This window comes from Pelophylax lessonae (assembly GCF_965119305.1).
Source record: "Pelophylax lessonae genome assembly, chromosome: 5".
Taxonomy (NCBI): domain Eukaryota; kingdom Metazoa; phylum Chordata; class Amphibia; order Anura; family Ranidae; genus Pelophylax; species Pelophylax lessonae.
Window position 1 is genome coordinate 34,284,823 of NC_138772.1, and position 208,731 is coordinate 34,493,553.

The window sequence follows — 208,731 nt, forward strand, 5'->3', positions numbered from 1 at the left end:
GTTAAAAAATATCCAATATATTCAATTTTTGTCATATATTTAGGCCAAAATGTATTTAGCTACATGTCTTTGACAAAAAAATCCTCAATAAGCGTATTTTTAACCACTTTAAGACCGGAAGATTTTACCCCATTCCTGACCAGGCCATATTTTACTTTAACGGACAATTGCGCGGTCGTGCGATGCTGTACCCAAATTAAATTAATGTATTTTTTTCCCCACAAATAGAGCTTTCTTTTGGTGGTATTTGATCACCTGTGCGATTTTTAATTTCTGAAAAAAAGAGCGACAATTTTGAAAAAAAAAAAAATATTTATTACATTCTGATATATAACATTCCCAAATAAAATTTATAAATCAAAATTTTTTAACATTTTAGGCCAATTTTTGCTGCATATTTTTGGTAAAAAAAATCACAATAAGCGTATTTTGATTGGTTTGCGCAAAAGTTTTTGCGTTTACTAACTACGGGAAAGATTTATGTCATTTTTATTGTTTATTTTTATTGTTTATTTTTTTTTACTAGTAATGGCGGCGATCTGCGATTTTGTTTGCGGGACTGCGACGTTGCGGCGGACAGATCGGACCCCTGACTGACATTTTTGACACTTTTGGGGGTACCAGTGACATTATTACAGTAATCAGTGCTATACATATGCACTGTTACTGTAATAATCAAAGTGAGCGCTTGGGTGATTCAGTTGTATAGTATAGTAGTATACCAGACCTTCAGAGTGTATGAGTCAGGGACATCACCGGCTGCATCCAGTGTTAATTTCTCCTTAACGGTGCCCATTTTACCTACAGGTATGCCTTATTATAGGCTTACCTGTAGTTAAAAATCACAAAGCAAACTTTACTTCTGCTTTAAATGTAGTTACTTATACAGTGAGGGAAAAAAAAAAGTATTGGATCCTCTGCTGATTTTGTACGTTTGCCCACTGACAAAGAAACGATCAGTCTATAATTTTAATGGTTGTTTTATTTTAACAGTGAGAGACAGAATAACATAAATACCCACAAACAGGCATTTCAAAAAAGTTATAAATTAATTTGCATTTTAATGACTGAAATAAATATTTGAACCCTTCGGAAAACATGACTTAGTAGTTGGTGGTAAAACCCTTGTTGGTAATCACAGAGGTCAGACGTTTCTAGTAATTGGCCACCAGGTTTGCACACATCTCAGGAGGGATTTTGTCCCACTCCTCTTTGCAGATCCTCCACAAGTCATTAAAGTATCGAGGCCGGTTTGGTAACTCGAACCTTCAGCTCCCTCCACATATTTTCTGTGGGATTCAGGTCTGGAGACTGACTAGGCCACTCCAGGACCTTAATGTGCTTCTTCTTGAGCTACTCCTTTGTTTCCTTGGCCGTGTGTTTAGGGTCATTGCCATGCTGGAATATTAATCTACAATCCATTTTCAATGCCCTGGCTGAGAAAAGGAGGTTCTCACCCAAGAGGTTCTCACCCAAGATTTGACAATACATGGCCCGGCCCATCATCCCTTTGATGTGGGGAAGTTGTCCTGTCCCCTTAACAGAAAAACACCCCCAAAGCATAATGTTTCCACCTTCATGTTGGACGGTGGGGATGGTGTTCTTGGGGTCATAGGCAGCATACCTCCTCCTACAAACACAGCGTGTTGAGTTGATGCCAAAGATCTTGATTTTGGTCTCATTTGACCTCAACACTTTCACCCAGTTCTCCTCTGAATCATTGAGATGTTCATTAGCAAACGTCAGACGGGCCTGTACATGTGCTTTCTTGGGCAGGGGGACCTTGCGGGCCCTGCAGGATTTCACTCCTTCACAGCGTAGTGTGTTACCAATTGTTTTCTATGGTCCCAGCTGATTTGAGATCATTGACAAGATTCTCCCGTGTAGTTCTGGGCTGATTCCTCACCGTTCTCATGATCATTGAAACTCCACGAGGTGAGATCTTGCATGGAGACCCAGACCGGGGAAGAGTGACAGCTATTTTGTGTTTCTTCTTTTTGCTCATTTTTGCACCAACTGTTGTCACCCTCTCACCAAGCTGCTTGGTAATGGTCTTGTAGCCCCTTCCAGCCTTGTGTAGGTCTACAATCTTGTCCCTGACATCCTTGGACAGCTCTTTGGTATTGGTCATTGGTGGAGAGATTGGAATCTGATTTATTGCTTCTGTGGACAGGTGTGTTTTATACAGGTAACAAGCTGAGATTAGGAGCACTCCCTTTAAGAGAGTGCTCCTAATCTCAGCTCATTACCTGTATAGAAGACACCTGGAAGCCATAAATCTTGCTGATTAATAGGAGATCAAATATTATATTTCACAGTTTTTCTAGATATTTTTGTTGTTATTCTGTTTCTGTAACAACCAATGTGGCGCTACTCCTAAAAACATCCAAAAGTGACTGGACTGGAAAGTCTATATAATGTCCTAAGCCGCCAGGAAAGGTGCAAAGCTGTGAATCCGGGAAACCACCACCAGACACCCTGTTCACAGTGCCTCTTACCAGATGGGGATGATCCCCATAACAGAGATCCAATGCGCCCAAATCTTAAGAAAGCACAAGGCGATCCTTGCACCAGGATTCAGAAATTCAACCATGGATTGGTGTGGGAAAAAGAATAGAACACTATCATAGCGTAGACCGTAATACTTTTATTCATAGCAAATATGGATTAAAGCGGAGTTCCACCCTGGATTTTTTTTTTTTTTTTTAATACCCCCGGGACAGTCAGGGCTAGTGCATTCCACAATGGCTAGCCTCTGATCTGTCCCGGGTTGCACTTACCTGTTAGGACAAATACTTACCTTGCAAACGTCTTGTCCAGCGCTGCCATCTCAGATGTGGGCAGCTTGAAGCCAGCGCGTCCTCTTCGGCGTCTTCTTCCGCCTTCTTTGGTCCCACGATGCTCTGCGCCGGCCCCGACGTCACTTCCGGGTCGCGCGCGTCATCCCTCCACAGCTTCTGGGCATGCCCAGAAGCTGTTTAGAAGGGGATGACGCGCGCGACCCGGAACTGACGTCGGGGCCGGTGCAGGCGCAATGATTCCTGGGAGCTATGACGTCCAGCTCCCAGGAATCATTGCAGAGCCAGGAAGTGACGACGGGCCGCGGCCGAGGAAGGAGGAAGAAGGAAGTAAGGTAAGTATATTTTCTTCGCTACGAGGTAAGTAAAAAAAAAAAAAATATGCGATTAAACATTTCTTTTTCAGGTGACCCGGAGCGAGAAGATGGAGGTAAGTATAAAAATAGGGTGGAACTCCACTTTAAGAACACTTACAATATGCAGATAAAATCGAGCATTTCAGCAAATTCCCAGTGCTCCTCTCCGTATGTCCCGCTATGCTCCACAGACCACCCAAAGGATGGCCGCCGCATCTCCTCCGTGTAGGCGTGCGTGACCATGAGCACCACCCGACGTACGTTTCGTCGTTAGCAGACGTCGTCACTGTTAAAATAAAACTGCCATTAAAATTATCGGTGGCCGATATGCAATTTTCCCGATATATCGGAATCGGCCTTTGGATTTACCGATACTGCCCATATTTCGGGAAAGTGCTTGTACCAGAGTGATGCCTGCAGCTAGAGGCATCACCCCGGTACCGGTGTCCATAGCCGATGGTCGGCTGTCTTGTAATGACTACCAATGTGGCTGAGAAGCCGCTCAGCTGTCATTACAAGGAGCGGCAGGGGACTTCCCCCCTCCAGCCGCCTTCCGCGGCTTGCCCGGGTCTCCTGTCCCACCGAGACCTCTGCCGTCTGACCGCGTCTCCATTTTTTTTAAATTCGGCGCTGAGTACCCGCAAGTGATGTCATGACATGACACCACTTCCGAGTACTGGCGGCGCCAAATTCAAAAAACTTACAGCAATCAAAACAGCCAAACTTGGCGTTTTGAATGCTTTTAAATGCAGAGGTGGGGTTTGGGGTCTTTTAGTCCCCCAGATCCCTCCACCACAGTACCTGTAGACATTAAAAAAAAAGAAAATGTTTTAATGTCCAAAAATATCAACCAATATCGGCCAATACCCAAAATATCGGTATCGGCGTTAAAAAAACGATATTGGTCGATCACTAATTAAAATTATAGACTGATCATTTATTGCTTCATCAGTGGGCAAACATACAAATTCCGCAGGGGATCAAATACTTGTTTCCCTCATTGTATACTGTTTTCTGTACCTGATTTTCATTGCAAAAGCATACAATTTTAAATTTACATGTTTACCTATTATCTTAGTACAGTTTTTCCAGAGTGTATTTATAAAAAAAAAAAAAATTGTATCACTGTTCATCTGGAACTGAATGTAAATTATTTTTGTGCAAATGGGGCAAAATGGAGTATTTTAAGCCTTTATTCTCTGAAAGTCTAAAATTATTCATTGGGAAATAAGTGAGACTAAGAAAAATACCACATTATGGCCACTAGATGGAGTTGAGGAGCATACTTACTCCATTTCTTATAATACTCAACACCATCTAGTGGCCTTAACCACTTGCCGACCGCCTCACGCCGATCTACGTCGGCGGTCAGCCCCTCACAGGCAAAGTGACGTAGGGCTACGTCGCTAGCTTGTGAGGGTCTAGGGAGCGAGCGCGCGCCGCCGGAGGCGCGCTCCCGCTCCCGCGTGGTCACGGACTCCCCCGCGCGTGTGACCGGCGGACCCGATGTCCGCCGGCCACTCTGCGATCGGCGGGGGAGAGGGAGAAAGTCAGGCAGCTTGTCAGGCAGCTTTTACGCCAAACATAACGTTTTGCATTGTTGCCAAAAAGTTTGATTTTGGTTACATCTGACCAGAGCACCTTCTTCCACATGTTTGGTGTGTCTCACAGGTGGCTTTTTATGGATATCTTTAAGAAATGGCTTTCTTCTGGGATGCCAATAAAGTTCATGTGTGTGTAAAGGCAGGCGTCCCAATACTTTTGACAATATAGTGTGTGTCTTATTACTGAAGATAGTATGCGATGCATACTAGCTCATTATGCCTTTGTCTTACAGGGGTTTTTTTTCTGAGGTTTACAACCTCTTTAACCACTTTCCGATCGCCCCACACAGATTTACTGGGGCAAGGCGACTCGGCTGCCGGGTTAACACTGGGTGTGATCAAGGGGTTAAGTGTTCTCCTAACTGTGGGGGGAAGGGCTCTGTGACAGGCCCACAGAGATCGGGGGTTCACCTTAGCTTAGACACAAGATCTCACTGTACCTGTGTGACAGGAGAGCCGCCTGCTTTGTTTACATAGGCAGACGGCTCTCCTGTCAGTTTCCCTAAAGATTGCGGGAGGGCGGCGGTGATCGAGCCTGCTCCTCCCGGAGTCTGGCTCCCGCTGTGTCTAATGCACCGCCGAGACCACATGCACATAATCACGTAGGGGGATGGACATCAAATGTGTTTGGATACAGCGTCGCAGGACTGCGCAACTGTCAGTTAAAGCAGCGGAGTGCCGAATCGCAAAAAATTGCCTGGTCATTAAGGGGGTAAAACCTTCCGGGGCTGAAGTGGTTAAGGTGCAAAATGGAAGGCAGCTCTTGGCAGTAAAAGGGTTAAACTATGTGATTGCATCTTTTCTGTTACTTTTCTTTTCTCTTTTTTTTTTTTTTCCCCAAAAAATTCAAAGTAATGTAGAACCAATTTACGATAAAAAAAGGCTGCCGAGAGCTTAAATGAGATATGTTGATGATTTGAGTATCCATAATAGGCGATTCAAGAAAAAGCATTCTCATTTGGTGTAATCAAAAACAATCGTGGATGTTCTCATTCTTGTTACATTGTATCATGGTGAGGATTCATTACATGCTGAGCGCTGGTAAAGCCCAACTGAAGATTCCTATATTATTACAGGTATGCACCCAGACTGCAAAACAGTAATAATTGCCAGCTCCTTTTTTATTCTATTTTCTTTATTCCTTTTTTATTTTTAATTTGTTGCAGTAAAGAGTAAAGTGACACATACAGTGCCTTGCGAAAGTATTCGGCCCCCTTGAACTTTGCGACCTTTTGCCACATTTCAGGCTTCAAACATAAAGATATAAAACGGTAATTTTTTGTGAAGAATCAACAACAAGTGGGACACAATCATGAAGTGGAACTAAATTTATTGGATATTTCAAACTTTTTTAACAAATAAAAAACTGAAAAATTGGGCGTGCAAAATTATTCAGCCCCTTTAAGTTAATACTTTGTCGCGCCACCTTTTGCTGCGATTACAGCTGTAAGTCACTTGGGGTATGTCTCTATCAGTTTTGCACATCGAGAGACCGACATTTTTGCCCATTCCTCCTTGCAAAACAGCTCGAGCTCAGTGAGGTTGGATGGAGAGCGTTTGTGAACAGCAGTTTTCAGTTCTTTCCACAGATTCTCGATTGGATTCGGGTCTGGACTTTGACTTGGCCATTCTAACACCTGGATATGTTTATTTGTGAACCATTCCATTGTAGATTTTGCTTTATGTTTTGGATCATTGTCTTGTTGGAAGACAAATCTCCGTCCCAGTCTCAGGTCTTTTGCAGACTCCATCAGGTTTTCTTCCAGAATGGTCCTGTATTTGGCTCCATCCATCTTCCCATCAATTTTAACCATCTTCCCTGTCCCTGCTGAAGAAAAGCAGGTCCAAACCATGATGCTGCCACCACCATGTTTGACAGTGGGGATGGTGTGTTCAGGTGATGAGCTGTGTTGCTTTTACGCCAAACATAACGTTTTGCATTGTTGCCAAAAAATTTGATTTTGGTTTCATCTGAGCAGAGCACCTTCTTCCACATGTTTGGTGTCTCCCAGGTGGCTTGTGGCAAACTTTAAACGACACTTTTTATGGATATCTTTAAGAAATGGCTTTCTTCTTGCCACTCTTCCATAAAGGCCAGATTTGTGCAGTATACGACTGATTGTTGTCCTATGGACAGAGTCTCCCACCTCAGCTGTAGATCTCTGCAGTTCATCCAGAGTGATCATGGGCCTCTTGGCTGCATCTCTGATCAGTCTTCTCCTTGTATGAGCTGAAAGTTTAGAGGGACGGCCAGGTCTTCGTAGATTTGCAGTGGTCTGATACTCCTTCCATTTCAATATTATCGCTTGCACAGTGCTCCTTGGGGTGTTTAAAGCTTGGGAAATCTTTTTGTATCCAAATCCGGGTTTAAACTTCTCCACAACAGTATCTCGGACCTGCCTGGTGTGTTCCTTGTTCTTCATGATGCTCTCTGCGCTTTAAACGGACCTCTGAGACTATCACAGTGCAGGTGCTATTTATCATCATTAGTCATTTAGGTCAACATTGGATCATTCAGAGATCCTCACTGAACTTCTGGAGAGAGTTTGTTGCACTGAAAGTAAAGGGGCTGAATAATTTTGCACGCCCAATTTTTCAGTTTTTTATTTGTTAACAAAGTTTGAAATATCCAATAAATTTCGTTCCAATTCATGATTGTGACCCACTTGTTGTTGATTCTTCACAAAAAATTACAGTTTTAAATCTTTATGTTTGAAGCCTGAAATGTGGCAAAAGGTCGCAAAGTTCAAGGGGGCCGAATACTTTCACAAGGCACTGTAGGCTCCGTTCACATATAGGCATTTCGGATCGCGGACAGAATTGCCGCAATTCTGCCTGCGCTTCCGAACCAATGCAATCCGCTGGATGCCCGAGTGATTCCCGTGACTTGCAATGGCACCCCAAACGTGGCGCAATTTTGCGTGATTTTACCGCGATTCTTTGGGCAAAAATCGAGGCAAAATCTCGCCGTGTTTGGAGTGCCATTGCAAGTCAATGCCACTGCATAGAGCTGTGCACCTCAGGAGCGAGCATGAGAGGGTGGCTACCCTCCGATGTACAGTGGGTCAATGGAGAACGAACGTAGCCACACTCTTAACAGGAATTCAGATCACAGCAGAAAAAAAAAAGGAATCTGGGGATTTGGAGAAGGTTTAAAACAGAGGAAGAGACTTTTTTTTAAAAAAAAGCAGTAATAATCCCAAAACCAATTCTGGATGAAGGAGAAAAGGGGGCACAGCAGACAGCAGCATTGGTAATCTGGGGGGAGGGAAGTGTTAGACGCAGGGCTTTTATTCAGCGGGAACGCGGGGGAACGCAGTTCCGGCACCTCCAGTCTGAATGTATGCAATGGCAAAGGGGTGCTGGGGTCAGTGGGGTGAGCTGAATGGCATGTTGATGCTGGCTGCTCGGGGATCTATTGTTGCTGGGAAGAATCTATTGTTGCTGGAGGGCATTTTGTTGTGGGAGGGGGCTATTGTTGCAGTGGAGGATTTATTGTTGTTTGGGGGAACTATTGTTGCTGGGGGGCTATTTTTGTTGGGGGGGGGTCTATTGTTGCAGGGGAGGATTTATTGAGGGGGGGGGCGATTGTTGCAGGGAAGTATTTATTGTTGCTGGGGGGATATTGTTGGGCATCTGTTGTTGCTGATTGTGGGAGATCTATTTGACTGTTTTTTCTAATGTTGCAGGGGAAGATTTATTGTTGCTGGGGGGATCTATTGCTGGGGGGGGGGTGTTGTTGCTGATTCCAGGGGTTCTATTTTACTGCTTTTCTAGTTATTAACAAACTCTATACAAATTACCTAGAACCACAACATGATACTTGGTTCTATATTCTCTAAAGGGGGGGGGGGGGTACTGGGAGGTGGGTAGAGGGTGGAACCAAAGGATAGCTTCAAAGGTGGGTAGGGGGTGGAGATAAGAATGACTCAGAAGAAGGGAGTACCTGCACCTATTCTCTAAGAAAAAAAGCCCTGGTTAGATGTACTAGCAGATTTTAATACACTAGAAAATATAATAAATGTTTGCTTTTGGGATTAATGCCACTTTCAGTATTAAAAGAAAATACACACTATATTGTCAAAAGTATTGGGACGCCTGCCTTTACACACACATGAACTTTAATGGCATCCCAGTCTTAGCCCGTAGGGTTCAATATTGAGTTGGCCCTCCCTTTGCAGCTATAACAGCTTCAACTCTTCTGGGAAGGCTGTCCACAAGGTTTAGGAGTGTGTCTATGGGAATGTTTGACCATTCTTCCAGAAGCGCATTTATGAGGTCAGGCATTGATATTGTAATTCAGAAGTAAATCTTGACCATTCCTCTTTACAGAACTGTTTCAGTTCAGCAATATTCTTGGGATGTCTGGTGTGAATCGCTTTCTTGAGGTCATGCCACAGCATTTCAATTGGGTTGAGGTCAGGACTCTGACTGGGCCACTTCAGAAGGCGTATTTTCTTCTGTTTAAGCCATTCTGTTGTTGATTTACTTCTATGCTTTGGGTCATTGTCCTGTTGCAACACGCATCTTCTGTTGAGCTTCAGCTGGTAGACAGATGGCCTTATGGGCCATACACACTATAAGATTTTCTGAAGACTTTTTCCTTTAGATTTACCAAAACCATATAATATGAGGTCAAACCTAAACACTTTCAATTTGTATGCAATCTGGCAGGCCCTTGCACTACATAGAAAAGGTAAATCTGAAGGAAAAAGTCTTCAGAAAATCTTATAGTGTGTATGGCCCGTTAAAGAGGAAGTAAACCCTCCTCTGCAACTTTTCCCTATAGGTAAGCCTATGATAAGGCTTACCTATAGGTACTGTAAATATCTCCTAAACATGTACCGTTTAGGAGATATTTACCTTACATGCAGCCAGTGACACCACTGGCACATGCGCTCTGAAGGAACGGCCGCCGGTGCCGTTCCTTCAGAGCCCCGTGCCGCGACCGTCGGCTCCCGCTCGCATGCGCGAGAGTAACGTAATCGCGGGTCTGGCCAATCAGATGGCCGGATGCCGCGATGCCGGAAGACGGGCGACTGAACATGTCGCCTGTCATACAGGTAAGCGGGCGGCACGGCGGGGGGCTCGTTCTAAGGTAAGTATTTCATAATGAGCTAGTATGTGATGCATACTAGCTCATTATGTGTTTCTCTTTCAGGTTGAAAAAAAAAAATTTAATGAGTTTACAACCTCTTTAAGTTCCCCTGAAAAATGTCTTGATATACTTGGGAATTCATTCTTCCTTCGATGATAACAATCCGTCCAGGCCCTGACGCAGCAAAGCAGCCCCAAACCATGATGCCCCCACCACCATACTTCACAGTTGGGATGAGGTTTTGATGTTGGTGTGCTGTGCCTCTTTTTTGCCACACATAGTGTTGTGTGTTTCTTTCAAACAACTCAACTTTGGTTTAATCTGTCCACAGAATATTTTGCCAGTACTGCTGTGGAACATCCAGGTGTTCTTGTACAAACTGTAAACGTGCAGCAATGTTTTGTTTGGACGGCAGTGGCTTCCTCTGTGGTATCCTCCCATGGAATCCATTCTTGTTTAGTGTTTTACATATTGTAGATTCACTAACAGGGATGTTCGTATTTGCCAGTGAATTTTGTAAGTCTTTAGCTGACACTCTAGGATTCTTCTTCACATCATTGGGCAATCTGTGCTCTTTCAGTCATCTTTACAGGACGTCCACTCCTAGGGAGAGTAGACGCAGTGCTGAACTTTCTCCTTTTATAGACAATTTGTCTTACCGTGGACTGATGAACAGCAAGGCTTTTGGAGATACTTTTATAACCCTTTCCAGCTTTATGCAAGTCAACAATTCTTAATCTTGGGTCTTCTGAGAGCTCTTTTGTGTGAGGCATCATTCACATCAGGCAAACCGAGAACTGGTGTGTGTTTTTTATAGGGCAGGGCAGCTGTAACCAACACCTCCAATCTCATCTCATTGATTGGACTCCAGTTGGCTGACATCTCACTCCAATTAGCTCTTGGAGATGTCATTAGTCTAGGGGTTCACATACTTTTTCCACCTGCACTGTGAATGTTTACATGGTGTGTTCAATAAAAAACATGGCAACATTTCATTCTTTGTGTGTTATTAGTTTAAGCAGACTGTGATTGTCTATTGTTGTGACTTAGATGATGATCAGATCACATTTTATGACCAATTTGTGCAGAAATCCATATCATTCCAAAGGGTTCACATACTTTTTCTTGCAGCTGTAGAAGGATCACAGGAGCTCTGTGATCATTCCAGAGAAAAGAACGGTCAGCTGTGTTTACAACAGCTGACCGTTCTCTCTCAGCAGGGAACGATTGCGGGTGTTAGGCAGCAATCGGAGCCACCTGCCCCCGTGCATCGGAGTCCCTGCTGCCGAGTGGGGGTAGGAGTGCGCCGCTGGCGGCGCGCGCGCGCCTCTAGGTTCCCGCACGTGACCAAGGTAGACCTATGTCATTTTGCACAGGAGAGCCACCCTGCCGCAGTAAAAAGGCGGCGGGTGGTCGGGAAGCTGCTAAACTGTTTTTAGATATTATCTGAGAGGCAGAAATTGCCCATTGCTCAAGGAACCCTTAGCAACCTCAGGAGGAACCCTGGGGATCCACCGAAACCCTGGTTAAGGAACCCTGGTCTAAAGTCAAAACTTAAAAAAAAATTTAGGATTCCTCTAAAAAAATTCTGTGCTTCTCTAGGGTGCCATTAATGCAAATAAAAACAATTAATAAGATTTGGGTTTAATTTAAATTCCACATAAAAATAACGCTCATCCTTTGAATATACATCTTATACAGCATCTGTGCGGATTTTTATATTTTATTTCTCTCCCAATTGAGATGTCCATTAATTCTCCGGAACAGGAAAGGATACAAAGCTCTTGCCCCAGGTTGCGTCTCCTATGAGTTGTTAGCGGTAATATAAATCTGCGCGGCGTCACAGGGCCTGCAGAGATGTTGCGTTCGGGAGCAGCAGAATAAATAATTCATAAACAGTCGCCACTCCGGGGGTTGAGGAAAACGAAGAAGATTGTTGTGGTAAAGGAACGGAAGCGTCAGAAGAAAACCGCGCTCGTAGTCTGGAGAGGGAAAGAGTTAATTGGCAGCTTGTCACAATGTCTCTGGATTCACGGAGAACTCAGCCATGGCTTCGCACTGACCATGGGGTGCTGCAGAGATTGGCGAGGTCATCACATGGTGAGGAGGACCTGTCATGTGCAATAAATCAAACCAGGGATTAAGCAAAATAACACTTGGGCTGTGAAGATTCAAATTTCCTTTAGAACATTTTATTAAGGGTACCGGTCATGAGAGAAATGCGTCAGCTTCAATTTTTACCCCCCTCATGATAGTTGCCTGTTTGCTCACTTAAATTTAACCACTAACCATTTCCCCCTAAATGACCAGGCCATATTTTGCGATTCGGCACTGCGTTACTTTAACGGACAATTACGCAGTCATGCGACGCTGTACCTTAAAAAAATTGATGCCCTTTTTCCCCACAAATAGAACTTTATTTTGGTAGTATTTGATCACCTCTGCGATTTTTTTTTTTTTGCGTTATAAACTTTAGGGCAAGGCCGATATGCACTTTCCCCGATATATCGGTATCGGCCCCGAGACTGGCCGATATTGTCGATATTTTTGTGACATCATTCTTCATTCTTAGGCCGCCTCCCTTGCCTTGGACAGCCTTGTCTGGAGTCGGGACTAGTCTCACGGGAGTGTATCAGAGCCATACACCCACCCACAGCAGCCCGGTGCCAGCCAGTCACCCACCCACATCCACAGGCCCTGTACCAGCCAGCCGCAGGCACTGAACCAGCCAGCCAGCCATCCACCACAGGGTGCCAGCAAGCCAGCCAGCCACCCAGCACAGGGTGCCAGCCAGCCACCCACCACAGGGTGCCAGACAGCCAGCCATCCACCACAGGGTGCCAGTAAGCCATCCACCACAGGGTGCCAGCCAGCCATCCACCACAGGGTGCCAGCAAGCCAGTCATCCACCACAGGGTGCCAACAAGCCAGCCAGCCATCACAGGGTGCCAGCAATCCAGCCAGCCACCACAGGGTGCCAGCTAGCCAGCCACCACAGGGTGCCAGAAAGCCAGCCATCGACCACAGGGTGCCAGCCAGCCATCCACCACAGAGTGCCAGCAAGCCAGCCATCCACCACAGAGTGCCAGCAAGCCACCCACCACAGGGTTCCAGCCAGCCACCCACCACAGGGTGCCAGCCATCCACCACAGAGTGCCAGCAAGCCAGCCACCCACCACAGGATGCCAGCCAGCCACCCACCACAGGGTGCCAGCCAGCCATCCACCACAGGGTGCCAGCCAGCCACCCACCACAGGGTGCCAGCAAGCCAGCCAGCCATCACAGGCTGCCAGCAAGCCAGCCAGCCACTACAGGGTGCCAGCCAGCCAGCCAGCCACCACAGGGTGCCAGCAAGCCAGCCAGGCCAGCCACCACAGGGTGCCAGCAAGCCAGCCACCCTCCACAGGGTGCCTGCCAGCCAGCCATTAAGCATTAAACAAAAATTAACATGTTCAGTACCAGATTTGTGTCAAAAATTGTCTTTATTTTTCAAAACTTTAAATGTACAAAAATATCAGCCCATATTGGCCAATGCCGATACGTTGTGACCAAAATATCGGTATGGGCCCTAAAAAATCCATATCATTCTATCCCTAGTATAAACAAAAACAGAGCGACTATTTTGAAAAAAAGTATATTTTTTTTTTTTACTTTCTGCTATAAAACATTCCCAATAAAAAAAATTAAAAAATCAAAATTTTTCATCCTTTGAGGCCAATTTGTATTCTGCTACATATTTTGGTAAAAAAAAAATCCCAATAAGTGTATTTTGATTGGTTTGCGCAAAAGTTATCGCGTCTACTAACTAGTAGAAAGATTTATGTCATTTTTATTTATTTTCATTTTTTTTTTTTTTACAAGTAATGGCAGCGATCTGCAATTTTTAGCGCAAATGCGACATTGTGGCGGACAGATCGGACCCCCTAACTGATATTTTTGAAACTTTTGGGGGGACCAGTGACATTACTACAGTAATCTGTGCTAAAAATATGCACTGTTACTGTACTAATGACACTGGCAGGGAAGGGGTTAACACCAGGGGCGATCAAACGGTTAAATGTGTCCCTAGGGGGTGTTTTCTAACTGTGTTGGGGATGTATTTACTGAATAAACACAGAGACCTGTGTTACTAAATAGGAGGAGCACAGGATCCCTGTGTTAATTACTGGCAGAACAGCAGTCTGCCGTGTTTACAATGGAGAGCGATCACGGGTGCCCGGTGGCAATTGCCGCCGCCAGACCCATTGAATTGCTCCCCCTGTGGTGAATGGGCACAAGCACGTACACACCTCCAGTGGGACGCGCGCGCCCCCACTCGCGGTCCCGCGAAGCGACGTATAGTTACATTCGTTTCGCAGGACAGAGCCGAATTGTCGCAGTATATGTACTCCTGGCGGTCGGCAAGTGGTCAATACTTTTGCAGGGACTGGCCCAGTACACGGCTGCAGTAAATGGCATCTATAAACTGGGTACCCGTTCCAGGTTAGGAACATTTTGAAGAGTTCAACAATGCCATTCCATATATTTAAATTTAACTTAATCTTTTCACTGTCAACTTTTGCCCAACCAACCCCCCCCCCCCAAACATTATACATTTTCTCCAACTCTGGAGAAAAAAAATGATGGATTTTTTTATTTTCATTATATGATTTGATGTTGTTTATTTTGAATAATAAATGTATTATTTATATTGCAGATTATTTTATTGATTGATTTATTTAATTTCTTATTTATTGCTGCAAATTTTTATGTTTTACAATAATATGGCCACTGTTTCTCAAACCCATATTTTCAGTATATATTAGCTCTGGCTCGGAAAAATAAAATGGCGATTTTCTTGTTTTAGTATACAATTTTTTTTTTCTTTAATAACAAATATATTAAATGCATTATTCATTGTGGATCGTTTTACTGATTTATATATTTACTTACTTATTTATTGCTGCAGTTTGTTTTATTGCATGATAGAAGGGCAACTGTTTCCCAAACCCACGTTTTCAGTAAATATTTTCTCTGATTTAGGATAATAAAATGGTGATTTTTTAATATGATATGCTTTTATTTATTTTTATTAATAAATGTATTAAATGTATAATTTTATTTTGGATTTCTTTATTGATTTATTTATTTGCTTACTTATTTGTCGCATGATATAAGGGCAACTGTTTCTCAAACTCATAATATGTCTTTTCTCTGATTCAGGATAATAGAATGATGATTCTTTTTAGTATACAATTTTATTTTTCTTTAATAATGCATATATTAAATGCATTATTCATTGTGGAATTATTTTATTGATTTATTTATTTAATTACTTATTGATTGCTGCAAATTTTTATGTTTCACAAAATTAGGGCAACTGTTTCTCCAACCCATATTTTTAGTATACAGTTTATTTTCTCTGACTCTGGAGAATACAATAGTAGATCTTTTATTTTTCATTACATACATTTTTTAAAATGAATGGATCAAATTTATTATTTCTATTGTGGATTATTTTATTGATTTACTTTTTTTATTGCTGCAAATGTTTATGTTTCACAATATTAAGGCAACCGTTTCTCAAACCCATATTTTCAGTATATACAGTGCCTTGCGAAAGTATTCGGCTCCCTTGAACTTTGCGACCTTTTGCCACATTTCAGGCTTCAAACATAAAGATAAAAAACTGTAATTTTTTGTGAAGAATCAACAACAAGTGGGACACAATCATGAAGTGGAACGAAATTTATTGGATATTTCAAACTTTGTTAACAAATAAAAAGCTGAAAAATTGGGCGTGCAAAATTATTCAGCCCCTTTACTTTCAGTGCAGCAAACTCTCTCCAGAAGTTCAGTGAGGATCTCTGAATGATCCAATGTTGACCTAAATGACTAATAATGATAAATAGAATCCACCTGTGTGTAATCAAGTCTCTGTATAAATGCACCTGCACTGTGATAGTCTCAGAGGTCAGTTTAAAGCACAGAGAACATCATGAAGAACAAGGAACACACCAGGCAGGTCCGAGATACTGTTGTGGAGAAGTTTAAAGCCGGATTTGGATACAAAAAGATTTCCCAAGCTTTAAACATCCCAAGGAGCACTGTGCAAGTGATAATATTGAAATGGAAGGAGTATCAGACCACTGCAAATCTACGAAGACCTGGCCGCCCCTCTAAACTTTCAGCTCATACAAGGAGAAGACTGATCAGAGATGCAGCCAAGAGGCCCATGATCACTCTGGATGAACTGCAGAGATCTACAGCTGAGGTGGGAGACTCTGTCCATAGGACAACAATCAGTCGTATACTGCACAAATCTGGCCTTTATGGAAGAGTGGCAAGAAGAAAGCCATTTCTTAAAGATATCCATAAAAAGTGTTGTTTAAAGTTTGCCACAAGCCACCTGGGAGACACCAAACATGTGGAAGAAGGGGCTCTGGTCAGATGAAACCAAAATCAAACTTTTTGGCAACAATGCAAAATGTTATGTTTGGCGTAAAAGCAACACAGCTCATCACCCTAAACACACCATCCCCACTGTCAAACATGGTGGTGGCAGCATCATGGTTTGGGCCTGCTTTTCTTCAGCAGGGACAGGGAAGATGGTTAAAATTGATGGGAAGATGGATGGAACCAAATACAGGACCATTCTGGAAGAAAACCTGATGGAATCTGCAAAAGACCTGAGACTGGGACGGAGATTTGTCTTCCAACAAGACAATGATCCAAAACATAAAGCAAAATCTACAATGGAAGGGTTCACAAATAAACATATCCAGGTGTTAGAATGGCCAAGTCAAAGTCCAGACCTGAATCCAATCGAGAATCTGTGGAAAGAACTGAAAACTGCTGTTCACAAACGCTCTCCATCCAACCTCACTGAGCTCGAGCTGTTTTGCAAGGAGGAATGGGCAAAAATTTCAGGCTCTAAATGTGCAAAACTGATAGAGACATACCCCAAGTGACTTACAGCTGTAATCGCAGCAAAAGGTGGCGCTACAAAATATTAAGTTAAGGGGGCTGAATAATTTTGCACGCCCAATTTTTCAGTTTTTTATTTATTAAAAAATTTTGAAATATCCAATAAATTTCGTTCCACTTCATGATTGTGCCCCACTTGTTGTTAATTCTTCACAAAAAATTACAGTTTTATATCTTTATGTTTGAAGGCTGAAATGTGGCAAAAGGTCGCAAAGTTCAAGGGGGCCGAATACTTTCGCAAGGCACTGTATTATCTCTGAAAAATAAAATGGTGATTTTTTTTTTTTATTATACAATTTTAGTTTTCTTTAATAACAAATATATTAAATGCATTATTCATTGTGGATTTTTTTTACTGATATATATATTTACTTACCTATTTATTGCTGCAATTTTTTCTATTGCATGATATAAGGGCAACTGTTTCTCAAGCCCATATTTTAAGTATATATATATTCTCTGATTCAGGATAAAAAAAATGGTGATTTATTATTATTTTTTTATTATTGTATGCTTTCATTTATTTTTAATAATAAATGTATTAAATGCATATTTTTATCGTGGAATTTTTTTTATTGATCTATTTATTTGCTTACTTATTTATTCCTGCAATTTGTTTTATTGCATGATATAAGGGGAAACTGTTTCTTAAACCCATATTTTTTTAGTATGTATTTTTTCTAAATCAGGATAATAACATATTGTTTTTTGTTTTTTTTTTGTTTTTTTTACTATATGCTTTTATTTATTTTTAATAATAAATGTATTATTTTATTGCAGGGTTTTTTATTGATTTATTTGCTTACTTGTTTATTGCTGCAGGTTTTTATGTCACACATTATTAGGGCAATTGTTTATCAAACCCATATTTTCAGTAAAAAAAAAAAAAAATAATAATTTTAGGGCACGCAAACAATATATGACCTAATTTTTTGGGTAAAATATAAAAGATGAGTTAGTATCAAGTATAAAGATACCAAACACATCAAGCCTTGCATGCACTCAAGCTTCAGTGTCCAAAATTGTCCATAGGTGATGCTTTAAAAATATTAAAGGGCATTGGTTTAGAGCAAACTGTTAACGAAGGTCCTAGAATTATTTTTCTCAAGCAGATATACCTAATATGTGTGGCGCATTTTTTAAATTTTGTATGTAGGCGCACCAGACATTTCCTCCAGCAGGGTGTGATAGAGAGCAAATCGTCACTATCTGGCCACCAAAAAATACCAGATGCAGATTGTCACTTTTTTTAAATGTAAAGACAATTTGGTGTCAGGCAACAGTGACAGCAGAGAAAGAGGCTTCTTTCCCCAGACTGTCAGCACATGTGCATTGGCTGGGTCCCAGAGTGAGGGCGGGCAGTGAGAGATTATGTAATCTCTCTGCTGCCCAGTGAGGGCAGAACTGCGGTGATGAAGGGTGTGCGGGGAGAAATGATGACAAGTTGTTCGGCTGTGAGATTTAGGCCCTGATGCCATCTTGTTGGAATGTTAATACATTGTGCTACATTCCTTGGTCTCCGTGGGGCATTTACTTCCCATTGCATATCAAACATCTGGCCCTGCTCACATGGTCAATCAGTAGGCCTTCTGTCACGGGTTTTTTCCCTGTCAGAATGCCAGCCCTAGAAGTTTGCCTTTCTTCCCAAGCTTTGGGCCTAGCCATGGAAGGGTGCAGGGTCTTCCCTCCTGGGGGAACCCCCCTGAAGATGTTGGCTGCTGGAGAAAAGAGCATAAGGACTGATGGTAGCAAGCTGTGAGGGCCCCATCTGTGCAAGCAGTAGTGGTTTGGGCTGCAGATCAGTGGGAATAGACTCTAATGGGTTGATTTAGGCCCCTTTCACACTTATGTGACCTAAAAGTCGTGCAATTTTACCACAATTTTGACTGGACTTGAAGCAATGCCTATGTTTTTGGACTTCAAAACGCTTTAAAATCACCCCAAAGTAGTGCAGGGACTACTTTGAAGTTGCTGCGACTTGAAGTTGTACAGATATGAACGTTACTCATTGGGAATCATGGAGTATGACTTGTCCTGCGACTTTGCAGTCCCAAATCACAGGACAAGTCGCACAAGTGTGAAAGGGGCCTAGCTAAAATTGGAGAGTGCAAAACATGGTGCAGCTGTGCATGGTAGCCAATCAGCTTCCCGGTTCTTTTTTTTGTCAAAGCTTATTTGAACAAGAAGCTGAAGTTAGAAGCTGATTGGCTACACGGCTGCACCAGATTATGCACTTTTGCATTTAGTAAATCTCCTCCTAGAGTCTGTGACGGTACTGGGAGTGAAAGACAGATGCTTAATGGTTTGGATTGCTTCAAGTGGGACACTAATATTTGTCAGCAATATCTCTCAAGAAATATGAAGATTTGATCCCACTTTACACTGTGAGACCTATAGCCTGTTGCCATGAAGTCTGACTCCTAAATAATCATAGCAATACGTAGATGTGTATTCCATGTACTTCAATGTGGGAGACGGACAGACTGTCATTGGCAGTCTTGTCCTATTGTCTATCTATTGAGGTGGAATTTGGATTGTGTTAAGTCTGCCTGTCCCATAATTAAATGTTAATGACCTCACATTGTTCTGTCCAGATGGCTAGATAATTAGTTCAGGTTAATTCTGTTTCTGTATACAATTTCATCTGCATATGATAATGTAATCAGGCAATCCCTGACCTGTGTGTGGTAATATGATCAGGAGGGGGAGGTTCATGCTGTATATACTGTAAATTATGTGTGACTGTTCAATAAAGGGTGATTCCAATACAAGCTAAGTTTTTGGCTAGCTTTGTATGAGGGCGGCTGGAAAAATCTGGTATATATGTTTGTAGCCTGGTCGCACGGCTGGTGCTGTTCAAACTGTATTTGTTATTAAAGTTCTGCAAAGACAGTGACTTTGAATTATGGGAGATGTAGTTCCGGGAGGAGCCAGGACCATAGACTGCTATGTAAAGGGACTCTTCTCCCAGGGAGCAATGTGACCCGCGGAGCCTGCTGGGAGTGTCTTTATAAAGGAGGGTGGGATCCATTTTTGCTCTCTTGCCTCGAGGACAGCGTACTGTAAAGAAGGGGAAGAGCTGCTGCGATCGCAGAGAAAGTAGGCCAGAGGCCTAATGGCGGACACCGGAGCTGAGGCGAGCAGTGTGATGCGGAGGAAACTCGGTAGCGTGACCGAGCAGAAGGACGTCTGACAGGCCAGGAGAGTCGCTGAGCAGAGCGGGGCCTGGCTGCAGCGGGGAACGGAGTATATATAGCGTATATATGTATGTACTTACATTATGTATGTGTGGCTTGTGTTCCAGATCCTGAGTGCTGAACCCTACTCAATTCTTTGGTTAGGGACTCAGGATCTACATTATTGGCAATTGCTGAATTATTTCTGATTCTGTTTGTATACCCTTTTATTTCAAATCCAAAAGCAGTAAACTTGTTATTTCACTGCAATACTTGTGGTCTAAATCATGTAATATGACCGAACCAATAGTGTCAGTTGGGTTGGAGCAGGCTCAGGGTGAAAGAAGTGAAGAGGATATGCTCACATTAAGCCACTCCCCTGGGAGCAGTGCTACATGTTCATGACTGCAAGGAAGCCGTATACTGACGGAAGACCAAAAACACAGTGTGGGTCGGCGGTTCCGTTACAGAGTCCATCCAGCATAGTTTGTCATTTAAAGGGAACCAATGGAGACTTTAACCACTTAAGCCCCAGAAGATTTTACCCCCATTCCGACCAGGGGGCATTTTGCGATTCGGCACTGCGTGAATTTAACGGACAATTGCGCGGTCGTGCGACACTGTACCTAAACGAATTTGGCGTCCTTTTTTTTCCCACAAACAGAGCTTTCTTTTGGTGGTATTTGATCACCTGTGCGATTTTTTGATCACGCGCTATAAACAAAAAAAGAGCGTCAATTTTGCAAAAATAGCAATATTTTTCACATTTTTTTTATATGAAATTCCCCCCAAAAAAATGTAAAAATCAACATTTTTTAACATTTTCGGCCAATTTGTTTTATGCTACCTATGTTTGGTAAAAAAAAATCGCAAAAAGCGTATTTTGATTGGTTTGCGCAAAAGTTATCGCGTTTACTAACAAAGGGAAAGATTTTTGTCATTTTTGTTGTTTTTTTTTTAACGCGTAATGGGGGCGATCTGCGATTTTTTTTGCGGTACTGCGACATTGGGGCGGACAGATCGGACCCTTGACTGACATTTTTGACACTTTTGGGGTTACCAGTGACATTTCTACAGTAATCAGTGCTATATATATGCACTGTTACTGTAAAAATACACTGGTAGTGAAGGGGTTAACTTTATTTGGGAGGGAGGGGCTGTGTGTGTCCCTAGGGGCGTGCTTTCTACTGTGATTGGCTGTGGCTTGAGCTGTAAGGACACTGATCAACGGATCTACATAGTAGATCCATGTGATCAGTGTCTTTACAGCGAGGAGAATGGACAGCTTGTTTACACAAGCTGCCTGACATTCTCCCTCTCCCCCGCCGATCGCCGAGTGGCCGGCGGACATCGGGTCCGCTGGTCACACGCGCGGGGGGGTCCGTGACCACGCGGGGGCGCGCGCTCGCTCCCTAGACCCTCACAAGCAAGCAACGTAGCCCTACGTTAGTTTGCCTGTGAGGGGCTGACCGCCGACGTAGATAGTCGTGCGGCGGTCGGCAAGTGGTTAAGGCTTAGTTCACAGCTATGCAGTTTGCTTTTGATTCGTTTCTGCAGTGCACTTTGAGTGTGCATTTTTCGTTTGTTTTTTATATGTTTTGCATTTTTTATGCTTTTTATTTTATTTTTTTTTCTTGGGCAATTTGTTGATGGGCAGATTAAAAAAACGCCAATTGTGGCAAAATCGTGGGGGAAAAAAACGCACTACATACATGCTTTTCTGCAGCTTCTCTATTGAAGTCTGTTGAACCAAAAGCGCACTGTTTTGCTTTTAAAAGTCCCTGATCCTTTCAAAAAAAATGCAGCGGCTGAAAAAAAAAAAGCATAGATGTGTCCCATAGGAAACCATGTTAAATGGACTGTAGTGCGTTTCTGCAAAAAGCAAAAAAAATACATAAGTGTGAACCAGGCCTTAGAGGACAATTTAGAAGAGATGAAGGCCCAGACTGATGTGTGAGATCCAGAGGATTCTGGGGGCTATTCTGATGAAGACCCCCCACCCCTCCTTCCCATATTTCCATGTGCAACAAACTTTCAATAAGTTTTCTATTTTAAAATCTACTGAAGTGACCGGCGTCCATTATTTCTGCACATCCAGATGAATGTTTCCGGTGTAACGTTAAAAAACCATACCCCGTGGAGAAACCATACCCTCGTCACTTCCGGGCTGAAACAGCTGAGCAGCGCAGCAGTGCGCATGCTCAGAGTCCCGGATACGTGATTGAACATTAAAGAATGAGACAAGTGCGCATGCTCGGTGGGCATGAAATTCTCACGGCACTGTGTCTAATGTAAATCTTGCGGCGCTTACATTAAAACAGCTCATCTGAAACGTAAATCATCTCCGCTCTTCGCCCTGTCACTGCCCTGATCTCCGGTAATAAATATGAAAGCGGTGGCGGGTGTATGTGATGTAAATGTGACGGCGATCGTGGCTCCGTGATCCGCTTTTATATTTATTACCGGAGATGAGGGCAGTGACAGGGCGAAGAGCGGAGATGATTTACGTTTCAAATGAGCTGTTTTAATGTAAGCGCCGCAAGTGTAACTACCGTGAGAAATCCATACCCTCCGTAGCGGAACCGGAAGTGACTAGGGTATGGTTTTCTCACGGGTATGGATTTTTCACGGAACACCGGGACTTTACTGCCAAGTAAGCAAACTTAGAACATTCTTAATGGAGCGGATTGGTTGCCGAGGATCAATATTTACTCATTTATTGAAGATCAGCACAAATAGTGTTACAAATATATATCAGATATAATCAAAAAAGAAATAAGTAGAAATGACAATTCATTCTTTTTTACAAAGATTACAACCCTCAGGTTAAAGTAGAAAAATGATATTATCTCCGGGAGAATAAAATAAAAATGTTCTGCAAAGTTTGGATTGATCAAGGAAAACCTCCTTAGGGCTCATTCATGCTAGCGGTTGAGGGGCGGTAAAACTCAGCTGTTATTTTTATTGATCCCCAACCGCTTCCCCTTTAGCTGCAGAGGCAGCGGCTGGGGGTGTGCACGCGACAACAAAAATAAAAACTGAAAGATGGAAAATTGTTCTCAATTCCCTTTTGAATGAACAAAATTCCAAGCAGTATTGTTGCTCTCGGTCAAAAAAAATCGTACCTAATGAATCTACTTGTACACTCTTTATGTGTAAACTCCATTACTCTGCACTCTTTCCCCCTGCATCCCCCATTAATTTGCACCCCACCCCCCCTCTGCATTCCCCATTACTCTGCACTCTCCCCCCCCCCGCATCCACTTATACTCTGCACTCTTCCACCCTGCATCCCTCATTACTCTGCACTCTTACACCCCCCCCCCTGCATCCCCCATTGCTCTGCACTCTTCCTACCCTGCATCGCTCACTACCCTGCACTATTCTTCCCTGCATCCCCCATTACTCTGCATCCCCCATTACTCTGCACTCTTTCTCCCTTCATCCCCCATTACTCTGCACTCTTCCACCCTGCATCTCCCATCACTCTGCACTCCCACCCCCCCCCCCCCCCCAGAATTCCCCATTAATCTGCACTCTCACCGCCTGCATCCCCTATTACTCTGCACACTTCCCACCTGCATCCCCCATTACTCTGCACTCTTACCCCCTGCATCCCCCATTACTCTGCACTCTTACCCCCTGCATCCCCCATTACTCTGCACTCCCCCCCCCCCCCGAATTCCCCATTAATCTGCACTGTTGCCGCCTGCATTCCCTATTACTCTGTACTCTTCCCACCTGCATCCCCCATTAGTCTGCACTCTCCCCCCTGCATCCCCCATTACTCTGCACTCTTCCCACCGGCATCCCCCATTATTCTGCACTCTTCCCACCTGCATCCCCCATTTCTCTGCACTCCCCCCCCCCCCCCCCAGAATTCTCCAATAATCTGCACTCTCATCGCCTGCATCACCTATTACTCTGCACTCTTCCCCCCCCCCCCTGCATCCCCCATTACTCTGCACTCTTCCCCCCCCCTGCATCCCCCATTACTCTGCACTCTTTCCCACTGCATCCCCTATTACTCTGCACTCTTCCCCCTGCATCTCCCTTCACTCTGAACTCTCCCCCCTCCCCCCCGAATTCCCCATTAATCTGCACTCTCACCGCCTGCATCCCCTATTACTCTGCACTCTTCCCTCCTGCATCATTACTCTGCACACTTCCCCCCTGCATCTCCCATCACTCTGCACTCTCCCCCCCCCCCCAGAATTCCCCACTACTCTGCACTCTCACCCCCTGCATCCCCCATTTACTCTGCATTCTTCCCCCCTGCATCCCCCACTACCCTGTACTCCCCCCCCCCGCATCCCCATTACTCTGCACTCTTCCCCCCTGCACCCCCATTACTCTGCACTCTTCCCCTGTACCCCCATTACTCTGCACTCTTCCCCCCTGCATCCGCATCACTCTGCACTCCCCCCCCTCCCCCCTCATTAACCGTTAATCTACACTCTTTCCCCCTGTATCCCCCATTACTCTGCACTCTTCCCCCCCCCCTAACTTTTCCATTACTCTGCACTCTCCCCCCCCCCCCCTGCATACCCCATTACTTTACACTCTTCCCCCTTGGATCCCCCATTACTCTGCACTCTCCCCCCCCCTGCATCCCCCATTACTCTGCACTCCCCTCTTTCATTCCCCAGTTTTCAACCCCCCCTGCACCCCTCATTACTCTGCACTCTTTCCCCCTGCATCCCCCATTACTCTGCACACTTACCCCTGCATCCCCCATTACTCTGCACACTTACCCCTGCATCCCCCATTACTCCACACTCTTCCCCCCTGCATCCCCCATTACTCTGCACTGTTCCCCCCTGCATCCCCCATTACTCTGCACTCTTCCCCCCTGCATCTCCCATCACTCTGCACTCTTACCCCCTGCATCTCCTATTACTCGTACTCCCCCCCTGCATCCCCCATTACTCTGCACTCTTTCCCACTGCATCCCCTATTACTCTGCACTCTTCCCCCTGCATCTCCCTTCACTCTGAACTCTCCCCCCTCCCCCCCGAATTCCCCATTAATCTGCACTCTCACCGCCTGCATCCCCTATTACTCTGCACTCTTCCCTCCTGCATCATTACTCTGCACACTTCCCCCCTGCATCTCCCATCACTCTGCACTCTCCCCCCCCCCCCAGAATTCCCCACTACTCTGCACTCTCACCCCCTGCATCCCCCATTTACTCTGCATTCTTCCCCCCTGCATCCCCCACTACCCTGTACTCCCCCCCCCGCATCCCCATTACTCTGCACTCTTCCCCCCTGCACCCCCATTACTCTGCACTCTTCCCCTGTACCCCCATTACTCTGCACTCTTCCCCCCTGCATCCGCATCACTCTGCACTCCCCCCCCTCCCCCCTCATTAACCGTTAATCTACACTCTTTCCCCCTGTATCCCCCATTACTCTGCACTCTTCCCCCCCCCCTAACTTTTCCATTACTCTGCACTCTCCCCCCCCCCCTGCATACCCCATTACTTTACACTCTTCCCCCTTGGATCCCCCATTACTCTGCACTCTCCCCCCCCCTGCATCCCCCATTACTCTGCACTCCCCTCTTTCATTCCCCAGTTTTCAACCCCCCCTGCACCCCTCATTACTCTGCACTCTTTCCCCCTGCATCCCCCATTACTCTGCACACTTACCCCTGCATCCCCCATTACTCTGCACACTTACCCCTGCATCCCCCATTACTCCACACTCTTCCCCCCTGCATCCCCCATTACTCTGCACTGTTCCCCCCTGCATCCCCCATTACTCTGCACTCTTCCCCCCTGCATCTCCCATCACTCTGCACTCTTACCCCCTGCATCTCCTATTACTCGTACTCCCCCCCTGCATCCCCCATTACTCTGCACTCTTTCCCCCTGCATCCCCCATTACTCTGCACTCTTTCCCCCTGCATCCCCCATTACTCTGCACTCTTCCACCCTGCTTCCCCTTATTACTCTGCACCCTTCTCCCCCTGCATCGCCCATTACTCTGCACTCTTCTCCCCCTGCATCGCCCATTACTCTGCACACTCCTCCCCCTGCATTCTCCATTACTTTGCACTCTTCTCCCTGCATCCCCAGTACTCTGCACTCTTCCCTCCTGCACCCCCATTACTCCGCACTCTCCCCCCCTGCATCTCCCATTACTCTGCACTCTCCCACCTTGCAATCCCTGGTACTCTGCACTCTTCCCCCCTGCATTCCCCATTGCTCCGCACTCTTCACCCTTGCACCCCCATTACTCTGCACTCTCCCCCTGCATTCCCTATAATAATAATCGACTAATAGAATGTATGGATACACTCCTCCTCCATTGCCAGCCACCAGATTGGAGCAGATTACCGTCCTCATTTCTGAAAGTTGAAATATGATTGGTGGGCAATGAGCAGCACAAAAAGTTCCACTAAAGTCCTTGGGCATGTGGTTCCGTGCGGCACTTTTTTAAAAAAGAATTTGGGACTTCTTTTGCACATTTCTGTTTTATCTATTTCAATAAATGGGTTGCTCTTCATGCAATGCAGGAGAGCGGAAACGCGCCCACGCTCCATCAAACCGCACAGTGAGAATAGAGCCTCCGAGCTGGAAGTCCCCTTTACCATGAGCTGGTTCCTGTAAGGAGAACGCATTACTCACTGCTAATTCAATTAGGATGCTGACAGTGTGTCCTCTCACCCAGTGTGATAATTATCATATCATTTCTGATGATTAGGACAGACTGAAAATGTGCAGCACGGCGGCCGGGATCTGATCGCTGAAAACCCCGTCATCAGAGGTTAATTCGGTTCGCGGCTGACGGGGAAGGAGAGAGGCGAGATGTCTTCATGTCATCGCTTTTCCTGCCTTTTATAGAGCAGACATGAAGATTATCCCACGTCACAGCAAACGCAGATTAACGCTGACCTGATTAAAATGCGTCATGTTAATATTTAAAATAAATTATTTAAGGACATCACCTTGCTTTTAGGGCTGGTCCACATGTGCATCAGGGACTATTGCTCCTCTGAAAAGCGATCTACGCTTGCATCCACTGCGCACAGATTTGCCTGCTGAAAGTGACATGAACGCTCAACCACTTAATGCACCTAGTCTTTAGACGAGTTTTGCCACATCAGGCATTTTTTCTGCCCAAGCGCTCCTCTCCTGAGTGTGATTTTGGTGCGTTCGGATTTCTGCCTCTTAAATTCTGTAAACATCTATGCATGCATGCAGTGCTGTATTTTGGCCTAGGCCAACAAGGCCCAGGCCTAGGGCGGCACTTTGCAGGGGGGCAGCAAAAAATCCGCCCCCCCCCCTCCACCTGAGACTCTATTGGCCACTGGTTGCTAGAGCTGCCTCTCTTATTCCCCCCTCTCTTTCGCTCCCATCCCCCCACTCTCTCACACCCCCCTCCTCTCTCTCACCCCCCCTCTCTCTGGCCACTGGATGCTAGAGCCGCCTCTCTCATTCCCTCCTTTCTCTCACCCCCCTCTCTCACACACCCCCCCTCTCTCTCACCCCTCCTCTCTCACCCCTCTCTCTCTCTCTCACCCCTCCTCTCTCTCTCTCTCTCATTTCCCCACTCTCTCCCTCATCCCCCCTCTCGCTCTCCCATCCCCCCTCTCGCTCTCTTATCCCCCCTCTTGCTCTCTCATCCCCCCTCTTGCTCTCTCATCCCCCCTCTCGCTCTCTCATCCCCCCCCTCTCACTCTCTCATCCCCCCCTCTCTCCCCTCTCGTGAGATCTCAGGGGTTCATGCTGGGACTTGTAGTCCTTCAATTTTGGAGGGAGCCTCATCCGTTAAAAAAGGAGTGGGGCAAATTTACATAGGAGGGGGAGGGGGGCGCCCAATTTTAGTCTTGCCTAGGGCAGCACAAAACCAAAATACACCACTGCATGCATGGACACATAGGCTAACATGAGACAGAAGTTTAGGAACAGAAAAAAAAAATACAGGTGTTCCACAACTGCAGTGTGCCTGAAGACAGCTTTTGGAATGACCTGAATACGTTAACCACTTGCCGACCGTATACTGTATATATATATATATATATACGACGACAGAGTGGCTGTCCCAGGCAAAACCATGTATGGGTACATCATTTGCCTGGGAGGAGCTAGGGGGCGAGCGTGCGCCGCCGGCGGCGTGCTCCTGCCCCTGATCATCAGCAGGGAAGTCTGACACCGGTGATCGCTCCCCGCTGGGAGAGAAGGACGGTTGGCTGATGAAAACACAGCTGCCCGTTCTTCTCCCTTCAATGATCATAGAGCCCCTGTGATCCTTCTATATAGGAACACAGGTCTCTGTGATCATTACACAAGCCCAACCCCCCTACAGTTAGAATCACTCCCCTAGGCTTACATTTAACCCCTTGATCACCAACAGGATTAACCCCTTCCCTGCCAATGGCATTATTACTGTAACAGTGCATATTTTAGCACTGATTACTGTAGTAATGTCACTGGTATCCCCAAAAGTGTCAAAAATGTCAGTTAGGGATCCAATCTGTTCGCCACAACGTCGAAGTCCCGCTAAAAATTGCAGATCGCCGCCATTACTAGTAAAAAAAAAAAATGACATAAATCTTTCCCGTATTTTCCGCAATAACTTTTGCGCAAACCAATCAAAATACGCTTATTGCGATTTTTTTTTTTACCAAAAATATGTAGCAGAAAACAAATTGGCCTGAAAATGTTAAAAAATGTGGATTTTTCAATTTTTTTTTGGGGGGGGGGGGGGGGGATGTTATATAGCAGAATGTGAAAAATATTGTTTTTTTTTTTTCCAGAATTGTCGCTTTTTTTTTGTTTATAGCGCAAAAAATAGAAATCGCACAGGTGATCAAATACCACTAAAAGAAAGCTCTATTTGTGGGGAAAAAAGGACATCAATTTTATTTGGGTACAGCGTCGTCCAACCGCGCAATTGTCTGTTAAAGTATTGCAGTGCCGAGTTGCAAAATAGAGCCTGGTCATTAAGGGGGCAAATCCTTCCGGTCCAGAAGTGGTTTTAAAGCTTATATGACTTTTCAGTGATTGGGTTTACAGTGGGGAAAATAATTATTTGATCCCCTGCAAATTTTGTAAGTTTGTCAACTTACAAAGAAATGAAGGGTCTATAATTTTTTTTATCATAGGTGTATTTAAAATGATAGAGACAGAAAATCAACCAAAAATCCGAAAAAAAAAAACATAAAACATATGCTATAAATTAGGTTGTAGTTCAGCGAGTAAAATAAGTATTTGATCCCATTTGATATTTGATGCTGAAAGACCCATCCATGACCCGAACCTTCAGAGGGGAAGAAGGTTCTAAGCCAAGATTTTACAATACATGGCCCTGTCCATTGGCCCCTCAATATGGAGGTGGAAACATTATGAAATAGAAAATTCCGCGCTCCAAATGATGAAACCAATATGTAAAATTAGAAAGTCCAACTTAAGGCTGCCAGCAATATCTGATATTGACAATTTCAGAGAGGATGGAAATAATGGTAGGGTTGCGGCGCTCAGAAAACAGTCCGTGTTATTAGTAGGGACACTCCAATCTGCTTACCAGATAGAAAATAAGAGTAAATCTGTTGTCAAATAAGGATGAGGTTAAATCACTTTGTTCCTACCCAGCTCAATTGACTCAGCGGAGACAGCAAAGCATATGAAAACAAACAAAAAGAGGTCTCATGGTGCAGTATATTGCATTGCAATAGGTAATAGGTTGCATAGGTAATTAAAATGCAACCCATCACCAAGAACCCTTGTTGTGCCACACTTGCACTATGGACAGACAGGCTGCTCACCAGATAAACATTAAGGCTGCATTCACATGTCAACGTCTGGATCGCGGGCAGAACCGCCGCGGTTCCGCCCGCGATCCGGAGATTATTGCAAATCGCGGGACGCCTAGCGTTGCCCGTTGATTTGCTATAGCCCCCCAAACGCCGAGCGATGTTGCCGCGATTTCCGCCTGGCGAATCGCGGCAACATCGCGCAAACAAAATCGCGGGATGCAATACGCTCCAAAGAAGCGCTTGTACTTCTTTGGAGCGTATTGCGTCCCGAGATTTTGTTTGCGCGATGTTGCCGCGATTCGTCAGGCGGAAATCGCGGCAACATCGCTCGGCGTTTGGGGGGCTATAGCAAATCAACGGGCAACGCTAGGCGTCCCGCGATTTGCAATAAATCTCCGGATCGCGGGCGGAACCGCGGCGGTTCTGCCCGCGATCCATACGCTCACATGTGAACGGAGCCTTAATTGGGTGATACACTCAGAAAGAGACCGTCACTGAGACCCCTTTACAGGTAACAATCACTGGTAGTCACACAGGCTGCTTACCAGACTCTAATTGGAAATGGACATTTAACCACTTAAGCCCCAGGCCTATTTCGGACACTTTAAAAGTTAAAATCATTATTTTTTCCTAGAAAACTACTTAGAACCCCCAAACATTATATATATATATATTTTTTTTAGCAAAGACTCTGGAGAATGAAATGTCGGTCATTGCAAACTTTTTGGCACGCAGTGTTTGCGCAGCGGTCTTTAAAACGCCATTTCTTTGGAAAAATTACGAAAAATCACATTTCACTGCATTTAAAAAAAAACTAAACAGTAAAGTTAGCCAATTTTTTTTTGTATATTGTGAAAGATGATGTCACGCGGAGTAAATAGATACCCAACATGTTACGGTTTAAAATTGCGCACACCCGTGGGATGGCGACAAACTATGGTCAATAGAAATCTCAATAGGCGACGCTTTAAAAAATTTTAACGGTTACCAGTTTAGAGTTAGAATGTAGCTCTTTTTTTAAAATTATTGCTCACTCTCTGGCGATCGCGGCGATACCTCACATGTGGGGTTTGAACAACGGCTCGACTTCCATATGCGTTTTCTTTCGTGCGCGAGCTAACGGCGACAGCTAAAATTATTTATTATTTTTTCCTATTTATTTTATTTTTTTTTAACTTTATCACAGGTTTTTTAAAAAAAAAAAAAAAAATCTGATCACTTTTATTGCTGTCACAAGCAATGTAAACATCCCTTGTGACAGCAATATGCAGTGACAGGTACTCTTTATGGACGGATCGAGGGTCTAAAAGACCCCAGACCCCTCCACTACACTTCCATGTATTCAAAACACCACAAACGGCATTTTTGAATACACTCGTTTTTTGAATTTGCCGCCTTTAGCAGCAGAGTAACCCGGACGTGACGTCATGGACGCCGCCTCCGGGTTACGTCATCGGAGACCCGATCAAAGCTGCTTCCGGCTTTGATCAGGACTCCATCCAGCTGGCGGACGTGCCGGCTGGGTGCTCGGGTCTCCCGGACGTCCCTTCCCGATCGCCGGGGTAACGACCGAGCGGCTCCCGAGCCGCATCGGTCGTTACCGCCGGAAAGCCGACCGCCGGCTCTAAACAACGGTACCGCTAGCTAGAGGCATCAACCCGGTATAACCCTGCAAACTCAGCCGACGTAAATATACGTGACTTTGCGGTAAGTGGTTAAACATAGATTGTATATTCCACTCAGTTATAAGGGATTCCATCTCGAATGGCTGACTTAATTCAGAGATCAGGTCTCAAAAACACATAGTAAACCCAAAACACAAAGAAAAAGACATAGTGTGGTTTTTTTGGACACAAAGATAGCCTCAATGAAACCACCACCAAGAACCGTGTGGATCAGAAGCAATCACCTATAGATGTAAGTGAATAGGCTGCTTACCAAACTACTTCTTCTTGTATTAGCATAAAATCAGGATACAGGGGTCCAAACAAATCTTGTTAAACAGGAAGATCTCATAAGGGGAGGATGATCCAATTTGCAGATAAACTCAATCAAACCGGTCAATACACGGGGAGTTTCAATACCCAGAAGAAGGAAAGAAGCTCATGGTGCAATACATATAAAACAACCAACGTTTATTGTAGTCACTTACTTATAAAATCGATAAGATCAACAGGTGCACATAGGAGATTCGCGGTAGATATTCAAGAGTGTCTCAGGAACTGCAGAAGGGTCAACTGACGCGTTTCGGCCAATCAGCCGTCGTCTGAGGTGCAAAACATTATGCTTTGGGGCTGTTTCTCTGCTAAAGGTACTTTGCCACATTTAGGGGCCAATGGATGGGGCCACCATGTATTGTAAAATCATGGATGAGAACCTTCTTCCCTCAGCCAGAACACTGAAGATGGGTCATGGATGGGTCTTCCAGCATGACAATGACCCAAAACATACTGCCAAGGCAACAAAGTAGTGGCTCAAGAAGAAGCACAGTGGCCTAGTCAATCTCCAGACCTTAATCCTATAGAAAATTACTGGAAGGGAGCTGAAACTTCGAGTTGCCAAGCGACAGCCAGGAAACCTTAAGGATTTAGAGGGGATCCGTAAAGAAGAGTGGACCAAAATACCTCCTGAGATGTGCGCAAACCTGGTCACCAACTACAAGAAACGTCTTATCTCTGTGCTTGCCAACAAGGGTTTCTCTACCAAGTACTAAGTCATGTTTTGCTTGGGGATCAAATATTTATTTTATTTACTGAACTACAACTCAATTTATAACATTTGTATCGTGTTTTTCTGTATTTTTGGTAGATATTTTGTCTCTATTATCTAAAATACACCTATGATAAAAAATGATGGACTCTTCATTTCTTGTAAGTGGGCAAACTTACAAAATCTGCAGGGGATCAAATAATTATTTTCCCCATTGTACATCTACTTTGCATTTATGGCTAGGCTTTATATTAGGGGTGTGGGGGATGCCCTGTCTACACTAGGAGTGGGGGAGCCCTGTCTACACTAGAGGTGGGGGGGGATTACTGTTAGCTGTTCATTATATTCCTGTTTACAGTTTGTATTGTTAGAGTAATATGATCAGGAGGGGAAAAAGCGTATTGTGATTGGTCTGCACAAAAGTTATCGCGGCTACAATCTAGGGAAAATATTTATGTCATTTTTATTTATTTATTTATTTTTACTAGTAATGGCGGCGATCTGCGATTTTTAGCGGGACTGCTACATTGCGGCGGACAGATTGGACCCCTAACTGATATTTTTGACATTTTTGGGGGGACCAGTGACATTACTACAGTAATCAGTGCTAGAAATATGCACTGTTACTGTAATAATGACACTGGAAGGGAAGGGGTTAACCCAGGGGCGATCAAAGGGTTGAGTGTGAGCCTAGGGGAGTGTGCCTCATGGCCTCATGGCAAAGAACTCTCTGAGGATCTGAAAAAAGAGTTGTTGTTCTACATAAAGATGGCTTAGGCTATAGGAAGATTGCCAAGACCCTGAAAATGAGCTGCAGCACTGTGGCCAAGACCATACAGCGTTTTAACAGGACAGGTTCAGAACAGGCCTTACCATAGTCGACCAAAGAAGCTGAGTGCACGTGCTCAGCGTCATATCCAGAGGTTGTCTTTGGGAAATAGGCGTATGAGTGCTGCAAGCATTGCTGCAGAGGTTGAAGGGGTGGGGGGTCAGCCTGTCAGTGCTCAGACCATACGCCGCACACTGCATCAAATTGGTCTGCATGGATGTCGTCCCAGAAGGAAGCCTCTTCTAAAGATGATGCACAAGAAAGCCCCCAGTTTGCTGAAGACAGGCAGATTAGGGGCATGGATTACTGAAACCATGTCCTGTGGTCTGATGAGACCAAGATAAAGGTATTTGGTGTCAAGTGCGTGTGGCGGCAACCAGGAAAGGAGTACAAAGACAAGTGTGTCTTGCCTACAGTCAAGCATGGTGGTGGGAGTGTTATGGTCAGGGGCTGCATGAGTGCTGCCGGCACTGGGGAGCTACAGTTCATGGAGGGAACCATGAATGCCAACATGTACTGTGACCAGTGGTGGCTGGTGCTCCATGGACCGGGGGGGGGCGGCAGACGGGCCACACCATACCACCCCGGGCCACACCAGCTCACTCGCACACCATACCACCCCCCCTCCCTGGCTCACTCAGCCTGGACTGAAGTGGAGAGCAGGCAGCTGCTTCCCCTGCATCTCCTCCCTCCTCCTCCTTGGCCAATAGCATGGCCTCTCCTTTTGGCCAATCAGGAAACGGGTCTCAGGACCCGCTTCCTGATTGGCTGGGAGGAGGATCCGTGTGATGATAGTGAATATACATTCACTATTGTCACACAACCGGGTGGGCTCGGGGCGCAGTGTTCTGCGCCCCCCGAGCCCACCATTTTTTGAAGCCTATTAGAGCCTCTGGCTCTAATCACGTGTTTAAAAAAAAAAAACCCATGCGCCCCTGCATGTAGATTATGGGGCTGGACGCATGGATAGGGGGGCGCACCAGCCGCCACTGACTGTGGCACAGTGAAGCAGAGCATGATCCCCTCTCTTTGGAGACTGGGCTGCAGGGCAGTATTCCAACATGAAAACCCCAAACACACCTTCAAGACGACCACTGCCTGGCTAAAGAAGATGAGGGTAAGGTTGATAGACTGGCAAAGCATGTCTTTAGCCCTAAACCCTATTGAGCATCTGTGGGGCATCCTCAAAGGGAAGGTGGAGGAGCGCAAGGTCTCTAACATCCACCAGCTCCGTGATGTCATCATGGAGGAGTGGAAGAGGACTCCAGTGGCAACCTGTGGAGTTCTGGTGAACTCCATGCCCAAGAGGGTTAAGGCAGTGCTTGAAAATAATGGTGGCCACACAAAATATTGACACTTTGGGTCCAATTTAGAAATTTTCACATAAGGAGTACTCACTTTTGTTGCCAGCGGTTTAGACATTAATGGCTCATTTATTTTGAGGGGACAGCAGTGTTGTCACATTAAAATATATAATAAAATATTTACAAAAATGTTAGGGTGTGAGATACTGTATATGTGTATATTTTAGAAGAGATAGGTTTTTAATTGGTTAGCAGATTTAAAAATATATTTATTTTTAGCTTCTAGATTTTTGCTCAGACAAAATGCTAGAAAAATGTCAAAAAATTTTTTTTCAGTAGCTGTACCCCAAAATATAACTGACAAAGTGTATACAATAACCTATAAGTGTGATTTTTATGTAATCCAGCAGAATGGTAAAGCTCAAAGTAATCATTTTTGGTTTACTTTTGGAGAGCTTTTTTCTCCTTTCAATGCTATATTGAAGCAAAAAAATAAAATAAGAATTAGGTTACAGAAAGTTTTAGTGTAATATTACTACTTGCCTACTGGGCACTTTCACCCTCTTCCTGCCAAGGCCAATTTTCGAGTCAGATAGATCCTTCCTATGGTGTTATTTAATCACCACTGGGTTTTTTATTGTTTGCTAAACAAATAAAAAAGACTGAAAAAAAAACCTTTTCTTTGTTACTGTTATAACATTTTGCAAATAAGTAATTTTTCTTCTTCACTGATGTGCACTAATGAGGCTGTCCTGCTGGGCACTGATGAGGTTGCACCGATGGGCAGTGATGAGGCTGCATTGATAGGCTGCACTAATGAGAACACACTGATAGGCTGCACTGATATGCACTGATGAGACTGCACCAATGGGCACTGATGAGGCAGCACTGATAAAGCACTGATGGGCACTGATGAAGAGAGGCACTGATAAGGTAGCACTGATAGGTTGCATTGATAATCAGGTGCCCTGATTATCAGTGTAAATGTCGGCTGCTGTTACAGGAAAGCCGGTTATTGGCTTTCCTTTCCTCACATAGTGACAGTGTTGTGATAGGGAAATGCCGATAACTGGCATTTTTTTTTTTTACATGTAATGAGCTGTGTTTGGACACAGCTGATCACATGGTAAAGGGCCGCTGCAATTGGTCCTTTACCTCGATCTGTGATCAGCTGTGTCCAACGGACCCAGCGATCACAGAGTGCACTCGATGTGTACTGTAGCTATCTTTTGACTATGAAGATAGTAAACTCCACGCTTATGGTTATATACTTGAATGGAAAAATGTGTAGGCTAAGGCTGCTGCCTCCCTAAAATATAGTCAAAGACTATATAAAGGTAGAAGGGAAATTAGGGAATTGGCGCTGCCTTAAGAAGGTGATATACAGTGGGTACGGAAAGTATTCAGACCCCCTTCAATTTTTCACTCTTTGTTATATTGCAGCCATTTGCTAAAATCATTTAAGTTCATTCTTCTTCCTCATGAATGTACACATAGCACCCCATACTGACAGAAAAACACAGAATTGTTGACATTGTTGCAGATTTATTAAAAAAGAAAAACTGAAATATCACATGGTCCTAAGTATTCAGACCCTTTGCTGTGACACTCATATATTTAACTCAGGTGCTTTCCATTTCTTCTGATCATCCTTGAGATGGTTCTACACCTTCATTTGAGTCCAGCTGTGTTTGATTATACTGATTGGACTTGATTAGGAAAGCCACACACCTGTCTATATAAGACCTTCCAGATCACAATGCATGTCATATCAAATGAGAATCACGAGGTCAAAGGAACTGCCTGAAGAGCTCAGAGACAGAATTGTGGCAAGGCACAGATCTGGCCAAGGTTACAAAAAGATTTCTGCTGCACTTAAGGTTCCTAAGAGCACAGTGGCCTCCATAATCCTCAAATGGAAGAGGTTTGGGACGACCAGAACCCTTCCTAGAGCTGGCCGTCCGGCCAAACTGAGCTATCGGGGGAGAAGAGCCTTGGTGAGAGAGGTAAAGAAGAACCCAAAGATCACTGTGGCTGAGCTCCAGAGATGCAGTCAGGAGATGGGAGAAAGTTGTAGAAAGTCAACCATCACTGCAGCCCTCCACCAGTCGGGGCTTTATGGCAGAGTGGCCCGACGGAAGCCTCTCCTCAGTGTAAGACACATGAAAGCCCGCATGGAGTTTGCTAAAAAACACCTGAAGGACTCCAAGATGGTGAGAAATAAGATTCTCTGGTCTGATGAGACCAAAATAGAACTTTGTGGCCTTAATTCTAAGCGGTATGTGTGGAGAAAACCAGGCACTGCTCATAACCTGTCCAATACAGTCCCAACAGTGAAGCATGGTGGTGGCAGCATCATGCTGTGGGGGTGTTTTTCAGCTGCAGGGACAGGACGACTGGTTGCAATCGAGGGAAAGATGAATGCGGCCAAGTACAGGGATATCCTGGACAAAAACCTTCTCCAGAGTGCTCTGGACCTCAGACTGGGCCGAAGGTTTACCTTCCAACAAGACAATGACCCTAAGCACACAGCTAAAATAACGAAGGAGTGGCTTCACAACAACTCCGTGACTGTTCTTGAATGGCCCAGCCAGAGCCCTGACTTAAACCCAATTGAGCATCTCTGGAGAGACCTAAAAATGGCTGTCCACCAACGTTTACCATCCAACCTGACAGAACTGGAGAGGATCTGCAAGGAGGAATGGCAGAGGATCCCCAAATTCAGGTGTGAAAGACTTGTTGCATCTTTCCCAAAAAGACTCCTGGCTGTATTAGATCAAAAGGGGGCTTCTACTAAATACTGAGCAAAGGGTCTGAATACTTAGGACCATGTGATATTTCAGTTTTTCTTTTTTAATAAATCTGCAACAATGTCAACAATTCTGTTTCTCTGTCAGTATGGGGTGCTATGTGTACATTCATGAGGAAGAAGAATGAACTTAAATGATTTTAGCAAATGGCTGCAATATAACAAAGAGTGAAAAATTTAAGGGGGTCTGAATACTTTCCGTACCCACTGTAAATAAGAGTAAAAAAATGTGTATAATATGTATGATGATAAAAATAGAGGAGTAAAATATATAGAGCAAAAACTAATATACAATATACAAAATATAAAATATGTATAAAGATAAATAAATATTGTATCAAATAATCAATATAGTGACATGTGCATATAAATAATAAATATATAAAAGTGACCAAGTGCTAATAAATATATAAATAACTGATGATACTGTATACAAGAATAAAGTGATATAGATGAGTGATGATGTAATAATCAAAAGCAGTGACTTCAGTGGATATAAAATGTCAACTATGAATAAGGTGACGGGATGATGATCTAAAAGGTGACTTAGTGGCTAGAAATGTCCAAAGAATAATAAATAAAGTGACAAAATTCTTTGTGTAAATAATACACAATGCTGGTGACCCTGTGGTGGGTAGTGAGGTGAGGTGCTCCGTGACCCCTATAATAGGTAGCCCACTCACCAGAAATACCCACCCCACACAGGGGTATAGAGCGGGTATGTAAATAGGATGGTGGTCCCTCAGAGAGAGAGATAACAGGGACCCCCAAAGACTCACCCTACAGACCGGAGGAGTGCCGAGAATTCGAACCTAGCATCATCATGCACACTATCCCTGTTCATGTGTCCCGGGCACAGGAAGAGAAAACGAAGGAGAAACTAAGAAGATGAAGAGGAGGAGCTTCGACATCCCCACGGGGCTTCAGTTGTTTCCAGCATCTCCCAGACTAAGGGAAAAGGGACCCCGTGACATAAATCGGCTACACAAACATGGCCGCCAACTGGAGACCAGCCAGACTAAGGGGAAATGGCCATGTGATATCATTCGACTACACAAACATGGCCGCCAACCAGAGACCAGCCAGACTAAAGTAAAATGGCCACCATCAGCTACAAACAGTGAAGCATGCTGCCAGAATCTTTCCTTCACCCTCTGCAAGGGGAACCCCCTGAAGGTAGGACACATGTTTAGGGGAGACTCTTCTGTGCACTCTGCACCGGTCTCTGCACTGGGACCCTGCTGCACTATACCCACACTGCAAACAGCAGGGCATGCACCTAGGGGTCTCCCACACTGGAACCCCTCCAGACTGCCAGGACGGGACACACACTGTCCCAGTACGTTTACAGAGTGGGGATAGTTGGGGAGACCCCAGAGGTCCCTGCTGCATTCTCTGCCCTGGGACCCCCACCAGACTCTAGGTCCATACAGGGGGGAATGGGAGTGGGGGAAGCCCAGCTCAGTGAGGGATTTAAGGATGGGAGGAGGGAACCTGCAGGCAGGTCCGACAGTCCCTGGAGGTTACCCGTGTCCACCCCACACAAAACCACCAAAAGGGGAGAGGGGGAACTGTACTTACCCTTCTATGGTGCAGGTAACGCTCCAGACAGAACTCCTTGCCTTAAGGGAGCTGTCGGCCAAGGGGCCGCTGCGACTCAGACCCAAGCCGGTCGTATGTGACCCTGCGAGACGTTTAACTCAGCTGGGGGGACCAGTGGATCTAGATTATCCGGCCCATCGCCCAGCCTCGCAGTTGATTTTAGATCTCCTGAGAGAAAAAACAAAAAAGATGTAAGGAAGGAGAAAAAATTGTTAGGAACAGAGATCCCAGCTGGGAGCCTAGATCCTTACTCCTGACAAGACAGATTAAAACTGATTACCTAGAGCAGAGAGGGGGGTTATATACCAGCTGAGGACGGCCCATGGGCGTAGCCAGGTGTTTTTTTGTTCTGCCTAGTCCTATTCCTGGAGGAGGCAATATAACCCACTAGTTATGATTAATGGAGCCATCGATAAATGAAAGAGAAATCATTTTTTAACACTTTTTTTTAAAACTTTTTTTTCATGTATTCACTTTCTTTATGAGGACTCTGGATCAGGTCAGTGAATACCCCCCCCCCCCCCCCCATGCAACAACAGATCATACAGTATATAATATTTATTTATTACAGGTACTTATATAGCAATTTACGCAGCACTTTACATATATATTGTACATTTACATCAGGAGCAACTAGGAGCTTACAATCTAAATGTCCCTAAATCACATGCATACGAACACATACTAAGGCCACTTTGCGCAGGAGCCAATTAACTTACCAGCATGTCTTTGGAGTGTGTTAGGAAACCAGAGTATCCGGAGGAAACCCATGCAGGCACAGGGAGAACATGCCAACTCCAGGCATGGTTGCTAACCACTTAACCACTGTGCTGCCCCTGATCTATTGCTGGCTGCAATCCATCACCAATAAATCACTATAAAAAATCAGCTGCTGCGGTGAGAGGCAGGTATGGGCTGCTTGCCAAGTCAAATTTAGGTACTTACAAAGCTTATATTTAAAAAATTAAAGCCGCATTCATTATGTCTTTGATATCTGCCTGAAGTTCGTCTTTACACTGAGGAGTATACAAGGCTTGCCCCTGTAGCCAGGTGCTGGGAAAAAGGAGACATTAACCTTTTATTCTTTTCTCCCTCTACTGGGATACTAATCTTATGCTGCACCAATCTCCTCTGGCCAGCAGGGAGAGAGCTAAAGATAGGCAAGCTAAGCATAGACTTCTATACAGCGCACTGAGGATGCTAGGAGCTGTAGTTTGAGATGGCAGCCATATAAAGGCTAGATTAGGTTGCACTACAAATCCCAATTTGCACTGTGTAGTAGGAGTGGAGAGATGATTTTTACAAAACTGCTCCGAAGAAAGTTCTTTATCTTGTGTCGAGGAGAGAGGGTGAGCACCTCTCTCTGAGTATTCACCTGTCAGGGGGGATGCAAGCCTGAAACTGGGAGTGGGGACACCTGGGGGCCACATAGTACCTTCCTTATCACAGATCCTGCTCCCCTGCAGCAGAGAGGGTGGAGTGTCCCCTCACCATCTGCTTCCCACCACTGAGACTTTCAGGGACAGACTGGGTTGTCCTTCCTTCTACCATACCTCCCAACTTTTTGAGATGGGAATGAGGGACACTGTGATGGTACTCACCGTCACTGGGAGTGAAAGACAGATACTTAATGGACACTGAGAAAATGGTTTGGATAACTTCAAATGGGAGAGTAATATTTATCAAGAATATCTCTCAACAAATATGAAGATTTATTCCCAGTTTACCACTTTACACTGTGAGACCTGTAGCCTGTTGCCATGAAGTCTGTGACTTCTAAATAATCAAAGCAATGCTTAGATGTGTATTCCATGTACTTCAATGTAGGAGACGGACAGACTGTCACTGGCAGGCCCTCCCTATTGTCTGTCTATAGAGGTGTGTTGTGGATTGTGTTAAGTCTGTCTGTTTCATTGTTAAATGTTAATGACCTCACATTGTTTCTGTCCAGATGGCTAGATAATTAGTTCAGGTTAATTCTATTTCTGTATACAATTTCATCTGCATAGGATAATGTAATCAGGCAACCCCTGACCTGTGTGTGGTAATCTGTTTAGGAGGGGGATGTCCATGCTGTATATAAATTCTGTGTGACTGTTCAATAAACTGAGATTCCAGTACAAGCTAAGTTGTCAGCTAGCTTTGTATAGGGCGGGTGGGAAAATCTGATATCTATGTTCACGACTGTGAGGAAGGCTTATACTGACGGAAGTCCACAAGTACAGTGTGGGGTAAGGTTCCATTACATGACACCTATTAGCGAAAGGGTGTAGGTATAGGGGATGCGCCCTGCCACGCCCCCTTAAAGGAGAATTGCCCAAAAAAAGATTAGTTAAACCCACATGTGCTTTTTTTTTACTACTATTCCTTTATACTGGCTTTTGACATTTACAAATGCAGCAATTTAGAAGTTGGATGAAAGGTTTAGCACTGGGAAACAATTTTTAACGTTAAATAGGGCAATTTATATACAATTATATAGATCAGACCGAAATGAGGGACAAATGAGGAGGAAAGAGGGACAGAGAGACACTGCTCCAGATCAGGGACAGTCCCTCGAAATCAGGGACAGTTGGGAGCTATGCTTCTACAGCGAGAGGTCACTGCAGCATCCCAGAGACTGGTGAGAGGGCTATAGCCCATTATTGACAGGAGCAGGACACTAAGTGTACCCTATCCATACTGCACTCTATACTGCTCTTATTACAAACCTAGACTGTACCTACACCAACCCTATACCGCATTATACAGAACCTTTACCGCATCTGAACCACATATACCTTGCATCTGTGCAGAGACTATACCGTACCTATACTGCATGCAGGTTAACTGTGTATGTCGTTAAATGCAAAGGCGCTCTTAAAGGGTCACAACAATAGCCAGCAGAAGAACATCTCAAAAGACTGCATCTCCCATTATAATTACTCTGCACGCCCTGCCCCCTCTGCTACCACCCCCTTTTCACAGCCCCCACAGCAGTGTCCTCTGCTCACTCTTCACCATCACTGCCCCCCCCCCGGGTGTCCTCTGCTCCTTCTTCACATCACAGCCCCCGCATCAGTGTCCTATGCCCCCCGTTACACCACACCCACAGGGCGTCTTCTGCCCCCTCTTCACATCACCCACCCCCCCTGGGTGTCCTCTGCCCCCCTGCTGTGCCCATTTTGAGGGGTTCCCACCATCCTTGTGCTGAGTTCCCAGGTCTGTACACCTGCTGTGCCCATTATAAGGGGTGCCCACCATCCCTGTGCTAAGTTCCCAGATCTGTACACCTGCTGTGCCCATTATGAGGGATTCCCACCATCCTTGTGCTGAGTTCCCAGGTCTGTACACCTGCTGTGCCCATTATGAGGGGTGCCCATTATCCCTGTGCTGAATTCCCAGGTCTGTACACCTGCTGTGCCCATTAGGAGGTGTTCACACCATCCCTTTGCTGAGTTTGCAGGTCTATACACCTGCTGTGCACATTATGAGGGGTGGCCACCATCCCTGTGCTGGGTTCCTGGGTCTGTACACCCGCTGTGCCCATTTTGAGGGGTTTTCACCATCCCTGTTATGAGTTCCTGGGTCTGTACGCTTGCTGAGCCCATTATGAGGGGGGGCCCACCATCCCGGTACTGAGTTCCTGAGTCTGTACACTTGCTGTGCCCATTATCAGGCCCTACCTTTTTTTTTTTTTTTTTTATTATATTTTAATATGGCGATAGTAACAGGAGGAACACACCAAGATGGACAGGAGCAATGTTGGGAGTTATGGCAGGAGATCGCACATTTGGAGTATTCAAGATGTAGAAGAGTCCAATGACTGCCTCTATAGTTCAAGTATCACTTTTTACCCTTTAAAGAGTGTAATACAATACAACACTAGCTCAAATGGTGTGATTACTGAAAATATACTATAGAGCCCTGCTGCCCAACATGGTGCCCATGGGCCCTTTGGAACATTAATCTGTGTTTGCCTATTGTGTTTCCCTATTGTCCTGTTATATCAGTGATCTCTAGCAGTCTTGTGTAATATGTCTCCAGTCTATGACTTTCTTTAGGCATGTTTCAGGTCTTCAACAACTCTTGTATCACATGGCATTGACCGTCTCTGACACTCTCCTGCAGCATGTCAGAAATGTATGATCATCTCTTGAATGTTGCCCACAGTCTATGATCACACCTTCTATCATGCTTGCAGTCACTCACCATCTCTTGTATCATGTCCACAGTCCCTAGCTATCTTTTGTATATATTCAGGTCAATAGTCTTTAGCCATCTTTTGTATCATGTCCGCAGTTTCTGACCATCACTTGTATCATGCCCTCAGTCTCTGACCTTCCTTTGTATCATGTCCGCAGTCTCTGACCATCTCTTGTATCATGTCCCCAGTCTCTGACCATCTCTTGTATCATGTCTGCAGTCTCTGACCATCCTTTGTATCATGTCTGCAGTCTCTGACCATCTCTTGTATCATGTCCGCAGTCTCTGACCATCTCTTGTATCATGTCCCCAGTCTCTGACCATCTCTTGTATCATGTCTGCAGTCTCTGACCATCCTTTGTATCATGTCTGCAGTCTCTGACCATCCTTTGTATCATGTCTGCAGTCTCTGACCATCCTTTGTATCATGTCTGCAGTCTCTGACCATCTCTTGTATCATGTCCGCAGTCTCTGACCATCCTTTGTATCATGTCCCCAGTCTCTGACCATCTCTTGTATCATGTCTGCAGTCTCTGACCATCCTTTGTATCATGTCTGCAGTCTCTGACCATCTCTTGTATCATGTCCGCAGTCTCTGACCATCCTTTGTATCATGTCCCCAGTCTCTGACCATCTCTTGTATCATGTCTGCAGTCTCTGACCATCCTTTGTATCATGTCTGCAGTCTCTGACCATCCTTTGTATCATGTCTGCAGTCTCTGACCATCTCTTGTATCATGTCCGCAGTCTCTGACCATCCTTTGTATCATGTCCGCAGTCTCTGACCATCCTTTGTATCATGTCCGCAGTCTCTGACCATCTCTTGTATCATGTCCGCAGTCTCTGACCATCTCTTGTATCATGTCCGCAGTCTCTGACCATCCTTTGTATCATGTCCGCAGTCTCTGACCATCCTTTGTATCATGTCCGCAGTCTCTGACCATCTCTAGTATCAGGTCCGCAGTCTCTGACCATCCCTTGCATCACCTCTGCAGTCTCTGACCATCTCCTGTATCTTACCCATAGTCTCTGGCACTATCCTTTTCTGAGTCTGCCATCTCTGATAAAGAATTTTCGCTGAATTTTGGGTGTGACCCCTTGGTGAGGTTGGGGCTACATTTGAAGCTTCTCATATTGAAGAAAGTTGACCACCAGTAAGGATTTTTTTTTAAAGTCAAGAACACCAAATGATAATAATTACATTTTTTTTCTTTGAAGACTAGATGACTTTGAAATTAATAGGAGACAGCTGGGGGGGATCAGCTTGGCAACATTATAACCATTTTATCATTCAATTTATCCTTCTTGAGTTACTTTTTTTTCCAGATATAAGTAAATTATATATATATATATATATATATATATATATATATATATATACACACACATACATAGCCTTGAAAAAGTATTCATACCCCTTGAAATATTCCACATGTTGTCACGTTACAACCAAAAATGTAAATGTGTTTTATTGGGTTTTCATGTGATAGACCGACACAAAGTGGCACATAATTGTGAAATTGAAGGAAAATGATAAATGGTTTTCAAAATGTTTTACAAATAAATATCTGAAAAGTGTGGCATGCATTTTTGTATTCAGCCCCCTTTACTCCGATACCCCTAACTAAAATTTAGTGGAACCATTTGCCTTCGGAAGTCATCTAATTAGTAAATAGAGCCCACCTGTGTTTATTTTAATCTCAGTATAAATATAGCTGTTCTATGAAGCCCTCAGCGGTTTGTTAGAGAACCCTAGTGAACAAACAGCATCATGAAGGTCAAGGAACACACCAGGTCAGGGATAAAGTTGTGGAGAAGTTTAAAGCAGGGTTAGGGTATAAAAAAAATATCCCAAGCTTTGAACATCTTACAGAGCACTGTTCAATCCATCATCCGAAAATGGAAAGAGTATGGCACAACTGCAAACCTACCAAGACATGGCCGTCCACCTAAACTAACAGGCAAGGAAAGTATTCATCAGAGAAGCCGCCAAGGGACCCATGGTAACTCTGGAGGAGCTGCAGAGATCCACAGCTCAGGAGGGAGAATCTGTCCACAGGACAACTATAAATTGTGCACTCCACAAATCTGCCCTTTATGGAAGAGTGGCAAGAAGAAAGCCATTGTTGAAAGAAAACCATAAGACGTCCTGTTTGCAGTTTGTGAGAAGCCATGTGAGGGACACAGCAAACATGTGGAAGAAGGTGCTCTGGTCAGATGAGACCAAAATTTAGCTTTTTGGTGTAAAAGCAAAACGCTATGTGTGGCAGAAAACTAACACTGCACATCACCCTGAGCACACCATCCCAACTGTGAAACATGGCGGTGGCAGCATCATGTTGTGGGGATGCTTTTCTTCAGCAAGGACAGGGGAGCTGGTCAGAGTTGATGGGAAGATGGATGGAGCCAAATACAGGGCAATGTTAGAAGAAAACCTGTTAGAGTCTGCAAAAGAGAGACTGGGGTGGAGGTTCACCTTCGAGCAGGACAACGACCCTAAACATACAGCCAGAGCTACAATGGAATGGTTTGCATCAAAGCATATTCATGTGTTAGAATGGCCCAGTCAAAGTCCAGAACTAAATCCAATTAAGAATCTGTGGCAAGACTTGAAAATTGCTGTTCACAGACTCTCTCCATCCAATGTGACAGAGTTTGAGCTATTTTGCAAAGAATAATGGGCAAAAATGTCCCTCTCTAGATGTGCAAAGCTGGTAGAGACATCCCCAAAAAGACTTGCAGCTGTAATTGCAGGGAAAGGCGGTTCTACAAAGTATTGACTCAGGGGGGTGAATACAAATGCAAAAAAATGTTGAAAACCATTTATCATTTTCCTTCCACTTCACAATTATGTGCCACTTTGTGTTGCTCTATCACATAAAATCCCAATAAAATACATTTATGTTTTTGGTTGTAACATGACAAAATGTGGAAAATTTCAAGGGGTATGGATACTTTTCAAGGCACTGTATATATATATATATACACACACACACACAGAATATATGTTTTTTGTGTGCAATGCAGTTAATAATTCTGCAGGGAAGAAAGTCTACCTGTCAATCAAGAAGCAAATCTCAGTTTTCTCTGCTATAACTGTTCAGAACTGGCGCATTATTTTCCATTTCTTTCAACAAGAAAGAAAACTGAAATGTAATTTAGAGTAATGCACCAAGGATTTCCAAGTACTGACCATAGACAGACATTGCACTAAAGGAGCAAGATCTCCCCCTACTGGTAACATATCAGATAGCAGTCCTTATCTTACTCCTTGTGATGTTAGACCAGGGCTTCTCAACCTGAGTTCCTCCAGAGGTTGCTTGGGGGTCCTTGAGCAATAAGCAGTTTCTGCTTCTCAGATAAAAAAGATCATTGGTGTCAGTGGTTACTTATGTATCTGTAAGGAGCTTTCTTCCAACTCACCATTAAACTAATGTATCATGAGTTGGAGATAGTGGGTTCTTTTCACAAAAGCATCTCTTATGTGGAATGTCGGTGTTCAGAAACATTTTGCCTTAATATCACATGCGATCTTGAAACTGTCAATTCACTATACCATTTTGCGATATTTACCTGAAAACACTCGGTAAGTTAAGCATGAAAAGAAGTTAAACTCAATAAATAAATGTGTGTAATCAGTGCTATGGATAGTCAACAATATGTGATAAAAGTGCAAAATGTGCATAGAGCTGCTGCCCCCTTTAGACCGCTCCTGAAGTAGTGCCTGTTGTTAAGTCTATGTAGAAAATGGGTTTTGACGCTACTCCATGTGCAATATAAAACTAATATCTGTTCAATTTATCATAAGCTAAGTATCAAAAACAATATAAGTCATAAGTATATATATATATATATATATATATATATATATATATATATATATATATATATATATACACAGTGGGTACGGAAAGTATTCAGACCCCCTTAAATTTTTCACTCTTTGTTATATTGCAGCCATTTGCTAAAATCATTTAAGTTCATTCTTCTTCCTCATGAATGTACACATAGCACCCCATACTGACAGAAAAACACAGAATTGTTGACATTGTTGCAGATTTATTAAAAAAAAAAAAAAAAAACTGAAATATCACATGGTCCTAAGTATTCAGACCCTTTAATGTGACACTCATATATTTAACTCAGGTGCTTTCCATTTCTTCTGATCATCCTTGAGATGGTTCTACACCTTCATTTGAGTCCAGCTGTGTTTGATTATACTGATTGGACTTGATTAGGAAAGCCACACACCTGTCTATATAAGACCTTCCAGATCACAATGCATGTCAGAGCAAATGAGAATCATGAGGTCAAAGGAACTGCCTGAAGAGCTCAGAGACAGAATTGTGGCAAGGCACAGATCTGGCAAAGGTTACAAAAAGATTTCTGCTGCACTTAAGGTTCCTAAGAGCACAGTGGCCTCCATAATCCTCAAATGGAAGACGTTTGGGACGACCAGAACCCTTCCTAGAGCTGGCCGTCCGGCCAAACTGAGCTATCGGGGGAGAAGAGCCTTGGTGAGAGAGGTAAAGAAGAACCCAAAGATCACTGTGGCTGAGCTCCAGAGATGCAGTCAGGAGATGGGAGAAAGTTGTAGAAAGTCAACCATCACTGCAGCCCTCCACCAGTCGGGGCTTTATGGCAGAGTGGCCCGACGGAAGCCTCTCCTCAGTGTAAGACACATGAAAGCCCGCATGGATTTTGCTAAAAAACACCTGAAGGACTCCAAGATGGTGAGAAATAAGATTCTCTGGTCTGATGAGACCAAAATAGAACTTTTTGGCCTTAATTCTAAGCGGTATGTGTGGAGAAAACCAGGCACTGCTCATCACCTGTCCAATACAGTCCCAACAGTGAAGCATGGTGGTGGCAGCATCATGCTGTGGGGGTGTTTTTCAGCTGCAGGGACAGGACGACTGGTTGCAATCGAGGGAAAGATGAATGCGGCCAAGTGCAGGGATATCCTGGACAAAAACCTTCTCCAGAGTGCTCTGGACCTCAGACTGGGCCGAAGGTTTACCTTCCAACAAGACAATGACCCTAAGCACACAGCTAAAATAACGAAGGAGTGGCTTCACAACAACTCCGTGACTGTTCTTGAATGGCCCAGCCAGAGCCCTGACTTAAACCCAATTGAGCATCTCTGGAGAGACCTAAAAATGGCTGTCCACCAACGTTTACCATCCAACCTGACAGAACTGGAGAGGATCTGCAAGGAGGAATGGCAGAGGATCCCCAAATCCAGGTGTGAAAGACTTGTTGCATCTTTCCCAAAAAGACTCCTGGCTGTATTAGATCAAAAGGGGGCTTCTACTAAATACTGAGCAAAGGGTCTGAATACTTAGGACCATGTGATATTTCAGTTTTTCTTTTTTAATAAATCTGCAACAATGTCAACAATTCTGTGTTTTTCTGTCAGTATGGGGTGCTATGTGTACATTCATGAGGAAGAAGAATGAACTTAAATGATTTTAGCAAATGGCTGCAATATAACAAAGAGTGAAAAATTTAAGGGGGTCTGAATACTTTCCGTACCCACTGTATATAGAAAATATTGTGCAACATATGCAAAATTATGTGCAAAAAATTACAATTATTAATAAAGTGCAAAATAAAAGTGCCCAAGAGATTTGAACATCTAGAACATGTGTTTCACTAGAACCATGAATCAATTTATACATAAACAGTAAGTTAAAGCTAATACAGAGTGATCTGTGTCTAACGTGACCAGTCCCTAAGTATTATGCAGTATCTCATTAGTTAGTCCAGCACTCCAGCTCTCCTTGCTGGTCCTTGTGGTATCAGTAAAAGGAGCGATACTTGGTGGTGTTACAACCAGGGGGTTGGGCAACAGCATGCAGTGTGCCCGGTGTCTCCACTCGTGCCCCCCTCCTGCTATTTCACCCACCAGACGTCTCTCCCCTTGCAACAGGGGTATCCAGCCTTTACAGCTACACCTGGCTGTATGCTTCTAGCGGACTCTCCTTCCAATCCCCAGCAGTGTCACTGGTACATAGAAATGGTAAAAATAGACCCCATATTGTAAATCCATAGGAATAGTTTTATTAATAAAAAGTCACAGTAGTGCACTTACATTTGGTTAAAAACAATCTGCTTGTGTCAAACCAGGAAGTCCGGGATGCAATGCGCTCCACGGACCCAAACCGGAAGTGGTGCAATGACGCTAGGCTCCACCCATTGTTGAACATAAGTTTAAGAAGTTAAACCCAATTCACAGATGGAAATAAATCATTAAATGCATTCGCTAATTAAGCAGTGGTCCAGCCATGCAGTAAGGAATGTGTATGATTTAACTGATTGTTAAGGAGCATGCGGCGCCAGCTTCCTTAACCACTTGCCGACCGGCTCCTGTATATTTACTGCGGCACTCAGCCGCTTACAGGCAAAGCGACGTAGACCTACGTCGCTCGCCCACGAGCCTGTAGGGGGCGAGCACGTGCCGCGATCCCGCCCCCGCTCGTTCCCTGCTGAGCCAGAACGTGTGACCGGCGGCTCCGATGTCCACCGTGATCTCCCGTAGGAGAGGAAGAAAGACAGACGGCTGATGTAAACACAGCTGTCTGTCATTCTCACTAAAGTAGTCACAGAGGCTATGCGATCCTGCTATAAAGGATCCTATGTCTCTTTGATTACATCACAAGCCACGCCCCCCACAGTTAGAACCACGCCCCTAGGGACACACTTAACCCCTTGAGCACCAGTAAAGTTAACCCCTTCCCGGCCAGTGTCGTTTTTATAGTAACAGTGCATATTTATAGCACTGATTACTGTAGTAATGTCACTGGTACTCCCAAAAGTGTCAAAAATGTCAGAGAAGGGTCAGATCTGTCCGCCGCAATGTCGCAGTCCCGCAAAAAAAAAAAAAAAATCGCAGATCGCCGCCATTACTAGTTAAAAAAAAAAACAATAAAAATGACATAAATCTTTCCCGTAGTTAGCAAACGCAATAACTTTTGTGCAAACCAATCAAAATACACTTATTGCGATTTTTTTTTACCAAAAATATGTAGCAGAAAACAAATTGGCCTAAAATGCTAAAAAATTTTGATTTTTACTTTTTTTTTTGACAATTTCATATAAAAAATTTGAAAAATATTGTTATTTTTTCAAAATTGTCACTCTTATTTTGTTTATAGCGCAAAAAATAAAAATCACACAGGTGATCAAATACCACCAAAAGAAAGCTCTGTTTGTGGGAAAAAAAGGACGTCAATTTCATTTGGCCAACCCCATCCCACCTCAAACTATCTAGCAATGGTCTATGAGATAAACTCCTACAAGCAGCCTGAAAAGGTCAAACCAATTTATCTTCATATATTTCTTGAGGGATATTGTTCATAAATATTACCGTCCTAAGTGAAAAAGCCCCTTCCGTCTTTTAACCTAAACCACATATATAGAACCCAGGATAACCAGGGTAACATGAAATGCTGAGTCCGGTGTGGTTGTACGCAGGAGACTAACACAGAAGGAGACCCCAAACAGGTTGACTTAGAAGTTAGTTCGTAGTTCCAGTCCCCTAATGTCTGTACCCACACAGTACCCCAAACAAAAAAATGTCTGCAATAGAGCATTACTCACCCAGCCAACCTCTGCCTCTCTCGTAGAACATAACCACTGCTGGGGACAGGGGAGGACTGGGCCAGGGGGCAGGGGGGCAGTTGCCCCCCGGGCCGCTTTGATGCCCGTAAAAAGGCTGCATCGCTTCTGCCACAGGCATGCCTAAAGAATTCCTGGTGAAGAGGAGTAAAAATTCCCCACCGCTGACCTACTGAGTGTGGGATGAAGACAAGGACAGAGCGTGGCCTCCCCTCCCCAGCATGGATGGTGTAAACTGTGTGTGAGCAGAGGCCGTTTTCATGCCCCACTGGAGACTCATCTCCCCTGGCCTGCCCCAAGTTCGGCCAGTGAGTAGAGAGTACCTGGAGTGGAGCTTCAGCCTGGAATGGGGATCAGGAGGAGGCCAGGGGGAGGGAGAGTGGGAGGGGGCCGAGTCGCTGCACCATGGGCCTCTGGTTTGTACTTGCCCCCTGGGCCGAAAGTTGCCAGTCAGCCCCTGGCTGGGGAGAAGTGTGGACTGGCTCTTCTTCCTGGAGTCCTTTTAGCCACTGCAGAGAAGACAGGGTGGCTGGGCTCACTCCATCATGCTGTTGGGGATCTGGGATGACTGGCCAGCATCCCTGGGGTATCCAGGTGGAGACCATAATCTCATCCACTTTTTCTAGATTAAAATCCCCCAGTGCTTGTACAGCAAGGCTGACATCCTCCTGTCCCAATGCCAGACCTTTTTCTGGGTTTTTGTGTTACTGGAAACCGAAGTCCTATCCACTACCACAAGAAATCCATCTTCTGTTAGTTGTGGACAGAGGCCAGCAGCACTCTGCCCTGTTGCAAGCTCTTCTGCTGGATTGCTGTCCGTGAACACCGCAGTCCCATCCACCGATATCAGCTCAAGCTGCAGTTATAAGGTGCCGATTGCATTCTCTCCCTGGAGTTCCTGCAGAGTTGACTGTTGTGGGCAAAGGCCAATAGCATTCTGCCCAGCTGCCAGCTCTTCCACTGGGAAGTAAAGTGAAACATTGGTGGCCTTGCACAAATCTTTCAGTGCCGCCAATTGTTTATGCAGGGGTTAACAGCGCCATGCTCTAAAGCCAGCTCTTGTGCTGGGGGCTCACTGGGTTGTTCCTCCTCAGCAGAAAAGTCTATTAAATCCCCAGTCTCTGGAACTGGTATCTGGTGATAGAGGTTCACCATCCCCTGTCCGTGGAACGAAGATGATGTTACTGGTGCTGGGCAGAGGCTAGGCTAGCAGAGCTCTGCCCTGTTGTCAGCACTTCAGCTTTGGAGATGGCAATCTCCGGAGTTTTCGCTGCCGATTCTAGGGCATGCTGCTGAACGTCTTCTTTCCTTATCTGACTTACCTTTCCAGATGCTGTTCTTTCCTTATCAAGTATTCCAGATCAGATTTGGGCTCTGAAACCCCTGCGAGACTGAGCATAGTCTCTCTGTATTCTCGCAGGTCCTCAAGGGTAGGTTCCCCTTCATTGCCAAACACAAACACATCTGTAAGGCTCTCCCACAGCAATCGAGGCCGCCAAAGTCATATCCTTTCGGAGAGCATTTTGTTGTCTCTTCTAAATATTCCTGCTCTGTGTGCCATTACAGAGCCCGATACCGATTGGGGTTGGAAAAGCTCTTGCCCTGGTGCATACCAGCAACCTGGAGGGCTCCAAGCCAGACCTCCGCCCGAATCTTCTGCCTGATCTCCAGATATTGATCCGCAGACACAGTCCTGAGGATTACTGAAAGGGTGATCCGCAGCAGTCCCTGGAACTCTGATGCCAGGTCCATATCTCCGCTGGGGTGACCGAAGTCTGCTATCCCGATCTTGGATCCCAGTGGTGGTTTGGACGTGTTCACAGGAAGGAAGCACTATCCCACCGCTTGCCACCAATGTGACGGACCCCGTACTCAAGAAGAGTATGTGAGCCGTATAAGCTTCCCTTGCCTGGTACCATCACGATCCAAGATCCCTTAACCCACCCAGTCACTTGTTGAGACATTAGTGTAGGGTGGTAAGAAGCAAAAGACTGTTCATTCAAAAACAGGCACAAAGAGATATACACTCAGGGGATAATCCCCCCCCCCTTCTTTGCATAATGGCACAGGGCGGGGTAAACTACAATTAGTAACACACAGGTAAATCCCCCCTCCCCTCTAGCAGCTAATCCACATACACATATACATCCTATGATAGGTTGATCCCAAGGCAGACAGAAATAGAACAATGGGATACAGGCACTTAACAATAACAAACTCCACCCCAACCCACTTTAAACTATCTAGCAATGGTCTATGAGATAAACTCCTACAAGCAGCCTGAAAAGGTCGAACCAATTTATCTTCATATATTTCTTGAGGGATATTGTTCATAAATATTACTGTCCTAATTGAAAGAGCCCCTTCCTTCTTTTAACCCAAATTACACAAAAAGAACCCAGGATAACCAGGGTAACACAAAATGCTGAGTCCGGTGTGGTTGTACAGTGAGTCTGGTTTGTGCAGACCCGACTGAGGTCCTCGGTCATCCTGTGCCCCTAAAAGACACAGGGTGATTTACACATAGGATTATACCTAAGGTAATCTGGGTTCCACAAGCCCCCCCCCCCCCCTCCCCCTCACCCCGGCGATTTTTATTTTTTGCGTTATAAACAAAAACAAGATTTTTCACTTTCTGCTATATAACATTCCCAAATTTTAAAAATCAAAATTAGGCCAGTTTGTTTTCTGCTACATATTTTTGGTAAAAAAAAAATTGCAATAAGCGTATTTTGATTGGTTTGCGCAAAAGTTATCACTTCTACTAACTATGGGAAAGATTTATGTAATTTTTAATGTTTTTTACTAGTAATGGCGTTCTGCAACATTGCGGCTGACAGTTAGGACCCCTAACTGAAATTTTTGCCACTTTTGGGGGGACCAGTCACATTACTACAGTAATCAGTGCTAAAAATATGCACTGTTACTGTAATAATGACACTGGCAGGGAAGGAAGTTAATACTGTGGGTGATAAAGGGGTTAAATGTGAGCCTAGGGGAGTGACTCTAACTGTGGGGGGGGGGGGGCCGGGCTTGTGAAATGATCACAGAGACATGGAGGATCACAGGAGCTCTGTGATCATTCCAGAGAGAAGAACAATCAGCTGTGTTTACAACAGCTGACCGTCCTTCTCTCTCAGCGGGGAGTGATTGCGGGTGTCAGGCGGCAATCAGAGCCACCTGCCACGTGCATCAGAGTCCTCGCTGCCGAATAGGGGCGGGAGGACGGCGGCGTGCGTTCGCCCCCTAGCTGCAGGCACGCGACCGACGTATACCTACGTCGGTTTGCACAGGAGGGGATGCCTGCTGCAGTAAAACTGCGGCGGGCGGTCCTTAAGTGGTTAAGGACGCGGCAGCCACCAACTCCTTAACAACCATGACAGTTACTGCAAGTTTTCACTACTAAAGTACTACTTAAGTAAATCACTTCATGAAAATCACTTCATGAAACTGACACATGTGGTATTGTAATAGCGTTTCTTTGTAAATTCCCAAAAAAATTTGAAAAACGCTAAGCAGTGTTTTACGGCATTTCTTTTAGTGGTAGATACCGCTTTGTATATGGAGCCTATAGTCATATTTAGCATGGGTTTTCTGAGACCGGAACGTTTTTTTCAAGGGTTCCTTTGTGTTGAAATTGCTGAGAAAGGCTGTGTTAGAGGGTCTATAGCCCAGGGGTGGTCAACTCTCAGGATTTTGGGGGGGTCCAAGCGTGGCCCCTGATTCTGCCAAAGGAAAGCATGTCATATTCAGTGAATGTAATGCTGCAGAAAGCTGTAATAGAGTCTTCAGGGTGTAGATAAATGGGTAAATGCCTTAGGTTTTAGGTCTAATTCATAGACTGGGGACACCTTTGAGGAGGCCGTCATAGACGGAGACACATTACACGAGACTGTTAGAGATCACAGCTATTGCTGCCTCTTTACAAATCAATGATTTTACATTTGTGCTCCTTTCAGCCCACAATTAATATTTTTCTTAGAAAGATCGACTATACAGGATTTCAGGACAGAGAAAAAACAAAAAAACAAGAAACCATACAATTTAACTACTAGAATATTTTTCTTCACTATCCTGTGTATGTATGGAATCCGCAGGGAAAAAATATAAATTCTCACGCTCACCCAACACAACCAATGTAAACTGCTGCAACTCAAATGTCCTGAATACTGGATCAATAAATAGTATACAGAGTTTAGGTGCGCAGTTCCTTTAAATTGCAAATATCCAATGCAACAAGTGCAAATACTGAACACACAATGAAAAATATGCATACAACAGTGCAAACCCAAAATGGTTAATAAAAAAGTACGGTAATTGAATAACAAATTGTGTATGTGATAACACTTACAAATAAATGAAAATAGATAAACCACATAGGAGATTATAAAGTGCAAATGACCGATACATATTAGGTCTGAATGTGCACTCTCTAATGAGCTAAACATTAAAGTCATTCATGTGACACACACTATATTACCAAAAGTATTGGGGCGTCTTCCTTTACATGCACAAGAACATTAATGGCATCCCAGTCTTAGTCCGTAGGGTTCAATATTGAGTTGTCCCTTCCTTTGCAGCTATAACAGCTTCAACTCTTCTGGGAAGGTTGTCCACAAGGTTTAGGAGCGTGACTATGGGAATGTTTGACCATTCTTCCAGAATCGCATTGATGAGGTCAGGCACTGATGTTGGAAAAGAAGTCCTGGCTTGCAGTCTGCGCTCTAATTCATCCCAAAGGTGTTCTATCGGGTTGAGGTCAGTTCCTCCACCCCAAACTCGCTCATCCATGTCTTTTTGGACCTTGCTTTGTGCACTGGTCCAAATCATTGGGTGGAGGGGGATTATGGTGTGGGGTTTTTTTCAGGGGTTGGGCTTGGCCCCTTAGTTCACCTTGTGGAAACGTTCCCAGAAGAGTTAATAGTTGCAAATAGTGGGCCAACTCAATATTGAAATCTACTGACTAAGACTGGGATGCCATTAAAGCGGAGTTCTGGCCACAAAAAAAAAATTTCAATGAAAATACCCCCGGGACAGTCAGGGCTAGTACATTCCACAATGGCTAGCCTCTGATCTGTCCCGGTTCGCACTTACCTTTTAGAAGAAATACTTACCTTGAAAATTTCTTCTCCAGCGCTGCCATCTCGGATGTGGGCAGCTGAAGCCAGCGCGTCCTCTTCTGTGTCCTCTTCTGTGTCCTCTTCTCCCAGAATGCCCTGCACCGGCCCCGCTCATCACTTCCGGTGCGCGAGCGTCATCCCTCCACAGCTTCTGGGCACGCCCAGAAGCTGTTTAGCAGGAAACGAGGCGTCGCACCGGAAGTGACAAGTGGGGCCGGTGCAGGCGCATTGACTCCTGGGAGCGATGACATTCAGCTCGCAGGAATCAATGCAAAGAGGAAGTGACAACGCGGGCCGCGGCCGCAGAGGGAGGAAGTGGAAGAAAGGTGAGTATATTTTTCGGGGATAACAAGGTAAGTAAAAAAAATAAAAAAATCGTAATTATCCATTTCTTTTTCAGGTGACTAGAAGCAAGCGGATGGCCCAAAATCGACTATGTCGATTTTGTAGCCGGAAGTGCGCTTTAAAGTTAAAGTTAAAGAGGAGTTCCACCCGTTTTTGTGTTTATTAAAAGTCAGCAGATACAAAAAGTGTCTCTGCTGACTTTTAATAAACACACACTCACCTGTCCCACGATCCAGCGATGTGGCCGGCGAGAGTCTCGGTTCTCTCCCTCTTCTCCCTGCCGCGCCGGCATCACTAGTGTGGGCACCCGGCTGTGACAGCTTGCAGCTTCACAGCCGAATGCACCCTGTGCATGCACGAGGTGTGTCAGGCGTCCTAAGTGGACGGGCAATCTCCTGGAACTTGTGACATGTCCCAGAAGATTGCAGGGAGGGAGGGGGAGAGGAGAACTTCCACTCCAGCTGCCCAGGCAGCCCGAGCGGAAGTGGAAGCGTGTACCTGTCAAATCTAGGTAATCTAGGTAAAAAAAATGCCAAATGTGGCATGTCAGGAGGCCTTAAAGTGGAAGTCCCACTTTTGGGTGGAACTCCGCTTTAATGCGCCTGTGAAGGCTGACGACTCAATACTTTTGGTTATATATATATATATATATATACACACACACTGGGGGAAAATAATTCTTCCCCCAAACACGGCCAGTCGAGTTAATTCCAAATAGCTTAATTTTGGTCTCATCGGACCACAGCACTTTCTCCCAATACTTCTCTGAATCATTTTGGTGTTCCTTGGCATGACTTTACAAGTGCCTTCTTGAGGAGGGGGACTCACTGTGTTTGGAGGAAGGAAAATGCTGACTATAGCCCTAAGAACACCAGTCAAGCACAGAGTACAGTCAAGCACAAAGGTGTAAACATGCTTTGGGACTGTTTCTCTGCTAAAGGTGCAGACCAACTTTGCCGCATTGAGGGGCCAATAGATGAGGCAATGTATTGTAAAATCTTGGATGAGAACCTTCTTCCCTCAGCCAGAACACTGAATATGAGTCATGGATGGGTCTTCCAGCATGACAATGACCTAAAACTTAGCGCCGAGGCAACAAAGATGTGGCATAGCCAGTCTCCAGTCCTTAATCCTATAGAAAATTTATGGAGGGAGCTGAAACTTTGAGTTGCCAAGTGATTTAGAGAAGATCTGTAAAGAAGAGTGGACCAAAATTCCTCCTGAGATGTGTGCAAACCGGGTCACCAACTACAAGAAACGTCTTACCTCTGTGCTTGCCAACAAGGGTTTCTCCACCAAGTACTAAGTCGTGTTTTGCTTGGGGATCAAATATTTATGTTACTCACTGAACTGCAACTTAATTTATAGTATTTGTTTTATGCATTTTTTCTGGATTTTTGGTTGATATTCTTTCTCTATCATTTAAAATACACCTATGATAAAATTATAGACCCTTTATTTCTGTGTAAGTGAGCAAAATCTGCAGGGGATCAAATAATGGGATTTTTTGACTTCTTGTAAAATCCATATCTATGATGTTCATTGACGGACACAGATCATGATCTTCTTAATTATTGGGTTATACTGCCCCCTACAGGAGTAGGACACTAGGCAGAAAAAAAAGTCTGACTACGCCTATAAGCAGTCCCAGGGGGTATACTCCCTCTCTCTGCTATAGGTACTCAGTTTTGTTACAAGCAGTGTCAGAAGAATTACAACTCCACAGAGGGGTGGGTGCTGTGTCCGTCCATGAACATCAGAGACATGGATTTTACGGTAAGTCAAAAATCCCATTTTCTCTTTCATTCATTGACAGACACAGCTCCTGATCTTCTTAATCATTGGGACGTCCCAAAGCAAAGTTAAACATGAGGGGTGAGAACAGTGAAAAATAAATTCCCAAGGCTAACTAAAGCCAACAAGGTAAACAGGAGCTCATCCAAAACAACTGGAGCTCGCCTGAAAAGAACAATACACCCTCAAAGAGGACCAGGTCCTCTAAACAGCAGCCTGCAAAACCTTGCATTCAAAGGTCGCATCTGCAGATGCCAACACATCCACTTTATAGTACTTTGTGAAAGTGTGTACTGACGACCAGGTGGCCACCTTGCAAACCTGCGTCACTGACGCCTGATGGCAGAAGGCACTGAGCGCATGAGTAAAGTGGGCCTTGGAGGAACCTGACTCTTGATGGAATAGGCCCGAATCACCATCTGTCTGATCCATCTGGAAATGGTCGCAGAGGAAGGGGACAACCCTTCCGAGGCCCACCTGTGAGCACAAATAGTGATATAGTATATATATATTTACATTTTTTTAGGAGCCCCTTGGGGGGCTTTGGTGAAATATTAGGGGTCTAAACAGATGGCTCACTTTTGAGATGGAGAAAGGGAATGAGGACAGTGGTGGTATCAATCACGCATCAAGTTCATTCAGAAAAGGAAGAGGCTGGTAAATTACATATTTACCCGCCCCCAATTTATACTTAAACATCCCCCCACAACAGCCAACAGGAGAAGAGAAGAGGGAAGCCAGCAGTGCTGCTGGGGGTGGGGGGGGGGGGGTGCAGGCAGCAAGAGGAAGGCACATCCGGCACACGCCTATGATGCCTGCTAATATGTGTTGAATTGGCCACTTGCAGTCTCCGTTGGAAGCCTATGTTACAACCAGGAGTATCAGAAGGGGACAGAACGTTGTCACCCTTTAGGAGGAAGTGCATGAAACAAGAACCTTCATAGCAGGCAGTGCCGGGACAAGGTCATCCAGCGCCCAGGGCAAATATGCCAAACTGCGCCCCCTCCTTACCTTAGGGTTAGGGTCAGGGCACCCTCATCCCTGCAATAACCCACTGTGCCCAGAGCAACCGTCCCTCCTGCCCACTCCTTGTCCCGGCCCTGATGGCAGGACCCCTAGGGATTATTTAAATAAAAGCTGCAGATTTAATAATATTAACCACTTCCCGTCCGTCATATAGCAAAATGATGGCCGAAAAGTGGTTGCTCTATCCTGACTGGGCGTCATATGACGTAGGCTCTTTACCATGTGACCAGCTGTGTCCAATCACAGATGGTCACATAGTAAATAGGAAGTGCCGTTGATCAGCTTTCCTCAGTTCGCGCTTGACAGGCGTGAGTAGAGGATAGCTGATCGGCGACTCTCCTGACAGGGGGGGGGGGGGGTCTGTGCTGGTAATCAGAGCATTGATTACCAGTGCAGACCCTTGGGGGATGCCACTAGAGCCACCATGGATTGCCCACCCATGGTCACCAGGGATGCCCACCCATGGCCACCAGGGATGCCCACCCATGTCACCAAGGATGCCAATCAGTGCTCAGGGAGCCTGTCAGTGCCCTCCTCATCAGTGCCACCCATCATTGCCATCTATCAGTGTCATCCACCAGTGCCCATTTTTGCCATCAATCAGTGCCACCTATGAGTGCTCATCAATGCTGCATATCAATGCTACCTATCAGTGCCGCATATTAGTGCCTCATCATCAGTGCCACCCCATCAGTGTCTCCTCATCAGTGCAGGAAAAAACTTATTTACCAAATTTTATAACATAAAAAAACATTTTTTTTCAAACTTTTGGGGCATTTTTTATTTGTTTAGCAAAAAAAGAAAAATTACATAAATTTGGTTTAGGTATAGGGTTGCATGACCGCGCAATTGTCATTAAAAAGGCAACAGCGCTAAAAGCTGAAAATTGGCCTGGGCAGGACGAGGGTGAAAGTGCCCAGTATTGAAGTGGTTAAAAATAGCTCTAAAAATGTAAAACTGACATCGACATGCTAAAGCTTCTATGAGAATTTAGTGATTGGGATTATACCTAAATTAGGGATAAATGAACAGATTTCAGATGGTGTGAAATGTTTGCTTTGGATAGATTTGGCTCGGGGTGAAGCGGGTATTATTATACGCTCTGACTATTCATATTCATGGTGCTGTGTGCCTCCAGAAGAACGCTTGGTTATTACCTATAATTGTTCAGCGACAAGGACACACGGAGCCGAATGAAGAGTTTGGACGGGGTGGCAGTAATTACACCCTTGTAACGGCCTTTAGTCCAGCTGGATGGAAATGCTGCAATTTTAAGTACTTTTCTCATTCAGCAAAACACAAAGATGAAGCTCAGCGGGCAGCGCCCTTCCTGCCGTGCCTCTGCACAGATACAGCCAATGTAACCGGGGGGAGGTGGAATGATGAAGGTCGGTAAAGCTGTAGAATAAGGACTTCAAATGAGCTGATTAAATATAAGCTATTAACACTTTGTTTTCCTGTTTGCAGTGGGGGAATTCTTGCAGTTTAGGTGAAATACCAACTGACACCCTCACAAACTACTTGTACCCTCCCATTTTATAGTGACTGACAGCTGAGCCTACACAAGGCAGGAGGGGGGGGGGGTTGCTGATGTCCAATGGAGCAGCTTAATTTGTGGTTGCACAAGTGCTGTAGCATGCTAACTAGTAAGACTGCTACAGATCAACCCAGGGCTGGCCCAAGACATTGTGCTGCCTGGGTCCAAGAATGAAACGCTGCCCTCTCCCCCCCTCCTCCCCCCAAAAAAAAAAGCACGCCCACCAAAAGGCCCCCATATCCATTATATATATACGATTTCGAAAAGATTATGTATACTGTTATCTTCTTCCATGACTCAGTCACCACCAGACCGGTCCACCAAACACCCGCTGTCTGTCCTCAGTCCTCCTGTCACTCCTGTGTCTGCCGCGCCCACCACCCTAGAAGATCCAGCCTGCCCTGCATGAGATGGAGTGCGCCAGTGGCGTAGCGTGGGTTGTCAGCACCCGGGGCAAGGCAAGTAATTTGCGCCCCCTAACCCGCGGGATTTTAGCACTCGAGTCTCTTCCACTAGATTAGTTAAAGAAACCCTTACCCCCTAAGCACATGTATTGTTTGTTATGAAAATACTGATGTAATTAAAGTAAAATACATCTAAATACAAGTTTGAATGACCAGCGTGCCCCCTTTCAATGCAGAGTGTCCAGCGTGCCCCTTTCAATGCAGAATGACCAGTGTGCCCCCTTTTAATGCAGAGAGACCAGCGTGCCCCCTTTCAATGCAGAGAGACCAGCGTGCCCCCTTTCAATGCAGAGAGACCAGCGTGCCCCCTTTCAATGCAGAGAGACCAGTGTGCCCCCTTCAATGCAGAGAGACCAGCGTGTCCCCATTCAATGCAGAATGACCAGCGTGCTCCCTTTCAATGCAGAATGACCAGCGTGCTCCCTTTCAATGCAGAATGACCAGCGTGCCCCCTTTCAATGCAGAGAGACCAGCGTGCCCCCTTTCAATGCAGAGAGACCAGCGTGCCTCCTTTCAATGTAGAGAGACCAGCGTGCCACCTTTCAATGCAGTGACCAGAGTGCCCCCATTCATTGCAAAGTGACCAGAGTGCCCCCATTCATTGTAGAGAGACCAGCGTGCCCCCATTCAATGCAGAATGACCAGCGTGCCCCCTTTCAATGCAGAATGACCAGCGTGCCCCCTTTCAATGCAGAGAGACCAGTGTGCCCCCTTTCAATGCAGAGAGACCAGCGTGCCCCCTTTCAATGCAGAGAGACTTACCTGCAGCGGCAGCTTCTCCTCAGTTCCCCTCGTCTCCTCGAGTCCTCCCGCCTCCTCCTCGGCCAATGGCATGCGTTCGCCCTTCGGCCAAACAGGAAGCGGGTCTCGGACCCGCTTCCCGATTGGCCAGGAGGAGGATCCGTGTGACAATAGCGAAGCAGAAGCCGATCAGCGCATGCCGGCCAATGGATGTCTGCTGGCATCTGCTGCTCGGCGAGCAGAAAGACAGAACAGAATTCTGCTTATGTAAACAAGGCTCTGTCCTGTCAGCTGGGATGTGCTGGATTTTGTTTCCCTGCAAAGCAAGGAATAAAATCAGTACATCAGTACAGTGACAGTGCATATTTTTAGCACTAATCACTGTATTAGTGTCACTGGTTCTCACAAAGTGTCAAAAGTGTCAGTGTCAGATTGCCTGCTGCAATATTGCAGTCCCCCTATAAATCGCTAAACCATTACTAGCATAAAAAAATAATAATAATTACAGTATATACACCGCATAATTTATAGAAGCTATATATTACACAAGCCAATTAAAATACGCATAATGTGATTTTTTTTTTTTTTTTTTACAAAATTATGTAGCAGAATACATATTGGCCTAAGTGCCGGTTCACACTAGGGCGACCTGTGAGGCGACCTGGTCGCCTCGCAGGTCGCCTCCCATAGGGAAGCTACGGACCCGTTCTAATAGGAGCGACACAAGTCGCTCCGACCTAGAAAAAGGGTCCGGAGCTTCTTTGGGGCGACCAGGAGGCGACCGCCATAGACTTCAATGTTATGAAGTCCGTGGCGGCCGCTCCGAGGTCGCGGCGCGCTGCTCGCACCGCGACCTCGGAGGTCGCCACCTAAAGTAGCGTCGCAGTAGTGTGAACCGGCGCTAAATGTTTGAAGAAATGTTTTTCGATTTTTTTTTTATTGGATAGGTTTTATAGCAGAAAGTAAAAAATATTAATACGTTTTGAAAATTGTTGCTCTTTTTTTGTTTATAGCGCAAAAAATAGAAACATCAGTGTTGATCAAATACCACCAAAAAAAGCTCTATTTGTGCAGAAAAAAAAACAATTCTTATTCATGTATAGCGTTGCATGACCACGCAATTGTTAGTCCTGGAGGTCAAGTGGTTAATGTTTAAAGCATCCAAAATAACATAACAAATGATCCAAATTGATTTAGATCAATTTGTTTTTATGTTGCATTAACTTTTTTCTTTATTTAAAAAAAATGCACTACATCTGATATAGAAACATATTGCAATAATTACAGTAAGGATCAAAAGTTAACCAAGATGATTCCTACTTAAAGGAGTTGTAAAGGCAGAAGGTGCATTCTATGCATTAGGATAAAAAAAACCTTCTGTGTGTAGCAGCCTCCCTCAGTCCCCCTAATACTTACCTGAGCCCATCTCTATCCAGCAATTTCCATGAGTCCCTTGGCCATCCGGTACTCTCCCTCCCGATTGGCTGAGGCACAGGCGCGGTGCCATTGGCTCCCGCAGCTGTCAAAGTCAGTTAGGCAATCGGGAGAGAAAGGAGGCGGGGCCGAACAACAGCTCCATGTCTGAATGGACACACGGAGCTGCGAGCTCGGCTTGGGTGCCCCCATAGCAAGCTGCTTGCTGTGGGGGGACCCAGCAGGAGGGAGGGGCCAGGAGCTCTGAAGAGGGACCCAAAAAGAGGAGGATCTGGGCTGTCCCATGCAAAACCAACTGCACAGAAGAGGTACTGGTAAGTATAACATGTTTGTTTTAAACAAGACTTTACAATCACTTTAAGCTGCTTTCACACTTTGCGGAGGTGCATTGCATTTTTTCTCTGGACAAAAGCACTTGCCACAAATGCGCTGCAATTTTGCTGCAGTCTCCATTAATTTCAGTGGAGCGTTACGTTTTTTTCTTACCACACCAATAATGCACCAAAAATGCAGCAAGCATTGTGTTTGGGTTGGATGAGGGTGGAGCCATCAGAATTTCTGAATCATAACATAACCACTTGACCTCCAGAAGATGGAGCGGCTTTCAGAGAGTCTGCAGAGGGAAGCATGAAGTGCTCTAGTATTTCCTGCTAGAGGGCTGCTCTGACTTTAGACTTGATAAAATTCTAGAGCACTTAATGCTTCCCTCTGCTGACCAGCTTTATGGAGATGCTGATTTCATTTTCCAGCAGGACTTGGCACCGCCCACACTGCCAAAACTACCAATACCTGGTCACATGATCATGGTATCACTGTGCTGGATTGGCCAGCAAACTCGCCTGACCTAAATCCCATAGAGAATCTGTGGGGTATTGTCAAGAGGAAGATGAGAGACACCAGACCCAACAATGCAGAGGAGCTGAAGGCCGCTATCAAAGCAACCTGGGCTTCCATAACACCTCAGCAGTGCCACAGGCTGATCGCCTCCATGCCACGCCGCATTGATGCAGTAATTCATGCAAAAGAAGCCCCGACCAAGTATTGAGTGCATACCATACTGTACATGGACAGACTTTTAAGTAATTGAATATTTCTGTCTTAAAAATCCTTTTTTTATTGGTCTTATGTAATATGGGGTGTCCCTAACTGTAAGCCATAATCATCTAAATTAAAAAAAAAAAAAAAAATGCTTGAAATATACAGTCAGGTCCATAAATATTGGGACATCGACAAATCTAATCTTTTTGGCTCTATACACCACCACAATGGATTTGAAATGAAACAAACAAGATGTGCTTTAACGGCAGACTTTCAGCTTTAATTTGAGGGTATTTACATCCAAATCAGGTGAACGGTGTAGGAATTACAACAGTTTGTATATGTGTCTCCCACTATTTAAGGGACCAAGGGTAATGGGACAATTGGCTGCTCAGCTGTTCCATGGCCAGGTGTGTGTTATTCCCTCATTATCCCATTTACAAGGAGCAGATAAAAGGTCCAGAGTTCATTTCAAGTGTGCTATTTGCATTTGGAATCTGTTGCTGTCAACTCAATATGAGATCCAAAGAGCTGTCACTATCAGTGAAGCAAGCCATCGTTAGGCTGAAAAAACAAAACAAACCCATCAGAGAGATAGCAAAAACATTAGGTGTGGCCAAATCAACTGTTTGTAACATCCTTAAAAAGAAAGAAGCCCCGGTGAGCTCAGCCACACCAAAAGACCCGGAAGACCACGGAAAACAACTGTGGTGGATGACCGAAGAATTCTTTCCCTGGTGAAGAAAACACCCTTCACAACAGTTGGCCAGATCAAGAACGCTCTCCAGAAGGTAGGTGTATGTGTGTCAAAGTCAACAATCAAGAGAAGACTTCACCAGAGTGAATACAGAGGGTTCACCACAAGATGTAAACCATTGGTGAGCCTCAAAAACAGGAAGGCCAGAGTTTGCCAAACAACATATAAAAAAGCCTTCACAGTTCTGGAACAATGTCCTATGGACAGATGAGACCAAGATCAACTTGTACCAGAGTGATGGGAAGAGAAGAGTATGGAGAAGGAAAGGAACTGCTCATGATCCAAAGCATACCACCTCATCAGTGAAGCATGGTGGTGGTAGTATCATGGCGTGGGCATGTATGGCTGCCAATGGAACTGGTTCTCTTGTATTTAATGATGATGTGACTGCTGACAAACTCAGCAGGATGAATTCTGAAGTGTTTCGGGCAATATTATCTGCTCATATTCAGCCAAATGCTTCGGAACTCATTGGACGGCGCTTCACAGTGCAGATGGACAATGACCCGAAGCATACTGCGAAAGACACCAGAGTTTTTTAAGGGAAAGAAGTAGAATGTTATGCAATGGCCAAGTCAATCACCTGACCTGAATCTGATTGAGCATGCATTTCACTTGCTGAAGACAAAACTGAAGGGAAAATGCCCCAAGAACAAGCAGGAACTGAAGACAGTTGCAGTAGAGGCCTGGCAGAGCATCACCAGGGATGAAACCCAGCGTCTGGTGATGTCTATGCGTTCCAGACTTCAGGCTGTAATTGACTGCAAAGGATTTGCAACCAAGTATTAAAAAGTGAAAGTTTGATTTAGGATTGTTAATCTGTCCCATTACTTTTGGTCCCTTAAAAAGTGGGAGGCACATATATAAACTGTTGTAATTCCTACACCGTTCACCTGATTTGGATGTAAATATCCTCAAATTAAAGCTGAAAGTCTGCAGTTAAAGCACATCTTGTTTGTTTCATTTCAAATCCATTGTGGGGTGTATAGAGCCAAAAAGATTAGAATTGTGTCCATGTCCCAATATTTATGGACTTGACTGTATCACTCTGTGTGTAACGCATCTATATACAATATACAAGTTTAACTTTTTGATTCTCCTAAATTACCCTTTTGAGAAAATGGAGACTTGTATTGAACACATTGCTACCCTAATTTCTCAACTATTTCATGTCTTGAGTCTTTCGGAAGGGTGGTAAAAACAGAGGGCTAAACAACATTTTCAACCCCCTCCCACTGTAAAATAACAGCTGGATAGGGCTGTTCAAATGCCTGGTCGTAAAACAGACTAAAAGTAAATCTGGCAGTACAGACAATAAATTTTACCCGGTTCTTGAAGAACCTGCCCAAAAATTCACTCCATAGGTAGCCCTGTTGTGACCCTCTTGTCAAACATCGAAGGAGTCAGGCAGAAAATTGTTGGCCGAACAACAGCTGCATCCAATTCGATCCAGGCACTGCTCCAGTATTCTGACAGCCGGTGGAGCCATCTGTCAAAATACAATAGCTGCAGCAGGAGATTCATCTACACGTGCAGTTTAGCTTAGATGAAGGAATCTGTTTAAGTGGTTGTAAAGGTTTTTTATCCTAACACATTCGATGCATTAAGATAAAAATCTTCTGTGTGCAGCAGCCCCCCTCATACTTACCTGAGTTCCCTCTTGGAATCAGCAATGTTGCAGAAGTGTCCCGGCTGCCCGGGACTTTCCCTCTTGATTGGCTGAGATGGCAGTACATCGAAATTGGCTCCTGCTGCTGTCAATCAAAGTCAGTGAGCCAATGAGGGGAGATAAGGGGTGGGGCTGAATAGCCCCTCCGCATCTGCATGGACACAGAGCAGCTGCTCCGGTAGGGTGCCCCCATAGCAAGCTGCTTACTTTGGGGGCACTCAACAGGAGGGAGGGGCCAGAAGCGCAGACAAGAGACCAGAGAACAGGAGGATCTGGGCTGCTCTGTGCAAAACCATTACACAGAGCAGGTAAATATAACATACTAAATCTGAGACTTTAGTATCACTTGAAGACCACAGGCTGAATGAAAATTTCTATGATTGTATGGCTGGATTAACCACTTGAAGACCAAGCATTTTCTGGCACTTTTTGTTTACATGTGAAAACCATTTTTTTTTTTGCAAGAAAATTACTTTGAACCTTGAAACATTATATATATTTTTTTGAAGCAGAGGCCCTAGAGAATAAATTGGTGGGTTTTGCAATTTTTATGTCGCATGGTATTTGTGCAGTGGTTTCTCAAATGCAATTTTTGGGAAAAAATACACTTTTTGTATGCAAAAACACAAATACATAAGCCAATTTTTTTGTAAAATATAAAAGATGTCATGACGAGTAGATACTAAACGCTTTAAAATTGCGCATGCCCACACAACGGCAAAAAACTGCATGAATTTTGCTATTCACATTTTAAAAGCCTTTACAGGTTATCACTTCATATCTACAGAGGTCTGGTGCTAGAACTACTGCCCATGATCTGTCAGCGATACCTCACATGTGTGCGGGACGACTCACATATGGGCACACACATTCCACTTTGCATGCTAGCACGGGGGGGGGGGGGGGGGAGGAACTGGGAACTTAAAATTTAAAAAAATATATTGCTGTCACAAGCAATGTAAACATCCTTTTGACAATAGGCATTTCACAGGTACTCTTTATGGAGGGATCTGGGGTCAATAAAGACCCCAAATCCCTCCTTTGCACTTGAAAGCATTCAAAACGCCAAGGTCGGTACTTTTGAATACCATCTGGCGTTCTATTAGAGGACTTTCACAAGTCACATTACCTGACAAAACCTCAGACCCATTATGCAGCTTAACCCCTTCATGACCAAAGGTAAAACAAACCTGAACACCCAGAACCAATTTTGCAACTTTGACGCATTTGTAAAACTGTACACATGATCGCAACTACATTGTGTATCCAGGTGGATTATACCTTTTTTTTTCCAAGACAAATTGGGTTTTTATTTTTTGGTAAAGGATATCTTTCTCCCCGATGCGGTCACGTGACCTGTGACAGAGCGCGTAGGGCGGAGCCTAAGGATAGTGGATGGGAAGTATGAATATTTTACACACATTGAGACATCCCTGTACTCTCCTACAAGCACATTGATTTTAACTATATTAGAGTGCGGTTTTTATGCAAAGTGGTTTTATCAAAACACTACACTATTGGAGGACACTTTTCTCCCCTTTCTTTACATATCACTGGGGCCAGATAGTATGTTAGTTTGCATATGAGGTTATCTTAACCACTTTCAGACCGGAAGGATTTTCCCCCTTAATCACTTAAGCCCCAGCCCTATTTCGGACACTTTTTGTTCACAAGTTAAAATCATTTTTTTTTTCCTAGAAAACTACATAGAACCCCCAAACATTATATATATATATTTTTTTAGCAAAGACTCTGGAGAATAAAATGTCGGTCATTGCAATATATTTTGTCAAGCGGTATTTGCGCAGCGGTCTTTAAAACGCAATTTTTTTGGAAAAATTACGTAAACACACACATTTCACTGCATTTAAAAAATACTAAACAGTAAAGTTAGCCCATTTTTTTTGTATATTGTGAAAGATGATGTCACGCCGAGTAAATAGATACCCAACATGTTATGGTTTAAAATTGTGCACACCCACGGAATGGCGACAAACTACGGTCAATAGAAATCTCAATAGGTGACGCTTTAAAATTTTTTAACGGTTACTAGTTTAGAGTAAGAGTGTAGCTCTTTTTTTTTTAATTATTGCTCTGGCAATCGCGGCGATACCTCACATGTGGTTTGAACAGCTATTCCATTCGCGGCTCGACTTCAGTATACGTTTTTTTTAGTGCGCGAGCCAACGGTGACGGGGGCGGCTAAAATTTTTCTTTTCCTATTTTCTTTTTTTTTTTAACTTTATTACAGGTTTAAAAAAAATAAATAAATAAATCTGATCACTTTTATTGCTGTCACAAGCAATGTAAACATCCCTTGTGACACCAATATGCAGTGACAGGTACTCTTTATGGAGGGATCGAGGGTCTAAAAGACCCCAACCCCCTTCACTACACTTTCATGTATGCAAAATGCCGAAAACTGCATTTTGGCATACAACCGTTTTTTAAATCTGCCGCCTTTTGCAGCAGAGTAACCCGGAAGTGACGTCATGGACGCCGCCTCCGGGTTACGTCATCGGAGACCCGATTGAAGCCGCTTCTGGCTTAGATCGGGACTCCATCCAGCCAGCAGACGCGCCGGCTGGGTGCTTGGGTCTCCCGGTGGGACGGGAGGCCCGGGCAAAGTCACGGAAGACGGCGGGAGGGGGGGGGGGTGGGTAAGCGACGCTGTATCCAAATAAAATTGATGTCCTTTTTTTCCCACAAATAGAACTTTATTTTGGTGGAATTTGATCACCTGTGCATTTTTTTTTTTTTGCGCTATAAACAAAAAAAGAGCGACAATTTTGAAAAATATTTTTCACATTCTGCTATATAACATTACCAAAAAAAATAAAAATTGAAAAATCAAAATTTTTTAAAATATTAGGCCAATTTGCTTTCTACTACATATTTTTGGTAAAAAAAAAAAAAATCGCAATAAGCGTATTTTGATTGGTTTGCGCAAGAGTTATCGTGTACTAACTAAAGGAAAAATTTCATTTTTATTGGTTTTTTTTTACTAGTAATGGCGCCGATCTGCGTTTTTTTGCGGGACTGTGACATTGCGGCGGACAGATTGGACCCCTAACTGACATGTTTGGGGGGACCAGTGACATTACTACAGTAATCAGTGCTAAAAATATGCTCTGTTACTGTAATAATGACACTGGCAGGGAAGGGGCTCACCCTGTTGGTGATCAAGGGGTTAAATGTAAGCCTAGGGGGAGTGATTCTAACTGTGGGGGGGGCTGGTCTTGTGAAATGATCACAGAGACATGTGATGCTATATAGCAAGATCGCATGGTCTCTATGATCATTGCAGGCAGGAGGACGGATGGCTGTGTTTACATCAGCCGTCCGTCCTTCTCTGTCAGCGGGGAGAGATCGAAGGTGTCAGGCAGCAATTGGAGGCACCTGACACACGCGCTAGCTTCCCCGCCGCTGTTGAGCGGGGGCGCGCCACCGGCAGTGTGCGCTCATCCGCTAGCTGCTCCCAGGCAAGTGACGTACTGATACGCGACTTTGCCTGGGAGAGAAACTCTGCCGACGTTTATATAAAGTATACGGTCAGCAAGTGGTTAAAGGGACCATTACCAAATATTACCTGGCTGAGTCCTATGGGAGATCAAGTCACCCTAGAACAGTGGTTCTTAACCTGGGTTCGATCGAACCCCAGGGGTTCGGTGAGTCAGTCTCCGGGGTTCGGCGGGGGGGGGGACAAAGGGGCAATTGCTCCCCCCGAGAAAATATTACTGATTGTGAGGCCGAGCGCACCCCGGGAAATCAGAGCTGCGGTCGGGACAACTCACAGCCATTACACATAGACACTTGACATTCCGCCCCCTGTACCTCCCCCAGCAGGTTTCCAGCCTATCTCCTGCAGGCTGCTTGCTGCGTGAGTGGGCGGGATGGGGATGTACCTGACCACGGAGATCGCGCCCGCCTGGAAGAGGGAAGTGTGAGCAGATGAGCAGAGGGAGCCGAGTGAATGTTCCTGGAGGTAGGCTCAGCTAGCTGTACATGGTGGATTCGTTTACAAGGACCTCTATGCTACGTCTGCTGAGTTACTGCAGCTTAGCATAGAGGTGCTGTTAGCTGACAGATGGAAATGCATGTCCTTTTCATTTAGCTCAATAAAGCATTGTGAATACCCCCCTGGTGTGTGCCCTCCTGATACCCCTTGGAATGATCTCCCAACACCTCCCCCCAATGTGTGCCCTCCTAACACCCCATGGTATGCCCTCCAAACACCTCCCCAAAGTGTGTTCCCTCCTGACACCCCATGCTATGTCCTCCCAACCCCCCCAGTGTGTGCCCTCCTGATACCCCATGGTATGCCCTCCCAAACCCCCCCCCCCCCAGTGTATGTCCTCCTGATACCCCATGGAATGCCCTCCCAACACCTCCCCCCAGTGTGTTCCCTCCTGACACCCCATGGTATGTCCTCCCAGCCCCCACAGTGTGTGCCCTCCTGACACCCCATAGTATGCCCTCCCAACACCTCCCCCCTCAGTGTGTTCTCTCCTGACACCCCATGGTACGCCCTCCCAACCCCCCCACCCCAGTGTGTGCCCTCCTGACACCCCATGTTTTAATGGTTTTGTTCTTAATGGTTTTGTTTTTTGAGATACAGTCGCCAACACTTGCAGGGAGGCCCCAGCGAGATTTGAACTCGCGACCCCTGGTTTACAAGACCAGTGCTCTAACCCCTGAGCTATGGAGCCTTTTTTTTTTTTTATGGTTTTGTTCATTTTGAGCGCCTATGTATAGATATATACCTATGTTTTGAATTTGAAAAAATCATATTTTATTTTTTCAATTAAGAAGGGTTTGGTGAATGCGTATATGAAACTGGTGGGGTTCAGTACCTCCAACAAGGTTAAGAACCACTGCCCTAGGAGATAGGAGGAGTGAGCGACTTGGCATAACATCCACAGGGACCACTTGGAGACTTGAGACACCTTCTGGGAACAATACACGCACTTTCTAACCTTACATGTAATGTGGGTCAACTAATTAAGGGGAGTTTAATGTGAGCACAATGGTGATGGGGAAAAAGGTGCAAGAAATGCATGTGGAGGAAGTAAAGCATAGAAATTAGTTGGTAAATCTTCACAGATAACACATGAACTGGTTTTATTATTCCTTGAGGATTATGGACTCTGTTATGGTCACTTGTTTATTTGAATTTTTAGTACTGTTTGTGTCATTTAAATTTACTTATGTAATTATTGGTTACTTGATGCTTGTTTACAATGGATATAGGCAGCGCATTTGCAGTAACTGATCTCCTGAATTCTTTTATATTATCAAAGGAAAACTGGCCCAGAATGGTAAAAAAAAAAAATGGATTTTTGTAAGAACTTACCATAAAATCCTTTTCTCTGGAGTAGATTGACAGACGCAGCTCTTATGCTTCTTATAACATCGTCTGAGGAAGGAGCGTTGTGCGCATGCTCCGAAACGCGTTATGTCATCAAAGGTCGACAAGTGGCTTACCGCCGTCTCCGGTCTGATCATGCTCCCCCATTGGACTCCATTGAGGCGGCGTCATCTCCCGGCTGCTGGTCCGGCCATGAGGAGGAAGCGCTATGCCACGGGGTAGAGTAACTATCAGGAGAAGCCCTTGCCTAATTCTAATGTAAGTGTGCTACGTTTTGTGAAAATAAACCTTGATTGCATTACTGAGTGGCGCCTGTCTTTTCTTGTTCACATGTGCCAGCGGGATCTCGGCTTTTGCCTGCTCACAGTGCTGCCCTCAGGAACCAACCTTGGACTTTTTTCTACATTTGGATTCACTTCACCTCATCCCATCAACATCCTAGTGCGGGTCCCATCTGTCGGCACAAGCGCCCAACACACCTTTTTTTATAACATAGGGCTATGCTGCCCCCTACAGGAGTAGTACTAGGCAGGAAAAAAAAAATTCACTGATACGCCTACAGGGGCTGTCCTTAATTCACCGCATAACCCCACACACACTCTGCCACAAGCCAGTTTCGTAGCAAGCAGTGAAAAAGAAGACACAAACCATTTTTTTTAACCTGCAAAGGCAAAATTTATAATGTGCCAGTATGCATCGCATATTCGTACCTTAAAATGAAGCCCTCCAGTGGCACGCTGCCACCGCTGACAGGGCTCCATCTTCACCCGGACTTCCTTCTGGGTTTGCAGGCTTCGGTCCTTTGATTGGATGAGACAGGATTACGTCACTCCCGTGCATGTGCGCAGGGGCCATTGTTCAGGGCACAGGGCTCTTAAGGAATGACAAGGCATGCCGTTCCTTCAGAGCTCATGCGCCGGTAAAGTCGCCAGCAGCTTCACAGGTAAAAATCCTCAGAACGGTGCATGTTTAGGAGATATTTACTGTACCTATAGGTAAATATGTCCATGGGAGTTTACTCCCACCTTAAAAGATACTGACACTAATTTAAGCGAAAAAAAAAAAAAGACATACCTAAAATACACTGACCCTGACCTTTAACCCCAACCTTTGACTCTTATCCCCGACACTGACTTACATCAAGTCTTGATCTAGCTATTTTTTTCTCTCTTTTTTTTTTACACACAGTTGTTTACATCCTTCTCCCCTGCAAGGAGAAAAAAATTCAATGCATCTTTCTCTCTATTTATGGGAGAAAGAAAACCCAGGGGCGAGCTCTGCACAGTGACTGATCATTGTGATCCCCTACTGAGGAATTCGAGAGCTTACAGCCTATGACGCAACGCGTATAGGGGGGTGGAGACTCGGCAGCCAGCACAGGACGCGGTCCTGTCTTGTTTCACATTACCCGATAAGCCCGCACATATATATACGTGCAAGACTTGTGAGTGTACCTTGTTTTACTTTTTGCCTAATAAATCCATTTTAAAGCAGAGAGCTTTAGATTCTCTTTCCCTCTTCTTTCCATAATATGTGTATCGAGCATGGGAAGCAGGAGACAAGCTGATTAACAAACCCCATATTGTCTCAAAGAAACCCCAGGATACGGTGGCATGACCCTTTACCTCCCCATAGGGGAACAGTCGCTTTTGGCCTGGTGGTAAAACACAGGTCAGAATATGAGGCGAGAGGCCATCCGTATACGGTGGAGGGATCAAGAGCACTCTTAATTAACCCAGTAATCACTTGAGAACTTTTGGGACATTGAAGAGACTCTGATATTGTTGGATGCACTATATGGATTGTTATATGCTTATATTTTACAAGTGATGCAACATTATGAATTGTTAACACTAGATGTTCAAATTACACCATAATAGCACTTTATGTAATCAAGCACTGTATCATTTGTTTGGATTATTAGCACATGGTAACCACCTTTATGGTGTGTAGAGAGTGTTGTGTGAATATACCCAGGGCCGGATTAAGAGCATCATGGGCTTGGTGCTGAGGATTTTGAAGGGCCTTAAGGGCCGTGCCTTGGCATGCACCCAGAGGAGGAAGGGTGCAGCCATGCATGCCTAATTCAACATGGGATGCTGTCTCTGAAGCCCATAAACACATCCATGCATCGGCAACTGTCCCTCCTTGTCCGGCCTTCGTGCTGTGTGGGGAGGTCCTGAGAGTGCTGCCTGGGGAAGCGAGCATAGAAGCCAGACTTCTGTGTTTACAAGTGACAGAAGAGCGGTAACAGTGAATATGGCCAACCCGGGGCCTATATAAAAAGGTAGGGGCCTGGAGCTGCAGCTCCAATAGCCCCTACGTTAATCTGGCCCTGAATATACCATTCACTACCCATACGCCATAATTGTCGGTTTTTATACAGCAATCAGTACTTGCACTATTGGCACTAGAATAGCACCTTTATTAATTGAAGCACTTTATTAGAAAAATTAGAATAGCGCCTTTATTTAAGCACTTTATTATTGTTGGATTTGATTGTCAACTTAAGATGTGTAGTGATGAACATATGAGGCTATAGCAGCTACGACCAATTAATTTATTTGTTTTTCTATATAGAGTTGGATTTCAGATTTAAAGTCGCGCTGACAAGCATACAATATTTTGATCATTGTGATAGCCAATCAGAGTCCATCACAGGAATCAGAAGACTGGGAACTGGAGTTAGTAAAAGTTCTGGGGCTCTCAGTGAGAGAGCACTTCTAGCACAAACACAAGAATGCATATATGTGGCGTCCAGATTTAAGACCCACCTCCTGGGCACCGCATATATGCATTACTGTGTCGTTCTGGGTTTAATACAAAGAGACAAAGAAAGTATCATCATGATGAGTTTAATGGCAGAGTTTGGATTTGGAAGTAATAATTAAGCAGTATCCCTGTAAGCACTGAACAATGCTTGATTCCCTTACATGTCAAACAAATAAAACAATGAATATTAACATTGGCGGTAAAAAGTGGCCCCCAATCCACAGCGTCTACTCTTCTGTCGAGTCCTTCTTGCTGGTCTCCTGTCCCTCGAACACTGGATATTTTTTCTCCACATCCGCCCATGTCAGGCAACCGTTTGCTAAATCTCGGACGATTCCAGGGAGTTCAGATATCTACATAAGAAAAACATTGAGGTTAGGGCTGCTTTCACACTGATCCATTTTTCTTCTGCTTTTGGGTTAACGAAAGTGAAAGAAAAATGTGTGACCGTGTAATCCTTTGGAACTCTTCACAATGTAAAACGTGGGAAAATTTCCGCGCTAATTATGAAAGAAAAAATAATTGATAAGTTAGATAATAAACTGTGATCAATGTGAAAGCAGCACACATGAGATTCATAGAAAAAATCCCCAAAACAATAGTAGTAGAATATGTGTAGCGCTAACAAAATTAAAGTGCTATAATTAAATACTCATATAGAATTCAAATACTCATATAGAGCCCCTGATGACGTCAAACGTGTGACGAAACCAGTCGGGCGACATCGGACGTGACGAGACCACACCCCCACTAGCCGGCTTTTCTCTGATGATAGCCGCTGCACTGATACCATATACATGCTGTATGATGACTTCTAATATGTGAGTGCATATGCCTTTGATTTTAATAAATTTAGTGTTTTTATGGAATTACACTATGTTCCTGTTACCATTTTTTATGTGCCATCGATTGCTTTTTGATTGCAGAATATCTATCGTTTAACATTGGAGGAGTGACATCTGGTGGAGTTCTTTGGTTATTACATCAAGCCTGCATTGGTCTATCCATTCATTTGGGTGACCCATACATTCTGGTAAGCTGCCAACCTGCTTACTTGGTGACCCCTTTTTCCTGGTGTGGCTCCTCCTTCCTTTCACCTTACCCCAGGCTCCGGGTTCTACCTGTTGGGACTTGCGGTTCCTTTGGAAATCCTTGGCACTCAAATATTGTGTTTTTTTTTTCACTTGTGTTGGACACTTGATTATATATTCACATATATTCCTTCACATGGACTATACCTGTTTATATCACTGATTTTTTTGTGTACAATGATTTGAATTCTATACGATTATTTAATTATAGCACTTTAATTTTGTTAGCGCTACACATATTCTACTACAACTCTTCACAATGATCTGTTGGGGCTTTGCTGCGTTTAGTAAAACCCTGCATGCTGCATATGTTTGGTGTGGTTTTTTACGCATCAAAAACACACCCGCGGTTGCATTTTGGATGTGGTTTGTGAGTCACAAGTCCTGTGAAAAACGCACTGTAAACGTGGAAAAAATGCATATGCGTTTTTACCGCATTGCTGCTATGGATCAGTGTAAAGTTGCCCTTACATCCCTACAACTAAGGGATGGTTCTTGCCATGCCATGATGTAGAGAAGGGGCTGGATGTATTTTACTTCCAGTGACAGTCCAGGTTATTGTTCAAATATACACAAGCTGCCATCACTGACCTCCTAATAATGCCAGGTTTTGGCTGCCTCTTTTCCAGTAAGGAAAGGTATTGATCCTCGGCTTGCCTAGGCGGACCATGCGCAAGTGGGAGTGGGTACCTGTCAAATCTAGGAAGCTGCTCTCCCGCAAAAAAATGACATGCCAAATGTGGCATGTCAGGGGGTCAGCAGTAGCATTTGCCGACTGCCTAACTACTATCTACGTCGGCAGTCAGCCCCTCACAGGCAAAGTGATGTAGTACTACGTCGCTAGCCTGTGAGGCTCTAGGGAGCGAGCGCGCGCCGCTGGACGCGCGCTCCCATTCCCGTTCGATCACGGACCCCCCCGCGCGTGTGAGCGGCGGAGCCGCTGTCTGCCGGTCACTCGCGATCGTCAGTTAAAGGCAGGTGGCTAATGTAAACAAAGCCGCCTGTCATTCTTCCCTGTGTAACAGCAGAGATCATTTGGTCTTGCTATGTTGGACCGTAGATTTCTGCTGTTACATGAAAAGCCACATCCAATCACAGTTAGAATCACGCCCCTAGGGACACACTTAACCCCTCCTTCTCCAATAAAGCTAACCCCTTCCCTGCCAGTGTCATTTTTACAGTAACAGTTCATATGTATAGCACTGATTACTGTAGTAATGTCAGTGGTACCCCCAAAAGTGTAAAAAATGTCAGTCAAGGGTCCGATCTGTCCGCCGCAATGTCGCAGTCCCGCAAAAAAAAAAAATCGCAGATCGCCGCCATTACTTGCCATAACAAAAATGACAAAAATCTTTCCCGTAGTTAGTAAACGCAATAACTTTTGCGCAAACCAATCAAAATACGCTTTTTGCGATTTTTTTTACCAAACATATGTAGCAAAAAACAAATTGGCCTATAATGTTAAAAAAAATAGATTTTTACATTTTTGGGGGGAATTTCATATAAAAAAAAATGTGAAAAATATTGTTATTTTTGCAAAATTGTCGCTCTTTTTGTTTATAGCGCATGATCAAAAAAATCGCACAGGTGATCAAATACCACCAAAAGAAAGCTCTGTTTGTGGGAAAAAAAAGGACGTCAATTTCATTTGGGTACAGCGTCGCATGACCGCGCAATTGTCCGTTAAGGTCACGCAGTGCCGAATCGCAAAATAGGCCCTGGTCAGGAAGGGGGTAAAATCTTCCGGGGCTTAAGTGGTTAAAGCCGAAGTTCCACTTTTGGGTGCAACTCCGCTTTAACAATTCTTAGACAATGATGGCTATATTTGTTTTCTTTTTAGGCTTGCTTTCCTTTATTTTCACCTGGCAATCTCGCCAGTATGTTATTTTTCAATGGACCTTAGTCTCGGTTCACACTTGTGCGATGCGGGAAGGCTGCGAATTTGCAGCCTGTTCTCGCATCGCATCCGCACATCTGGCAGTTCACACTGCCATATGCGATACGCAGGGGGTGTAAATTAAATGTTAACGACACCCCCAGTTTGATCGCATATCGCAGTGCGATCTGACAGTTCGTACAGGATAGGATCGCACAAGTGTGAACCACGGTGCGATCCGATCCTGATGCGGCTGAAAAAAAGGGTCATGTGCGTGTTTGGTGCGGATACAGTGCGAATTCAGCCATACAAAGTGTATGGCTGAATTTGCATCCGCACATCCGATCGCATGTAATGAAGGAGCAGTGCGCTCCGAATTACATGCGATCGCCGCAGCCGCAATAATGTGAACCGGCACTTAGTGTCCTACAGATGTAGCAGTTTGTTAAAACAAACCATTAAACAGGTACAGGGGTCTGCTTGTATGTAAATCCTTCATCCAAAAAAGTGAAAAAAAAAAAAAAAAACTTTGCTGTCACTGCTTACAAAGTGTTAGCCGACATTTGGCTGGAAGTTTGTATTTAAATCTGTTAGTACATCCAACACTCCCCTTCCAGCCAGATTAACAATGCTGCTGTCCAAAGGGGTTTATTTTGCTCCTTCGTCCAGAATGGGGGCACTCTAATACAGGAGGTGTGTTACTGGCCAGATCGCCAGGTAAAAACAGAGGAGAAAAGAGCCTACAAAAAAGCCACCACATCTAATGATTGGTAAGCTGCAATATATTACATTTTTGGTTTTGAGTTTAATTCCGCTTTAATGCAGTATAACAGTTAACACTTTGCTTTTGCAGCAGCTGCAAGTGTGACATGCTCATACCTCGGCTCGGATCTGCCGCATGGAGTCCCGGTCTCTAAGTGTTGCGGTGTGTGGCGTGCGATTCACTGTATCGAAGTCTATTGTGATACCAAAGGCTACACCGATCTCATCTGTCCGGGCGTAGCGGCGGCCGATGGATCCAGAGGAGTCGTCCACTTTGTGCGACACTCCATTCTTGGTTAAAGCTTCAGCTGCACATAAAAAGATAAGTCAGGGATTTTCCATCAGAAATCAGAGACCAACCAACTGAGATAAATTATGTAAATTATGTACACTAAATTAAGACAATCAAGTTTATATATTATAAATATAAATTATGAGTTAATTTAATTCAATAATGTACAATCATTTACAAAATGACACTATATCCACTTCTGGACCAGGCCTTTTTATGACACTTCCAGAGGTCTAGGGCTCAAATTTTTGCTCTCGCTCCAACGATCACGGCAATACCTCACAAGTGTGGTTTGAACACCGTTTACATGTGGACGGGACTTGCGTATGCGTTCGCTTATGCGCGCGAGCTAATGGGGATGGGGCGCTTTAATTTTTTTTTCTATTTATTTTATCCTTTATTTTTACACAGTTTTAAAAAAATATATTTTTTGATCATTTTTATTCCTATTACAAGGAATGTAAACATCCCTTGTAATAGAAATAAGCATGACATGGTTTTTTTAATGTGAGATCTGGGGTCAAAAAGACCTCACATCTCACACCTACACAAAAAAAAAAAAAAAGTAATTTTTTCATGATGAAAAAAAAAAAAAAAAAAAAAAAAAAAACGGGCTGTTTAAATCTGTTCCTAGGAAGTAAAGTATGACGTCGCTCCGGTCCTCCAAGGCCATAGTGTTGAGTGAGGGCCATCTTGCCCTCCCTCGACTTCCTGAGGGGACAGCGGACCAGATAGTTTTCCCCGCTGCTGACGGGTCCGGTAAGCAGGGAAAACGACGAGGAATCGGCAGGGGGGGTGATAAGCGTGATCCCGTGGTGAATCTGCTGCTGGGACTACCTTTATGTTAAAGCGGATCGCACGCTGTTTAAAAAAATACCGGGGTTATGGCAGCTATCCGGTATTTAATGCCAAAGTACTGACGTAAATACACGGTGGGCGGTCCGTAAGTGGATATTATACAAATGTGACAAATCCTTGTGGGCTATGATCACAAATAGTTGCATGTCCCTCTATTTCTGGCAATGCCAGGTGGAACCACAAGGGTCAATATGTCGATGTTCCAAGACTACAAGTGTCAGTATGTCATTATGGGATCTCAAGTGTCAAAATCTTTCTTTGGGACGTGGATCGTTTTCCTGGAACCCTGGGTGCCATTGCATTGCTATCAGTGTATAATTATCCTGGGACATCAAATTTCAGTGAATTATTCTGGCACTGCAAGTACCTTTGTCATCACTATAGGACCCCAGCCGTCATTGTATTATAATTCAAGAAACACTGAGAGCTGGAATTCCAGAAGATGATGCACGGACTCCTGGGATTTCATAGTGATGAAACGTAGAAGGGGTCAGTGGGTCATGGTTCTGGAACCCCTAATGTCTGCGTCATTCCTTTCTCAACACCCAAGTATCAGCAAATCATTGCCCTGGAATACAGAGTCTGGGTTTGCAATAAGGAACGCACCAAAAGCAGAACGTATCAAAGAGAAACGTCACCCCAACCCAGATCAACTAAGGCTTTTATGCACTGATGCTACCCTCCACTTTTTTTGACTTGTGGCAGGGAAAGTTGCACGGTCTGCATCTTTTTAGATGCAATTTCCTATTGGGAGTTTCTCACCAAAAAATGACATTTTTGTTGCAGGGGATGCCTGAAATTTGACTTGAGCCTTAAAGCGGAGTTCCGCCTCCACCTCCAAAAATTAAAAGTCAGCAGCTACACATACTGTACACATACTGCAGCTGCTGACTTTTAATATTATGACACTTACCTGTCCTGGAGTCCAGCGATGTCGGCACCGCAGCCGATGTTTCCATCGGCTGTCGGGTGCTGCCGCCGCCATTGCCTATAAGGGAACCCGGCAATGAAGCCTTGCGACTTCACGGGCGGGCCCTACTGCGCATGCGCAAAGCGGATTGGCTCGGCGGCGGGGGAAGGAGCAGGGGGCCAAACCTCTAAGGGACGATGCCGCCTCCCGGTAGTGAGGAAGGGTACCTTTCAAAAACAGGTACCCGTTATTCCCCGCCCCCTGAAAGGTGCTAATTGTAGCACCAGGGGGGGGGGGGGGCGCGTAGTTCCACTTTTGGGTGGAACTCCGCTTTAAGTGCAGACTTCTAGGAAAATCAGTGAGCTAATCACACAAAGCAGGAAATTATGTTTCGGGGGGGGGGGGGGGGTTCTGTACGCATTCTGTGTACAGAAGACCTCCAGGCGGCCATATTGCATTTTCAGAAAATTACAGCAGCTGCAGATTGAAAAGGAAAGGTCATTTTTTTTTTTATACAATTCAATTTGCAATTGAATATGCTATATTTTTTCGTTATTTGCTATTTTTTCCCCCATGAAAGTGGAGTTATCCTTTAAATCTTATGCTAGCTGGTTACGAATACAGAGCCTGTCCCCACATACTGCCAAGGGCAATCTCTTAGCTCTCTACTCCTGGTATAAAGTCTACCTTGCTAGGATATGTAGTAGTAGTAGTAAAAGCGCCTTTTTTTGTTTGCCATTCCTAATCAAGCACAAAAGTAATAGACCAAATGCATGCAGTAAACTTACATAATTCCTTCACGAAAGGAATGAATTCCTGATTCTGGCTCAGCGGGAGTACTGAACACTTGTATGGTGCTACAATGGCTGGAAAGCTGAAGAACTACAATGAACAAGAAAAAAAAAAAAAAAACATTTATAGCACATTCACCACTTACAAACCACATAGGGCATCTACAAAAACAGTGTTTTCAACTAAAGAAAATCGCAAAATCTACGGCCTGCCTTACAGTGATATTAAAAATTATTTATTATTTTTTTTTTAAATAAAAAAACATGTGAAACTTACCTGCTCTGTGTAATGGTTTTGCACAGAGCAGCCCCAATCCTCTTCTTTTTGGGGTCCCCAGTAGGCGCCCATGGCCCCACCCTCCTACCAAGTGCACCCAGAGCAAAAGGCTTGCTGTGGGGTCAACAGAGCAAGCTTACTCCAGAGCTGCTGTTCTACAGGTCCATCCAGACACAGAGCGGCAGCTCGGCCCCACCCCTCTCTCTTCTCATTGGCTCACTGGCTGTGATTGACAGCAGCAGGAGCCAATGGCTCCCGCAGCTGTCTCAGCCAATGTGGAGGGAGAGTCCCCAGACAGCCGAGGCTCATATGCACATCGCTGGCTCATGATGGGGCTCAGGTAAGTATTAATGGGGACTGGTGCACACAGAAGTTTTTTTACCTTCATACATAGAATGCATGAAGATAAAAATCCTTGAGCCTTTAGAACCACTTTAAGTTCCTGGTTTTATTCCTCAGACCAGTCACCATTTTTGTTGCATGTATCGTGACTCATTCTATCTCATCAATATCTTATTGTGAGGTCTCCAGAACTGGACACAGTATTCTGAATGAGGTCTAAGTAAATATCTACACAGGAGAATCAGTACCTACTTGCTCCTGCTGGTGATCCCTCTAGTGATAATTAAAAAAAAAAAAAAATATATATATATATATATATATATATATATATATATATATATATATATATATATATATATATATATATATATATATATATATATATATATATAAGAGAATCAAGACATCCTTCTGCTGGTGATCTCTCTAGTGATATAAATATCTATATAAGAGAATTGGGACCTCCTTCCTGCTGCTGGTGATTCCTCTAGTGATAACTAAAGATCTACATGGAGGAATTAGGACCTCCTCCCTCCTGCTGGAATTAGGACCTCCTCCCTCCTGCTGGAATTAGGACCTCCTCCCTCCTGCTGGAATTAGGACCTCCTCCCTCCTGCTGGAATTAGGACCTCCTCCCTCCTGCTGGAATTAGGACCTCCTCCCTCCTGCTGGAATTAGGACCTCCTCCCTCCTGCTGGAATTAGGACCTCCTCCCTCCTGCTGGAATTAGGACCTCCTCCCTCCTGCTGGAATTAGGACCTCCTCCCTCCTGCTGGAATCAGGACCTCCTCCCTCCTGCTGGAATCAGGACCTCCTCCCTCCTGCTGGAATCAGGACCTCCTCCCTCCTGCTGGAATCAGGACCTCCTCCCTCCTGCTGGAATCAGGACCTCCTCCCTCCTGCTGGAATCAGGACCTCCTCCCTCCTGCTGGAATCAGGACCTCCTCCCTCCTGCTGGAATCAGGACCTCCTCCCTCCTGCTGGAATCAGGACCTCCTCCCTCCTGCTGGAATCAGGACCTCCTCCCTCCTGCTGGAATCAGGACCTCCTCCCTCCTGCTGGAATCAGGACCTCCTCCCTCCTGCTGGAATCAGGACCTCCTCCCTCCTGCTGGAATCAGGACCTCCCCCCTCCTGCTGGAATCAGGACCTCCTCCCTCCTGTTGGCGATCCCTCTAGTGATATAAAGATCTTAATGAAGGATTTAGGACCTCCTTCTTCCTGCTTCTGATCCCTCTAGTGATACGATCTATATAGAGGAATCAGGACTTTTATCTGCTGGTGAATCCTATAGGGATAACTAAATCTATATGTAGGGGAATCTGGACTTTCTTCCTCCTCCTAACGATCCCTCTAGTGATATAAAGATGTATATGGAGGGATCAGGACCTCCGTTCTCCTGCTGGGGATACCTAGAATGATACCTAAAGATATATATGGAGGAATCAGGACCTCCTTCCTCCTGGTGATACCTTTCAGTGATCATCCAAGAAATCTATTTGCTTTCGTCACTTCCGGGCAAGGTTTGTTCATTTTGCAACTTTCTGAGATGAGCACAACCAAATCTTTGTTCTGTAGTTCTGGCTTACACTGTACACCCAATACTGTAACATCATGCTGATTTTAACTTTTGAGGAACCCTCCTCATCACTATTAACACTGAATCGCAAAACCAGTCTTGGGGAGAAGACAGAGCTGCTGGTGCCCTTCACTTGCTAATCTGTGACTAAAGGGTCTCCCAGGAGCCCACAAAATCTAGAAGTACGTAATTATGCTTTCTAGCCGACACCAAGGATTTCACCCACCAAATGCGCAATGGAATGCAAGGTGACTCTTAATAGGTTACGGACGCCCAGCACTGCATAGCAGGAAACGGTGGGGGTGTTGCTCAGTACATGCATACTGCAAGCACCAAAAAGACTGTCAACCGACTGTGCCTAGTTTGAGCCAAGTTTACTTTTTAATTTCCATCTTTTATCTTCACTCCATAATGTTTTGCTCTTCCTGTGGGAAATTTTATAAAATGTGGCTTCTTCCGTCCCTTGCTGCAAAGCAGACAGCAGTGTCTACGTCAGTGACCGTTAATTGGATCTGACCCTCTCAGAGCAGTAAAAGGCCACTCATGTGTGAGTTTAAAAGTAGGCAAAGAGGAAAAAGTGGCAAGCAGCTCTTTAATTTATAAACCGCAAAAAAAGAGGAAACAACGCTAGAGCAATAAACTAATTCCACAGAGCGCAAACTGCTGCTTACCATAACAGATTTATGAACTTGCCTGGCCCCTAGTGCTGGTTTTGCTGCTAATACATTATTGAATGTTATGCCATTTTTTTTAGCTAAAGGAATATAGTTATAGAAACTAGCACAGGCCGCTTAACACCACCAATTAGCATAACGATGAGTGAATACCACCACTTAGCATAAAGATGAGTGAACAATGTCAAAGCCTGGAAGGGGGGCAAACATGCGATATTACGGAATATCCTCTTATTGGGTGCCAAAGGCTTTTAACAAGTTGATGGGTGATTAAACCCAACTGCATGCATGCTAAATGGAATAATTCAGCTTGAAGTGAATTTTTTCCTAAAGCTGACCTAAAGCCTTCCCTTCAGTCTTGCACAGATGTACAGGATCCTATCTTGTGCTGCTTACTCTGATTTAATGCACAAAGTGAACTTATCACAGTATGCATTAAAAGCTGCAAGAAGCTAGAGCTTGCCTCTTCAGCCTTAGGCTCATTTCACACTATCCGTCCGCCGGACGGATTCGGTTTTTCTCAGCAGGGGATCGAGCCGCCGATCCCCTGCTGAGCAGGAGGATGACAGCTGTCTCTGCGCTGTGTGCGGAGACACAGCTGTCAGTTCCCCATGCATCTCTATGGGGGAAATCGGATGGGAACAGACCGTCGGTCCGTTCTCATCCGATCCGATGGACGGATGGAAAATAGGGTTTCCATCCGTCCAGATCTGACGGATCGGATGTCAGCGGACATGTCTCCGCTGACATTCGATCCCCCATAGAGATGCATGGGGGGGGGAACGTTCAGATCCGCCAAAAAAACGGACAGGCGGATCTTAGCCTGTGTGAAAGGGGCCTTAAAGTGATACTAAACAGAGAAGTGTTAATTACCATAATTCATTCACATAAGTCATATAAATCATGACCATGTATTTTGTTTTTTTAAATCCCCCAACTGCCTTTTTCCTGCAGCGTGGTTGTGTGGTCACCTGATCTTTCCCATTTCTTTGGCATGTGCAGGGAAAGATCCTTGGGAGGGGCTTCTATTACTCTGCTGATGTATGCTCTCAGCCCTGATTGGTCCTGTGCCAGATACATGACTAAATAAGCAGTATTAGAAGAGCAAGTAAAATTAGATTATAAATCTAAAAACACAAGGGGATTTTTGACTTACCATAAAATCCATTTCCCTGATGTTCATTAACGGACACAGCTCCTGATCTTCTTAACCATTGGGTTATACTGCCCCCATACAGGAGTAGGACACTAGGCAGAAAAAAGTTCTGTCTACGCCTATGGGCAGTCCCGGAGGGTACACCCTCTCTCTTCCTGCATAGGATGTCAGTTTTGTATCAAAGCAGTGTCAGAAAGTAACACCAACCCAACTCATGGGCAGTCCCAGGGGGTATACTCCCTCTCTGCTATAGGTACTCAGTTTTGTAACAAGCAGTGCCAGAAGAATTACAACTCCACAGAGGGGTGGGTGCTGTGTCAGCCAATGAGCATCAGAGAAATTGATTTTACAGTAAATCAAAAATCCAATTTTCTCTTTCATTCATTGACGGACACAGCTCCTGATCTTCTTAACCATTGGGACGTCCAAAGCAGTGTTAAACATGAGGGGTGGGAACAGCGAAAAGAAACTCCCAAGGCGAACTATAGCCAGCCAGGTAAACAGGAGCTCAACCAAAACAACTGGAGCTAACCTAAAAAAAAAACAATACACCCTCAAAGGAGGACCAGATCCTCAAAACAGCAGCCTTGCAGCCAAAGCAAGCATCTGAAGATGCCAACACATCCACTTTATAGAACTTTGTGAAAGTGTGCACCGACTACCAGGTAGCTGCCTTACAAACCTGCCTCACCGACGCCTGATGACGGAAGGCCCAGGAGGCTCTAAGCACCCGAGTAGAGAGAGCCTTGACAGGGGAAGGAGGAACCTGACCCCTGATGGAATAGGCGCCTGAATCACAGTTTGTCTGATCCATCTGGAAACGGTCACATAGGAAGCGGACAACCCTTTCCCAGGCCCATCCATATGCACAAATAGCGAGTCTGATTTCCTAAAAGACTCCGTAGCTGCCAGGTACATCCTAGTCACCCGAAGCACATTCAAGACATGCAGTTTCCTTCGGATGTTTTGGCCTGGGACACAGGGAAGGCAACACAATGTCTTCATTTAAATGAAAATCAGAGACAACCTGAGGAAGGAACGATGGACAGCGGCGAAGAACCACCTTATCACAGTGAAACACCATGTAAGGTGAACGATAGGGTAACAACGCCAATTCCGACACCCTGTGCGCAGAGGTGAAAGCTCCCAAAAAGGCTACCTTCTGGGATAGCGTAAGCAGGGGAATCTCCCGAAGATTCTCAAAAAGAGGCTTCTGGAGGACAGAGCACCAAATTGAGGTCCCAAGGTGGCAACAGAGACCGCACTGGAGGGGTCAAGTGCCTAACTCCCTGAAGAAAAGTATGCATCATCGAGTAAGTGGCCAGGGGCTGTTGAAAGAAGACCACTCTAAGGCCGACACCTGACCCTTGATCGTACTCCAGCCCAGTTTCTGCTCAAACCCCCGTTGAAGGAAAGTCAAGATCCGAGCCACCGAAAAAAAGAGCAAAGATGAACCCCAAGAGACTCACAACATGCAATGAACGTCTTCCATTTAGAATGGAAGATCTTCCTAGAAGTGGATTTCCTAGCTTTTAACAGCGCTCCAATCACTGACTCAGACAAATCTCTATCCATCAGCACCTTGTGTCCAATAGACAAGCTGTCAAAGCCAGTGACTGTAAAGCAGGATGGAAGCTGATCCCGTGACTGAGCCACAAAACTCTGCACCTCTGTTGAGCCAGGACGCCAACAGATCCACCTCAGAGATGCCCCACTGGAGACATAACTGATGAAATACCTCGGGATGAAGGGACCACTCCCCTTGGTCCAACGTTTGCCGAATGAGGTAATCTGCCAGCCAGTTTTCCACCCCAGGAAAGTGTACAGTGGAGAGGAATGGAATGAACCGTTCTGCCCACCTTAGAATGCCTGCTACCTCCAGAGACGCCAGGGCACTTCTTGACATAAGCCACGGCCATGGCATCGTCCGACTGAATGCGCACTGGACATCCCTGAAGACGATCCGTCCAATGTTCTAGGCACAGTCTGATCACTCGGAGTACCAAGACATTGATCGGTAGTCTGGACTCTTTTGGTGTCCAGACACCCTGAGCAGAAATTTTGCCAAAGACGCATCCCCAGCCGGACAGCCTGGCATCTGTGGTGACCACTGTCCAATACAAGGATACAAGGGCAGGAAGGATTTGCCCAGCCAAAGCACGGAAGAATGAAGCCATCATACCAGGGACTCTTCCATTTGGCCAGAATCTCCCTTTGCAGAGACATCGTATGGCACTGTGCAAACTGAACTGCCTCGAAGGTAGACACTATCAGGCCCAGTACTCGCATGCAAGTCCGGAAGGATTACCATCAGCTGGACAGCAGGAGACGAATTACAGCCTGCAGTTTTTGGAGTTTGTCCAGAGGAAGGAGCACTCCAGATAAGGCTGAGTCCAGAGTCAGACCCAGATAAGTCCAGCTTTGTGGATGGAACCAGAGTAGACTTCTGAAAATTAAGAATCCAGCCAAACACCCTCAAGCTCGTGATTTCCAGGTTTTCCACCAGAGCAGTAGGAGACTCTGCTCGCAGATGGAGGTTGTCCAAGTAGCCCAGTACCGCAAACCCCCATTGGCATAACAATGCTAGCACTGAGGCCAACATTTTCATGAAGACCCGAGGAGCAGAAGGCAGACCAAAGGGAAATGCCACAAACTAATAATGCTCCTTTCCAAGGGCAAAGCAGAGGAAGCGATGGAGACCGACACATATTGGAATATAAAGGTAAGCGTCCTTGATGTCGATGGAGGCACCGTGTGAACGGACTCCATTCTGAACTACTGCATCCGCACAAAGCAGTTCAGCGCCTTGAGGTCATGAATTGGACGCACCTTGCCTTCCTTCCTGGGGACTGTAAACAGGTTTGAGTAAAACTCCTAAAAAAAAAACGTTCCAAAGTTGGAACCATCACTCTTTAAAGTAAAAAGTGTGAGGGGGCAAACCTTCATGCTGAAGGGGCCTTGTCTGCGGATCTGGAGAAGCCACCTCTTGACTTGTCAGACCAAGTTCCCTTGGATCCTCCAGAGGAGGCCCCAAAGGGTTTGGAACTCTTGTCAGTCGACCCTGATGGACAAAAAACTGCTTATGAGTCAAGAAGGAGGGCCCACGTCTAAGATGAGGGTCCTTGCCCTTAGTAGCCTGCAGAAGAAAGGTACTCCTCCCCCCTGTGAGACTTTTAATAATGTCATCCAAGGTAGCACAAAACAGGCTTGAAAGGGAAGATCACTCAAGGCCTTTTTAGAAGTCTGGTCTGCAGACAAGCATTTAAGCCAAAAGACATGCCGAAGGACCACTGCCGAAAGAGCCGAGCCACTAGGGGAGCCGCATCCAAAGAGAAAATCACAGAAACTGCAGTACCTGGACCAGCTGGTCCGCTAGCTCAGCAAAGGCAGGGGGGAGATACTCCCCCTCTAGGTCATGGCACAAAAGCCTAGCCCATTCGGTCAGAGTCTGCGACACCAGGGCAATAGTGAATATCAGCCTTACTGCCAAACCAGCCAGGGTATACATACTGCGGGCCACAGCCTCCGCCTTCCTGTCAGCTGGGTCCTTCAAGGCCGGGGACTCTTAAACCTGAGTCATAGTTGTCTTGTTTAATCTGGAAAACGGAGGGTTCACCACTGGTGGAAAAGTCCACTTCTCAAGAAGGGACTCCTCATAGGGGTATAGCCTAGCAAAATTGCTAAGGGACCCCAAGGGGACACTTTGGTCATCCCCACTATTTAGTGAAAATTCTGTGAAAATAGGAGGGGAAAGAGAACACCTTTTGCACTCTGGATGGCTTGTGAAAGCCAAAGGAAACCTGCGCCTCCGACCCAGCTTCAGCTGCATCCTCCATCTTAAAGGTCTCACACACAACTACAATCAGTGCATCCACCAGCGTCTTTTCGTACATGGTTGCAGAACTGGAGGAATCCTCCTCACTATCTGAGACACAGCAGGGTGACGCACATCCGCAGCGGCTGAACCAGATTCAGGATCTGATGAGACAGATGAGGCAGGGGAAGGCAGGGGAAGGCAGGGGGCACTTTTTGCCAGCCCGTCGCCCAAAAGCCACTTCACCTGGAACACCAAGGACTCTAGGACCGCCGTCAGCGCATCAATGGATGGATGGATGGCCCCGCAACCTCAGATAGGATCAGGTAGGGAGATGTGCTCCAAAGACTCCATGAGTCAATAGGGGACCCCACAAAAAAGTGTAAACACTACTAAGGGACAACCCCCACCTCTCTGGCAGCCCACCCAGTTGCCAGCCACAGAGTAGCAATCGATCCTAAGTAGAGGGAAGAGGACCTCCACCAGACTCACCACCCCGCAGAAACCAGGCACCGCAGCTACGAAGAGAATCTGCACTGCACGAACAGTGACCAGGAAATGAAAAGATCCAGGAGCCAGCACCAGGAGATGAGGAGGGGCTCCCACTGCCGAAATTGCCGCCCAGAGGACTCCACCGTCTTGCCTGCCCCTGTTTTCAATGGCAAACCACCGAAAAATGGATGCCAGACTATACAAACATGGCTGCCATGCATTAAACACACAGGCTACAAGAAAATTGCGGCACCACGAGGCTCCTAGGCCTCAGAAAAAAGCACAGGCAGGAAGTGGGGGCCCTGGCAGGAGCCCCCCCCCCCCTATATCGCCAGCACAGCACCCTGCCCTCACCCTAGGTGGTGGATGACCAGGCCACCCCACAGCCCCAGCATCAGTGAAGGAGTGGGGGGGAGCCGTGAATGGGGGGCGAGATGGCCCACAGGGACCACCAGACCGATGAGGGGGATGCCTAACGGGAAGGAGGGGAACTCAGGGGTCCGACCGTCCCATGGAGAGGCCAAGGTCCACCCCAAATCCCTCCAGGGGGACAGTTACCATACCTGGCGGGCACCACTCCAGACAACACCTCCTCTCCATCGAGATGGGGGGCTGTCGGCTAGAAGAACGATGCGACTCGGGCCAAGACCTGGTCGCATGTGACCTCGCTGGGCATTTAACTAGCAGGCCAGCCCTCGTCCGATGGGGCTAGGTCGTGGCCGACCTAGCACGCAGCTGAGGTCTGGGCACACTTGCTGGACAGACTGGGGTGACCACTAGATCGAGATTATCCAGCCCGTCGCCCAATCTGGAAGTTGATTGTATCTAAAAAGAAAAAACTGCCAGAACGAAAGATCCCAGCAAGGAACTAGGTCCTTACTCCTGACTATCCCACCAGACGTAACCGTCCACACGCCCCCATCCGTGCCGGCCTCTACCTTGCCATTCTGTTGTGAAGACGCGGGACGCCGCAGTCTGACCTTCAGCCATGTTTGTGATGTGCCTGTATTTGTCTGATGTCTTGCAAGTAGCCTCTTAATAAATTTTGCCTGGAATTTTTATGGGATTACGCTATGGTCTCTTTGCCTTATTTTCCATATACACCTGTATTCATCTGAACATTTGATCTCACTGTGGGGACTGGACCTTTCTGAGTACCTTGTTTCTGATAAGATTGGAGTCTGTTTACCCAAAGCTTGTGAGGCCATTTCATTAATTTGATTGGCCATGTTGTTCTGGTAAGCTGCCTCCCAATATTATTGCACAGTGGTGTCCCCTGCCTGCACTTCCCTGTGGTGGTCACAAGATGAATTTCACCATTTGCCTTGGATTTAAGTTTTTGTCTTTTGGACTTGATTTTCACCTTCACTGTTTATGGGACTTTATGTGCACATTTTTAGCTTTTTCTACATTCATCATTTATGTTTATTGTACATGATAATATTCATTTATTTCACATGTGATTTTTATATTAACACTGCACTATTTTTTTATTTATACATTTTGGATCACTGTCTGTTGGTCTAGTGCCAGCAGCTTTTTTTTTTCTCACTATTTATCATCTTTTATTATTCTTAGCGCAGAAATTCCCCCCATTTTTAGTTACTCCAGAACTAGGCAGAAAAAAACAGCACAAAGAGGGAGTATACCCCCTGGGACTGCCCATAGGCGTAGCCAGAGTTTTTTTTTTGCCTAGTGTTCCACTCCTGTAGGGAGCAGTGTAACCCAATGGTTAGGAAGATCAGGAGCTGTATCCATCAATGAACGAATGTGAATTTTTTTTTTTTTTACAGCTCCCTATTAATCACAAATCGACAAAGTGCCGTATAGTCAATGCTATGGTATTCCCAGTAGTAACTTTTGGCTGTGAAAGTTGGAAGGCTGAACGCCGAATAATTGATACTTTTGAACTATGGCGTTTGAGAAGACTCTTGAAAGCTTTTATTACATAGTGCCACCAGAGGTGTCCTTACCGTCCTCTGCTCGTCTCCTTGTCTGACTTGGAATGTATGCTCAAAGACGGTGTACATGATTCTCCCCAAACCAAATGAGGGCTCAATCACATTTGGCACGATTTCTTCGACTGTAAGAATTAAAGGGAAAAAAAATAAAATAAATTGTGTTATTCAAATGGTAAGATGCGGTAGAAATTCCTTTGGTAGCACAAATATGACAAGAGTACAACAACGTGTTAGAAAGAAGAATGACAGCAGAAAGAAAAGAAGAAGATCAAGTGGTCCATTGAGCCTGCCCCATTTTTCTTTTTTTTAATTTGTGAAAAAAAAAAAAAAAAAAAAAGCTTAGTGTCCTAAGAAGAGCAGCATAACCCATCGGTCAATGAAGATATGAAGCTGTGTCCGTCAATGAATAAAAGAGAAATATATACACACACGGACAAGGGGTTGGGTGGGGGGGGGGCACACCGTAAACATGCATTTCTAAAGACCAATATTCATATATAATCACAGAGGATAGCGCACACATACAAAAGGTGTAACTTTCAAATACTACAAGGCTACTGAGACCTGATCAAAATGGGGATTTGGTTATCATCAGTGGGTCCTACACTATCCATAAAATTAAGGATAAATCCCACCTCTCTTAACCATGGGAGGAGTAAGTATATCTCATGGTTAAGAGAGGTGGGATTGATCCCTCATTTATGGATAGTGTAGGACCCATGGATAATGGGGTACTTTGACGCAGCGGTGGGCTTAAGGTGTGAACAAATCCCTATTTTTACTCATTTTGATCAGGTCTCAGTAGCCTTGTAATATTTGAAAGTAACGACTTTTGTATGTGTGCACTATCCTCTGTGGATATCTCTCTCTCTCTATCTTTCTCTCTCCATCTCCCTCTATCTCCATCTTTCTACCTCTATCTCTCTATCTATAATTTTTTTTTTCTTTTTTACTTCATAATCATATAGGAGTATAGATCTAGGTTTGTCCCAAGCATATTTGAATCCACTTGCTGTTGACTGACTCACTACCTCTGCTGGAAGTCTGTCCCAAGCATCAACTACCCATTCGATAAAATAATACTTTCTAAGATAAGTATTGAACTTTCCTCTTGCTAGTCAGCTGCTCTGTCCCCATATTTTTGATCTGTGTTTCATAAGGAAAATTCTGCCATCCTGAACCTTATTCACCCCCTTGATGTATTTAAAGGTTTCAAGTCATGTCTCCCCTTTCCCTTCTTTCCTCCAGACTGTAAATATTAAAGTGATATTAAAGGCCTGTGATTTGTTTTAAAATAACTTCACCTGCTCTGCGCAGTGGTTTTGCACAGAGCAGTCCAGATCCTCCTCTTCCTTGGGTCCTCCATCAGCATTCTTAGCCCCTCCCTACTTCCGAGTGCCCCCCAGAGCAAGCAGCTTGCTGTGGGGGCACTCAAACAGGCATGCTCCCAAGCTGCTCCTCTAAGTGTCCATTCACACACACAGCTGCGGCTTGGCCCCATCCCCTTTCTCTCCTCATTGGCTCACTGGCTGTAATTGACAATTCTGCCTCAGCCAATGAGGACTCCAGAACTGGACTCTCTATTCCAATTGAGGCATAACTCTAAATAGAGGAATCAGAACATTTTTCCTCCTGCTTGTGATCACACAGTCTGCTGCATCAGTTTTTATGGTGGCAATTTGCAAATACAGTTAAACCTTGGATTGCGAGCATAATTCGTTCTGGAAAAACGCGTGTAATCCAAAGCACTCTTCTACCAAAGCGAATTTCCCCATAAGAAATAATGGAAACTCAGTTGATTCGTTCCACAACCATTTATATAGAAGTCTTTCAGTTTATAGTCCATATAAAAAGATTCTAGCAATGTGATAGGTTGTGTAACTATAAAATGTCCATCCACAAATGGCGCCTCCACAAGGGGATTAGAAGCAAAATCCAGCAGGACCTACAGAGTATAAAAGAGAAGAGAGGGTGCCTCTAAGTGTAGCAATTACACTTAGAGCCAGTTCTCAGCGTCGTCAGTCTGCAGTCGAGACCGGGAAGACCACCCCGCAGTAGAGCGATCTGAACATGAGGCTTGACGCACTCGTGGAGCACAGTGTGGAAGGGATGACGTTGATGGCGGTGCTGAGGACGGTCTATGTGGACAGCTTTACCCTGGATGCCTGCATACTTTGTGCCTCTTATCATCAACCATGTTAGTTGCTAAATGTTGTACCTTCAATAAATGTAACCATATTGCTACACTTCGAGGAGCTTATGTGTACATGTGTGGTGGTTTAGGGCTCAGCACTTCTGCCTTGCAGCACATGGGGTCCCTGGTTCGAATCTCTGACGGGGTACTATCTGCATGGAGTTTGCATGTTCTCCCTATGCTTGCACACTCCAAAGAGCTCCAGGGACCTTTGTTTGTAAGCTCCTGTACATATTGTACAGAGTCTGATGAAAATGTGTAAAGGATAAGTTCACCTTCTGAAAGGAAAAAAAAACTGAATTTTTGTAAGAACTTACCGTAAAATTCCTTTCTCTGAGTCCTCCGACAGTCGCCACCCACTCATACAGTCTTCACTTATGGGTATTGACCCCTTATCCATAGGAGCAAGCTAGGCATAAGACTTGTTAAAACACAAAACAATTTGCATAGACACACCTATGGGGGGCTGTCCCTCTGGTCCAATACCCCCCTGCTAACAGCATTCTCAACTTAGTTTGGTAGCAAGCAGTAAATAGTCCAATTACCCCACAAAAGAGGGGCGGGGGCGGCGACTCTCAGAGGACTCAGAGAAAGGAATTTTACGGTAAGATTTTACAAAAATTCAGTTTTCTCTTACGTCCTCTGACAGTCGCTGCCCACTCATACAGTCTTCAATTATGGGATGTCCCAAAGCAGTGTAGACATGAGGGGTGGGAAGCACAACCGTCACAAAGGCATCGCAGCACCCAGGTCAGAGAAATGAACCTTATCTGAAAAGAAAGGTAAAAACGCTGGGTAACAGAAAAGCTCAACAGGAGCAAACTGAGTTGGGAATGCTGATAGCAGGGGGGTATTGGACCAGAGGGACAGCCCCCTACAGGTGTGTCTATGCAAATCGTTTTGTGTTTTAACAAGCCTTATGCCTAGCTTGCTCCTATGGATAAGAGGTCAATACCCATAAGTGAAGACTGTATGAGTGGGCGGCGACTGTCAGAGGACGTAAGAGAAATTTACTTTTTTTTTTGTTTTAATAAGCAACTTGCAGGGCATTGCACCTGCAGATCTTGGATGCAATGTGAGGCTCCTGCACACACTCAGGATAGCGCTCTGCCCGCACCACGTGAGAGCAGGAAGATCAATGAACTACGAGAGCATTCACCAGCGCCCTTGTAGCTCATGAAGATCTACAAGGCGTTAAACGCAATGGATGATGGTACTTGTAGTCTACTCATTCACAGGAAACTGTGAAAGAACAACAAGGCCCTATGGGTGGAACCCCACAACGCATCGCTGTTTTCAAGTTGTGACACTGGGTGTGGGGAGAGGATTCTCCGCTCCCTGTCACAGAAAGGGGGGAGAAGGGATGCATGCTGAACATGGTACACCCTAAATACAGGTGTAACATGTTCAAAAAGGTAAACTTAGCCTTTAAATCCAATGAATGAAAGGGCAGGGAATAAAAAGAGCGAAATGGTGTTGGACGTCCTTCAGCCAGGAAATGAGACGAGCTCTATCTGACTTTCTGAAGCTTCTAATGCACATTGTGAGAAGCTCACAGTGTGCAGTGAGATCAGAGTAAGCAATTTCAGTCCAGGAGAGGAGCCGCTACAACTGTGCAAGACTGAAAGGAAGTCTGGAGTTGAGCTTTAACCACTTGCCGACCAGTCATGTTGACTGTACTGCAGCAAAGTGGTTTGTTATCATCCAGCGATGTAGACCTACGCCGCTGGACCCCTCCCCCTGTAGGCAGCGCTCGCGCGCCGCCGGAGGCGTGCTCTCTCTGTTTTCAGTCACAGCGGGAGTCGGGCCAGGGGAGGAGCGGCGGCGATCCCCGCTGCTCTTCCCCGATCGTCGGGGAATCGAGTTTGGAGATCCGCCCGCTTCTGTAAACAGAGCGGGCGGATCTCCTAAGTGACAAGGAGTGACAGATTGCAGGGTTCAGCATAGCTCAACATGCGATCTGTCCCTGTGTCACTCAGTCACCTCCCCCCACACACGTTAGTAAGCACCAGGCATACATTAACCCCTCCCTCTCCAATAAAATTAACCCCTTCCCTGTCAGTGTCATTTTTACAGTAACAGTGCATATGTATAGCACTGATTACTGTAGTAATGTCACTGGTACCCCCAAAAGTATCAAAAATGTCAGTCAAGGGTCTGATCTGTCCGCCGCAGTCCCGCAAAGAAAAATCGTAGATCGCCGCCATTACTCGTTAAAAAAAAAAAAAGACAGAAATCTTTCCCTTAGTTAGTAAACGCAATAACTTTTGCGCAAACCAATCAAAATACGCTTACGCTTGTGATTTTTTTTACCAAACATAGGTAGCAGAAAACAAATTAGCCAAAAATTTAAAAAAATTTTGATTTTTACATTTTGGGGGGGGGATTTCATATAAAAAAATATGTTAAAAGTATTGTTATTTTTTTCAAAATTAACGCTATTTTTTTGTTTATAGCACAAAAAGTAAAAATCACACAGGTGACCAAATACCACCAAAAGAAAGCTCTGTTTGTGGGAAAAAAAGGACGTAAATTTCGTTTGGGTACGGCATCGCAATTGTCAGTTAAAGTCGCACAGCGCCGAATCGCAAAAAGTGGCCTGGACGCAAGACAGCAAAATCCTCCGGTGGTAAAGTGGTTAATTACTGCTGTAATCTTCGCTTGAAATCAAACTCAGGGGTTTTTTATTTTCAGTTAACAAAAGTGAACATTGTCTGTTTTTGAGAAGTAGACCCTGAACCCGATCCTTAGCAGTTGCCATGACGACTGCTACAAAGCCGTACTGGAACCAAGCCGCATAGTCAAGGTTCTCAGATGCTGAATAACAGTGCATTGCGGGCAACAAAACGCGACAAGCGTGGGATGCAGGTCAATGCAATTCAGTGACTTATTCTTCTCACGGTTGGGGAATTTGATTGGCTGCCTTGTGCCGAGCCTGCAGCTGGAAACCCGGCACAAGGACACAGCGGCCAGAGTGTGTTTGTATCAATCTGCGCTAGAAACCGAATGCTAGGATCCTCTCAACAGATAATGGAATATACAGAGAGGGTGAACAATGAGATGAATGCGCACAATGCAGAATGTGAACTTGAAAAACAACATTGCACACAATAATAATTCATCTCTAAAGAAATAAAACCTTTCAAGGCTTCTTCCAGGAAATCAATGACAAACCATAGAAACATTTTTTATAGCAGGCATGGTTTAACCAAATAAATGCCACCCTGAATTATGTAGTTCCACAATCACCGATCAAAAGGTTACTTTAATGTTAATATTGGTGTTCAGAATGCCGACAAACGTTTTTGGTTAAAGTTTTATTTTGTCCAAAGAGTAATAGCAGGAATACACGGTTCGAATATCGACCGATCGTTCGATCACCGACCAACGAAACAGCGTTCGCTGGTTGAAATTAGTGATCAACCAATATCGTTTTTTTTTTATTGCCGATACCGATATTTTGGTCATCGCATATCGGTATTGGCTGATATTTTCGAACATTTTTTTTTAGACAGGTACTCTTGTGGAGGGATCTAAAAGACCCCAAACACCTCCTCTGCACTTAAAAGCATTCAAAACGCCAAGTTTGGCTGTTTTAAATGCTGTATTTTTTTTTTTTTTCATTTGGCGCTGAGTACCCAGAAGTGATGTCATGACATCACTTCCGGGTTTTTACACGGAGACCCCATCAGAGCTGAATGCGGCAGTGCACATCAGTCCAGCCTCATCCGTCGCACATCAGTCCAGCCTCATCCGTCGCACATCAGTCCAGCCTCATCCGTCGCACATCAGTCCAGCCTCATCCGTCGCACATCAGTCCAGCCTCATCCGTCGCACATCAGTCCAGCCTCATCCGTCGCACATCAGTCCAGCCTCATCCGTCGCACATCAGTCCAGCCTCATCCGTCGCACATCAGTCCAGCCTCATCCGTCGCACATCAGTCCAGCCTCATCCGTCGCACATCAGTCCAGCCTCATCCGTCGCACATCAGTCCAGCCTCCTCAGCGCACATCAGTCCTGCCTCCTCAGCGCACATCAGTCCTGCCTCCTCAGCGCACATCAGTCCTGCCTCCTCAGCGCACATCAGTCCTGCCTCCTCAGCGCACATCAGTCCTGCCTCCTCAGCGCACATCAGTCCTGCCTCCTCAGCGCACATCAGTCCTGCCTCCTCAGCGCACATCAGTCCTGCCTCCTCAGCGCACATCAGTCCTGCCTCCTCAGCGCACATCAGTCCTGCCTCCTCAGCGCACATCAGTCCTGCCTCATCAGCGCACATCAGTCCTGCCTCATCAGCGCACATCAGTCCTGCCTCATCAGCGCACATCAGTCCTGCCTCATCAGCGCACATCAGTCCTGCCTCATCAGCGCACATCAGTCCTGCCTCATCAGCGCACATCAGTCCTGCCTCATCAGCGCACATCAGTCCTGCCTCATCAGCGCACATCAGTCCTGCCTCATCAGTGCACATCAGTGAAGGAGAAAAAATTACTTATTTTCAAAATTTACTGACAGAAAATCAGAAACTTTTTTTTTTTCAAAATTTTCTGTCTTTTTTCTTCTTTTTTTTAGGGAAATAAAAAACCCAGCAGTGATTAAATACCACCAAAATAAATCTCTATTTGTGTGAAAAAAATGATAAAAATTTAATTTGGGTAGTGTAGCACAACCGCATAATTGTCATTCAAAGTGTGACAGCGCTGAAAGCTGAAAATTGGCCCGGGCAGGAAGGGGGTGAAAGTGCATTGTACTGAAGTGGTTAAAAAAACACTAGTGTGCATGGAGCCTAAAAGGCTAAAGCTTGCCTAAAACGGATCAAAATTGGACTGATTCAGCAGGGGCCGTCTGAATTTCGATCCACTCCCATTCATAAGAAATCGATCCAATGATCGACTTCTCACAAACAGGCTTATTGGAAAATGTATGTTCATAAAGTGTATTCTAAGTCCCTGCTGTCAGAATACAACAGTGCAACAGGGAGGATTCCTCTATCCACCTCGCGATTGTGTGGGTGGGGGAATCGGTTCAGTTTTTTCAATCACCCCACAGACTGTTTGGAAAAATACTGACCCACATATGCCCAGCTAAAAGTGTTTGTAAAGTCACATTGTGACTTTGCTGGTATCCGCTCTGGATTATACTGTCAAACTACTGTGTGTGGTTCTTTTTTAAAATGACAATGCTAAACACCTTCTCTTACACCGCAGCTGTTTGGTCACATGATCCCCCTCCGCTCTCCTTCCCTGATCAAAGGAGAGCAGCGGGAGGGGCTGAGATTCTCCTCTGTCAGCCAGCCACGAGAGGGAGGTCACGTGACCACACATGGGCTGTGTCTGAAAAGGTATTTAGCATTATTTAAAACAAAAAACACACACACACACACACACTGTAGTTCATAACTGTATAAACCAGAGGAGATTCAAGTATTTTTGCTACATATTGCAGTGGAGTAGCAATAGGAGGGGAGTAGAGGAGATCGGTTCTCACACTGACAGGCAGGGAGGGAGGGAGGGGAAGAGACTCAGAACAAAGTGGTATGATGGAGTCACGTAAACTGACCATGGTATCGTGGCTCAGCAGCAATGATTACAGTGGTCTGCACACACAGGGGAACACAGAAACTGGAAGGTTAAACCAGGTATTCTACAGCATAAAAAGGGACAAATTACACAGCACAAGCACTATGCTAAAGATTAGTGGTGCACCGAAATGAAAATTTCAGTGTTGAAGCCAAAACCGAAAATTCAGAATGCACTCGGCTGAAACCGAAAATTTTAAATATATATATATATATATATATTTTTTTTTTTTTGTTTTATATACAAATAATTGTATAGTATTCGACTTAATTAATATCATTAGTTTAAATTTATTATCTGCCATTTGCATCTTTTGAAGCGGTGTTCAAAATCCTGCTTGCTGTAATTTTGGTGCATATTTGGCTGCACCAAAAACGCAACTCCCATTTGAAATGCTTCGAAAATGCAGCAAGAACACAAAGAAATGTACCCGTGTTGCGTTTGATGCATTTTTTGAGTCACATGACCTATGAAACACACACCATAAGCAAGGTAAAATCGCAGGCGTTTTGGCAGCCATTATTGGCTGATAATTTTCAGCAGCCGAAATTTCGGAACATCACTAATATAGATCATGCCTTAACCACTTCAGCCCCGGAAGATTTTACCTCCTTCCTGACCATGGCCTATTTTGCGATTCGGCACTGTGTGACTTTAACGGACAATTGCGCGGTCGTGCGATGCTGTATCCAAACAAATTTGACGTCCTTTTTTTCCCCACAAACAGAGCTTTCTTTTGGTGGTATTTGATCGCCTGTGCGATTTTTTTGATCATGCACAATAAACAAAAAAAGAGCAACAATTTTGCAAAAATAATATTTTTCACATTTTTTATATGAAATTCCCCCCCAAAAAATGTAAAAAATTAAATTTTTTAACATTTTAGGCCAATTTGTTTTCTGCTACATATGTTTGGTAAAAACAAAATCGCAAAAAGCGTATTTTGATTGGTTTGCGCAAAGTTATTGCGTTTACTGACTAAGGGAAAGATTTTTGTAATTTTTATTGTTTTTTTTTTTTAACGAGTAATGGCGGAGAGCTGCGATTTTTTTTTGCGGGACAGCGACAATGCGGCGGACAGATCGGACCCTTGACTGACATTTTTGACACTTTTGGGGGTACCAGTGACATTACTGCAGTAATCAGTACTATACATATGCACTGTTACTGTAAAAATGACACTGGCAGGGAAGGGGTTAACTTTATTTGAGAGGGAGGGGTTAAGTGTGTCCCTAGGGGCGGGATTCTAACTGTGATTGGATGTGGCTGTGTGTGTAACAGCAGAGATCAACGGTCCTACATAGCAGGACCGTATAATCTCTGCTGTTACACAGGGGAGAAGGACAGGCGGCTTTGTTTACATTAGCCGCCTGCCTTTCTCCCGGTGTAACCAACGATCGTGAGTGACCGGCGGACATCGGGTCCGCCGGTCACTGGCGCGCGCGCGGGGGGGGGCGTTCCGTGAGCGAGCGGGAGCCCGCCTCGATCCCTAGAGCCTCACAGGCAAGCAACGTAGTCCTACGTCACTTTGCCTGTGAGGGGCCGCAGTAAATAGTCGTGCGGCGGTCGGCAAGTGGTTAAAGGAAAAGGATTTATTTATTTTAGGGTTTCAACCACTTTAAGTCAATATTTTACAAAATAAATAAATAAATAAACTCATATTTGCAGGAGGAAAAAAAATGTAGAAAAAGCAGAATTGTGCAGTAAAGATGTAAGTCGAAGTAATTACCATGTATCGTTTTCTGGAACCTCTTCACAATGACCATATCCTTTGTCAGTACAAAAGTCTTCCCTTCTGTTTCTATAGTGAATTCCCTGCAAGAGAACAGAAGTGGTTAAAATGGCATTTAAAGGAGTTGTAAAGGCAGAAGGTGCATTCTATGAATTAAGATAAAAAGCCGCCTGTGTTTAGCAGCCTCCCCAGCATCCCCTAATACTTAGATGAGCCCAACTCTATCCAGAGATGTCCACGAGTCCGTCAGCCATCCGGGACTCTCCCTACGGATTGGCTGAGACACAGCCATTGGCTCCCGCGGCTGCCAATCAGGAGAGAGAGGGGGGGGCGGGATCGAACGGCAGCTCCGTGTCTAAATGGAAACATGGAGCTGCAGCTTGGCTCAGGTCCCCCCCATAGCAAGCTGCTTGCTGTGGCGGCATTCGATTGGAGGGAGAGGCTAGGAGCAGGAACGAGGGACCCGAGAAGAGTAGGATCTGGGCTGCCCTGTGTAAAATCAACTGCACAGAGGAGACAAGTATAATGTGTTTTTTTTTTTATAACAAACACGAGACTTTACAATCACTTCAAGCAATGAATTGTCAGATACAGTGTTAGAGAGTTGCAGCAAGCAAGCAGAAGCTCACAGTGTGCAGTGAAATCAGAGTAAGCAATTTCAGTCCAGGAGAGGAGCCGGTACAAGTGTGCAAGACTGAAGGGAAGGCCGGAGTTCAGCTTTTTACCCGTTCCTTTCAGCAATGTAAAGAAATCAATTTAATGGTCTGAAAAGCAGACTAGAGCGACATCTGCAGGCTGGATTAGGGACTGCATAATATTAACACATTTCATTTTTACAGTCACTTTTCTAGTCTAGAGCAGTGGTTCTGTAAAACCAAGCTATGGCCCTGGCCTCCTACCTCCTGGGCCTCCAGCTAGCTGATTCTCTAACATTCCACAGTTCTTTCTAGCTCCCATAGTGGCTCGTAGCACCCTTCAACCTCCCACAGTGCCACCAGGCCTCCTCCTCAGCCGCTCAGCTTGCTGCAGTACCCCCAGCCTCCAACAGTGTCCCACAGTCCATGTAGGGCAGTCTAAGTCACCCACATTGCACCTGGAAACCACCCAGCCTCCAGACCCCTCTTGACACAGTTGCCCCCAGGTCCCTTCAGAAACCTCATTCTCCTCCAGGGCCACCAAAACTGCTACAGAGTCCACTAACCCCCTCCATATTCCCTATTCCCACAGTTAAAGCTGTTACAAAGGCTCAATGTTTTTTACATTCTATGCATGAAGGTTAAAAAAAAAAAAAACTTGTGTGCTGCTCCCCCAAATACCTGAGCCCAATCTAGCGATGTGCACGAGAGCCTCCCGAGCCTCTCCCTTCTCATTGGCTGAGACAACAGCGGTAGACATAGGCTCCTGCTACTGTCAATCACTGCAAGTAAGCCAATGAGGAGAGAGAAGGGGCCAAGCCTTGCTCCATGTCTGAATGGACGCACAAAGCAGCGACTCGGGAGCAAGCTTGTCGGGTGTCCCCATATCAAGCTGCTTGCTGTGGAGGCATTTGGCAGGAGGGAGGGGCCAGGAACGCCGGCAGGGAACCCCTGAAGAGGAGGATCGGGGCTGCTCTGTGCAAAACCACTGCACAGAGCAGGTAAGTATATGTTTGTTACTTTAAGACAAAAAAAAAACTGCCTTTAAGATTACTTTAAAGCGGTTGTAAACCCTGCTTGGTCATTTTTACCTACAGGTAAGCCTTTAATAAGGCTTACCTGTAGGTAAAATGATCATCTCCTAAACCTGCACGATTTAGGAGATATTAACCCTGCATGCATCACTGGCACATGCGCTCCGAAGGTCCGGTATACCTTGCTTTGTGCCGGAACCGAGGGCATCTGTGTGCATCCACGGGAGTGACGTCATCACGGCTCTGGCCAATCACATAGCCGGAGCATGCGAACCCAGAAGAAAGTGGGGGGGGGAGGAGAAATTTCAGCCCTCTCAGCGGTGCATACTAGCACCTAGCACATTATGTTATCACGTTGCAGGTTTTTTTTTTTTTTTGCAACGTCAGTGGTTTACAACGGTTTTAAACCCTACCCCATTCAAAGTCCTCCAGCATTTTAATATATACACTGCTCAAAAAAAAAAAAAAAAATCAAAAGGAAAACTTAAAACACATGAGGAATGGGGAAAAATCTCATGCTGGATATCTATATCGGTATGGACTGGGTAATGCGTTAGGATCTATACTGGTATGGACTGGGTAATGCGTTAGGATCTATACTGGTATGGACTGGGTAATGTGTTAGGATCTATACTGGTATGGACTGGGTAATGTGTTAGGATCTATACTGGTATGGACTGGGTAATGTGTTAGGATCTATACTGGTATGGACTGGGTAATGTGTTAGGATCTATACTGGTATGGACTGGGTAATGTGTTAGGATCTATACTGGTATGGACTGGGTAATGTGTTAGGATCTATACTGGTATGGACTGGGTAATGTGTTAGGATCTATACTGGTATGGACTGAGTAATGTGTTAGGATCTATACTGGTATGGACTGGGTAATGTGTTAGGAATGAAAGGATGCCACATCATTTGATGAAAATGAATCACCCTACAGAGGGCTGAATTCAAAGACACCCCGAAAATCAAAGTGAAAAATGATGAAGCAGGCTAGTCCATTTTGCTGAAATTTCATTGCAAAATGGCACGCAGTTTGTATGGCCCCCACGTGCTTGTATGCATGCCTGACAACGTTAGGGCATGCTCCTAATGGGACAACGGATGGTGCCCTGAGGTATTTCCTCCCAGATCTGGACCAGAGCATCACTGAGCTCCTTTATAGACTGAGGGGCAGCCTGGTGGCATTGGATGGACCGAAACATAATGTCCCAGAAGTGTTAAATTAGATTTAGGTCAGGCGAGTGTGGGGGCCATTCAATGGTATTAATTCCTTCATCCTCCAAGAACTGGCTGCATACTCTCGTCACATGAGGCCGGGCATTGTCGTGCACCAGAAGGAACCCAGGACGCACTGTCCCAGCGTAGGGTCTGTCCAAGGATTTCATCCCGATACCTAATGGCAGTCAGGGTGCCATTGTCTAGCCTGCAGAGGTCTGTTCGTCCTTCCATGGATATGCCTCCCCAGACCATTACTGACCCACTACCAAACCGGTCATGCTGAACAATGTTACAGGCAGCATAGCGTTCTCCACAACTTCTCCAGACCCTCTCACATCCGTCACATGTGCTCAGGGTGAACCTGCTCATCTGAAAATCACAGGGCGCCAGTGGCAGACCTGCCAATTCTGGGGTTCAATGGCAAATGCCAATACAGCTCCACAGTGCTGGGCAGGGAGCACAGGGCCCACTAAAGAATGTCAGACCCTCAGGCCACCCTCACAAAGTCTGTTTCTGATTGCTTGGTCAGAAACATTCACATCAGTGGCCTGCTGGAGGTCATATTATAGGGCTCTGGCAGTGCTCATCCTGTTCCTTCTTGCACAAAGGAGCAGATAATGGTCCTGCTGATGGGTTAAGGACCGTCTACGACCCTGTCCAGCTCTCCTAGGGAGATACAGCAAACCTCCTGGCAATGAAACATATTAATGTGCCATCCTACCTGCCCAACCTCTATAGGGTCCAGGTATCGCCTCATGCTACCAGTAGTGACACTGACCCTAGCCAAATGCTAAACTAGTTAAAAACCATCAGAAAAGAGGAGTAGGGAAAAAAATGTCATTGGCCTCCACCTGTAAAACCATTCTGGTTTTGGAGGTTGTCTCATTGTTGCCCATCTAGTGCACCTGGTAATTTCAATAACGCCAAATCAGCTGAAACTGATTAACCCCCTCTGCTACTTAACTGACCAGCTCAATATTGCAGGAGATCAATTGACTTGATGCTACACTCTGATTAAAAAGTGTTCCTTTAATGTTTTTGAGCAGTGTATATTGTATTTCCATTCTTTTATTGTACAAGTATACTTTTTTTTTTTTTTTTTTTTTTAATACTGTTGGGGCATAGTAAGTTTTGGAAGAATTTACTGGGCCCTTGATGTAATAGGGCTCAAATTACCCTGGTCTAGACCAAAATAAGCAAAGATCATAGTTACATAGTAGGTGAGGTTGAATAAAGACAATAGTCCATCCAGTTCAACCTGTGTAGGTGTGTGTGGCTGTAATCATCTCTTATAGCCCTGAATGTTCTGATTATTGAGATGTAAGTCTAAGAGTCTTTTGAAAGCCACCATACTTCCCGCAGAAACCACCTCTTGTGGTAGAGAATTCCACAATCTTGTAGCCCTAACAGTAAAGAACCCCCACGATGCCTGAGGTTAAAACGCTTCTCCTCTAATCGCATTGTATGCCCTTGAGTCCTCATGCAATCCCTTCGTCTGAATAGCTGTTTTTCTATGCCGAGATCCCCACTGAGATATTTATAAATTGCTATCATGTCTCCCCTCAGGCGTCTCTTCTCCAGGGAGAATAAATCAAGCGATTGCAGACGCTCTTCATAATTAAGGTCCTCCAATCCCCTAATCAGTTTAGTTGCCCTTCTCTGGACTCTCTCCAGCTCAAACACATCCCTCCTGAGGACTGGCGACCTGAACTGGACAGAATACTCCAGATGCGGTCGGACCAGAGTTGAATAAAGTGGAAGGATTATAGTCTTATCTCTGGAAAACATCCCTTTCTTTATGCATGCTAATATTCTGCTGGCTTTGGCAGCAGCCGCTTGACATTGCATGCTGTTGCCTAATCTATCATCAACCAAGACTCCCAGATCTTTCTCCATTTTTGATTCCCCCAAGGGTTCCCCCCCTAATGTGTATTGTGCTTTTAGGTTTCTAGTCCCCAAGTGCAAAACCTTACACTTCTCCACGTTAAACCTCATTTGCCATGTCGTTGCCCACTCCGTTATTTTGTCCAGGTCATTCTGTAGGATATCTGCAGGTCTTCTGCAAAAACTAATATAGAACTACTGATCCCATCCTCAATGCCGTTTATGAATAAATTGAACAAGGTTGGTCCCAGGACTGAGCCTTGGGGGACCCCGCTTACCACCTCAGACCAGTCTGAGTATGCGCTGTTTATTACCACCCTTTGGACACGCCCTTTTAGCCAGTTCCGTATCCAAGAGCAAACCCTGCTGTCGATACCTGCAGACCTTATTTTGTAAAATAAGCGCTTGTGGGGAACTGTATCAAACGCCTTAGCGAAATCCAAGTACACCACATCCACTGGTCTCCCACTATCTATCTCACAGCTCACCTCCTTGTAGAATGTTAAGAGATTGGTTTGACAAGAACGCCCATTTGTAAACCCGTGCTGATTACTGCTAAAGATGTTGTTGTCTTTAGCAAACTCTACGATATAGTCCCTTATCCCCTCCAGAAGTTTACATACTATCGATGTCAAACTGACAGGCCATTTCCCGGGATATGCCTCTGGCCCTTTTTGAATATCGGAATCACGTTCACTTTCCTCCAATCCCCTGGTACATCTCCTGTCCTAATACTGTCAGCAAAGATCAGGAACAGTGGTCTAGATATAACCATACTGAGTTCTTTGAGTAGTCTCGGATGTACGCCATCCGGGCCTGGTGATTTGTTTGTGTTAATTTTATCCAGCCTTTCCCTGATTTCACCCTCTGTAAGCCATAGTGTCAAGTCCTGTGTATTACTTCTAACCATACAGTCATGGTCAGTGTACCCCATACAGTCATGGTCAGTGTACCCCTCCTTTTTGTGTGTAAAGACTGACGAGAAAAAAGCGTTCATCACGGTTGCTTTTTCAGTGTCCTCTGTAACCATCCTTCCATCATCGTTAATTATGTGTACAATATGCTCTGCCCTAGTTTTTTTTTGCTGTTGATATATTTAAAGAATTTCTTAGGGTTTTTTTTTTTTTTACTATCCTCCGCTATTTGTCTCTCAAAGTTTATTTTAGCCATTTTGAGTTCGTATTTACCTTTCTTATTTGCCTCCTTGTATTGCTCGAAAGCCGATACTGAGCCCTCTGATTTATATTTCCTGAAGGCCATTTTTTTTCCCCTAATAAGTTTTTTAACACTACGGTTTAGCCAGTCAGGTTTGGCTTTGTCCCTTCTAAATTTATTTCCCATAGGAATGCACTGCAAGATGCATTTGCTTAATATGTTCCTAAAGCATTCCCATTTTTCCTCTGTGGTCAGGGATCCCAGGGTTTGGTCCCAGTTTACCCTTTCCATCAATGAGTACAATTTTGGAAAGTTTGCCCTTCTGAAGTTTAGGGTTCTTATGTTCCCCACTTGCCTTGTTATATTGTTATTTACTCTAAATGTGATCATCCTGTGATCGCTAGAGCTCAGGTTGTCCTGGACTCCTACCTCCGAGATTAGGTCTGGGTCATTAGTGATCAATAGATCCAGGACTGAGTTTTCTCTAGTAGGAGAATCCACCAACTGTGACATGTAGTTGTCCTGTAAGGTTTCCATGAATAGACGGGCCTTCTGTGAGTGTGTAGTCCCCTCTTCTTAGTCAATGTCGGGATAATTGAAGTCCCCTAATATGATGACTGATCCCAGATTTGCCACTTTACCCAATATTGCTAAAAATTCCAGCTCTACCTCCTCCCTTTGGTTGGGTGGCCTATAGCAAACCCCCACAAACCCACAATTACTTTTCCCTTTTCTCCTTCCCTATGGAGTTCTACCCAAATGGATTCTAACTCCATATTCATCCCTTCCGTAATGTCCCTCCTCTCTATCACCCTTACATTGTTCTTGACAGAGACATACACCCCCCCCCCCCCTCTATTTCCTACCCTGTCCTTCCGGTACACCAAATACCCTTGGATATTGGCCAGCCAGTCATGTGAGGGGGTCGAACCAAGTCTCCGTTATTCCCACAAGGTCTATGACATCCTCATGTACTAACATTTCCAACTCATCCATTTTATTAGCTAGGCTCCTGGCATTAGCATATACCCCTCTTAGTTTTGTGGAAGTTAATCGTGATTGGTGATTATGTTTATTCCTGTTTGGTCTGAGGTTTTCCCGCACAGACCCCCCCATTGACGTTATTGAACTACTGTCGCTGCTGACTCTACTACTGCCTTCTGTCCTTTGCTCCCTCCTGACTGACTCTACTTCTGAGCCCTCCCCCCTCTCTCCTAGTTTAAAAGCCCCTCCAACTTGGTGGCCATCTTTCGCCCCAAAAGAGCTGTACCGTCCCCATTAAGGTGCAGCCCATCCTTACTAAAGAGCCGGTAGCCGACTGAGAAGTAAGCCCAGTTCTCCAGGAACTGTTAAGTTCCCTAAGCTCCTTCTGCCTCTCCTGTGTGGCTCGAGGTACAGGCAGTATTTCAGAGAAAACCACCTTGGAGGTCCTATTCCTCAATCTATTAACTAAGTCCCTGAAAAACGGAATTTTTGTAAAATCTTACCTGTAAAATTCCTTTCTCTGAGTCCTCCGACAGTCGCCGCCTCTTCATATTCGTCACATATGGGGTATTAGACTTTGCTCCGAAGGAGTAGCTAGGCAACAGAATATGTTAACAATAAAGCTTTAACATATCCCACCCTCAAGGGGTGGTCCCCTCAGTCAATACCCTCCTACTTCCTGCAACCATATCTCAGTTTTAGTGGAATAGCAGTAGAGTATACATTCAAACCCCAAAAGAGGGGCGGGGGCGGCGACTGTCGGAGGACTCAGAGAAAGGAATTTTACAGGTAAGATTTTACAAAAATTCCGTTTTCTCTTACGTCCTCCGACAGTCGCCGCCTCTTCATATTCGTCACATATGGGGACGTCCCAAAGCAGTGCAAACATGAGGGGTGGGAAACGCATCCGCGCCGAAAAGGCAACGCAGTCTCCACATCAAAGAAAGGAACCTTACCAAAGGAAGGAAACCAGCTGGGCAACAGCAAAAATAAGTGCTCAACAGGAGCAACAACCCAGGAAAAGACAAAAAAACCAGGGGATACAAAAAACTATCCCAACAGCCAGAAGTCCCCAACAAGGGACCCTATGGAACAGCCGCACTAAGAACCTTGCGGCCAAAGGAAGCATCCGCCGATGCCTGAACATCTACTTTGTAGAATTTTGTGAAAGTGTGTACGGTCGACCAAGTCGCCGCCTTACACACCTGGGCTACAGAAGCCCCATGACGGCAGGCCCAAGACGTACTCAGTGATCTAGTAGAGTGCGCCTTCACAGGCACAGGGGGAACCTTCCCCTGCAAGGCATAGGCCTGTTCAATGGTCTGCCTGATCCATTTGGCAATGGTAGAGGCGGAAGCCGCCATGCCCTTCCGAGGACCCTCTGGAAGAACAAACAAGGAGTCAGTCTTACGAAAAGACTCAGTCGATTTAAGGTAAACCCTGATCGCCCGAACAACATCCAGAGAGTGCAATCTCACCTCCTTCGGATGTTTAGGCTTCGTGCACAACGAAGGCAAAACAATATCCTCGTTAAGATGGAATTCCGAAACTCGTTTCGGTAGAAAAGAAGGATTAGGTCGCAAGACCACCTTATCCAAATGAACAACCAGGTACGGAGACTTGCAGGACAAAGCCGCCAGTTCCGACACTCTGCGAGCCGAAGTGATCGCCACCAAAAAGGCGACCTTTTTGGACAACATAGACAACGAGATCTCCCTGACCTGTTCAAAAGGAGCACGTTGTAACACAGATAGAACTAGATTCAAGTCCCAAGGGGGCAAAGGATCCCTCCTAGGAGGAACCAGATGCCGCACACCCTGAATAAAAACGCCAACCAAGGAGTTGGAAGCCACGGGATGTTGAAACAGAACGGCCAGCGCCGACACCTGACCCTTAATCGTAGCCAGCGCCAAACGCTGATCGACACCCGTCTGAAGGAAAGACAGCACACGGGAAACCGAGTACGTGCGGGGTGAAAACCCCCTGGACTCACACCAGGCAAAATAGGCCTTCCAAGTACGGTAATAAACCTTCCCCGAGGAAGACTTCCTCGCGTTGATCAAAGTATGAACGACCTCTGGAGAGAGACCCTTCTCCTTCAGGACCTCGGTCTCAACAGCCAGGCCGTCAAAGCCAGCGACTGTAAAGCAGGATGGTAAATCGGTCCTTGAGACAGTAGATCGTCTCGAAGAGGCAGACGCCAAGGAGCGTCGACCGCCAGATTCACGAGGTCTGCGTACCAGGACCGGCGAGGCCAGTCCGGTGCCACAAGAATCACCGTGCTGCGTTCCGAGTGCAACCTGCGAAGGAACCTGGACAGCAACTGAATCGGTGGAAACGCGTACATCAGCCTGTACTGATGCCACGGGGCCACTAACGCGTCCGACGCGTCTGCCCGAGGGTCGCGCGTCCTTGCCACGAACCTCTTCACCTTGTAGTTGAGGCGAGACGCGAACAGGTCCACATCTGGAAGACCCCACTTCGCGCACAACATCTGGAAGACAGCCGGGTGGAGAGACCATTCCCCCTGATCCAGGGTCTGGCGACTCAGATAGTCCGCCTGCCAGTTCTCCACTCCCGGAATGTGAACCGCCGTTATCGCCGGGACATGAGTCTCGGCCCAAGACAGAATGTCGGCCACTTCTCGAGCCGCTCGGGCACTCCTGGTGCCCCCTTGGTGGTTGATGTAGGCCACCGCCGTGGCATTGTCCGTCTGCACCCGAACCGGGCAGCCCTGCAGCCGGTCCGTCCAGCGATGAAGACAGAGCCTTATCGCACGCAATTCCAGAATGTTGATCGGAAGGGAAGACTCCCCCTCCGACCAGGTCCCCTGGGCGGACAGAACGCCCAGAACACCACCCCAGCCCGACAGGCTGGCATCCGTGGTGATTATCGTCCACGAGATCGGACGAAACGACTTGCCCCCGGACACCAACGGGGACTGGAGCCACCACAGAAGGTTTTCCCTGGTGCGATGACTCAACGAGATCTGAAGATCCAGAGATTGAGGTCGCCCGTCCCACCTGGACAGGATCTCCGCTTGGAGACCCCGCGTGTGAAACTGCGCGAAAGGAATCGCCTCGAAGGCCGAGACCATCAATCCCAGACATCTCATACCCGTCCGCAGAGACGAGTGTGGAACGTCCCTGAGGGACCTGACTTCCTCCTGAAGAGTCCTGAGTTTGTCTTCCGGCAGGAAGACCTTCGCCTGCACCGAGTCCAGTATCATTCCCAGATAGGGGAGACGAACCGACGGACTCAGTGTCGACTTTGGAACATTTATCGTCCAACCAAACTCCTGCAGAGTTTGCATTGTGACAGACAGGTCCTTCTCCAGACCCTGTCTGGTTGCAGACCGAACCAGAATGTCGTCCAGATATCCCAGGACAGAAATGCCCTGGGCTCTCAATAATGCCAGAACCGGTGCAAGCACCTTGGTGAAGACCCGCGGAGCCGAGGCGAGCCCAAAGGGCAACGCCACAAACTGGTAGTGATCCTCCGCAATGGCAAATCGAAGGTACTTCTGATGACCCTCGAATATGGGGATGTGAAGGTACGCATCCTTCAAATCGATGGAGGCCATGAATTCCCCCGGAACCAGGGCAGCCACCACCGAGCGCAGGGATTCCATGCGGAACTTGCGAACTCGCACAGAGCGGTTCAGAGCTTTCAAGTCCAGAATCGGACGAACCTTGCCCTCCTTCCTGGGCACGGTGAACAGATTGGAATAAAACCCCCGAAATCTGTCCCGATGAGGCACCGGAACCACCACTCCCTGAGCCCTCAGGTCCCGCACCGCCAGGTGCAGATCCCGCAGGCGCTCTGGAGACAGTTGAAGATTTGAGGGAAAAAATCTGCTCTCCGGCCGAGAGAGAAACTCGATCTTGTAACCAGATCGAACGATTTCCAGAACCCATCTGTCCCTCACACGGGCCAACCAGGGCTGAAGAAAACCGAGCAAGCGTCCCCCCACCCCAAAACTGGGTGAGGGCGCCCCTTCAGGCCGAACTGTTATGGGCCGCAGGTCCGGATTGACCGGACTTCTGTTTCCCAGACCAGGGCTTCTTCTGAGAGCCTTGGCCCTTGAACGGTTTGCCCTTGTAGTGCGGCCGAAAGGCACGAAAGGACCCCTGAGGGGGCCGAAAATGAGCATGCTTCTTCCCAGAAGCCCCCTTAGCCTTGGGGAAATGGGGCAAGAGAGTGCTCTTACCCCCGGTAATCCCCTTAATCAACACATCCAGGGACTCCCCAAAAAGGCGAGACCCATCATAAGGCAGATTGGCTAAGGTTTTACGTGAAGATTGGTCCACCGACCAACATTTCAACCAACCCAGGCGGCGAGACAACACCGCCACGCTGTGCACACGCGCGGCCAACGGAATCAGGTCCAGGTCCGCATCACACAGATACATGACACCCTGGTGGATCTGATCCACCATATCCAGGGTCGCCGCCGAGGCCGAATCGGCCACTAGGACGCGCCTAAGCATCTGCGTCCAACTTGCGATCGCCTGGGCCGCCATGAGAGAAGCAAACAGAGCCTTAAGCATAGAACCCGTAACAGAATAAGTATGACGGGCAAGAGACTCCAGTCTCCTATCCGTGGCATCACGGAAAACAGGGGATCCCTCTGCAGGGATCGCAGTGGCTTTGTTCAAAACCGCAATAGCATGATCCACTGGCGGAGGCACACACCACCGTTCATCAGTGGCAGGCGAGAAAGGATAACGCAGCTTAAATTTACTTGGTACCGCAAAAGGCTTGCGCAAATCGCGCCATTGGTCCTTAACAGCGCGCTGAAAATCAGCATTGCAGGGAAAAACCTGCGGCGTCCTGCGTTTTCTCTGCGTCCCATAAGCCGCCAAGGCAGCGGGGGGACACACCTCGTCCTGCAAACGTAGCGTCTGCTTAATGGAAGCAATCAACTCATCCATGATTGCAAGCTCTTCAGGCGAGCCAGGGGGAGAATTATCAACCCCCTCAACTTCAGCCTCTACCTCAGACCCCACTAGATCAAGAGAGGAGCGGGACCCCGATAGGGGGGTCCCCGCCAGAACAGCCCCATCACCTTCACCCTCAGAATCAGAGGACAGAGCAACTCTGGGCCGTTTAGCAGATTGAGCAGCCACCAGCATTTGCACCTGTGCAGCAAGGCCAGCCACAATAGTGGCTAAATCCCCCCCTGGGGGGGAAACAGCGGTCCCCTGGCTTTCCACCAATACTGTGGGAAACTTGCCCTCCTGAGAATCCATTGCCCCTGTATGCCAGACAACCAAGGGTTAACTGCCCCCTTACAGCAAGCGCGGCAAGCGCAGCCCACCGCACCACACTCAGGCACAATGAGACCCCCACAGGGAATATACAGACTGAATACAGGCAATGGAACACAGGAATAGAAGGATAAAACCTGAGGAGACTCCGCTGCTGCTGCTGCCTCGATCGGTGCTTCCAGGAGAGAGGAAGTGATGCTGCCAGGGCGCTCTATGTAAGCCTATGGAGGCTACAAGAAAATGGCCGCCGTGCATGTAAACCATGCGGCCGGAGCGGGCGCCGGTAAAATGGCGTCGTTTGGCGCCGAAATCGCCGCTCCACAGTGCATAAAATCACACACAATATTATCCCATTATATGGATACATGTTAGATCGCCGCAGCGATCGCTGTATATGCCCCAACATGCCATTAAAAACATGCCCCACAGCACACAGCTCCTCACACTGCCCAGCCTGACATACTCAGTGTCATACAGCTCCCCCCCCCCCCCCTTGCAGCCCACAGCATGCAGCCGAGAGATAGGGAGACAAGCAGTGTGATTAAAGGCAGGTTACACAGTCCCAGACTGAGACCCCCCCCAGACAGACAGGTCCCCACATAGATACACTTACCTCACATGGCGTGGGGAACCCGCACAGGCGAACAAGCCGCTGCACATGAGGCAGGGAGAGTCGCAATTCAAGACGCACACAATGGCGGTTCAGAAACCGCACAGCGTCCGGTGAGGTAGCCACCTCACCAATCATCCCTGCACCGAACAGGGATGGGTCGTTCACTGTGCCAGGAGCGTTACCTGGCTGAACGCTCGATGGCAGACTGGGAAGCCACTGACCCACGACCTGCGACCAGGGGGATCAGCCCGAGACCCAGTCCGCATGATCCTCTTCGTCCGAAGAACTAACTAATGCTGACAAAAATAACAGCTAAGTAAAGGTAGAGAGAAAACTCAAACAAAATACCAAAAAGAAGAAAGAGTCTGGGACAAAAAGTCCCAGCACAGAGAGAGCCAGCCACTCCTGACAAGCTAGACATTAAAACTGAGATATGGTTGCAGGAAGTAGGAGGGTATTGACTGAGGGGACCACCCCTTGAGGGTGGGATATGTTAAAGCTTTATTGTTAACATATTCTGTTGCCTAGCTACTCCTTCGGAGCAAAGTCTAATACCCCATATGTGACGAATATGAAGAGGCGGCGACTGTCGGAGGACGTAAGAGAAAATGGATTTTTGTAAAATCTTACCGTAAAATCCTTTTCTCTTAGCTCATTGACAGACGTAGTCCTCGGTGATACACCACCTTCGGGTTATGTTGCCTCCACAGGAGCAGGACTAGAAAGGAAATTAAAAAGCTCTGGCCACACCCCAGGGGCAGTCCCAGAGGGTATATCCTCTCTCTCTCTGCCTCAGCAAATCAGTTATGTGAAAAAGCAGTCTTTAGAGATTTTAACCCAACTCAAAAAAACAGAGGGGCGGGGACTACGTCTGTCAATGAGCTAAGAGAAAAGGATTTTACGGTAAGATTTTACAAAAATCCATTTTTCTCTAGCGCTCATTGACAGACGTAGTCCTCGGTGATACACCACCTTCGGGACGTCCCAGAGCAGTATCACAACTGAGGGGTGGGAAAATGGAAATCAAATCCCAATCTAGAAGGCCCAACCGGTGCCAACTAGAAGTTTACAATGCTCATCCTTAATGATGAGACTCAACAAAAAAAGAGAAAACAATTTTTTTTTTTTTTTCAAACAGAAAAAAACCCTCGAGGTAGACCACCGGTCTCCTCAAATTGCGGCCTGCAAAACCTTGCGGCCAAATGAGGCATCCGCCGATGCCGTCACATCAATTTTATAGAATTTTGTAAAGGTATGTACTGACGACCAGGTGGCCGCCTTACATACCTGGACCACTGACGCCTGATGGCGAAAGGCCCAGGAAGTACTGAGCGCTCGAGTGGAGTGCGCCCTAACAGGGAACGGAGGACTCTGACCCTTAATAGAATAAGCCTGTACCACCGCTTGTCTAATCCATTTGGCAATGGTCGCGGCAGATGCAGGCAAACCCTTTCTGGGACCATCCGTGATCACAAAAAATGGATTTTTGTAAAATCTTACCGTAAAATCCTTTTCTCTTAGCTCATCGACAGACGTAGTCCTCGGTGATACACCACCTTCGGGTTATGTTACCTCCGCAGGAGCAGGACTAGACAGGAAATTAAAAAGCTCTGGCCACACCCTAGGGGCAGTCCCAGAGGGTATATCCTCTCTCTCTCTGCCTCAGCAAATCAGTTATGTGAAAAAGCAGTGCTTAGAGAATTTAACCCAACCCAACTCCAAAACAGAGGGGCGGGGACTACGTCTGTCGATGAGCTAAGAGAAAAGGATTTTACGGTAAGATTTTACAAAAATCCATTTTTCTCTAGCGCTCATCGACAGACGTAGTCCTCGGTGATACACCACCTTCGGGACGTCCCAGAGCAGTATCACAACTGAGGGGTGGGAAAATGGAAATCAAATCCCAATCTAGAAGGCCCAACCGGTGCCAACTAGAAGTTTACAATGCTCATCCTTAATGATGAGACTCAACCAAAAAAAGAGAAAACAATTTTTTTTTTTTTTTTTTTTTTTCAAACAGAAAAAAAAAACCCTCGAGGTAGACCACCGGTCTCCTCAAATTGCGGCCTGCAAAACCTTGCGGCCAAATGAGGCATCCGCCGATGCCGTCACATCAATTTTATAGAATTTTGTAAAGGTATGTACTGACGACCAGGTGGCCGCCTTACATACCTGGACCACTGACGCCTGATGGCGAAAGGCCCAGGAAGTACTGAGCGCTCGAGTGGAGTGCGCCCTAACAGGGAACGGAGGACTCTGACCCTTAATAGAATAAGCCTGTACCACCGTTTGTCTAATCCATTTGGCAATGGTCGCGGCAGATGCAGGCAAACCCTTTCTGGGGCCATCCGTGATCACAAAAAGTGAATCCGTCTTACGGAATGATTCCGTAGCTTTCAGGTATACCCTGATTGCCCGAACCACATCTAAGGAATAAAACGCATGTTCCCGATGATGCTTGGGCTGAGGGCACAAGGAAGGTAGTACAATATCTTCATTCAGATGAAAATCTGAAACCACCTTAGGAAGAAAAGATGGCTTAGGATGAAGTACTACCTTATCCCTATGAATCACTAGGTATGGGGACTGGCATGATAATGCAGCCAGTTCTGACACCCTGCGAGCAGAAGTAATAGCCACCAAGAAGGCCACCTTCTGGGATAGAGTAAGCAAGGGAATCTCCCTGATGTTTTCAAAGGGAGGTTTCTGTAGAACCGACAAAACCAAATTAAGATCCCAGGGCGGTAAGGGCGCGCGGACTGGAGGAGCCAGGTGCCGCACCCCCTGGATGAAATTCCGCACCAAGGATTTGGTAGCTAAAGGTTTCTGAAAGAAGATTGCTAATGCTGAAACTTGACCCTTGATGGTGCTCAAGGCTAGCTTCTGCTCAACCCCTTGTTGCAAAAAGGCCAATATTCGAGTCACCGAATAGGTACGTGGAGGAAATCCTAAAGATTCGCACCACGCAATATAAGTCTTCCATGTGTGATAATAGACTTTGCTGGAAGTCGCTTTCCTTGCTTTAATAAGGGTAGGAATGACTGAAGTAGACAAACCTCTGTCCTTCAGTACTTGGGTCTCAATGGCCAGGCCATTAAAACCAGCGACTGTAAAGCACGAAGGTAAATTGGTCCTTGAGACCACAGACACTCCCTGAGACGAAGTTCCCACGGAACGTCTGCGACTAACATGTCCAAGTCGGCCAGGCCGGCTTGAGGAGGCCAGCCTAGAATTTCTAGGACCACTGGCGCTGATTGGATCTGAACCAGGCGTCCCTAGGGCTATCTGGCCCCGACCATCCGAGAAAGTCTGGTCGTTTTCTGTTCCCACACATTTATCAGATACCTGATAGTTATCAGGAAAGGTGATCTTTTCTGGTTGAACTTCAGGGACCGAAGTCACCCGACTAGAGGCTACTTGGCCTATCTGGTCAACCAGATCAGATTCCTGTGAGGTATCGGGACTAATCTTAGGAAAAGGTAAAGGAAAAGATCTTTTCAGGGAACGGTAACTACCGCTTCCTGTGGTACTTAAATGTTGGAAGGGAAGAATCGCACCGGTAGTAGTGGTTGATGCTCGATCTAATGTCCTGAATACCTGTGAAAACGTCCCCCCACCCTGAAACCGGGTGGGGGCGCACCTTCAGGCTGTGTACTCCTTTGCTTCTGGTTTGGCTGGGTTGGTCCTTTGCTTGTCCGACCAGCCCTTCTTGAACCCTCCTGGAGGAGTCTTGCCTTTCCCGCTAGTACCAGCCGGGCGCCCTTTATGGGCGGTAAAGAAAGGTCCTCGCTTGTTGCGAGGTCCCTTAGCTTTAGCAGCCTGTGGCAAAAAAGTGCTCTTGCCCCCAGTGGCATCCTTAATGATTTCATCTAGGTTGGCCCCAAATAGACGATTCCCCTGAAAGGGGAGATTTGTCAAGGTCTTCTTGGAACCTAGGTCAGCTGACCAGCATTTTAACCACAGCACACGTCTGAGGATCACCGCTGTCTTAGATGCATGCCCTAATAAGGGAGTAGTGTCCAAGGCTGCGTCACAGATAAACTGTAGCCCTTGTATAATCTGTTCCATCAAATCAGATGTCTCCTGGGGAATATCTTTTCCCCTAAGATCTTGGCGTACCATTTTCGCCCATTCCGTAAGTGTCTGGGAAACTAGACCAATAACAATTACTGGTCTAAAAGCTGACCCTATCAGAGAGAAGATGGTGCGGGACTCTGCTTCCATCTTTCGATCCACCGGATCCTTAAAGGACGAAGTGTCCTCCACTGGAATAACCGTGGCTTTATTCAGCCTGGAAATAGGCGGATCCACGACTGGTGGTACCGTCCATTTCTTAATGATGGATTCCTCAAACGGATAGCGTCTAGCAATACGCTTGGAAATAGTAAAGGTACGTTTAGAATGCTCCCATTCTCCTTTAATCTGATTACCGAAACATTTAGGTACAGGAAAAGCCTTCATCGTCTTGATGGGCTTATTAGTACCAAAAGGAATCTCTGTTTCAGTTGCCTCTGCCGGTAAAGCCTCAAGTTTTAAGGTTTCCTGCACTGCCACAACTAGTGCGTCCACCAATGCTTCTTCCTGAATTATAGCAGGAGAAGAAGCGTCCTCCTCACTGTCTGAGGGGGCTTTACCTGGGATAACAGCCCTTGCAGAGGAACCTTCAACTGCAGTGACCATCTCTGAATCTGAGTCAGAGGTGTCAGATGGTATAGGGGTAGGTGGGGGTCGTTTCCTTGACCCCCGTCCCTGACAGGCCGCCTCCACCCGAGCCACCATAGACTCCAAAATTGCTGTAAATGACTCTATACTCTGTGCACCGGCGGGTCCCGTGGCCCCCTCGAGGGAAACAGGTGGGGGAATATGTGTGGCAGGGTCCATGATAACTCCAGTTACTTCCTGGATAATATAATTCAAAAATAAAACTTTTTTTTTTTTTTTTCCGACCCCCAGCGCCACAAAAGCCCCTTAGTGTTACCTGCTAGGGATCCCTATCGATCGAGAGAGAGAGAGAGAGATAGACCCCCAGGCTCACCACTTGATGCTCAGAGTTTAACTGCAACAGGTTACAGCGCTGTCTTGACAAACAGGAAGTCTTTTGGCTGGCTGCCCAGGAAAAAAGGAGGCGGCTCCGCCCCTCTGTACGCCTTCCGGCGCCTCCCCCAAGCTCCACGAGGTGTTTGGATCACCTCAAACATGGCCGCCCCCATGCTGGAGACACGAGGCTACGCCAAAATGGCGGCTCGTGCAATCCAGCAAAAAAAATGGCGGCGGCCCGTACTGAATAGCGGTGTGCTGCAGGGCACACAACACTCTCTCTGCATGGGGATATGGCGTGGTTGGCGGTACCGGCCCTGGCGGACCGCATGGCCGTTCGGGAGGCCTGCTAATAGCTGGAGATCTGATTAGGAAGGCAGTCTACATGTCCGTGGCTTCTGACTGGTAGGTAGCTTATTCTTAACCCATAAGATTCCCAGAATGCCACAGATTACATCTTTAAAACATGTATACAATTAGATTGTTAGCTCCCAAACCAAGCCTCCTGGCTTTTTGCACACATAAAATCACACTCAAAGTAGGAGGATCTGTGTCATGTTGTAGGATAGAAAGGGACTCTATCTTACCATACAGAGAGGGGCCCGCGTTCACCACAAAACCCGTCAGGGGGAAAGGGGGAACATACTACTCACCATACCGGAACCAGGCGGGCACCAACTCCTGACAGTACCCCTCTCCACCGGGGCGGGAGGGCTGTCGACCGATACGGACGCCGTGACTCATGGTCTTTGGCGTTTCAGCGAGACGTTTAACTCGCGTGGACAGTCCTTTAATGGGACTTTGTCGCGGCCGACCCAGCGCGGAGCTATGGCCTGCACGCTCTCGTAGGCTGAACTGGGGTGACCACCGGATCTCAACATCCAGCCCGTCGCCCAGTTCAGCTTTCTTGCTTGAAGATCTCACAGGAACACTGGAGAAAAAAAAGCTGTCTAAAAAATCCTTTAAGAAAAAATTCTTGCCAGGACCTAAGATCCCAGCAAGGTATCTAGGTCCTTACTCCTATCCTAACTAGACAGAAAATAACTGATTTGCTGAGGCAGAGAGAGAGAGGATATACCCTCTGGGACTGCCCCTGGGGTGTGGCCAGAGCTTTTTAATTTCCTGTCTAGTCCTGCTCCTGTGGAGGCAACATAACCCGAAGGTGGTGTATCACCGAGGACTACGTCTGTCAATGAGCGCTAGAGAAATCATTCTTTAGGATCCTCCACCTACCTTTTACTTTGTCATTAGTGCCCACATGCACCATGACCGCTGGGTCATCCCCAGCCCCACCCAATAATCTGTCTACCCGATCCGCGACGTGCCGAACTCGGGCGCCCGGTAAACAACATACTGTCCGGCTACCGCGATCTTTTCGACAGATTGCCCTCTCTGTCCTCTTGATGATTGAGTCCCCAACTACCACAACCTGTCTAACCTTTCCTGAATCTCGGCCCCACCTTCCTCCTGGAGCCGTCACTCCCCTGGCAGCTGGGGGAGGGCGCATGCTCCAGCACTGCCACCCCTGAGCTGATATCCCCCTCAACCTGCAACTCGGCAAATTTGTTAGGATGTACCAACTCAGGACTGGCCTCCCTGACACTCATCCCTCTACCCTTCCTAACGGTCACCCAGCTGCCTACCTCTGATGCCTGCATCTCCTCTACTCCTTCCTCCTCTATGCTGGCCCCTGCCAGCGCCTGATGGGTAATGTCCAAGTTCCTTTCCAGGTTGTAGATGCAACGCAGTGTTGCCACTGTGTTTTCTAGATCCAGGATGTGGGCTTCCAGAGCAACCAGTCGCTCACATCCCGCACAGCAGTATTCGCCCTCGATTGGTTCATCAAGGAAAGCATACATGGCGCAAGAAGTGCACTGAGTGGCATCCGCAATCCTGTCGGACATTATCCCCATAGAGTAGTGGGTAATAAAGTTAACGACCTGCTATTCCTTACCTACTCTACCTCAATCTCCCCTGGTACTAAACCTGGGGTACTCACCAGTCGATAATAAACTCACCAGTCGCAAAGATAATTACCAGTCTTCCCAGGTACTCAGTCGCTGGGCACCGTCAGCCGCAGTGCACCGTCAGTAAGTCACAGGACGCTATCAGTCGCAGAGCACGGTCAGTCAGTCCAGTCACCAAGCGTAGATTGCTATCAGTCGCAGAGCACAGTTACACAGCAATCAGTTGCAGAGCACAGTTACACAGCAATCAGTCCAGTCACAGAGCAGAGCAATCAGTCGCAGAGCACAGTTACACAGCTATCAGTCGCAGAGCACGGTTACACAGCAATCAGTCGCAGAGCACAGTTACACAGCTATCAGTCGCAGAGCACGGTTACACAGCAATCAGTCGCAGAGCACGGTTACACAGCAATCAGATCAGATCGACCCCAGATATCACCCAAGTAAAATCACGTCTCACTAATAGGCATTGCTCCCCCGCGGTTTATAAATGCTGCAGCAACTTGATTGCTAGCAATAGACCAGCAAAATAGCAATGTCACACTGGTCTGGCAGCAAGAGAACAATGCCATAGAAGAAGTGAGTAGCCTTTTAATATTCTGTCCCTGGTGAGTTGATATGACCTAAAGAAAGAAAAATACATACACAATCACTATACATTCGTCTTAGATAAAGAATGCGCTCACCCTTTTTCCTGTAGCTGCTTCTCCTTCTCCGTGATGAAGCATTCGTCACAAATTGCAAGATATTCCATCACCAGCTTGGCGTCCTTCTTGTACGCTTTGCCGATTGCTCCCTTATTGGCATCAAACTGGACAACATTAACTGTTTTGTGCACTGGGGTTAAGGAATGTTGGTTTAAAAAAAATTTAATTAAAGTCTGTAATCAACTGTCTTCCATGCTGAGAAATACAGGCAGATACTTATCCATCATGCCATATCGTCAGGGAGGCGTGTGATTGGCCCCAAATTTATTCTGCAGCAGGACAACCACCCCAAACATACAGCCAATGTCATTAAGAACTATCTTCAGTGTAAAGAAAAAGGAGTTCTGGAAATTACAGTTTGGCATTGAGTGTCTCGGATGACATGAAGAGACAGAAGGATTTGAGGCAGCCGACATCCACAGAAGATCTGTGCTTAGTTCTCCAAGATGTTTGGAACAAACTACCTGCCGAGTTCCTTCAAAGCGTGTATGTAAGTCTACCTAGAAGAACTTGATGGCAAAGAGTGGTCACACCAAATATTGATTTGATTTGGATTTATTTTCTGTTCATTTCCTTTCCATTATTTTAATTGATAAAAATAAACCATTAACACTTCTATTTCTGAAAGCGTTCTTCATTTACAGCATTAGCATCACACCTGCCTAAGACTTTTGCACAGTACTGTATGTGCCCAGCTGCTACTTGCCACTAATTATATACAGTGCTTTGCGAAAGTATTCAGCCCCCTTGCACTTTGCGACCTTTTGCCACATTTCAGGCTTCAAACAAAGTTATAAAACTGTAATTTTTTGTGTGAAGAAACAAGTGGGACACAATCATGAAGTGGAACGAAATTTATTGGATATTTCAAATTTTGTTAACAAATAAAAAACTGAAAAATAAAAAACTGAAAAATTGGCCGTGCAAAATTATTCAGCCCCCTTAAGTTAATACTTTGTAGCGCCACCTTTTGCTGCGATTACAGCTGTAAGTCGCTTGGGGTAGGTCTCTATCAGTTTTGCACATTTAGAGAATGAAATTTTTGCCCATTCCTCCTTGCAAAACAGCTCGAGCCGAGTGAGGTTGGATGGAGAGCGTTTGTGAACAGCAGTTTTCAGTTCTTTCCACAGATTCTCGATTGGATTCAGGTCTGGACTTTGACTTGGCCATTCTAACACCTGGATATGTTTATTTGTGAACCATTCCGTTGTAGATTTTGCTTTATGTTTTGGATCATTGTCTTGTTGGAAGACAAATCTCCGTCCCAGTCTCAGGTCTTTTGCAGATTCCATCAGGTTTTCTTCAAGAATGGTCCTGTATTTGGCTCCATCCATCTTCCCATCAATTTTAACCATCTTCCCTGTCCCTGCTGAAGAAAAGCAGGCCCAAACCATGATGCTGCCACCACCATGTTTGACAGTGGGGATGGTGTGTTTAGGGTGATGAGCTGTGTTGCTTTTACGCCAAGCATAACGTTTTGCATTGTTGCCAAAAAGTTCGATTTTGGTTTCATCTGACCAGAGCACCTTCTTCCACATGTTTGGTGTGTCTCCCAGGTGGCTTGTGGCAAACTTTAAACTACACATTTTATGGATATCTTTAACCGCTTGCCGACCGCCGCACGACTATATACTGCGGCGGTCAGCCCCTCACAGGCAGAGTGACGTAGCGGTACGTCACTAGCCTGGGAGGGTCTGGGGAGCGAGCGCGCCCTGCCGGCGGCGCGCTCCCGCGCGGTCACGGACCCCCCCGCGCGTGTGACCGGCGGACCCGATGTCCGCCGGCCACTCTGCGATCGGCGGTGGAGAGGGAGAAAGTCAGGCAGCTTGTGTAAACAAGCTGCCTGTCATTCTCCTCAGTGTAAAGACACTGATCACACGGATCTAGTATGTAGATCCGTTGATCAGTGTCCTTACAGCTCAAGCCACAGCCAATCACAGTAGAAAGCACGCCCCTAGGGACACACACAGCCCCTCCCTCCCAAATAAAGTTAACCCATTCACTACCAGTGTATTTTTACAGTAACAGTGCATATGTATAGCACTGATTACTGTAGAAATGTCACTGGTAACCCCAAAAGTGTCAAAAATGTCAGTCAAGGGTCCGATCTGTCCGCCCCAATGTCGCAGTACCGCAAAAAAAAAAAAAAAAAAAAAAAAAAATCGCAGATCGCCGCCATTACGCGTTAAAAAAAAAAAACAACAAAAATGACAGAAATCTTTCCCTTTGTTAGTAAACGCGATAACTTTTGCGCAAACCAATAAAAATACACTTTTTGCGATTTTTTTACCAAACATAGGTAGCATAAAACAAATTGGCCGAAAATGTTAAAAAATTTTGATTTTTACATTTTTTTTTGGGGAATTTCATATAAAAAATGTGAAAAATATTGTTATTTTTGCAAAATTGAAGCTCTTTTTTTGTTTATAGCGCGTGATCAAAAAATTGCACAGGTGATCAAATACCACCAAAAGAAAGCTCTGTTTGTGGGAAAAAAAGGACGCCAAATTCGTTTAGGTACAGTGTCGCACGACCGCGCAATTGTCCGTTAAAGTCACGCAGTGCCGAATCGCAAAATACCCCCTGGTCGTTTAGCAGCCAAATCCTCCGGGGCTTAAGTGGTTAGGAAATGGCTTTCTTCTTGCCACTCTTCCATAAAGGCCAGATTTGTGCAGTATACGACTGATTGTTGTCCTATGGACAGAGTCTCCCACCTCAGCTGTAGATCTCTGCAGTTCATCCAGAGTGACCATGGGCCTCTTGGCTGCATCTCTGATCAGTCTTCTCCTTGTATGAGCTGAAAGTTTAGAGGGACGGCCAGGTCTTTGTAGATTTGCAGTGGTCTGATACTCCTTCCATTTCAATATTATCGCTTGCACAGTGCTCCTTGGGATGTTTAAAGCTTGGGAAATCTTTTTGTATCCAAATCCGGCTTTAAACTTCTCCACAACAGTATCTCGGACCTGCCTGGTGTGTTCCTTGTTCTTCATGATGCTCTCTGCGCTTTAAACGGACCTCTGAGACTATCACAGTGCAGGTGCATTTTATACGGAGACTTGATTACACACAGGTGGATTCTATTTATCTTCATTAGTCATTTAGGTCAACATTGGATCATTCAGAGATCCTCACTGAACTTCTGGAGAGAGTTTGCTGCACTGAAAGTAAAGGGGCTGAATAATTTTGCACGCCCAATTTTGCAGTTTTTTGTTAACAAAGTTTGAAATATCCAATACATTTCGTTCCACTTCATGATTGTGTCCCACTTGTTGATTCTTCACAAAATATTAGTTTTATATCTTTATGTTTGAAGCCTGAAATGTGGCAAAAGGTCGAAAAGTTCAAGGGGGCCGAATACTTTCGCAAAGCACTGTATATAATTAGTGGCAAGTAGCAGCTGGGCACATACAGTACTGTGCAAAAGTCTTAGGCAGGTGTAATGCTAATGCTGTAAATGAACGCTTTCAGAAATAGAAGTGTTAATAGTATATATATATATATATATATATATATATATATATATATATATATATATATACACATAAACACACACACATATATATATATATAACACACAAACACACACACACATATATATATATATATATATACACATATACACACACACACACACACAGGCTGGCCGGCAGCAACTGTAAACTGCACTTGTCACTTATAACAAAAACAAATACAATCGTATTGTTTTGTATACGGCCATGTGCATGAAGCCATAAAGCGGAATATCATTAAAGTGGTTGTAAACCTCAGACATGAAATATCAACAAAGCATATCCCTCTATAGCAGGGATTCCCAAACTACGGCCCTCCAGTTGTTCAGGAACTACAATTCCCCTCATGGCTATTCCCCTAATGGCTAGTCATGTATATGAATGTCAGAGTTTTACAATTCCTCATGGGATGTGTAGTTCTGCAACAGCTGGAGGGCCGTAGTTTGAGAATCCCTGCTCTATAGTGTCCTGATCTATAGTGTGTACTTGTCTCAATCCAGAGCACTTTAATTTCTGTCTGCTGCCTCCTTCCTCTGCTATCAGCATGAGTCACTTCTGACAAGTTTTCCTGACACCAAGAAAAAAAAAACGGGAGAGATCTCCAACAAAATGGCAGCCTCAGCTCTGTTCCTGTGAGCTGTGGGGAGGGGTGTCTCTTCCCTCCAATCACCTTTCAAAGCTCTTCTCATTGAGCTCTGCAGAGTGCAACATTAGCTCTCTGCCCCCTATTTTCTAGCAGCTCAGACAAGCTTTAACATTCAGCACTTTGAACGGATGTAGAGAGGAGAAGGCTGCAGATTAAAGGATACAACTTATGTAGAAAGATTTGTTTCATCTCTGTGTATCACTTGAGGCCAGTCACTGAACTGGGTATATTGATGGGTTTACAATGACTTTAACGAAGCTTAAAACTGCTCCCATCCACATTCTAACACCTATTCCATGGGTGTCCAACCTGCGGCCCTCCAGCTGTTGTGGATTTACAAGTCCCATCATGCCTCTGCCTTTGGGAGTCATGGCTGCAACTGTCACCCTTGCAATGCCTCATGGGTCCTGTAGTTCTGCAACAGCTGGAAGGCCAGAGACTGGACACCCATGACCCTATACTTACCTGTAGAAGAAAGATGCATTTACTTACCCATTTTCAGGCTACTCTGGTCTGGTCAAGTGATCAGCTCCCCTCTGAAAGCTAGCAGTGACTTCAAGGGAAATGAGGGAAGGCTGACAACAGATGGCCCCATAGTAAGCCTTTGGGTGACGTCATTACTTAGCCATTCCAGCCATTGTTAAACACTCTCTTTTCCCCTGCAGCCGGCACTGGTTGACACAGGAGACATTACCTGACCAGCCCAGCCAGAAAGTAGGTAAGTATATGCATCTTTCTTCAACAGGTTAATTAGTATAAGTGTTAGAAGGGGTGAGGGCAGTTTTAAAGTGGTTGTAAAGGCAGGCTTTTTATCTTAATGAATTCTATGCATTAAGATAAAAAGCCTTCTGTGTGCAGCAGCCCCCTTTATACTTACCTGAGCCTCATCTAGATCCTCCTCATTGGCTAAGACAGCAGTGTGGTGCCATTGGCTCCCGCTGCTGTCAAAGTCTGTGAGCCAATAAGGAGAGAAGGGGGCAGGGCCGGGCCGCAGCTTTATGTCTGAATGGACACAGGGAGCATGCCACTTGGCTCGGGTAAGCCGCTTGCTGTGGAGGCACTCAACAAGAGGGAGGGGCCAGGAGCACAGAAGAGGGACTCTAGAGGAGGAGGATCTGGGCTGCACTGTGCACAATCACTACACAGAGCAGGTAAGTATAACATTTTTTTTTCTTTAAAAATACCAAACAAGAGAATTTAACCACTTCAGCTCCGGAAGGTTTTACCCCCCTAATGACCAGGCCATTTTTTGCGATTCGGTACTGCATTGCTTTAACTGACAATTGTGCGGCCGTGCAACGCTGTACCCAAATACAATTTATGTCCTTTTTTACCCCCACAAATAGAGCATTCTTTTGGTGGTGCTTGATCACCTCTTTTCGGATTTTGTGCTGTAAACAAAAAAAAAAGTGACAATTTTGAAAAAAAAAAAGAAAATTATATATATTATATATATATATATATATATATATATATATATATATATATATATATAAATAAAAATAACTTTCTGCTATAAAACATTCCCAATAAAACAAATGTAAAAAATCTAATATTTTTATCATTTTAGGCCAGTTTGTATTCTGCTACATATTTTTGGTAAAAAAGAAAAAAAATCCCTAAAGTGTAAATTAATTGGTTTGCGCAAAAGTTATAGCGTTTACAAACTACGGGATAGATTTATGGACTTTTTATTTATTTTTTTTATTAGTAATGGCGGCGATCAGCGATTTTTATTGGGGCAGCGACATTGCAGTGGACAGATCGGACACCTGACATTTTTTGGATACCAGTGACCATATTACAGTAATCAGGGCTAAATAATATGCACTGTTACTGTATAAATGACACTGGCAGGGAAGGGGTTAACACTGGGGGTGATCAAAGGATTAAATGTGTTCCCTTTTGTGCTTACTGTATGGGGGGGATGGGTTGGACAGAGGCAGAGAGAGATTGGCGATTCAGCTGATTCATGATATTTCCCTGCCTCTCCGACAGAAAAGCTGCCTTCTTTGTTTACATAAAAAGCAGTGTTACCCAAAGACAGGACTACGAGAACATCTCACCCTACAGGTTACCCCTCCCCCTGTGTTATGTAGAAGAGGAGAGATGACTGGAACAGAGAAGCAGAGAACTGGAAGTTTGCAGCTTACAAGATTCCTGGAAGGATTAAAAGGTATTTTTTTGCACCTGTGGAGCAGATATAACTAAATACTTTCAATGGTATAGAAGGAGCAGATAAGAAGTTAATTGTTTGGGTGTACAAACCATCTAAGCAAAGCAGATTTTTGCTCTGACATTCTGTGGCTGCTACCCCTCCAATCCTAGTGTTATACTGCCATCTACAGGTATTATGCTGAAACACATGCGTTTACCAAGTAAAATCCAGAGACTGACATAAGTAATATTCATTTGCCACCACATTGTGCAAATGTTTTGGGGCCACCAAGTAGAACACATCACCCAAACACGATTGTAGCAATAAAGGAATCAAACATTTATTCCCAACCACATTGTGTGATGTCATCAAGGACCCCCTTCCAGCAGTGATTATTGCTGCCTGAAGAAGAGGTCTTCAGAGTCCCCCTGAAATGCTGCACTACATAATGGAGAATAAATGTTGGATTCCAGTTTTACTACAATGGTGTTTGGGTGATATACTACACACATTATATATATATATATATATATATATATTATATATTATATACAGACACACACACATAATATATATATATATATTTAGAATCATAAAGATTTTTTTTTCCTTTAAGAAACATGTTATAATTACCTGCTCTGTGCAATAGTTTTGCATAGAGCAGCCCTGATCCTCTTCTTGGATACCCCGCCGGCGCTCCTGGCTCCTCCCCAGCAAGCCACTTGCTATGGGGGCACTTATGCTGGCTTGCTCTTTGACACACACTAGCTGTTATTGACCGCAACATTGACTCCTGCCGCTGTGTCTGAGCCAATGAGGAGAGAGAAGTTATGCTGCTTTTGTGCACAGCACTGGATCGACATTGGGCTCAGGAAAGTAAAAAGGTGGACTAGGATGGGGGGTGGGGGGACAGGAGCAGCACACAAGCTTTTTTACCCTAATCCATAGAAGGTAAAGAAAACTTTCTGCCCTTAGAAGCACTTTAACCACTTCCAGACAGCCCCACAGCACATATACTGCTACAGGGCGTCGTTCCGCCTGTATTACTCACAGCAGAAGCCGATCTGTGGGTGTCGGGCAATGGATATCAGCCAGCACAGGCCGATCGTCGGGTAGAGGCAAAGAATGGAGCTCTGCCTATGTAAACCAGGCAGAGCTCTGTTCTGACAGGGGGGAAAGTGATGGATTTTGCATCCCTGCAAGCAGAGGATAAAAATTCACCACTTCCCTGAGTAAAAACAGCACATACAGTACACAAACACTGGTTAGGCACAAAGTGCACCCTTTGATCGTCCTAGATGTTTACCCCTTCCCAGCTAATTTTAGCACTAGTCATTGTATTAGTGTCACTAGTTCCCTCAAGGTTATAGTTAGTGTCTAATTGTGCACAGCAATATCGCAGTCTCGCTATGAGTCACTGATTGCCGCCATGATTAGTATAAAAAAAACAAAAAGAAGAATTCCAATATATTCATATATATATATATATATTCATATATATATATATATATATATATATATATATATATATATATATATATATATATATATATATATATATATATATATATATATAGTTTGCAGACATTCTAACTTTTGCGCAAACAAATCAATATACGCTGATTAAGATTTTTTTTTTTTTTTTACAATAAATATGTAGCAGAATACATATTGGCCAAAGTTTATTTAGGAATTTGTTTTTTAAAGTGTTTTATTTGATATGTTTTATAGCAGAAAGTAAAAAAATAAATATTGTTTTTTTGTTTATAGTGCAAAAAATAAAAAATGCAGAGGTGATCAAATACCACCAAAAGAAAGCTCTATTTGTGGGCAAAAATTACATACATTTTATTTGGGTACAGCGTTGCATGACGGCGCAATTGTCATTTGCAAAACAAAATGGCTTGGTCATAGTTCCTATAGTTAGTCAGGTTGAAAAAAGACAAGCCATCTAGCTAAACCAATAAAAAAAAAAAAAAAAAGAAGAAGAATAGAAAACCCAACCAAACAATCTCATATACACAATCCTATACCATCAGTTGATCCAGAGGCAGGCAAAAAACCCCCAGCAAAGCATGATCCAATTTGCTCCAGCAGGGGAAAAGTTTCCTTTCTGATCCCGAGAAGCAATCAAATTTTCCCTGGATCAACTTTAACTATAAATGTTAGTACCCAGTTATATTATGTGTATCTAGGAAAGAAGCCAGGCCTTTTTTAAAGTAATCTACTAAGATTGCCAGAACCACCTCTGGAGGGAGTCTATTCCACATTTTCACAGCTCTTACTGTAAAGAAACCTTTCCATATTTAGAGATGAAATATCTTTTCCTCTAGACGTAAAGAGTGCCCTCTTGTCCTCTGTGGTGACCTTAAATTGAACAAATCATCACCAAGTTCACTATATGGACCCCTTATGTATTAGTACATGGTGATCATATCCCCCTTATGTATTTGGAGAGAATAAATTCAGTTCCTCTAATCTTTCCTCATAGCTGAGCTCCTCCATGCCTCTTATCAGTTTGGTTGCCCTTCTCTGCACTTTGTCCAGTTTCCCGATATCCTTTTTGAGAACCGGTGCCCAAAACTGAACTGCATATTCCAGATGAGGTCTTACTAATGATTTGTACAGGGGCAAAATGATATCTCTCTCTCTGGAGTCCATGCCTCTGTTAATACAAGAAAGGACTTTGCTTGCTTTGGAAACAGCAGCTTGGCATTGCATGCTATTATTAAGCTTAGGATCTACCAGAACACCCAGATCCTTCTCCGCTCTGGATTCTCCTAGATCCTTCTCCACTATGGATTCCCCCAGTTCTACTCCCCCCTAGTATGTATGATGCATGTATATTCTTAGCCCCCAAGTGTAAAATTTTACACTTATTAACATTAACATGGTCATAAGGGGGGGGTAGATCTTCCGGAGGTCAAATGGTTAAGCTTCAGTCTGCCTGCTGCCTCTTTCCTAGATAAGAACATCTTCTGCACTTCTGAAGCCCCCGGTTACATACCCCAGGAGGCATCATCTTCAATACAGTGGAGAAGGGCGGACTTTGAGGCGTGTCATCAGGTACTAGAATGATCCCCAGGTTTCACTGCCTGAACCAGGAAGAGAAAGCTGGCTTCCGATGACCTCAGAAGCAGCGGTGCGGGTCCCAGTGTGCAGCACGGAGCTGCAGATCCCAGCAGACCAACATTGGAATTGTCAGCGTGAGAGTATAGTTTTTGAAGATAACCCAGCTTAAAAAGGGAATAGGGTATGTAAAAGAAAAAAAAAGGAGCGAGTTCCTCTTTAAGCATCAGCAACTACCCAAAGTGTATGAGTGTAGGGACTGCACTGGAATCATTTGATATTTCGGCTCCATATTCACTTCTGTAACTTGTAATGCAACTTTGGACATCAAAGTTGCATGACAAGTCAATCTCCAGGTTTTCCATTTATACCAATTCAAATATGTGTGGCTTAAAGTTGCAGCAACTTCAAAGTAGTTCATGCACTACTTTGTTCTGACTTTCATGCAACTTGAGAGCCCATAGACTTCAATGTTAACCCTCAGAAGTTGCATGAAAGTCACACCTGAATGTTATACAATGCATCTTGTGTGCAACAGTTGTCCATTATCACTGGTCAAAGCCAAAGTCCTATCCAAGTTGCCACCCATCCAAAGTTGCGTCAAAGTTGCACTCCAAAGTCGGCGCTGGAGTCGTATAAGTGTGAATGGAGCCTTAAAGCAGAGTTCCACACTAAAAACGAAATTTGAAGCATCAGTTAGAGTAAAAAAACCTGAAAAAGAACTGGATAATTAATATATATTTTTTTTTTCCCACTTTCCCTGTTTTTAATGAAAATTAACTTACCTTCCTTCCTCTTCCTCCTTATGTGGCCGCGGCCCCCGACGTCACTTCCTCCTTTGCATTGCGTCCTGGGAGATGAGCATCATCAATCCCAGGATGCAATGGGAATGGCCAGCCACTACTCTGAATTGCCGATCGCAATCTACAGCACATGCGCGAGATTGCGATCGGCATTCTGGGTAGCCAGGAACCAGGAAGAGGGACACAGCGGCTTCAGGTGCCCACACCGGAGATGGCCGCGCTCTGCAATCAATTATAAAGGTAAGAATTTATCTTTATTCCCCAACTGTAATGTGGGGTTAGTGTTAGGGTAATTGGCGATAGCTTAGGATTAGGGGGGTATTTTTATGTACAAAAAATGTTATTGTGGCTGGAACTCCGCTTTAATGATAACTAACACATATGGCTGCCTATTTTACACGTGTTGCATTTAAAAAATAAATAAATAAATAAATAAATAACGCTCTCCTTCCTAAAATAAAATTCAAAACAACGCAATGATAGCCCTTAAAATCCGCTCCCTACCTACCCAGCTAATGAAGAATATATTACTTGTTTTTCTAAAATCTGATCTGACAGAGCAATACGGTCGCTCTATCATATACAACGCAGGATCAGACATGACATGAAATATGAACAAAGCATATCCCTCTATAGTGTGTACTTGTCTCAATCCAGAGCACTAAGTGTCATTTCTCTCTGCTTCCTCCTTACTCTATCAAGAATCACTTCTGACAAGTTTTCCTGACACCAAGAGATAAATGGTGACAGGGTAGGGAGCTCCAGCTGTATGACAGCCTCAGCCCTGTTCCTGTGTGAATGGGGGTGTCCATTCCTTCCAATCAGCTCTCACTGAGCTCTAAAGTGTGTAAATTCAGCTCTCTGCCCCTTTCTTTATGATCTTTCAGACAAGCTTTGTAACTCAAAATTTTGAACGTATGCAGATAAACAGGTACAACTTATGCAGGAGGATTTGTTTCATCTCTGTATCACCTGAGGCCGGTCACTTCATTGGGTATATGGAAGGGTTTACAACCACTGAGTTTTATTGCCAGCCCCCATAGCTGCTCGTCTTTTTGTCTCTCCTCCGCCACTCCATTTGGTGGGGGAATACAAGTTATAAGTGCAAATAGTGGGACCAGCTAATTACCGAAACACACAAAACAGACATTTTATAAGAGGACGTTGAGAAAGGATATGGGTTCTTTAAGAGGCTTTTCAGCAGCAAGCACCACCTTTGTAGCTCTGGCATGGCAAGTAAGATCGTAACATGAGCGGTCCGCACAGCCAACGATCTCTATCCAGCCCTGAAATGAAAGATAAGCAACAGCAAACAAAGAATTAAATAGATCTCAGAAAATGTTAAAACAGAACTCTATCCAAAAATATTAAAAAGGTAAAATTAAAAAAGAAGCTTTAGGTGCAATACTCATTAATACGGAACGGTTCCCCGCAGTACTTTCCTTCTACAAGTTGCCCTTTTGGGGCGTTTTTGGGGAGTTTTTCTGCTCTAGGATCAGCTCAAAAAACACCCAACAAGACAAATCCTATTCATTTCAATGGCCCCTGTTCACATCTGAGCGTTTTTGATATTTTAAGCAAACTGCCCAACGCTTAGGCTACGTTCGCATGTGGGTGTAGCGGATCCCGGGCAGAATCGCCACGATTCTGCCCGCGATTCGGAATCATTGCATATTGCGGGACGCCTGTGCGATGCCCGTGATTTGCAATGGCACCCCAAACGCTGTGCGATGTTGCCGCGATTTCCGCCTGTCGAATCGCGGTAACATCGCACAAACAGAATCGCGGGACGCATGACGCACAAAAGAAGCTCTTGTACCTTTTTTGGGCGTAATACGTCCCGCAATTTTGTTTGCGCAATGTTACCGCGATACGGCAGGCAGAAATCGCGGCAACATCGCACAGTGTTTGGGGTGCCATTGCAAATCAACGGCAACGCACAGGCGTCCCTCGATTTGCAATAATTTTCGCTACGCCAACATGTGAACATAGCCTTAGAGTGCAACATGTAACACGTTCCAGCTCCTGCAGCTCTCCCCCGATCTTCTTCCCGTCACAATTTGAAAAGAGCGTGGCCATGCGGGGCTCTGCCCACACAACAGTTCTGTGAATGAATGAACTACAAGTACAGACATCCATCGTGGCAGACTGCTTGTAGTTCTCAATGAACTACCAGGACGCTGGAGAGCATCCTCCTAGTTCATTGATACTTCTTGTCATTCTGTAACTTGCCTGTCTGTACCTCTCCCCAGACTGCGGTGTCACCTGTGCTCATGCCTAAACAGTTGTGACTCACTAATACCAGAGGTGTGTTAGGCTGGCCATACATTATACAATTTTATTACTCAATTTCTTTTAGATTTACCCTCAACTATGTAGTGCAGAGGCCTGCTCGACTGCATACAAATAAAGTGTTTAGGTTTGACCTCATATTATATGTTTTTGGTAAATCTAAAGGAAAATTGTATAATGTATGGCCAGCCTTACTTGGCCAGATCACCCGAGGTGAAAACAGATTTTAATGGTAAACTAATCTAATTAATTTTAATCTAATGATTGGTAAGCTGAAATAGATTACATTTTTGGTTTTGTGTTTAATACTGCTTTAAAGCGTAACTCCACATTTGTTGAGAAAAAAATATTCCGCACTGGGTGATCTCTGTACATTGCAGGGATTATCACAAACTTTGTTGCAGATTCCTACCTTTTGTTATTCTAAAGAAATCATTGTTTCTCTGCTCTCTTGGGCTGAGTGGGTCTAATGAGAGTGGTTTCAAAATTATCAACCAGCTGTGGCAGCTGCAGAGCACTAAAAGGAAATCTGCTGGGCCTGCATCCCTTTAGACGTGTTCCTATTCGGAATATCTCACCAAAAATGACATTTTCGTTGCAGGGGATGCCAGAAATCTCACTTGTATCTTAGTGCAGACTTCTGGGAAAATTGGTGAGCCAATCACACAAGCAGGAAATGATGTTTCTGGGGGTGTGTTCAGTATACATTCTGTGTACAGAACACCTCCAGGTGGCCATATTTTATTGCAATTTCAGAAAATGACAACAGTTGCAGATTGAAAAGGAAAGGTAACTTTTAGGCTACATTCACACCTGAGCGTAGCGTTTTCGCGTGTTTTTTACCGAGATTTACAGGTGTTTTTTGTGCAGGCGTTTTTAGATTGAATAGAGAACAATGGAAAACGCCTGTAATCTGCCCAAAAAGAAGCTCATGCACTTTTTTGAGCGTTGGGCGTTTTGCTCACAGCGTCAATACGCTCAGATGTGAACAGGGGCCATTGAAATGAATAGGATTTGTCTTGTTGGGCGTTTTGAGAGCTGATCCTAGAGCAGAAAAACTCCCCCAAAACGCCTACATGTGAACGGAGCCTTAATAACATTCAATTACAATATGATTTGTGTCACAATTGTACACACTATATTGATTTCTCTTTATTCACTATTCTTCTTCCCTACGAAAGTGGAGTTACCGTTTAAGTTAAACACTCCTCACCCCCTGGCATGCCATTTTTTTTTCTTTAGGGGGGGGGGGCAGGTACCTAGATTTGACAGGTACCCGCTCCCGATTCCACTTGGGCCGCCAAGAAGTTCTTCTTTCCCCCTCCCTCCCTGCAATCTTCGGGGACACGTCACAGGTCCCAAGAGATAGCCCGTCCACTGGGGAGACGCAGCGCTCTTTGCACAGGCGCAGTGCCCACCCGTCTGTGAAGCTGCAAGCTTTCACAGCCGGGTGCTCACACTTGTGGTTCCGGGGAGAGGCGAGAGAGTGGAGCGAGGAAATGTTTCTGGGGTGTGGTCAGTATACATTCTGTGTACAGAACAGCTCCAGGTAACCATATTGCATTGCATTTCCAGAAAATTAAAACGGCTGCAGATTGAAAAGGAAAGGTCATTTTTATTAACATTCAATTACAATATGATTTGTGTCACAATTGTATACGCTATATTGTTTTTCTTGTTTTGCTATTTTTTTTTTCCCCACGAAAGTGGAATTACCCTTGAAAAATACATTTACTGGCTCTTCAGTGTAAAAGCTGAATCACAAAAAATATACAGGGCAGATGTGTTTATAAACCAAGTATCACAGCACTACCCTACTGAAAGGTGTCAAAGCCACTGCAGTTTGGTCTGTGACCAGTAGATGTCTCCATTTTCCAATGAGATGGAAAAAAAAAAAACAAAAAGAAAAAATAAAAACAGTCAAACATCCCAAATATCAGCTGATTTCTCTGAATAACCTGCAGTGTGCTGGAATGGATTGTTGCTGGTATTTGGATATTAGACAGGACAGAAGGATACAGACTGGTAAGACTGCATACTTCTGGATACTTACATAAGAGGTTTTGGTCTCGGCATCCCAGCAGTCGCAGGCATAATGCGCCATTTCATTTTCCATGTGCTGCCGGAACCGCAGCTTCTCCGCCGACACGCCGACTTTAATGAGGTATAAGTAGATTCTTCCTATGAAGTATCCCAGGACTGAGTTATTGATCACACCCTGGAGACCAGAAAGAAGCAAAAAAGGTCAAATCTTTACTCGTGGGAAACGTTCTTACCAAGTCACAAACATTTCTCACTTTACAATGGCAGAGCCGTTTAAATCTTTATTTGGATCTAAAAGTTTTTTTTTTTTTTTTTAATCCAACCACTTCTGGACCGGAAGATTTTCCCCCCTTAACCACTTGCCGAACGCCGCACGACTATAAACTGCGGCGATCAGCCCCTCCTGGGCAAAGCAACGTACCGGTACGTCGCTCGCCCACGAGCCTCTAGGGGGCGAGCGCGCGCCGCTGGAGGCTCGCTCCTGCCCCCGCTGGTTCCCTGACATCCCCCCGCGAGTGACCGGCGGCTCCGATGTCCGCCGGCCACTCGCGATCTCCCGCTGGAGAGGGAGAAAGGCAGGCGGCTGATGTAAACAAAGCCGCCTGTCATTCTCCCTGATGTAACTGCAGAGACTATGCGATCCTGCTATGTAGGATCGTAGGTCTCTGTGGTTACATCACAAGCCACGCCCCCCCAAAGTTAGAATCACGCCCCTAGGGACACACTTAACCCCTTCATCACTAACAACGTTAACCCCTTCCCTGCCACTGCCATTTTTACAGTAACAGTGCATATTTATAGCACTGATTACTGTAGTAATGTCACTGGTACCCCCAAAAGTGTCACAAATGTCAGTCAAGGGTCCGATCTGTCCGCCGCAATGTCACAGTCCCGCAACAAAAAAATAAATAAAAAAATTGCAGATCGCCGCCATTACTCAAAAAAAAAAAAAAAAAAAAGACAGAAATCTTTCCCGTAGTTAGTAAACGCAATAACTTTTGCGCAAACCAATCAAAATACGCTTATTGCGATTTTTTTTTACCAAAAATATGTAGCAGAAAACAAATTGGCCTAAAATGTTAAAAAATTAAGATTTTTACATTTTTTTTGAGAATTTCATATAAAAAAAATGTGAAAAATAGTTATTTTTTCAAAATTGTCGCTCTTTTTTTGTTTATAGCGCAAAAAATCGCACAGGTGATCAAATACCACCAAAAGAAAGCTCTGTTTGTGGGGAAAAAAGGACATCAATTTTATTTGGGTACAGCGTTGCACGACCGTGCAATTGTCCGTTAAAGTCACGCAGTGCCGAATCGCAAAATAGGCCCTGGTCTTTGAGCAGCCAAAGCCTCCGGGGCTTAAGTGGTTAATTGCCAAGCCATTTTTTGCAATAGGGCACTGCATTGCTTTAACTGACAATTGCGCGGTCATGTGATGCTGCACCCAAATAAAATTGATGTCCTTTTTTCCCCACAAATAGAGCTTTCTTTTGGTGGTATTTGATCACCTCTGCGTTTTTTTTTTTTTGTGCTATAAACAAACACAACATTTTTCATTTTCTGCTATATAACATTCCAAATAAAAAAAAAAAATGTAAAAATCTAAATTTTTTTTCATAATTTTAGGCCAATTTGCATTCCGCTACATATTTTTGGTAAAAAAAAATCCTTAAGTGTATATTGATTGGTTTGCGCAAAAGTTTATCACGTCTACAAACTAGGGGAAAGATTTACCGTATATACTCGAGTATAAGCCGAGTTTTTCAGCACATTTTTTTGTGCTGAAAACGTCCCCCTCGGCTTATACTCGAGTCAAGAAAAAAAAAAAAGTTCCCGGCCGCTCCGACGTGTTTGAGCTTTAAAAATGGCGCCACCCGGCGCATACATGTCATTGCGCACGCGCCGCGGCCGCTCGGGAGGCCGGGAATAGCCGAAAGTATACGAGCGGCGGCGGCGCGTGCGCAATGACGTGTCGGCGCCGGGCGGCGCCATTTTTAAAATGAAGGCGCCTCTGGAACAGGTAAGGGAAACTGCTGCACTACCTGCCATTATGCAGGGCTGCAGGCATACAAGGGATGCAGTGCTGCGGGCATGGTCCACTTGTACCATGCCCACAGCACTGCATCTCCTGTAGTATGCCCACAACCCCGGATCCTCTTGTAACATGCCAGTCACCCTGCATTCTCCTGCACCATGCCAGTGCCCTGCATTCTCCTGCACCATGCCAGTACCCTGCATTCTCCTGCACCATGCCAGTACCCTGCATTCTCCTGCACCATGCCAGTACCCTGCATTCTCCTGCACCATGCCAGTACCCTGCATTCTCCTGCACCATGCCAGTACCCTGCATTCTCCTGTACCCTGCCAGCCACCCTGCATTCTCCTGCACCATGCCAGCCACCCTGCATTCTCCTGCACCATGCCAGCCACCCTGCATTCTCCTGCACCATGCCAGTACCCTGCATTCTCCTGTACCATGCCAGTACCCTGCATTCTCCTGTACCCTGCCAGCCACCCTGCATTCTCCTGCACCATGCCAGCCACCCTGCATTCTCCTGCACCATGCCAGTCACCCTGCATTCTCCTGTACCATGCCCGCCGCCCTGCATTCTCCTGCACCATGCCCACCGCCCTGCATTCTCACGCTAGGCTTATACTCGAGTCAATCATTTTTCCCATCTTTTTGTGGTAAAAGTAGGGGCCTCGGCTTATACTCGAGTATATACGGGTATGTCATTTATTTGATTTTTTTTTTTTACTAGTAATGGCGGTGATCTGTGATTTTTAGCGGGACTGCGACATTACAGCGGACAGATCGGACACCATCGGAAAATATTGCTTTGGTAAACATTTGCGCAAATATCCCGGGGCCTTAAAAATCAGTAGCATCTTCCTTTTATTCTACTGTTGCTTTCAGAAAATATATGGTTTGGAGGTTCTTCAACAAACTCTGAAAGCTGTATGGGAACAATGAAAACCTTCACATTTTTAGAGAAACATTATTTACAATTTTGCGTACGTTCAATTTTCCCCATTTTACAAAAAGGCGAAATTTTAAAATTACAAATATTTGTTACTTATTAACTCAATACAAGTTAGCTTTTATATTTCGTAGCAGGAATTTTGTAAAATTTGCTTTGTTTATATCTGCTAAAAATATTTTTTGTGAATATATTGTGGTGATAAACATTTACGCAAATATCACAGGGCATAAATTGCACCTTTTTTTTTTTCTTTTTTTAATTCTACAGGTCATGTGCTTTCAGAAAATATATGGTTTAGAAAGCAAAAACTAGAGGTGGGGGAATGGGGTTCCTCCCATTCCAGCTGCATAATTGGGTGCAAGGGCCACATGACAAGGCCTGGAGGGCTCGATTTGGCCCGTGGGCCTTGCGTTTGACATATGTGCTAGACTTAAACAAGCATTTTATTTCTTGCAGCCCCAATGTAAGGGAGGATTTTTACTTCCTCTGAAGTTGGACTTTAAATCATGAACAGCACAATGTTTAAGATGGAAAGACTCTGACCCGCTTAAACCACTCACTCACATTGCAGGGACATCATAAACGTTGGAGAGGAGATCAGTTACATCAGCAATACCGTATGATACCTTATCTGCACATCATGGAGTCATACGTTTATACTATAGAGAGTTTCCAAACGATTTTGGCGGAATCTCTCAGTAAAGTAGAATGTTCCTTTAAGAAAATGACAGTTCCTTGAAACAGAGAAGACGTAGAACATGGCTGCTGATTGGTCCAGTGACATACCTGCTCCACAGCGTCCCCCAGCCTCATCTTGTGTGCTGACTCCCCATTGAGCTGCGCTTTGGAGGAATACAACAAGATGTTTAAGTCTGCCACAGTGTCGAATTTGGGGTGAACTTTCTCATTGGGGTCGACAAAGTGCTCGATTTCTGCCATAGTGAATTCTCTGCAGGGAAAACAGAACAAGGAGAACAAAGTAACAACAACCTTCAGGTCCATGCCTTACACTGTGCCTCGTACATTCAGAATGCAGGGTGTGCCTTACACTGTGCCACGTACATTCAGCCTGCAGGGTGTGCCTTACACTGTGCCACGTACATTCAGCCTGCAGGGTGTGCCTTACACTGTGCCACGTACATTCAGTATGCAGGGTGTGCCTCACACTGTGCCACGTACATTTAGCCTGCAAAGCGTGCCTTACACTGTGCCACGTACATGCTACGCACAGCCTGCAGAGCGTGCCTTACACTGTGCCACGTACATGCTACGCACAGCCTGCAGAGCGTGCCTTACACTGTGCCACGTACAGTCTGCAGGGCGTGCCTTACACTGTGCCACGCACAGTCTGCAGGGCGTGCCTTACACTGTGCCACGTACAGTCTGCAGGGCGTGCCTTACACTGTGCCACGTACATGCTACGCACAGCCTGCAGAGCGTGCCTTACACTGTGCCACGTACAGTCTGCAGGGCGTGCCTTACACTGTGCCACGCACAGTCTGCAGGGCGTGCCTTACACTGTGCCACGTACAGTCTGCAGGGCGTGCCTTACACTGTGCCACGTACAGTCTGCAGGGCGTGCCTTACACTGTGCCACGTACAGTCTGCAGGGCGTGCCTTACACTGTGCCACGTACAGTCTGCAGGGCGTGCCTTACACTGTGCAACGTACAGTCTGCAGGGCGTGCCTTACACTGTGCAACGTACATGCTACGCACAGCCTGCAGAGCGTGCCTTACACTGTGCCACGTACAGTCTGCAGGGCGTGCCTTACACTGTGCCACGCACAGTCTGCAGGGCGTGCCTTACACTGTGCCACGTACAGTCTGCAGGGCGTGCCTTACACTGTGCCACGTACAGTCTGCAGGGCGTGCCTTACACTGTGCCACGTACAGTCTGCAGGGCGTGCCTTACACTGTGCAACGTACAGTCTGCAGGGCGTGCCTTACACTGTGCAACGTACAGTCTGCAGGGCGTGCCTTACACTGTGCCACGTACAGTCTGCAGGGCGTGCCTTACACTGTGCCACGTACAGTCTGCAGGGCGTGCCTTACACTGTGCCACGTACAGCCTGCAGGGCGTGCCTTACACTGTGCCACGTACAGCCTGCAGGGCGTGCCTTACACTGTGCCACGTACAGCCTGCAGGGCGTGCCTTACACTGTGCCACGTACAGCCTGCAGGGCGTGCCTTACACTGTGCCACGTACAGCCTGCAGGGCGTGCCTTACACTGTGCCACGTACAGCCTGCAGGGCGTGCCTTACACTGTGCCACGTACAGCCTGCAAAGTGTGCCTTACACTGTGCCACGTACAGCCTGCAAAGTGTGCCTTACACTGTGCCACGTACAGCCTGCAAAGTGTGCCTTACACTGTGCCACGTACAGCCTGCAAAGTGTGCCTTACACTGTGCCACGTACAGCCTGCAAAGTGTGCCTTACACTGTGCCACGTACAGCCTGCAAAGTGTGCCTTACACTGTGCCACGTACAGCCTGCAAAGTGTGCCTTACACTGTGCCACGTACAGCCTGCAAAGTGTGCCTTACACTGTGCCACGCACAGCCTGCAAAGTGTGCCTTACACTGTGCCACGCACAGCCTACAGGGTGTGCCTTACACTGTGCCACGCACAGCCTGCAGGGCTGTGCCTTACACTGTGCCACGCACAGCCTGCAGGGCTGTGCCTTACACTGTGCCACGTACAGCCTGCAGGGTGTGCCTTACAATTTGCCATGTACAGTCAGTGAGCAATGTGATCTGTAACAGTTTCATGTCCAAGCTGTTCGCAGACACGGAGTTTCCATGATAGTATGTGTTGACAGGAAGTGGGTTGAATGCCGCTGGACATCATCCAACGCTGAAACAGGCCTGGTGGCCTAACAGGGACAGAGGGCTGAAGCATGGAGGTGGTGAGCATCGCAGTGAAACAAGTGCAAAGCCGGGAGTTAGGATTTAACCTTTACGTGACCAAACTTCGTAAAAAGTAAAATGACATCTGGCTACTACCGGTTGTTTTTTTCTTTGCTTTTTCTTTAATGACCCCCCCCAAATCCTTTGTTTGTTTTAATTGAAGTACTCAAAATGTGGGTTTAATGAAACGTCTAAACAGTGACAGGTGGTTTCTGGGCTTTGATGTTTTGGCAGATGACAGAGCTAGGATCCACGATATCAGCAGGCTCATAGTCAAGGTTTCTACATGAACCCAAGCTAAAAAAATGTAAGTGTCTATTAGCAGAAAAATACATAGAATTGATCCACTGTAAATGGGTTTATGTACGCTGTTAACCACCTGACCTTTGGAATGTACCCCCTTCATGACAAGCAGTTGCGCGGCCATACAACACTGTACTCAAAAGAAATGTATATCTTTTCACAAATAGAGCTTTCTTTTGGTGGTACATTGATCACCACTGGGTTTTTCATTATATAAACAAAAAAAACGCCTTGTATACAATGCCTGTTATAAAACATATTCAATAAAAAAAAATATAAAAAAATTATTGTATTCTGTTACGTCTTTTATAAAAAAAAAAATCCTAATAAGTGTCCCAATAATTGGTTTGTGTGAAAGTTATAGTATCTACAAACTTTGGTATATATACTTGAATTTACGCAGTTATAGACACTATACTGTAATGGCGGTGATCAGCGACTTATAGTGTACGGCGAGCAATCTGGCGCTAAAAGACACTGGCTGGGAGGATCACTAACTGACACGGATATCACTAGTGACACTAATACAGTGATCAGTGATAATACTTTATTAATGTTGGGAAGGGGTTAACATCTAGGGGCAATCGAGGGGTTAACTGTGGTGCCTAAAGCTGGATACACACTATACAACTTTTGTTGTCAGATTTCCTTTAGATTTACCTTTTCTATGTAGTGCAAGGGCCTGCCTGATTGCATACAAATTGGAAGTGTTTAGGTTTGACCTCATATTATATGGTTTTGGTAAGTCTGAAGGAAAATATCTAAAGAAAATTGTATAGTGTTTATGGCCCATAACAAATGTGTAATGTGTGTATTGTATGTTGCTTTTACTTTCTGATCTGGTTGTTTTTTTCTCCCTGCTTTTCAGGGAGAACAGCCAGATCGCTGTTCCTATGAACACAGGGTTTTGTTTGTGTGTGATTGGACACAGACGATCAGCAGGTTTTAGCCAAAATCCTTAGCTGAAATCTGCTGCCCAAATCGTGCTGTGTCCAATCACAGCACGGGTCGGCAATGGGCACATGCATGAGCACCCCAAACCTGGAAGGAGGACAAGTATGTACATGACTTAACCTGCACCTGCCGCCTGCTCATAGTAAATTTACTGTGAGCTGTTGGCAGATGGTTAAAAGAGCAAAGGTCATCGCCATAACATAGGAGGAAGTATTAGGAATTCCAGCAAGGGATGAAAAACGGAATTTTTGTAAAATCTTACCTGTAAAATTCCTTTCTCTGAGTCCTCCGACAGTCGCCGCCTCTTCATATTCGTCACATATGGGGTATTAGACTTTGCTCCGAAGGAGTAGCTAGGCAACAGAATATGTTAACAATAAAGCTTTAACATATCCCACCCTCAAGGGGTGGTCCCCTCAGTCAATACCCTCCTACTTCCTGCAACCATATCTCAGTTTTAGTGGAATAGCAGTAGAGTATACATTCAAACCCCAAAAGAGGGGCGGGGGCGGCGACTGTCGGAGGACTCAGAGAAAGGAATTTTACAGGTAAGATTTTACAAAAATTCAGTTTTCTCTTACGTCCTCCGACAGTCGCCGCCTCTTCATATTCGTCACATATGGGGACGTCCCAAAGCAGTGCAAACATGAGGGGTGGGAAACGCATCCGCGCCGAAAGGCAACGCAGTCTCCACATCAAAGAAAGGAACCTTACCAAAGGAAGGAAACCAGCTGGGCAACAGCAAAAATAAGTGCTCAACAGGAGCAACAACCCAGGAAAAGACAAAAAAAAACCCAGGGGATACAAAAAACTATCCCAACAGCCAGGAGTCCCCAACAAGGGACCCTAGGGAACAGCCGCACTAAGAACCTTGCGGCCAAAGGAAGCATCCGCCGATGCCTGAACATCTACTTTGTAGAATTTTGTGAAAGTGTGCACGGTCGACCAAGTCGCCGCCTTACACACCTGGGCTACAGAAGCCCCATGACGGCAGGCCCAAGACGTACTCAGAGATCTAGTAGAGTGCGCCTTCACAGGCACAGGGGGAACCTTCCCCTGCAAGGCATAGGCCTGTTCAATGGTCTGCCTGATCCATTTGGCGATGGTAGAGGCCGAAGCCGCCATACCCTTCCGAGGACCCTCTGGAAGAACAAACAAGGAGTCCGTCTTACGAAAAGACTCAGTCGATTTAAGGTAAACCCTTATCGCCCGAACAACATCCAGAGAGTGCAATCTCATCTCCTTTGGATGTTTAGGCTTCGTGCACAACGAAGGCAAAACAATATCCTCGTTAAGATGGAATTCCGAAACTCGTTTCGGCAGAAAAGAAGGATTAGGTCGCAAGACCACCTTATCCAAATGAACAACCAGGTACGGAGACTTGCAGGACAAAGCCGCCAGTTCCGACACTCTGCGAGCCGAAGTGATCGCCACCAAAAAGGCGACCTTTTTGGACAACATAGACAACGAGATCTCCCTGATCTGTTCAAAAGGAGCACGTTGTAACACAGATAGAACGAGATTCAAGTCCCAAGGGGGCAAAGGATCCCTCCTAGGAGGAACCAGATGCCGCACACCCTGAATAAAGGTGCCAACCAAGGAGTTGGAAGCCACGGGACGTTGAAACAGAACGGCCAGCGCAGACACCTGACCCTTTATCGTAGCCAGCGCCAAACGCTGATCGACACCCGTCTGAAGGAAAGACAGCACACGGGAAACAGAGTACGTGCGGGGTGAAAACCCCCTGGACTCACACCAGGCAAAATAGGCCTTCCAAGTACGGTAATAAACCTTCCCCGAGGAAGACTTCCTCGCGTTGATCAAAGTATGAACGACCTCTGGAGAGAGACCCCTCTCCTTCAGGACCTCGGTCTCAACAGCCAGGCCGTCAAAGCCAGCGACTGTAAAGCAGGATGGTAAATCGGTCCTTGAGACAGTAGATCGTCTCGAAGAGGCAGACGCCACGGGGCGTCGACCGCCAGATTCACGAGGTCTGCGTACCAGGACCGGCGAGGCCAGTCCGGTGCCACAAGAATCACCGTGCTGCGTTCCGAGTGTAACCTGCGAAGGAACCAGGACAGCAACTGAATCGGTGGAAACGCGTACATCAGCCTGTACTGATGCCACGGGGCCACTAACGCGTCCGACGCGTCTGCCCGAGGATCGCGCGTCCTTGCCACGAACCTCTTCACCTTGTAGTTGAGGCGAGACGCGAACAGGTCCACATCTGGAAGACCCCACTTCGCGCACAACATCTGGAAGACAGCCGGGTGGAGAGACCATTCCCCCTGATCCAGGGTCTGGCGACTCAGATAGTCCGCCTGCCAGTTCTCCACTCCCGGAATGTGAACCGCCGTTATCGCCGGGACACGAGTCTCGGCCCAAGATAGAATGTCGGCCACTTCTCGAGCCGCTCGGGCACTCCTGGTGCCCCCTTGGTGGTTGATGTAGGCCACCGCCGTGGCATTGTCCGTCTGCACCCGAACCGGGCAGCCCTGCAGCCGGTCCGTCCAGCGATGAAGACAGAGCCTTATCGCACGCAATTCCAGAATGTTGATCGGGAGGGAAGACTCCCCCCTCCGACCAGGTCCCCTGGGCGGACAGAACGCCCAGAACACCACCCCAGCCCGACAGGCTGGCATCCGTGGTGATTACCGTCCACGAGATCGGACGAAACGACTTGCCCCCGGACACCAACGGGGACTGGAGCCACCACAGAAGGTTTTCCCTGGTGCGATGACTCAACGAGATCTGAAGATCCAGAGATTGAGGTCGCCCGTCCCACCTGGACAGGATCTCCGCTTGGAGACCCCGCGTGTGAAACTGCGCGAAAGGAATCGCCTCGAAGGCCGAGACCATCAATCCCAGACATCTCATACACGTCCGCAGAGACGAGTGTGGAACGTCCCTGAGGGACCTGACTTCCTCCTGAAGAGTCCAGAGTTTGTCTTCCGGCAGGAAGACCTTCGCCTGCACCGAGTCCAGTATCATTCCCAGATAGGGGAGACGAACCGACGGACTCAGTGTCGACTTTGGAACATTTATCGTCCAACCAAACTCCTGCAGAGTTTGCATTGTGACAGACAGGTCCTCCTCCAGACCCTGGCTGGTCGCAGACCGAACCAGAATGTCGTCCAGATACCCCAGGACAGAAATGCCCTGGGCCCTCAATAATGCCAGAACCGGTGCAAGCACCTTGGTGAAGACCCGCGGAGCCGAGGCGAGACCAAAGGGCAACGCCACGAACTGGAAGTGATCCTCCGCAATGGCAAATCGAAGGTATCTCTGATGACCCTCGAATATGGGGATGTGAAGGTACGCATCCTTCAAATCGATGGAGGCCATGAATTCCCCCGGAACGAGGGCAGCCACCACCGAGCGCAGGGATTCCATGCGGAACTTGCGAACCCGCACAGAGCGGTTCAGAGCCTCCAAGTCCAGAATCGGACGAACCTTGCCCTCCTTCCTGGGCACGGTGAACAGATTGGAATAAAACCCCCGAAATCTGTCCCGATGAGGCACCGGAACCACCACTCCCTGAGCCCTCAGGTCCCGCACCGCCAGGTGCAGATCCCGCAGGCGCTCTGGAGACAGTTGAAGATTTGAGGGAAAAAATCTGCTCTCCGGCCGAGAGAGAAACTCGATCTTGTAACCAGATCGAACGATTTCCAGAACCCATCTGTCCCGCACACGGGCCAACCAGGGCTGAAGAAAACCGAGCAAGCGTCCCCCCACCCCAAAACTGGGTGAGGGCGCCCCTTCAGGCCGAACTGTTATGGGCTGCAGGTCCGGATTGGCCGGACTTCTGTTTCCCAGACCAGGGCTTCTTCTGAGAGCCTTGGCCTTTGAACGGTTTGCCCTTGTAGTGCGGCCGAAAGGCACGAAAGGACCCCTGAGGGGGCCGAAAATTAGCATGCTTCTTCCCAGAAGCCCCCTTAGCCTTGGGGAAATGGGGCAAGAGAGTGCTCTTACCCCCGGTGATCCCCTTAATCAACACATCCAGGGACTCCCCAAAAAGGCGAGACCCATCATAAGGCAGATTGGCTAAGGTCTTACGTGAAGATTGGTCCACCGACCAACATTTCAACCAAACCAGGCGGCGAGACAACACCGCCACGCTGTGCACACGTGCAGCCAACGGAATCAGGTCCAGGTCCGCATCACACAGATACATGACACCCTGGTGGATCTGATCCACCATACCCAGGGTCGCCGCCGAGGCCGAATCGGCCACTAGGACGCGCCTAAGCATCTGCGTCCAACTTGCGATCGCCTGGGCCGCCATGAGAGAAGCAAACAGAGTCTTAAGCATAGAACCCGTAACAGAATAAGTATGACGGGCAAGAGACTCCAGTCTCCTATCCGTGGCATCACGGAAAACAGGGGAACCCTCTGCAGGAATCGCAGTGGCTTTGTTCAAAACCGCAATTGCATGATCCACTGGCGGAGGCACACACCACCGTTCATCAGTGGCAGGCGAGAAAGGATAACGCAGCTTGATCCTTAACAGCGCGCTGAAAATCAGCATTGCAGGGAAAAACCTGCGGCGTCCTGCGTTTCCTCTGCGTCCCATAAGCCGCCAAGGCAGCGGGGGGACACACTTCGTCCTGCAAACGTAGCGTCTGCTTAATGGAAGCAATCAACTCATCCATGATTGCAAGCTCTTCAGGCGAGCCAGGGGGAGAATTATCAACCCCCTCAACTTCAGCCTCTACCTCAGACCCCACTAGATCAAGAGAGGAGCGGGACCCCGATAAGGAGGTCCCTGCCAGAACAGCCCCATCACCTTCACCCTCAGAATCAGAGGACAGAGCAACTCTGGGCCGTTTAGTAGATTGAGCAGCCACCAGCATTTGCACCTGGGCAGCAAGGCCAGCCACAATAGTGGCTAAATCCCCCCCTGGGGGGGAAACAGCGGTCCCCTGGCTTTCCACCAATACAGTAGGAAACTTGCCCTCCTGAGAATCCATTGCCCCTGTAATGCCAGACAACCAAGGGTTAACTGCCCCCTTTTAGCAAGCGCGGCAAGCGCAGCCCACCGCACCACACTCAGGCACAATGAGACCCCCACAGGGAATATACAAACTGAATACAGGCAATGGATAGCAAGAACAGAAGGATAAAACCTGAGGAGACCCCGCTGCTGCCTCGATCGGTGTTCCTGGAAAGAGGAAGTGATGCTGCCAGGGCGCTCTATGTAAGCCTATGGAGGCTACAAGAAAATGGCCGCCGTGCATGTAAACCATGCGGCCGGAGCGGGCGCCGGTAAAATGGCGTCGTTTGGCGCCGAAAACGCCGCCCCACAGTGCATAAAAACACACACATTACATCCCAATATAAGGATACATGTTAGATCGCCGCAGCGATCGCTGTATATGCCCAAACATGCCAAGAAAAAACATGCCCCACAGCACACAGCTTCTCACACTGCCCAGCCTGACACACACAGTGTCATACAGCTCCCCCCCCCCCCTTGCAGCCCACAGCATGCAGCCGAGAGATAGGGAGACAAGCAGTGTGATTAAAGGCAGGTTACACAGTCCCAGACTGAGACCCCCCCAGACAGACAGGTCCCCACATAAATACACTTACCTCACATGGCGTGGGGAACCCGCACAGGCGAACAAGCCGCTGCACATGAGGCAGGGAGAGTCGCAATTCAAGACGCACACAATGGAGGTTAAGAAACCGCACAGCGTCCGGTGAGGTAGCCACCTCACCAATCATCCCTGCACCGAACAGGGATGGGTCGTTCACTGTGCCAGGAGCGTTACCTGGCTGAACGCTCGATGGCAGACTGGGAAGCCACTGACCCACGACCTGCGACCAGGGGGATCAGCCCGAGACCCAGTCCGCATGATCCTCTTCGTCCGAAGAACTAACTAATGCTGACAAAAATAACAGCTAAGTAAAGATAGAGAGAAAACTCAAACAAAATATTAAAAAGAAGAAAGAGTCTGGGACAGAAAGTCCCAGCACAGAGAGAGCCAGCCACTCCTGACAAGCTAGACATTAAAACTGAGATATGGTTGCAGGAAGTAGGAGGGTATTGACTGAGGGGACCACCCCTTGAGGGTGGGATATGTTAAAGCTTTATTGTTAACATATTCTGTTGCCTAGCTACTCCTTCGGAGCAAAGTCTAATACCCCATATGTGACGAATATGAAGAGGCGGCGACTGTCGGAGGACGTAAGAGAAACATTGCTTGGGATTTCAGTGCAGCAAAAGCAGCGTTGTCAGCGCATGACAGGAAGTTAGGAGCTCACTGGATTTCTGTCAGATTAACAGATATATATGAAGAGATAAAACATGAGGAAATGTGCATGTGTTGCAAAGATGTACCTCTTGCTACCTAACATGTATATAAAAAATAAATAAAAGGTTGTACGTACCTATTTTAGTCTGGTCCGGTCACGTGATCCTGCAGCTCCAGTTACCTTGTGTCAGTGAGCAGCAGCTACAGGAGGAGGAGGAAGCAGCAAACGTTGGGACATGGGAGCCTATGAGTGACATTATGGCTCCCAGAATTCCCAACCATTAAGTGCTCCCTCCTCTCCCCTGCAGCCGCTGCTCTGTAACACAGGGGAGATCACATGACTGGACCAGAGCAGATAAATAAACAGGAAAGTATGCACATGTTTTTTAACAAAGGGCAGGCAGGATAGGTAGCAGGAGGGGGGAGGGAACATTTCGAAGAATAGTTTGTGTTAGGCTGGAATTCCACTTTAAGCTGAACATTTACCATCCATCGCCTATAAAACACCAAACAAAAGTCCTAGAGTATTGGTGTCCAGCCCCAAGGGGTTGAGAAGCTGAGGGGTTGATTTACTAAAACTGGAGAATGCAAATTCTGATGCAGCGCTGCATAGAAACCAACTTCCAGGTTTTTTGTCAAAGCTTAAATGAACAAGTTGAAGTTAGAAGCCGATTGGCTCCCATGCAGAGCAGCACCAGATTTTGCACTCTCCAGTTTTATTAAATCAACCTCTAAGTGTCCAGCCTTCCACAGGCACAGCATAAATCCTCAGAGATCTTCTGTCTTTACTGTCAAATATTAAGAGAAACCTTAACTTACCGAACCCTGATGAGACCTGAACGGGGAGAAATCTCATTCCTAAACGAGTTCCCAATCTGAGCAGCCGCAAATGGCAATTTTCCCTGATTAAATTCCAACAGCCGTTTGAAGTTGAGGAAGATTCCTTGTGCAGTTTCTGGTCGGAGATACCTAGATATGGGAAAATGGACAGTCAAAGGAAAGCTGCATTCAAATATGGCAGGCCAATGACAATGACTTAGGGAACAGCTCCGTTTTCTCAAAGTGCTGGGGAGTGAATTCATTTCCCACTGGGGTCCCATTTCCATATTTTTTCATTATCTCAGCATTTGCTAGGGTATTCGCTAGGAACATTAGTCCATACGAGATAATGGCAGGCAACCCGGTGCATTCAAAATTCTTTATTAGGCACCATGTACAAACAGCACAGTAAAGCTATACTGTGCAGTTTTTACATGTAGCCCAATAAAGAATTTGGAATGTACCGGGTTGCCTGCTATTATCTCCTATGGACTGATGTTTTGGAAGCACAGACTCCAGCCATGAGCACCGGACCTCTGCAATCTATGTGGTAAAAGGCTAGTTGAGCATGGGTCTAGTTTTTCCAGATTCTCTAGGAAATCTAGTTTTAGCTTTTGATCAAATCATTCCTATATATTTTGTACATCTGTATGACTGTAGTGGGAAAACCACATTTATACACACTGTTGTAGAGCATTATACTTCTATGCAAACCTTTAAACACAGTGTATAGCCAACATTAGGTGGACAGACCCCCAGATGACAGAGCTCAAATGTTTTACTGTTAATACTACAGTGTGAAAGACAGATACTTAATGGACACTGAGAATATGGTTTGGATTGCTTCAAATGGATTATGTGTTTACACTTATGATAATGTGTATTGTACTTCCATGTCAGAGACAGTCTGTCACTGGTGGTCTTTTCCTATTGTCTGTGTATTGAGGTGTGATGTGTATTCTGTTAAGACTGCCTGACCCATTGTTAATTCACATATTGTTTCTGTCCAGATGGCTAGATAATTAGTTCAGGTTAATTATATTTCTGTATACAATTTCATCTGCATATGATAATGTAATCAGGCAACCCCTGACCTGTGTGTGGTAATCTGATCAGGAGGGGAATGTCCATGCTGTATATAAACTGTGTGCGTTGTTCAATAAAGGAGAAGGTTACAGTACAAGCTAAGTTGTCGGCTAGCTTTGTATGGGGGCGGCTGGAATATTTGATATCTATGTTCAAGACTGAAGGAAGCCGTATACTGACGTAAGTCTACGTGTGGGTCACGGTTCCGTTACATACAGCATATAAAAACATATCAAACAATTATGCACTTCTGGTAGAAGTTTGATGAAGGCCCTTTTCTGTTACAACATAACTGAGCCCCCGTGCACAAAGCCACCTCCATTATGAAATGGTTTGAGGAGTTTGGAGAGGAGGATTTGAGTATTCTGCACAGAGCCCAGCGCAATTTCATATTAATGCCCATTAATTAATGGAATTAATTAATGGGATGTCCAACAAGCACATATAGGTGTGAGGGTCAAGTGTACACAACAATTTGGGCTCTAATTGGTAAGACCTGTTTCATTCATGCTTCAGCTTGTATAAGAGCAGTGTGAACAAGAAAGAATTTACAAAGCATTTGCAGAGCTTTCAGCAATCTTTGTTGAGGCTTTTAAAGTGCCCTTCAATTCCTGTTTGTAAATGTTATACATAGATCCTAATGGGAGTGCTGACTGGCACTTTAAGCCAGCTGCTAGCAGGCTTCAGCACAACTTGAAGATTGTTGAAAGCCTGCCAAAAACAGCTAGCAGCTTGTTTAAATTGACAATCAGCACTCCTATTAGGATCCATCTATAACATTTCAAAACAGAAGCTGAAGGGTGCTTTCAAGGCTTAAACCTAGTACACACGATGAGATTATCAGATGAATGATTGTCCGTTTTTTTTTTTTTTTTGGATGCTAGTCTCTTATCGAAAACAAATAGGTTAATAAAGTACCAAAATTATAGTACGACAGATTAAAAATTCGGAAGTGATGTAATGTATTTGCATTGAATTTTTGGACAAAAACTGTACTAACTAAACGGAAATCACACGATCTGGTACTGTATGAGAAAAATTTGTGTTTGTCCCTTCAAAAAATTTTGGAGGAAAGCCGAGTACCAACAATCAGATTATCGTGCGATCGTTTCAAAAGCAGTTTTTTGCTGAACGTTCCATAAAAGCTCACGGTTCACACTGCTCTTATACAAGCTGAAGCCTGTGTGAAACAGGCCTAAAAGTAATAAATGGTTAGTAAAGAGTAGATTACACACCCTGTCATGTTGCCCCCGGGTCCGATGGACGTCTGGAACATCAGATTGAAAGACACTGGAGGGGTGAGGTCATTTAAGGTAATGGGGGACTTTACGTTGTATTTGACAAAGAGGTCTGCCAGTTCTTGCTGTCCGTAATTGTCCATCTATTTAAAGAAAATTCAAGGGAAAACAAAATCAAACTCTGCATTCAATTATTGAGTAGGAGCAAAAAATACATACATGATCATACAAACAGAGGAGTAAGACCTAGTGCTACGCACACAATACCAAATTTTGGGGAATTTGAGCACTGGAGAGGGGACAAACTTATCAATACACAGATTTTGCCCAATCTGTCCGCTGCAATGTCGAAGTCCCTCTAAAAAACGCTGATTGCCGCCATTACTAATAAAAACCAAAAAAATTGCAAAAATCTATCCTAGTTTGTAAACGCTATAACTTTTGCACAAACCAATTAAAATATGCTTTTTGGGATTTTTTTTTTTTTTTACCAAAAATATGTAGCAGAATACAAATTGGCCTAAATTGATAAAGAAATTAGATTTTTAAAACATTTTTATTGGGAATATTTTATAGCAGAAAGTAAAAAAAATATGGCTTTTTTTTCAAAATTGTCACTTTTTGTTTACAGCGCAAAATCTAAAAATCGCACAGGTGATGAAATACCACCTAAAAGAAAGCTCTATTTGTGGGGAAAAAAAGGACATCAATTGTATTTGGGTACAGCGTCCCTTGATGTAATTGACTGCAATCTTTTAAATTGTGATACAATTTACATTTTTTTGTGTTAACAAATAAAGCTATATATATTTTTATATAAATAATGCTTTCATACGTTTCCTTAGTATCGTTGTAAAGACCCACTCCTTGCTAGCACATGACAATTATTTGGGGATGAGTTACCATATAGAATAATGGCCAGGTGAAAGCAATAAGATATTAGAGCACAAAAATACAATGCAATCCGGTTACATAGTTAGTGAGGTTGAAAAAAAAGACACCAGTCCATCCAGTTCAACCCATGAGTGTGTGTATAAGTATTTATGTCAATAGTACATTGTATACCCTTGTATTTTGTGGTCTTTATGGTGCCCATCTAATAGTTTTTTGAAACTATCGATGCTCCCCGCTGACATCACTGCTTGTGGAAGAGAATTCCACATCCTTACCGCTCTGACGGTATAGAATCCTTTACGCAATTTAAGGTTAAACCGTTTTTCTTCTAATTTTAGCGAATGGCCGCGAGTCCTTTATATTCCCTTTCGCTGAATAGTTTGTTCCCTACGCTAGGGTCACCAGTACAGTATTTGTACATTGATATCATATCCCCCCTCAAGCGTCTCTTCTCCAGAGAGAATAATTTCAGTGCTTGTAGTCTTTCCTCATAGCTGAGATCCTCCAGTCCCTTTATTAGCTTTGTTGCCCTTCTCTGGACTCTCTCCAGTTCCAGCACATCCTTCCTGAGGACCGGTGCCCAGAACTGGACAGCATACTCCGAGAGAATTATCGTTTTATCTCTGGAGTGAATCCCTACATGCCAGTATTCTGTTGCCTTTGCTTGTAGCAGCTTGACATTGCATGCAATTGCTGAGCTTGTCTACTAGCACACCCAGGTCTTTTTCCATCTTATATTCCCCTAAAGGCTCTCCCCCTAGTGAGTAACTTGCATTCGTATTTCTGGCACCCAAATCCATTACCCTACATTTTGCAACATTAAACCTCATTTGCCATGTAGATGTCCACCCCATTATTTTGTTCAGGTCTTCTTGTAAGGTTTCCATATCCTGTGTAGAAGTTATTGCCCTGCTTAATTTGGCATCATCCGTAAATACAGAAATTGAGCTGTTTATCCCATCCTCTAGGTCTTTTATGAATAAATTAAATAGGATAGGTCCCAGGACAGATCCTTGGGGGACCCCACTTTCCACACCAGACCATTCCGAGTACTCCCCATTTATCAACACCCTTTGGACGCTTTAAAGCCAGCTTTTAATCCAGGTACTCACTTTATGGTCTATACCTATGTACCTTCGTTTGTACAGTAAGCGTTTGTGGGGAACTATATCAAATGCCTTTGAAAAATCCAGATACACCACATCCACAGGCCTTCCTTTATCTAGATGGCAGCTCACTTCTTCATAGAAGGTTAATAGATTGGTCTGGCAAGAGCGCTTTTTAAAAAGTAATCCATCCTGATTACTTCTAATGATACCGTTTTCATTACTAAAGTCTTGTCTATAGTCCTGATCATCCCCTCCATTATCTTACAGACTAGGTTAGGCTAACCGGCCTGTAGTTCCCAGGGACATATCTCGGCCCTTTTTTAAATATTGGTACCATGTTGGCTTTTTTCCAATCAACTGGTACTATTCCACTCAGTAGACTATCCATAAAAAATTAGGAACAATGGCCTGGCTAACACCTGGCTGAGTTCTTTAAGGACCCTCGGGTGTAAGCCATCTGGTCCCAGTGACTTATTTATGTTAAGTTTTCCAAGTCTAGTTCGGAGTCTGTCTTCTGTTAACCATGAGGGGTGCTTCCTGTGACACGTTTTTAACTTTAACATTACAGTCTAGGTTACTGTATCCCCCCAATTCTTTTGTGAAGACCGAGGAGAAGAATTTATTTAGTGCCTTCTCCCTGTGCTTTGTAGCCAGATTCCCTTCATCGTCCTTTATGGGGCAATGTGTTCTGGCCTCACTTTCGTACGATTTATATTCCTAAAGAATTTCTTGTTTCTTTTTTTACTCTCTTCCACTATGTGCCTTTCGTGTTCTATTTTAGCCACCTTGATTGTGCTTTCACATTTCCTATTGCATTCTTTGTAATGTTGGAATGCTGCCAATGACCCCTCAGCCTTGTATTTTTTGAAGGCCTTTTCTCTAGTTTTTTTTATGCATTTTTAAGTTGGAGTTTAGCCACCAAGGGTTTATTTTAGCTCTTTTAAAACGTATTCCCGTTGGAATGCACTGGCTAATACCTTTATTTAGGATGTTCCTTAAGCACTCCCATTTTTCCTCGGTGTTCTCTCTTTCTAGGATTTTATCCCATTTTATATCATCTAAAAGAGCGCAGGTTAGGGAAGTTGGCTCTTTTGAAATTCAGTGTTCTTGTATAACGCTTGTGTTTCCCATTTCTATGATTTATACTAAAACGAATGGAACCATGGTCACTGTTTCCTAAGTTGTCCCCCATTTCTACATCCGTGATCAGGTCTGTATGGTTAGTAATCAGTAGGTCTAGTAACGCACTGTTTGTCGGTGCATTCACCCTCTGACCTATGAAATTGTACTGCAAAACATTTAGGAAATACAAGCCTTAGATGAATGCGCGGTTCCCTTCTGCCCAGACTATATCTAGATTATTAAAATCCCCCATTATGACATTTCCCATCCTTGATGCCATTCCAAGCTGTGATGGGAGGTCCGCCTTCCCCTCCTCCATCTGGTTGGGGGGCCTATAGCATATACCCAATATTACTTTCCCTATAGTACCTTTCCTATGAAGCTTTACCCATAGGGATACTACCTCCTTCCTAGCTCCATTCGCAATATTGTCCCTCATATTTATTTGCACATTGTTCTTGATATACAGGCATACCCCTCCCCCCTTTTTTACCCTTTCTATCTCTGCAATAAAGGGAATACCCCTGAATGGTTGCCAGGAAATCATGAAAGCTGTCAAACCAAGTCTCTGAAATTCCCACAAAATCACAATCCTCCTCATACATTAGCAGCTCCAGTTCTCCCATTTTGTTGGCCAGACTTCTAGCTTTGGCATACAAACCTTGCAATTTTGTCCAGTTGTATACTATATCCTCGTTAGATGTTATGTGGCTGCACTTTCGATTTATCAGCCTACCTACCTTGGGTTTTGGATCTCTGGTCACCCTACCGCCAATGCCCCCAATAATGCCCGCTGAACCTTGCTTCAGGCTGGCTAATTCTACATCTTTCCCCTCTACCCTTCCTGTCACCCAATTACTCTGCTCTGGGGCCTGCACCCTTGTATCTCCACCCACCTCTGTGCTGGCCCCTGCCAGTTACGTTTCCATCTCTCCTTATGTATGGAGAGTCTTCTCAGTGTTGTCAGTTGCTTCCCTAGATTGAGGACCTGAGCTTCCAGGGAAGCAAGGTGCTTACATTTTGCGCAGCTGTATTTGCCCTCGATCAAATGAACGAGGAGCGCATACATGCCACAAGATGTACACCAAGTTGCAACTCCACACCGCCCAGGCATCATATTCACAAATTTAATAGGGATTGGGAATTTAATTCTGTCCGATTAGCTGTTTACTAGCTTCCTGAAGATAATTTCTCAGCACACACAGTTACTCAGCAGTATTCAACACTACACAGTCTCACCACTCAGGTACTCGCACCACACCCTCCTCAGCCAGCATCCCTACTACACACAGTCACAGTCTCAGTCTTTTTTTCTAGTTTGTCTCTCTGTGCTCCTGCTCAGTCGTCCCTGTAAACGAAAGCCCCGTACACACGTACCGATTGTCGGCCGTAAATATTCGGCCGACGACCGATCGTAGGCTTGTTAGTATGATGCTTCCGACAGCGCATTTTCGGCCGAACAGAATCTGTCGTGCAGGCATTAAAATTTTTGTTGGCCAACACCAGAACGGCCGATTGTTCGCCAGTCAGTACAGATTTCGGCCGACAGACAGCAGATTTGTAAGACTGGGCATGCTCAGAAAAGAAAAAAAACGACAAGGAAAGTAAACAAGCACATGATATCACTTCTGCAGTCGGCTGTTGTTGGCTGACAAAATTCGTGTGCAGTCTTTTGCAGTTTTCAACAGACATGACAGCCCTGGACAAAAGACGGCCGATTGTTCGGCCGACGATCGGTACGTGTGTACGAGGCTTAACACTGACACTTGCAGGACTTGTCAGTGGATTCCTTCTTCCTCAGTCAGCCTGCTTCTCTGCTCCCGCTGCCTGTCACAATCCCACACTCCCTCACTCAGCAATTTCACTTACCTGCTCCCCCGGTCAGCCTGTCACCTCTTGGTCTCCCGGTCCCGCTGTCACTCCCGCCGCACTTGATCCCCAAGTCGCCTGCTGCCGCTCCTGGTCACCCACCGCTGCTGCCTCTCGCGATTGGCTTCTTGGCCCCCCGGGTCACCAGCCGCCGCCTCTCAGTCTCATGGGGGGGTACCGGTCAGCAACAGCCCTCACTGAGCAGCTCTCACTCCACACCACGCTGTCTCAGTGACAGCACTTCCGCCTTTCTCTCGGCAAGTAACAGCACCACCTGCTGCAGTATGTTACTGGTTGCAGTATGTTACCAAAAGAAGTGCATTCACTACTTTTGTTGTGGTGCGATTTCAGCCTATTCAAGATGAAGAGGCTGATTTCGCACTGCACAGAACTGCATGTAAATTCCTAGTGTGAACTGGTCCAAAATCACGAAAGGCTGAGCCACCCATTAGATGTGTCAAGAGAACTTTACCAGACAACACTGCTCACCTGCGTTAACACACTCTCCATTTCTGCTTTCTTTTCTGCGGTGCACTTTTTGTCAGACATGAGTTTCTGGAGATGAGCTGCCAAATAAATAACCTTTAGAATGACAGAAAACTACTACAGTCTTGTGTGTAGTATCATCAGCATTGCAATCACATAGAACAATTATCTGCAGGAAATAATCAATATGAAGAAAAAGGGGGTTGAAGGGACGGGGGGGGGGGGGGGGGGAGGACAGAAGAAGGTACAGGCAATGATCGGAGAAGACAGGAGAGTAAGATAGGTGAAAGAAATGCACAATGAGCAGAGGGGGCAATGAGGGAGGGTGTAGAGTGTTCCTGAAAATGCTGGCTTTAAATGCGTCACCTTTTAGAAGATGGTCGGCCCGGAAACATTCACCGTTCTTGACATCTTTCACCATAAAATCGGCAAACTTGTCAACGTGCCCAGACGTCCTAAAATATAAATAGGAGGGTGCCATGTGTAACCAAAAAGCAGTAATGTAACGAAACCACCTTGTATATGAAAATATGAACATCTAGATCGTTCTATCATTTCTGCAATTCAATGAATTTCACAGACAGTTATGTACTACAAAACAACTGACTACTACCCCTACCTATAACTGGCCTTCACAGCAAGGAGCATATGGAAGGGCAACATATGTCAAACAAAACCAAAGAAATTCCCAACTGAACTCGCCAGCCAGTCTGCAACCAACCGAATTCACCTCTCTAACAATTCACGTTAAAAACAGGGGTTTAGTTTGCACACATTTGCAAATACATGCGTAAGCTGCAGAGCCAATTCATGGCACCCCAGTATTATCTGCAGTCCGGATTGCATGTACACTCAAAAAAAAAAAAAAAAAAAAGCCATTCTGTTATTTTTCAACTTGCTTTACAGACCAAGCTGTCCAGCAAAAGTGGCAGTTAGAGGAGTAAGACAATCCATTTACCACTGACAGGGGTGCCTTCAATGGTCATCCTTAATTTATGTAAAACTTCTATCCAAAAAAGAAAAAAAAAAAAAAACTTGCTGTAACTGCTTAACCACTTGCCGACCTCCGCAAGTACATATACTGCGGCGGTCAGCCCCTCACAGGCAAAGTGACGTAGGGGTACGTCACTAGCCTGTGAGGCTCTGGAGAGCGAGTGCGCACCGCCGGATGCGCGCTCCCGCTCGGTCACGGACCCCCCGCGGGTGTCACTCGCGATCGTCCGTTAGAGCGGGAGAAAGGTAGGCGGCTAATGTAAACAAGCCGCCTGTCATTCTCCCCTGTGTATGAATGGTGATCATACGGTTCTACTATGTAGGACCGTTGATCACTGTTCATACACCTCAAGCCATAGCCAATCACAGTTAGAATCACGCCCCTAGGGAAACACGTTACCCCTCCCTCTCAAAAAAAGTTAACCCCTTCACTGCCAGTGTCATTTTACAGTAACAGTGCATATGTATAGCACTAATTACTGTAGTAATGTCACTGGTACCCCCAAAAGTGTCAAAAATGTCAGTCAAGGGTCCGATCTGTCCACCACAATGTCGCAGTACCGCAAAATAAAAAATAAAAAAAATCGCAGATCGTCGCCATTACGCGTTAAAAAAAAAAAAAAGACAAAAATCTTTCCCTTAGTAATCACAATAACTTTCGCGCAAACCAATCAAAATACGCTTTTTGCGATTTTTTTTTACCAAAAATATGTAGCATAAAACAAATTGGCCTAAAATGTTAAAAAAATTTGATTTTTAAATTTTTTTGGGGGGGAATTTCGTATAAAAAAATGTGAAAAATATTGTTATTTTTGCAAAATTGACGCTCTTTTTTTGTTTATAGCGCATGATCAAATAAAAAAAAAAACGCACAGGTGATCAAATACCACCAAAAGAAAGCTCTATTTGTGGGAAAAAAAGGACGTCAAATTCGTTTAGGTACAGCGTCGCACGACCGCGCAATTGTCCGTTAAAGTCACGCAATGCCGAATCGCAAAATAGGCCCTGGTCAGGAAGGGGGTAAAATCTTTTCCGGGGCTTAAGTGGTTAAAAAGTGTTAGCCCTATAGATCCCATTGAGGTTGCCCGGGGGTGAGGGGAGTAGTTAATTTCAGGTCCCCCAGCACTTCACTCAGATACAATTTACCCTGATGTAAACTTTGACAAACAGTCTCACCGGTGGTACGAAGTGATGATATCGACTATATGCCGAATAGCTACATACGGAATTGATCCGTCAGTGCTAATTTGACAATCCTGGTCTAGGGGCACCGCTTACTCATTGTTCTGGTCACTGGGCGATTAACCCCAGACTATTTCTAAAATGTTATATTTATACATTGTTTATGCAGATCTCTCTCCTTTGTTCATTCTCGCAAGACTGTTCGAGACATTATATGTATCAGATCCTGTCTAATTTTACGGATTCTCACTCTTGTAACACACTGCAATGTTCTTTTTATGTTTTGTTTTTGATTTTTCTCTATGTCTGCCACAATTTTAAAGGAATTTTAACATGCTAATTTCAGCACTTCCTGGTATACTTAAAACCTACCCACCCCCTTTGTCTTTCATACAATCCTATTGGCCAGTAAGGCTGCCCATTACAATTACTGGCCAATAGGAACATGCTGAAAGAACCTTCTGCCAGAAATTCTAGCTTGCTACATCCTGTCAAGCAATGCTGCATTTGCCATTCATCAGGATTCCATTTAGAACTGGAGAAATGAGGACCGGGAAGGATCACAGATTATTATAAGAAGCTGGCAGATGGCAGCTCTTCAGTGCCCACCCTAAACGCTTAATTAGCCTTTGACAATACAGGTAGGAGAAGAGACAATTACTTGAGAACAGGCTCTGGGGTCAGCATGGTGCAGTCTATTTCCAGGATCTGCTCCTCCTGTATGAAGTGCTGTCTCCACGTCTGGATGATGTTATTTTTCAGCGCACATCCGACAGGCCCGAAGTCATACAATCCACTGACCCCTGAAATAGACAACCACGGTAAACCAGCAAGAAATTTACATTACACCTAAAGTGATAAAGTAAAAATTCTTATTTTTCATTAAGATAAAAAAAAAAGGTTATACTTACCTGCTCTGTGTAATAGTTTTGCACAGAGCAGCCCTGATCCTCCCCTTCTGGGCTTCCCCGCCAGCACTCCTGGCTCCTCCTGCTGGCCGCGTGCCAACCATAGCAAGCAGTTTGCTCTGGGGGCACTCATGCATGCTCACTCCTGAGCCTTGCTGTATGTGTCCATTGGCACACAGAGTACGTCTTTTCCGCGCCCCCTCTCTTATCACTAAGGTAAGGTTATATATTCACAATCTTCTTTTAAAGGTACAATGGGTCGCTGAAGGCAGCTCACTCTCGCTGTGATTACACAAAGCGGGAGGTCAGAGGCGGGTATTGCGGACTTGATTCCAATTCTGTCAAAATATGCAAGGAAAGGAAACCACTTTGCCACTCTAGATGTCTTGCGAGTACCAAAAGGAACCCGCGGCTCTGACGCAGCTTCAGTTGCGTCCTCCATCCACAAGGTCTCACGAACAGATACAATCAGTGCTTCTACCAGCGCCTTTTCATGCACTGTCACAGATGTGGAGGAATCCTCCTCGCTGCCAGAGGATTCCAGGCGCGTGGTCGCAGACCCGGCAGGGTGACCCACGTTCGATGTGGTCGAATCAGATTCAGGAGTCTCCTCCACCTGGGACACAAGGGACTCCAGGACCATCAGTGCATGGATGGATGGTTGGGACCGGGAGGTCCCCGCAGCCTCAGAGAGGGGTTCAGGTAGGGAAACGAGCTCCAAAGACTCCAGGAGTCACTAGGGGGACCCCACAAAAAGTGTAACACACTGCTAAGGGACAACCCCCACTGTGGTGGCAGCATCACCCGGTTGCCAAGCACAACGCACAGACGATTCTCAACAGAGAGGGAGAGGACCCCACCAGACTCACCACCCGCCGACACAGGCACCTGCAATCCACCAGGAGAATCTGCACTACACGTGCAGCGATGAGGAAACGAAATGATCCAGGAGTCAGCACCAGGGGATAAGGAGGGGCTCCCACCGCCAAAATCGCCACTCACGGGGCTCCACTGCCATGGCCGCCGCCATTTGCAATGCAAACCAAAAAAAAAAAAGGCCCCTGAACTACACAAGCATGGCCGCCATGTATAGGAATACGCAAGGCTATAACAAAATGGCGGCACCACGGGGCCTATAGGGGTCCAGCAATCAGGAGACCAGACCTCAGGACAGATCCAGGCAAGACCAGGTCATTAGATCGTCCGGTCGCTGGCCGGGGAAGGATGAGGAACTTGGCAAGGGGGGTGCCTGCAGAAGGAGGGGAACCCAGGGGTCTGGCCGTCCCAAGGAGGGGGGCCTACATCCACCCCAAAACCCCCTAGGGATGGGGGGGGGGGGGGGGGACAGCTACTCACCATACCAGGAACCAGGTGGGCACGGCTCCAGACAGATCCTCCTCTCCATCGAAATGGGGGGCTGTCGGCCAAGAGGAACGCTGCAACTCAGGCCAAGGCCAGGTCATATGAGTCATCGTGAGGCCTTTAACTTGCAGGGCAGCCCCCGTCCAGTGGGACTATGTCGTGGCCGACCTAGCGCTCGCTGAGGCACGCACTCCATAGCCAGACTGGGGTGATTACTGGATCTAGATTATCCAGCCCATCGCTGAGTCTGGCAGTTGATTGTAGATCTCACAGGAAGAATCCAGGAGGAAAAAATTCTATCCAAAAAATTTCGCAAGGACCAAAGATCCCAGCAAGGAACTAGGTCCTTACTCCAGACTAGGCAGAGAAAAAAAAATAACTTAGTGACTATAGCAGGGAGAGGGAGTATACCCCCTGGGACTGCCCATGGGTGTAGCCAGAAGATTTTTTTCTGCCAAGTGTCCTACTCCTGTTGGGGGCAGCATAACCCAATGGTCAAGAATGCCAGGAGCTGTGTCTTTCAATGACTTTTTTTAATTTATTTTTTTTTTTCTTTAATAGCGCAAAAAATAAAAAAATGCAGAGATGATCAAACACCTCCAAAGGAAAGCTTTATTTGCAGAAAAAAAGGGCACACATTTTATTTGGTAACAGTGTTTCATGACCGTGCAATTGTCAGTTAAGCCCCGTACACACGTACTGATCGTCGGCCGAACGATCGGCCGTCTTTTGTCCAGGGCTGTCGTGTCTGTTGAAAACTGCAAAAGACTGCACACGAATTTTGTCGGCCAACAACAGCCGACTGCAGAAGTGATGTCATGTGATGGTTAACTTTCCCTGTCTTTTTTCTTTTCTGAGCATGCCCAGTCTTGCTAATCTGCTGTCTGTCGGCCGAAATCTGTACTGACTGGCGAACAATCGGCTGTTCTGGTGACGGCCAACAAAAATTTTTAAGTCTGCATGACAGATTCTGTTCGGCCGAAAATGCGCTGTCGGCTGTCGGAAGCATCATACTAACAAACCTACAACCCACGGCCGACAATCGGTACGTGTGTACGGGGCTTTAAAGTAACACAGTGCTGCATTGCAAAAAATGTCCTGGTCATGAAGGGGGGGGGGGGGGGGGTAAATCTTCCGGAGTTGAAGTGTTTAAAGACAGGGTCACTTTATTGCGCTTTTGTGCAAAAGACATGTTGCATAGTTTGTTGTTACAACAAAGAGCTTGCTCTAATCCCAGATTTATGAAATATAATTATAGAGGGATCACAAAACGGGAAGCCACAGTACAAAAATAAGCTGGCATATTAAATATTTCACAATAGGGGGTAGAGAAACCCCTCCTTTTTTTTTTATAAAACCCAATTCCCGGGCATAACGCTCTTACCAGGGTTAAAACATTTCTTGTCCTCAAAAGCAGCCCCCCGTCATGCAGGCTCTCCCACCTACATCCGGCAAATCCGATTGTTTACATGCCGGGATTTAGTAGGCTCCCTCAGATGTAAGCGTTGTAGGGCTCTTATATCCCACCGCTTGGATTGCATCTCAGTCCCTTCACAAAACACATAGCCCCAGGATTTGTCTCAGGACGGAGACCTTAGTGCTGGGGTATAAGAGCATGGCAGTGCTTCCGTCTGACTGGGACAGAAGTAAAGTGGGAGCTATACTAACCCCGCTATGTAAATTAGCATATTTGTAGGATGTAAGAGAAAGTCTGCATGGAGGGGGGTTGCTTTAGGGGTAAAGAAATATACAACTGCTTTTAAAAACCTTGTAAGGTTATTGTTGGGATCCAAAGTATATTTGGATGCTCTGTATCTTAAAGCGTAACTCCATTTTTGTTGAGAAAGAAAACACTCCCCTCTGGGTGATCTCTGTACATTGCAGGGATTGTAACAAACTTTGTTGCAGATTCCTAACTTTTATTATTTTGAAGAAATCATTGTTTGTTCCTCTGTGCCGAGTGGGTCTAATGGGAGTGGTTTCATAATTATCTATCAGCTGTGGCAGCTGCAGAGCTCCAATGAGGAAATCTGCTGGGCCTGCATCCCTTTAGACGTGTTTCTATTGGGAGGATCTCGCCAAAAATATTTTTGCTGCAGGGGATGCCAGAAATCTTAGTGCAGACTTCTGGGAAAATTGGTGAGCCAATCACACAAGCAGGAAAATGATGTTTCTGGGGGTGTGGTCAGTATACATTCTGTGTACAGAACAGCTCCAGGCGGCCATATTGCATTGCATTTTCAGAAAATGACAGCTGCAGATTGAAAAGGAAAGGTATTTTTTTATAACATTCAATTACAATATGATTCGTGTTGCAATTGTATACTCTATATTATTTTTTCTTTATTTGCTATTTTTTTCCCCTACAAAAGTGGAGTTTCCCTTTAAAAGTGGAACATCACTCTCCTACTAAACATTATTTAGTTGTAATCCTCATGCTGCTATCATTAGTAAATAAATAAGAAATGTATATCACATATACTTTTTTTTTTACCTGTTTGAGACCAAGCGTCCCTGTCGGCTGTTTTGTTTCAGAACAGACAGGGATAGTAGGAAGCAATTTATTATTTGCAGGGGGAACGACAGAACAGCACTTCACAGCTATACTGTAACTTAACCTGCGTACATATACTTGTTTTGAACTTTTTTTTTTTTATACATTTTTCCAGTTACTTTCTGGTTTCCTGCCTAGCTAAATTATGTCATACATCCCAGGAGTCTTCTTCGGGAGGGAAGAGAGAAGAAGGAGGGGGGGGGGGGAAGAGAGAAGAAGGAGGGGGGGGGGGGAAGAGAGAAGAAGGAGGGGAGGGGGGGGAAGAGAGAAGAAGGAGGGGAGGGGGGGGAAGAGAGAAGAAGGAGGGGAGGGGGGGGGGAAGAGAGAAGAAGGAGGGGAGGGGGGGGGGAAGAGAGAAGAAGGAGGGGAGGGGGGGGGGGGAAGAGAGAAGAAGGAGGGGAGGGGGGGGGGGAAGAGAGAAGAAGGAGGGGAGGGGGGGGGGGAAGAGAGAAGAAGGAGGGGAGGGGGGGGAGGGAAGAGAGAAGAAGGAGGGGAGGGGGGGGAAGAGAGAAGTAGGGGGGGGAAGAGAGAAGTAGGGGGGGGAAGAGAGAAGGAGGGGGGGGGAAGAGAGAAGGAGGGGGGGGAAGAGAGAAGGAGGGGGGGAAGAGAGAAGGAGGGGGGGGAAGAGAGAAGGAGGGGGGGGAAGAGAGAAGGAGGGGGGGGGGAAGAGAGAAGGAGGGGGGGGAAGAGAGGAGGGGGGGGGGGAAGAGAGAAGGAGGGGGGGGGGAAGAGAGAAGGAGGGGGGGGGAAGAGAGAAGGAGGGGGGGGGAAAGAGAGAAGGAGGGGGGGGAAAGAGAGAAGGAGGGGGGGGGGAAAGAGAGAAGGAGGGGGGGGGAAGAGAGAAGGAGGGGGGGAAGAGAGAAGGAGGGGGGGGGAAGAGAGAAGGAGGGGGGGAAGAGAGAAGGAGGGGGGGAGAAGAGAGAAGGAGGGGGGGGGAAGAGAGAAGGAGGGGGGGGGGGAAGAGAGAAGGAGGGGGGGGGGAAGAGAGAAGGAGGGGGGGGAAGAGAGAAGGAGGGGGGGGAAGAGAGAAGGAGGGGGGGGAAGAGAGAAGGAGGGGGGGGAGAAGAGAGAAGGAGGGGGGGGAGAAGAGAGAAGGAGGGGGGGGGGGAAGAGAGAAGGAGGGGGGGGGGGGGAAGAGAGAAGGAGGGGGGGGGGGAAGAGAGAAGAGAGAAGGAGGGGGGGGGGGAGAGAGAAGGAGGGGGGAAGAGAGAAGGAGGGGGGGAAGAGAGAAGGAGGGGGGGAAGAGAGAAGGAGGGGGGGAAGAGAGAAGGAGGGGGGGAAGAGAGAAGGAGGGGGGGAAGAGAGAAGGAGGGGAAGAGAGAAGGAGGGGTTTTCTCTGCAAAATAACACTCTCCCTGCCAGCGTGCTTGAGTTAAGGGCAGATGTAGTCCAGGAAGTAAATACTACTTGAATCCTTTGCCCTTACTCAAGATGGCCACAGCCAGAAAGACTAGGGGGTTGTTTTTTTAAAAAGATTTCTCAACCAAACAAAGCACGGATACATGGATGGATAAGGGAGTTTGCTTTGAATATTAAAAATGTATTTGTGTTTTTTAGCTTGTGGTGCTCAGATGCTTTAAAGTGGAACCAAACTTAAAATAGAAATCCAGCCTAAACCTAACTAGTCTTAAAGTGATTGTAAAGGCAGCAGGTTTTTATAACTTAATGCATTGTATGCATTAAGATAAAAAACCTTCTGTGTGCAGCAGCCCCCTTCATATTTACCTGAGCCCATCTTTATCCAGCAAGGTTGCAGGGGTTTCTCATGTGCCCAGGACTCCCCTCATTGGCTGAGTGGCGTGACTGGCTCCCGCTGCTGTCAAAGTCAGTCAGCCAATCAGGAGAGAGAAGGGGCGGGGCTGGGTCATGGCTCTGTGTCTGAATGGACACAGGGAGCTGTGACTCGGCTCGGCAAGCAGCTTGCTGTGGGGGCACTCAACAGGAGGGAAGGGCCAGGAGCAGCAACGAGGGACCAGAGAAGAGGAGGATCCGGGCTGCTCTGTGCAAAACCAACTGCACAGAGGTGGCAAGTATAACGTTTACTTTTTTTTTTTTTTTTTTTTTTTTTTAAACGAGACTTTACAATCACTTTAAAAATGTCCCCTTCTCCTAACACCCATGCTGGCTAACCTTTAAAAAAACAAAAAAAACAAATGCTTATACCCATTTTCAGCCCACTCCCAATAAGTTCACATGATCCCTTTTGTCGGCCAACAGTGGGGCTGCAGGGGAGAGGAGGGAGAACTGACAACTGCTGGGACATGGGAGACTATAGGTGACATCACCGCTCCCAGGCATTCCCAGCCATTGTGAAATGCTCTCTCTCCTCTCCCCTGCCTGACAACGGGATAACGTGATCAAACTGGAGCTGGCTAAGAATAAGTAGGCATATAATGCCTCGTTTCCACTGAGCGGATCGGTTCGTGTCGGTTCGGTACGGTACGCTATTTTGGGTGTTTCCATTATGAAAGTGGCCCATACAACTGAACCAAACCGCACCATTCCTGGTGCTGCTTCAGATGTAGGGCCATAGGAAATGGTACGGTACGGTTAGGGCGGAGCTACTGGCGTCACACGATAGATTCCACTGATTGGCGGACAGGAAAACTTCAATGCTCACGTCAAATGAAAGAGCAAAACAAACACCTCATTTGGTGTAAACCCTGCATGGTCCCTGGTGGCCCGACTTGCAGTGGAAACGCTCACCTGAATAGACCAGACCATTCTAACCCTTCCAAACTGTACCGACCCGAACCGTTCCGCTCAGTGGAAACGAGGCATAAATGTTTTTTTCTATACAGGTTAATCAGCATAGGTGTTAGGAGTGTAGGAGTGGACATTTCAAAGACTAGTTAGAGTGAGGATAATTCTACTTTAACGCCGGCGCCTTCCGCCCCTCTAAGGGTTTTCTGATGCTGGAAGGCAGGGCTTATAGTCATGTGACCGCCGTGATTGGCTGTCACATGATTGGAAAGCTCACGATTGCATGTCGTGATCGGGAGCTTTCCGTTAGGCGCCGGTAACTCTGCCGGAAGCGTGCAGGGCGAGTGCTCTCCGCACAGGTTTGTTCACATTTCGGTGCACAAATCCAGCGAGAGGCCGCACATTTGCGCACTGTCTGCGCAAAGAGGTTAATAATAATACTAATAAAAATAAAAAAAATTTGCAAGCAGATCTTTGTTGCAGAAGAGACATACTATGTCTCCTCTGCAATAACAAACACTTACCTGCCTGCTTGTACTGAATGCACACTGAGCTACACACACACAGCTCAGATGGCATTTCCAGCACACAGCAGCTGTGCTAGAATGATAGATGTGCGCATGCGTGGGATAATGTCATTTCCTGACCAGCAATTCAAGAGACTGTAAAACCAGCACCTGGATGTAGCCAAAGAAAATAGAATAGTAGCCACAGAGATTAAGAGCCGGTTCACACTACCGCTACCAGAAAGCCGCCCCATGAAGAAGAGACTTGTTTAGAGACTTGTTTAGAGACTTGTTTAGAGACTTGTTTAGAGACTTGTTTAGAGACTTGTTTAGAGACTTGTTTAGAGACTTGTTTAGAGACTTGTTTAGAGACTTGTTTAGAGACTTGTAAGAGACTTGTAAGAGACTTGTTTAGAGACTTGTAAGAGACTTGTAAGAGACTTGTAAGAGACTTGTAAGAGACTTGTAAGAGACTTGTAAGAGACTTGTAAGAGACTTGTAAGAGACTTGTAAGAGACTTGTAAGAGACTTGTAAGAGACTTGTAAGAGACTTGTAAGAGACTTGTAAGAGACTTGTAAGAGACTTGTAAGAGACTTGTAAGAGACTTGTAAGAGACTTGTAAGAGACTTGTAAGAGACTTGTAAGAGACTTGTGCACTACTTTGAACAGACTTAAATGACAGGCGACTTTGTGGGGAATGCCTGGCTAATCTTTTTCTTCTTCCTGGAAAGTCTGATAACAAGTCGCTTGAAAATAGATAAGGATCCGACTTAGAGGCGACTCCCATTGAAGTCTATGTGCACAAGTCGGATAGAGGTCGCCTTGAAGTAGTACAGGAAACTTTTCTGAAGTCGGAGCGACTTCAGTAGTGCATATTAAGACGGCTCTCATTCATTTACATTGAATTTGTAATGACAAGAGACTTGGGGCGACTTGAGGGCACACAAGTCGTGTCCCAAGTCGGAGTAGTGTGAACCGACTCTTAATCACCACATTGCTAGAATGAGGTATTTCTGCGAGTATAGTTACACTTTAATTTCTCCCACACTCACTGGAATTGCTTTTATTCCTTCTCTGCAGTTTTCTCCAAATGCAAAAGTCGTCCTCACCACCGCTTACCTCCATAAATGGCAAAAGCCTGGTCGTAAAAGAAGCGCCTTTTGAGCGTGTCCTCCATCTTGGCCCTGTCCACGATATCATCCTTGGGCTGAAGAGACAGCTCCTGTAAAACATAAATACAGATTGGTGGGACCAGTATGACATGCCAATACAGAACAACTGGTCACTGGGATCGTTGGTGCTTTTTGCAATCATCCATTCCTAATCTCTCTCTCCAGCTACTTTAGGAACTTTAAGCATAACTCCACTTTTGTTGAGAAAAAAACATTCCCCTCTGTGTGATCTCTGTACATTGCAAGAATTTTAACAAACTTTGTTGCAGATTCCTACCTTTTGTTATTCTGAAGAAATCATTGTTTGTTCCTCTGTACTGAGTGGGTCTAATGGGAGTGGTTTCATAATTATCTGTCAGCTGTGGCAGCTGCAGGGCTCTAATGATGAAAGCTGCTGGGCCTGCATCCCTTTAGACGTGGTATCTCACCAAAAATGACATTTTTGTTGCAGGGGATGCCAGCAATCTGACTTGTATCTTAGGCAGACTTCTGGGAAAATTGGTGAGCCAATCACACAAGCAGGAAATGGTGCACCTCTTCCGCTGCCTATAAAAGTGATCCTGTGACAAATACACCGCCAGGACCACTTTTATTGAACGCCAATTCGGCCACTGTATAAAAATATACTGGGGTTATGGCAGCTAACTTCTTCCAGAACAATGGTATATAATGTCAAAGTAATGATGAATATATACATAGTGGGTGGTTCGGAAATTGGTAAAGCCAAACTCGAGCCAATTTTTTTCTTTTTGTGTGTGCTGTCATTTAGTTGTATTCTCTCCCTGTCAGAGCAGAACTGACCGCCTGTTCGTTCCCCATAGAGGCTGACCATTCTATTCCCTGAGCTCGGGGCTTATTACCAACACTCCGTCTAGGCCGCAGGAGGAAGGTAAAACTGCCAAAGAACAAAGCCTTTAGTTTCAGGTACTACTGACAGCACCTTTGAGTTGGTATTTGTTAGCTACACTAAGCTCCGGCATGAGCCTTACAGCCCGACACTGTTGCTCTGATGGGGAGAGAATACACATCTAACTAAAAGAAATGGGATTTTTTGACTTACTGTAAAATCCATTTCTCTGATGTTCATTAACAAACACATCTCCTGATCTTCTTAACCATTGGGTTATAGTGCCCCCTACAGGAGTAGGCAAAAAAAAAAGTCTGGCTACACCTATGGGCAGTCCCAGGGGGTATTACTCCCTCTCTGCTATAGGTACTTTTTTCTGCCTAGTCAGGAGTAAGGACCTAGTCAATGAACGAAAGAAAAAGTTTTTTTGGAGAGGTAAGACATAAGTAAAGAGTGGAGGTTCCAATTAAGACAAATGCCCACTGACGACATGTTCTCTTTAAAGAGACGCCGTCATCAAGACCCAACTGGGGCATTGTCTGCCGTATAGTCTACCTCCAGACATGTGTACATCCCCAGCCATGTTCCCTCCCTGTCTTTCCATTGCAGAATCCCTGCCAACCCAAGCTCCAGCATCGGACCTTAGACAGAAGGAGGACATGATTGTTGGCCAATTTATGTAGGATATTCTGTATAGATTTATAGTATCTCACAAAAGTGAGTACACCCCTCACATTTTTGTAAATATTTTATTCTATCTTTTCATGTGACAACACTGAAGAAATGACACTTTGCTACAATGTAAAGTAGTGAGTGTACAGCTTGTATAACAGTGTAAATTTACTGTCCCCTCAAAATAACTCAACACACAGCCATTAATGGCTAAAGCGCTGGCAACAAACGTGAGTACACCCCTAAGTGACAATGTCCAAATTGGGCCCAATTAGCCATTTTCCCTCCCCGGTGTCATGTGACTCAGTGTTACAAGGTCTCAGTTATGAATGGGGAGCAGGTGTGTTAAATTTGGTGTTATCGCTCTCACTCTCTCATACTGGTCACTGGAAGTTCAACATGGCACCTCATGGCAAAGAACTCTCTGAGGATCTAAAAAAAGAATTGTTGCTCTACATAAAGATGGCCTAGGCTATAAGAAGATTGTGAAGACCATGAAACTGAGCTGCAGCACGGTGGCCAAGACCATACAGCGGTTTAACAGGACAGGTTCCACTCAGAACAGTCCTCGGCATGGGTCGACCAAAGAAGCTGAGTGCACGTGCTCAGCTTCATATCCAGAGGATGTCTTTGGGAAAAAGATGTATGAGTGCTGCCAGTATTGCTGCAGAGGTTGAAGGGTTGGGGGGGTCAGCCTGTCAGTGCTCAGACCATACGCCGCACACTGCATCAAATTGGTCTGCATGTCTGTCATCCAAAAAGGAAGCCTCTTCTAAAGATGATGCACAAGAAAGCCCAGTTTGCTGAAGACAAGCAGACTAAGGACATGGATTACTGTCAGTCAGCAGCTCTCTGCTCTGCCCCATCCTCGCTCACTGGAGCACTGAGCTGTGGAGGGTACATTTAATAAATAACCCTAGCCCCTAATCCTTACCCTAACCCCAACCCCTGATACCAACCTTAATCCCTTACCCTAACAAAAAAATAAAATTAATATAAAAAAATAAATAAAAGCTGATGGAAAAGCTGAAAAACCTAGCAACAGTGATGATGCAACAGATGATAGTTTTCTCTTTTGGCTAATAAAAAAAACCTAAGTTCAAAGACAAAGACACTGTATAAAAACAAAAAGGTCAGAAAAATACTAAGACGCTACACTCAGGTGTGAATGCAGCCGGAGGGTTGGCTATATGCAGACACTGACACTTTGCTCTGATTGGCTCGTGATGGTAGTTGCTCCTTAACTCCACATTGGATCACTGGCAGGAAACCTAGAACATCCCTGAGTTACTGAGGTTAGACTGGGAGCTGCAAACACAATTTCTGCTGCTAGTGGACAAGGCAATGGTAGACACTTGAAGTGACAGGTTTACTTTAAAATCAGAGCTGGGATCTCCCTGTTCAAACCTTCTCATTTTTCTCATTTCCATTTCAATGTCTGGCCTACAATTATGATGTCTCCCTCTATAATACTACAACCAAATCACAAGCTAAAAGAAAACTGGTTTAGTCACAAATTAGCGACTAGATGCCAACTGAATGCAGGTTTTACTTGTAGATGCTTCAGAGATTGGTTGGCAAATTTGGGTGTTCCCACTTGGGACTGGAGCACGCCAACTATAAACTGGGCAGAATTCTGTACAATAAACAAGCCAAAATTAGAGCTTTATGGAACAATTACTACTACTATAGTTAGAAATGTACATTTATTGGGTAATAAATGATACACAATTTAAAGGTGAATAAATATAATGTATTTATTTCCGTGTTTATTTATAAGCGCCTTCACATGTTGATGAACATTTTCGTTTTTTTCTTAAAATGCCATAAAAAAAAAAAAAGACAGTTCTGTTTATGTATACACGAAAACTCCATTCACATTAGGGATCAATACATTTGACAGCAGACCGAGCAAGGGTGACTTAGCAATGTTCTCTCAGTTCTCGGTGTTCTGAATACCTGAACTGCAGGTGAACATAAGTGTGGGGGGTATATAACCTTTTGAGAATTTGGGTGGAGGGGGGGGGGGTGTAACCATTTCAAAACCACTGCCATACAGCAGTACTGGAGGGTGTTTCAGAGTTTCTCAGGAAGGAAGGCTGCTTCCTGGTTGGGCTTTTGTAGAGCAGTGGTTCTCAATGTCTCAGCCATGGCCATTGTCCTCCAGGGCTTTCAACTAGCTGTGGATCCCCTAACCTTCCACTGTGACTCCAAACTCTTATAGTGGCCCGCAGTGCCCCTCAACCTCTCAAAGCACCCCCAGGCCGCTTCCCAGTGCCCCCTAGCTTGTTGCAGAGCCTCCAGCCACCGGCTGTTCCACCAAAAAGTGCTCCTCAAGTCCCTGCAATGCGCTCTAGTCTCCCACATTATTTCTGCAAAACCCCAACCAGCCCACTCTAGAGACCCTATTCCCCAGTGTCCCTCAGCTCCCTCCAGAATCCTCAACTCCTACAGGGCCACCAAGTCTGCTGCACCACTAATGCCTCGTACACACGAATCGTTTATTGGCCAGGAATTTTCGGCCAACGTCCGATCGGCTGATTTTCGGCTTGTTAATATGATGCTTCCAACAACCGACTCCGACTTTTCGGCTGAATAAAATCTGGTGTGCAGGCTATAAAATTTTTGTTGTCCGTCAACACAACGTCCGATTTTCTGTCAGTCAGTACAGATTTCGGCAGACAAAAATCTGATGAGCAAGACTGGGCATGCTCAGAGAAGAAAAAACACACAGAAAGTAAACCATCACATGACATCACTTCTGAAGTAGATTTTTGTTGGCCGAGAAAATTTGTGTGCAGTCTAGGCACATTCCAACCAACAAAACAACTCTGGACAAAAGTCGGACGATCGGTCGGCCGATAATCGTTGCGTGTGTACGAGGCATAAGCCTCAGAACGAAACACACTGTACAACTCCATACATCAGAGAGATGACAGCAACCGCAGTCTCTCTCTATCCTGGCCACCCCCGACGCATTTCGGTCTCCGTGACTAAGCCCAGTGAACGGGGCAAAAAGCGGTGTTAACCCAGTGGTGTTACTCAGACTCTTAACCCAGCCTGCTCCCTGGATGGAATCCACAGGATGTGGCTGCACAAGCAGAAGCGGGGAACTGAGGGTGCAATTAGGTGCACCCCTAAATCCCCTAACCCCCTCAAGAATCCTTATTCCCCCCACAGTGACACCATCCAGAGTTTATCAGAATTTCAATACATGTTGTGTGAATAAACTATTTTTTTTTTTTTTTACCTTTTGGGACAAAAAAGGTTTTGGAAAAATCTACCAAACACTGGTCTTAATAAGGTTAAGAACCATTGGTCTAGATAACGTTTCTAATGTTGGGGGCCCTGAAATGCAGGGTGCTCTTGCAAGTAAATGCCAATTACAGCTAGATGTTGGCCCTTTGGCTCACACCATTATTGGTCTATAAATATGGTGCATGGGCTTTGTTAGGTGAGGGTTGGTTTCTATAAAAAGAAAGACCCTGAATTTTCAATATTCTGTGGAGCTGTAGATGATTAAATATTATGTGCCACCATTTGCCACCTACTGCCTTCTAAAAGCAGTTTTCCAAGCTTAGAATCTCTACAGGACACTCTAAAGCAGTGGTCTTCAAACTGTGGCCCTTTGCTTGCCCTTATCTGGCACTTAGGGCACTATTCCTCCCACTGACACCAACAATGGACACTGTTTCCTTCCACTGACAGCAAAGATAGAGCACTATTCCTCCTACTGACCATAGATGAGGTACTATTCCTTCCAAAGACACCAATGATGGGGAGGTTTTTCCTACTAATACCAATGATGGGGCACGATTCTTCCCACGGGTACCGATGACGGGGCACTATTCCTCCCAGTGTAACTATGAAAATTATTCTTCCCATTATTACCAGTGATGACTGTCCTGCTGACCACCAAGTCAGAGGCATTTTCTACTCCCACTGTCCACAGTCCGGCCCTCCAAAAGTCTGAAGTACATTAAATTGGCCCTTTGCTTAGAAAGGTTAGAGAACCCTGCTCTAAGGCCCCTTTCACACGAACGATCCGATCAGATCCGCCTGTCAGTTTTTTAGGCGGACCTGATCGGATTATCCATGTATCCCTATGGAGCAGCAGGTGTCAGCGGAGACATCTCTGCTGACACCCGCTGCCATCCGATTCTGATCCTGTCTGTGAAATCCGGACGGATGGAAACCCTATTTCCATCAAACAATATGGCATCCTTTTGTTCCTAACACATTACCCAGTCCATACCAGTGTAGATATTCAGCATGATATTTTTCCCCATTGAGATCTGATGTGTTTTCAAACTTCCTTAATTTTTTTGATCAGGGTATATGTACTCCTTTGGATAGCTGGGGGACACCTTAAGTACCAACTATCCATATGGATGGACCCAGTGGCACACATGCACAGTAGGAGCTAGATAAGGCCAAGACTTATTTCTGCAATGGCTGTGCTGCACCCGGCATACTGAAGAACTTGGGAGGGGGACTGATAAGTATATTGGTAGACAGCTGCCACTCAAGAAGTTGGAGGGGGACATACATATATATATATATATATATATATATAAATAAAAGGACAATTTCACTACAGGCAAAGTTGTCCTTTAAAGTGCACCGGTAGAGAGGTGTACATGAGCTAGATCAGTGTTTCTCAACTCCGGTCCTCAGGGCACACTAACAGGCCAGATTTTAAGTATTACCTTGGGGAGATTCAGACTAGAATACTGCAATCACTGAACAGCAAATGATATCACCTGTGATGTATTTCAGTTTTCTTGCAAACCTGGCCTGTTAGTGTGCCCTGAGGACCGGAGTTGAGAAACACTGAGCTAGATGATGTTAGGCAAAACCTAACGCTAAACCTGCTCTATGCCACATTGTAAACCTAATTTATCGAACCCTGTAAAGCAAAAATCACTGTACTTACCTATTCTGCAGCCAATCCGGTCTGGCCCACGCTGAGCTGTCAACGGCGGTTTCAGCGTGGAGGCGGGTGCAGGAGAGGCATCCAACAATGAAAGCCCCATAGTAACTCTATGGGTGACGTCACTTCAGGCATTTCACAGCCATTATCTGTCCTCTCTTGCACAGACCTTCCACCGCTGGAGACCGGACCGGATTGTGTGCAGAAAAGGCAAGTACAGCAGTTTTTCCTTTACAGGGTTAGATAGATTAGGTTTAGAATGTGGCACAGAGCAGGTTTAGAGTTAGTTAGATTTTGCCTGCACTTCTCCTTTAAAGAGGAAGTAAACCCTCCTCTGCAACTTTTACCTATAGGTAAGCCTATGATAAGGCTTACCTATTGGTGCTGTAAATATCTCCCAAACATGTACCGTTTAGGAGATATTTACCTTACATGCATCCAGTGACATCACTGGCGCATGCGCTCTGAAGGCACGGCCGCTGGTGTTGTTCCTTCAGAGCCCCGTGCCAATCAGATGGCCGGATGCCGCGATCCCGGAAGACTGAACATGTCGCCCATCATACAGGTAAGTGGGCGGCACGGCGGAGGCTCGTTCTAAGGTAAGTATTTCATAATGAGCTAGTATGCGATGCATACTAGCTCATTATGCGTTTCTCTCTCAGGTTGAAAAAAATAAAATAAAACATTTTAATGGGTTTACAAACTCTTTAAAGAAGCATGGATCTGTAGAGGAGAGTACAGAAATAACTTGTGCACCTCATTTCCTATTGCTGATCTAGTGCGTCTACTTAGGACACCAGACCTGCAAGGACTGGAAGCACTCTGTTGGATTAGATTTGCCACAGAGAAGAACAAAAAACAAAAACAGAAGAGGAATAATTTATTAGGTGATGACTATAGTTCAGCAACACCGTTCTCTTCATCAAGCATGGTGCTAAAGGAAAAGTATAAAGCACAAAAGCAGAAATTCCCTTTAAATCTGGAAATGAGTGGCAAAAGTGTTAGCGCAAGGGTCAGAAACGACTCATTTGTGACCTACCCATCAACTGCTGCCAGGAGATTGATAGATCACCTTTCCGCCATGCCACCCCTTCGTCCGCTGTAGTTTTCCTTCCCAATTCCAGAGCGGCGCAGGGAAGCAGTGGCAAGATAAAGCTACCTATTCTGCCACTCTGATCCTTACAATTCTTCCCTAGCATCCATCCCAAGAATTTATTGATGACATCACATGCAAGTGCCTGCGATGGATGCGAGAGGTGGATTTGTTGGCCACCAGAGTGCCAGAACAAGTTGCTATGTCTTGCTGCTGCTTCCTTGCACCACTCAGGATATGACAAGGAGAAAGGAAAGCACTACTGATGGGCAACATGATAGTTGTACTCGAGGGAGGTTATGGTGGCACAGAGGACATAATGGTGGCACTGGGTTGGCAATGGTGATACTTACTAATACTATAATAAGCAGCATATGGTGAACAGTATACTTGAGGCAGTATAATGAGGGGCACACTGACCATCAAGGCAAGAGTAGATGTTTCTTGGGGCTCTCCGCTGACCTTCAACATAGAAGTTAAAGGGGAATGTTACTTTAAAGAATGTTGAAGGAGAGATTACTGGGACTTCCTACTGATCACCAATATGAGTAAGACATTACCAGGTGAGGGGGGGGGGGGGCACATTGCCAACCAATGCTCCAATTAGCCATCATCACTGACCACATCCACTTTAATTTGGCCACACTCCTCCTAAAATAACCCCTCCCAGTGATCTGTGGGGTTACAGCCTCTGCAAGGTTTATACTGCTTTATCTTCATCAGAAAGGCTCTAAAGACTTTCCCTTCTGCTCATGTCCCCAAGGCAAGAAAAAAATTCTAAGTTTCTCCAATGGGAACACAAACACCTGGTAAGGGCTTCTAACCCCTTTCCTATACAAGCAGAGGACGTTTTGGTTGAAGTTCCTCTTTTTGAGGTCTAAGTTCTAATAAGAAGGTCATAAACAGTTCACCGTACAACACATTAATCCAACTGACTGTTTGCAAAACACGGCCCAATAAATCCAGCTGTCAAGATTTTGTTTGAGAATCAGTGAGCGGAAAAAGATTTGTACCTTGGCTTCCAAAGTCCTTTTTCTGGCTTTCAGCTCTGCCACGGCTCTGTCCACATCCACCTGAGGAGCTTTCTCTTCTTTTAACTTTCGGACAATGTCACCCTGCAAAATGGAGAGGAAGGTCAAGACAGAGCATTGTGAACCTGATAAAGTGGCAAATAAATACAGTGCCAATATATACTGGATGTAAAAAAAAAAAAAAAAAACTCTGCTGGATCCAATAAAATCAAGGGCACCCAAATAGTTTATGTAAAGACCAGTATTCTGGACACAAGGCGTAAGAGTGGGGTGATTCAGGAAGAATGGGTGACCATAGATGAACGGGGCAACTGTGAGACAATTCCTGATAAATAAGCTGACAAGCATAGTGACCACTGGGCCATAGTCGAAGAGGGGGATGGGAAAGAATATCGAAGACATATTTGTTTTTAGCAACTGAACCAACAATTTTTATTATTTAGTGCAACTAAACCCAAATCAAAAAGGTTAGTGAGTCACAAAGCAGGACGTGCAGGAGAGCCCTATACTGGGACCTCTACCCAAAAGGGCCACATGTTACCCTTTAGGTGTTTGTGCCGCCCACTGTTCCAGCAGACATTAATTGGAACACTAATCCATACAGTCTGATGTACCACAGCTGCAGACCCCGGGAGTCTCCCATAGTGTGGCTGCAGACCCCGGCAGTCTCCTGTATGTCTGCAAGCGCCGCCAACAGCCTCCTCTAGTTTGTCTGCAAGCGCCGCCAACAGCCTCCTCTAGTTTGTCTGCAAGCGCCGCCAACAGCCTCCTCTAGTTTGTCTGCAATCGCCGCCAACAGCCTCCTCTAGTTTGTCTGCAATCGCCGCCAACAGCCTCCTCTAGTTTGTCTGCAAGCGCCGACAGCCTCCTCTAGTTTGTCTGCAAGCGCCGACAGCCTCCTCTAGTTTGTCTGCAAGCGCCGACAGCCTCCTCTAGTGTGTCTGCTATATGTCTGAAGTCTCCGGCAGCCTGCCGGGACGTCTCTGGTGGTCTCCAGTAGCATGCGTGATGTCTCTGGTGCGGGACGTCCCCGGCGGTCCCCGGCAGCCAGAGGGGACGCTTCCGGCAGCCAGAGGGGACGCCTCCGGCAGCCAGAGGGGACGCCTCCGGCAGCCAGAGGGGACGCCTCCGGCAGCCAGAGGGGACGTCTCCGGTGGTCTCCGGTAGCATGCGTGACGTCTCTGGTGGTCTCCGGTAGCATGCGTGTAAACTCTGGTAGTCTCCTGTAATATATCTGCAATCAGTGCCATTCCTCTGTAATATGTATGCAATCTCAGGCAGTCTCCTTTAGTATATCTGCAGTCTCCTGAGTCCCATTAGCCCAAGCCCACTACCAGCGGAGCTAAACACATGGGCACAAAGTGAAACTTCTAAAGGTCTGATGTAACCTGTCTTCTGCCTTGTGACACTGTGGCTGACACACAGGACAAGCGATGTCTCATTCAAGACTTCTGATAAGCCGCCTCTTTACAAGCAGCAATAGTTATAGCTCTGCTTGTAATGCAGCTTAATGGGCTAAACCTCCTACTACTTTCAGATTCTAATCCTTTGTTATTGCACCAATACAAGGGCTCAGGCTAAGCGTGAATGGGACACTGACACTGATGTCAACTGGAATCATCAGGTTACAATGAAATAATCATTGACAGAGCAAGTCATCCCAAGAACATCCGGAAATAAGGCCCTAAATGCCAGGAGCTACTTCTTTACATGGATCTACACACTGAAAAGAGATAAGGATACATTGGTGGAGAAAAAGTTATATGAAATGTGTGAGCAAGAGGAAAGGAAAAAAAAATAAAAGAAAAAGAAAGATGGGAGAGAAAAAAAGAATAGAAAGGAGAAAGTGATCGGCTAAAAAGGCAAGTTTAATATTAAAATGATGCTTGCTTGAAAAAAGACTGTTTTGCTCCCTTATGAACCTTTAGACATAGGGTAAAAAAGACACCCATCAACACCATATGTAATGTTGAACCTCCATGACTGAAAACTGAAATCCAATGAATGAAAAAAGGTGGGCTTTGAACAATCAGGCTGGAGAGGAAAGATCTAGATCAGGGTTCCTCCTGAGGTTGCTGAGCAATGGACAATTTCTGCCTCTCAGATAAGTTCCCAATGACACCATTGTTCCTTTTATCCATCTGTAAGGGGGGTAAATCTTCCCAATGATGACAAGAGTAAGGAGCATTCTACCCACTGACTGTCACACTAATGTATCATGAGTTGTAGATTTTTCATTTTTAGCAGGGGTTCCCGGAGACCAGAAATTTATTTCAAGGGTTCCTCTGTGTTGAAAAGGTTGAGAAAGGCTGCTCTAGATGCTGAGCGTCCTCCAGCCAGGAAAAGAGGCGATCTGAATCAATGCAGCTTCTAATGCACACTGAAATCAGAGGAAGCCAATTCAGTACAGGAGAGGAGCCCGTACAACTGTGCAAGACTGAAGGGAAGACCGGAGGGTTCAGATTTAAAGAGGTTGTAAACCTCAGAATTAAAAGAAAAATAAACACCTGAAAGAGAAACACATAATGAGCTAGTATGCATTGCATACTAGCTCATTATGAAATACTTACCTTAGAACGAACCTCTTCACTGCCGCTCACTCACCTCCCTCACGGGTGACATGTTCAGTCGCCCTTCTTTCGGGTTTGCGGCACCCGGCCATCTGATTGGCTGGAGCCGCGGTGAAATCACTCCCGTGCATGCGCGCGGGAGCCGACGTTTACGGCACGGGGCTCTGAAGGAACGGCATGTGCGGCCGTTCCTTGAGAGCGCATGCGCCAGTGATGTCACTGGCTGCATGCAAGCTAAATAACTTCTAAACCATGGGTGTCCAACCTTTTGGCTTCTCCGGGCCACATTGAGTGTAGAGAAATTTTCTCAGGCCGCATATAAAATGTATAATATTAGTTAAGATATACAAGTAATAAAACACCGCCGCACCCTTACCGTGCCGCCACGCCCCCCACCCCCCAGCACTAATTTAACACAACTAGTGGATGATCGCCTCCAAGGCTGCCTCTGTGGCCGTGCCCCCGACTCAACTTCCTTCCCAGCAAAAAAATAAATTGTCAGGGGGCAGTGGGCTGCATTGCCTACAGTTCTGGGCCGCATGCGGCCCCCGGGCCGTAGGTTGGACATGCCTGTTCTAAACGGTACATGTTTAGGAGATATTTACAGTACCTATAGGTAAGCCTTATCATAGGATCACCTATAGGTACAAGTTGCAGAGGAGGGTTTACTTCCTCTTTAAGGTTCAAGGTCTTTTACCCAAGGTAAAAAAAAAAACTGTCTTATGGGCAGGAATGGGCTGGGTGGCAGGGCTTAGGAGGCAAATAGGTCTGGTGCCCCCATAAAGCGGACGCACTGCTGCCACTATGATACAACTGGTGGCTGCCAATACTAGTAAGTGTGGCACTGGCTGCAGGTCTTAGCAGCCTAATGTGCCGCCTACCCTCATGTGCGGCATACCGGGCTTCTGTAGTCTTCTGGATGAGAAGTAAAGCTGGAACATATACTTTTTTGCAACCTGCTGATTTGTCTTAGGTTTTTCTCTATAGGAACATCTTAATGCCAGTTAATCCTGTTTTATTAATCAAATTGTATTGTAATTAAAATACACAGGTTAAAGATCTTTCAGTCTGTGTGCCGACACATTTTGGGGTCATTTTTGGCCTGATTGAGTCGTAATGCTTTCACTATTAAACTGGTTTGTGAATGTCACATGACCACCTTCAAATGGAACTGTAGTTGGACAGTTCCCCATCCCCAGCGTTCCTCCTGGGATAAGTGGCACTGACAGCCGAGAGCGGTACCTGTGTGGTTAGATCAGCATTGTATGTCCAATAATCCACAAATATGGATTTAGCCCAACCCTATCTGCTGGCCCAATGTGATGTCATTTAGGGGCATTTTAGCAGATGAATATGAGCACTTCCACCACTGGAAGTGCTTTTGTTATCCCTTAGGCTGCATTCACATGTCAGCTTATAATCGCGGGCAGAACCGCCGCGGTTCCCCCCGCGATTCGGAGATTTATTGCAAATCGCGGGACGTCTAGCGTTGCCCGTTGATTTGCAATAGCCCCCCAAACGCCGAGCGATGTTGCCGCGATTTACGCCCGCCGAATCGCGGCAACATCGCGCAAACAAAATCGCGGGACGCAATACGCTCCAAAAAAGTACAAGAGCTTCTTTGGAGCGTATTGCGTCCCGCGATTTTGTTTGCGCGATGTTGCCGCGATTCGGCGGGCGTAAATCGCGGCAACATCGCTCGGCGTTTGGGGGGCTATTGCAAATCAACGGGCAACGCTAGGCGTACCGCGATTTGCAATAAATCTCCGAATCGCGGGCGGAACCGCGGCGGTTCTGCCCGCGATTATAAGCTGACATGTGAATGCAGCCTTAGAACTGGCATTTGTTCTGACATCAGTTTGAGATGTTTCAGTGATCATTCAGAATTCATTGACAGGTGCACTTGACCTCCTTCTGACCTGCATTTACCTGTGCTTAATGCAGATTTTGCATTCCAATTGCATAGGTATGAAAAACCTACTTGAAGCAAGCAAAAGCCTCTCAACACAGCTTAGGGTCCATTCACACCAGCTGCTGCGCTGGTGAAGCCTAAAGAGGAAGGGGTGTGGTTTACAGATGACGGGGGGTATTAAACAGGAAAGGGTGTGGCCTTGGCAGGAAGGGGTGGGTCATTTAAATTAGGGGGTGCACGAGTTTAGTCAGGCCTAGGGCAGCACAAAACCTAAGTACACCACTGGGACCAGCCATACCACCCATTGCAAATGTAGATGCCGCTTCCTGATTGGTAGTGCTGCGAGGTGGCTGTCCTACACTGATTCTTTCCCTGTGTGCAAATCTATATCAAAACCCACCACAGCCTCCCATTAGTGAGTCTGGGAGATACAACCCCACCAGCTCCACAAGCAGCCCCGGTCGGTAGCATCTAAAGGAAATCGCAGGAAAAGCAGCTGAACTGCGATTACACACTGGAGAGTCCGAGCGACAAAAAAGCAGTAATTCACTAAGCTGTTTAGATAAGCACCTATATCAGAGCACCGCCTGCCCAAAATGGGAAACTAATACAGATTTAGAACAGATAAAAACAAATCTGTGCCAACAAGATGGGGAAACCACCAACCCAAAAAAAAAAAATAGATTAAAAAAAACAGCCATTAGATCAGAGGCACAAACGATAGAAAGAGAAAATCTTAAAAGGCGGCCGACTAAGCCAAGCAGGGCCAAGTGGAGCCGAGCCGGTACTTGCAGTGGAAAAGTGCCATCAACTATGCTATTTTAAATGCATCTCCTATGGTTTTACTTTGCTGTTCCATATTTCTTACAAGGGACTGTTCCAATGATCTTCCTTCGGTAACACATTGGCGCGCATTGTGATTCAGTGCGGTGTATGCACTTTATCTTTTTGCCGCGCGTGTTAAGATGTTGCCACTCTGTAATGCATGTCCATCGGCAGGTGCTTTACCCCATCGCATTTACTAGGGACGCACCGATCAGATATTGGGATCGGATATATCGGCCCCGATACAGAAGAAATAGCTGGATAGGAGATCTGTAAAATTTAGCAGACCCACGGGCCGATCCGGTTATTTAAATTCCTGTTTGCACTTTGCAGGATTTTGCACTTTAGTTTACAATGTTTACTGTTTGATTGCTATTGTATGTTCAAGCAATAAACAGTTTTTTTTTCTTGTGACTACATTTTATTCTTTGTGTTTGATTACATGATATTTTAGATTTTGAATGCACAATTGTTATAAAGGTATCTGCCGATACCTATCCGGAAGTATTCTTTTGTTATGAGCTCACAAAACAGTACTTCCGGATCGGTATCGGCGATTTCACAAAGCCAAAGATCGGGAGTAAAAAAGTGGGATCGGTGCATCCCTAGTATTTACCATGCATTTCTAAGCATTATTGCAATGAGATGGTGTAATTGGCTTTAAGGCTCGGTTCACATACATGCAATGCAGAACCCGGCAGTTCACGCTGCCATATGCGAATCGCTGGGGGGTGTCAATACAAAGTCAACGATACCCCCAGATCAGTTTGCATATCGCAGTGTGAACTGACCGTTCGGACAGGAATCGGTTCGCATTGGTGTGAACCACCATGCGATCCGATTCTGCTGCAGACCCAAAGAAGGGTCCTGTGCGTGTTCTGTCCGAATCCAATGCAAATTCAGCCATACAATCTGTATGGATGAATTTGCATCGCACAGACATCGCATGTGATTTTCAGAGCAGTGCGCTCCGTATCACATGCGATGTCTGTCATCGCTATAGTGTGACCCGGGACTAACAATAATTTAGTTAAAATGGTTGTAAACCTCAGACATGAAATATGAGCAAAGCATATCCCTCAAACCCCAGGTTGCTATGGTGACAAGGAGTTTTTTCATGCCCCTGAATGCTCCCCCACACCCTGCTCTATGTATCCCGGGCTCCGCTTGCCCATTTGTAGTCCTGGGACCAGCATAGCGGGTGTCCCTGGGTAGAGGAGGTGGAGGGAGAAGACATGCGTACACTCTCCATCTTCCGGTTGCTGACCCAGAAGTGACGTCCCCGTTGAGTTTCCTCGGCCATAAAGGCCGGGAAAGAATTGTAATGCAGTGCGATGTGCATTACATTACATTCATTGGAGAACAGGGGAGACATTGGGGGGTCTTTTAAAGAGAACCTGTCACCTAAAAATCATAGGGGAATTTTTGTCCCCTGTGATAAAAAAAAAAAAAAAAGTTAAGTGTTACTAAACCCAGGAGCTTGCAGTCACTATATCTGGTCTCCCACAGTACACAGAACATAGAAATGCAATTATTTTAGTAAATATAAACTGCTAAATACCTTTTCTCTTTAGCAGTATAGAGCAGTCTTGTGACTTCTATCAGTGTCTGGTAAAAGCTTGTAGGAGGAGATGTCATTCTCCTCTGACTGTCCTATGATGCTGCATAACCCCCTGACCCTCTGTCTGGACAGTGCCGATTGGCCCTGTGCTGATCACATGCACCATCCCAAATGAATAAAAAAAAAACTCTAGCAATACACACCAAACTGAGCATGTGCAGAGTGACTCCTAGAGCTCTGTTCTATCAGCAGAAGGATTTGAGACAGTAAAGAAAGGTGAGAATCAGAGAAGACAGTATCAAACAGCCTTTTACACAATGCAGAGGATTAACCCCTTAGGTTCCACAGTGAGTATAACAAGTGTGCTTTTTTGCAAATACAGACTGATTTTACTGTTGTGGGTTTAGTCAAAAATAAAGTTTTTTTTATTAATTGCAAAAAATTAAGGTTACACAAAATTGAGGAACCCCCCCCCCACATATACGCACATACATAACGTAAACGCATGCGGCAGGACACCTACACCTGAAAACTTCATCTGCGATACACAGGTTATATATTGCCGCGCATGCTGGAATGAGAGCAATAAGTCTACCACCGGACCTCCTTCGTAATGCTAAACTGATGACCTATAGGGGGGGCTTTTAAAGTGTTGCCTATGGAAAATATAGATACTGACAGGTTTAAAGGGATTGTAAACTCAAGTTACAAGCAGACCTCACTCACAGATCCTGCTCTCTGATAGGCAGAAAGCAATATAGATTATCCTGCTGCTCCTCCGATAGGCAGACAAAGCCAAAAACTATACTCTCTGACTGGCACCTACCTAGAAGGGTGCTACATATCATAAGGGGATACTCAAAGTGTGAGAACCATAAAAGTCAAACAATCATGTGAAAAAATAATAAAAGTCCATATAAAATAGGTGTATCTTGATAGAGTCAATTTGCAAAGTGGTCCACCATGCAGTGCAATGAAACAATACTGTGCTGGTGCTCGCCTCCACCTGTGTAATCGGGCCGCTCACTTCATATTTTGACCCGTGTTACCAGTAGGTCAAAATCCACGGTTCCCTTCTGGGGACAAGTAATTGGTTTGGTATTCCTAGGCGGCCCGAGTAGAAGTGGCAGCGGGTACCTGTCAAATCTAGGTAACCGCACTCCCCTATATAAAAAAAAAAAAAAAAAGGACATGCCAGGGGGTGAGGAGTGCTTAACCACTTACAGCAAAGTGACGTAGGGGTACGTCGGCTGATTTAGCAGGGTTATACCGGGGTGATGCCTCTAGAACAACCCGGTACTGGGGTTTAGAGCCAGCAGTCGGCTTTCCGTCGGTAACTACCGATGCGGCTCGGGAGCCAATCGATCGTTACCCGGGTGAGCGGGAGGGGACGCCCCCTCCCGCGGCTCTGCCCGGGTCTCCCATCCCACCAGCTGGATGGAGTCCTGATCTAAGCCGGAAGCGGCTTCGATCGGGTCTCTGATGACGTAACCCGGAGGCGGCGTCCATGACGTCACGTCTGGGTTACTCTGCGGCAGATGCAAAAAAAGACTGTATTCAAAAATGCCGTTTTGCATACAGGGAAGTGTAGTGGAGGGGGTTGGGGTCTTTTAGACCCTCGATCCCTCCACAAAGAGTACCGGTCACTGCATATTGGTGTCACAAGGGATGTTTACATTGCTTGTGACAGCAATAAAAGTGATCAGATTTTTTATTTATTTTTTTTAAAACCTGTGATAAAGTTAAAAAAAATAAATAAATAAATAAATAGGAAAAAAATTTTTAGCCACCCCCGTCACCGTTAGCTCACGCACGAAAGAAAAATGAAATCACTGTTCAAACCACACATGTGAGGTATCGTCGCGATCACCAGGGCGTGAGCAATAATTTTAAAAAAAAAAGAGCTACATTCTAACTCTAAACTGGTAACCGTTAACATTTTTAAACGTCGCCTATTGAGATTTCTATTACCCGTAGTTTGTCGCCATCCCACGGGGGGGCGCAATTTTAAACCGTAACATTTTGGGCATCTATTTACTCGGCGTGACATCATCTTTCACAATATACAATAAAATGGGCTAACTTTACTGTTTAGTATTTTTTAAATGCAGTGAAATGTGATTTTTCGTTATTTTTCCAAAAAAAATGGCGTTTTAAAGACCGCTGCGCAAATACCGCGTGACAAAAAATATTGCAATGACCACCATTTTATTCTCCAGAGTCTTTGCTAAAAAATATATATAATGTTTGGGGGTTCTAAGTAGTTTTCTAGGAAAAAATACTGATTTTAACTTGTAAACAAAAAGTGTCCGAAATAGGGCTGGGGCTTAAGTGGTTAAAGCAGAAGTTCCCCTTTTGGGTGGAACTCCACTTTAACCACTTCAGCCCCGGAAGGTTTTACCCTCTTTTGACCAGGCCATTTTTTTTGCGATTCGGCACTGAGTTACTTTAACGGAAAATTGCGCGGTCGTACGACGCTGTACCTAAATAAAATATATGTCCCTTTTTCCCCACAAACAGAGCTTTCTTTTGGTCGCATTTGATCACCTGTGCGATTTTTAGATTTTGCACTAACAAAAAAAAAAAGCGACAATTTTGAAAAAAACGCCATATTTTTTACTTTCGGCTATAAAACATTCCCAATAAAAAAAAATATTAAAATTTTATTTTTTATTCGTTTAGGCCAATTTGTATTCTGCTACATATTTTTGGTAAAAAAAATTCCAAAAAGCGTATATTAATTGGTTTGCGCAAAAGTTATAGCGTTTACAAACTACGGGATAGATTTTTGGACTATTTTTTTTTTTTTTATTAGTAATGGTGGCGATCAGCAATTTTTAGAGGGACTGACATTGCGGCCGACAGATCGGACCCCTAACTGACATTTTTGACACTTTTTGGGGACCAGTGACATTAATACAGTAATCAGTGCTAAATAATATGCACTCTTACTGTATAAATGACACTGGCAGGGAAGGGGTTAATACGGGGGGGGGGGGGGGGGAGTGATCAAAGGGGTTAAATGTATGCCTATAGTGCTTGCCGACTGTGTGGGGGAAGGGTTCTGTAACAGGCACAGAGAGATCGGGGTTGTAGCTTAGCTGAAACTCCTGATCTCTCCCTGCCTGTCTGACAGAAGATCCGCCTGCTTTGTTTACATAAGCAGGCGGGTCTTCTCTCGGCTTCTCCAACGATAGGGGGAGGAAGGCGGCAATCGCCGCAGCTCCCCCCGTGGCCCGCCTCCCGATGTGTCTAAACATAGCGAGCGGTCGGCAAGTGGTTAACTTAAAGGGTAACTCCACTGACCACACCCCAGAAACAATTTCCTGCTTGTGTGATTGGCTCACCAATTTACAGAAGTCTGCACTATTGGCGCTTTTCCACTGCATGGAACCGAACGGTTCGGCTCGCTTTTGCACTTTTCCACTGCATGGTACGGTGTTGGAGCGGTTCGCTATGGCGGCGCTACTGATTGGTCAGAGAATCATTGTTATCCCACCCACTTACTACTTTAGTGGAAAGTCAAACCGTACCGAACCGTTCCAACACCGTACCATGCAGTGGAGAACCAAACCGAGCCAAGCAGGGCCGAGTGGAGCCAAGCCGGTACTTTCAGTGGAAAAGTGCCTTAAGATACAAGTCAGATTTCCGGCATCCCCTGCAACACAAATTTCATTTTTGGTGAGATATTCCCAATAGATACACGTCTAAAGGGATGCAGGCCCAACAGATTTCCTCATTAGCCCTGCAGCTGCCACAGCTGATAGATAATTACGAAACCACTCCCATTAGACCCACTCAGCACAGAGGAACAAACAATGATTTCTTCAGAATAACAAAAGGTAGGAATCTGCAACAAAGTTTGTTATAATCCCTGTAATGTACAGAGATCACCCAGAGGGGAATGTTTTTTTTTCTCAACAAAAGTGGAACTACGCTTTAAATATGTAATAACACCAGCAGGGCCCCTTCAGCTGTATGCAAATCCTTTGTTGTTGGCTGCAGATCTAGTAGACACATGCTGAGCCAGGACTGGGGGCTGTATGAATGGATCTCCCCCCCCCCCTTCTCCATACGGTGAGGTCTCATCTGGTGTGCAGTGAACGTGGCATGGGAGGAGACGGAGGGAGATGGCTCAGATTGCAGCGTGGGGAGACGGGATGTCCCAGGACAAGCCATGCACTCACTCTTCCTCTGACACCAGCAGATTTTTAATGGAAGACAGGCGAAAAATCCGACTTCCGTTACTATTTAGGAAAAAAAAAAAGATTAGCAATAGCACACGGCAGCGGTGACCAGACCTCTCCAGACCATCACTACAGATACCAGCCGGCCAGCCAATGACTGTCCTGTGTGCAGTAATGTGTTATCCAGCATGCAGGAAGATCTATGCAGATTTTATCACTGCTTGTTCCATAAAGCTGAACTCCGGGGCACCTATATTTAACCACTTCAATACCGGGCACTTTTCCCCCTTCCCGCCCAGGCCAAGTTTCAGCTTTTAGTGCTGTTGCATTTTGAATGACAATTGCACGGTCATGCAACGCTGTACCTACACCAAATTTATTCAATTTTTTCCCCACAAATAGAGCTTTCTTTTGGTGGTATTTGATCACCGCCAGGTTTTTTCTTTTTTTGCTACACAAATAAAAAAAAGACTGAAAAGTTTGAAATAAAAAAAAAAAGTTTTTTTGTTTATGTTATAAGATTTTGTAATAAAATATGTTTTTTCCCTGCACTGATGAGCACTGATGAGGAAGCACCAATATGCAGCACTGATAGGCAGCACTGATATGTGGCACTGATATGCAGCATTGGTGGGCAATAATGGGCACTGGTGCACAGCACTGATGGGGCGGGCACTGGGGGACAGCACTGATGGGGCGGGCACTGGGGGACAGCACTGATGGGGCGGGCACTGGGGGACAGAACTGATGGGGAGGGCACTGGCGGACAGCACTGATGGGGAGGGCACTGGCGGACAGCACTGATGGGGAGGGCACTGGCGGACAGCACTGATGGGGAGGGCACTGGCGGACAGCACTGATGGGGAGGGCACTGGCGGACAGCACTGATGGGGAGGGCACTGGTGGACAGCACTGATGGGGAGGGCACTGGTGGACAGCACTGATGGGGAGGGCACTGGTGGACAGCACTGATGGGGAGGGCACTGGTGGGCTCCCTGAGCCCTGATTGCCATCCCTGGGGTCATGGGTGGGCATCCCTGGTGGTTCTAATGTGACCAGCTGTGATTGGACACAGCTGGTCACATAGTAAAGAGCCTACGTCAGTAGGCTCTTTACCGAGATTGGAGATGTGGTGTGTCTGAGTGACCCGCCGCATCACCGATCGCCGATCTGCGTGCCTCCCGTCATATGACGTCCGGTCAGGATAATTTAACCACCTTCCCGACGTCATCTGCCTATAGGGTGGGCAGGAAGTGGTTAAAGTGTTACTAAACCCAGGAGCCTGCAGTCACTATATCTGGTCTCCCCAGGAGCCTGCAGTCACTATATCTGGTCTCCCCAGGAGCCTGCAGTCACTATATCTGCTCTCCCCAGGAGCCTGCAGTCACTATATCTGCTCTCCCCAGGAGCCTGCAGTCACTATATCTGCTCTCCCCAGGAGCCTGCAGTCACTATATCTGCTCTCCCCAGGAGCCTGCAGTCACTATATCTGCTCTCCCCAGGAGCCTGCAGTCACTATATCTGCTCTCCCCAGGAGCCTGCAGTCACTATATCTGCTCTCCCCAGGAGCCTGCAGTCACTATATCTGCTCTCCCCAGGAGCCTGCAGTCACTATATCTGCTCTCCCCAGGAGCCTGCAGTCACTATATCTGTTCTCCCCAGGAGCCTGCAGTCACTATATCTGCTCTCCCCAGGAGCCTGCAGTCACTATATCTGCTCTCCCCAGGAGCCTGCAGTCACTATATCTGCTCTCCCCGGGAGCCTGCAGTCACTATATCTGCTCTCCCCAGGAGCCTGCAGTCACTATATCTGCTCTCCCCAGGAGCCTGCAGTCACTATATCTGCTCTCCCCAGGAGCCTGCAGTCACTATATCTGCTCTCCCCAGGAGCCTGCAGTCACTATATCTGCTCTCCCCAGGAGCCTGCAGTCACTATATCTGCTCTCCCCAGGAGCCTGCAGTCACTATATCTGCTCTCCCCAGGAGCCTGCAGTCACTATATCTGCTCTCCCCAGGAGCCTGCAGTCACTATATCTGCTCTCCCCAGGAGCCTGCAGTCACTATATCTGTTCTCCCCAGGAGCCTGCAGTCACTATATCTGCTCTCCCCGGGAGCCTGCAGTCACTATATCTGCTCTCCCCAGGAGCCTGCAGTCACTATATCTGCTCTCCCCAGGAGCCTGCAGTCACTATATCTGCTCTCCCCAGGAGCCTGCAGTCACTATATCTGCTCTCCCCGGGAGCCTGCAGTCACTATATCTGCTCTCCCCAGGAGCCTGCAGTCACTATATCTGCTCTCCCCAGGAGCCTGCAGTCACTATATCTGCTCTCCCCAGGAGCCTGCAGTCACTATATCTGTTCTCCCCAGGAGCCTGCAGTCACTATATCTGCTCTCCCCAGGAGCCTGCAGTCACTATATCTGCTCTCCCCGGGAGCCTGCAGTCACTATATCTGGTCTCCCCAGGAGCCTGCAGTCACTATATCTGCTCTCCCCAGGAGCCTGCAGTCACTATATCTGCTCTCCCCAGGAGCCTGCAGTCACTATATCTGCTCTCCCCAGGAGCCTGCAGTCACTATATCTGCTCTCCCCAGGAGCCTGCAGTCACTATATCTGCTCTCCCCAGGAGCCTGCAGTCACTATATCTGCTCTCCCCAGGAGCCTGCAGTCACTATATCTGCTCTCCCCAGGAGCCTGCAGTCACTATATCTGCTCTCCCCAGGAGCCTGCAGTCACTATATCTGCTCTCCCCAGGAGCCTGCAGTCACTATATCTGTTCTCCCCAGGAGCCTGCAGTCACTATATCTGCTCTCCCCGGGAGCCTGCAGTCACTATATCTGGTCTCCCCAGGAGCCTGCAGTCACTATATCTGCTCTCCCCAGGAGCCTGCAGTCACTATATCTGCTCTCCCCGGGAGCCTGCAGTCACTATATCTGCTCTCCCCGGGAGCCTGCAGTCACTATATCTGCTCTCCCCAGGAGCCTGCAGTCACTATATCTGGTCTCCCCAGGAGCCTGCAGTCACTATATCTGCTCTCCCACAGTACACAGAACATGGAAATGCAGTTATTTTAGTAAATATAAACTGCTAAATACCTTTTCTCATCAGCAGTATATAGCAGTCTTGTGACTTCTATCAGTTCCGAGTAAAGATTGTAGGAGGAATTTTCATTCATTTTCTGATCCTGTCCTTGAAATCCAGATGGATGGAAAGCCTATTTTCCATCCGTCTGGAGGATTGGATGAGAACGGACAGGTGGTCCGTTCTCATCCGATCTCCCCATAGAGGACAGCGGGGATCTGACATCTCCCTCTTCACACACAGAGCGGAGACGGAGAGCTGTCATCCGCCTGCTCAGCGGGGATTGGCGGATCGATCCCCCGCTGAGCAGAACGGACTCCGTTGGGCGGTGCGCCCGTGTGAAAGTGTATAAAAACAAAAATAAAAATTAATTCTTCCAGGGCTGCCCTCTCAGGATCATAGAACAGCATCCCTGCTTACAATTACTGCTCAGCATCGCATGCCAACTTTCTTATTTTTTCTTCAGTTTGCCAAGCCGGCAGCTTTGGATGAGCCAAACATTAGTGAACAAAACTTTAAAAATAAATGAATGAAGTTTCCTCTCCCAGTCATCCCTAGGAGAGAGAGAGGTCATCGGGCTGTGTTTACACCACTCTATATTGGCATTCATCATCAGTTTGGGGGTGGGGGGGGGGATGCTGGGTACCCTGCAGGGAAACGCTTTATTATTCTGTCCAATGAAGTCCATAGAGATCTAAAATCTCCTGCAGAGACCACAATACTAAGCTTTAATCTTCTAGATGTAAACATAAATGTGTTCAGATTAAAGGGGAATTCCACCTTAACACCAAAATATTTAACCACTTCTGGACCGGAAGGATTTGCCCCCTTAATGACCAGGCCATTTTTTTGCGATTCGGCACTGCGTTACTTTAACTGACAATTGCGCGGTTGTGCGACGCTGTACCCAAATAAAATTGATGTTCTTTTTTTCCCACAAACAGAGATTTCTTTTAGTGGTATTTGATCACCTGTGCGATTTTTATTTTTTGCGCTATAAACAAAAAAAAAAAAAAGCGACAATTCTGAAAAAAAAAAAAAAAAAAAAAACAAACAATATTTTTCACATTTTGCTATATAACATTCTCAAAAAAAAAAAAAAATGTAAAAATCAAAATGTATCCTCTTAGACCAATTTGTATTCTGCTACAAAAAAAAAACGCAATAAGCCTTTTTTTTTATTGGTTTGCGCAAAAGTTATCGCATCTACAAACTAGGGGAAAGATTCATGTAATTTATTTATTTTTTACTAGTAATGGCAGCGATCTGCGATTTTTTTAGCTGGACTGCAACATTGCAGCGGACAGATCGGACCCCTAACTGACATTTTTGACGCTATTGGGGGTACCAGTGACATTACTACAGTAATCAGTGGTAAATAATATGCACTGTTACTGTAATAATGACACTGGCAGGGAAGGGGTTAATACTGGGGGTGATTAAAGGGGTTAAATGTACGCCTAAAAAGCTTGCTCACTGTGGGGGAGGGAGGGTTCTGTGACAGGCACAGAGAGATCGCAGTTTCAGCTTAGTGAAACTGCTCTCTCCCTGCCTGTCTGACAGAAGATCCACCTGCTTTGTTTACATAAGCAGGTGGGTCTTCTCTCCATTTCTCCGACGATCGTGGGAGGAAGGCGGCACACAGCGGGAGTGTGCGCGAGCCGCCAAAACCATGTGCACGAAGTCACATAGTACTACATGACTACGTGACTGAGCGCAGCCAAGCCGCCCTGCCGCAGTAATACTAAGGCAAGTATATAGAAGGATCACAGGTACTCTGTGATCATTCCAGAGAGAACGGCCAGCTGTGTTTACAACAACCGACCGTTCTCTCTCAGCTGGGAGCAATTGCAGATGACCGGCGGTAATCGCGACCACCAGCCCCGTGGATCAGCACCCCCATTAGGCAGTGGGGGCGGGGCCAGAAGCGCACCGCCGGCAATGCGCACTTGCCCCCCAGCACTACGCACGCGATCGATGTAGGGCTACGTCGGTTCACGCAGGAGAGGCTGCCTGCCGCAGTAAATCTGCGGCGGGCAGTTTTAATGTGGTTAAGGGCTCTTTCACACGGGCAGTCCGATCAGATCCGCCTGTCAGTTTTTTAAATCTGATCGGATGCCCCATTCGGCCCTATGGAGCAGTGGATGTCAGCGGTGACATGTCCGCTGACACCCGCATCCGATCCTGTCCGTGAAATCCGGACGGATGGAAGCCCTATTTTCCATCCGTCCTGGGGATCGGATGGGATCGGATGAGAGCGGACAGGCGGTCCACTCTCATCCGATGCCCCATAGAGAGCAGCGGGGGCCTAGACACCTCCCTCTCCGCTCTGAAAGCGGAGACGGAGCTGTCATCAGCCCGGCTCAGCGGGGATCGCGGATCGATCCCCGCTGAGCAACACGGATCCGCCTACGGAGCGGACCGTGTGAAAGAGCCCTAAGGCTGCTAGACAACTATAAACAATGCTTTACAATGTATCATTTCCTTCTATTAGATCAAAGGAATGAACTTCCATCTATAAGGCCCTGTTCACACCTGAGCGTTTTTCAGCTCGCAAAACGCTCATCTCTAAGGCTACGTTCACATGTTAGCGTAGCGGACCGCGGCAGAATCACCGCAATTCCACCCGCGATCCGGAAATCATTGCAAATCGCGGGAAGCCTGTGTGTTGCCGTTGATTTGCAATGGCACCCCAAATGCTGTGCGATGTTGCCGCGATTTCCGCCTGCCGAATCGCAGTAACATTGCGCAAACAAAATCGCAGGTCGCATGACGCCCAAAAAAGGTACAAGAGCTTCTTTGGGGCACCATGCGACCCACGATTTTGTTTGCGCGATGTTACCGCGACTCGGCAGACGGAAATGGCGGCAACATCGCACAGCATTTGGGGTGCCATTGCAAATCAACGGCAACACACAGGCTTCCCGCGATTTGCAATGATTTCCGGATCGCGGGTGGAATTGCGGTGATTCTGCCGCGGTCCGCTACGCTAACATGTGAACGTAGCCTAAGGCTGGCCATACATTATACAATTTTCTTATTCAATTTCCTTTAGATTTACCTTCAGCTATGTAATACAAGGGCCGGCCTGATTGCATACAAATCGAAAGAGTTTAGGTTTGCCCTCATATTATATGGTTTTGGTAAATCTAAAGGAAAGTTGCATGAGAGAATTGGATAATGTATGGCCAGCCTAAGGCTGGCCATACATTGTACAATTTTCTTTAGATTTACCTTCAACTATGTAGTACAAAGGCCTTCCTTATAGGATACAAGTGAAAGTGTTGTTTAGTTTGGACCTCATATTCTATGGTTTTTGGTAAATCTACAGAAAATTGTACACGTATGGCCAGCCTAATGCTCCATTCACACCTGAGCGTATCGTTTTCAGGTGTTTTTTCAGGCTTTTGTCAGGCATTTTTTGCAGGTGTTTAGAGGCAGGTGTTGACATCCAACAAAAAAACGCTGGTAATCTTCCAAAAAAGAAGCTCATGTACTTTTTTGAACTTCAGGCATTTTGCTTCAATCGACAAAACACTCATATGTGAAAAGGGGCCATTGAAATGAATGGGATTTTGCTTGATGGGCGTTTTAAAACTTCAGAGATGAGCGTTTTTACAAGCTGAAAAACGCTCAGGTGTGAACAGGGCCTAAAGTCTCAAAACGCCCAACAAGCAAAATCCCATTCATTTCAATGGCGCCTGTTCACATCCGAGCGTTTTCCTGCCTGAAGCTCAAAAAAGTACAAGAACTTATTTTGGGCGTCAGGTGTCCTGCGTCCACCCACACAACCAGGCCCCCGGCCAGCTCCACCCACACAACCAGGCCCCCGGCCAGCTCCACCCACACAACCAGGCCCCCGGCCAGCTCCACCCACACAACCAGGCCCCCGGCCAGCTCCACCCACACAACCAGGCCCCCGGCCAGCTCCACCCACACAACCAGGCCCCCGGCCAGCTCCACCCACACAACCAGGCCCCCGGCCAGCTCCACCCACACAACCAGGCCCCCGGCCAGCTCCACCCACACAACCAGGCCCCCGGCCAGCTCCACCCACACAACCAGGCCCCCGGCCAGCTCCACCCACACAACCAGGCCCCCGGCCAGCTCCACCCACACAACCAGGCCCCCGGCCAGCTCCACCCACACAACAAGGCCCCCGGCCAGCTCCACCCACACAACAAGGCCCCCGGCCAGCTCCACCCACACAACCAGGCCCCCGGCCAGCTCCACCCACACAACCAGGCGCCCGGCCAGCTCCACCCACACAACCAGGCGCCCGGCCAGCTCCACCCACACAACCAGGCGCCCGGCCAGCTCCACCCACACAACCAGGCCCCGGCCAGCTGCACCCACACAACAAGGCCCCGGCCAGCTGCACCCACACAACAAGGCCCCGGCCAGCTGCACCCACACAACAAGGCCCCGGCCAGCTGCACCCACACAACAAGGCCCCGGCCAGCTGCACCCACACAACAAGGCCCCGGCCAGCTGCACCCACACAACAAGGCCCCGGCCAGCTGCACCCACACAACAAGGCCCCGGCCAGCTGCACCCACACAACAAGGCCCCGGCCAGCTGCACCCACACAACAAGGCCCCGGCCAGCTGCACCCACACAACAAGGCCCCGGCCAGCTGCACCCACACAAGCAGGCCCCCAGCCAGCTCCACCCATACTAATCGAAAACCTTGGCTGAAACATTACAATTCCTCTAAGACCAAGTACAAAGTGTCCAAACAAAAAGAAAAGCTCATCTGCGATACAATGTAGCTGCCAAGGTGCACAATACGGAACTTCCTCCAGGAAATAGTTTTGCCTAGAGTCACACTCCTGCGGGGCATTAACATGCGCTGTGCCAAGGCAGCTCACATTCACTGGAGCATGCTGCCAGACACACCAACCACACATATCTTATTTGTTAAGCACTGCACCATGACACCTGGTATTTGGCGCTGCAGGGCATTGCAACACACATCTGTTGCATGGGGCATTTGGGTGCCATTAGAAATGAATGGTGCCGCAGCACACCAGCGCACGTTTTCACAGCCAATGCATCCATTACCACAGTGCGACAATGTGAAGCCAGACTTTGGGTTGTGATGGTGCTCACTGCCATGATTAGGACCTGGACGGGGGAAGACCGAGGATTATTTGGATGGAATAGAGCAGCCTTTTTTCAACCAGGGTGCCCAGGCACCCTGGAGTGCCTTAAGACTTCTTCAGGGGTGCCTTAAGACTTCTTCAGAGGTGCCTTCGCAAAATGCCTAAAAATTGATCAAAAATTGTATACAAACCAGCAGGTGGATGAAGCTGCCTTTTAGTTACACAAAGCCACAGATTTTCATTATACACCATTATGACTTTCTAGACACTGGCATCCTGACAACCAATGATGTCTTCAGTTAATAAGGATGTCTGTTGCCTCCACAGCATCCTTGTTTGGCCCTCCTGTGCCTCTCTCCCTCAGCACTGAAACGGAATTGAGGGAGAAGAGAAACATTGGAATACTGGTCAGTACCAGTATGCAAAAGTGTATTTGCTTTGGAAGAAAAAAAAATCACCTCTAATGTTGGGTGTCCTAGGTGTGTGGATGTTGTGGTGTTAAACTATTAGATACATTTTTTACATTTTAGAATGGGGAACCTCGAGACGGTCCATAATTTTAGAGGGTGCCTTGACTGAAAAAAAAAAAAAAGATGAGAAACACTGAATAGAGTGGGATGATGGACGCCCTCCAGTGCCGGATACAATGGAAGAATTTGCTACAAGACGAAAAACCAAAGAATAGCGGTCAGCAAAAATACATATCGCACCCCCCAGATGTGCAGCTACAGACCACACCCCCAGATGGGCAACTACAGACCATACCCCCAGATGTGCCACCAGAGACCACACCCCCAGATGGGCGGCTACAGACCATACCCCCAGATGTGCAACCAGAGACCACACCCCCAGATGGGCAGCTACAGACCATAACCCCAGATGTACGACCAGAGACCACACCCCCAGATGGGTGGCTACAGACCATACCCCCAGATGTGCAACTAGAGGCCACACCCCCAGATGGGTGGCTACAGACCATACCCCCAGATGTACGACCAGAGACCACACCCCCAGGGGCGGCTACGGACCATAACCCCAGATGTGCAACCAGAGACCACATCCCCAGATAAGCGGCTACAGACCATACCCCCAGATGTGCAACTAGAGGCCACACCCCCAGATGGGCAGCTACAGACCACACCCCCAGATGTATGACCAGAGACCACACCCCCAAATGGGCGGCTACAGACTATACCCCCAGATGTGCAACTAGAGGCCACACCCCCAGATGGGAGGCTACAGACCATAACCCCAGATGTACAACCAGAGACCACACCCCCAGATGGACGGCTAAAGACCATACCCCCAGATGGACAACCAGAGACCACACCCCCAGATGGACGGCTAAAGACCACACCCCCAGATGGACAACCAGAGACCACTACCCCAGATGGACGGCTACAGACCATACCCCCAGATGGACAACCAGAGACCACTACCCCAGATGGACGGCTACAGACCATAACCCCAGATGGACAACCAGAGACCACACCCCCAGATGGGAGGCTATGGACCACACTAAGATTTAAGGATGTCTCAATCCTTTCTGTTCATTGAAGTATTAACTCCTAGTCCTCCCCTGCCTGAAAGATGACCAATGTGACGTAAACTAATATGGGAAACCAATTCAGGACCCCACACTTCTGAAATGTATCAGCCCCCCCTCCACATGTTGGCCCCTCCAGATTACAAACGTGTCCACATGAAGTCACAGAATCCATCCTATCTACAGTGTATGTCATAGTGATAAACAACAAAACCCAATGCTAGTAACTATACACTGTACTACACCACCCCCCCTCCCCATAGCAACTCACAACATATACGCCGCATGCTTTATATTCTTGGGGCTGTATGCTGTCTCCAGGGACAGTCCCAGTGATGAGGAACTACATGTACTCCTCTGTACTTTCCCCAGGGACAGTCCTGGTGATGGCACCACATGTACCTAGTCATCCTTTGTACCTTCTCCAGGAGCTATCCTGGTGCTAAGGAACCACATATACATAGTCACCCCCAGGGACAATTCTGAATGTAAAGAGCCAACATAGTCATCCTCTGTACCTCCCCCAGACACAAGTCATGGTGATGGCAAACTACATGTACATGGTCTTCCTCACTACCCTGTGCAGGGGCAGTCCTGATGGTGAGGAACCGCGTATAATTATCCTCTGTACCTTCCCCCGGGACAGAACCCAATAAAATGTTAGGGTTAATGATGATGCCGTCAGGTTTTTTTTTTGTGGTACCCAACATCCTGTCCAAGTGTTCATCATCACCCACTGACCACACAGTATAGCACAGGCAGCAGAATTTCCCATCACCCCCTGCAGTTGTCCCCCTCTATACAAGGCCTGCAGTTGTCACTCTTCTGCTCCGGCCTCCCTCCTTAGATTTCTGTAGACACCTAATGAAGTTATCAACCTTTTCCCCAGGTGTACCCTTGTAAACTGTTCCAGCTGTCATCCTTGTTCCCATGTGCCTGTGCAATGTCCCCAGCTGTCACTCTCCTCCCCAGGTGTCCCCTCCCTGTGCAATATCCCCAGCTGCCCCCCTCCCTGTGCAATGTCCCCAGCTGCCCCCCTCCCTGTGCAATGTCCCCAGCTGCCCCCCTCCCTGTGCAATGTCCCTAGCTGTCACTGTGCTCCCCAGGTGTCCCCCTCCCTGTGCAATATCCCCAGATGTCACTGTCCTCCCCAGGTGTCCCCTCCCTGTGCAATGTCCCCAGCTGTCACTCTCCTCCCCAGGTGTCCCCTCCCTGTGCAATGTCCCTAGCTGTTACTGTGCTCCCCAGGTGTCCCCTCCCTGTGCAATGTCCCCAGCTGTCACTGTGCTCCCCAGGTGTCCCCTCCTGTGCAATGTCCCCAGCTGTCACTGTCCTCCCCAGGTGTCCCCTCTCTGTGCAATATCCCCAGCTGTCACTGTCCTCCCCAGGTGTCCCCTCCCTGTGCAATATCCCCAGCTGTCACTGTCCTCCCCAGGTGTCCCCTCCCTGTGCAATGTCCCCAGCTGCCCCCCTCCCTGTGCAATGTCCCTAGCTGTCACTGTGCTCCCCAGGTGTCCCCCTCCCTGTGCAATATCCCCAGATGTCACTGTCCTCCCCAGGTGTCCCCAGCTGTCACTGTCCTCCCCAGGTGTCCCCAGCTGTCACTGTCCTCCCCAGGTGTCCCCCTCCATGTGCAATGTCCCCAGGTGTCACTCTCCTCCCCAGATGTCCCCCTCCCTGTGCAATGTCCCCAGCTGTCACTCTCCTCCCCAGATGTCCCCCTCCCTGTGCAGTGTTCCTGGGTGTCACCCTCCTCCCCAAGTGTCACCATCCCTATGCAATGTCCCCAACTGCTCCCATGCCTGCCAGGTGTCCCCATCACTGTGCACTGTCCCCATCCCTATGCAATGCCCCCATCCTCCCCAGGTGTCACATCCCTATGCACTGTCCCCATCCCTTTGCAATGTCCCTAGGTGCCACCCTCCTCCCCAGGTGTCACCATCCCTATGCACTGTCCCTAACTGCCCCTATCCCTGTGCCCATCCCTATGCACTGTTCCAAGGTGCCCCCAAGTGTCCCCATCCCTATGCACTGTGCCTAGCTGTCCTTAACTGCGTCACTCTCCTCCCCAACTGCCCCCATGCCTGTGCAATGTCCCCAGGTGTCACCCTCCTCTCCAGGTGTCCCCATCCCTATGTACTGTCCCCAGGTGTCCCCATCCCTATGTACTGTCCCCAGGTGTCCCCATCCCTGTACAATGTCCCCAGGTGTCACCATCCTCTCCAGGTGTCCCCATCCCTATGTACTGTCCCCAGGTGTCCCCATCCCTGTACAATGTCCCCAGGTGTCCCTATCCTCTCCAGGTGTCCCCATCCCTATGTACTGTCCTCAGGTGTCCCCATCCCTGTGCCATGTCCCCAGGTGTCCCCATCCCTGTACAATGTCCCCAGGTGTCCCCATCCCTGTACAATGTCCCCAGGTGTCCCCATCCCTGTACAATGTCCCCAGGTGTCCCCATCCTCTCCAGGTGTCCCCATCCCCATGTACTGTCCCCAGGTGTCCCCATCCCTGTACAATGTCCCCAGGTGTCACCATCCTCTCCAGGTGTCCCCATCCCTATGTACTGTCCCCAGGTGTCCCCATCCCTGTACAATGTCCCCAGGTGTCCCTATCCTCTCCAGGTGTCCCCATCCCTATGTACTGTCCCCAGGTGTCCCCATCCCTGTGCCATGTCCCCAGGTGTCCCCATCCCTGTACAATGTCCCCAGGTGTCCCCATCCCTATGTACTGTCCCCATCCCCATGTACTGTCCCCAGGTGTCCCCATCCCTGTGCAATGTCCCCATCCCTATGTACTGTCCCTAGGTATCCCCATCCCTATGTACTGTTCCCAGGTGTCACCCTCCTCTCCAGGTGTCCCCATCCCTATGTACTGTCCCCAGGTGTCCCCATCCCTGTACAATGTCCCCAGGTGTCCCTATCCTCTCCAGGTGTCCCCATCCCTATGTACTGTCCCCAGGTGTCCCCATCCCTGTGCCATGTCCCCAGGTGTCCCCATCCCTGTACAATGTCCCCAGGTGTCCCCATCCCTGTACAATGTCCCCAGGTGTCCCCATCCCTGTACAATGTCCCCAGGTGTCCCCATCCCTGTACAATGTCCCCAGGTGTCCCCATCCCTGTACAATGTCCCCAGGTGTCCCCATCCTCTCCAGGTGTCCCCATCCCTATGTACTGTCCCCAGGTATCCCCATCCCTATGTACTGTTCCCAGGAGTCACACTCCTCTCCATGTGTCCCCATCCCTATGTACTGTCCCCAGGTGTCCCCATCCCTATGTACTGTCCCCAGGTGTCACCCTCCTCTCCATGTGTCCCCATCCCTATGTACTGTCCCCAGGTGTCCCCATACCTATGTACTGTCCCCATCCCTGTACAATGTCCCCATCCCTATGTACTGTTCCCAGGTGTCACCTTTCTCTCCATGTGTCCCCATCCCTATGTACTGTCCCGAGGTGTCCCCATCCCTATGTACTGTCCCCAGGTGTCCCCATCCCTATGTACTGTCCCCAGGTGTCCCCATCCCTATGTACTGTCCCCAGGTGTCACCCTGACTCACTTGCTCCTTGACGGCCAGTCTGAGCGGGGCGAGCTGCTCCTCCATGGCGGGTGAGTGTGTGGGGTGTCTCGGGTGTAGAGCGGTGAGGAGGCTCGGTGTGGAGAGCCGGCTCTTGTAGCGGAGGGATCGGGGCTGAGCAGTGAGCTGCAGCAGCAGGGCGGGGAGGGATCTCAGCACGCGCATCACACTCACTGCATGATGAAATCTCTGCTGTGCCGACCGCCGCAAAGCGACACGGCGCGACTGCCGGTGGGTGTTGTGCCGTACGGCAGAGCGGGCCGCCATTTTGGGCTAGGGCAAAATGCCCTTACTGGAAGTGTAACGTAACCCCTGATAACATGACAAACAGTCATATCTGTTCACACTAATCCTCAGTGACTGACATGGATCACTGAAATAATAAAAAAAAGTCTCACAGAGCCGACCTATAAGCGGAGTGGCTGTCCCTAGCAACCAGTCAGGTTTCTATGTAGAAGTGGTTGGTTGCTATGCAGACAGAGATAAACATATTGTAGGGATCTGCTGCACTCTACTGTTTCAATCTGTTAATGAACTTTAAGTGGATTATGTATGCACTTCATGCCCCTGGGTCGCTGACTTGGAAGCCCCCAAAGGGGAAAGTGGTGCGGGACAGAAGAAAATTTCAACTGCATGGCCTGTCTTCTGCTAAATCTTGGACCAGAATAGATTCCTAGACATGACTAGGGAACAACGAGGTGGGCGGACTCTGAGTTCCAGCGCTATACCACAAGTCTTGCTGGTGAGAGGCTCCATTCCAGGCTGGTTGGACAACAGGATCCATCTTCCCCGCCCCTGTGACCGCTTTTCTCGTCTTCAGGTTTCCGACAACACATCACGGCGGCCATCCTCTTGAAGTATCTCTATTTTTATTTTATTATTATTATTAGTAAGGTTTTCTTTTTTCTATTTTTATTAATGCATTTTGATTTATTTTGTATTTTTGTATTATTATGAATATTATATTCATGATTTCATGTTTAATTCATTGTTCATTTCTGTAGGCCCAGTGCTGGTTCTGAGGCAATATTTGAATAACTTCTTGTTATATAGCACATACTTCTTGTCAGTTGTAAACCAACAGTTTATATATATATATATACACAGTATCTCACAAAAGTGAGTACACCCCTCATATTTTTGTAAATATTTTATTCTATCTTTTCATGTGACAACACTGAAGAAATGACACTTTGCTACAATGTAAAGTAGTGAGTGTACAGCTTGTATAACAGTGTAAATTTGCTGTCCCCTCAAAATAATTCAACACACTGCCATTAATGTCTGAACCACTGGCAACAAAAGTGAGTACACCCCCCCCAAGTGACAATGTCCAAATTGGGCCCAATTAGCCATTTTCCCTCTCCCTGGGTCAGCTCTTTGGTGTAAATGGGGAACAGGTGTGTTACATTTGGTGTTATCGCTCTCACTCTCTCATACTGGTCCCTGGAAGTTCAACATGGCACCTTATAGCAACGAACTTTCTGAGGATCTGAAAAAAAGAATTGTTGCTCTACATAAAGATGGCCTAGGCCAGTGATGGTGAACCTTGGCACTCCAGATGTTTTGGAACTACATTTCCCATGATGCTCAACTACACTGCAGAGTTCATGTGCATCATGGGGAATGTAGATCCAAAACATCTGGGGTGCCAAGGTTCCCCATCACTGGCCTAGGCTATGAGAAGATTGCTAAGACCCTGAAACTGAGCTGCAGGACGGTGGCCAAGACCATACAGCGGTTTAACAGGACAGGTTCCACTCAGAACAGGCCTCACCATGGTCGACCGAAGAGGTTGAGTGCACATGCTCAGTGTCATATCCAGACGTTGTCTATGGGAAATAGAGGTATGAGTGCTGCCAGCATTGCTGCAGAGGTTGAAGGGGTGGGGGGGTCAGACTGTCAGTGCTCAGACCATACGCCGCACACTGCATCAAATTGGTCTGCATGGCTGTTGTCCCAGAAGGAAGCCTCTTCTAAAGATGATGCACAAGAAAGCCCGCAAACAGTTTGCTGAAGACAAGCAGACTAAGGACATGGATTACTGGAACCATGTCCTGTGGTCTGATGAGACCAAAATAAACTTATTTGGTTCAGATGGTGTCAAACGTGTGTGGCGGCAACCAGGTGAGGAGTACAAAGACAAGTGTGTCTTTCTAAAGTGTTCATATTGGTGTGTCAAATATCCTTTAAAAGGTAAAATCAGCCAAAAACTGACTAAGTAATGTCAGAAGTAGTACGATAAAAGACATACCTGAATGTAAATATAAAAAACTGGTGAATTAGGTTTGTCGGCACATGCAGTGTGGATCCGCCAAGGGTACAGTATGGCCAGCGAAGCTGCCAATTATATTATCAAACATGTTGAGCTGATACTCCTATCACCTTCATATAGCACCGCAGCCACGCTGACATCCCCCGAGGGGCTCTTATTATCACTATCCCCTTAGGGGATTTGGCTATATGACTGCAATTGCCATTGGGGTTTCTGCTTTAGCTACACTTCTTATGTCAGGCTCAGTTCACACATATGCGATGCGGGAAGCCTGCAAATCCACTGCGGGTTCCAGCATCGCATTCAAATCGCAGGCAGTTCACGCTGCCATATGCAAATCGCTGGGGGTGTCAATACAGAGTTAACGATGCCCCCAGATCAGTTCGCATATCGCAGTGCGAACTGACAGCTTGGAAATGAATCGGATTGCATTGGTGTGAACCACCATGCCATCCGATTCTGCTGCAGACCCAAAAAAGCGTCCTGTGCGTGTTCAGTCCAAATCAGATGCAAATTCAGCCATGCAATCTGTTTACTATCTGTATGGCTGAATTCACATCGCACAGACATCGCATGTGATTTTCAGAGCAGTGCGCTCCGTATCACATGCGATGTCTGTCATCGCTATAGTGTGAACCGGGGCTTAAAGTCATTAATGTTCCTTCTCTTTTAAATTGTATGCTATACTTATGTAGAAATAAATTTAGATTTTTTTTATACATGTGCCTATAAAGTCCATATCTATGTAGCACTACTCCCAAAGGAGCTGCGGATTACGGGTTCCCCTGGGCTACCATTAGCAACAGTAGAACATTCAGGCATGTTTCCAAGTGTTTTACCTCAGACAAGGACCAGTCCAGTTTCTTTGGTTTTCATGTTTTATTAGGAACTTGGATAGGAGAAGGGATGAGTGGGATACTCCACCTGACTAGAACTATGCACAAATATGCAGGGACTTGAATAAAGCTGATTAACGCTGAGTAACGCTGACTGACGCTGTGTTGAGCTAGTCACGGCTAGGCCGCTGCTTCACTTGGCCCTTGGCTGGGAAAGGAGTTCTGTAAGCTTCCTGAGGTGACTCTGTCCTAAGGCAAGCTATTCTTTAACCACTTGCCAACTGCCGCAAGTACATTTACTGCGGCGGTCAGCCTCTCCCGGGCAAAGTGACATAGTACTACGTCGCTTGCCCAGAAGCCTGTAGGGGGCGAGGGCGCGCCGCCGGAGGGGCGCTCCTGCCCCCACTCGTTCACTGAGGTCCCCGCTCAAGTGACCAGCGGCTCCGATGTCCGCCGGCCACTCGCAATCTCCCACTGGAGAGGGAGAAAGGCAGGCGGCTAATGTAAACAAAGCCGCCTGTCATTCTCCCTGGTGTAACTGCAGAGATCATACGATCCTGCTATGTAGGATCGTATGTCTCTGTGGTTACATAAAAAGCCACGCCCCTTGACAGTTAGAAGCACGCCCCTAGGGACACACTTAACCCCTGGATCTCTAATAAAGTTAACCCCTTCCCTGCCAGTGTCATTTTTACAGTAACAGTGCATATTTATAGCACTGATTACTGTAGTAATGTCACTGGTCCCCCCAAAAGTGTCAAAAATGTCAGTCAGGGGTCCGATCTGTCCGCCGTAATGTCACAGTCCCGCAAAAAAAAATCGCAGATCGCCGCCATTATTCGTTAAAAAAAAAAAAAAAAAACAATAAAAATGACATAAATCTTTCCCGTAGTTATTAAACACAATAAGTTTTGCGCAAACCAATAAAAATACGCTTATTGCGATTTTTTTTTTTACCAAAAATATGTAGCAGAAAACTTATTGGTCTAAAATGTTAAAAAATTTAGATTTTTACCTTTTTTTTTTTTTTTTGAGAATGTTATATAAAAAAATGTGAAAAATATTGTTATTTTTTCAAAATTGTCGCTCTTTTTGTGTTTATAGCGCAAAAAATAAAAGTTGCACAGGTGATCAAATACCACCAAAATAAATCGCTGTTTGTGGGGAAAAAAAGGACGTCAATTTCATTTGGGTACAGCGTCGCGCGACCGCGCAATTGTCCGTTAAAGTCACACAGTGCCGAATCGCAAAATAGGCCCTGGTCTTTGAGCAGGAAAATCCTCCGGGGCTTAAGTGGTTAAAGCGGAGTTCCACCCAAAAGTGGAACTTCCGCTTTAGGGAGTCCTGACCCCCCGACATGCCACATTTGGCATGTCATCTTTTGGGGGGGGGAGCTGGTACCTAGTTTTGACATGTCCCCGCTCCCACTTCCGCTCGGAGCGCCGCGACGCCCTGAGCGGAAGTTCTCCTCTCCCCCTCTCTCCCTGCAATCTTCTGGGACACGTCAGAGGTCCCAGAAGATTGCCGGCCAATCACGGCGCGCAGCGCGACTCGCGCATGCGCAGTGGGTACCCGGCTGTGAAGCCGCAAACTGTAACAGCCGGGACAGGTGAGTAAATGGCTGGAACTCCGCTTTAAGGTAGACTGTATTGCAGAACACGTAATAAATATGTGCAGCGCTAAATAAATTGATATGAAAGTGAAACATATCCACAAAAACAATAAATCACATATTAAGTATATGAAAAAAGAACGTCCATATAAAAGTGATAAGTGACATAATAACTTGATAGTGACATCAACAAAGTCCCATATAAAAGAAAAGAGATTCCAACAAGTGAAAAAAACTGGTCCAATCCAAGAAAATCCTATTCAAAGGTAAATATAGGAAAATGAGATCCCGTCACCAAGTGGGAAAAATAAAATTGGACGCTCACCAGATGCTGTGGGTCTGTGATATCATACGACATACAGACCAAACCGACTTTTGATATATAATCCAAGATTCCTCCTTAGGATACCATAGATGTTGCTCCAGGCTCATAGGAAATGGGGGGAGGAGTAGTGAATCGCTCATAAACCAGACCACATGAAAGCCAAAAGAAAAGGGCACATAGCGTAAAAACTGCTTAAAACAAATTTAATGAAAAGCAGGTAGTGCTCTTACATACATCCGATGGTAACAAGGGAATGTAAACACAGATAGAGGTGGTCTATTGGAAGATGCTGACGCGTTTCGTCTCATTAGACATTGTCAATGGATATTGCTCAAAAAATACAGAGGACTTGGATGAATATATACCCCAAAAATCACCCCGATGGAAAGGACGGCAATGCCAATTGGCAGTCTCCCGGGCGAGTACGTTACTCAGGCATAATGATAGGTAAGTGAAAACTAAAATAACATCATACAGGAGGTGGGCGAAAAATGGAGACAAACAAGTGTAAAGGACATGATCTTGAAAACACGGGCCAGATCAGATAATTCTTAGTATGTTGTATATAGGGGGTAACTAGGGCTTCAGTAGAGCTGATGGCAAATAAAAGGGAAGAAGGCCCATGAATAATCAACCATCCAGGATATGAGATGCAAGCGAGGCAAGTGGTATCGCCTACAGCAGTCTGAGGTACATATGCTGTCGATCGTCCAACACTTCAGGGCCCTTCCTGGCGCCCCCTTTGTCCCTAATCTTCAGGGTTTAACTACTTGGCACCCCCTTTACTGTAACACTCTGGGTGAGCTGGCTCCTTGATCCCCTGACTTCTCTGGAGTGGTCCCCTCTCTTAGGCAGACCCTTGGGCAGTCCCTTTTGCACTCACGATACTGTTTTTCCTAAAGTCTTCTGCCCACCAGCTCCACTGGTCAGCAAACTGGATCCTCTGCAGCTCAGCTCCACACCTGGTCCCTAGGCCGACCGCCTGGACCACCTTCCTCACACCTGCAGGAGGAGAGACAGCCGTCCACCTCCTCCTGGGACTTTGCTCCCGC

General features: G+C 46.1%; 1 protein-coding gene across 1 annotated transcript; it reads right to left on the minus strand.

Annotated features, from left to right (window-relative positions):
- Window positions 1–74,953: 74,953 nt before the first annotated feature.
- On the minus strand, window positions 74,954–202,836 carry GARS1 (glycyl-tRNA synthetase 1). The gene is made up of 17 exons (XM_082259058.1): window positions 202,614–202,836; window positions 178,260–178,361; window positions 169,649–169,751; window positions 161,157–161,298; window positions 158,687–158,775; window positions 158,324–158,400; window positions 152,838–152,983; window positions 150,517–150,666; window positions 140,064–140,226; window positions 136,305–136,469; window positions 133,137–133,245; window positions 121,754–121,898; window positions 101,261–101,346; window positions 91,773–91,882; window positions 81,464–81,557; window positions 78,733–78,923; window positions 74,954–75,239 (listed from the first exon to the last, which is right to left on the minus strand). The coding sequence occupies exons 1-17, from the start codon at window positions 202,794–202,796 to the stop codon at window positions 75,114–75,116; spliced, it is 2,181 nt and encodes a 726-aa protein (XP_082115184.1). The 5' UTR covers window positions 202,797–202,836; the 3' UTR covers window positions 74,954–75,113.
- Window positions 202,837–208,731: the final 5,895 nt, after the last annotated feature.

Coding starts and splice junctions, on each gene's coding strand:
- GARS1 (XM_082259058.1), bottom strand. CDS start 202,796: ATGCGCGTGCTGAGATCCCTCCCCGCCCTGCTGCTGCAGCTCACTGCT. Junction 178,362..202,613: donor GACTGGCCGTCAAGGAGCAA/GTGAGTCAGGGT, acceptor TCCATTTTGCAG/GGTGACATTGTCCGAAAGTT. Junction 158,776..161,156: donor ACCCCAGAGCCTGTTCTCAA/GTAATTGTCTCT, acceptor TTTATATTTTAG/GACGTCTGGGCACGTTGACA.